General features: G+C 37.2%; 3 protein-coding genes across 3 annotated transcripts in view; 2 read left to right on the forward strand and 1 right to left on the reverse strand.

Annotated features, from left to right (window-relative positions):
* Positions 1 to 110,740: 110,740 nt before the first annotated feature.
* On the reverse strand, positions 110,741 to 237,438 carry tafa3a (TAFA chemokine like family member 3a). Its single transcript, XM_065279409.2, has 5 exons — positions 236,972 to 237,438; positions 158,319 to 158,431; positions 126,171 to 126,320; positions 122,654 to 122,778; positions 110,741 to 111,561 (listed from the first exon to the last, which is right to left on the reverse strand). The coding sequence occupies exons 2-5, from the start codon at positions 158,428 to 158,430 to the stop codon at positions 111,550 to 111,552; spliced, it is 399 nt and encodes a 132-aa protein (XP_065135481.1). The 5' UTR covers position 158,431; positions 236,972 to 237,438; the 3' UTR covers positions 110,741 to 111,549.
* Positions 237,439 to 246,267: 8,829 nt separating this feature from the next.
* ppm1j (protein phosphatase, Mg2+/Mn2+ dependent, 1J) lies at positions 246,268 to 270,330 on the forward strand. Its single transcript, XM_065279680.2, has 10 exons — positions 246,268 to 247,276; positions 256,424 to 256,541; positions 263,469 to 263,795; positions 263,996 to 264,108; positions 264,567 to 264,651; positions 264,783 to 264,901; positions 266,906 to 266,969; positions 267,173 to 267,280; positions 267,791 to 267,942; positions 268,757 to 270,330. The coding sequence occupies exons 1-10, from the start codon at positions 247,023 to 247,025 to the stop codon at positions 268,902 to 268,904; spliced, it is 1,488 nt and encodes a 495-aa protein (XP_065135752.2). The 5' UTR covers positions 246,268 to 247,022; the 3' UTR covers positions 268,905 to 270,330.
* Positions 270,331 to 279,932: 9,602 nt separating this feature from the next.
* Positions 279,933 to 288,358, forward strand: part of rhoca (ras homolog family member Ca) — a 21,761-nt gene continuing 13,335 nt past the window's right edge. Inside the window, exon 1 of the mRNA XM_065279682.2 lies at positions 279,933 to 280,116. The gene's annotated coding sequence lies outside the window, so the exon portion shown is untranslated. The remainder of the gene's footprint in view (positions 280,117 to 288,358) is intronic.

The raw sequence follows: 288,358 nt of genomic DNA on the forward strand, positions 1-288,358 counted from the left end.
TTTGATTAATGGCCACCACTTGACCCGTTATGGCAACACTCTGCCAAAAACCTAAGATTAAGTGCCAATGTCGGACCTGACGGCGCCCCTGCTGCTAATTTTACGTGATCTATGGATGCAATACTGCTGTAGCATCTAGACCAGAGAAATAAGAATCACGGCCAGCCTGTTTGACCGTCATGCTCAAACCGATAGTATTGAAAGTGTGTCTGTATTATACAAATGGATTTACTGTGTCGCTCTCACAATTGTAAAGTTTTGACTGGCAACAGAAAACACATATATGCATTTTTATGTTCCAGTCATTGATTTTAAATTAAAAACGATAATTTTTAAACACCCTTTTTCACATTAAAAGCCAGATTTACTTAACAGGACAATTTAGCGTGAGAGTGCAATTTTAAAAAAGCGCAGATGGGAGGGGAAATTTCATAGGCACATAGGCACAAAAATCTTATTTCCATACTGACCAACGCAATCTATCAAAAGTAGCGGAAAATAGCATCAATTAACCTACGCATTTTTAGCACACATTTTTCAGTGTTTCTTTAGTAAATCCTATAGTTGTTTTTTAACAGCAAAAGAGGTGTTGCAGTAAATCTGGTCTTGAAGACCTTTTTCCACAATGCCTCTATAGAGGGTATGCAACAACGTCACTTTTCCACGTGAGCATGGAGCTCGCCCTGTTGAGCGGCAAAACATTCAACAAAAAGGCTGATTTTCATAGCGGCTGCTGCGAAAAGTAAAACTGACTATTATCAGCTTAAATTGAATTTAGTTGGCCTTAACAGTGACCCTAACAACTTGCCAAACAACTAGTAGTCTGTAAACATTGGCATATGGCCAGACATTGCTTTTCCTGACATGTATGTTCGTCTTGCTTAACACTATTAAACCAGCCCACCTTTGTAGAACACAAGGCTCATCATAATGGATGTTTTTTATGAAGAGTCACTGACAAAACTTTGCAGTTACACAGAATAAGAGTATTCATTTGTGTATTTTTATAGCATTTTCTTATCCCAAAATTTTACATACCTGACATATGGCTATTTCTACTGATTTAAATCTCCTTAATTTTTTTTTTGAAGTCTGGAAAAAGACCGATCCAAATTTTTGTTGAATCTGTTAGCACAGTCAATCACACAACTACTTTTTAACATTTTAGATGCGTTTTTACGCTATGCTAATGCTGTCGCTTTTTGCCACTCAGTGGGCATAACCGCAGTCACTTTCGCTGAAGGTGACGTCACATGCATATAGGCATAGGCCGGTTACCGGTTTAAAGGTATACCAAGGTTTTAAACCAACCTGATCTCACAAAGTTCCGGATAGTCACGGAATTTTTCCGTGGCATTCTCACAGATTGTTTACTCAACTGCTTTTTCCTATTTTCAAACCATTTTCCCTTCGGTTTAGGGTTAGATTTGGTGTTTGCGTTAGTAAGTCACTTTAACTATTGGTTTATACTATTTTGCTGATTTATTCTTTTATATTTTCTAAACTTTAAACAATTGTCGCCTGGCGTTGGGGTTAGAGTTGGGTTTGGGAGGGATGTCAATTCATGTAAATCTTACCATAACGAGAAGCAAAAATGGTAAGAAAATAGGACAAAACGAGTAATGAGTAACCAATCCATGAGAAAGCCACGGAAAAATGCGGAGATCCGTGAGAATGCCACGGAAAAATTAGCAAAAAATTCCGTGACTATCCCATGGAAATTTGTGAGATCAACCTCAAGGCATATCGTGGTATAATCACAAAATATTTGATTTATTTATTCGTGTTCATGGATACGATTTTCCTCTTTTATCGAGTCATTGAGCACAAGTGAGTTTTTTGTGTCACAACATTTTATGTATTGGTTTTTTCAGTTTTTAATCCATTGTTGCTTGGGGTTAGATTTAGGGTTTGGGTTAGGATGTCATTTTATGTATTAATTTCCACCTTTTTTTTCTGTCCATTTTTAAACTATGTTGTCGTTTGGGGTTAGGGTTAGGGTCCAAGGGGTTTTGGTTAGGATGTCTGAAATGTAACAAAGTTGTTCTAACCCTAACCCCAAGCAACAATGCTAAAAAATGTATAAACCAATACATAAAATGAGATGAAAAAGTCGAGGACATGGAAAACAATTTATAGAAATTTGTGCAGAGTGACATAAAAAACACACAAATAAATAAATCAACTATTTCGTGACTTTACCACGAAATGCGTTGTTGAAACAGCCAATCAGAGCAAAGCTCAACATTATTATTCATGAGACTTACAAATAAGGTAATAATAGACCATTTCCATATCATTTTAAGGGCAAATCCTAGGGTTGCAAATTGACATTTAACAACATGAAATGTAGATATCAGAGAACAATTTATAAAAGTAATATAAGCATAAATCATTGCACTACATAAATGTTTTTGGAGACGATTTTCACAAATAAACAAATGGTACACAAATTACAATTTCTCTGTTTCTAACAAACAGTAATTTTCACCATGATGTTACCTTTGAATATAACCATCAAAGTAAATATTATATAACTTATTGAATTAACCAGAAGTAATAACATAACCCAGAAAGCAATTTTGTGTGTAAAAGACATCTAACAGCTGTCCAAACATCGCCCAGATGTCTACTGTAGGCTAAAACAAGTGAAAATTTAATAGATGTCTAACCATTGTTCAAAAATAAATAATTTATTTTCAAACATTATGTTACATTATGTTTAATATTACATAGCTTATTAAAATAACCAAAAGCATTAATATAACCTTTAAATATTACATAATGCATAAAAAAGTAATAATAATGTACATTTTACTTCTAAAGGAGTCATTCTGCTCATCAAATGGTTTGCAAATCAGTAAACAAAGGCCTTCGGGCCACCTTCGGTATTGATATGCCCAACAAAAGTTTGCCCTTGGAGGATAGCGGTATGCTTAAGCGCCGAGCTTTGAAGCAGCTAGCAGGATGTTCTCCGGCTTCTCCTCAGAGGCGCGTTATGCTATGGCGTGATTAGCGGGCGCGCTCATTACAAATGCATTCGTAGTCTTCTTTGAACTCTTGCGCTGAACATGATCGGAATACAACCACGGCGAGAGCTGTTTGAAAGAGAAAATGTGACCAATTTTGATGGAGAAGTGGAAAGGAGAAGAAACACAGTGCTTGGTAAAACATCACGGAAATGAGATTCAAGGTAAATTAAAAACCGTCGATGGCCTTGTTAATAGGCATGTAAATGAAAAGCTAATCTTTAAACGTGTTCAAATGTGTTAATCTTTCTTTCGCCGCTCTGTTAAGGTGACCTCCGCGATAGCATACAGGGATGGAAAACCGCAGAATGACACATTGTGAGGCGAATGATAAGACGAGGTTAAACGTACGTTTGTGTCCATTATGAACCTCGGTCACACAAAGCAGAATGTAATTGCTTGCAACTGAGGAGTCCACAGACTTTCAGTGATCCAATCATTTGCATGATAATGAATTTCAAACAACTGTGTATCCCAGCATGCAATGCACTGCATTATGGAGGAGGTAATCAGATATTAAATTAACAGCAATTACATGCAATAATATCACAATGTTAAATCGGACACATTTTGTTACACCTACACTAAGTGATAATAATCCAAACCTATGTAGGTACACTGCGCAAAAAGTTGCAAAAAGTCATGCATCACAAAAGCAAGAAAGAAAGGTGTAAAAATCACAGCACCCTTGACAACCTGCAATGTTACCTGGGTAATCTGATCTTTAATGAGCATGCTGATTAACTTCAGTTTTATTAAATGAGCACAATCTCAGGAGGGGAAGAGAAAACCCGAAAAAGTGTTCTCCATAGGTCGGATTTGATTTATGAACATATGCACTACGTGTCAGAGTAATATAATTCCCCTTGAGGGGTATCTACGGGGGTCTGAAGACCACAGAGATTGCACATTACGCCGTTCCTTCTGCACATTTCCATTAGCGCGCAGCTCATGAAGGATTAGTACAGATTACTGCACGCCTACCTCGACATAATAATGCAAGGAGCATATTAGTTTCCCCGTGATTTAACTATTCAAATAATTATGAAACTGGGAATATGCTGCTGGGAAATCGCTGGTTGGTGGTGTTATTGAGTGGATCGTTGCGTTGGTCATTATTTCACCCCAATAACCGAATCGAATGAAATAGGAAATTGTGTTTTGCTTACGGGATACTCCAACTAAATATCAAAATCACCCCATTATTTATTCACCCTTAAGCAATCTGAGATACATATGTCCATCATCTTTCAGATGAACACATTTTTGAAGTTATTTTAGTAAATGTCCTTGCTCTTCCAAGCTTTATAAAAGAAGAAAACGGGTATCAGGGAAAAACTTCATGACTTAAAACCACAAAAAAGTGTGTTTATTCTTAACAGAGGTAATCCATGCGGCTCCAAGGGGTTAATAAAGATATTCTGCGGGTAATCGATGCGATTTTGTTAGGAAAATGTATTTTTTAAATTATAGCTTTGGGTAACGACGCCATCTTGGACTCACCTGATTCAAGAGAGAGTTTTGACGTATGAAGACTCATTGCCATGGGTACTCGCATGAATTGTGTAAATTTACTTGTATCTATGCTGATTAACATAAAATATGGGTTACACTTTACAATAAAGTTGTATTTGTTTACAATTAGTTTATGCATTAGCTAACATAAACTAATAATCATCTCGTCAGTTAAAAGAAAACGCTTCCCTGATAATGACGCTTCCCTGACAAGTTTTTATAATGGTAATCTATAATTACGCTATTATCCTCTAGGTGGGGCCAATGGGCAGCCTTCCGATCTTTCTGATGAAGCCAATACGGAAGTGAGTTAAACTGCAATTCATCGACTGGCCGCTTGAGGCTGGTTCCAAAAGGGAGTCAATTCCCATAGACGTCAATGTTAAAATGCCCAACTTTAGAGCGGAAAATAACATGTTTACATGTTAAAAAAATGTTTTTGGTCTGTATAGCTACATTTGTCCTTCATCACAACTGTTGGGGGGGTGAATTTTTTTGTAATTCATCCGTTTAAAGCAACACTAAGGAGTTTTTGCTCTTTGCTCCCCCTACAGGTTGTAAGCAGAATTGTCCATTACCACTGCCGTAAATAATTTAGCCTACTGCAGCAAAGCTGGCTCTGATTGGATTGTAGGTCTGCTGTGTTTTTGTAGTTTTCACTCGAACTACAGGACCGCGACCCGGCGCTTGGAAACTTCTGCGGTTTTGGCCGATAGAGGGCTGCAAAGCGAATGTGAAACGTTCACCCGAGTGTACGTTTCGAGCGAATGAACGACTGAAACTTTTTTGGAAAAGTTATTTTAAGGTAAAAAAAACTCTTTGACGTTGCTTTAAATTATATTAAGCCTTAAATTTCTGCATAATTAAGGGTGTGGCCACTTGAGTGACGGTTGAACGGCCACTGCTGTCATTAGAGTTGAGCTAGGGGGGCGTGGTTTTAGCAACCAGCCACCTCATGTTCACCCATGTCCTGCATCTTTAACCATTTTCGGATATTCGCGAGTTATGGGGACGACAGGCACCGCCTACTTAACGTTTAAAAAACGATCTTCAGAAACCAATGGGTGACGTCACAAACAATACGTCCATATTGTTTACAGTCTATGGGTGGCGCTCTTACCCAATTCATAAAAACTGAAGCATCAAAGTCCTCCACAAAAATGCAATTATTTCAGCTTTGTGCTCAAAATGTTGTGTTTTTGAAGAAACCCATATTGGAGAGGTGATAAAAAGAGAACAAATGAAGGATGAAACTATGTTCTTTCATTTGATATATTGTATGTTTAAATATTTATAGAAGAACATTTTCTGGAAGGTTTTTTGTGAAAATCACAAAAAAATGCTAGCGGGCAACTTAAAAAAACAAAAATAAATGCTGACAGGGAAAGGGTTAATCTTTGTTCAGGTTAATTTTGGCATTTACAAACATTACTAAAATCAAGGCTTGTAACTGGAAACATTAAAGGTGTAGCAGAAGATTTTTCTTTTTCGTGTGGATCATCAAGACTATTGGTCATCCCAGCTGTCAATCATTCCGATGATATGTTGACGTAAGTCCGTCGTACATGCTCGTTCCTAGGTTCGCTTTCTGCACATGCGTACTTTCAGGTGTATATGTGTGGTGGGATACGGTTTCAGCCATTCATTGAAGCTCACGTTCTGACCGTATTTTCAAAATGTCTGAGGGTCGCAAGAGAATAAGTGTTTACGAATTGTATGACAAGAAGAGAAAGGACTATGAAGAAGGAAACAAGACCAGAGTGTTTTTGGGAGAATATTTCACACAGGTTGGGCTTCCCACTGATGACTCGGTCGCGAAGTTTCTACTCGACAGGTAAAGTTTTGCATGCTATTTGGAGAAATCCATTTAAAATCATTGCTAGCTAAAGTTGATGTAAGCTATGATTAGCGAAACATCTCAATGTATGAGCCATGCCGGCAGCAACTTGTAAACAAAGAGAAGATAATAACTAGGCTCGTTCATGCTCTCTCGTGCACACGTTATTAATAGGCGTTCCCTCTCGGGAGCAGGTTCTTTTCAAAAATTTGGGAAAATCTTCCGCTATACCTTTAAGTAATGCACCATGAACAAACATGAATAACTCTAAGAATAACTCATTATTTGTTCATAATGTGTATTAATACAAACTTATTTCAAAGTGTTACCAAAATATGAAATAAAGAAGAAAATCTAGTTATAATCCTCATTGGAAATGACAAGGAAAAAACTTTTGTTCCTTTTGAATTTATGTGAAATGTGACCTAGACAGGTTTTCTAGGGATTCAGCCTATTATGGGTGAGGGATTTTCGTAACACACTGGAGCCCATTTTGAGTGAAACTTCAATTCGGTTTTTAAGACCTGAAGAATGGCATGTGCCACAGAGATTTGTTCCTTATTTCAGAGAAGAAGTTGATAGCCTTTAGGTTCAAACTCAGAGTTTCAGCGTGCACTATAATCAGAATGAGTTTCAGCCCTGTTGGGGTTTATGGCGCTCAGCTCGCTTTGCATTGTTGTTGTATAGCATTATGTTTTCAATGTAAGTAATTACGTCTCATTCTCTTAGGTTTGCACACTCTCCCTCTGTGCACATTATAATGCCATTACTGTAAACATTTAGAAAAATGCTTTCAATATTTAAAAGGTACAGTCTGTTTATTAGAGGTGCTTGCCAGATCCAGCATTACACTCTTGGAAATAAAGGTTGTTGGCCTGTATTATAAACATTTAACATCTAAAGAACTTTTCTGTTGCATAAAAGGTTCATTGGTGTGAAGAAGGTTCGGAAAGATCAAAGACATTTTTTTAACAAGAACCATTGACTGAAAGGTTTTCGGGGATTTCTGGCCATCATCGCAAAGAACCTTTTCTAGAACCTCAAACGGCAAAAAAAAAAATTCTCCAGCCAAAAATATGTTTTAAAGAACACCTATCTTCCGATTCATGATTTTACATTTCCTTTGGTGTGTAAGTGTGTATTAGTACATGTTAACTTTATACAAAAGTTACATACCCAAAGTAAACCATGAGTTGTCATCTCCAACCTAAATCTCTTCTCTTGGACTACAACAAACACACGGATTATAGGCAACTGTTTACTTCCTGGGATTGGTGATGTAGATAAGACCGACATTACCATAATTTCTCCCGCTTTGGACTCACAGGCTGTAAGTTAACTCCTGTTAGCATTGCAATGTGATCGAATCTTTCAAACATGGTAAGGAGCGTCACATTTTCAGCTGACATCAGAAGTATTCAGGCCAACCACAACGCACAGATAACTGGCCAATCGGGGACACAGAGCTTTTCAAATCGAAAAGTTTTGTACAAAATCAGTGCGTTTGAGGAACACGGGAATATCAGGAGCTACACAAATGTACGGTATGTGGAAAATAATGTGTTTTTTAACCATAAACCAAACAAACACATTGTATTATACTAAATACACAAAATATCGTTGTTTTTCGCAAATAAATAAGTGCCCTTTAAATATATGCTTCATACAATTTGTAGAAAGTAAAGCTTAAAATTTAAATATATTTTTGAATTTGAAAATATATTTTGTTTTAAAGGACAAGTTCGGTATTTTACACTTAAAGCCCTGTTTTCAGATTGTTTATGGTGAAATAGAACGGTTTTGACAGATATTTCGACATATCCGGCTGCCCTGAGAATTTTTGGATGTTTGTGTTTCACCTCACACTGGAACAATCCTTCCTAAAATTCATTAAACTTTCGTTTACAAAGACGTGAAACTCACCGAGTGGTCAGGGGTGTTCACTGATATGCTCACACAAAAATCGCTGCAAAAGATGCTTTCCAATAGCTGTTTTAGCATTCGTTGTTAACTTGTGGACCTATTTTTCCAAACGCCTCACACACGTACATTCTTCCGCTTAGAGCTTGAATAATAGACACTCCAGCCCAGGTGGTGGCGCTAATCCGCCTTTGCCAATTGCAAGAATAGAAACAAAGTTCCCGGCGCGGAGTAATACCATACCTCACAGCACAACTAATACAAGTCAATGGAGTTGGCAAAAACTACGATAAAACAGCTGTTGGAATGCGTATTTTGCAGCGATTTTTGTGTGAGCATACCAGTGAACACCCCTGGCCACTCGGTGAGTTTCACGTCTTTGTAAACGAAAGTTTAATGCATTTTAGGAAGGATTGTTCAAGTGCACCATTAAACCCATTGTAAAGGTGGGAGGTGAAACACAACCCCCCCAAAATTCTCGGGGCAGCCGCATATGTCAAAATTTCAGTCAAAACCGTTCTATTTCACCATAAACAATCTGAAAACAGGGCTTTAAGTGTAAAATACCAAACTTGTCCTTTAACCTGCATTTATTTCAAAATGTATTTTAAGGGCAAGCAAATACATTTTTGATTGTAAAACCCATTTGGTAAGAAATTTATTTTTGCCCAAAATATATTTTAAATATTTGAATATATTTAAGTATATGTTTGAGGTTGAAAATATATTTAATTTTAAACTTTCAAACTCAAAGTTTTTCTTTCAGTGCGACGTGAATAAATTTCCAGGTTTGAAATATATGAAGGGCTAAATATATATTTTAAATGCTTTAAAATATATTTTTCTTTTTAAAATATATTTAAAAATATACCAAATATATATTGGTGAAAAATATATATTTTTAAAATATATTTCAGGAAATATATTTTTTTATATCTTTAAAAAATTTTTTTTTGCAGTATACCATTGGAATTTCTCAGGCTTATTTAAACCGAAATGAATCTTAAACTTAACTCCTTCCACACCTTTTCGGCCAAGGACATAAGTGATACCTCAAATCACGTGGATTGTAAAGGAGAGGTGTGATATTACTTTTCTGTGATTGGTTTACATCTGCTGTATGATGAAATAACCTTATAGACTTCAATTGAAGGGAGGCCTTGAGTCATATCTAGGGACTGGAAAGTGACTTTGGGGTGGGCTATTTTGGGAAGGGGTAATAAGTAATCACTCACCAAATACCCAGAATTCCCTAGCAACTAGAGAAGTGCACTAACAAGCACTCTTAAGCAATGCCCTGGCAACCACCTGCGGGTGAGGTTGTGGAGGACATCTACTGTATACAAAATCGCACTTCAAATGATACAAACATCTAAAAGCTGACATATCCACCTTCATTTCTGTGTCATCCGCAGCTGAATAGTATGTTAGTATGCACGTGGTAAATAAAGATCAGGTGCTTTTGTTGTTGGCCCCCAAAATGGCGTCTTTTGTCAAAACAGATATATATGGACATGAGGAAATGAGAAGCGCTTTATTAGGGGAATTATCCAGCTGACCTCAGTGCAATAAGAGGGATTACAAACAGCAGAGAGCATAATCAAGCTCTGCCCGATCACCAGGGAAATAATTCACTCGCTCTCTCTTTCCAAAGACGCCTAAAGCTCCTTATTTCCTGAGCGGAGAGCATCTCTTAATTACTCCTCGCCAACGTGGTGACCTAATGCGGGGAATTAAACTGCTAAACCGTAATACCAACACACCAATCAGCCAACAGGTGACTGCGGAGGACTCGTCCGCCTCAACAAGTAGAACTAAAATCTGACCCGAAAACAAACTACCCCGGCCCCAGGGGTGCTTCCAAACACAGGGCTTGGGAAAAGAACCAGACGTCTCTGTTTCAAGGTTGGAAAGCCAATGAAACTCTGGCTTCTTCAAACAAGGAGCTGGGAGGAGTCAAAGGTTAATAAAAGGGCACTCGGATGGGAAGATGAAGACGTGGCATCCAGAGAGATTAACCAGCTCACAAATCAAAGAGTTTCCTAAGCAAAGGGGCTCAACGCACGGATCAGCCAGGAAAATCTCTGCCTCTTTCACTGCAACTTGAGGAGAAAGGCCTTTCTCTCTCGGTCTCTCTCTCTGTCTCTTCTTTACTTTATATCTCTCTGACTGTTTAAGCATGGTGACTGAAGTTCATGCTTGAAAACGGTTTTATTTGTTCAACCTCATTTAGCTTTGAAGTGGAAAGAAGTTGTACGACTTGTCATAGGACGAGGTCGGGGGTTGTTCTAAAGTTCACAGCAAGTTAAAAGCCATACTTGTTCAAAAAACACAGTACACTCTCAGAACAAATGCATGCTCACATTATCTCAACCAAACCGTGGCCAATTTAGTTCGTTTGACTAGTGTGATCGCTCTGTAGCATGCACACCAGAGTGAGGTTTAAAATAAGATATGTCAATTGCGTGACCAATCACCTTCATTTGCCTTCTAAAAACCTTATGATGCGCAATGCAGGGTTACGTGAATGGCTGAGCTGCACTTAGGGGGCGTGCACACCACGGCATTTACATCAGCGGCCGGCGTATTTTTTTTTGTTTCCAATGGAAGCACAGCTCTTTTTTTCTGCGCTCACCGCTGCGTACTGATAGTTGAAAAAATTTCAACTTGGGTAAAATGCTCAGCTCACCAATGTCACTTCTCACTCCGCCGTCCAATCACAGTGAAGGTGGGGCGGGACAAATAACACAACCACCAACAGGCGCATCGTTTAACGACTGACAAACAAAGCAGAAGTATCATAGCAACCAAAGTGCTCAGCTGTAAAAAGCTGGCTAGCGATTACAGTCGGCGTCCGCCTGGCATTTCAGCCACGTTTAAACGCTTTGGCGTACCCGCCTCTTCATCACGCAACCAAACAACTCAGGATAAAAAAAACACAGACTTAACATGGGTACAATGGGTTCCGGTGTTAAAGCAACACTATGTAGTTTTTTTACCTTTAAATAATGTCTCTAAAATTATTTCAGTGGTAGATCAACTTTTAGCTGGACAAATTGTACTGTTGCTGCAACCTGAGCAGCCTCCTAGCTGCTACAAGCACACTCTGAAAGTGGCGGTGGAGGGTAGGAAACACAGCCCCGCCCCTCCCCCTGCCTGCAGAAGAGTGTCTGATACCAGGCACTGTTGCGCTTTTCAACCACATGGGGGAGCTGTAAGTCATTTTTGAATGGAAACTACATAGTGTTGCTTTAAAAGAGCGCTTTCCTTCCAGTTTTCTTAAAAACAATGGCATTGTAAAGATGAATGCGTGCTCAGATCGGTCAATGTACAGCGCGTGCTTCTGGGAGAGTGGGGGGACAATCGTGCTTGGCACGTTTTGGTTGGGTTAGCTATAACATGGGTCTTCAACAGGGGGTCGGGGGCTATTGGGGGTCTGTGGAGGTATTACTGGGGGTCCTCCAAATATGGTTTGAATGCAAATTATATTAGATTTGAAAAAAATTAATTAGGCATAAAAAAAAATGCATTTATAGGTCAAAAAAAATAAATCTATTTAGTTAATTTATAATGTTATGTAGTATGCAAATCATTATTATTTAAATATTTTTGTTACATAATCATCATGTTACGTAAATCCAGTCTTAATTTGTTACATGTACTGGGGGTCCCTGCTCCTCCTTTCTATTAATTTAAATGAACAGTATGTAAGAAATTTATATCAATTAATCATAAAATGGCCCTGATATGTTACTAGACATTAAGAAATTATTTTCATTTCAAATACTTATATCACTCACAACAGTGGTCTGGACAGGATATTGTCATTTAAAAAGTGGAGTTGCAGCCCTCAACTGATGTTTATGTTGTCATGTTGTGTATTGGCCACAAGGTGAGTTATTGCAGTACCAGTTTTAGCCACAAGTTGTGCTATTGCAATACCAGTTTTGGCCACAATCCTACATACTGTTCCTTTAAGGGGTCCTTGGCTCTGAGCTATAATATGAGTGCGCCTTAAAAGGTACAAAAGTTGTCACTGGGATGCTACCTTTTAAAAAGGTCCTAATATGTACTTTTAGGTACAGATATGTACCGGCAGGGCATGAAATTAACACCCGACCACGCGCCAAATGCGGGTGGATTTTGCAATTGGCGGGTAACACTGTCAATCTACCAGCCACATTGGCGGGTAGCCAATGCGAATCAGAGATGCGCGGGTCATTGTATAAACAACCCACTCCAGACCGACATTTTCAACTAACCCGCCCCGCCCGCAATTGTTCAAAATAGTTTTTAAACTTGACCGACTGACCGCGGCCTGAATATCAGTAAAATATTTTTGGATGACTCGTAACCGGCACCCGCTCATTTCTTATCAACCTGCGCATATCACCGATGCAAATTGAGTGATTCATTGAGAGGATGCGGCTGCTGTTTCGCAACGTTCATGCGATTGGAAAGAAGATGAGGCACTTCTCTGACTACGTTTGGATGTGCGAGTAAGTATTAAACTGGTGGTGAGATGGGAAGAGAATGCAATGCTGACATAGGCTACTGTACAATCGCAGTTGCACAGATGTGTAGTGCTGCTGTGACGGATCAGAACTCTTGATGTGTAAACTTTAGAGAGAGTTGCGCTACTATGCCTTATACTGTAGTACATTAACATACATTTTGCGAATATAGTAATGAAAAACAACGTATGTGCGGCGTTTATGTGCGCAGTTTGTGCCCCCTCTGTCTCTGTGTGCGTGCCAGGTTTAAGGGGACTCAATAGGGCACATCGGAGAGACGCGTTCCTAAAAGCATGCGTACATAAAATCTTTCTGCTCTTGACAGGGCACATAAACAAAATGATCTCAACAGTATTCATTTTCTAATAAAACATTTCTTTATGTCTTAAGTGTATGTATAGAGAGTCAAAAACCAGTCTGTGCTGGTCTTAAAGAGACAGTAACCTCAATTAACCTACTTAAGTCTGTGTCATTAATGTTAATCAAACAACCTAAGACAAAGAGAAATTCACTTTTGTAGCTCTGATTTTTTTTTATATTTAATTCATACAATAAAGACAGTGTTATAATTCACTATTCGGGAAAAAAAAACTGGCTGGTAAAAAGTCTCTGTGGCAGGTGGATTTCTAAATCCACCTGCCACAGTGGCTGGTGGTCAAAAAAGTTAATTTCAGGCCCTGTGTACCGGTACCAATATGCAAATGTATAAAAGTGTATTTTTTGAAAAGGTACTGCCTCAGTCACAACTTTTGTAACTGCGTGTACTCTTTTTCTGACAGTGTATGCATTCTCTATGTCGCAGAAGGGGCGGAGCTAAATGTGTTAAAGGTACAAACACATCGCATGCATTTGAATCGTCGCTTTCCTCAACTAGAAATTGCATTAGTGTTTTTTTGTTTTAGATTTATCCATTTAATCTCAATTTAATTTAACCTCCTAAGACCTGAGATTTGGTTTGTCTTTTTTTTCAGATTTCTACCAGCTATTTTGGGGATAGGAAGAACCAATAAATATAATAACCAAATATTTTTTTGTGGACATCCAGGTCTTAGGAGGTTCAATTGCATTTTTCAAAATAAAAGAGCAGAGACATACAAAAAAGCTTAAAACATACGATACGAAAATCAAGAAAAGCAAGAAAACTATTAAAAAATACAGTATCTGCGGTATTCTTTACGCTTTCTTCTATAACATCCTTGCAGTCGGCTTCAAATGATAAGTTGTAACTGCCACCGAGATCTTATTAGTACACAAACATTTTGTATAATTACAGTTTAAAACCGTAAATAGCACAGAAGCAAGCAGCAACCATGTGCACATTTTCAAAACATCTGTTTGCTTAACACCTGTATAAAACACGAAAGTTGCATTCACTTCCCTTCTCGCACAATCCAAGTACATGGGTAATTCAGTATGCAAATGTTCTGCATTTTATCATTTAATATGATTGTCTTGCCTCGAGTGCTCACTTTATCACTTCAAAAGTTAGCATAAACGTATTGTCATGTTGCTTGTTTCTTTTTAAACAAACTCCTAGCTCTTAAGTATTAAACTTTGGTGCGTAACTCGTCATTTTGGTGACTCTCAAATGCAGACGTGTCCTATTTTCTGCATACTGTAAGTGTATTTACTACAGTTCAGGATTATTTACAGTATAACAACATCATCCTAATCTATGAAGGTATATTTGGTGCAAAACAACTGCACACCTGTGACAGTGGAATTTGTATTTGTAAAGATTATCCACACATGTGTATCAGTAAACTTGAAGTCACAGAGGACGAGATGCAAACTTGTAGATTTTTTTTCTTTCCCTCAAATACAACACAACAGTTACACATTCACAAATCCTTCAGTGCAGCTGCACAAATCCCATTTTACAAATCACAGATTAAGAAACTCACAAGTTCACATTTTTTGCTACAATTGATGCAGTAAATATGGTGCATAACCTACTTGAATGCCTGCATCAAATAATGTGAAGTCACACACAAATTTTGTACATTTGCAAAATCAGTTTGTGCATCTGTGCGATGAGACTTGCATGTGTGTACAATTTATTTTTCACAAATATATATATATATATATATATATATATTTTTTTTAATATTTTCTTGCCCAAACACAAGTACATAAATACAACTGCTTGAATCTGCTGCTACGAGTTTCAAATACTCTTTTTCATGTGCTCTCTCTTCTGCACCAAATATCTCGAGATAAATGGTGCGAAAGTGATTTGTATACCTGTAGGCTTTGGCGAGCACTGTTCAGCACTGCCCACCAGGTGGCGCCCCTGACACTCACTGAAGCAGAGTTTATTAATTACCACCAATGTTTCAGCAAAGTAAATCGCCTTTATCAAGGTATTATTTTCACCAAGTGGAGAACAATATAAATGGGAGTGCTAATTATACACACATGAAGGTAATTACATACAATATTCCAATGATTCGTTAGTAAACAAAATATAAGTTCCATAAATTTCAAACCATCAATAGATTAAAAAATACAAGCAGCAAATACACACATTTTATCTTTAAATAAGATACCAAATGATGTAAGTCCCATTCATTTTTAAAATCATAATACCTATAAAAACAACCCAAATCAAAATCTACTTTTAAACCATGTGTGCCAATGTTCACATTTAATATACCTAAAAGGCCTTCTGTCTAAGTAAAAATTGGTCAAACTCACCTCACCTTCTAGATGGAAATTCCCTCTCAATTCATATATACAATAATGAAGTAATAGGATGATTAAGTTCAACAAAATGCAGTGCTAATGGCAGGTTCATATTTCTGCATATTATTGCACAGATGTTTTGTGATGTGTGTTTTATACTCTCTATTTGTTTTTCCTACATATGATTTACCACAGTGACATGTTATCAAATAAATAAGCTTGTATTTGTTTGGGGGTGAATCCCAAAGATATTTCCATATCATTAAGATTCTTAATAAAATCATTTGGTCCCTTATATATTATTTTTAGACTTTATATATTACATTTGACTGTAAGGAAGACTTTTCTTGTTAACGGATGATAACTGTCACAGGAAGGCAAGACATGGCAAGATGAGTGGATCCAAATGCAGTTTTTAAGTGTATTAAATCCAAAAAAGGTACAGGAGCACAGGCAAGAACACGAACAGTAACACATGACAGGAAACAACCAACATAAAACAACGGCTGACAAACAGGCAATCAACAGGCAGGGTAATTAAACGTGACAAGAACCAATGACAGAACAGAAACAATTAATTACTATGGAAACAGATGGGCAGTGGGTGGAGTATGAATTAATGTCCATGGCAACAAAAAAGGGGGCGGGGCAACAAAGGAACAAGAGGGAAATAGGACAGAAACAGACAGGACTCTTGACCTTGGCCGTACCCACCATTGAGGTCCGGACTGTTTTAGTGAGTATCATAGTAAACTACCCCACATGGAAAGAACCTATATGTGGATATATGTGCATATATGAAACCTATATGCAGCTTATATGCACATATATGCTGCATATATACAGCATATATGCGCATATATGAAACATATATGCAGCTAATATTCACATATATGCAGCACATATACAGCATATATGCACATATATAATAATATATATGCACATATATGAAACCTATATGCAGCTAATATGCACATATATGCTGCACATATACAGCATATATGCCCATATATGATAATATATATGCTGCATATATGCAAAATTGAGGTGCATATATGTGCATATACAGGTCATAAATTATGTGAATTATTAAATAAAGTTATGATGTCTGCACATTTAAAACATTTACAAGATCTGTCTAGGACATGTATAACAAAATGGTTAAATTTAAAAGCTACTGTTCATTGTTATTTAACAGCAACAGTAGCGCAGATGGTAGAGTGAGTTGTCTAATGATTGGAAGGTTGAGTGTTCGAATCCCAGCAGTGGCGCATGGGATTGCATTTTTTTTTGTGATCGGAAGGTTGGAGGTTTGAATCCTGGCTCCTGCAGGTGCAGACTGTCATTGGTTGGACCTTTATTTATGTTTAATTTATTAGCAGCTACAGATTTTAATAATTTTACCAATATATAGGTTAACATATATGTGCATATATGTACATATATGTACATATAATATAGGAAAACGGCCAATTTTATATATGTCACATATATGTAAAACCTATATCAAAACCTATATTGAAACATATATGTTTATATATGTTTTTTCCATGTGGGACTGATTATGTCTTAATATGTCTTCCGAATGTAAACATTTTATTACATTCTGTCTGAAAGTCTAAAAAACAGTACCTGTTGAAGTCATTAAAGTTACTTAAATAACAAAAGAAGAGAAAATCACTCACTGGTCCTGCCTGTAACTTCGTAAAAAAAGATTAATCCATATTTAATTTTAAATAAATATCTTTTTTTGCCAACAATCCTTAATGTTGAGCTCTGCTCTTTGAAGTAAGTTGGTTTATTATTGGTTTATTATGCAAGTTCAGCCTTGCATTATGTTTGTATCTTACAGTTAGTATAATGCATGTAATGAATTCAGGGCAAGAAGAATATTTATCTAATATGGGGTAATGTGAAGTATTATAATAATAACATATAGTTTTCTTTAATGGGATATGGACCCCCTAAAGTAGCCTTGGCCACCCCATTTATAAAATTCTAGTTCTGCCACTGCAATATTGATGTTGTATTTCAGCATATTAAGTGTATAATAAGTGTGTGCATATTGTGAATGAATTTAATAAACAAATTCTTGATAGCCTTTGGTTAATTCACTAAACTGATCCTATATTCAATTAGCCTATGTTTACTTAACTGACAGTGCCCAGGATGGTAACATAATTATTTCAATGTCTTACTAATAAACAACACAAGTCTTGCGCATACTGACATGGATTTAAATCTATAGTTATTCGATTCTTTGGTTTTCTGATGTGTTATAATTCATATATGTAGAGCAGAGAAATAAGAATTTTTTTCCTGGCGTGCATGCCCTAAAAAAACACATATGGACCTCGGTATTTATAAAATCCTGCGTACGGCCCTGCTCACGACAATAAGAATCCACTTTCAATAGTGTATTACGAGCTGTAGGTTTTTTAATCGGATCCCTATATAAACAATTACGAGCTATCCACAAGTCTAAAAAGCTGATTTGATTTGGGTTAGCATCCAAAGTAAATGTTAAGAAATCAGAACTGTTTAGATAATAATAAAAAGAATTTAGTTGTTCAGTAACCCGATTCAAAAAGACAGAAATAATCATCCAAATTAGTATATTAGAAGAAAAAGCATGATTTAAATACACATATTTTTCTTCAAAAAAAGGTTATTTTGCAAAAGAAATCACAAACGTTCTTTCCATGGCCCCACCTCCTGTTTGAATTAAAAATTAGTCTGAAAAATAAAATAATTTGTTTTATGATATTAAAAATGAATGGGACTTACATCATTTGGTATCTTATTTAAATGTAGGCCTAAGTGTGTATTTGCTGCTTGTATTTTTTAATCTACTTATATTGATGGTTTGAAATTTATGAAACTTATATTTTGTTTACTAATGAATCATTGGAGTATTGTTTGTAATTACCTTCATGTGTGTATAATTAGCACTCCCATTTATATTGTTCTCCACTTTGTGAAAATAATACCTTGATAAAGGCGATTTACTTTGCTGAAACATTGGTGGTAATTAATAAACTCTGCTTCAGTGAGTGTCGGGGGCGCCACCTGGTGGGCAGTGCTGAACAGTGCTCACCAAAGCCTACAGGTATACAAATCACTTTCGCACCATTTATCTCGAGATATTTGGTGCAGAAGAGAGAGCACATGAAAAAGAGTATTTGAAACTCGTAGCAGCAGATTCAAGCAGTTGTATTTATGTACTTGTGTTTGGGCAAGAAAATATTAAAAAAAAAAATATATATATATATATATTTGTGAAAAATAAATTGTACACACATGCAAGTCTCATCGCACAGATGCACAAACTGATTTTGCAAATGTACAAAATTTGTGTGTGACTTCACATTATTTGATGCAGGCATTCAAGTAGGTTATGCACCATATTTACTGCATCAATTGTAGCAAAAAATGTGAACTTGTGAGTTTTTTAATCTGTGATTTGTAAAATGGGATTTGTGCAGCTGCACTGAAGGATTTGTGAATGTGTAACTGTTGTGTTGTATTTGAGGGAAAGAAAAAAAAATCTACAAGTTTGCATCTCATCCTCTGCGACTTCAAGTTTACTGATACACATGTGTGGATAATCTCTACAAATACAAATTCCACTGTCACAGGTGTGGAGTTGTTTTGCACCAAATATACCTTCATACTAATCTGCTGTTTTCAATGCATTGGAAGCTGATAAGGTCAAGTGAGCAGGATTTCCACAAGCTGCAAGTAAATGGCCTACAGAAGCTTTATTATTGAATGTTGAATCTCTAATGAGCTGTTTTAACAGACCTATTCAATCCACCCTCACATATACACAAACACACACAAACTAATGCAATGTTTTTTTGCTTAAACGGCAGGGCCGCCAAAGCATTTATTACATACCCTGACTTCCATTAACATTATAGAGAAACATGCTTACATCTAATTGCATACTGCAGTTACTTGTGTCAGATGTAATTGCTGGTTACAGGAACTTGTTTTTGAAAAACTCAGGTTCACAGTAGAACGGATGTGTCATTACTGGTGCTTTTGAGGTATTACTATTATTATTGTTTGTACTTAGGGTCAAGGATTTGAACAAAACCCTAGATCCCAAGTGATAATACATTGTGTGGCTATATGGAGAGACGTACTGTTATTTTACCAAGACATAGGCTGTCTCCGAAACCGCCTACTTCCATACTATATAGTAGGCCAAACGCAGTAGGTTAGTATGTCTGAAATCATAGTATTCGAAAAACAGTAGGCGAAAAGTTATTGGATGACCTACTACTTCCGGCAAGATCCCAAAATGTTCATTCGATGGATCCCCCAGGAGAGGAGTTATCCAACGGAGAAGACTAAGGGGCGTGGTTTTATTAAAAAATGCCCGAAAGCGGTAACGCGGCTTTATTTAAATGCAAATACATACTTACTATTATAAAGTAAGCCAACCGCAGTAGGCTAGGCAAGTAGCATGTCCGTGTCAGTGCGCTCAGTGCGACCAGAGCCGCCGAGGCCAGCACGTCCAGCGAGGCCGGAGCTGCCCAAGCCAGCGTGTCCAGTGCAGCCGGAGCCGCCCAAGTCAGCACGTTTAGCGCAGCCGGAGCCGCCCAAGCCAGCGCGTCCAGCGCACCCGGAGCTGCCCTGCCAGCGCAGTTAAGCGCAGCCGGAGCCGGTCTGCCAGCGCAGTTCAGCGCAGCCGGACTCGCCCTGCCAGCGCAGTTCAGCGCAGCCAGAGACTGTCAAGCCAGCGCGTTCAGCGCGGCCGGAGCCGCCAAAGCCAGCGCGACCGGAGCCGCTGAGCTTGCGCGTTCAGCACGGCCGGAGCCGCCTAGCCGGCGCAGTTGTCTCGTCCCGCACAGCTCACACGGTTGACCCGTCCCGCGTAGTTGTGCCTACAGACTATTTCCATGGACTTTGTTTGTGTGTTCCCCATGGACTCATGTCTGTGTTGTTTAGTGTTTTGTTTTGGTCTTGCGTGTTCCCTGAGGAGCGTCTGGTAGTCGCTCCTTAGGGGGAGGGTACTGTCAGGACTCTGCCATAAGAGTCTTGTTTTATATTTATGTTTTATCGTGATGGCAGGGTTCTGACAGTCTCTTGTTTCATGTGGAGGCTCATGGCCTTGTATATTGGGTCATGTGCCTCTGGTGTCTCTTCTCTAGTCCCCGCCCCCTTGTTCTCCCTGTTAATTATTCATTATCAGTTCATCCCTCTCACCTGTGTTGCCCTCGTTATCTTGTTTAGTTTCCCCTATTTAATCTCCTCTTGTCTCTTGTCTTGTGCTGGTTCATTATCATCAAATGTGTCATGTTTTACCATCTGCAGTGTTACTCAGTTTAATGTTTTCATCTTAGTCTTGTTAATCATGTTGTGTCAGTGTATTGTATCAATCATGTTTTATGTAGTTTTGCCCCATCGTGGGATTTTGTTTTCCTGTTTCTGTGTAATAAATGTTCATTGTTCACTCCCCAATATCGTCTGCGCTTGGGTTCTCTTGTCCACCGTCCCAAACCCTGACAGTCCGAATTCATAGTAATCGAAAAACAAACAATAGGCGAAAAGTAATCAGATGAACTACTACTTCCGACAAGATCCTGAAATGTTCATTCGATGGATCCCCAGGAGAGGAGTTATCCAACGGAGAAGACTAAGGGGCGTGGTTTTATTAAAAAATGCCTGAAAGCGGTAACGCGGCTTTATTTAAATGCAAATACATATATTAATCAGCTGTCCCTTTTGTGTATAAATTGCGCTTGTTTAACATCATTCCAGTTAACGACTAACTTGGTGTTTTTACGACGTATGTCACACAATGTATCAACATGGCGGATGTATTATGTCTGAATGTATTCATACCAACGCTTTCTCACGAAAATGTGTACATATTTTACGAATTGGCTAATTCGTATCAATTCATAAGACCACATATGTAAGTTTTGGTATGATTTGCCTTGACCCCTGTGACGTTGGGAATGGGATTAGGGGTGGAGTTAGGGGTTTGGTTTCTTTGTTTTTTTTTATGAGATTCGTACGATTTTTCACAACTGAATTGATACGAATCTAGAGACCAGAACATCCCAGACACTTGGGAGTCGGGACAGTATGCAGTTACCTAGCAACCAATTAAAACACCCAAGATGAGCACCTTAGCAACCATTTGGCAACACAATGGCAACCACCCACAACATTCGAGCATCATCGCGATGAGACATTAAAAGGCAAATCTAGTTTATGCCCTGCATGCCTTTGCAGACTTAAAAAAAAAAAAATGGGGCTAGTGAACACACACAACGGTTGTTTTAATGAGACTACAATGAAAAACGTCCAGAGAATATTTGGTTATTTGCAAAACAATAGTGGGCACAGCCACGACCATCTCTAATTACCATCCATAGAGGCCGTACTAAATGATCCATGGTACATATTGATCACGGCGGCCAGCTATTACGTAGCTCTAATGGTCATTTTTCTTTATTATATTAGAAATACACAGTTGCTGTATGATACTGCAAGCACTGGGTCAATGCCAGTATTCAGTGCATTGTGTTGTCGCCACATCTGATAAATGAAATGTTATGAGCTCAATCTCACCCAAATCTAGACCGTCAGCACATATACACACACAGACACATGCACGCAAGGCAGCGTTATTGCATTTGCCTGACTGATATGTGGAGTGAAAGATGGAAAAACAATCATTCACCCACAGAAAGGGAAGAAAAGGAAATCCTTATTTCGTGTCAAGATTACACGCCCGTCTCAAATGCGCAGCTTGTAATAATATGTGAATATCCTCGCAACATTATGATGAAAATCTATTTCTCCTGTGGGTGCTATCAAACGCCTGTTTTGGTAAATGTGACACCGAGGACTTCCTGGTGTCACTGATCTGCAGAGGAACATAATGTTGGTGTTTGACTGGATGAGCAGGAATAGCTTGAAATGCTCCGACGGAGGGACCTGCAGGGCCGCGATTTGTTTCTCTTTTTGTCATCAGCGTGAATAATTGATGTCACATCGGAAAAACAATAACACGCAAACGTGTCAAGGTTATGAAATATTCGTGCATTCGTCTCAGATGGAGGGAGAGATGTTTGATGTGTGAGATGCACCTTGAAAGTGCTCTTTTCTTTTGTTACACCTCATTCCTACGGTACAGGAATAAAATACATATTCAAAAAAGTGTTCAGAGTTGCAGACGGAGTGAATATTTCAGTAACTTGAAGATCAATGTTTAATTAAAAAAAAACAGATTTAATAAAAGAGATACAAAATTCCAAGGGGCAGTTTCCCAGAAAAAAATTAAGAGCTGTCCAAACTAAAAACAACTTACACGGACATAATTATCTTAAAATACATCAGTACCGTTTGTTTTGCCTCAAAATGCACAAAAGTAATGTTTTTAGTAAGGCATGTTTGTTAAAACTAGTATATTTCCTAATTAGACTAAGGCCTAGTCCTGGTTTAAGCCAATCCCTGTCCAGGAACAGAGTACCAGACAATGCCATTTCACAGTGGAAGAAAACAGTGGATCCGAATTATTTCTCCTTAATGCCCAAGACCGCAATCTCTGAAGAGAGCTGTACCTTGCAATATAAATGTGATAATGGAAAACGGTTTTATGATAACCATCATTTTCCACCATCAAGTTCATAACATGGATCTACAGTAACTCCTACGCAACTATTATTAATCACCACGGTTATGCCAAGACGCATATAAAACAAGCCTGAGGTGGAGACTTTAAATGTGTTTTAATCATTCTGAGATATCTACTTGGCTCTCGCCTCGGGCGCAGGCAACCTCCCCAAACGCTCCTCTCCATTGTCTCTGCTTCACTGAGTCATGTGATGGGCGAGGTCCCTTCACGGTCCCACAAGTCTCTTCTGCTCCCCGGAAGATGACAGTCCAGAGAAGCACTTTTATGATGATTTATTTCAGCCAGTCACTGCTCAGTAATGGAAATTCATTTGGTGGAGTTCCCGATGCACCGCAGGGGCCGAAGCGCTAGCTGCAATGGCCGTCTCCAGGCTAGGGTAGACAGTGACCAGAGAGCTTTCGAAGAGTCTGTGGGACAGGATGCAGGCTTATTTAAACAAGAACGACTACGACCAAAATACTTACAATGCTAATGGATCATTCAAATTTGTTTTTATATTTTTTGGTATTGTAGCTCGATTCGTAGGGCATTGCACTTGCAATGCAAAGGTCGTGGGTTTGAGTCCCAGGAACTCCAAATGCGTAAAGGTAAATGACTGCTGAATAAATAGCTGTAAGCCAGATATTTTCATATCATTGACCATAAACCAAATAATATATCGACATCCAAAAATAATGGATGCAGTGCTCAGAAAGAGAAAAAACTGCTTTCTTTTGGCATTGTGCTGTCTTCTCTACTGCACTTCTGTGTTTCTGGTCATGTATACAAACAGTGCGTTTTTGTGTAAAAAAAAATCGCATTTAATTTTCATCATCCATAAAAAATTTATGTACAACATTCCACGGTCTTCTGAGATTCCCTGGATGATTCTAATGGCTCACGCAGACCATATTCTCCAAGAAGCTCAGCTTCAGTACAGCCTTCCATAAAAAGTAATTGTATTCCTCTCAGTTTTCCATTAGTCCAGCAGAGCAGCATGTCCAAAACCGGGCTTTCTTTCCCAGAGTCCCGTGCTGCTGGTAAACAGAAAACAAATGAATCTCCTTTCTTTAATACAGCACAATCCGAATCTTCACCTTTTACACAATGTATCTACAAGACGTATGCTCCGATGGGCTTTCCAGAGTATCTTTCTGGGGAGATAAACCTTTCCAATATCCTCTAGAGAGACTATTCCCAACCAAGCGAAATGCATCTGTCAAAGCCCTCACTCCTATCTTGTTGGACAGCCAGCTCACCCGATTACCTTAAAATGAAATACTGCACATATCTATTAATCAATATACTGAAAAAAAAATGATTTTAGTTTCAATATTTGGTCGAGATACAAAATATCTTCATGGAACATGATTTTTATTTAATATCCTAATAATTTGGTTCAAAAACGAGATAACTCAGTTTTTTTATTTTTCAAAAATCTTGTTTTTTGATTGTGCATTCCAATTAATATCATAAAATGTAAGAAAGGGACAGCACTCACAGTTCAAGCTTCAAAAATAACGTTTAATCGCCCACAACTAACGTTTCGGGCTGAACGCCCTTCTTCAGCGTACTGGCGATTTCACAAATTAATCACAGGTGTTTCCTTAAATAAGGTGTTCACCTCTTACCTGTTTACAATTCCTCTCCAAAATACACAGAAGCATTCCAATTAATATAAATCAAACTGTGGTTGGTTTGTTTTGATTTAAGCCTTCATAACTAAAAAAAAATAAAGCTAAGTAGCAGAATAAAACAATAAAACATGATAACATAATAATAAACATGTTTTGACAAAAATGTTAAAAACGTTTTGGAACCAAAATGCTTCATTTTTAGCATAACAAATCGATAATTTTGGCCCATACAATGTATTGCTGGCTAATGTTACAAATATGGTCCAGAGTCACGATTTAAGTTCATAAGTTTATTCATGACGTAGTCCCTAAAAAAACCCAAGTCTTTTATCTTCAACAATTTCCCTCTCAAGTAAATTGATCTTGTTTAAAAACACTTAGATATTTATGCTGGAAAACAAGACTTGCTATTTTTGCAGTATAGTGACTATTATTATTCCCATCAAGGGCACATGCAGTAAAAAATGTCTTTAAACCAGAGGTGACCCATAAATAAATTAGGAACATAACCACGTCACCATGCAGGCCCATAAATCCCTCGCCAATGTTAACATGAAAATTGCCACTGTAATTTACTGAGGGACATCTAACAGCTTATGATCACAAGCAATGATGCACTGCAAAGAATTTATGTTGCAGATATGTATACTGAAAAACAAGACAAAAATATTTTAAAAAATAAAAATGTAAATTGAGATGCATTTACTTGATAAGCAAAGTGGCTTAATGACTTGTTTACTGAAATTAATTATGAAATTTAAGAGGATTATGCTTTAAAACAAGTACAGTAAAAAATCTATCCAATGTGCTAAGGAAAATAAACTTAATTCCAGTTTCAATAAACTTAATTTAAGTTGGAAGATATGTTTATTTGTTTTAAGTATAAACATCTTGATTTTCATAATTTATTTCAGTAAACAAGACTTTAAGCCACTTTGCTTACCAAGTAAATTTATCTCAACTGAATAATTATTAGATATTTACAGTATACTGCAAAACAAGACAATAACACTAAATAAGACATTCATTCAGTGTGCCGCATGCTTTCTCAAGGAAAATATCTTTACCATTTCTAGTAAAAATATTTAATTGCCTTGTCTTTTAACAGCGGCAGATTTGATCTACTGTACTAAAAAAATTAAGAGAAATAGCTGACCCCAAAATTTTCAATTATTTGTGCGCCATAAAGTAACTTTGGAAGAAACACATCTGTGAGTACGATTTTAAAGGAAAAGTCAGTTTGGCGTCAATTGACTTCAACTCACTTACACAACCCCCCAAAAACTCTGCAACTTATAAAAAGTTAGGCTTGCATGTTTAAATGTTTTAATAGTAGCACAAATCTCTATAAACCTACAAATGGCATATTTATTGTTTCTGTTGTGGTTCTCAAATATAATTTGAGCATGCATAAATGTGAACTGGTCTGCAAGTCTAAATATACCAAAATCTGAGACTATAATATAATTTTCAGTAAATAATGACCTTTGGTTTAGTTTAGTGTATCACACCTCTTCAATGTGCAACTACAGGAACAGTTTATGTACATCTGGTTCTTATGTCCCATCCCTGATAGGTAGCAGGCAGCTAGCTGTCTGTCTAAGGAATATCTCCTCCCATCTGATTGGCTAAAGAGTACCAGGTACCAGATTTCAGGGATTTTCCTGGTTTGCAGGGTTCCTATGGGATATGCTGACGGGACTTCAGGGATTTATTCAGGATGCCAGATCCCAAAGGAGCCATGCAAGAAATTCCAGAGGAAACGACGGTCACCTTGATCATCTCTTGTAAAGAGAAACATGATTCTGTTCAGCATAAATAGTAAAGGTGCTAATGCATTTAAATTAGTTGAGTTGATTAAAAGCCATTGTATGGCTGCAAAATACTTTTTATACACTCTATAAAAAAATGCTGTTTTTTGTTTACATTATCTCAGAAAATGACTATATTTAACCCAACAATGAGTTAAAATGGGTTACCAATCAACGGGTTGGGTTCGTCCCTTTTTGACCCAATGTTGGATTGAAAAGAACCCATCATTTTTCAAGTATAGTGCATGATTTTTTGTTCATCCATCACTTCATTATAGTCATGACAACTCACGACAAAACATATTGAGTTGTGATTATGCTTTAATTAATTAAAAACTTTTCTTGAAAGTAAACTAGTGGGCGTGCTGTCATTTCAATGACACCCTGCGCATTGGGGTAGAAATTTAATGAGCATCTCTTCCTCATGTAACATTTCACTTAGTGCGATATCCGACAAAGACGCAGAAGAGCTCCATTGTCGATTTTAGCTTGTCACAATTCTACTTCTGCATCTTCCTCTATGTTGTTAGGCAGCGAGGCAGAGCAACCACAGAGAACAAAACTGACCCGAGGCAGATAGCTGTCAGTCATCTTGAGCGACAGCTTTCATTGGAGCGCCCTCTCTTAGGTTTTCGCTTGCCAATTTGTGGCAAGACTTACACATGTACCGTGCACATAAAACATTTTGACTACAGCCTACAAAAATTTGTGGGAAGCGTGCAAATTTTATCCTCGAATGGTGCCTGAAGGCTCCAAGCCGCATACTCGACAGCAGCGAATGGGCCGATCTTGGGGAATTTGCATCACGGGGCGCTTTGTCAACACGCTTCGTCTCAATTGATAAGGACATATTATTTATAGGCGTTACTGTGCATGTGATATTTCGCTCTGGATGTTGGGAGTTAATTCGGCACGGGTGATGCCTCTGGGTTTTTGCCCTAAACAAGCAGACGTGAAATGATAATAGTAAAGCCAAAGTCCATCTGGTGCCTGGTCTCCGTGACAAATAATCACCTTCACGGCCTACTGGAACGGTCTGAATCTGGTGCGTCAATGTCCGGTTAATCAGGTGACCACCCTTGGTCTCATCTCGTCTCTAATAATTGCCAGATTTGTTTAAAAATTGACAAGAAAAACAATCTAAAAGAAAACACAAGGAACAAGCTAAGCTTTCTGGTGAGATGCCAGATGGCAGCCCCACGGATGCACCTGCTGACCGCCTAATGCATATTTCTTACAAAACTAGAAAGCACTTTCTATCTCAGGCATGCTCCCTTCTGACTGGCTGTCTTTTCTCAAGTTTCATGAGTAATGACACACACGCATGAAAAGAATTGTTAACAAAACCAACCAGAAAATGTTGCTCTGTTGCTTGTTTAGTCAAAGGTCTGGTGATGTGAGACTGCTATCATACAAAAAAAGCTTTTCACCTGCCCATGACAAAACATCTCCATAGCCACTTTCGTTATAGAGACATTCAAAGGCCATTTGTACTTAACTACAGTCCCACCGCTCCATCATCTCTTTCAACAGCTGTATTCCTTTCTGCCATCCAGTTTCTTATTAACATCTTTTGCAACATTGCCAGATTGCCCAGAAAAGCCACTGGAGCGGCTCCTGGTCGAGTCTTCAGCTGTGGGAGCAAGATACAGTAGCTTGCTAATCCTGGCCGCTTCAGCTCAAGGTCTCAACCATTTGTCAAACAGGGGCTTGTGGGAGTTACACTTGGTCTTCTCTCTCTTTATTGAGTCACCGGGGTTTGGAGGAATCCGATTGGTCAAACCCTGACGGGAGCCACGGTGGTTTTCTCGGAACAATGGACAAATTGGATTGTCACTGCTTTTCAAACACGTCTTTGATGGCCAAGAGCTATTGAGAATTGAAAGCTTTAAATAAATGTTTGTAAAATGCATACAAACTAAAATAACACAGATGAGGAGTTTAGTACCTACACTCTTAAAAATGTTGGGGGGGTCAACCCAAATTGGGTCAAAAACCAACGTTTTTTCAATATTTTACTATGTTCTTACCTCAAATTAGACCAGTTAATACAAACCTATCTTTTTTCAATCCCTGCACTCCAAACTATGAATTTTGAAGCTACCAAACACTTCAATGTTTTCCCTATTTAAAGATTTAAAAACGTGGCAATTTTTTAAGCCGATAAAAAATGAGAACTATATTGTATAGCGGAAGAGCACTTAGTTTGCAGCACTTTGGAGATGTGTGTGTTTTTATGTGGTGTCTTTGAGATGTAGAATAAATCAAAACAAATCAGATAAAATTAAAATATTATTAACCCATTTAATTAAGTAAAATCAAACAAATGTTTAATTAAAAATCAAACCATCCTTTGGGTGATTCTCGCGAAATTAGACTTATGAGGTGTCATGAAACATTTTGATATAAAAAGTAAATGCAAAGTAAGTGTATCAATATAGGAAGCATACAGTTATAAACATCTCTTCATGTATTATTTTGCAGTTGATTTCAAATGACATCATACAAACCAATTTTGTTGTTTTTTCCACATTTAAGAGGAAACTTTTCATTACCGCAACGTGTCCATGACTGGATTTGGGTTCTTTAACATGACAAATTTATAATTAAAAAAATCTGAAAAATAAAATGCTTCAGTGCATGTTATACTATAAACATTTACAGTTAAGAAACATGTGGTATTTGGTGATCATTGGTAAATGTAGAGACAATAATAAGGAATATAAATGTGTCCAAGACCAATTTTCTCATCCTCCGCAACTATTTTTAATCATTGTTTAAGCCCTCAAGGAACTAACATTTTCAAAAAAAAAAATTGTTGGAAGGGACATAATTGACTGTGACACTCCAGGTAAGCAGTTTCAATTTTTTCTCTCCAGATAAAAGTTGAAATTTTGTTTGTCATAGTACCTAGACGACTTTTTAGTTCTCATTACCGAAACATGAGTTTGTAGATGCATATATTTAATGTAATATCATGTTGCGGTAATGATCATTTAAAATGTAAATAATTCTATAGGAAATATTTTTTAAATCCTCTAAAAATAATGGTTACAATAAGTTCAGACCTTAATCTTACATGTGCAAAAAAAAAAATTGGCTTCAAGGGCTTTTTTAAAATTCTGATGCTGGACACCTTCTAAGTCTGGATTTTGTGAGAATCACCCCTTTGGGTAAAAAAAAACCATTTGCTTGGTCAAGTTAGCCCAGCATGTGTTGTCCTATATTTACCCAGCCATTGGGCTAAAAACAACCCAATTTAGGTTATTTTTAATTAACCCAATGTTGTAGTTAGAACTCTACTATTTATTTTAGTCTGTCTCACCCAAGTCCTTGTTCCACTTAATTCTGCTAAACAGCTTACATTGCATTTGAAGATGAGAGTTCTTCACAGTGGGACACATGCTTTCTCTTTAGCTGTGCCAAAAAACAGTGTGTAATCCAAAGGGATTTATTTCGGAATAGTCATCAGCTTAACTGGGTCAAAAGTTCCTAATTACATTTATAGTGAATGGAGTTTTGGAAGCCGGACAACACAAGATGAAACTGAAGTATAAACAGTTTTGTACCTTTATTTCTGAGAGTGTATATTAAGACTGAAATGTGTTAGTTTTTAATTAATTATATGATTTAAGTGCCTTATGTTATATTCGTAAGACCATGTCTTAATTTTGTCTACACTCAAAATTAAAGATGTCTTATGATGCCATAAAAGAAGTGAAATTGACATAATGGCCAATGTATGGCAACCCATACTTGAAATGTGATCCAGTTAGCAGCTATCACTGCAGTGCCCGGGGAGCAATGGGGGACAGGTGCCTTGCTTAAGGGCACCTCAGTCACAACCTGCCAGCCATGAGACTACATTTAGGCAAAAAATATGCATTTTGGAAAACCCCTAGTCCTGCACATTTTGTAATGGTTCTTCTAAGAACATTTGATTTGTTCTTTGAGGAACCAAAAGTGGTTCTCCTACACTCTTAAAAATAAAGGTGCTTAAAAGGTTCCTCACAGTGATGGCATGGAAAGACCATTTGTGGTTCCTCAAAAAATCATTTAGTCAAAGGACCATTTCTTTATTACCTTTTTATAATCCAAAATGGAAAGGTTCTTTATTGAACCACTTAGCCAAAAATGGTTCTTCTATTGTATGGTTATATGGCATCGCTATGAAGAACCTTTTAAGCACCTTTGTATTACTTTTATTACTCACCCTTGTGTCAAGACCCATAAATGCTTATTTTTCTGTGGAAATCACAAATATATTTGTTGCGATTATAATGTTGGCTTTCATTTGACGGCATTTAAATACAGCCTCTCGATTGGCCTTGAAAAAATTCATCAAAAGTTTACAGCAATTAGTCATGTGCTTTCCAATATTTGTCACTGTCAAGCTCAAAGCTTCACCTTCATTGATGCAATTTACACAACTCAAAATCATTACGATGAGAAATAAATCGACAAAGAAACCACAGGAATGAAGTCACTAAATGAGCTCAAATTTGCTCTACAATATGCATGTTTCTCATTTCACTCTGATACTTTCCACCTCGCTCTAAATTTAGCACTCCTCTCTCACCTCTCACCTGAGACGCGATGTGAGATGATGTCAGTTGTGACAGTAAAATAGGGCAGTAAATATAGAATATGATGAAAGCGATTAATAGCAGCGCCTCATCTCACTCAGAGCAGACGATTAGCTTCAAATTTAACGTCTGCTCCCGCTGCATGCCGTTATTCGGGAGCTGATTGCGGTTTCTTTGTGAACATTACTTGTTAAACAGTACAATGAATGAGTAGATATGAGAGAATTTCCCCCAAACGTTTTGCATAGAAGGTTCCTGTCTCTCTTTGCAAAATGAGGTTGTCACGCCCCGAGGAAACCCAGAATTTTGCATTATCGCACATTAAACTAGAAATGCTTCCTGCATTCGATATGAGCCGGGCTGATACAAAAGTCTAAAAAAAAACGTCTGGTAATGCAGGTTCCCTCAAGTGTTTCACCTTTAAAGCCCTCAGCACCACGGACAGCAGCATATTCAGCACCACGGACAGCAGCATATTCAGCACCATGGACAGCAGCTTTTCAGCACAATGGACAGCGGCGGTCAGCCAGGGTTACTGGATAAAAGACACACTTTCACGCAGGGAAAGTCTTAAATTCCTGAAGTAAATTAGTATTATATCCATAGATATATCCATTAGTATTCTTTTTTACCTTCATGGCAGTTGTTTGGATGGTGAACGGCCCATCATTTTTTGTTTCTGCGAAGCCATGTTGATTTGTACATAATGATTTTCCTTTGCTTTAGTTCTTTGCTGTATTTTTTAGCTTCTGAGAGAAATTTCCAATCATTTTAATCTGACACATGCACTTCAATCTGAACATAAACCCAGACAGTATTTCTTACAATGTGCTTCTTCTGTGATCATGTGCTTTGCTGATAACCCATATGTTTGGGTCAAAGTCACATAGAGTTGTAAACAAAAATATTGGCACTAGGGATGCTCCGATCGATCGGCCGATGATGCTTGCTATGCTTCTCAATGAAATACGGTGAAACGCCGCTACATCCAAAAGCCAGAGGGCGCTCTCTTGCAGAAACTATGACATGCAGTTCCAGGAAATGTCTCCAGCTATTGAAAGTAACCAAGGGGACTGTTTTCAGGGGCTGCGTAATATCACTGCGCCTGCTGCAGCCATGTTACAACAGCAAAGTCCTTGATTATTACGCCAGGATGAGAGTATAGTTCCTAGCCTTATTGGCCTAGAAAATCGCAACTTTTAATTTTCAGTCGGTCTTAGTACGTAGTGTGACTACAGAAGAGTCAAGTTTTAAATAGGAAAAATATCTAAACTTTTGGTACTTTTGGAGCGCAATGCTAATAGTCTAATCAGATTTAATGGATTATGCTAAGCTACAGTATGCTTAAAGTGGTACCGCCAGACCCGGAGATCGGCTGAATGGATTCCAAAACGATAAAAATCAAATGTTTAACTCTAGGGGAGCTGGAAAATGAGCAAATTTTCATGAGCAAATTTTTAAAATCAAGGTTCTGCCATAGCCATCACAGTTCCCTGACCTGAACCATACAGAAAATGACTTAAGAGGAGAGAGCAGCAACCGATGAAGGGTCTGGAGAAATTCTGTATGGAGGAATAATATAAGATCACCTGCCATGAATTCTTCAACCTCATCGGACATTTTAATTAAAGACCCAAAGCTATTATCCTTGCAAATAGAGAGTACACGAAGGGGGTTCATTCATTTTGACCAACGTGTATTTGAGAAAAACACTTTTTTATGATGTGATTTCCCCTCTATTTTCAAATATTTTTTATGAATATACCATTGAATTTTTGTGATTTTTTTTAAGCTCAAATACAGAAAAGTAGATTTATTTCCACAACTCTATATAAAACAAAAGGTGAAACTAATAGAAAATCCTTTTTGGTATTTTACATTTACCGACACTGAATAAATATGGGTTCCTGAATAACAGTGTGTGGTCAGTAAATACTTTAAAAAATCATCTTTTGTGTTCTCTGGAAGACAAACAGTCGATGGTGGTTAGGTAAACGATGAGAAAATGTTCATTTTTTAGTTGCACTATTCCTTTAGGAAACCCCGTGAGGATTTATATCGTAATTGTGCAAATATAATATTGAATGAATGTTTGCGCATTTGGCACGCCAGTGACTGCGCATACATAACCGACCGAGACAAGGGGAAACAAGTGGGCGAGATTTCTTATGAGATGAGAAAGAAAGAAGGGAGGAACGGGCAGAAAATGACATCTTGAAAGCAAAGAGCTCATTGCATCAAATCAAGGCTCTCGTGGTGAGCCCGTCCACATCTCACAGGGATCCGAACATCAGAGACAAATTCAAAGAGCTTCATTTTCAGATGGAGAGGCTGGGGGTGGAAAGCGACAGATAGGGGAAGAAGGAAAGAGAACTCTGAAGAGACAATGTAATTTGGTTGTGCTCTTTTTTTGGCTGCATGCTCCATTTGTCCTTTGAAACAGAAAGAGAGGGAGAGAAAGAGTGAGTGGGAGGAAGATAGACAGACAGACAGAGAGAGAAAGAGTGAGAGATAAGCATTGGCAGAAACTGAATGAGTAGATTAAGACCCCCTCCACACAGTTTTGCTCGCTCTCTTCCCCCGTAGGCCGGATGGCAGCAGAGATGGAGAAGAGATTGCTGCGAGAGATGTTTTATCAGAGGAGCCTTTGTCAAAGGCAAGATTGATTGGATGATTAAGTGTAGAGATAGGAGAAAGAGAATTAGCGGCCACTACCAACACTCACTGTCACTCTCGCGGGGTTACGGGAGAGAGGTCCAAGCATTCGGGGCGAATGTGCGTCCCGTAGCCTCCTGACACTTCATTAAGGACCTCTTAATCACAGCTCTCTTCCTTTGTGAGCACTTCAGTGGTGTCAGATTTTAGCCTCGCCACTTTTAAATCCCACCAATACGACTGCTGTGCGGCTCCCGGCAGGGATTACAACATCAATACATTTTTATAGATTGCCGATCAATACGTCAATATGACATTTAAGGCTGGAGAGTTTCAGGCTATGTGATCTGTTGGAGCGGGTTTGACATCAGAGGTCTGTTCATCTGTTTGGTGTTAAAGCTTCTTTTTGAATTCATGTCGAATTAAACTTGGGTTCAAGCAATCAAAAGTGTGAAAGCAGTGTAGGGTTGTGTTAATGAGGCAATGTTTTGATAAGTGTAAGTGATTTCTCATCGGGAAGTAGCAAAGGGTCTGCAAGCTGTCACGGCTCTCGTAAAGTTTATATATCGTGTCTACATTTTTGACGGAGTCTGACATAAGAGTTTATATTTGGTTTAACTGCGGCATCAAAAACGTTTATAGCTTTAGGTTGCTCCTTTTAAGCTCAGAAGGGCTAAATGTCATTTTTAGTTAGGGTACACACAAAGGCATCAGCTACAAAAAACTCCAAATACACAAAAATACCAAAGTTACGTAGCTAATTTTTATTTTTTCTTGAGGACTTTTATCTTGCATTTGACTTTGTTGAGAAAAATACAAGAAATAAAATAAAATGCCCATTCATTTTTCCCATGGATCTTTGGATTGTCTAAAAAAAATAAGCTCTGGCGTAAAACTTGATAGACACCAAACGCCAATTCAATGTGTGCACAAGTAGATTACATATGAAGTCAATTAAAAGACAGGGATAGATGTGAATTCACGCAGGGCGATGTGAATGATGCAAATTAGGAGGGGTGATCCTTCACTAAGAAGCCTATTTATTTTTCCTAGACCTTTGAATTAAGGATGCACCGAATATTCGGCCACTGGAAAATTTTGTCCGAAAATGGCCCAAAAGACTTTTATCACCGAAACAATATGGCCGAAATGTTGTGATGACACAAACAGAAACCGTGACCTGCTTGTCTGATGTGGACGTATTTAATTTAAAAAAAAACTTTAGAGAGAGTAGCGCTGTTGTGTCTCATACTGTAGTCCATTAACATACATTTGGCAAATAAATGAATGAAAAACAGCGTAACGGTTTTATGTGGAGTGACTGTTTATACTGCATCGTTTGGAATTCGCCCTCCGTCTGTGTGTGCGCGCGCATTTAAGTGCACTCAGTAGTGCATACACGGAGAGACGCGTTTCAAAAAGCAAACAAACATAAAATCTTTCTGTTATTGATAGGGCACATACAAACAAAATGATCTCCACAGTATTCTTTTTTTTTTAATAAAAAGATGTGTTTATGTCTTAAGTGTATGTATAGATTAGAGTCAGAAACCAGTCTGTGCTTATTTGTTCTTAAAGAGACAGTAACCTCAATTAACCAACTGAAGTCTGTGTCATTAATGTAAATCAAACAACCAAAGACCAAAAATCACTTCTGTAGCTCTAAAAATAATTATAATTATATTTAATTTATACAATTAGGACTGTTATGATTCATTTAATTAGATTTTTGAACCTAATGCTATTTCAGACCTTAGGCTACTTAATGTGCAACTTTGTTCTTTTTTACAAATGTTTGCATTTTCTTTTTTTGTTATTAGATTTTCCAAACCTTTTTTGCTGATCCGAAAAATAATCCAATCCGTGCCTCAAAAACTGTAATGTGATCCGAACTGTGAGTTTTGTGATCCGTCACACCCCTAGTAAAGTTAGTACACAGTGATAGATATAAATGCAGTGGTACTAATAATTGGCATAATAATTTTTTTCTTTGTTTCGGTTTTCGGCCTTGGTTGCCTCTTTTTCAATGTTTCGGTTTCGGCCAAGAATTTTTATTCAGGTGCATCCCTACGTTGGATTAGCTAAGAAGAAGCTCTGGCATGACATTTATTGAGCGTACACACCAAACGTGAATTCAAAGGTTTGCGCAAGTAGTTAACATACAAAGTCAATGCAAAGACGCGAACAGATGCAAATTTGCGCGTGGCGATGCAAAAGATGCCGCGAATGCAAACACACGCTTCATCTTTGATGTGTACACCCTATTGCACAATTGGTCCACTTTAATGAATTTTGTCTATTTGCATCTAAATGCATTTTTTATGCATATTAAAAAGCAATACAAAAGACAAAACATAAGCTGACATTTATTTGGCACCGGCTCATGTTTTGTTTCCTTCTTATTTCTGGTTTGTTTTGCAATAGATACGAATAAGAAATAAAAACAGAGACAACATCTATATATATCTGTTTTTATTCTCAGACAGCAATATGATTAAACAAAGCGCAATTGAAACCTTTGCTTGAATTTTCTGCATCTCAGACAACCCGGATATCTTGAGTATGTCTTCACTAGCTTCAAAATAGATCTCAACAATGGCAGTAACCGAGTTCAGATTTGCCAAGCCTGCACTGTATGATCACTAAACCTGACCTTTCATCAAATTTCTCATCACATTTATCCAAAACTCAATTATTTTGGCTTGACAGTGTACATTTTTTTTAATACTCTATATTTCACGAGCTGTTCTGTTTCTATTTTTCTCCTAACCTATTTCAGGAGAAACTTTAGAAACAAAGATGATATCTAAATGAAACACTACTTACAAATCAAATCTCCCGAGCTATGAAAAACATCCTTTAGATAAAAAAATAAAAAACTTTCCTCTGGGTGGTGAACAGTCAACTTTTGAGACTATTTAATAACAAACAGGTTTTTATTGAACATCATATCACAAGCATACTTTCAATAACTTCCAAAATGTCAACTATGTTTTATAATATTTTTTATTTCTAATAAACATTTAGACTTCAACATTTTTTTTTTATAAAAGTTGTGTTTATCTGTCAAGATCATCTTGTTGAACAAACCAAGTGTTTGTGGGACAAAAAAAGTGTCAAAAACGTATCTTAAACACATATCTCATTTTTTTGTGATAATCCTAAATTTGCGATAACGGGGAAAACGCTCTGTAAGTGGCTTTGGATAAAAGCGTCTGCTAAAATACATAAATGTTATATGCCATTTCTATAAAGGTTCAACCAACGCTATTATGCACACACAAAAATATTGACTTAAAATAACACTTCATCAGAATCCTGTAACTTTTTGTTGGCATTCGGGCAAGTCTGGTACTTTTAGTCTAGCTATACAAATGTAATTCTTTTACACAAAACCCAGAATGCAATCTGTGAGAAAAAAAATGGTTTTCAAAAGATCTCAAAGGCCAACATATTCCAGTAAAATTACAACATACACAGATACCCGGCTTCATTCATACGAGTTAAATTAAGACGCATAACACAAAGGGTGTGTTGGACGAAAATAATAGCGGAGACGTTTGAAAAGCTCACAATGGATTTTCAATTTGGGTCCTATTCATTTGTGTTTGTGAAGCTAAGCAGGCCCACCCCGCCTCCCCTCTGAAACCAAATGGAAAGCATTGAATAGGAGCCATTACGAGCATTATTCCAATTTAATGTATTGATTTGTTTGGTACGGCTTTGAATAGTCCTCTGAAATGGTGAACGTGAAAATAAGAGGGATGAAGAGATAAATGCTGTCAATTTAGCATGAAACTATATAATGAGGGCTATTGAAGTTATAGCTCTTTTTTATGTGTTTATCTGACCTCTTAAAGTAACGGTAAACGTTTCATTTTAAATAAAATCCTACGGTTTTACTTTTGAGCACTAACATTTCCATTGCAAGTCATTTAAGATTCATATTTAGCATATGGGGCGGTTTGCAACGTTGCAAAGCAACTGCTTTGTCCCCGAGAGACCAGGTTATAGATGAATTTTGAGAATTGCTAAAATGTATTTGAAATTCAAAACGAGGGCTCGCTTCATATGTGGCGGTCTCAGAGGACTCGAGATACAAACGGCTGCTAAAGTGTTTGGTTTGCAAACACTTTCTGTGAGATGCAGAGGTTATTTCCCGAAACTTTGGGGCAAATAACCGCTTCGAGTTTATTTTTACTTTATATTCATGTCGGATTTGAATGCATATTAAAAAGCAATTCAAAAGACAAAACATAAGCTGACATTTATTTTGCACTGGCTCATTTTTTGTTTCCTTCTCATTTCTGGTTTGTTCTGCAATAGATACGAATAAGAAAGAAAAACACAGACAAAATATCTCTCTCTATATATATCCGTTTTTATTTTCAGACAGCAATATGATTAAACAGAGAGCAATGGAAACCTTTGCTTGAATTTTCTACATCTCAGCACGAATAAGAGCATTGCGCTGGCAACACAAAGGTCATGGGTTCGATTCCCTGCAAACACTCATAGCGATAAAAATAAAAAAATATATAATTTAAATGCACTGTAAGTTGCTTTGGACAAATGCACAATGTTAATAAACTGAAAGTGTCATCAGATGACCAGCTTCATGTGTCTTAAAGGTCAAAGTAAACTCCTACCACCATCTCAGTATCAAACACACACATACATGTCCTTTAACACGTATGTATCTGTAGGGAGCCCTTGACTCGGCTCACTCCCCGTATCGATCCAGCCCTGCAGGCAACCTTTAACCTTGACTATAATAAAGCCAACCTAACAGACAAATACCTTCTGCCATCTTCACCCGTGTGTGACACGTGATGTGATGCCCTGGACAAGGGTCATTTAAGCTCTGCCGTTTCTACTCCTCTTGGGGTTTTGATATTTTGACACTTACTTTAGTAACTTTACTTGTGTCTAAACAGGAATTCCATGGAGTCTGGCAGAACCAGACTGAACCAGCATAAAAATCTTCAACCTGAATGCACAGCCAGCAATTTTGTGTTAAAAAATAACATCTAATAGCAGTGCAAACACAGATGTCAAGGGTAAAACAATGCAATATTGGGCTGTCAAGTACAATTTAAAGGGATAGTTCACAAAAAATGCACATTTTGTCATCATTTACTCACTTTTATGTTTGTTACAAACATATAAGGGTCAGTAACAAAAACGGTTTGGCAAGATGAGACTTTTTTACTCGTTTTAAAAGCATGCATCAGGTGTATTTATGTTAATTTTATGCAGTAAATAATTACATTTGCAACATGGACCTGAAAATGTCAAATGGTGTAACCGCCAATTGTGCAAAAGAATGAGAAATATAAAATATTTTATCCACCTTGATGGCATGTAAGCATAATCATCAAAAAAAAAAAAAAAAGATATATAATTGTATATTTCTAGAAGTGATTTTGTAATATTTATCCTGACATATGCTGAACAGCTTTGTTTTTTTTATAATCTTTGACAAATTATGTACAAATGTATGTAAAAAAAAATCATATTACACTAAACTAGATGATTATATTTTATTCCACATTTTTTTTTTTGAATATATTTATATTTTCATTTTAAAAAATTCTAGTTACACCAATTGACAGAGACCGGTTACACCACATTGACATTTTTGCAATTATCCCCCTAATATTCTTTCAATATGAAATAAAACAGAAATGTTAGACTTGGTCCTAAAAAAAAAAAAATGTATGCAAGTAATCTGCAAATTTATTTAGAAATTTTAACCATTTTACATTTAATTTATCCATACGGACCCAAAATAATTAACGTCACATCATTGACACATACATTTCTTTGCTTGTAACTAAACCGATCAGAGGCCTCATTGACATCCATAGTAGGAAAAAAGAATAGGATACTATGGAAGTCATTTTTATGAATATATTTATATTTTCATTTAAAAAAATACTAGTTACACCAATTGACAGAGACCGGTTACACCACATTGACATTTTTGCATTTATCCCCCAAATATTCTTTCAAAATGAAATAAAACCAGAAATTTTAGACTTGGTCCTCAAAAAAAAAGAGAATGTATGCAAGTCTTCTGCAAATTTATTTAGAAATTTTATCCATTTTACATTTAATTTATCCATACGGACCCAAAATAATTAACGTCACATCATTGACACATACATTTCTTTGCTTGTAACTAAACCGATCAGAGGCCCCATTCACATCCATAGTAGGTAAAAAAGAATACTATGGAAGTCATTTTTTATGAATATATTTATATTTTCATTAAAAAAAATACTAGTTACACCAATTGACACATACTGGTTACACCACATTGACATTTTTGCAATTACCCACCAAATATTCTTTCAAAATGAAATAAACAGAAATGTTAGACTTGGTCCTAAAAAAAAAAATGTATGCAAGAAATCTGCAAATTTATTTAGAAATTTTAACCATTTTACATTTAATTTATCCATACGGAACCAAAATAATTAAATGTCACGTCATTGACCCATACATTTCTTTGTTTGTAACTAAACCGATCAGAGGCCCTATTGACGTCCATAGTATTAAAAAAAATACTATGAAAGTCATTTTATATGAATATATTTATATTTTCATTTAAAAAAATACTAGTTACACCAATTGACAGAGACCAGTTACAACACATTGACATTTTTGCAATTATCCCCCTAATATTCTTTCAATATGAAATAAAACCAGAAATTTTTGACTTGGTCCTCAAAAAAGAAAATGTATGCAAGTCTTCTGCAAATTTATTTAGAAATGTTATCAATTTTTACATTTAATTTATCCATACAGACCCAAAATAATTAACGTCACATCATTGACACATACATTTCTTTGCTTGTAACTAAACCGATCAAAGGCCCCATTGACATCCATAGTAGGAAAAAAGAATACTATGGAAGTCATTTTTTCTGAATATATTTATATTTTCATTAAAAAATATACTAGTTACACCAATTGACAGAGACCGGTTACACCACATTGACATTTTTGCAGTTATCCCCCAAATATTCTTTCAAAATGAAATAAAACCAGAAATTTTAGACTTGGTCCTCAAAAAAGAGAATTTATGCAAGTCTTCTGCAAATTTATTTTGAAATTTTATCCATTTTACATTTAATTTATCCATACGGACCCAAAATAATTAACATCACATCATTGACACATACATTTCTTTGCTTGTAACTAAACCGATCAGAGGCCCCATTGACATCCATAGTAGGAGAAAAGAATACTATGGAAGTCATTTTTTATGAATATATTTATATTTTCATTAAAAAAAATACTACTTACACCAATTGACACATACTGGTTACACCACATTGACATTTTTGCAATTACCCACCAAATATTCTTTCAAAATGAAATAAACAGAAATGTTAGACTTGGCCCTAAAAAAAAAAAAAATGTATGCAAGAAATCTGCAAATTTATTTAGAAATTTTAACCATTTTACATTTAATTTATCCATACGGAACCAAAATAATTAAATGTCACGTCATTGACCCATACATTTCTTTGTTTGTAACTAAACCGATCAGAGGCCCTATTGACGTCCATAGTATTAAAAAAAAATACTATGAAAGTCATTTTATATGAATATATTTATATTTTCATTTAAAAAAATACTAGTTACACCAATTGACAGAGACCGGTTACACCACATTGACATTTTTGCAATTATCCCCCTAATATTCTTTCAATATGAAATAAAACCAGAAATTTTTGACTTGGTCCTCAAAAAAGAAAATGTATGCAAGTCTTCTGCAAATTTATTTAGAAATGTTATCAATTTTTACATTTAATTTATCCATACAGACCCAAAATAATTAACGTCACATCATTGACACATACATTTCTTTGCTTGTAACTAAACCGATCAGAGGCCCCATTGACATCCATAGTAGGAAAAAAGAATACTATGGAAGTCATTTTTTCTGAATATATTTATATTTTCATTAAAAAATATACTAGTTACACCAATTGACAGAGACCGGTTACACCACATTGACATTTTTGCAGTTATCCCCCAAATATTCTTTCAAAATGAAATAAAACCAGAAATTTTAGACTTGGTCCTCAAAAAAGAGAATTTATGCAAGTCTTCTGCAAATTTATTTTGAAATTTTATCCATTTTACATTTAATTTATCCATACGGACCCAAAATAATTAACATCACATCATTGACACATACATTTCTTTGCTTGTAACTAAACCGATCAGAGGCCCCATTGACATCCATAGTAGGAGAAAAGAATACTATGGAAGTAATTTTTTATGAATATATTTATATTTTCATTAAAAAAATACTAGTTACACCAATTGACACAGACTGGTTACACCACATTGACATTTTTGCAGTTATCCCCCAAATAATCTTTCAAAATGAAATAAAACCAGAAATTTTAGACTTGGTCCTCAAAAAAAAGAGAATGTATGCAAGTCTTCTGCAAATTTATTTAGAAATTTTAACCATTTTACATTTAATTTATCCATACGGACCCAAAATAATTAACGTCACATCATTGACACATACATTTCTTTGCTTGTAACTAAACCGATCAGAGGCCCCATTGACATCCATAGTAGGAAAAAACAATACTATGGAAGTCATTTTTTCTGAATATATTTATATTTTCATTTAAAAAATACTAGTTACACTAATTGACAGAGACTTTTTATCAGTACTTGTGTTTCCTGGGATTCGAACCCACAACCTATGCACTAGTAACACAATGGTCTACCATTGCCCTCCTATATGATGAATCACAACAAGTTTCAGTCTGTCAAAGCAATCGTATGGCCTTCGAAGACTTGGATGTTAATGGTGCGTTCCTGTCATTTGTCATCAGAGCTTGGCGATATAAATCATCATCTACCTTATGTGTCAAGCTCAGATATTCTGCCTAAGATCTCATTTTGACTAAGAAATTGAGTGATAATATAAAGCATAGTGAACTATTCCTTTAAGATGTAACAGTATGTGTAAAAAATAGTGTTTCAATAAAGATGTGCAACTTGTGCATCCTCACCTCAATTCTCTGTTGATCTCAGTATAAAGGTAAGTCAGGCGAATAGGTGATGTCAGTCTCGCGCCTCATATTTACCACCCTTTCGCCTCTGTGTTATGTTCTTCCCTGTTTCTAACAACACCCACAACACGATTTCCCCACACAATGAGATTACTTGACATTAAAGATTGTTTGAGGACGGGGCATTTTCTCGACCGCCCTCCCTGCTACCCCTCACTGGGAAATCGCATCTCATTTCAACTGTCAGATAAACCCTGGCATCCCCCGAAGGTCGCTGACCTCCTTCCACCCACTCCATCTTCTCTCTTTTGAAGTGGTTACGCTGACCTGCAAAATCCGCATCCTATGATTGGCCGATGCGATTGGGGAATGAATACTCAAAAAGGTCAAAATGGCTGAGGCATGTACCGTGTCTGTAGGCATATGATATGATAAAGCCTATTTTAAGCTCTGCGCACCTGAGGTTTGGTGTTTTGTGAAAGTGGCGCGTGTCCTGACCTACTCCGTGTCGTACCCTTCAAATGGAAAAAGGTGACATTAGCATGCTGCTGAGATGTAATAATCTTGAAGCGAGCAGAGTTTAAATGTATAGCGGTTGCATGCACAGTGGCATAGGAGATTTTATGCTGCTGTTGTGTTTTAAGATTATCATAACAGAATATATAAATACATTTGCCAGTTTTTGAATTGTGCATTAACAGCACATGTGTTCGATTCAAACTTATGACCTAGAAATGTGTCTTTTAGGTTAGTGAAAATAATAGTATACACCCAAATGACAATTTGATTATTAAAGGGACACCCCACTTTTTTTGAAAATAGGCTCATTTTCCAGCTCCGCTAGAGTTAAACATTTGATTTTTACCGTTTTGGAATCCATTCAGCTGATCTCCGGGTCTGTCTGTACCACTTTTAGCATAGCTTAGCACAATTCATTGAATCTGATTAGACCATTAGCACAGGGGCGCTGCTAAGGATTTTGGGCCCCATAAAAATAATCTTTACAGGGCCCCCAACACAGCTGAGACTTTCATATTAATTAACATAAAATCATGCGCTTTTATGGTATTTTGACTACTAATGGGGTGAGAAAATTGTACTTGAATTAAGTGTTTAAGAAAAAAGAAATCTTATTTCACAATTTTTTTCTCACCCCATTGGCAGATAATTTAGCTTGTTTTAAGGACAATTTCACTTAAATTGTATATTAATTTGTCTTAAAACTAGACTCATTTACTTAGGTCATTTTGCTCATCAAGAAAAAGCATCTTAATTTAAGGATTTTTTGATACTTCTACTGAAAACAAGACAAAAATACTAAGTAAGAAAGTCATTTTTTGCAGTGTTGAATGTTTAACTAAAACTGTGTATTGTTATTTTTTACATTGTTTTCTTGACCTAACATGGGGAGAAAATTGAGTTCCCTTATCATGCACTTTTAACACCAGAACGGCCACCAGCAATCATTTTAACTATAACATTTAAACTTATGCATTGCAAAGAATGCTTTTCAAGAAAAAAAATCTTAGTATTTTTTTCTTGTTTTCAGTTCAAATATCTAAAAATTCTTAAATTAAGATGCTTTTTCTTGATGAGCAAAACGACCCAAGAAAATAAGTCTAGTTTTTAGACAAAAATATTACATTTAAGGGATTTTGTGCATAAAACAAGCAAAAGAAAATCTGCCAATGGGGTAAGCAAATTTTTCTTGAATTTTTCTTGAATTTAGTGTTTAAGAAAAATGTTCAAGATTTTTTTGCTTACCCCATTGGCAGATTTTTGCTTGTTTCATGCACAAAATCACTTACATTTAATATTTTTGGTCTAAAAACTAATTAATTTCTTGGGTCGTTTTAGTCATCATGAAAAAGCATCTTTATTTAAGAAATTTTAGATATTTTTACTGAAAACAAGACAAAAACACTAAGAATTTTTTTCTTTAAAATCATTTTTTGCAGTGAGGTAATTATCTTTTACACTAGAACGAACAAGGCGTCATTTTGACCGTTTTGAAATTTGCATAGTCAATAACTTTGTCTAAATAAATCATAAAGCCTTGCTGCTCCCTGACTTTTCCTAACACTACATGAAATTTTTAGCACCACAATTTTGGGGGCTTCTCTGGGCCCCTTCTTACTCGTGGGCCCCGAGAATCGTCATTGTTTACCCCCCCTTTACAGCACCCCTGCATTAGCATCATTTTCTGGAAGGCATTTTGTGAAACTCGAAAATCGCAAAAAATGCTAGCATGCAATTTTTCAAAAAAGGCTGGCGGGAATGAGTTAAACTATAGTAACTTGCTTCCGGTAACGACACCATCTTGAACCCACGTGATTCACGTTTGTCACTGCGTAATGCACCCATGGCACCGAACGCCCGCTACGCTAAAACTCTCGAGTGATCCAAGATGACGTCTTTACGGAAGCTAGTTATCATGGTTTACAAAGTTTGACATATGGATATTTTTCTTACACAATCGCATAAAATAAGGGTGTATATTCTCCTGTTTATCCTCCATAACCCCAGAGTTATCTTATTAAATAAAATCCTATAGTTTTCAAACCCACATTTCATTTTTGATTGATGTCATGCGATGTAAAGCACACTACCTAGCATTCAAAGTTTTCTTTTCAATCTAAATGTCACCCATACAAAGTCAGGCCCTAGTGGTACCAAACCCGGAGCTCCAAATGTCACTGAATACACTGTGTTGATTAGATGACAGGAGTCCCGGAGTCTGTATTATCCATCTGCTTATACAAGCACATCATAAAACAACCTCATATCTCGCATTATCTTGTTTCCCTTTGTATTTGGACTTTTGGGGTTTTTTAAGTCATGATTAATTAGGAAAGATAGCAGCGAGAAGCTTCCAGTTAGCTCTAGGGTTCAATTATATCCCGAATTCAATGCCTTTTCCTGCTGGGATGGAGCACGCTCATCTGCGCCCGGCTGTATAAGCCACCCCAAATGTGTCGCTCTTCTTGTAAATGGCCTAACACATCCGAGATTGTTACAGCATGACGCCGCATTCAGTGTCTCCCCTCTCAATTTCTTGCAAACAGCGTGGTGCCTCTTTATGAAATTCTCGCTGGCAATCTCTGGCTTATCTTCTCCCCTCTCTCTGCCGTGGCACTTGTACCCGAATAGTCTGAACTGCTTGTATTTTAGTTCATTTCAGAAGGACGCATGCTTGGAGAACTTGCAAAGGCTCAGCAGCGAGATTATTATTATCATTTCTAGTAAATAAAACTAGTCTAGCTAATAAAAATATTTCTGCTAACCTAAAATAGAAACAACAACAGAAGAGAGAATATATAAAAAAAACATAAAATTACAAATGTAAATGCAATTACAACTTAGTACATTAAATCTATTTATATGAATTTAATTAATTTACTAAATCTTTAAATTAAAGGTTGCTAATGGGCTCTTTTATGGTCTGTATAGTTTTATAAAGATACTAAAGATAAACATACAAATATATCAAATGAAAGAACAGACAATTTGCTTTCAAACAAACAAACAAAACGGGAAAAACGTGTTTCATCCTATCTATATTTTTCTCTGCTTATAAACTCTTAAATATGTTTTTTTTTTCTTAAAAAATACATTTTTAGCAAAAAGCTGAAATAATTGCATTTTTGTGAAGGAATTTAGTTAGAGATCAGATTCAGAACGATTATCAAAACATAGAGTTTAAAATTGGTAAATAACACTTTGGCATCAGATTTTTCATAAATTGGATAAGGGGATCTAGTGGATAATCACGGTATTGCAGATTAACATAAAAAGTCATCAGGAACACTTTAAGCAAATATTTTCTCTTAATTGACGAGATAACTAGTCAATGGCAGGGAAAGAGTTAAAACAAAACATTAAAATAAACCATAACACTTAAGCTCAGCAACAGCAGTTTTATATCCAGTAAAAGTCAGTGGATTATCTCACACCAGCAACCAACCAGCCACCTGACGGTCATACCAGCTTAAATTGTTCATGCTAGATTTTGGAACACAGTGTCTGGTCGACCAGATAATAACCAGCTTACACCAGATAATAACCAGCTTATACTGTCTTTCCCAGCAGCGCTCTGTGGTTCTTTACCACTCAAACAAACACGACTTCTTCCTATTTGGGAAATTCGTTCAGACTATTCTATACGTAACTTGTCTAAGAGCATTATGGCTTTTTTATCAGCGTATGTTGTTGTTATTACAGAAGGAAAGAGTCAACAGTTGACATTTGAGAGCTCGTCCCTTTACCGTAGCCCCGGGGAGCATCTTCACACCGCGCATTTCGGCTGGACTCTGCCCGGCCGTGTTCTGACACTTTGACATCCCTCAAACACAGCTAGAAGCATCTTATTCGTCTGCAATCTCACACTTTCCTGACCGCTGAGGTGGAAGGGCACATCTCATCCTTCACCTCACTCTTACTGATTCACTGTGATGGTTGAAAATACTGGCTGAATCACAGATGCGCATTTGTACAGGGACAAACACACGCAGACATTCACACCACTAGTGAGGCCAAAAATCTGGGTGTGACAGTACTTGTGTGAGGCGCCAATCTAGGAGAGATTTGAGAGCGATGTCGTAACTCACTCACCCAACTGTGCCACAGCTGTATGCATATATTGATCATGATTATAATTAAAAGTGCAAGTAAAGTAATAAGGTGATAAACATATCCTATCCGAAAACAGCATTGAGTGGATCGGCGGTGTAGCCGCGGCGGGAGTGCGCATAAGAAGTGGACTTATCTGTTTGCTTTTGATTCAAGCATGATACTAAGGTCATACATCGGTCTGCGCAACTTATGTTGATGTCAAACACGACATCAAACACACACCCAGACTAGCCGCGGTAGAGGCGTCAAGTGTGAGTGATTTCAATGTTAAGTCAATGTAAAGACGTGTTGAAGCGCGTCTGGAGGTATCGTGGCGTGAATGAGGCGTTAAGCGTGCGCGTTAGGTGCAATTCCGGCTCATTCGCACGTGTAGTTTGCGCAAATGGCGCGATTTGAGCATTGCCGCGGCAAACACGCGAGTTGAACTTTGTCAGAAAAACGCGCCGTGTTAACCAATAAGGAGCTTGCTCTAGTAGTGATATGAGTCGCAGAAGCCCCTCCCATGATGCGAATTTTCACGTAAATGTCTCGATGACTAGAATTTCACGTGCGAATGAAGCGAGTAAACTCAAAATGTTAATGCGGCAAACTAGACGCGGTAGACACGAATTTGACGCCTCAAACGCAGCTGGTGTGAATCCACTCTTACGAAGTAAAGTAATTTCATGAAATTTGTTGGTTTAAATATTTGTAAATAAATGTTTTGGCATCAATTATAGATGTTTTCTAATCTTTTGTTAGATTAAAGAAGTAATTATTTACCTTACTACAATTTTTTACCTCATTACATTTTTTTTATTAAGAAAATATTGCATAATTATTATGCAAAATAAAGGTTAATTTAGTTTTACTAATTGTTTGTATATTTCTCACTTACTATAATTACATATTTTAGATATCGGCCTTAATATCGGCATCGGCCATTAAAAACCCATGAAGGCCGACCACAATATAAAATAACAGCCTAATCTTTTCACAATTGATTAAACAATTGTGAAAAGCGCTATATAAATAAAATTGAATTAAATTGAATGAATCTCACAGAAATCGATAAGAATATTATGAGGTTGCTATTTCGTACCATGTGAACTGTACAGGGAACAAATATGCACCCCAGTGTCACAGGGTGAAAGTAGCTCGTACAACGCCTTGTAAATGGACCTTGTAAAATGCTTAATACGAAATAAAAAATGTAATCTCTATTCTGTGCCTACTCCCTTCATTTGGAAAATTATAAAAAGTGTGAATTTCCTATTCCTATACGATTCATTTACACAGCAGGACTCTGTATGAGAATATCATCTTTACTACATTATTTACACTGGTACGGCTGTGCACGTTGCCCCTTTAAATTGTGTTTCATGATGCACTATCAAAGAGCACTTAGATTTTTCTAATAATAAGATTAAAACCAAAGCTTTGAATCTAAATTATCAAAACGGCCTATATGTAGCTTCACCCCGTATGCATCCATGCTAAAGGAAGAGCGTGCAAGATACTGCCAGCAAAGAAGCGATATCTCAAAAGCATCATCTCTCAGATTCATCTCTCCCTCTCTGCCAGCGTCGAGTTAGCCTCTTCTTTTATGCGGAGGCCTTGGGAATATCATATTGCTCTACGTGACCTGATTAACCGACTGCTGGTTCACAGCTAAAGAGCCGGATCAAGCGAAGCCGCTGCCCCACTCAGTTTCTCTTTTCTCATTAACCTCACCGTCATCGTTCTCTTCCTCCCACTTTTCAGCGCACGTTGACTCTGCCCAAAACTTTTTTTAAACCTCGGCGCTCGGCTTTGATGAAGTCGATGAGTTTCTGCAGCATTATGGTGCCGAAATTGCATCATCAAGTACTTCTCTGTGCATTTCTTCATAATGTATGCGAACAAAAACACTGCATTCCGTCTTGCAAATTATGGACATTTTTCAACTTTTAATATGACAAGTTATATTCACACGGACACACACACAATTATTATGTGTATAATAATATGATTTAAAGGAGACATTTCGCAAGACTTCGTAAAATAAATCTTTGGTGTCCTCAGATGTACGTGAAGTTTTAGCTCAAAATACCCCATAGATAATTTATTATAAAAATTGCCACTTTGTAGGTGTGAGCAAAAATGTGCCATTTTTGGGTGTCCTTTTAAATGCAAATGAGTTGATCTCTGCACTAAATGGCAGTGCCATGGTTGGATAGTGCAGATTAAGGGGCGGTATTATCCCCTTCTGACATCACAAGAGGAGCCAAATTTCAATTAGCTTTTTTTCACACGCTTGGAATGAATGGTTTACCAAAACTAAGTTACTGGGTTGATCTATTTCACATTTTCTAGAATGATATAAGCACTGGGGACCAAATTATAGCACTTAAACATGGAAAAAGTCCGATTTTCATGATATGTACCCTTTAAAGAGCCCATATTTTCCTTTCTTTTGGTGTGTAAGTTTATGTTAGTACATATTAACAATATGCAAAGTTACAAATCCCAAAGTCTACGACAATATAAACTCCTGGTAGTGTTGCATTGGGAGCTAATCTTTCAAATATGGTAAGGAGCGTCACATTTCCATCAGACGCTTGAGGTATTTGGCCAATCACAACGCACTGGATACCTGGCCAATCGGAGCACACCGCGCCTTTCAAAACGATGAGCTCTGTACAAAATCAACGCGATTCAGAAAGGCGGGCATAGAGGAGCAACATTTATGTACGGTATGTGGAAAATAATGTGTTTTTTTTACATAAACCACGCAAATACATTGCATTACACCACATACACAAAATAATGTTCATTTTAGCAACATAACAGAGGCTTTAAAAAATAAACATTACTAACAGTCGCTACTACTGTAATAAGACAGTGTTGGTTCATCCTATAGGCGACACAGACCCCAGTCCTAACATCCTGGTGGTCTATATTTAATGAGCATACTGTATCATAACTTCAGACATACAGATTATATTCAATTACCTCACACTGGAAGCAGACAAGACCCCTCCACATGAAAAAATGAGATCAATAGTGTTTCATTGTCACCACAGCAGGTGGTGACTTAAAGAGGAAGAGCCACTTGAAAAAGCCAAATGATTGACCAATAACAATTAAGTTTTGTTTTCAGGTGTCAATTTAGAGGGTGGGGTTGCATTAAATATGGCACAAGTATTATAAAGTGATTAATGTACAGTACTTAAAACTGCGTACCGTCATAGGTGGGTGATTCTCACGAAAACTTGGTTTTAAAAATGTCAAGCATGAAAATGTAAAAATTGCTTAAATTTACTTTTTTTCCCACCAGACATTGAAAAACAAAGTCTGGAGTAAATGGGAACATTAATTTAAACACTTTTACTTATCATTTAACACTTTTTGTAACATAATTAAAAAAATAGTCCTAAAAAATCTCATTACCGCAACAGTCAGAAAACATCAACACTGACATATTTTCAAAATGACATGACAAACCTGAAAGAACATAATTTGGAGATTCTGCACATGCATTTCAAATCAAAGTATTATGCTTCTATTAATTAAATTAACATTTAATAAGCATCTGTTGCGGTAATGATAATCAAAATGTTGTGTAAGCATTCTGACAAGACAATATTTCAAATTAACTGTAAAAAAATTATCTTACCTGGTAGCCATCTTGAAGTAACTGATCCATGTGCTTGGTCACTCAAAATCAAACTTTATTAAAATTCTGTATGTGTGCTTAAACTGTTCTCAAAAAGTGTTGCGGAGGATGAGAACATCAGGCATGGACACATCGTTTTCCTAATGTTTCTTCATCATTATTATACATGAATATTCAGTAAATATTTTTTCTGTCATCTAAAGTAGTCTAGCAAAACATCCATTTATATATTTTTTTCTAAATATTTTTGTGTTAATTTGATTAAATTACAACATAACGCATGTTCAAACACAGCCGGACACATTGCGGTAATGAGAATTTCAGCAGAAAATGAGATAAAATTGACAAATTATAAATTCTTATGTTGAAATCACACATTGTGCAAGGTAGAACACAGGATTGTGTTAATTCTGATGCTTTTTAATATTACTATATTACACATTTTATAGCTAAAAACATTAGTGCCATGGTGTTTCAATGGTTTTGTGAGAATCACCCAGGTATGCATAAAGTCTAATTTGCATAAAATCAGATTTGTGCTGTAAATACAAAAACTTCCTCAGTTTTGTGTGTAATATGCGATTAGCTATCACAATGAGAGCGGTCTGCTGCATTATCTAAACAAAGGGGCTTAAACAGCTCTCCTTTTTGGTCTTCTGGACCAGGTGACCAATAATAAATTTACCTTTACATTTCTTAGTTGGCAGGCAATTGTACCCAAGGTTACTTGAAAATAGGCACAACATAACCAATTTTACTTTTAGGCATAAAAGGAATAGTTTTTCTTTTATGCTTTAAAGTGCACTAAAGCCATATATATAAATAGAAGTGCCAAAGAAGCACAAAAGCGAACTCTGTCTGTCACAAAAAGAAAAATTAATGCAGACATTTTGGATGTAGACGGCATAATAACTGTCTTTTAAACAAGAATTGCTATTGCAGAAACCTTGCTTAACTTAAAAGTTGACTACTGATTGACAGCAAGAAAACGTGACTAGCATGCACAGCACTGACAATGTAACCAGATAAAGAAACAAAACAAGTGTACTATAGACTGGGGCTGAAAAGGTGATGTAGACTCAAAATGCTGTATTTACCTAGGCATAGATGAATAATACGAGCTCTGTACATGGCAATGACATATCGTGAGCCTCAAATGCGTTTGTTTCCTTCTTATGTGAACCTTGCGCATGTAAAAGACCGCTGGAAAACAGGCCAATCTCAACATAACACCGACATGTATGCCCCAATATTAAATTACACATTGAATTAAGTGCAATGCTAAAAACAAAGTTGTGCTCGCTGAGTCAGCGATATATGCTAATCAATGCTATATGCTAACATTTAGGCTAAAATTCTACTATTGACGTTACAGTTACGTTTGCAGGTCCATACTGAAAAAATACAAACTTACCACTCAGAAATGTCCATTAACAATCTCCAAACAATTGATTATTATTCCTTAAATTCTGTATATTCGGCTAAACATTTAAAGTCACACACACAGAGCTACTGAAATGAGCTGCTTTGAGATACAGCCAATCAGAGCAGAGCTCAACATTATTATTCTAAAGGCAAATCCTAGGGTTATAAATGCACATGTAAAACCGTCTCTGGGTAATTTTTGTACTTAATAATGCCACATACCTTCTATGTAGATATCAGAGAACAATTTAAAGGAACAGTATGTAAGAAATTTATATCAATTAATCATAAAATGGCCCTGATATGTCACTAGACATGAAGAAATCATTTTCATTTCAAATACTTATATCACTGATAACAGTGGTCTGGCCAGGATATTGTCATTTAAAAAGTGCAGTTGCAGCCCTCAACTGATGTTGATGTTGTCATTTTGTGTATTGGCCACCAGCTGTGTGATTGCAGTACCAGTTTTAGCCACAAGTTTTGTGATTGCAATACCAGTTTTGGCCACAATCCTACATACTGTTCCTTTAACATTATTTTAATGCATTCTGTGGCACCTTTAAACAACTGCCTCATTGATCGTATTCAGGACAAACATTAGGTAATGCTTGCAATGTCATGTCTTTCAAGCTGAGCAAAGAGCGAACTTTAATTCTTTCTTCATTATTGGCCAATCACCTGTGTGTATTCAACGACAATATAACCCAACCTGTTGTGTTCATTTGCTCCTCATTACTTATCGTGTCCCAACACCTGAGAGTAAACATACACCGGCAGCGTCTACAGAGACAGTTTTGATGTTTCACACATAGTGCGATCCCAACATGAACTTAAACGCAGATGGCTATCATCATTAGGCATTAGTCTGCCCTGTCATTAAAGGTGTGCAATTAATTCCCCTCAGTAACAGCGGGTGATGCTAATGAAGGTTGACTCCATGCGGTGGCCTTCTCCATGGTATTTAAGGAGGACAGAAAAGGAAGCGTGTCCTTGTCAGATGTGTCTCTTTCTCAGAAAGGACCTTTGCTGTCTCTTCTCAACCTCTTAAAATTAGAAGGCGGGCCATCAAAGGACCTGTCAGTGTGAAATACAAACAAATTCCCACTGGGCAGACCGCATGTGTGCTGTTAAAGGATTGCTGGGTTATGTAGAACTTACACTCGAAAAAGTAAAAGAGGAAAAAACCCAACCGTTGGGTTAAATTAAGCCCAATTTTTTTATATTTGACCCAATAATGTGTTTAAAAGGGCATTTTGGGTCGAAACAACCAAACATAGGTTATATTACAAGTAAGCGGGTTTCACCCTTTTCACCCCACGCAGGGTTGAAAATGAACTGGGGCCCCATATGGCAAAAAAATTAATTTCTTTGGACAAAACTATATTTTAAATTTATGCTTAATACATTTTGTAGGAAGTAAAGCTTAATTAAATATGTGTTTTAATTTATAAATATATTTAGTTTTAACCTTAACATGTATTTCAAATGTATTTCAGGGGCAACAAATTTCTAATTTTACAACCCATAAAGCAGAATTATATTTTTTCTGGCCAAAATATAAAAGCTTTTATAAAATGTATAAAGTATTAAGAGAAAATGTTTAATTATCTATAAAATATAAAATTACAAGTATATTTTTGCCGTTGAAAATATATTTAATTTGAACCTTTTTAAACCTGTTATGTTAAGTTTTTCTTCCAATGTTTCGTGAATGTGAATGCTTTAAAATATATATGTATATTTCAAAATATACAAAAATGGCCAAAAGTAAATTGGTGAAAAATACATTTTTGTGAATTTTGGGTAAAATTATTTTAGTACATATATTTTTTGCCCATATATTTATATATATATATTTATATATATTTAGCCATATGGGGCTCCAAATGAAAAGCGCAAAAAATGCCATTTCAGGTTTGATTTTAGGTTAAATCAAAGTATTACTTTGACACATCTACAGTATTTCTACGTAGACCTGTCCTTCAACTGGACGGCATTTGTGAACTCTGTATCTCTGTAATTGCATGTGATAATTACTCTACGTATTTTTTATGCAATAGGGATGCATCCAGATTAACATCAATGAGACTTGTTTTTAAACAGAACTTGCTGACATTTCCTGCGACTTGTTTATTTGCGTCTGAGTTAGCCGAGGGCCCTTTGGGGGTCTCATTAGTTTATTACGGTCTCATTAGCTTTGAATGTCAAAACCTGTGCTGTAGTTTATACCGTGTGTTTGGACAGAGCAGATGTTGACTATTCAGCTGGTCTAGGAAGCGTGTGACCTTGGATTAACTAGCTGTCTAAAGGCACATCCACACAGTGTGTTTTTTACAGTCGTGTATGTTTGTCAGATTGTACTAGGTTTTGGATAAAAATCAAAGCAGAATGCATGATATCAAAGGTATGTTGTACGTCTTAGAAGTTTGGGAACAGTTGATATCACACAAACTTTTTTGAGTCAAAATATGTAACCCAGCTGTCACTGTCACCGTCACCATTAGGTAGGGGTACGCGGGGCAAAAACTAATGCGGGGTTAGTTGTAACACGGACTGTTTACATTGTTGCACAAGGTTGAGCTTTTTGGTTTTACGGTATTTTTTTCAGGCTGCCAAAAGACGATCTCATGCAAATTATTGGAAATGTATCATGTTTTTCCAGAGAGTTATTGAAGAACGAGTGTTTTGGTGGCATGTAAGTAAATTTTTTCATCATATGTTTTTTCTGTTTCTGTGTTGGGTGTGTAAGATACCAAATCCAAATGTTATGTCATATTAATCAGTGTCTTGTTGAATAAAACATAGCATTGTTTTGAAATATGCCTGCAGCTCTTAGCAACTTTTTTGGAGGGCTTGAAAATATTTTGACCCAGCGGGGTTAATTGTAACACTGTGTTACAACTAACCCCTCAGCACTTACGATATGAAAACCGCTAATGTTAGCGTAATTCTTGCCGTTGTTTTAAATAGGCTACACACGAATGATTGCTGGCTGCCAAACAAAATAAATGTGCCTGTCTTATCAAAAATCGTGTGTGAAATGTATTTTTTGTTCATATCTTTAATATTTATTGAATAAGGTCACGTCAAAGATTTTAATCATAATGAAATGAATGGCTAAAATCAGACTTTAATGCTCATCATCTCAGAATTTGATTTTGAAACTGTAGTATGGTTATTACAGACTGGGTCACATATAAAAAACATTGTCATAATTGTGCTGCTTTTTCCCACATATTTAGCCATTTGTATCCATTTATAATTGAACTATTGTTAGAAAAGGGCTGGATGAATCAATACAGTGTGGATACCTGTATATTATAGACAGATATATAAACAATATCCACTTCAAGTATATAGACAAAATAGTATTGAAATATTTGCCTGCAAACTTAATTTTTAGCAAGTGTTACAACTAACCCCATGCCTGTTACAATGAACCCTACCTATGGGGTAAGTTGTAACATTTGCACTTCTGTCACGTTTGGTATAATTGTCCAAGAATGGTAAGTACTAGAAACAAACTTCAAATGGTCATTTGTAGCAGAGATGTGTGTGTTCCTTGAGTAAAAATAAAATTAATCAAACTCAAACATTTTTTGAATGATTGAGCCAAAACCAAAAAGAAGAAAATCTTGAATATTGGAAAACTTGTAAACATAACAGGTTTAAAAAGATTAAGATTAAATATATTTTCAACTGCAAAAATATACTTATAATTTAATATTTTCTACATACTTCTAAATTTTATACTTATAATTTATACAAACTTTTATATTTGCAAGGAAATATATATGTTTTTTCTGAAATACATTTTGAAATATATATATATACTAAATATATTTTTAAATTCAATAATATATTTAATAAAGCTTTACTTTCTACAAAATGTATTGTGCATATATTTAAAGCAAATTTTTGGCCAAAGAAATCTTTTTTTTTTCATATGGGTTGGTACCAATATTGGTACATATTAGGTACATATTTTGACCATAGAGTAGTATTAGCATTCTAACATCTCTTAAACACAAACAAACAAATATGGCTAGTATTGCGACGCATAATATTGTTCAAGGCAATTAAACAGACTTCAGTGAACCAAATGACAACTGCCCCATGACAACATAATTCTTCTCAATCTCAAAAATTTGCAAAACAGCAACAAATTTGTTTACAGTAAACACAGAGTATTACCAATGCAAAAGCCGTTTTCAGACAATCCTCAATGGTCACTGTGTATCAACAACTCACAACATCTGCCTACAAATATAACACTAAATTCACAAGACACCCTTATAACACATCCTTACGCAAACGATCATAGCTTTAACATTTCACTGCCCCAGATTTGCCGCACTTTCAAAGACAAATGACAGAATTCACCAGCTTATTATGCTACTGTCAAAAAACAGCACATCACCGCAGACTTGTGCGTGAAGGCGCGATTCCAAATAATTTCTTATTCATAAACTCTTCACCTCCGTGACGACGAGGACAAATGGAGGCTTAAACGCCTGCCCGTTGTACAGTGAAGTATGGATTATGAATAAGGGACTGCAATTGATTCCCTGGCGTCCTAGAGGCCAGCGAGGCATGACAAGTCTTGTTGGGCACCGGGCCCAGGAGCTGACGGGTCGGGTTGTGAAATTTGTCAAAGTCATTGTGAGTTTCGGTTTGGGGGAACATGATTTGCTGTATATTAAAAAGACGAGGAGAGTAAAAGACTTGAAAATCATAACACGTTATGGGACAGTGTCAAAACAATGTTGTGATGTCACTGACTATAGTAAATGTGAAAGGTTTTATGTTTTACATTTTATTATATAGTATAAGGTTCATATTGGGAGAAATCAAAGTTTAGTTGACATTTTGAAATGATATATTAAATATATATATATATACTGTATTATGCTGTAAATTACTACAAATTATATTTAATATATTATATTTAATTATTTTGTAAACGCATTGTCTATGCCTAGTGGCTGGCTGCAGAACAAATCATAAACCCCGCCCTATTCATTTTCGATTTTTGTGTTATTTCACACACCGATAAAAGGATTTTATCAAGCCAGTCAAATGAGACGTTCTTTCTGCGCATGCCCTATCTCCAAACTGCGCCCATGGTCAGACATTTTGCTTTCAATTCATTACAATGGAAGGAAGCGGCGTCGCATCATCCATTTTTTTTTTGTCAAACCAGTCAAATGAGACATTCAAGGGGCGTGCTTGAATTGGGCGCGCAAGCTTTTGGGCGGAAGTTTGGGCCTCCTTCTCTCCGGACGATTCCTTCTGCGCATACCCTGGCTGAATCTGACGTTTTTGCGTAACATGGCAGCGCCCATGGTCGGACATTTAGCCTTCAATTCATAACAATGGAAGGAAGAAAATTGGGAATTTGTTTAAAATGTTTCATGAGTAACACTTGCACTATTTCTCCGCAACTTCCTTCACAAACAGGAAGTGTGCAGACAGGGCTGTGGTGTAAGAAGTATGTACAATTTATGCACTAAACCTACAGTAAATTGTAAAACACGGTGTTTAATTGACACGGTCAAACACATCCTCTCTCACATAGTAAATATTTGAATAATTCATCGCTAATGGAAAACTGCTCTGATTTGCATGCAAGCATAATTGATTTGGGAAAGAAAAGATGGAATAATGAATGTGTGCCTGCTCTTTATTTTTCCCTTCACAGCATCTCTCTAAATTAACCCCTCTACCATCGCCCCCTCCTATGTGTGTTTCTCTCTTTTTTTTGTCTATCTTTCATTACCTGTAGATTCCCGAGATGACATAGTGGTAATAGCCTGGCCCAGTACTGGTAAACAGTTTTGACAAATTAAAATCACCTGAAGCTTAGGTGAACGGCCTTTAAATGTGTGTGTGTGAAGATGTGAGAACGAGGCAGGAAAAAATAGATTTATTCTCTTGTTCTTTACTAGGGATGTATTATAAAAATGAATGACAAAGTCGACCAATCAGGGTGGGTTTTTTGGGGTTCATCTTAACCCCTTTATTAGACTTGTTAATTCATGATGCGTTTCTGTGGTCAAACACTACTTTTAAACTGAACTGTTTTGACAGCCATCTTTAACCAGCAAAGCTTCGATTAAACCTATTTTTCTCCTAGTTGACCCCTTCCTCAGATTTATGTACTGTATAGTCGAAGTTTAAAATATACCCAATTGAGATCAAAAGCTTGTCTGACAAATAACACTCATGTGTCAATCATTACTGCAATGCACATTTCTGTCCTCATCATGTCACCGTTTCAGAAAATGTGTTGCGCAATGCGGTTTCAGGTTTTTCAACATTGAAGGAGGAGACGTGGTCTTTGCTTGAAAAAACACTTTTAGACAGGTGACATGATTTATCAGCCCCTCGAGTCCTGTAACAACAGATAGCAAGAGTCTCTTTCCATCAGACCACATAAAAAAAATCAACAACAGTGCTCAGCTTAAAGTGACATTAGCTCACAAAACCAGGCTAAAACCAAAAATGGGGTCAAAAATATTTTGCATAAAGAAAATATTGACAATTTAGGCTAATTCACTAGTCTCATTCAAAAACAAACACCACTGCGGATGTTATTGCTATGCTAAAGGTTTATGGTCGATTCAGTCAAATAAGTCTTGCATTGCATTAGTTGTTTTATCACCCTCAAGCAGGGTTGCCAGGTTTTCATAGCAAAACCCACCCAATTACTACTCAAAACTAGCACAAAACTAGTCCAATAGGATTTCAAGGGGATGTCCTGGCACATTATTGGGGTCACTTGCATTGCATTTAGTTGTATCACCGTCAAGCAGTGTTGCCAGGTTTTCGCAGCAAAACCCACCCAATTACTACTCAAAACTAGCACAAAACTAGCCCAATAGCATTTCAAGCGGAGGTTCCGGCACATTATTGGGGTCACTTTAAATAAATCTTGCATTGCATTACTAGATTTATCACCATCAAAGCAGGGTTGCCAGGTTTTAACATCAAAACCCTCCCAATTGCTACTCAAAACTGGCCCAATAGCATTTCGAGGGGAGCTCCTGTCACATTATTGGGGTTGCTATGAATAAACCTTGCTTTGCATTAGTAGTTTGATCACCGGCAAGGAGGGTTGCCAGGTTTTCACAGCAAAGCCCACCCAATTACTGCTCAAAGCTAGCTTAAAACTAGCCCGATCGCATTTCGAGGGGAGGTCCCATCACATTATTTGGGTCGCTTTAAGTAAATCTTGCATTGCATTAGTAGTTTTATCACCATTAAGCAGGGTTGCCAGGTTTTCACATCAAAACCCACCCAATTGCTACTCATAACTATCCCAATAGCATTTTGCGGGGAGGTCCCGTCAGATTATTTGGGTCGCTTAAAATAAATCTTGCATTGCATTAGTAGTTTTATGACCATAGAGCAGGGTTGCCAGGTTTTCACCGCAAAACCCACCCAATTGCTACTCAAAACTAGCCCAATAGTATTTCGAAAGGGAGGTCCTGTCACATTATTTGGGTCGCTTTAAATAAATCTTGCATTGCATTAATAGTTTTATCACCATCGAGCAGGGTTGCCAGGTTATCACAGCAAAACCCACCCAATTGCTACTCAAAACTAACACAAAACTACCCCAATAGCATTTTGAGGGGAGGTCCTATTACATTATTGAAGTCGCTTTAAATAAATCTTGCATTGCATTAGTAGTTTTATCACCATTAAGCAGGGTTGCCAGGTTTTCAACTCTAAACAATCCCAATGGCTACTCAAAACTAGCCCAATAGCATTTTGAGGGGAGGTCCTGTCACATTTTTGGGGTTGCTTTGAAAAAATCTTGCATTGCATTAGTAGTTTTATCACCATCAAGCAGGATTACCAGGTTTTTACAGCAAAACCCACCCAATTGCTGCTCAAAACTAGCTTAAAACTAGCCCAATAGCATTTTGAGGGGAGGTTCTGTTACATTATTGAGGTCGCTTTAAAAAAATCTTGCATTACATTAGTGGTTTTATCACCATCGAGCAGGGTTGCCAGGTTTTCACAGCAAAACCCACCCAATTGCTACTCAAAACTAGCCCAATAGCATTTCAAAGGGGAGGTCCTGTTACATTCTTGGGGTCACTTTAAATAAATCTTGCATTGCATTAGTAGTTTTATCACCATCAAGCAGGGTTGCCTGGTTTTCATAGCAAAACCCACCCAATTACTACTCAAAACTAGCACAAAACTAGCCCAATAGCATTTCAAAGGGGAGGTCCTGTTACATTACTGGGGTCGCTTTTAATAAATATTGCATTGCATAAGAAGTTTAATCACCATCAAGCAGGGTTGCCTGGTTTTCATAGCAAAACCCACCCAATTACTACTCAAAACTAGCACAAAACTAGCCCGATAGCATTTCAAGAGGAGGTCCTGACCCATTATTGGGGTTGTTTTAAATATATCTTGCCTTGCATTAGTAGTTTTAATCACCATCAAGCGGGGTTGGCAGGTTTTCACATCAAAACTAGCCAAATTGCATTTCGAAGGGGGTCCCATCACATTATTGGGGTCGCTTTAACCCACGGATATGAAAAACAGCCAGTGGCAATGATGTTAAAGTATCCCAATTTTGTGGGAAAACCCCGGACTTGGCAACTCCATAGATGGGTACTCTTATGAATGGTGGTATATTTACAATAGTAAGTGCATCCTTGTTGCTTTTCGTAGGGCTTGCACTAAAGAAATGAGACCAGGGGCAGTTAGGGATCAGTTAAACTGCTTAGTCATATCATATAAAAACATCCTTAGCATCCACATACATGTAGGAATGGCCTGCATGGCAGGGCAGCACGCTAGTAGAGTTTTATAGTTAAGCACTATTTTCTTAAAGAAAATATGTAATATGCAATATTAACTATATGCCAATTTATATAATTGCAAGTCTAACTTTAGGCCATTTGCCACTGCCAGTAACAACTTGGCATATTGATACAGAATATACTGTATATGATAACAGGTGTGCACAGTTGAACGAGGCTCATCCAATCAGATTTATAATTAAGAATCTAGAGTATTAACTTAAATGGTAAGCAGCCAATTCAAGGACCCACTTCAGATTCGAGTATGACTGGAGGTTATATATACAGTCTGTCTGGCTACAGCGGAGTAATTTTAATTAAGTTGCACGACACCCCTCCCCAACCCTCTGGCCGGAGCAAAACACTTTCATCCAAATGAATTCATTAGACGAAATTTACAGAATCTCTCAGAGATTAATGCATTCGTTTAACCTGCGTAACAGGTCTACTTAAAAAATATACCCCGTGCAGCTTTTGCAGAGTCTATCATATATTTTCCCCAGTAAATCTCCTAAAAAATCTCTAAAATGAATATTCTCACAAAGGTACCCGTGTTTGATAGCTCGCTTATAAATCGGAGTAAAAGAGCTGTGTACATTCATCGGCACTGCAGGCGGTAATCAGACTCGCCTATTACCGCGCCAGTGTCTCTTAACTTCCAGCTCAACAAAATCACTTTCCATCCATCTTTCTATCCATCTTCATTTTTTAAAGGTGACATCCTGACAGGGGCTTCCATCATATGTCATTACTGGTGCATGAAGCTCCACGGCACAACCGTCCAGAATTCGAGGAAGGACATCAATCTGATAACATCCCCTTCCTCAAAGACAGCCCTCAGCACATGTCAGGGGTACATTAGGATGCGTAGATCGAATCGTGTATTGTTACGGAGGAAGTTGAGTAAACGGCAAATGGACTCACTGCTGTGATGCTTTTGTGTGTTCTGCATTTCAGAGCAAAAACCTGCTTTCCAGGTTCGATAAACATGAGAGATGCATCTTTGTATGTTGTGCATCTGTATATTTTCCGGATATAACACCTCCACTCCATGTGAGAATGCTTACATCACAAATTTCCTTTCCTAAAGTGCATCATAGTGCATCATTTTATACACTTACTGTGCATTAAGCTTTCCTAAGTATCCCGAAATTATTGTATACCACCCGGCACCTGCTTTTATCACAAGGCTTTGCCAGGTAACTATCAGCAGTCTGGAAGGTGACCCGTAGTGCCGAGACTCAAGTGTTGTCGTTGACATTGAGCGGCATCCCCTGGCTATTGCTTATTTAACGTTAAAGTGGGGGTAAATCGTTGATCAAAACGGGAAAGGACGGCAGAAAGACAATAGAGAGCGGCACGGGTCATCTGCCAGATCTAAGATGGTGTGACTCGCTTTGACTTCAATTAACTCCTGAGGGAGGTTTCCCGCTCGATGTGTGATCTTTATCACCGCGCTGCCTCTTAGATCAGTATCGCAGGCCGAACCACAGGGAAATGGAGATGGTTGGCTTGACAAAGTACAGAAATCACTTCTATTTTGGGCTGGTCCCTCCATCCCTTAACAATGGCAACTTGCAATTGACAGGCGTGACCTTGATGTAGAAGGAAAAAGTTTGTGAAGGCTCAAGGATTGTGCTGACGCAAGAAAAAGGGGAAGTGTGAGTACAGTGGCCTACCGTGAACATATGGTAGCTACGGTTGTATGAAAATTCATTCATCCTATTAAAAGATTGAGCGGTGTGGTCATTATGAACCTTATGTGGTCACAATGAACACAATGGACTATGCCACTGTATGGAAAATAGCTATGTTAAAACGACATAGAGGTAATAGTAAAGTAGTAAATACGGACAGAATCGCAAATTCATTCAAAATTATAAACACCGAATTGCTATTGTTGCACAAATAAGGACATTTTAGATTGTGTTTGAAAAACAGATGACTGTCGACCTGGCAATAATCTTAAGTACTTTCACTTCATCGTACATAAACATGCCACAATGCATTTATCAGAAAGCTCTTTTTAATACTCTGTTTCATTTAACTTGAATAACAGGAACATCAGGACAAACTAACAGCAGATTATCTTGTTGAACAGTCGGATATATACTACATAAGACTCGAACAAAAAAACTGAAAAAGGAAGTGAGCAAAACTGTAAATATAAAAGCATAAAGATTCTTGTAACTATTGTATATACAAAGCTAAAATGCATTATTTTAAAATACAGGGGTGACCTACATGTACCAATATGTGCAACCTAGCCCACTGTATTTCACAATGCAATGCATTCGGCTTGATCTTGCATTCCAAAGTAATGAATAAATTATTTTAAGCATCTCTTCCTTAACTCATTATTTGATCAGACTGGCAGACGTTTGAGGCATTTTTACAATAAACATGCAAATAACCATTTATATTTGAGAGATAAAGTTGATAACTTGACCTTACTCAACACACATTGTAATAAGGTGACCATTTCTCAGGGTTTCCCACAGAAAATTCGTTAGTTAAGGTGGTAGGGTTTGGCGCGTGGGCGGTGCTGAGGGCGTGGCAATCAAAAGGGCGTGGTGTATGCGTCATGATGAAAATTTAAATATTTTAATAAAATAAATAAACTAAATATATAATATTATTTTTAAAACACTCAAATAAAAATTTATTTTGAAGAAACTATGACAAAAAATGAACACATACTAGATTATTAATGAATTAAATGTTTTTACCTCTAATGGGAATAGCTGTGTGATTAAGTTAAAACTTAAGGGTTAATAAACACAAAACTGATTACTTCCCACTATTAATTACATTATCTTAAAGGAGTTTAACTACTGTAGCATGTAAATAATGCACATAAATAAAGTGAGCAAGAGCATTCATTATATCTAATCAACAGGTATGTGAAACCCTAGCAGGTTGCTCAAACAGCAAAATCCCCAGCTAACTTACTTTAAATTTGCAAGAACTATATAATAACTAGTATAGACTAAACCCAAAACATAAGTCCACTTACAGTTCTCACGGACACGCGTTTTATCAACTGGCCTGACTTCCAGACATGACGGACCACGTCTTTATCTCATTTCGGCAATGTGGCGCGCGCACGCTCGCGGTGTTAACCGCGTCTGCTCTATACTCCGAGATGTTTTATCAACTGGCTAGTTACCAACAGACAGTGATGGTCCGGACCACGCCTTTCTCATTTCGGCCGTGCGGCGCGCGTCCCCGCTTGCGGTGTGATACACATACGCGCTATTCGGCCGTGCGGCGCGCGTCCCCGCTTGCGGTGCTATGCACGTACGCGCTATTCTCCAAGACGCACTTGACGGCCTTTCTGGAAACATTTATGCTGATGATGCTCAGTTGTACCTTCCTTATATTACGGCTTAAAAAAAATTCCCAACACTAAACGGAAAAAAACCCAGAGGTGATACTGTTTGGACCTAGTGATGCCTTTCATGCAAGCAGTTGTGACTTTGGTTACTTAAAGGGGACATATCATGAAAATCTGACTTTTTCCATGTTTAAGTGCTATAATTGGGTCCTCAGTGCTTCTATCAACCAAAAAAATTTGAAAAAGATCAACCAGGTAGCTTGATAAACCCTTCTCTGCAAGCATGTGAAAAAATAGGTCATTGAAATTTGGCTCCCCTTGTGATGTCAGAAAGGGATAATACCGCCCCTTAATCTGCACTATCCAACCACGGCACTGCCATTTAGTGCAGAGATCAACTAATTTTTGCTCACAAGTGGCAATTTTTACATTTTATAATAAATTATATGATATTTTGAGCTAAAACTTCACATACATACTCTGGGGACACCAAAGATTTATTTTACATCTTAAAAATGTCATTTTTAAAGGTGCAGTGTGTACATTTTAGGAGGATCTCTTGACAGTCATGTTTCAGTGGTGTATAAAGACCTTACATAATGAACTGTATTGTTTTATTACCTTTGAATAAACCTTTTTATCATACACCGTGGGTCCCTCTACACAGAAGTCGCCATTTTGCACCGCCATGTTTCTACAGTAGCCCTTAACATTCATCACTATAAAAACCTCATGGCTTGACTAAGAGGCTGTTTACACCTGGTATAAAGATACGTTTCCGTCGATCTGATCACAAGTGGACGAGAGAGACACACATTCATGTTTACACCTGGTATTTGAATCTGTCTCTTTTGTTCACTTTCGACCGCTTCTGTCCTGATTACTTTGAGAGGAAGGTCTGTGGAGACTGTGGGCGACTCCCTTATTGAAACACGAGCGTGAGTAATGACGGGTTTAAAATGATACAAACTAATATTAGGGTATTACAAGAGTTCTCTGTTTTTTTGTTAGTAAACATGCTGCACAGTGTTTTGTACATGTATATGTAAGAGCTTTCTCTGATATTTCAGAGCAATTGATGAAATAAGCTTGCGCAACTTTCACACGCTCGCAAAATGAAACTAATGAAAGACACGGAGAGCAGATGCTTTAGTTTGATAAATGAAAACCTAAAGATAGCGCTGTACACTGTATGTTTGCGCTTAAAGTCAGAAACGATGTCAAACATTGTGCTTGGTACATCACATTAGATAAATAGGCGAACAGTAGGCGGTCTTTTGTGGCTGCTTGAACACATTCAACCACATGCAAGTGTTTTCGACTACCTCTGAATGAGGTCGAAAGTGGACGAGCTCATAACGTTTTCAACACGGTTTACACCCATCTTCTGCGCCGTCCACTTGTGATCCGATCAGCGAAAACGTATCTTAAAGGGACAGTATGCAGGATCTACCCCCATCTAGTTGTGAAATTGTATTTTGCATTTAAACGAATAGTGCTCTCTAGCGCCTCGCTTTTTCAAATGCGTGTTGCAACTACGGTAGCCGTTATGTACTCACTGATCTTCGTTTGTGAAAACGCATTGGTAGGCTAGTGCCTTTTGTCTCTCTCTGCTATTATAGTTTATCAATACGATGGAACGACATGGAAGCCTCCTTGACTTACCCATTCAATGTAAGTAAAGAGAATAAATTATAAGCTTACAAAGAAAAGTCAGAGGTCATTTGACACCATTGAGGACATATTAATAATGCCTTTATATGAATAAAGTCACTAGTGGGTCACTACATGTCCAAAAAAACTAGGAATTTAGTTGGATTCCAGTTAATGTTTGATAAGCGAAATAATAAGTCTTCAAGGCCTGGCTAAAGTTAAGAAGTTTCTTCAAATTTCGCTTAACTATGGGATCAATCAGTCGACTATGTAGCAACTGCATATGGTTCAAAATGCAGCAGCCAGGCTTTTAACTGGCAAATGTAAAACTCAGCACACATCACTCCCATCTTAATATCCTTGCAGTGGCTGTTGGTTAAACTTATAGTGTATTTCAAAATGTTACATTTGGATAAAGCATTACACATGGACCGTCTTGGACCGGACTCTTTCACAGAGTCGTTGCACCCACACAAATCAGCGAGACAGCTTAGATCGGGATATTTAAGTATGTTATCCATCCCTAGGTCCAGATTGAAACACCACGATGACCAAGATTTTGCAACTGCCGGTCCAAATATGGAACAATTTCCCTGTAGCTATCAAAAAACATCTCCTTTTAGATTACATTACAAGCTTAAATGTTATTTTAAATAGTTTGGTCTTTTGTATGTGGTTATTTTATGTACACTGGCCCACCATTGGTTGTTTTGCTTCGGAAATAAAGTAATTGCATGCAGTATACTGTATAGGGGCCAAGGCAGTGAACAACAAATAAGCTTTTGAACATGTCCACCATTATTTATCAATGACTGAATACGGTTACATACTGTCCTTTTGTGACAACATGCCCAACCACAATAAAAGGTGAGTCAACATGAAAATTGTGTAATTGTTTTACAACAGTAACTTCCATTAAATAACTTACAATAGGCTTTTCAGCAAACAGCAAAAAAAAGAAATTGCACTTTCAGCCGACATCACAGTTTAGCTTTTCTTAAACACTCAACGTGTGCTACTGACTTGTAAATTAAAATCTGAAGAGAGTTTAAGATTTCAAGAGTTTGAGGTATTTTTAATAGGGTTTAAACCAGCACACCAAACCACTGCTAGAAAAACCTAACACTTCGTAGACAAAACATGAATCCCTGTGTGACAACTAGCCCCGGTATTCAGTGAATAGCAAGACAGCCTCAATCTGAAAAGCCAAGGAGAGCAATCGGAACTGAAGAACCTGCTTCCTAGGAAACCACAGATAGGATTTTTTTCTCTCTCTTTCTCTCTCTTCCGCTCTCGTTTCTCCTCCCCTCCTGCCACGACTCCTCTGCCGTGTAATTCCAGGCTTTGATCAGTGTTTGTACTGTGTGTATGATATTTAATGTAATTATAGTGAGGATTTACGGGCCACGTCCTCCCCTGCAGGTTTGTAATATTGATGATCCGTGGCGGGTGGCCCTTTGCGGGTGGGAAGGTAATCGCGGAACGCGTTGCCATGAAAACCTTCTCGACCCCTTGCGTCGCGTCTCTGATTTTGTTGATATCAGGGCACCGAGTTAAGGCCTGATGCTTGCGAAAATCTCCCTTTTATTTGCACAACCAGAGATGGTCTTGGCTAACTGATGGGGGTTAAGGTTTGTTATGAGTCAGAAGGCTTTAACTGGTTGTGAAAGTGAATACTAACAGACTTGGCTGTGTCACAGAAAGGAGCTTGACTGTAGTTTAATTCATTTACACGTTTTATTAAAGAGGACATAACATGAAAATCTGACTTTTTCAATATTTAAGTGCTATGATTGGGTCCCTAGTGCTTTTATCAACCTTGAAAATTAGGTCATTGAAATTTGGCTTTCCTTGTGATGTCAGAAGGGGATAATAACACCCCTTAATCTGCACTATTCAACCACGGCACTGCCATTTAGTTCGGATGATCAGCTCATTTGCATTTAAAGGACACACCCAAAAACAGCAAATTTTTGCTCACACCTACAAAGTGTCAATTTTAAAGGATAACACCACAGTTTTTCAATATTTTACTATGTTTTAACTCAACTTAGACAAATTAATACATACCTATCTTTATTCAATGCGTGCACTTAATCTTTGTACAGCGCGTCATCACTGTGTTAGCATTTAGCCTAGCCCCATTCATTCCTTAGGATCCAAACAGGGATTAATTTAGAAACCACCTACAGTATTTAAAGACTGTTACATGAGTAGTTACATGAGCAAGTATGGTGGCACCAAATAAAATGTGGTGATTTTTTTAAGCGTATAAAAAATGAGAACTATATTGTATGGCGGAAGAGCACTTAGTTTGCAGCACTTCGAACTTGGGCGCACTTGGGCACAGTAATATTGACGGAAGTTTGAGCGAGAGGGTAAAGTAGTCAGGAGTGATGATGTTCGGCTGAAAGACAAGCGTCATTTAAGCTTAAAAATAACAAAAATTATGACTTAATTCAGCATTGTCTTCTCTTCCTGTTGTGAAGCGCATGCACGAGACTAAAGTCACGTGACTGCAGTGACGCGGATGATGTACGACGCGGCTGACGTGTTATCTGGTGCACCCCAGCTTTTTTTTTGTGCGTCTGGGCTTTGTTTATAGTCTGAGAGAGACGCACGCTGTAAGTTTAAAAAAAAACTTCGCTAACATGTTTCAGGAAAACATGTCATTCGCGTCACTGCAGTCACGTGACTTTAGTCTCGCGCATGCGCTTCACAACAGAAAGAGAAGACAATGCTAAATAAAGTCTAATTTTTTTTTTTTTTGGACCAAAATGTATTTTTGATGCTTCAACACATTCTAACTGACTCACTGATGTCACATAGACACATTTGATGATGTTTTTATTACTTTTCTGGACATGGACAGTACACCTTTACTGGATATTCAATGCAGGGTCAGAAAGCTCTCGGACTAAATCTAAAACATCTTAAACTGTGTTCTGAAGATGAATGGAGGTCTTACGAGTTTGGAACGACTTGAGGGCACTCATTAATGACATTGTTTTCATTTTTGGGTGAACTATCCCTTTAAGGGTGAGTAAAACGAGTAAAACATGGGTTAATTTTCTTCATTACCTGTAGGGTGAACTATCCCTTTAAAGTCTTAGCTACATTAAAACTATACACTTTCATTCTCACAATGAATAATACAGATAATTTAACCAAAATGTTACCAATAATGAAGCATGTTTTTGCAATACTGTATATAGGTTAAGTTTTAACAATGCAATATATTATACTGTAATATCCTGTAAATGAATACTTTGACAATGATTCCCTAACCCCCTCGTAACAACTATCTTCAATACATTTTGTTTTTCTCTGTGACTGTTACAGATTGCTACTGCAATTGAAGTACGCCAAGCATCTGATATTCCTATTCTAATAAATAGAGCATATACATATCATTAAGGAACTGAATGTATTCGTGAACGCATCATAAATCACTATGAATGCTTTTATGGTTTGCCTAATCATGGCCGCAATTATGATAATGTCCCTATATGCAAGTTACATTATTTCAATTTAGTGATTCACTAATGCTTGCATTTATCAGCGTGTCGTACTTTGTACTTGAGAATTTGGCAGAGACATGTGGCAATATCTAATTATTCAGTCTCGCAGTGTGCGAGAAACCCTGGAATGCCAAATCCGTCATGCTGGTGTCACTCCAGGGACATCTGCACTACTTTGTCTTTATTTTACTCCATTGAACATGGTAGATGATGGATTTATGAGCTGTTTGCTGTCTCTCTCTCTTTCTCTCTTCATCTCAACCGAGCAGATTGCCTGCGAGACTTCAGGGTCTTTGTGAAACCATGTTTCCCTATTTCTCAACTCCTCCTTATGCCACCTTGATCAAGATTCTTGTTTATTCTGTGCATTACTTAAAGGGATAATTCACCCACAAATGAAAATAATGTCATTAATGACTCACTCTAATGTTGTTCCAAACTTAAGACCTTCATTCATCTTCAAAACACAGTTTAAGATGTTTTATATTTAGTCTTTTAGGTTTGTTGACCCTTCATTGAAAGTCTACATACGGTATACTGTCCATGTCCAGAAAGGTTTAAGTAAAACATCATCAAAGTAGTCCATGTGACATCAGGATTGTCTTCTCTTCCGCGTTTGTTGTGAAGCGCATGCGCGAGACTAAAGTCACATGACTGCAGTGAAGCGGATGACATATGACGTGGTTGACGTGTTATCTGGTGCGCCCCAGCTGTTTTTTTTTGTGCGCCGGGCTTCGTTTACAGTCTGATGCTGAGTTTACACCAAAGCGCGTTTAACGCGTCAAAATCGCGTCTACCACGCGTGGTTTGCCGCTTGAACAATTTGGATGCATTCGCGCGTGTAGAGCGGAGTAGACGCGCGGACAAAGCAAGCATTTGACGCACATCAGAGGCAAACTCCGCTTCTTGTGGGAGGGGCAAGTGCTATGCGGTCGTCTGTTTGCAAGATGACTGTTGTTGATTGTGCATTTATCGAGAGAGTTACCAGTTTGTATTTGGTAACCTTACTATAGGGGGGAAATAAACAACGCGGGTCGATAAACGTCACGTGATTCAAAAGTGAAGTTTGTATTACAACTTACCAGGTTGCCCAATGTCCCAATGACACTGACCTCTTCCAAGCGAGGTCCTTGTTATTCCTGTCTCCTCTATAGAAATAAGAACTTGTGTCATATAGCTCCGGGTGACTGCTTACGGACAATATCAAGCGTTGGTTGAATGAGTGACTCCGGCCGGGCTGCCACCACAGCAGCAAGCAGGCTCCGTGGTTAACGCGGTGCGAAATTCTGCCAAAGTTCCATTCGCGCTTACCACACACAACGTTTAATTCGCGCCTTTCGCGCGAGCTTCACACGCGAAAGAGGCGGAAACATGTCTTCTTTGATGATGTCAGCTAGATGGCTTGGGCGTTGGCATCCATTAACCCCCCCAAATGTCAAGTCTGCTGCCAGTTACATTTTTTAAAGGAAACGCCTACTTTTTATATCCAATCAAAGCACGGTTCGAAAACACAAACCAAGGCAACTATTTTCCTCGTGTGATATTCAGTTTTACTCGAAAAACATCACAACATGGATATAAAGTCGACCGTGACTTCACGAGTTCACGAGAACTTTAATTTGAATTAAACTCCAGCGAGTGACTAGCCTTGTTTGTGACACAAACATAACTAATATCTCAAAACACGGAAACGTGCGCTTTTCCAAGCATTCAGATGGTAAATGTAAAAAATAAAAACAGGTGGAAGATTAAGTAGATTAACATACTGTATATCCAGCAAAATATGTTTTGGGGTGGGCTCAGTGAACAACCATCCAACCTACCTTAGATACCTCTTAGCAACCAACTCATTCCTAGCAACCACAAAGCAATGCCCCGATAAAGAGCCGAAAACCTATAATCATAGAAAAGCACTGTTCACATAATCTTTAGAAAACATTAACATCTTGTTCTATGACGGTTATTGTGAAGATGTCTTTCTGACACTCGTATGAATTTTTATTTAAAAACCGTGTCACCCCCACTGTGGTGATGGCGGGTGAATCCAAACACTTCTCTAATGTATTGGCTCACAGCATGAACTACAGTATATGTTGTTCCTTTGCATTCGGTTGAATGCGATCAACACAAGGAAGCATCATTGAAATGTCTTTACGTGTAATATTTCTGTCTGTGTCTATGATAAATGATGACAATTACCAAGTCTCGTTCCAGAGATAAACGCGGCCTGAATTACGCACAGAGGGCCGGCCATTTCGCTATACATCAAGAAAACATATAAATGACTTCCGCCAGCAGTCTATTTACCACTGCTTACATAGAGTTATCTGTAATCAATCTCTAAGACAGCATATGTGTATATAGACTAAACTTTCACTTGGCAAACAGACAAGCCAAGAGTTATTAGGCCGCAAGAGAGCAGATTTAAGTTGAGCATTATTATTAAGTTTGTACAATATACTTAAAACTCTAGAACAATAAAGAAGCATTTTGAAAGGATATTTACTCCTTAGTGTTGTTAAAACCCATAAGCTGAAATAAACATCATAAAATAACAGCATTAAAAAGTGTTAAGTTAAAACACTTAAAGGAATAGTTTACTCGACAACAAAAAAAATCAGTCCTCATTTAATCATGCATACATTTTTTTTGTACTAATCGGTTTGGTTACAAACATTCCTGAAATATCTTCCGTGTTTATATCTTATGTGTTTTTAACGCATTCGTAGTGTCTTGCTTTTCTGAAATGAGACTTTTGACGTATGCAGCCTTAAATGCGACCTCTGGAGGAAGCAGCCACATCTACAGATACAGCACTATCAGTTAGCATTAGCAGAATCTTATCTCTCTCGTAATATCTCTAAGGCATAAAACAAGAGTCAAGGGCCATCTATTGTCAGATTATTCAAACGAGCAATGCATAACGCACAATAATCGAATAACGCAGTTATTGTTCTGGCATCACATACAACCACAAACTCAATAAAAGTAAAACTAGAGACTAGCTTTAATATTCCAGATTTTGCCAAAGGCTGAAGACCGTCATGCAACCAGTTCACAGACCTAAATTTAGCAACACCAACAGAAGGAATTATGCATGCGAGGGTGTGTTTCCTTAGCTTTGCACTTCAGTTAAAGATCATGTAGGGATGCTGATATGATTGCTGAATAGGAATTTAATATCAGGGTAATCAGGTTTACAAACTGCCGTGCTCCGTTCCTCCACATGAAGGAAATCTGGCTCTAAGTGTTATACTGATTAATCAATGTTCATTTACATAAAGCATACAGTAACAAAACTTATTACATGGCTTTCTGGATTTTGATTGGTCAGTTGGAGTATCTGGTAGTTTGCTGATTAAAGCATTGTTGTATAACTGACCCCTCATCCCGGAAACCTATCCATTAGCTGCGCTTGTCTTTGGGATTGTCTTTAAAAACTAATAAAAATTTCTTAACTCAAATCAGGACAGTATTTTATGTCTGTTTATTTATTTATTTGGTACACAGATATGTAATATGTAAAAAAAAGGTACATTCTGCTAGCCATACACTTTATGTACAGAACAACAATGTTTACTTTGTATACTATATTGCATCTAGTGTAGTGTTCTACAATGTACCATAATTCTTGCATACTAATGCTGCGTTTACACCAGCCTCGGAAGAGACGGCAAGCGTGGGTGATAAACATGGTAAGTTAATCCAAAGATGTGATTAGGCATCCTGCGGCGCGGTACATGCTGTAGGTGGGGCGCAAATGGCGCGGAACGTGCAAATTGAGCGTTGTCGTGAGAAACGCGCGAGTTGAAAAATCTCAACTTCGCCGGATTTTTGCGCCGCGTTAACCAATTAGGAACTTGCTGTAGTAGTAATGTGATTACAGGAAGCAAGCAGGGTGGCGGAGTGTCAGCGGAGTCACAGAAGCCCCTCCCATGACGCGAATTTATGAGTGAATGTCTTGAATGACTAGAATTTCAGGCACAAATGAAGTGAGTGAACTCAAATGTTCAAGCGTCCAACTACGTGCGAATAGCGCGTTTTTACCGCCTCTACCGCGGCTGGTGTAAACGCAGCATAAGACATTCTTGCATGTAAGGATTTACACTGCAGATCTTGATGCCCAATTCCAATTTGTTGCCTTTATCTGATTTTTTTGATGCCCTGCTTACATCATCTTTCAAAACCGACTCGTATCCGATATCAGCATTTCCACTTAACACTTTGCAAAACAATTCAAGGTGGACATACTGACTCGGAACAGCTTAAACAGAGGAAGAAAAATGATTATATTAGATTACAGAGCTTCCTCCATTGCGCTGCTAAGAAAAGTCATGTGATCGCAAGTGGTGTCCACCTTAGCTGACATTATTTCCAACCATCGCAGTTTCTATGACGCACATCACGTCTTAACATGGGAATATCCGATTTGTCCGCTTACATTGCAAATACAAATACATGTATCCGATTCATATCAGATTTATTTCCACATATGAATGTGGCCTAAAACCGATCTGAGAATATCGGAATCTATACCCTTTTTCTACTGCTTATACGTCCTTGGGTCATATCCGATCTGTGCCACTTAAGGGGAGAAAAATCTGAATTAACCCTTCGCTAAGCCCCCACCCTCCTTTGTTGCTGTTGCTACGCCTGTCAAGCTTTCGCAAGTCTATTACCGTATGTACAGTATGCACCGGTGTCAGACATTCTTCTTGTGTGTTGTTCGTCAGACATTCATCTTATTTTACGTTCAAATATATGCATTATGAACAAAAAACTGTCATTATTTCCTAGCAATGATGTGCTGAGTTAGCTAGCTAGCATAGGCGTAACATAGGTCGTTTTTGTTAATCCTGTAAACGTTTAGTTGTAAATGAAGCCTTCCACACTGCTTGATCCACGTCTGGCATTTCTCCCCTTGGATTTTAGGTTTCAGGAAGGGAAAAAATTTCACCACCCTGTCAAAACTTTTATGCAGGGTTCACACCAGACGCGGTAGAGGCGGCAAGCATGAGTGATTTACATTTTAAGTCAATGCAAAGATGCGATTAGGCATCTTGTGGCGTGATTGGCGCGGAACGCGCAAAGCGATTGGAGAGTTCCAAGCGAATTGAGCGTTACCGCAGGAAAAGCGCAAGTTGAAAAATCTATACCCAATCTATTCGCACAACGCTTCGGAATGTTTCCCTCACTCGAAAGCTTGACAGACTTCCCTCGCCTAGTTAGGGTTGCTAAACTTGTGATGGTTTTAGGTGTGGCTTAGCAAAGGGTCAATTAAGTCACTACTGTACAAAAAGGCAGTGTAAATGCGGCCAAAATTCCAATTGGTATTCCTTTTTAAAAGGAATTTACCGGAAAATGATCCTTTAATTTCCGCATAATCTTGAATGCCAACCCAAGTGTATATGACTTTCTATATTTAATATAACTCAAACTGTTTTCAGCTGAAGAAAGAAAGTCAAAATACACCTGGGATGGCATTAGGGAGAGTAGATTACAGGATCATTTGAATTTTTTGATGAATTATTCCTTTACCTTCATTTGCATAAATTTTGCCATTTATAGTCGCCTTTACACTGCACATGTTCATTATTAAATGCAGCCAGCCAAAAATAAAACCCAAGCAGTATTTCCCACTGCTGAAAACTTATTAATATTACATGTTACTTCATTGAACAAGCATACATATTATTCATATTTCGATTGTGGACCACACAGAGCTTCATGCCAAGCTGAAACAAATTCGTTGGAAAAGAGAAACCTTCAAAACGAAAACCCCAGAGGCTTTTTCTTTATCTCATTCAAATGTACGGCACAAACTTGTCTCCAGGGACTCTGGCCGTCCTAAGGCTTAGAAGACAACAGCGGTGTTATCACAACATCTTTAGAGCGGGGCAGAGAGGCGAGGCAGGAGGCTTGCTATAACGTGAAAGGGCACAGCCATCTCTTCGGGCTTGCTTAGCATTTGGTGCCTCGCTTTTCCTGTAAATTTGTAGGTGATACACATGACTTCTTATTTGACTATATTGGTTTGTAGATACTGTATTTCTATAGGAGTGATCTTCTCTTGCTAGGCTTTTGCTATCTTAAACAGATTACAGTATAACAGTGCTGAATATAATTTATTGCACTCAGGGTTCAGTAAGTTTGACAATTGGTGTGCCAGTTTCGCCAAGATTTGAAAGGTTTATTGATCTTAAACAAAGACCTTACTGGGTTTTTAAACACCATTATGGGAATTGTACAAGTGTGCTGAAAGGTTTGTGGAAAGCTAAAGCTTCTGTTTAAGAAAGCATGGCATCAGTTTGAAACCATTAGTGTAGTTTAGGATGAAAGCCCGGGGATAAACGGCATCTACGGTCAAGTCAAAAGAAAAACAGAGCCAAACGCTTTACGGTGTTAAAATCCTGTAAACCTAAAAGGTGCATTTGTCTTACCCTTGACATTGCTTGTCGTAACCAAATATTCAATTGTACACGTGTATTTTCTTTTCCCTTGTTACTTGCATTACGTGGAATTTGCTTTGAATAGGCTTTTCTCTGCTGTGGTCTGGCATACTCTTCATTGTGCTCGGTTGTGATGTATTTTAATGTGCTTTTTGTCCAGGGAATACACATGTAAATTGGCTATCTGCATAACTCTGGTGCAGCTACTCAATTGGTCACGGTTCCTATTAAATAAACCAAAGAAAAAAACAAAGCAAACCATGTTTCTGACACAGTTAATGTGCATTTGTGGGGTTTAAAAGGCTTCAAAGCTGTAAAAGATAGAAAGTTCATTAAAAATGTTTTTTTTATGTGGCAAGTAATATGAAATGGTTCCAGGATGGTTGATTTTTTTTTTTCTTTTAAATAGGACATTACAAAAATTTCTATTAAAGTCGCCATGAAATAGAAGTAGCGATTGTCTTATGTGTTGAGTGAAACGGCTTCTGAAATGAAATAAGGCAGGGCTGGACTTGAATATGTCCATCGAGATTTGATTGGATCGTTTGAAGTTGAGTTGTGTTGCTAATTGCTAATCGCCAATCGTCGCAATCTTTTCCCAGACCCCGCCCACCTGCCATACCATATGACCGGAAGTAAAGAAAGATCAGGTGTGTTCCAGTTAACGCAGCACTGCGCAGATCGATCGGTGAGGTTTGGCGCTTACAGTCAAGCAAGGAGTTGGAGATGGAACCGTCAAGTTGGACACCTGTTGCTTTTTATCGCGAATGAAGTGAATTAGATGTTGAATTTGCAAAAAAAAAAAATAATCTTTTAATAAAAGTTGCAAACCAGAAACCCTTTATATTGAATATTCTAGTTGCTGTTTTGTTTGCTCAAAAATAACGGATACATGAGTCTAGATTATTAAAACACCAATAGAGTTTCGTCTTTCACTTCTTTTCATTTTTATTTTTTTACATGGCACAATATAACATATTCAGGCATATAAAGGAGTGGCGGCCGGTGACTTATTTTTTCCAGGGCGCACGATGCGAAGTTCGTCACAACATGTATGTAGCCCGTCGTGTGTTTTGTTCGCAATTTTAAAATATGTATTTGGCGCATTGAGTGAACTTGTGCATCACTTGTTTGTCAAATTAAAAAAATAATCTTCTTCAGATCACTCAAAACAAAGTTTAAAGTCCAGGTAAAAGGTGTTCTCAATTTGTCACACCACATGGTAGGGGCTTCTGCGACTCCGCTGAGACCCCTCTTGCTTCCTGTAATCAAGCCACTACTATAGCAAGGTCCTGATTGGTTAACACAGCGCGGAAATCCGCCAAAGTTCAGATTGTTCAGAGTTTCCTGCTGCAATGCTCAATTCGCGCGGAATGCGCCAACCGCACAGCGTCTTCTGCGCGAAACGCGCCGCAGGATGCGTATTCCCGTCTTTGCATTAACTTGTCATGTAAAACACTTGCACTTGCCGCCTCTACCGCGTCTGGTGTGAACGCCCAGTAACTCCACAATTCAGTACTACATAGTTCAGTCTTTTCAGAGAAATGTATTGCTGAAACACGTTGCAATGACTTTATACATTTATATACACATAGACACACACACATACAAACAAATATATAGTGTATTTTTATGTGCAGTATCTCACATAATACATACAAGAGTTGCACAATACCTGTACTAGGATCTGTATTTGACTTATGTAATGTTAAACATATCACTCATAGGAGACAGCAATTTATGGGATACATTATCGAAATGACACCTGTCATGTATGGAGACACTCTACTCTCTCTCTCTATCTCTCTTACACAAACGCACTGATACTCACTCTCTCCTCAGATGAATTATAGATAGGTGGTGGGACACGGCAATGATGCTTTTGTCACATCTATATAACATCTACCACTCTAACGATTTATCTGCTGTTATATACAGCCCCAACTCAAAGGTTGGCACTTGACATTTATGTTGAGTGTTATGACTGCTCGGTGCAGAGGGATGTCTCAATACTGTGACGCCGACTGGAGAGCCAGAAAGCCGAGGGCCCGAGGCACAAGCATTTGCATGAGACCTTTAACCGTGTCAAAGACAGAGATCAGACTGTGCCAACAACCTCTGTGTGTATCTGTGTGCATAAGGGGTCTGGGATGTTTAAAAGAATAACCGAAAATCACCTCATAATTTACTCGCCTTAATGCCATCCAAGGTGGCTTCCTATCTTCGGCAAAAGACATTTAGAGTTATGTTAAATATCCTCGCTCTTCAAAGCCTTGTAATGGGTACATTTTTTGAAGCCCATCCATCATTAGATCATCACAACGCTGGTGGGTTAACATACACTATAGTGTGACCATACATGCCATTCTTCCCGGAAACATCCCGTCCAGGATTTTGTGTTCGTCTTCTGGAAGTCGTATTTGTCGACCGCATACGTCATAGATGATTATTATTATTATTACAGAAAAGCAACCGTTACATTTTAAGGTAAGAATAAAACTACGATTGTATATCTTATGTTTTTAACTGAATAGCGTATGCGGTCAACAAATACGACTTCCGGAAGACGCACCGAAATCCTGGACGGGATGCGTCCGGGAAGAATGGCACGTATGGTCACCCTAATACACTATGTCTTCTGAAGCGAAATTATACGTGTGTGAGAGAAAACGATTTGAATGTAAACACATCTCAAAAATTGTGGCTTACGTCTGCAAGATGATTTTTGTCTTGTGCTCATATGCATCTAGGATGGCACTTAGGTGAGTATTTTTTAAAGGGACACTCTAATTCTTTTAAAAATATTCTCATTTTCCAGCTTTGCCTAGAGTTAAACATTTGATTTTTACCGTTTTGGAATCCATTCAGCTGATTCCCGGGTGCGGCGCTACCACTTTAAGCATAGCTTAGCATAATCCATTGAATCTGATTAGACCATTAGCATCGTGCTCAAAAATAACCAAAGAGTGTCATATTTTTCCAATTTAAAACTTGACTCTTGTGTAGTTACATTATGTACTAAGACCGACGGAAAATTTAAGGTTGCGATTTTCTAGGCAGATATGGCTAGCAACTATACTCTCATTCTGGCGTAATAATCAAGGACTTTGCTGCCGTAACATGGCTGCAGGAGGCGCAATGATATTACACAGTGCCTGAAAATAGTCCCCTTGGTAACTTTCAATATCTAGGGACTATTTTCGGGCAGTGCATAATATCATTATTATGCCAGAATGAGAGTATACTGTAGTTCCTAGCCATATCGGTCTAGAAAATCGCAACTTTTAACTTTCCGTCTGTCTTAGTACACGATGTAACTACAGAAGAGTCAAGTTTTTAATAGGAAAAATATCGAAACTCTTTGGTTATTTTTTAGCCCGATGCTAATGGTCTAATCAGATTTAATGGATTATGCTAAGCTATGCTAAAATTGGAAACGCCAGACCTGGAGATCGGCTGAATCAATTCCAAAACGGTAAAAATCAAATGTTTAACTCTAGGTAGCTGGAAAATTTGCATATTTTCAAAAAAACGAGTGTCCCTTTAAAACCCAACCAATCTCAAGATTATATTTTGTGAATGTATACAATCATAGCTGTTCCTACGAGAGTATCCAGAGCTGTGGTTATTCGCATTAACTATAGGCGTAATATATCAAACAATATATTTGTACTTCATTTTGACCTATGATTACCCAAAACATTAATGATATTTATCCGCTGCCTTGCCTGCGGGAAATGCAAATGTAGTTTAAAATTTACAACCTTTGAAATGTTGTCTTTTAAAAAGTGTGCCTTGCGCTATATTTCTTTAAAATAAATGCACTGGGTGCAGTTCATACTTTGTTATGTAATGCAATAACATTCATACATTTTTTAAGATTGGCATTAGTGTCCTGATGTTTCAGGGGCCACTGGGCATCAAGATTCCTCCTAATGTTACTTTGTACTTAAGTGATCATGTCCAGTGCTAGGTGATTAAAAACTAAGGGCACTTACCAAATTACACATTTTTGGCCTAGTTTTGAGAAGGTTGGCATTCTACCAGCAAAATGCGTAATTCATAACATGCACCTGCTTTTATAACTTTCTGACAGCCTCAGCTTCTCTTTCTCTGTCGGGATATTTGCTTGTACATTTCCAAGAAAATTTATTACAACCATGCACCTACACTGACAACATTTTGAGGCTGTTCTGCGTTTCGGCCATGTGGACCCACTTGCTACTAGCTGACTGCATCAACACACTCGCATACACACTAAGTTAAGCTGAGCCAAAGATATTTAAAGTCTCACTGTAATACCTGCTTTAAAACTGCTTGAATGTAATTCCCTCATTTATTATGCAGATCTATGAATATGCAAATTAGCCTATGCCTCTACTCAACCACACAGCTCTGACCATAGATATGAATATGCTAATTAGCCGTGTTTTACTGCGCAATTGTTCTTGTTGATGAATTAATGTGGCTTGAAATTGTATAATCGCTATATAAAACACTCATATCAATAAATCGAAATTCAGCTGGGGTGCGTCCTGAAACCGGACCACCTGCGATAAGACTCCAGACACGGTTTTGTACACAGGCCCTGAATTCAGGACTGTCTGATCTGTATTCACCTCAGAAGAGTTGTTAGTCTTCCTCCGGCTCTAGGCTGCTGATCTGGGGTCACTAAAAAGCGTTCAAGCTCTTCCACCACTACATAACGAAGCTCTGTCTGCAGGATCTTTATTTTGACAGAGATCTCCATTCGTAAAGCCCTTGGCCTGTCTTAATTCGAACCGTATTGCGAGACGGCGTTGTAAGAAGCCAAGCGCAATCGCTGTAAACACCCAATTGAATCCTATTCACAAGTTCAGCTGTCATTTCAGAGTCATTAGATGTTTTTACACAATTCATTTTGATTGCCATTGCAGGACTCTCTCAGTTTAATAAGCATGCCCCGAGCTCAGACAGACAAGAGTTGTTTGTCAGAAGAGCTTTAATGAAGCATGAGGTTCAATCTCTGTCTGGATGGAAGTCATTTTGGGTGCAGTGGTCTAATGTAACTTTTCTTTGTGTCTCTGTGTGTATGGGTGGTTGACAAATAACATGGTCATAATGGCTTGACCTGCTCACTCAGGGCTTTGTAAGGCGCTATTCTTTATGAGGGAGAAAATGTGTTGTGAAAAGCGCTACAGAAAAAAGCGATTATAAAATATCAAAATAAGAAGCATACAGTTAGAAACATTTCTTCATGTACTATTTTGCACATTATTTCCAAGGACTTCATACAAACCAATTTTGTTTTTGTTTTTTCACATTTAAGGGGAACATTTTCATTACCGCAATGTGTCCATGACTGGATTTGGGTTCTTTGATATGGAAATATTTATAATTAAAAAATGAAAAAAATAAAAATCTTCAGTGCATGTTATACTATAAACATTTACAGTAAAGAAACATGTGGTATTTGGTGATCATTGGTAAATGTAGAGACAAAAATAAGGAATATAAATGTGTCCAAGACCCTCAAGGAACTAACATTTTCAAAAAATTTGTTGGAAGGGACATAATTGACTGTGACACTCAAGATGGCTGCCATGTAAGAAGTTCTCTCCAGATCAAAGTTGAAATTTTGTTTGTCGTAGTACCTAGAAAACTTTTTAGTTCTCGTTACCGAAACATGAGTTTGTAAATGCATATATTTAATGTAATATCATGTTGCGGTAATGATAATTTTTGATAATGATAAACTTAAAAATGTTAATAATTCTATAGGAAATACGTTTTAAATCCTTTAAAAATAATGGTTATAGTAAGTTCTGACCTTAATCTTATATGTGCAAAAAAAATTGTCTTCAAGGGCTTTTTAAAAATTCTGATGCTGGAAACCTTCTAAATCTGGATTTCGTGAGAATCACCCATATGCGTTTTTGATTCAGTACAGCATTTCACTTTGTCACTTTAGAGGACACAGACGCCGTGACAAAACACTTGTATGTGTGTGCAGGCTTTGAGAGATAAAAACTGAAAAACACCCAGCGAGGACAGGATTATTAATGAAACCGATTTCATCGCTGCGGGGGTGAGCATATGTTATGATAAATAAATGAAATGAGCTAAATAAATAATGTTGATTGTAGAGATGTCCGGAGAGAGATATGAGGAAGTAGATGCAGAAGACGAGGTTGCAAGATGATGAAAGCTTTCTTGAGAAATCTCGTCCCTAAGGCCTGCAGTATTAGCCCCCTGTGTACTGTCATTAGACGTGATTAGACCACTGTACAGCCCTCGATCAAACAAAGCGAGAAATTGCTTTATAATATGCAGCTAATTGTAAAAAACACTTCAAAAGGGCTTAACGTGTTCCTTTACAGAACATAAAAGGCCTACACTGTACTGTATGCTTTGTTCCAAATCCTTGTGAACTAATTTGACGACTATAAAAAGACACCTACCTTCGAAGACAGCATCCTTACTAATATTACCTCATTAACGACTCTTCATGGGCAACATCACAGAATCAGGACTCAAATTTGGTGTTTGTGTGTACAGCAAAGCCTGGTTTATAATTGACACGGCCGCATGAGCGTGTCAGTGTGTGCGGCAAAAATGAAATCATTGCGGAGTGTGTGTACGGCAAAAAATATTCTTATTTAGTATTTTTGTCTCGTTTTCAGTACAAATATGTAAAAATTCTTAAATTAAGATGCATTTTCTTGATAAAAAAATTATCTAAGAAAATAAGTCTAGGTTTTAGACGAAAAAAAAATGAAATTTACGCTTAAATTTGTGCTTAAAGAGCACCTATTGTCAGATTCACGTTTTTACATCTCCTTTAGTGTGTACCGTAAAACTTCAAATAATAGACGCCTGTCTCTTTTAGACGCCTGGTGTGACGACAGGTTTGGGTAAATAAATGCCTGTCTCAAATAAAGGCCTGGTCTGTTTTTTAGTTTCGGGTTGTATTTAATCTTCTAAAACCCGTCAGATAGTCTGTTTAAGACAGTTCTATGGTGCAGATTGAACACGCTAAAGTTTTTTTTGCTTACCGGTAGATGTCACATGACAGACGCAGTCGTTCCGTTACTCATCACTATGACAACACAACAAGCTTTGTCGCCAGGATTGAGGTGATGATGACAGTAGCGAAGTGGCAATCGGGAGAGTCGGGACTTTTCCTGGTGGGCCGGTAGTGTTTTGAGGCCACTGATAATAGCTGGGCTTTCAGTCTTTTGTCATGCATGCACTCCCGCCACACATTGTATTTTTCGCTCTGAAACACTATTTATCATATTTAATATGCTGCAGCGCCCAAAATGTATCTGGCCGCACTGCTCTCTCTCTCTATCAAGCCCGTCTTCCCTAGAGTTCTAGTCGAGCCGCGAGCGAGCCAATACAAAAAAAAGAGAAAGAGGCTACACAATAGCCAATCAGAAAATAGCACTGTTGTATCTGGGTAAGATTTCACGCAACAACCAATATAAAAACATATCCTTGTTTGCTTTATTTATACTGCCAATAATTTAAGACTGTTGTTATTACACGAACTAATTTGTTAAACACATTCAAATTAAAAATAAAACGTAATATGTGGTAACCTCCTGCTGTCATGCTGGAACAATTAAATTAAACGCCTGTCTCTTATAGACGCCTGTCTCTTTTAGACGCCTGGTGTGATGATAGGTTTGGGAAAATAAAAGCCCGGGTTATTATTTGAAGTTTTACGGTAAGTATGTATTAGTACATGTTAACGATATGCAAAGGGTACATACGCCAAGTAAAAGATTAATATGTTTAATGTAAATCTCTTTTCTTGGACTACAACAAAGACACGGATTGTAGGCAACATTTTACTTCCTGGGATTGGTGATGAAGTAAAGACCGACATTATTATAATTCCTCTCGCTTCAGACTCACATCCTGTAAGTTTACTCCTGTTAGCAACCGAATATTTTAAACAAAAATAATGTGTTTTTTAATCAGAAACCACGCGGAAACATTTTATTATATCAAATACAAAAAAATAAAGTTTTTTAGCAATGAAATAGGTGCTCTTTAAAACAAGCAAAAAATCTGCCAGTGGGATAAGAAAAAAAATCTTTAACTTTTTCCTTAAACACTTAATTAATAAAACATGTTGTTACCGCAATGACTGTTTTTTTTTTTTTTTTTGCTTGTTTTGAGCACAAATTCACTTAAATTTCATGTTTTTTGTTTAAAGACATATTTTCTTAGGTTTCATTCATTCTGCTCATCAAAAAAGTAAAGAGCTTTTTAGTCAAAACATATTATTATGTTATCATGTTTTTATTGTATTTTAATGTGCTACTTAGTTGTATTTTATTAAGAGAGTTACCTCGTTTTGTAACCAAACTCTTCAAATACTTTTAAAAAATCTTGACATTTTTCAGATAGTGTATTCGTACTGAAAACAAGACAAAAATACTAAGTAAGAAAGTCATTTTTTGTGTTGTGGTCGTGAGCGTTTACGTACTGTAAAATTGTGTTTTTGTGGTGCTACACATGGCATTTTTGTAAACTTTGCATTTTTGCACGCATACTACTTCTATTCACTACTTTGTGTTGGATGTTCACCCGATTTCTCTGTGTCTCCCCCTATTATTCAAAGAATAGTACTACAGCAAGTGTATAAACGTCTCGTCTTCAAGCTGGTCAGGCTTGCGTTGCAAGTACAAAGTATAAACAAGTAAGGGATAATGTAGAGGCAGCCGGTAGTTATCGGGAAATAAGCCCCGACAGTGTGATCAGGACCCGACGCGAAGCGGATTCTGATGAACACAAAAGATATTTTGATAAATTAAGGTAACCACACAGTTGACAGTACCCACTGACTTCCATAGTAGGAAAACAAATAAAAACTCTGTGCTCACCATCATTTATCACAATATCTTCTTTTGTGTTCAACTGTCATACAGGTTTGTAACAACAAAAGGATGAGTAAATGATGACAGAATTAGCATTTTTGGGTGAACTATCCCTTTAACCCATTGGAGACATTTGGATTACTTTGATGGATGTTTGTGCTTTTTAGTGAGCTTTGTAGTGTTGAGCATCATGTAAGAAGATAACATGATGGCATTTTACATTCTGTATGATTATTTATTTGTATTAACCTAAAGAAAAAGTCATATATACATCTAAGATGGCATGAGGGTAAGTAAATTAAGATTTTTTTGTATTTGGGTAAGCTACAGTATTTCTTAAAATGCCATCTGGCAGGCAACAGAGCTATAAATGCACAAAATTGTTCTGCACTGCTTTACCGAAATGCAATCGAAGGTGCAAAGCACATTTCATCAATGTTACCGTATTTTGTCTTCATTGAATAATTGATATCCCATGCACTTTTGCTGAGAAAGAAATAAGATGTTGCAGCATTCAAATAACTTTTGAGATAAAAGAAAAATTGATTAAAAAAAGATAAGTAAAATAAAAAAAGAGAAGACGTAGGCCCTAGGGAAACACACTTAGCATATAAATGAATGAGAAAAGAGAAGATGTGCATCCTGCCGCCTAACTGGATTTCCCTTGACCTAAATGACTTGCCATTGCTCAGTGTTCATTTATCAGCAGCACCAATATTCAGATCAAAGTCTAATCGTTACTCTTATCTGTAATATATTCTCAGTTTCATATTCCTTCTGTTCTGGTGTTTAACTACGCCTCAAAAAAGTTACAATTGGAAAAACACACCAAGATAGAGTATGGGTGCGCTACTCTTTTAACTTTCCTCAGAGAGGGAAGAAATGAATGCTTAACACGTTCCCTTAACCGTGAACAGACGCCTCAGAAGCAATACACAAATCACTTTCTGCGCAGCACTTGTTTTTGAATTCCTCATTAACTGTAAGTAACGTTAACCTTGCGCGAAGTGGCTGTGCTAGTTCATTGTTTAGCGCCGAATTGGCACGTCAACCGATCCCCAACATACGATTCCCTGCCAAAGACTTCAGCCAAGACTCTCATCAGCTCGGTTTCCAATTGCCAAGATTGCAGCACGCTGGAGCTCAGAAAAACACTGAAGAATGATCCTGTTGAAGCCCACACAACAGGAGCTACAAGATCAACCAAACACTTTGCTTGTAGAAAGAGGACTATGCGATGTAAAGGTGGGACAGTGGGATCTACACTAATCCTAAGAAAATGGATTTTCAGGGCTAACATACAATGTTAGTTCTTGATTAATGGTGTTTTTCTTTGCTGAAAAATCCAACTTTGAAGTATTCGCAACTAGAGTAACGGATTACAACCCTAGTTGTTAGTAATCCATGGGTTAGTTTATAATTCTTCTAATAAGGGTAAATTAATATTTTTGTTTTTTGATTCAAAATCAATTGTCTTGGCGGGACGCGACAGGATGCACCGTAGACCAGGAGTCTCCAACCCTGCTCTTGGTAATGCCGAGTTCAGACTGCATGATTTTCAAACTAGTCGGGTCACCTGTGATTTCACACTGCGTGATTATCTGGGGAAGCGTTCAGTCGCTGCTGTTTCAGACTGCATGATGGATTGGCGACAGGGGTTTTCATACTGCATGACTTTACCGTAAGAAGAATCGCTGATAACTTTGTCCCGGTCCGCAAACTACGTCTCACAACCAAACGCATGCGAGAAGTGACGCGAAGGAAACAATGCGAGGTCACTCATGCAAGACCGGAGTTTTCACGTGAGACTGGGATTATTATTAAAAATGGTACCTCGCAAGAAGCTTACCATACAAATTGCATGTGCGCTCATTTGCAGCAGAAAGATTATGAAGGAGGAAATGTTTTGAGAGACTCCTCCCCGAACTTCCAGCTGCCCTGTATGTTGCTCTCTCATTGGCTTTAGGTCATCGCCGAAGTTATTGTCAGTCAAAACACATTTCACATGGCATGATTTTGAGTCACATGCCAAATATCTCGTGACTCGTTGGCGATTCTCTCATAACGCATCTTTTATAATACACACTGTATGATTGTCACTCGCGTGCATGAGCATCGATTTGCCTGTGATTTTGGGCATTTGTCGCCGATTTCTCAAAACCTGTCGGTGAGTCAAAAGTCTGAACTCGGCATAAGCTAACATCCTGCAGATTTTAGCTGGGTTGGATGGAGCTCACCAGGAGTAGGGTTGGAGACACCTGCCCTAGACAATGGGGTGGGGGGCGCACAACAAAAAAAAGTTTTTTCTAGGGAATTGTGTGCTTCAATTTTGTAGGAACAGTTTGGGCAGAGCTCTCTAATGCTTCAAGCATGACAATACCTCTGTGAGGTCCACAAAGAAATGATTTACAGAGTCTGGTGTGGAAGAACTTGACTGATCGGCACAAAGCCCAGACCTATACCCCACTGAATGCCTTTGGGATGAATTGAAATGCAGAGACTGAACCAGGCCCCATGGCTCCCAAGATAAGCGCAAACAATACCAAGGTCACGGGTTTGATTCACAATGACTGCACATACCGACACAACGTATATATACACAGTATCTTGAATGCCCTTTAAGATGCTCTGCGTGCATAAATGTAAATCCTTTAAAATACAGCCTTTGAAGGGAACGCTCAGAAGTTGGAGTTCTTGGCTCCATGCAGTATATAGGGTCTCCGTCCCTGAACCTGACGCTTTCTAAAACTCAAGAGACGAGTTGTTGAAGAATGCAAGAAACAAACAACAACAACCAGAGGCTGATGAATGGCTCTTGGCACAGGAGCCGGGATCGAAGCGATTGATCCGTACCCGGCTATCTCAGCGGCGCTTTTACCCTCTGTCAAACCCCTGCTAGAGGGAGATGGATTTTGTCAGCCAGAGCAGTGGATTAATGGTGGAAAGGTGACAGCTGGGTCCAGCGCGGCGGCCATCCCCTTGGGCACGGTGAGAGCGTGCACGTATGGGCATGTGCACGTGATGTATCGACAAATCTTCAGGAGGTAGATGCCTTTGTGTTCTCCCTGCTTTGGTGTTGTCCCTCTGGCAGGTAATGCGGGTGCAGGGGTACTGTTCTTCTCCGGGCAGGTCAAGCTAATGAAGTTTTACAGCGCACCAAATTATGACAGCAATTTTGTACCATTTGAAAACATATATTATAAAATCCAAACAACACTTTATAGATGTCTTTTCAACAGTACAACAAGGTCACACAACCTAAGAAACATTAAATTGTAAACTTCAGAATTTTTGTCTTCCCTAATTTTTATTCAGAGTCCGCAATACTTTATTCTCATATATAGGAATTCAAAAGGCCGTCTCGTGTGAACGGAACATAACGGAATACTGAAGGTCACAAGCTTAAGAGCTCTGAGGCGAACCATTCATTTCAATTCCTTTGCTGATGTTCCAAAGTGCCGCATACTCTTCTTTTTTGTTTTGAAACATTCGGAGGAGGGTGAGGTGTCTTTAGTATTCTGGGAACATGCCGCTTCTCTCTCTCTCTCGTTCTGTCGGCCCACCAGCACGGCATCTGCAATTTCTGCAGTGGCACACAAACCATCACGTTCTCACCCGAAATATTCCGTCAGCTTGTGAAGACAACAGGGCGAGCGCTCATGTATTCTTACACAGAGTAATGAGGATAAAAATGTAACTAGACAGCTTTGGAATTAACAAAATTCCCTTTTTTCCTCTCTCTGTGCTTTTTTAACGCCAGCACCCTTCTTCTTTCACCCTCTACCGTTTAGCATTTTGCACCTTCTTGATGTCTAATTAAAATAAAAACATCGTATGGTGAGACTTCTCTCTTTTCCTGTGTGCCCACATGTAGCTGAGGATGAAAACAGAGCATGTCCTCATACTCTAAGACTGTGAAAAGTCATAGAAACAATTGTCATATTTATGCAGTTTGGTTGTCCCTTTAATATAATTTATTAAAGGGGACATGTCACAACAATTTTTTAAGATGTCAAATAAATCTTTGGTGTCCACAGAGCACACATATGAAGTTTCAGCTCAAAATACCATATAGATAATTTATTATAACATGTTAAAACCCACTTTGTAGGTGTGTGCAAAAATGTGCCGTTTTAACAGTGTGTCCTTTAAAATGCAAATGAGCGGGTGAAGTGCAAACACTGATCACAATGATGGTGGTTTGTTACAATTCAAACTCAATTGTGCTGTCAATTTTTTCTTTTTCTCTCTTAACTAAATGGCAGTGCCGTGGTTGGATAGTGCAGATTAAGGGGCGGTACTATTATAAAAAGATCCCCTTTTGACATCACAAGGGGAGCCAAATTTCAATGATAATTTTTTTTACATGCTTGCAGAGAATAGTTACTGGGTTGTTGTTTTTTTTACAGTTTCTAGGTTGATAGAAACACCGGGGAACCGGGGTACACTTAAACGTGGAAAAGTCAGATTTTAATGATATGTCCCCTTTAAAGTGTATTAAAGCTACACATCTTATCAGTATTGGATGTGGTATTGCTAGTGCCAGGTTCATAAAAGACTATGCAAGCTTTTTTCTAATGCAAGCCAAAGAATTGAATTTTACAGTAATTGTTAAATAATAAAGTAAAATGCCAAAACTATGGGACAAAAAGAATAGTAATAGATATTTTATGAAGTAAAAACGTCATAACCAAACACTGAGTCTCCAAAGTATTAAACAATTAACCACATACAATAATTTTCCTATGGGTGCAAGTAAAAATATGCTAATTCTGAGCAGCCATGCACATAAAAGTAATTTACTGTAATATAAACCACATAGAAAAATATGAAGTTCCAAAAGTTGCAAGGTGGAAAGTGAGAAGAAAACAAATGGAGAACTGAAATGTTTGCTTGAACAAAGCTGGCAATGGGACTGAACACAGAGACGAATTGTTTGCTGTTCTCTGGAACTAAGGGAGACCTTTTTTCTGCCGCCCTAAACCACCCTATTTATCTGTGTCACAGCCCGACGCAGATGTGAGGGAGGAAAGAGTTCATTTTAGAGCGATTCGTAGCAAGGAAACTCCGTATCTCAGCACTCATCAATCTAATCTATTATCCAGCTTACTCTGCCGGGTTATCGGAGAAATACAATATCTCCTGATAAAAAAATAAAAAACGGGTTTTTCGCCTACTCAACCTTTCCGTGGTCAAGTAAGTGGGCTGCATTACTGTATTATAATCTTTAATCTGGGTTTTCGTTGTTGTTATACGCATTTAATGGAAGATTGTAAGACAAATGTCTACTAGTGTGTCTACTTTCTTTGCTGCTTGTTCAGAAAGTGCATTTAAAAAAGATGCAACTTTTTAATTTTCCTGCGGTCTTAGTATCCTGCGGTCTTACACACTGACCCAAACAAACCGTACTCGGACCGACACGTCATTTGGGCCGACCTAAACAGTGTATGTGTGAAAACACCCTTAGTCACATGGATGTTTTATTGCCTTTTATGTGCCTTGAACATTTAAAGTTGCGTTGCTGTCTATGGGGGCTCAGAAAGCTCTCAGATTTTTTTCAAAATGTCTTAATTTGTTTTCCGAAGAAAACAAAACTAACCCTTTACCAACAGCAGATCACACACATATACATATACATATATTTATACAACAGTTCTTTCTGGTTCTCGAAGATGAAGATGGCTGCAATACTGACCCATCGGAGAAGATACATAGCACCATCGTGTCTATCAGACGCAGACCTCAACCAACCATTATGGTGCCCTTAAATTTGGAGTGACTACATACAAGATTTATTAAATCTAAACTCGTAGAAGAGAGAAAAAAGATTTTTCCCAGAACAATATGGAGGTCATTGCACCATTAGCTTGGCATTCAAGACTAGCCACTCGTTTATTTGGTCCTTCACCTTTCATCCGGCCCTGCCAGCCGTAAATAAAAAAAAGAGGATGCGTTCTTAATTGCTGATATGCGATACCACACTGTCTGTTCGCCGAGAGATGCGAATAGTCTTGTGTTTAATGGCTGTGCTTGGAAGAGGCACTTTTGCAAGTCAATCAGAAGAAGTAATTGCGTCTAATAGGTGCGCCTCAACGCTCAGCCCGGGAGATTTCTCTGTTCTGTGATCGCTGCCAAACCTCTGACGACCTGTCGTCTCTCATGAGTCCTCTGTCACCAAAAATAAATTGCCTGCTCACTGAACGGGTCACAACAACAAGCGATGTCATTACTTTCACGGCAATTGATCACACCTTCGGAGAGAAAAGTCAATAGTCAACATAATTGTTAGTGGTGTTGAGCCATGCGATGAAGAGGTCTGGTTTGTAATGCATGGAGCTTATCTTGTGCTCCTCTATTCATGAAGTTGTAATATCGTTGAATCAGGGTGTAGAAACAGCATGTGCACCTGTACGGGTCCATTAACAATCGGCATGTGCTAAATTAGTGGGTAACTTAGTCAATGAAAGAATGCACTAATATAGTGTTTCTGTATCTAAACTGGAAAAGCATTGCGTTAGCAAAACAAAAAGTCATGGGTTTGAGTCAGAGGGAAAACGCATACTACTAAAATATACACTCACCTAAAGGATTATTAGGAACACCATACTAATACTGTGTTTGACCCCCTTTCAGAACTGCCTTAATTCTACATGGCACTGATTCAAGAAGGTGCTGAAAGCATTCTTTAGAAATGTTGGTCCATATTGATAGGATAGCATCTTGCAGTTGATGGAGATTTGTGGGATGCACATCCAGGGCACCAAGCTCCCGTTACACCACATCCCAAAGATACTCTATTGGGTTGAGATCTGGTGACTGTGGGGGCCATTTTAGTACAGTGAAATCATTATCATGTTCAAGAAACCAATTTGAAATGATTCAATCTTTGTGACATGGTGCATTATCCTGCTGGAAGTAGCCATCAGAGGATGGGTACATGGTGGTCATAAAGGGATGGACATGGTTAGAAACAATGCTCAGGTAGGCTGTGGCATTTAAACAATGCCCAATTAGCACTAAGGGGCCTAAAGTGTGCCAAGAAAACATCCCCCACATCATTACACCAGCAGCCTGCACAGTGGTAACAAGGCATGAAGGATCAATGTTCTCATTCTGTTTAAGCCAAATTCTGACTCTACCATCTCAATGTCTCAACAGAAATTGAGACTCATCAGACCAGGCAACATTTTTCCAGTCTTCAACTGTCCAATTTTGGTGAGCTCGTGCAAATTGTAGCATCTTTTTCCTATTTGTAGTGGAGACGAGAGGTATCCGGTGGGGTCTTCTGCTGTTGTAGCCCATCCGCCTCAAGATTGTGCGTGTTGTGGCTTCACAAATGCTTTGCTGCATACCTCGGTTGTAACAAGTGGTTATTTTAGTCAAAGTTGCTCTTCTATCAGCTTGAATCAGTCGACCCATTCTCCTCTGACCTCTAGCAACAAGGCGTTTTCGCCACATACTGGATGTTTTTTCCTTTTCACACCATTCTTTGTAAACCCTAGAAATGGTTGTGCGTGAAAATTCCAGTAACTGAGCAGACTGTGAAATACTCAGACTGGCCCGTCTGGCACCAACAACCATGCCACGCTCAAAATTGCTTAAATTCTTCCCATTCTGACATTCTGTTTGGAGTTTAGGAGATTGTCTTGACCAGGACCACCCCCCTTAATGCATTGAAGCAACTGCCATGTGATTGGCTGATTAGATAATTGCATTAATGAGAAATTGAACAGGTGTTCCTAATAATCCTTTAGGTAAATGTATAGCTTTAATGCACTGCTTCAAACTATTTCTCAAATAAATAAAATGTAAATACAGTTTTTCAATAGCTTAACTGGTGGAGCATTGTGCCTGTGGCGCAAAGGTCATGGATTTGATTTCAAAAGGAAACACGTATACATTGCATTTAAGTTATACATTTTACAAGTCGCTTGGGAAAAATGCATAAATGAAGTTTGACCCTTACATTTTTTTATCTGATGCAACAGTATGTAAACCACTTAAATTAAATATTACAGATGGGCCAGGTCCCTCAGCAATGGCTTCAATTTCACCACAAACAACCCGTTTGCCACAAAAAAAACTTTTTCAAAAGTTGTACTTGGTTACCAAGGAAACTGAAGTGGTAGTGAAGAGCATGCTCAAGATGAAACGTGTGGAAAACAAAAAATGGTTTATAATATAAATAAAATACAGTTTCTTATCAAATTAACCTGTAATGTAAATGCACCTTTTATTGGACAATACTGTTCTCATTGATTTCTTTCCTATACAAAATTTCACACTACATAGAAGTATGTTATGATGCACAATATAAATAAGAGGATGGGAAGTGTTTCTCTGCATCCTGATCACCATGGGCACATACATTCCCCCACACACTTCCCCTGACAAAATTTCTTTTTTCCTCTCTACCATCTGTTCTTCTGTGAATATACATATATTTCTGTAAAGCCACCATTTGGCCTTTCCTCACAGTCACAAATGCATCAAAGCTAATTAATGAGTTACGTACAGAGCACAAATCGATCTCAGCAAAGGGTCTGATGGGAAATTAAAAATGGTTACCGATACTGAATCGTGCCAAGCAAGAGTGAGGCGTCTGCCACAGCCACTTCAATAAAAAAAACATTTCAAAGACACACACACACGCGCGCACACAGAAAGATACCTCTATCTCTTTCACACACAAATACACACACATCCACACTTTCCTTCTGTCTATGTTGTCCCACAGGATACGATTAGATACAGCAGCAGCCATTCGGCAGCGTGGGATCCCAGTCTGGTCACATAGATTTGAGACTTTGAAAGCACATACATCATTTTATTTTCTCCAGGTCTCTACAGCCCTGGCCTCCGCTCATTATAGACCTTGTGTCATGTGTTTCAGCCTGATAAACTGAATGTCACATGCATGCCATGATGCAAGAAGACATTTAAGAAATATTCTACTAATCATCATTTGGATCACGTTGATATTTGACATTATGATAAAATATCCGATTTAATGAGTGATTGGATCATTATAACGGTGAAAGAAAGATGATGTCACCGAAGGCTGCAACTAGTGCACCGGACGGACATGAAAAAGCAGTGGTGAACATCTGAAAATGCCAAGCGCCCTGTTAGCATAATAGGTATTCTACAAAATGGCAGACAGCCTTGTCAAACTAGTATGTGTTTACTAGAAATTTTGCATTATGTGCCTTGCAAGACATTCTGTTTGTATTAGGATTTCTCACTAACAACTGACAGTACAAGGCGTACTGTCATATTACATGTGCTCCAGCTTGAACTGATTGAGGCAAATTGTGTGCAAATTGGGCAAAACTTAAGGATGCTCCAAAATGGAAATATGCATATGGTATGGGCAAGTTAACTATTATCTGACATGAAATAAACAGCATGAAAAATAGCTATATACGTAGCTAGGCATCCTGGAACCAATGTCAAATCTCTCACATCCCACCAGTTTTTCCTTAAAATAACAAATGTTACAATTGTATAAAAGTAATACTATATTTTTAACTATTAACATATTTTAAATTATCATTTTTAATGCTAGAAAATAACAAAAATGACAAAATCACGATTTAAAACCATATTCAAACATTTAAACCAGTAAATAAAAGCTGGAGTACCAAAACTTTCTGAGGTATAAGGACCTTCTTTGTTAACACAAATCCTAAATTATTTGCCACCCTATACCATAGACAGCGTGAACAAACACACAAACTTGAAAACCTCTTTTACAGGCACTAATAGTGAGCGCAAAAAAATCACATACGCACATCAACAAGATATCTCTTTCAAAACCTGACTAAAGACAAGAGATATTATGTTCAACTTCAGCGTTGATTCATGCCGTGTTGCGCAGACTGTCAATATATGACATCAAAGTGTCGCGAGAGAGCGCTCTTCAAATCGCTCTCATGGTACTGTGATGTCATACACCGCACGGTCTGCGCAGCGCCGCATGAAGTCCCTTAAACATCTACTTACATCCGCATGATTCCCTTCCACTGATTCTTTAGTTAATAATTCTAATCAACACTGCATCTGACATCTTGAAATCCTCGCCTTTAAAGATGTACATTATCTTTGGGCGAGTACACACACACTCACAATCCACAACCCCCGCCCATCGCTTGATCCTCTTCAAGTTCAAAACATAAGCCCACTCTCTCCACCAAGCTGCTGAGGAAGTAAATGCCATTTTTCCGTAAATTATTCACAACTTTAAACAAGTTAACAGCGTTGGCAAAGTGTTAAGGGCAGAGAAAGCAGGTGTTATATTTAAATTCAGATTTCTATTTTTGCTACATCAACAGGGAACGCGTTGTGAATTCCGTTTATTTCATTTAACAAGCACATATGCTGACAGAGCCGTCGTAGACTTACTTGTGCTTTATCTTTGGATTGGATAATCCGTTCTCCTTACACGTGTGCTCTGTCAAAACATGACACGTACAGCACATAAACCCACACATGCACGCGTAGGTTACAGTATGAATAGGCATAACTGTTGCTTCAATATTTTGCAATAAAAGTAGCATTTTGGTGATTTTTATATACCAATATGTGTCAGGAGAAGTTTAAACAAAAACAAGCCAGATCAAAATGAACGACATACCTGTATTTTGAAATAATGACAAGACGAAAGCGTATCCAAAGATATTTCAATTTCATCGGATTGTTCTTGGTCGACTTTAACCAGCATTACGTGCAAAACCGTGCGCACGCATTAAAACAAATCATAGGTGTCATTTACACTGGGGACGCTGGGGACATGTCCCCACCACTTTTTGAAATGGCTGATTTCTTCCCTACCACTTTTTGAAAGCATTTGGTAAAAATGTTCTGAAAAATCAAACAATACCTGTGCGACTTACACTGCAAAAATGACTTTCTTACTTAGTATTTTTGTCTTGTTTTTAGTAGAAATATCTAATAATTCTTAAATCAAGATGCTTTTTCTTGATGAGCAAAATTACCTAAGAAAATAAGTCTAGTTTTAAGACAAAAAATATACAATTTAAGTGAATTTGTGATATAAACCAGCAAAAATATCTGACAATGGTGTGAGAAAAAAATCTAAAAATACGTTTTCTTTTTTTCTTAAACACTTAATTTAAGCAAAATTTTCTCACCCCATTGGCAGATATTTTTGCAAAAATACATCTTGATTTAAGAATTTTTAGATATTTCTACTAAAAACAAGACAAAAATACTAAGAAAGAAAGTCAGATTTACACTGCAAAAAAATATTTTCAAAAGAAAAATGTAATTAAGAAAAACAATTCTTAGTATTTTTGTCTTGTTTTCATTAAAAATATCTGAAAATTCTTAAATTAAGATGCTTTTTCTTGATGAGCAAAATCTAGTTTTTAGACCAAAAATATAAAATTTAAGTGATTTTGTGCATAAAACAAGCAAAAATATCTGCCAATGGGGTAAGCAATTGTTTCTTGAATTTTTCTTGAATTTAGTGTTTGAGAAAAATGTTCAAGATTTTTTTATGCTTACCCCATTGGCAGATTTTAAAAAAAAAATCCCCTACATTTGGTATTTTTGGTCAAAAAACTAGACTTATTTTTTGGGTCACTTTGCTCATCAAGAAAAAACATCTTAATTTAAGAATTTTTAAGAATTTAAAAATTTTCCTTGAATTTTTCCTTTTCTTTTACATATATAATTAATTTTATATGTAATCATTGACTTAACGTGCTGCTGTTTTCTACAGTATGGTGCTTTGGCACTGTTCGGTTGAGCTGGTGTTGCAGGGACTGTTACATGTGCAGTCGACATTGTTGAGGGTTTTATGCTGATTTGCCAATTTATGATAAGCACTAAAAGTATGTACCCTTCTGTTATAGAAAAGTATTAATTTTAGTGCTAGGAAAAGTATGCAAGTAGGCTACTGGCACATGCATAACGCATAACAGAAGTTGCATAGACGCACGTTCGCATCACACATTTAAACAAAACACACAAAAAAAACAAATTTTTGTTTTTATTAACTATAAGGATATAGGCTATGGTTTTGCCAATAGTAATCAATACACCAAAAAACATGGCTACTACACTTTCCTCACAAAAAATATGGTTAATTTTCGTAAGGGATACAATTTATATAAATACAATTATTTTGCATTAAGTTATTCAATCTGGTAAACATGTAAATATATAATTATGGTTCAAAAGTCACTATTAAGCAGGTGGTGATGAGAAAGTGATTAAGATTGCATGCTGAAGTATTGTAAAATAAAATGTGTTACAAGAAACCCAAGCCCAATTTTAAACAATTTAGCTGCTCAAAATAATGTAAATGCATAAGATTTACATTTTAAATATTACTATGGATGCAGCATCATTTAAAAGGTCTGACAAAATGATTTATTTTGGTAACGAATTGCGTTAGCAATGCAAATGTCTTGAGTTTGATCCCTGGGAACACACATACTGATAAATGTATAAATTGAAGGTAAGTTGCATTGGATAAAAGTGTCTGCCAAATGTGTAATTGTAACGTGCATTATTTTGTCTCAGTATTTTCATTGGCTTAAGCAGACCAGAAAAGGATTTGTGAAATAATTGATTACTTATTGATTAACTGTTCTTAAAATACCCAATCAATAGCAAATCAATATGAATGTAAGCCTTGGTTACAACAATGTTAACATGCAAAAAAATATGAAAATGAATTAGTTATTGACACTTTAGTCCAATGTCACAACAGGCAAAACATGTTAATGAGAAGCATGTGCAGGCAGTGATTTTGCTACTTCAGGCATGGGAATCTCATCCGTTAATTACCCATGAATGTTAACAGCCATTCCCTTTCCTATACCAAATGCCCTGGGCTTATAGGAGAATCCCGGGCTGCACTGGTTCGGCTAGGCTCAATACCTCCACTGACACTCGTCTGGTCTCACACAGATGGAGGCAAGTGCCCCACAGTAAGTGGAGACGGCATATGAGACATGGATGACCAGGTCTCTCGCAAGGAGACAGCAGTGGGCATTAGGGTACTCCGCTACAACATATAATTAGTGAGGAGCATCTGTTCTAGAAGGTTCCTCCGAACGCAGAGGGCTTTGAGAGCTTGAATAAGCCTCTGGGTTTCAGTGGATTCCGTAGCCTTTATTGCTTAGGATGATGAATTGCGCTGCATTGCCTGTTGGGGAACTGGATGGTGATTATGGTAACGAATACGGATCAAGCTCAGTCTTGTAGTACAGTTACACACCTTCCTTATGAAGAGAGTATGTGGGGCAGTGTGTCTTAGAAAGGTTTTTTTACTTTATGATGGCTGGGACCCCTAATTATGATGAACTGTTTCTGAGGGCCCCCTTTCCTAAAATATATATCCATTTATATTTAACATTGAAACTGTGTTAGAGAAACAGTAATTGTTATATCGTAAAGACAGCACACTGTTTCCATACTTAAATAATTGGCTATGACTCCTAGGAACCTTCTAGGGGAAAGGGTACCCCTGATGGTCCCCAAACTCCTATAGAAGACACATCTGTAGCACTTCTTGAAAAGGTTATTTTAGGGCATTGTACAGTATATACTTATTTATAACACACGCCTGTTGAATGCTTTATTCTGATTGGTTGAGAAATAGGTGTTGATAGTTTTTCTGTAAAATGTATTAAAATAACCACCAGACTGAGCAATGTTTGTGGTAACCATAGTAAAAGGGGAATAATTGACTCCGGTCCTTTCAATTATTTAAAAATAATACACACCCAGTGTAACGCTTCACTTCGTGCCGCATAGCCAACTTGTAAAATATGTACAAATTCTCGTGAGATAGCGTTGGTGGTTATGGTTTAGAAATGGTTCTTTGGAAAACCAAAATTCTCCTCAGGCATGCATTGCCGTAAAGAACCCTTTGTAGCACCTTTATTTTTAACCGTGTCAAATACAGTAATAATACAACTTGTGAGTGAACTATCCCTTTTAACTGATGTAATGCACTGAATATGGAAACATGGTTTATTATTATAAACATAATAAGATGCAGAGACCCTTGTCATTAAGACAAACTTAAACCAAACATGCTTGACAGGCATCAAAAAGGTATAGTCTCATCCCAATGTACCGATGCACAATGCATCGACATCTTCTCTAGAGGGAGCCTTATAATGAGAGGGTTGTCGAATGAGAGCGCTCACCTTTCCTGCCAACTCATCAGCCTTGCTATCAATGTTCTGACCCACCTTATGGAAACTTGCCCATTAGGCAAAATTGGCTCTCTCCCCAAGAAGCTATTTACCACAGCAGAAAAAAATAAATAAATGCGCACACATCAGGAAATGGGGCCAAGGAGAAAGAAGCTGTTAGGAAGCCATCAAATAGTCATTCTGTTTGTCTCTCTCTCTCTCTTTTTCTCAAAGAGCAGATAGGTATCAACTCATTCCAGAACTAGCTCCCATTAACCTGTTCACAGGTTGCACGGAAAGGAAGCATTTCTGTCTCTCTCTTTTTCTGCCAGACACCCTATCGCTCCTCCTTATTCTCGGTCTCGCTCTCCATCTCTTTTAGTAAGAATCACAAAAGATAATTTCCTTTTCAAATGACTGCGGCCTCCTCAGCTGACCCCTGGGCATTGAGGCAATGGAGAGAGGAAGCGGAGAATGAGGTTCTGAGGATAACGTCCTTAGGCAGCCTGGACAAACCTCACAAAACATTGCATTCATTACAGATGGAAATAAAGATGAGAGAGGGGAGTCGAAGAGAAAGTAAGAGTATTTCAGGGTACATAAAACCTTAAGCAGGCCCTATAGTTCATTTTTGTAGACTGCTTGGTCTCGTACATTAACCAACACACAATACAGTTTTCAGACATTTGATACAATTTCCCCTTTAAAGGGACCCTCCACTTTTTTTGAAAATATGCTCATTTTCAAGCCCCCCTAGAGTTAGGGGTTGTGTACACCAAAACTTTTAAACGCGGCTGAAAACGCCTGGACAACGCCGAATGCCAGCTGTTTTTGAGCTGAGTGCCAGCTTTCTTCAGCTAAGTGCTTTGGTAGCTCTGATACGTCAGCTGTGAGACGGTTGGTTGCTGTGCTACTTGTCCCGCCCCTCCTCCACTGTGATTGGACAGCCGCGTGAGAACTGACATTGACGAGCGGAGCTTTTGATTCAAAGTTGAACATTTTTCAACTCTCGGTGCTCAGCGCTGATCGCGGAAAAACCGCCGTGCGCCGGTTTTCAGCGCGGAAGAAAACCGCTAGCTGCTGGCTTATTTGAAAAACGCCGAGCTTCCATTGGAAACAATTGAAAACATGCGCCGGCCGCGGGCGTAAAAGTTTTGGTGTACACAACCCCTTAAACATTTGATTTTTACCGTTTTGGAATCCATTCAGCTGATCTCCGGGTCTGACTGTACCACTTTTAGCATAGCTTAGCATAATCCATTGAATCTGATTAGACCATTAGCATCGCGCTCAAAAAACAAAAGAAATTCGATAGTTTTCCTATTTAAAACTTGACGCTTCTGTAGTCACATAGTGTACTAAGGCCAGTGAACTGCCTGAAAATAGTCCCCTTGGTAACTTTCAATAGCTAGGGACTATTTTTGGGCAGTGCGTAATATCATTGCACCTGCTGCAGCCATGTTACGGCGGCAAAGTCCTTGATTATTACGCCAGAATGAGAGTATAGTTCCTAGACATATCTTCCTAGAAAATCACAACTTAATATTTTCCATCTGTCTTAATAGATGATGTAACTACAGAAGAGTAAAGTTTTAAATAGGATAAATATCCAACCTCTTTTGTTATTTTTTAGCGTGATGCTAATGGTCCAATCAGATTCAATGGATTATGCTAAGCTATGCTAAAAGTGATAACGCCAAACCCGGAGATCAGCTGAATGGATTCCAAAACGGTAAAAATCAAATGTTTAACTCTAGGTTAGCTGGAAAATTACCATATTTTCAAAAAAAAGTGGAGTGTCTTTTTAAGTCAGTGGCTTTTTGGTTGGGAATTTAGATCCTGTCACACATCTGCACCAAATCTTATCACAAAGAGAGAGGTATGACAAATATCTTTCACTTTTTCCGGCAAAGGCAACAAGGTATTTTTTCGAGACACTCAGAACAGTGTCAACAATAACACCTTTCTCTCTATATACGTGGGGGAATATTATATTATTATAGTCTAAAAGAGCAATCTGTGAGTCACTGGGAAAAATGATGCAAAGGTGAGGTTTCAAATGGTTTTGATCGAGATGTCTCTTTCAAGAGCTTATTTTGTTGTACGTCACAGTATATGTAATAGAGCTCTCTTCCTGCACATAGGCAAAGACATACAACCAAAACAACACTCAAAAATGACTTGCCCGAAAACAAATTAATACACAATTTGAAGATAAACGCTATCTGGATATTGAAAAGTGAGCGAGCCGGGCAATTAGATCAACACGATGCCAAAGTTCTTGTGCCGACTTTTACCCAGTTCTCCGGATCCAATGCTTTTTTATTAGGCTCTGTCAGGTTTCATTACAAACTGGAAAATCTAATTTTGTTCTGTGTATCTGACAGTATTTTAAACTAATTCATCTTGTCAAGGTGCAGGCTCGACAAGCCCACCAGATGGTGTTTGTGTAAGATGAAACCCAACTACATGCTCACCAGTTTCTTAAAGGGCGCTATTACCTTAAAAAATCCGTCTTTGAGATTTCTGTGTTCCTTTTTACAGTAATCTCTCAGAGCAAATCTTCAAACAAATATTGTTGGATTGTTCTAGAGGCCTGAATCGACAAACTACATAACTTTTGAAACTACAGATTTTGTAAAAGCCTTTTCAGTATTATAAAAAATGCTGGGTTATTTTCAACCCAGTGTTGGGTCAAAAAGGGACACACCCAATCTGTTGGGTTATAAGTTCAACCCAAATTGCTGGGTTATTTTAAGCCAATGTTAGGTCAAATCTAAAAAAAATTTAGATTAATTTAAAACCAACAGTTGAGTTTATCACTTTTTGACCCAATGCTCGGTTGAAAATAATCCACATTTTTGGTCCCTAGCTGTCACCTGTCAAGTATGTCTTTGCACCTAAAGAGTTCATATTAGTACCTCAAAAATACATACTGCAGTTTGGTCTTAAAGGGGTTGTTATGTTGTGTCCAAACACCTTGTAAAAGTGGATTTTGCATAATATGTGCCCTTTAATTTTCTTTCAACTTCTTTGACAAGATCTAAAGAAAGTGTTATGAAGTAAAAGTTTAGTACATTTAGGCATGTATAGGGCTTCCACACCTTAGTTAACTTTAAATTCAAGGACCTTTCAAGGACTTTCCAGGTCCAATACCCTCAAATTCAAGGACTAAATGTGGGGACACATTTCAAGTGAGAGCAAGGTTACATCGTGTTACCTTTTAAGATACATTGTTACAGTTCCCTTTCAAGGGAACTTGCGCTGCGTCACTGTAGTGACACTTTGGGGACGCCTCCAGGGGTAAGTGCATCTGAATGTGTTTATCAAATTCAACCAATGGTGAGGCTTAACGACAAAGACAGGGTGACGCGGGAGCCAGGAAGTATATCGCTATCTGATATACTGCCAAAGACGGCGTTACAGGGACGCAGGAAGTATGGCAAGGGAGACGCAGCGTTTCGTTCCCTTCTAATGGAACAACAGTTACATACGTAACCAGAGATATTATTATTAGGGCTGTCAAAAGATTAATCGTGATTAATCACATCTAAAATAAAAGTTTGTGTTTACATAACATATGTGTGTGTAGTGTGTATAATTAATATTTATATATAAAAACACACACAGTCATGTATATATTTAAGAAAAATTGGTTATATTTATATATAAAATATTTATAATTCTATATAATATAAATTATATAAATGTTTATACAGTATATAAATGCAAATATTTCTTAAATATACAAATGAATGTGTGTGTATTTATATATACATAATAATTATACACATTACACACACATATGTTATGTAAACACAAACTTTTATTTTAGATGTGATTAATCACGATTAATCTTTTGACAGCCCTAATTATTATGTGTTAAAGCATTTTGGTATGAATCAACATTCGCGTACAGAAGATATAAGCATTTAAAGCAAACAGTCTAGAATTTTAATTATATTATCCTACACTACACATGGAATAATATGGATTTTTTTCCCAGAAAACTTCTTGCATAAAATAGATTCAAGCACTTTCAATGACCTGCATCTATGTATATTTTCAAAAACTTTCCATGGCCTTGAATTTTTTCCCCCAGATTCACATACTGCACTTTTCAAGGACCCATGGGAAAACTGCATGTAGCCGACGCTTTAATCCGAAGGTACAGGAAAACGACAAGGTGTATGATCCTGTTTAATAGTAATATAATGTTATAGATATAAAAGTAAAGCACCAATTGTATGTCCAACTAAACTAATGGGGTCATAAAGTGGAAAGGGTTAATTCTGCAATCCAAGGCTAGATTCACATCATTGTTTGTAGATTTAAGAAGGCTTTCTTGGGAATGTTCTTCCCATGTTTGCCCTTTCCACCAAGAGGTAGCATAATGTATTGCTGTCTGATTAATCTTAATGAATTATGCAAATGTCCTTTATCTCAAGCGATTTCAGAATGTTTCTGTATTGTTTTATTAATGCGCCTTTGAATTACTTCACACAATTGCAAACCCTCTCTCTCTTTCCTCGCACGCCGCATCGCAACGTTTCGCATTCAGCCTCGTTCCTTTATTAAAAACCCACAGTGGTCTCTGGTGAGTTGAACGAATAAGAAATTAGTCATTACTGTAATTTAATGACTTTAAACCAAACAAGACTGCAGTGTAGATTACCGAGCATAACCCAAAGCCTCCTCCCCTGCATCCCGAGGGGCTGATCTTTGGGAGTATGTCTCCTTAATTTCTACTTAATTAATTATGTTCGTTATCACGACTACCCTGTGGTGAAAGCACAGTTTCAATTACGACGGCAAAATTGACATAACAATGCCGAAAAGGTCTTGAGGAACGCTCGTATTGACACCTACAGTGGTCATGTTTATGAATTACAAACTTTATTTAACATTTATATATTTATGCAACTGGCAGATGCTTTAATCCAAAGTGACAAAGGCTATACATTTTTATAAGTATGTGTGTTGCTTGGTATTCAAACCCATTAGCTTTTGCACTGCTAATGCAATGGTACAGTAATAGTGTAGGCCTATAGCTCTTTTTTTTTGCTATTCTATTTGTGAAGACATGTATAATAAGTATAGCCAATATTGTTACAGCCATTTACTGGTTTGTGAGCTCTTCTGTATAATAAAAAGAAAGATTGTTCCTACAAAACAGAATTTTTAAGTACTGAAATGAGAGCTTTGATTTACTGAGCCACTGAGTCATTTCATTGATAAGAGAAACATTATCCAATTCTTTACTACATGTTTCACTTCAAAGGGCTCGTGAAAAGAAGGCAGCTTCCATGAAACATTGCTTATCTTTGAAAATGTGATATGATATAAAAATGTAAGGATTATATGGGGATTTTGAAAACAATTAAGCATGAGGTTCGAAACACTATGAGGGTGGCTTAATTTGGACTATAAGGCGACACAGATACTGTCTGACAGCTCCAATAGATTATATTAGTTGCCATGTACCCTTCAAATGACAGCATTCGCATTTCAATCAGGATGTCAGAGGATTATGAAACATCCACTGTGTAGCCTTCATTCTAATGCGTGAATTCATATTCAAAGCATAATGCTGATATGATTATCAATGCCTTGTCATGTTCAGAGGGAAATGTCAACAGATAGCATTTATATAAGAGCCAAATTGCAGCACGCGTCTCTACTCTGTCTGTTTGAACAAACAGAATGTTGTGATGAAGTTATACAGACAGAACTTCACACAAAAAATAAATTTTGTCATTTTTTGTTCACCAATATGTAGCTTACAGTAAAACACAAAAATGTGGGAAATCTTCACTTTATTCCTTAGTTTTTTCCCTACAGTGATAGTGACCAATTTTTTTATTTGGAGCTTTACAGGTGTTTCTACCGAGCCCCGAAGGTGAAATTGGAGTAAAAAAATCTAACGTTTAGTTTCATGTGCTCACGCGAAACCTTCATTTGCAGAATTTTTTTACAAAAACATGGGGACATGGATCAAAAATTAAATAATGTTTAGTTTCGCGTGGGCATGTGAAACTATCGCGTGTGCACATCGCGTTTAAGCCCGATTTATAGTAGTGCGTAGGTTCTACGCCGTAGATATTAACAGCGCGTCAGATCTACGCGGACCACAAGCGCTGTGATTGGTCCCCCAGAACCCCTCCCGTCAGGTAAAAAAACTGCATCATAGGTATTTCCGTTTGTGACGGTGAAAATAAAGATGAGCCAAGTTGAGGATTGATTTAACTTCCATCATTGCTGGTCTTCTCAAATTATACAAACAAGTTGCTGTTTCTTCGTCGTTTGTGGGTTAACTTGCTAAGCTTCTTCTTCTTTGACGTTTGCACTGCTACTGTGGTTCCACGCGTGGTTACTGCCTACCAGCGGTCTGCGCGTGTGTTTGCACGTCGACGTGGACGACGACGCAAAAGTATAAATGAAAACCGACGCGGATCCTCCGCCGTCGCGGCTACGTCGTAGGACCTACGCACAACTATAACGAATCCCTTTAGTTTCGCGGCACGCAAAACTACTACACTTTATTTTATTTTTGCTCCATGTCCCCTTAGGGGCTCTGTATGTTTCATTATTAACCGTTGTTATTGAGAAGTGTGAAGGTTTTGCCTCTTTGAGGGACACTGTAAAAAAAGTCAATTCAACCTACTATTTAAAAATGTAAGTTAACATAACTTATAAAAACAAGTTGAAATAGTTTAACTTAATATGTTAAGTTAACGTAACATAAAAATATGTTGATTTGAAAAAAAAATGCTGAATTTTTACAGTGCATAAAAGTTTTGAATGATGCAAGGTGAGTGAATAATAAAATAATAATTAAAATAAAATAAGTAAGTAATAAAAAACAACAACATAGGGATTTGGAATGAAACAAAGGTTAGACAATGACTAAAACTAAGTATGAATATTAAACTAAATATGATATTAAAAAAACTCTTATTTGATTAAATAATATTATAACTATAAACAATTATCACATATTTATTTACAGGAAAATGTATTATAATTATTATTTAAAGGAAAAGTTTTCTAACTTATTCATTTTTCATTTAGCTGACACTTTTTTCTATATATGCTATCTGGTTAAAGTAAATAGATATAGCAATAAAACATTAACTATCAAGTGAGTAAATAATATCAATTTACTAATATAAAACATTACTATAATAATAATAACTCTCAATTATTTACTATTAAGAAAAGCTATCTATCTGGTTCAAGCAAATAATAATGTAAAAATAACAATTAAAAAAACTAAGGTGAGTAAACAATATAAACTGAATAATAACTGAAACTGAAAAGAAAATAATTCTCAATTATTTTTTAAAAAGAGAAGCTTATTTGGATCAAGTAGATAATAACAATTAGTTGTAAATAAAAGTGAGTAAATAGTATAAATATAATAATGAAAAAACATATAATAACTCTCAATAATATATCTTTTTTATCAACTATTATATCTGGTTATCAAGTTTAATTAAGAGGCATGGATACACATCGCACACCATTTAAACACACAACACACATCAACGCAATCTTTTCCCGGGATCTTGGAATTGATGGGAAGCTCTAGATGCTACTTTATAAACATGGAATATGGTAATAATCATTTACATAAATTTCTACCCTTCCGTCTTAAGATTCTTCCCTCTCGTCTCATATGGTGCCACTGAGAGGTCGCGGAGAAAATGCAGCAAGTGTCCACGTCTTGATCTACATCACAACCCTTTCCACAACATCCATTGACCTCATTGAGGTTTATGATCATTATTATGCAAATCCATGTCTCAATTACTTCAAATTCTCAGAACCTAATGGGCCAGCAGACACTGAAAATTAATTCAAATGCAATATTGCCATTTTCTCTCCATCTCCTGACTTGTTGCACACACATTTAAACATAATTTATGCATTTAGCAGATGCTTTTATCCAAAGCGACTTTACAGTGCATTCACTGTAGGTTTGATTCATTTGTTTTTCATGAGACAGCAGACGACTCCAAGATCCGCACCGAAGTCAGCGGCTCCGGCCCAGAGTCGTCTGCTATGGTGTTGCAATTGAACTCTGGGAAAACATGCTATGGGGTTCCTCCAAAGTTTACTATATTCTTTATAAACCTCATTATCATTCAGATATGGGTAGAAAAGATGAAACAGTGATAGGTATGAGGTGACCTTGGCTTGAGGAAATAAACAGATTCTCACCTGTGTCTTTAAGCAGATACACCTGCACGCTAAATCCCCCCTCGCAGAGTCCTCTATAGTGGCCTGAGCAAGCATCGCATGAAGATAAGGATCCCGGGTGTGATGATTCATAGGGGCTCATTCTGGATCTTCTGGAAGGCCCTGTGAATTTTGGGGGCTGATGTGTCTGCCCTTGGCCCGGATGGATTAATGGTGGAGAGTCCCAGCATGGCAATGCCGGCTTAATCCTGGTTCCTCTGCGAGGTATCATCTCTGTCCTGCATCTGCTATTGTTCCCAGCTTGAGACAGCTCATCACGCTTCACAGTTGGGTTTAATATAATCTTTTAATTATGCTTGCAAAATTCTTTCATATTAAAAACTTATTTCTTTCATATTAAAAATTTTCCTGCAAAGGTAGATTGTTTCTTCTTTGGCATTGTTGTTAAGAACCTCTATTTAGTACCTTTACTTTTAAGAATGTACATTATATGTATGCTGTATGCATACTGTACAAAAATGTACAGTATGTGGAAAATAATGTGTTTTTTAACCATAAACCATGCAAACACGTTGTATTATACCAAATACACACGTTAATTTTTTATCAATGAAATAGGTGTTCTTTAAAATGAGTATTTAATAATAAATCATCATGCGGACCTGATTGGATACCTTTGTGGGCCGCGTTCGGCGGGCGGGACAGATGTTTGACACCCCTGCTCTACAGTATGAAATCTTAACCGTATCTATAACTTTTTGATTTACACACACACACAATCCTCAATGCTTTTATCTCCCACCCGACATTTTAGATGAATGCATGCTCATTCTCTTTGATTCAGTAAACGCATTAATGCATTAGCTCGTAGTTATTAATGCTCCATTATTTTATTGACATGTTCATAGCTGGTCTTTGTGCGACTTGACAACTTCAAAGTAAATGACATCTTGACTAACCTCAGTCTCCGCTTGTTCTGCTGTTGATGTTGTTAATACTAGATTAGCCAGGCAAATACTATCATGTTAATAACATTAGCCTTGCCCTGTCCGAGTCAGTCTGAAGCATTCAGTGACAGCTGCATAAGCACAATCTGTCTCACAGACTGCATGCTAATAATGCGGCGTCTGTGCAGAAACGTGTATAAAAATAAGGCTTTATTTCAAAATCAATGGAAAATATTTTGATAGATGTGATGATTTGAATCTTTTGCAGTAGACGTACAGTACGGTGACTGTTTGTTTGTATTGTTTGAACATACACTCACCTAAAGGATTATTAGGAACACCTGTTCAATTTCTCATTAATGCAATTATCTAATCAACCAATCACATGGCAGTTGCTTTAATGCATTTAGGGGTGTGGTCCTTGTCAAGACAATCTCCTGAACTCCAATCTGAATGTTAAAATTGGGAAATAAAGGGAATTTAAGTAATTTTGAGCGTGGCATGGTTGTCTGAGTATTTCACAATCTGCTCAGTTACTGGGATTTTCACGCACAACCATTTCTAGGGTTTACAAAGAATGATGTGAAAAGGGAAAAAAAATTCAGTATGCGGCAGTCCTGTTGGCAAAAATTAATTGTTGATGTTAGAGGTCAGAGGAGATTCGGCCGACTGATTCAAGCTGATAGAAGAGCAACTTTGACTGAAATAACCACTTGTTACAACCGGTATGCAGCAAAGCATATGTGAAGCCACAACACGCAAAACCTTGAGGCGGATGGACTACAACAGCAGAAGACCCCAACGGGTACCACTCATCTCCACTACAAATAGGAAAAAGAGTCTAGAATTTGCACAAGCTCACCAAAATTGGACAGTTGAAGACTAGAAAAATGTTGCCTGGTCTGATGAGTCTCAATTTCTGTTGAGACATTCAGATGGTAGAGTCAGAATTTGGCGTAAACAGAATGAGCACATGGATTCATCATGACTTGTTACCACTGTGAAGGCTGGTGGTGGTGGTGTAATGGTGTGGGGGATGTTTTCTTGGCACACTTTAGGCCCCTTAGTGCCAATTGGGGATTGTTTTAATGCCACGGTTTACCTGAGCATTGTTTCTGACCATATTCATCCCTTTATGACCACCATGTACCCATCCTCTGATGGCTACTTCCAGCAGGATAATGCACCATGTCACAAAGCTTAAATCATTTCAAATTGGTTTCTTGAACATGACAATGAGTTCACTGTACTAAAATGGCCCCCACAGTCACCAGATCTCAACCCAACAGAGCATCTTTGTGATGTGTTGGAATGGGAGCTTCGTGTCCTGGATGTGCATCCCACAAATCTCCATCAACTGCAAGATGCTATTCTATTAATATGAGCCAACATTTCTAAAGAATGCTTTCAGCACTTTGTTGAATCAATGCCATGTAGAATTAAGGCAGTTCTGAAGGCGAAAGGGTGTCAAACACAGTATTAGTATGGTGTTCCTAATAATCCTTTAGGTGAGTGTACAGTGTAGGTGCAAGAACTTAAACTGTATTATTTCAGATGTTTGGATAAATCTCTAAAGGTGTAAAATTTAGGATGATCTTTTTACAGAAATGCAATATAATATGCATAACTATATTATCAGTGGTGTATAAAGACCTTACATAATGAACGGTATTGTTTTTATTACCTTAAAATGAGTCGTTTTTATCAACATACACCGCTCATCACCTTACATGGAAGTAGCGTTATGTTTCTACAGTAGCCCTAAACGGACAAATTGCTCTATAAGTTGTCTCAGATGATGATGTGTTTGTCCTGTGACGGCTACCATAGCTTTACTATGCGTTTAGAAAAGGACGGGTGACCTTTGGACTGAGCCGTTGGATGCAATTCACAGTCTCACTGCTAGATGCCACTAAAAATGAATGAATCATTCTTGCACACTCCTATTTTTGCCCATTAACTTCCATAGTATTTTTTTCCAACTATGGAAGTCAATGGGTCAGCTGTGTGCTTACCATCATTTATCAAAACATCTTTGTGTTCAACAGAAGAAAGAAACTCATACAGGTTTAGACCAACATGATGGGGAATAAATGATGACAGAATCTTTTTCATTTTGGGGTGAACTATCCCTTTAATAAAAACCTGTAGCTTATTTAGACTATTATCGTTATTATAACTTTTTTACAGTTAAGATGGAGATATGAATGGTGTGTTGCCCCTTTACCTGCCATAAAAAGCATTTTCTTTTGTATGATAGAGAGGTACCCATTCTCCAAAGTTACGACTGGACGAGATTTCCCATAGAGATACTTTTATTGGAGATAATACTGACACTGTTACTCAATAGCGGCCACCAAAGCTTTTAAAAACAAACAATAAATCTTTTTGCTATCTTCATTTTCACCGGTCCACTAGACCACTTCGGCTTTTCATCCATTATTAATAACTGTAATTCTTATTTTTATACTCGCCTCTCGCCTGCACAAGTCCATTTCGAAATAGGGCCGAGTGTCCCAAAAGCATATCCAAAAATCAAACACCCACGCTGATCAAAAGATCTGCCCATAGAAGAAAATACTGGTAAAAGACAGGGAACTGAATAGCGGTGCTCCTGAAACACACATGATTCAAGTAGTAAGTGAACCTTTTAAGTCCACATTTGCGTCGGAGAAATGTAATCCATTGCTGTGAAGTTGTAGAACGGTGTCTTGATGATCTTATGAAATATTTACTTTACATAATGTATGATAATCTTGTCCAACAATGTCATATAAAACAAAAACGGGAGTTCGGCAGACCAAAAATAGAAGGGAAAGAGAAAAGTTTTTCCGTGTTTTCAAATGGTCCATTCCGAGGAATATTAGTATTCATCAGCCAACGTCCAAGTTCAAATAGTTGTGAAGTACACTGAAGTCAATGTGTCTTCATATCCATTTCTTTGATCCAAAAATCACTGCTAATCCCAAATGCATATTGATCCCAAACTATCGTGTGACCTGAAAAAGAAAATTAATTATTTACTATATTATTATTCTCCATATCTATTAAAGGGATAGTTCACCCAAAAATAAAAATTATGTCATCATTTACTCACTCTCATGTTGTTACAAACCTGTATAAATTTCTTTGTTCTGATAAACACGAAGGAAGATATTTTGAGGAATGTTTGTGAGCCCCATTCACCTCCATATTATTATAAGTACTATGGAAGTGAATGGGGATCATCATGATCGGTTTGGTTACAAACATTCTTTACAATATCTTCCTTCATGTTCATCAGAACAAATACATTTATACAGGTCTGTAACAACGTAAAGGTGAGAAAATGATGAGAAAATTTTGATTTTTAAGTGGACTATCCCTTTGAAGTGATCAACATTATGTCATTATTTACTCACATTCAAGTTGTTAAAGACCTGTATAAGATTCTGCTAAACACAAATGAAAGGAAATTTGTAATCAAGCAAAAAATAAACAGTAGGAAAAACAAATACTATGGAAGTCAATGGTACCCAAAAATATTTTTTACAAACTTTGCTCTGTCAGCAGAACAAAGAAATGTATACAGGTCTGTAATGACTTGAAGGTGAGTAAATGATGACAGAATTTTACTTATTGGGTGAACTATCCCTTTAAAATATCGGTAGGCAAAAATGCTCTTTTGCACTGACACTGAATTCAACTGATACACGTCCTGAATAAAATCCACTTTAAATGAGACTAGAATTAGAAATATCCGTTATATAATATTAACTTTTATTGTTTTGAGTCTTTTAACACAAGTGTTACATAATGTGATGTTTTGCACTAATGCCAGATTTATGATTCATAAATCTGTTATGAATCTCCTGTTATTTGGTTTGTGCATTAATGGAAAGAGATATAAATAAGATAAATTTGCCTGCATTTGCAAAGTATTAAAATCTATGAATAGGCCTAATACAAAACTAGGCAGTATGGTCATATAATATTAATATACATCATTTTATCCATTGAATTCCCAGTATAAATAACTCTAATAAGATACGGTACATATTGTACACAGTTAGAAATAAAGATAAATAAAGGCTGTCAGTACCCTTTAAAATGATCCTTATATGTACCATTTATATTCAGATATGTACCTTTGTGGTACCAATGCAGTATGTCTCTTATGTACCAGTGTGCAATCTTTAGGTATACAAAGGTGTAATTTTTGAAAGGGTACACATTTTTGAGAGTGTACTGTAGCATTAACATGGCATAATATTTAGACTCATACCACCCACGACCCACCCAGCTTTCAGGATGTTAGAAATGTTTAAAGTGCTGTGTCGACCGCAATACCACAATGTAAGTCAGCAAAACGCAATGGCAACCACCACAGAGTGCTAACTAATTATCTCGTATACTTTTCAAGCTCCAGCAATATAAAAATAGAAAAATTTGAAGTTTCCTCTAAGGCAAAAGGTGTTGGTGCGGGGATTGACACATGCATGATGTACTGTCACCTACAAGTGTCATTAACCACACCAACAGTATGAACTCAGCGGTCACGAGCCGGAAATAGACCGGCAGCACGCTGGGGGAACAAAACTGTTAGTTCCTCTGGATCCGAAGGGTTTAGCATGCAAGTCTGGTCCTGCTCCAGCTCTCTAACACAAAAAGCATGGCTCCGGGATCAGAGGCCGGGATAGGGCAGGTCTCCGTGGCCGCGAATGAGACCAAACTGGCAGGCAGCTAAGGGGAGCGCAGTCTAATCTACACCTCCAGGTCATTGCCGGCAGGCAGCCAGAGGACACACAGAGGATTTTGAATCTGTTCTGGACACCTTTCCTCTATTTGGTTCAGAAATGTAGTGCGTGGCCATGACTAGACTTGGCAATTTGATAGAAATTTTAGGACGGGCAAGTTTAGACCTGAGCAAATGTGAAACATAATATAGAGAGGTGTACACCATGTATGATGGAGTGCAAAGTCTGGGATTTTTTGTATTTTGGAAAGACGGTTTCATCACATGCACACGCGTTGTCTCCGTTAAGCGTTTGGATGAAACTTAACTTCAGGTCTCTGTTTGTTTAATTTTCTGGTTAGTTGCTAAACTAAAACTATGAAACAAATACCGCGTTGAAAATAACTTTGATTTCCTAAAGATGAGAGGAGATGGTGATCATGTTAAGGGAGCTATGTGAAGGGAGATTTGGCAACCAATCCATAGTTAACATTGCATACAATTTTACACAGTAACATTAGCTCAATGTAGTTTTTGATATGCTATAGCTATGATTTAAACTAAGTTAATCTACTTGTTATTTATTTGACTTGTTATCAAAAATAAACTACTTTTAAAGGACTCTGATGTTATTAATTCTTTATGGAATTTTACAGAAAGTTAAGTTTGTCCAACAAAGCCTGTTTGTTTATGTTGTTACTGCTGAAACCGTCCATACATAGTTTTTTTTTGCATTTGCAGACTGATCTCACGGAAAGTATAGTCACGCAAAATTGTCTCACTTTATTCGTTTCCATGGCATGAAATTCACCTTTTTTACATACCTTGAGCACGAATGTCTTTTTCGTTTCATTTTATGTATCGTTTTTTTCATATTTTTTTCATATTTTGTCACCATTGTGGTTGGGGTTAGAATCACTTTCTGTTACATTTTAAGACACCCTAACCCCAACTCCAGGCGAGAATAGTTTTGAAAGCGGCAGAAAAACATGTAGAAACCAATACATAAAAGTACATCCTAACCCAAACCCCAAATCTAACCCCAAGCAACAATGATTTAAAAATAGAGGGGAAATAAAGAAAACAATACACAAAATGACACGAAAAAGAAAGTGGTGCCACGGACACGAAAACTATTTATAGAAAAAGACTTACGTGCTCAAGGCATGTAAAAAAAGCAGAATTTTGTGCCATGAACATAAATAAATTGATACAATTTTGCGTGAATATAACACGACTTTCCATGAGATCATGTTGTTTTTTGCTTTAGCTTACATTAACTAATGTGGCATACACACCAGAAGCGGATTTAACAATTTGCGCAGGCACATTACATACAAAGTAAATTCAAAGATGCGAATAGACGCGAATAGGCATGGGGCGATGCGAATGGCGCAAATTGGTTGGCGCGATTGCCGCGAACACGCAATACTCGCCTCAAATGCGTCTTCCGTGCAAATTGAAAATATGCAAACCAAATGCGAAAAATTTGCATGGCACAAAGTTAAATCTCGTGAGTGATCTAGAGCGAGGAACACAACGCTTCGCATTTGGTGTGTATGCAGAATAACAATAAACAATACTGGTAACACTTTGCAATAAGGTTGTATTTGTTAACAAAAAGTTAATGCATTAGCTAACATGAACTAAAAATAAGCAATAATTCTAAAGCATTTATTGATGTAAGCTCATATTAGTTTCGGCATTTACTAATACATTTATAAAATCAAGCATAACTGTTAACATTTATTAATGCACCATGAACAAGAGGTCTTCTCCGGTCCAAAGAAATGTAACCACTTTTTACCCGAACTTGACGTGCATAAATAATTTTTTTTCAAGAAAAAACGACCCGAGACAAACCTGAGAAATTTAGACCCAAATCCGACCCGACCTATTGCCAATTTTTTTTTTTACCCCACTGGACACGAATGTAAACGGCACCGACATGTGAGCAGTCTGCAGCTCCACATGCACCAGTCAAACACAAAGATCCCCTGTGGCATCGCAACCAATTTGGCCCGTTGCTAAATTTTACTTTGTTATCTGATGATGACACCAAGGTAACCGCTAAAATGTCCATTAAAAATTGATTGACAGGTGTGTTTTAACGAAAATTACTCTACCGCTAGCCACATGATGGAGGGGAAAATTAGGAGGGGTTGGAAAAGGACTCGACACACACACGCAAGATAGTTTGGGTCATCTCGGGTCCGTTCGGCAAAGCCGCATTCATTTATTCAGAAAGAGACAAGCGACACACAGCGGTAAAATCGCTTTCATTGTGCACGCAGCATCAAGCTGGTTGTGGTGCTCCACATCACCACAGTGTTACACCTTTAGGGAAATCCACTTAGGAATGACCTAAAAATTTCTGTTTCTGTAGTAACCAGACATGCTCACTAGACATTTCTGTCTGTGCATATTAAACCAGAATATCTTTCATTTGTTACTCCTTACAAAAGGTCAGACTTCCTTGCCTGCACTAATAAACAAACATGCACTTTAATATATATATATATATATATATATATATATATATATATATATATATATATATATATATATATATATATATATATATATATATATAATTTTTGTTATATATTCTTCAATCATGCTGGGTATGGAAGGTATTTTTGGACTTTTTTAAATTAATTAATTAAATTATAAAATAATAAATTAAATTATAAAATAATTAATTAAATTATAAAATAAAAAATAAAATCGCAAAATATGTCCCAAATTTGAAAATGAAATGCTAAAATAAAAATTTAAACATTATATTAAATTATTTAATTTTCATTTTTAACGTGATGAAGCATCATTCCGGCCAAATTGAAAAATTAAATTAAATTGATGATTTCACATTTCATTTTCAATATAATCTTGAGTCAAGACTGACAATATTAAAATAAAAAGGCAAGCTTGAAAAGGAATCTGTAAATATATTTTTTTAAGGGCTTTTTATTCATGCCCAAGCAATAATAGGGACAAAATTAAAATAAAGTTCAGTTTTAATTTTATGTTCTCTTTTATTTATTGGTTTTCTTTTTCATTTTCGTTTTCATTTTCGTTTTCAACTTGTATGCAAATTCAATGTTAATCAGTGGGTGGGGTTTACTTGCTCATAAAAAGGGGATTGGCTGAAGCAGCATAGATATGTGAAGCAGTGTTGCCAAGTCAGCGACTGTTTTGCCAACTTAGCGACTTTATTGCTACATCTAGCGACTTTTAGACCCATTTAGACAAACTTAGCGACTGTTTGGATTAATCCTAGCTTCACATCTGTACAGAGAAGCTACTGTGTCGCATGTACCGGCCCACGAGTGCTGGGTGGCGCTGTCTCGGTGAAATGTGCGTCTGGCGTCTCTATACATGGAGCTGAGCAGCAACATATTAGACTGTACGAGCTGACGCGTGGATGAGATTCGTGAACATTGTTTACATGTCAAAGGAGGAACAAACAATAAAAAGGGGCTGGTCCACTGTTATATATGTGCGTATTTTCACACATTTGATCCGGTGAGGCGTCAGTCATTCTCATCAAATGCATACACATAGCACAGTGTGATTATCGTGCAATACATATGCCAAATTCCGGAAAGTATTGGCGTATCATATGCTCGCAAAATTGGAATTTGGCTTATGTATAGCACGATAATCACACTGCGTGTTATTTGTATGCATTTCATGAGAATGGACATACACAGACACGTCACTTACTTTTGCAGCGGGCACACTGGTACAGAACAGACCTTCAGCCTTTGTGACGGGGCTCAGCTTCGGCCCAATTTAAACCCTTCATCCTCATGTGTTACGCTGATTTGTGAGTAGGGCTGTGACCGTACAGGATTTTGTTTTACCGCGGTGAAGAAGCAACAAAATCACGCGGTTACAGCACAACAACCCACCCCAGGAAAGCAGTAATCTTATATATTATTAAAACGACAAATTATATTAGCAATAACAGCATGAAATAATATGTATTTCTTTATGTTAACTTTTGTTTTTTATATCTTTTGAATATACTATTGATTATAGAACTTTTATGTCACCGTTTATAGCCCATTTTATACAATACATTTCATAGAATAACAACCTGAAAAGCTGTAGAAAGAATATGCAGTTTAAGATTGTTTCTGGTGAGTTGTGCAAAACCTGATTCCTATTTCTTTAGACATTGTTTTTCGGTTAACTGTCCGTGGATAGAAACGCACTTCTCCAAACTTGTTGAAACGCTGAATAATTTATTGTACAAAAAATGGGTTAAAAACAATGACAAAAACGGTTCCATAATTGATATTAAACTCAAAAGATATCGAAAATAAATAGTTTTTAATGTTATTATGATTAGTATGTTTAATTCGATTTTTTCAAAGTGGATACAAAACGAAATAGCCTATTGCATTATTCCGTAAATAACTGCGCAAAACTTATGGATACTCCAATCAATGGTTTCAATTTCAGCTGTCCATTTACATCATCAAGAAGATAAGACTTTTTTTATCCCGAGCTGGAGAAATTCACTTACAGCAGCTCCATATAAACACAGCATTCAACCAAATAACGAGTCGCGCTGTCGGTAAGCGCTCACCTGCCTTCATAACGATAGTTGTCATGTTTGCCCATTATAGTTTCAAATTATTATTATGCTATTATTATCATCACCAACACACAGTGCCTGCTTCTCCTTGAACGAGAAATAATGCGCGTGGCTCGGACTCCTTGCACATGAACTTGCATTGCACTGACATTTCCTTGCAGAGATGATGTTATTCGCGCAGGGGTTTAAAACCAGGGAGTGAGTCGGTACCGTTCAAGAAATCAGAGCACCTGTGCATGACACGCTATATGTTTAAGAAGGTTGCGGCCGTGACATCACCGCAGCTGGCATCTCACGTATGGCCGTTTCAAGGTCGTTTCACACGGTACGCGGCAACCGCGAGTGTTTAGTTTTTTTTCAATGGGAGACGTGCGGAAAGCGGCAAAACGTGGGCGGTTACAGAGGTGAAGCGGAGTTGGTCCACACGCCTTGCCCGTGCACCCAAAATTCTGTTCCTTCTCCGGACATGGTACTTCATGACAGGCGCCTTTGAAGATAAACATATTTGCACTAAATGCTGCACAAAAAGCGGTAAAATCGCCGAGCGGCTTCAGCTTTTCTCTTGTATTGGAAGCGTTTTGTGCAGCATTTAGTGCAAATATGTTTATCTTCAACGGCGCCTGTCATGAAGTACCATGTCCGGAGAAGGAATAGGATTTTGGGTGCACGAGCAAGGCGTGTGGACCAACTCCGCTTCCCCTCTGTAACCGCCCCCGTTTTGCCGCTTTCCGCACGTCTCCTATTGAAAAAGAACTAAACACTCGCGGTTGCCGCGTACCATGTGAAACGGCTACTGCGGTGATGCGGTAACGCGTTATCGTCACAGCCCTTATGTGCTTGCTTCAGCTATGGTCAGAACTGTGTGTTGTGTCCAGTGCAGTGTACAGGGTAGACCCTGAAAGACTTGCATTTCACAGAGGACGCAAGTCCTGATACGATACTTGTAAAGACAACACATAGGCTGAATAAACAGATAATGTTCATATAAAAGTAAGTGACTGGTCGGTGTATGTCTTCAGCTCGTTAAACTGACGCCTCACTGGATCAGATGTGTGAAAATACACACATACATAACAGCGGACCAGACACTCTTAGTGTTTGAAATGTAAACAATGCATGCGAATCTCATCCACGCGTCAGTTCGTACCGTCTAAATTGTTCACTGCTCAGAAAATGCACAGAGGGTAGACGCCAGACGCACATTTCACCGTGACAGCGCCACCAAGCACTCGTGGGCCGGTACAAGCGACACAGTAGCCTATATGTACAGATGTGAAGCTAAGATTCATCCAAACAGTCGCTAAGTTTGTCTAAATGGGTCTAAAAGTCGCTAGATGTAGCAATAAGGTCGCTAAGTTGGGAAGCAACACAGTCGCTGAGTTGGCAACACTTCAGCCAATCCCATTTTTTTTTAGCAAGTAAACCCCACCCACTGATTAAAATTGAATTTGCATACAAGTTGAAAATAAAAGTGAACACGAAAATGAAAATGAAAATGAAAAAGAAAAACAGAACATAGAATAAAAAATGAACTTTACATTTTAATTTTGTCCCTATTATTGCTTGGGCATGAATAAAAAGCCTTTAAAAAAAATTATTTACAGATTCCTTTTCAAGCTTGCCTTTTTATTTTAATATTGTCTGTCTTGACTCAAGATTATATTGAAAATGAAATGTCAAATCATCAATTTAATTTAATTTTTCAATTTGGCCGGAATGATGCGTCATCACGTTAAAAATGAAAATGAAATAATTTAATATAATGTTTTAGTTTTTATTTTAGCATTTCATTTTCAAATTTGGGACATATTTTGCGATTTTATTTTTTATTTTATAATTTAATTAATTATTTTATAATTTAATTTATTATTTTATAATTTAATTAATTAATTTAAAAAAGACCAAAAAAACCTTCCATAGCTGGGATCACCAAAACATGAAGTTAATGTCAGCTGCCATTAGAGCCAATCATATACAGTATAATATGTATCCTAAAACTTCTTTTCGTCAAATTATGATGATTATTTATATAGAAATGCATAAAATTCAATAGAAAAATGCAAAACAGAAAAAGTATTAGTATTGGACTTACATAAATTGAAATTAAAACTTAACTTAAAAATGTAAAAGTTTGCATACATTTTTATTTATTAGTAGCCTATATCACTTCTGTAAAAGATGAATTCTAGTAAAGATTTTGTGCATACATTTTACATCAAGAACCCCTGTAAAAATTACCCATGAATCAGTTTTTTAAAGACATCGATGTCATCATCGATTAGCACTGTACATCAATCCTATCGTGCCTCAGCACTTTTTGGGATCACCAGCTTGCAGATGTTTGCACGCCTGTGTGTACGTCCGATGACCCGGAGGGCTCCAAAATCAAGCCGGGGGTTTAAAAGAAGCTCTCGACACCTCCGAGGTCTGCCTGCTGTTGACGTGAGTGCCGCTCCATGAATTATTAACAAGGCTAAAGTAAAAAAGGTCTGCCTCACACAGGCCCTCGCGCCCCATGAATAATGGAGAAACCCGACTGAAGCGCAAGCATTTGGTGAGTCAAACTCAGTCTGATGGATGGCTACAAGCCCAGTGTGTCAAGGAAACATACAGAGGCGTTCGCGAACACGTGGCGGCAAACATCAAAACAATAACTCGAATTAACCTGCGAAGCGCATCGGTGCCCTGCGTTGACTTTCGTAAATGTGATGTCGGGTTGTGTTGCTTTTGCCTGGCCTTTTTTTCTTGCAACAAAAGTTGTACGGGGGTCCCAGGTTGTGTTTTATTTAAAGGTGATGTCAGATGCAAGACTGTACACCTAATAAGCTGAAAACCTGACAGTTTATGAAGGCTGTAAACTAGGGCACAAGAACGGAAGCAGTCAGGAACTAAAAAAAATCTTGTGCCATACACATTATGAATCAGATGATGTGTGCTCATTTTTTACTGTTGACCATTTTTTTATCCACGCCTTCCTAAACCACCTCATTCAAACACGCCCCCACATATCTATGTCACTGTGTGGCATTGTCACTATTTGCATAACACCGCCCAAATGTATACACAAAGACAGAAGGCATATATTTTATGATTCCCTTAGCCATGTCGTGGAGATGCTGTGCATTGGGAGCTGATGTTCCAAATATGGTAAGGGGCGTATCATTTCCGTCACACGCTCGAGGTATTCGGCCAGTCACAATGCCCTGGATAGCTGGCCAATCAGAGCTTTGTAAAAATTGAATCGTTTCAGAAAGGCGGGGCATAGAGGTGCAACAATAATGTACGGTAGACTGAAAAAAATAATACTCTGGATTAATAAAAAAAATATATATATAGTGCATAATTTTTTTTGCTTTTTACATGAAATTTTAAGCAATTTAAGCAATTGCTTAAAATTCTGTGTAAAATTTACTCAAAAAAGTGAATGCAAAAATGATGCATTATATTTTTACAGGGTTCCCATACCTTAGTTAATTTTAAATTACGCCTCCAAGGGTAAGTGCGTCTGAATGTTTATATCAAATTCAACCAATGGTGAGGCTTAACGACAAAGACAGGGTGACGTGGGATAGCAGGAAGTATGGCAAGGGAGACGCAGCGTCTCGTTCCCTTCTCAGGGAACAACAGTTGCATATGTAACCCGAGACGTTTTCATGTGTCAAAATCAACTATGCAAAAAAGCATTTTGATATGAATCAACATTCGCACACAAAAGATATAAGCATTTAAAGCGAATACTTTGGCACGTGTGCTTAAAAAGTCTAGAATTTTTATAATATTATCCTACACTACACAGGGAATAATATGGATTTTTCCAGAAAACTTCTTGCATAAAATAGATTCAAGCACCTTCAATGACCTGTATCTATGTATGTATATTTTCAAAAACTTCCCAGGGCCTTGAATTTTTCCCCCAGATTCACAAACTTTCAAGGATTTCAAGGAGCCTTGGAAACTCTGTTTTAAGTAAATCCAGCATATTATTTTTTTTGTCCACTGCCTACTTAGTTATATTAACTAAAATAATTTAGTAGTTTCAACCCAAAATTATTAATTTAATTTCCTTGTTACAAATTTTACATGATACAGTTGATTTTACAGATGTTATTTCTATAAAAACAATATATATATATATATATATATATATATATATATATATATATATATATATATATATATTTTTTTTTTTTTTTTTTATAGAATTTACTCATTTTATTTAGTTAAATTTACTATGCCACAAATTATTTTTACAGTGTATGTGAAAAATAAGCTGCATTACACCAAATACAGAATTTTTTTTAGCAACGTCACATGACCCATTTAAACACTGCTTGGCATAAAACTGATCTGAAACCTCAAGTCTTTTGAATGTTTTAAGGCAGTATTTTTAGCCCTCAGATGTAGCCCCAGTCTATAATTTATGTTGTCATAAGGGAATTATGGCACCTATTCATATTAGGTTAGGCCCTTTAAATCCTTATATCTGAGTTGTATAGCCTGACTGCTATAAATATTTCTATTTCTATGACTTATTAGGAACTATCCAATCTTTAAATACATTTTGTGGAGGTTTATCTGAACAATATAATGCTGGGTTATTTTCAACCTAGCGTTGGTTCAAAGAGGAATTAACCCAGCACGCTGGGTTGTTATTGAACCTATGTTGAGTTGTTTAAAAAAAAAAATACCCTCGCGGTTTTTATAGTGTGTACTGTGAAAGCGCCCTATAATTGAGTTAATGAAATGAAATTGAATTCATGTCTTCTCTCACCTTGGTTGTCTTGACTTTGTTTCCCGTGCTGCAGCTCCAGCCCTTCAGATCGGGCAGAACTTTACACTCCTCGCCCTCCATACAAGGCTGCATCTGACACCACCATTTCTGTGCTACTATAGAAGCTGTATTGAGAGAAAGAAAGCAAGAGAGAGAGAGGAGATAGAGAAAGAGAGAGATCTTAATACACCACTGACTCTGAGGAATCCTGAATCGCCACCCATCCGATATGTTGAAGGATGAGGAAGTAAAGATTGAGAGCAGAAGAAACCTTAGAAGGTCTAAATCTCATCCACTGTCAAAAGAAATAAACCTACAGTATGTCTTTCCATCTCTCTTTCCCAAAATCTCTGATGCGGCAGAAGGATGTTTGATTCCATGCCGACAGTTTGAATCAATCAATCCATTGTGAGCTCGCTGTACCGTACAGTATATCTTTAGGGAGAACGGTCTACCTTTATGTCAAGATGATAGAGGTTGGGCAGAAGTTAGATGTAGTCAAGCTTTAGGCCTCGATTTTTTATTCAGGCCAAGGAGAAAGACGGATGGAGTTATAAACCTTTAAAGATGCCATCAAATCAAACTAGACATTTTGCTGTTTTTAGTCCACGCCTATTGACCTACAAGTGCTTATTACTCAAATACGGACAAAAAAGGTTATCTACATAAGGTCATACATAATATAAAAAAACATTTGGTAAAAATATAACCTTAATATCTTTAATATTGTCTGAGTTAGGTCATGACAAAGATTGAAATCAATGTGAAATTAAACTTCAATTATCTAAATCTCATTTTAGATTGAATTTTACAGACCCATACGACAATAAATAAATAAATTAATTTCTCTGGCCAAAAATATATTTTAAATATATGCTAAATATTTTTTTACGAATGGATTGCTCACTTGAATATATTTTTGAATTTGGAAATATATTTAGTTTTAACATTCATATATCAAAATGTATTTAAAGGGCAAGCAAATTTTTTTTGACTAAATATGTGCTTAATACAAGTTAATTTTATAAAGTATATTTTTAAGTAAAAAATATTTAATTTGAACCTTTTTAAAACTGTTATGTTACGTCTTTCTTCCAATGCGCCGTGTATAAATTCCTTGGATTTAAATAAAATATTGAAATATTTCAAAGCTTTAAAATGTATTTACTTTTCAAAATATATTTCAAGAAATACAAAAAATGGCCAAAATTATATATAAATATATACATATAAATAATATATAACATAAAATATATAAATAAATATATATTTTTGTAAACATATTCAAAATTATATTTTAGCAAAATATTTTCGGCCATTTTTTGTATTTTTAGAAATATATTTAAAAATGTATTTTAAAATATATTTTTTTGCCGTATGGGTACTGGGTCACATATGCATAAAAATGCCATCCATGATGTCCAGCCAATCTTGTAAACTGTATAGACAAAAGGCTTACGTCATTCATTTCAATGCAGTTTCTTTTAGTGGGGTCGGAGATTCCTCTGAAAAAAAATATGTGTTTGGGGTGTCATATGTGTGGCTCATCATGTCAAAATGTGTTCGGTGCGTCATGGGAACCTATGTGCATCGCGTGTTTCATATCATAATACGTGCCTGCTGCATATGCGTCGAAAGGGTTTATGATTGAAGAGATGCTCACGTCTTCCTTAACACTAAACTGTGATTACACATAAGATTTAGCGATTATCTAGCTATATATATATTTTATCACAAACCCTTGAAGCGTCTGTAGCAGGCACATATTTTGACATGATGCACAATGCACTAGGTTCACATGACGCATGGACTGCATATTTTGACATGACGATCCACACCCACACATGATGGTGTTTTGACGAGTTTCCCTATTAGTGCCTCCTCTGAAAAAAAGTCACAAGCCGCCACTGGTGTCTTTTGACTTTTTATACATTTTTACACACAGACACAAGCATAAACGCAGAAAAATGTGAGTTAAAATTACATTCAGCTTCAGATCTGGTGGGGTTTTGCTGTTTTCTTGACTCTCAGTAAGGGGTTATGAGGGCCTGTCAGATGCATTAGAGGGCAGAAAAGAAGATCAGGATCGATTGACCCGTCTAGTGAGGAAAGCTGTTGACATGTTATTAGACAAGCGGCCCACGCTGCACTTCAGCGAACAGCAGGATGACGATGTCACATTCAAACAGACCCCTGACTCTGAATTGACAGACCAGACGCATGGAAATATGGGAAGATAGCTTTTGATTCAGCATTCATTCTTTTAAAGGGGACATTTCACAAGACTTTATTAAGATGTCAAATAAATCTTTGGTGTCCCCAGAGTGCCTACGTGAAGTTTAAGCTCAAAATACCATATAGATAATTTATTATAACATGTCTAAATTGCCACTTTGTAGGTGTGTGCAAAATTGTGCTGTTTTGGGTGTGTCTTTTAAAATGCAAATGAGCTGATCTCTGCACTAAATGGCAGTGCTGTGGTTGGATAGTGCAGATTTAGGGGTGGTATTATCCCCTTCTGACATCACAAGAGGAGCCAAATTTAAATGACCTATTTTATAACATGCTTGCAAAGTTGACCAAAAACTAAGTTACTGGGTTGATCTTTTTCACATTTTCTAAGTTTATAGAAACACTGGGGACCCAATTATAGCACTTAAACATGGAAAAAGTAAGATTTTCATGATATGTCCACTTTAAAAAAGACAAAATATAATACAAAAAACAGAGTTGGCATTGTTTGTGTTATTTACAAAAAAATGGGGGATGATATTAAAAAAAAGGCTTTTCCGATGTTTTTAATGGCCTATCATAGTTTATGTGCTTAAACAAAACATGGTATGAGTCCAAAGGTCTTATTTGACAAATATGGTAATATTATTGTTTAAGTTTTTAAAAAAAACATTTATAAGCTATTATTATTTAAAATGTATTGCACATATTATTACAGTTTAAGATGAAACATCTTATATCTTTCCTTACTATTTTAAGGGCATTTTTACACTGGGCTCATTTGCTGTGGTCCGAGCCCAAGTGCGAATGTTCCCGGCACCCCCGCAGCGTTGGTCTGGTTTCACATTCACTCAATTCTATCAAGCTCTAGTTCACCAAGTCCGTGTAAAGTCCGATATTTAATGTGTTCTCAGTTTGTCGTGCCAGAGAAAAATGTGTTATTGACCACCAAGACAAATTTAAATGATTTAAGAAAATCCCAACAAAAACTAGGACAAATGCTGGGGGCGTGTCCGCTGTCTGTGCTGAGACCATGCCCACTTGCAGGAAAGCTGCCTTCACTTTTAACTTTCAAATACCGCTGCAACCTGAATGAATGTTCGCGATTGTTTTAGGGGCAGTGCCATGCACCGAAAGCCCCTGTGTGAACTGCCAGTGTGAAAGCCCCAGGATAAAACCTGTTGCTAAATGCTTAAATGTAAATGTAACACAAACAAACATATTTATATATACACAAAAACATAAACCATTCACCAAATGCAGTACAAAAAACACACAGTCTTACCATCCACACAGGAGGGAGCTGCTCTTGTCGTCCCAGCGACCTGCCCGGGGAAGCAAGAACACTTGACAGTTTGGGAACGTTCCTCAATTTTATTCTTGTTGCAGCAGCGGTGGGCCGCGATGACCTCACAGGTTCCTGCTTTGACGTGCACTGAGGAAAAACAACAAGGACACAGAGTCTATTAAAATCAACCAGCTGTTTCAACCTTCCCTCGCCAGCGCTGGATACATCAAAGCTTGAATGCATACTCTGCTGCAGTGAATGCAATTTTATTTGTGCAAATGCATGCAGTTTGAATTATCACAGGTCATAGCATCATACAGTACTATAGATATTCTGTAGATTGTTTCACTTTTGTATAAAGTTTATAACATGGGTCTCCAACCCTGTTCCTGGAAGGCACCCGTCTTGCAGATTTCAATCAAACACATCTGAACCTGCTAATCAAGTTGTTCAGGGCTACCTAAAAATTAGAAGCTGGTTTGTTGGAGTAGGGTTGAAACTAAAATATGGAGGACAGGTGCCCTCCAAGAAGAACGTTGAAGACCCATGTGCTATGTCTGAAACCGTTCACTCCTTCAATATTCCCTATGTAAAGAATGACATTTGAGTCCACTATATGGTGAAGAAGTGATCGAAAATGAGTGAGCTTTCGCAGAAATTCGTCTTAAACCCTTACACCTATAGATTGTCACCTTTGTCATGTTTATTATATTAGTTGATAATAAAGAGAACAAAGCAACTGCTTTTCATATTTATTTACTGTTATGTTTATTTATTATATTTTATAAAAATATGTATTGTATTTTAAATTAAAGGTATCACATTTATTTTTAATTCGTTTATTTTTGTAAAGTAGAAAACAACAAGAACTAACTAAAGTGTATAAATGTAAATTTGTGGTGTTTACTGTCAGTATCCTTTAGCTGATTCCAGTTACCTGTATCCCCTTGAATCATGGGAAAAAGTAAGTAAGTGAGTGTACATCGGACCTTCAAAGTCAGAGTGCATTGTGGGTAAAAAGTAGTGAACAAATGTAGGAAATTAAATTGTTCACTTAGGTTTCGGGCACCACTACAAAATGGCGGACACCATAGTGCACTTTATAGAAGATAGGGAACGGTTTTGGACATAGCCATAGTGTATAAAGTATTAATGTTTAATTGCAGATCTTAACTCATTCCATTTTTTGAAAAGTTGCCCGCCAGCTTTTTTTGTAAAAGTTTTTCACAAAATGCCTTCCAGGAAAATGTTCTTCTAAAAATATATAAACATACAAATATGCAAGAACAGACCCTTTGCTTACAAACAAACAATAAATAAACAAAACGGGGGGAAAAACATTTCATCCTATCTATAGTTTTTCTCTGCTTATAAACTCTTAAATATAGGTATTTTTCTTTAAAAAATTTTTTTTTTGCAAAAATCTGAAATAATTGCATTTTTTTAAAGGAATTTAGAGATCAGATTATAACGATTTTCAAAACATGCACAGAGTTTAAAATTAGTAAATAACGTTTTGGCTACAGTTTTTGCCATAAATTAAGTAAGTGTGCCATCTAGTGGATAATGGCATAATTGCTAAATAACATAAAAATTAATCAGGAACATGTTTTTTAGGCAAATATTTTCTCTTTCCCTCGATGCCAGGGAAAGAGTTAAAGGGCACCTATTACGCAAAATCCACTTTTACCAGGTGTTTGGACATAATGTGTGTTGGCAATGTGTGAACACAACCACCCTACGATGAAAAAAATCCACCCACTCCTTGTTTTTGAATCCCCATTAAACCAAGGCAGTCTCATTTGACATGCCGTTTTGATTTTCTTATCAATGTGAGGTCACATTGATAAAGCCTCGCCCACAAAAAGTCCTGCATGACCATAGTTTCCACCCTCAGCGAGTTGCACCCTCTCTACTAAATACTATTTTCTCAGATGATATTAATCATATGTATTGGAACTGAAGGTGCTCACTGTCTGTCTGTAAGGAAGTGAGGAGCTGTAGCTCATTTGCATTTAAAGGTACAGATATTAAAACAAATAGGGGCATTTTGGACATGCTATAATTAATTATCTGTGGGGTAATTTGAGCTGAAACTTCAGAGACACATTCTGGGCACACCTGAGACTTATATTACATCTCGTAAATATAAGTCTCCTTTAAAGTGACCTTTAAACAGGGAGGAACATTTCCTAAAAATGGTTTCTACGCATTATTTAAAGCACTATACTGAGAACCTGATAAAAGTATGAAAACATTTTGAAAGTTTTAGTGTACCTTTCAAAACAGCCTTAATTGCATTGCTAAAGATTTTCAATTTAAGACTCGAGTTAAAAATTGATTGAAAAAGAGGCCTCCATTTTCCCATTAGCCGGCCAATCTGAAAATCTCATCAACAACATTAAAAACATTTTGCCTCCGATCAATAAAGAGCCTTTAACATGCACACAAAAGGGTCTGTCGAGCGGCAGGCCGATTGAGGGCTCGGAAAAGAAAACAGAGATTTACCGATGCAAGGGCTGCCGGGTGAAGGGCTGAACGCCTTTTGTGTGATTATCTCACAGCCCGTGCGCGCTGCGGGCCAAAGTTAATTTCGAAAGTTTGAGCGAATGCAAATTGAATATTCAATGGTGGAGTTTGTTCCAACAGCTTATAGAAAATGATTGCTTTGACAAATTCGATGTGCTTGTGTATCTTTGAACCGCGGCGCTTGTAAAAATCTATAACAAACTCGGGTGGGCAATTCAACGAGATGGGATAGTCTGCTTGAAAACTGGGTTTTATAGTATACACTAACATTTGATGAGTTTGTAGCTGTAGCTACAGAGACAGTGCTTCGGGCCTAACAAAGAGAATTAAACTGATACTTCATGGATCTGTGTACGATCCAAGACCTTTTTCTTTCTCTGGACATCTGTGCAAAATTTTAGCAGGCTTGCAATAGCTGTGATCAATACGCTTCACTTAAGGTGCATGGGCAGGTCGTCCGGTGGAGTCTGGGAATGTCTGCCGTAACAGCAGGAATGGCCTGATCTGGGCTCTAACAGTGATGGGAGCTGGCACTGCTCTTAGGCACTGCTTTCAACAACAGCATAACAACGAGCATTGATTTCAGATTGACACATACCATCATGCGAATAAATGCATGAAGAGGGCGAGTTGCAATGGACAAAGCATGGGGGCTTCAATTTAATTTAAGGTTTTCACATAAGATATAAAACAACATACACTGCACTTGAAAACTCTGAAACCGAACAAAGCTCTCATACCTCATATTTTGGATTCTAAAAATGGCCACCTTTTGCCCACTTTTGATTTCGGCACCCCATGCAGCGCAGGTTTTTTTTGCAGGTTTGCGTTCTCCACACTGTACACTTACAGTACTGGAGGTCTGCATGGTACACATTGCACATTTACTGCAGTTTACCCTGCACACTGATGCAGGTCTACACAATACACACTTACTGCAGAATCGCATACTACACACTGTGCACTTACTGCAATTCTGCACGCTTCACAGAGCACACTTACTGCAAGTCTGCATGCCCCACAGTGCATACTACTGCTGGTTTCCACACTGCATACCCACCTGCAGGTCTGCATACTCTACACAGTGCATACTACTGCAGATCTGCACACCCCACATTCACACTTTTCCATACTTAATAATGCACTCTTACTGTAAGTCTGCATACTTCACACTGTGCACTTACTGCAGGTCTGCACACTCCAGGCTGGACACTTACTGCAAAGCTGCACGCTTCACACAGCACACTTACTGCAGGTCTGCACGCTCCACAGTGCACACTACTGCAGATCTGCACACCCCACATTCACACTACTGCGGGTTTGCGCACTTCACATTGCACTCCCATCTGCAGGTCTGCATACTTCACACTGTGCACTTACTGCAGGTCTGCATACTTCACAATGTGCAGTTCTGCATACTTTATAATGCACTTTTACTGTAAGTCTGCATACTTCACACTGTGCACTTACTGCAGGTATGCATACTTCACACTGTGCACTTACCTGCATACTTCACACTGTGCACTTACTGCAGGTCTGCAAACTTCACACTGTGCACTTACTGCAGGTCTGCATACTTCACAATGTGCACTTACTGCAGGTCTGCATACTTGACACTGTGCGCTTACTGCAGGTTTGCATACTTCACACTGTGCATTTTTTTGCAGGTCTGCATACTTCACACTGTGCACTTACTGCAGGTCTACATACTCTACACTGTGCACTTACTGCAGGTCTGCACACTCCAGGCTGCACACTTACTGCAAAGCTGCACGCTTCACACAGCACACTTACTGCAGGTCTGCACGCTCCACAGTGCATACTACTGCAGATCTGCACACCCCACATTCACACTACTGCGGGTTTGCGCACTTCACATTGCACTCCCATCTGCAGGTCTGCATACTTCACACTGTGCACTTACTGCAGGTCTGCATACTTCACAATGTGCACTTACTGCAGTTCTGCATACTTTATAATGCACTTTTACTGTAAGTCTGCATACTTCACACTGTGCACTTACTGCAGGTATGCATACTTCACACTGTGCACTTACCTGCATACTTCACACTGTGCACTTACTGCAGGTCTGCAAACTTCACACTGTGCACTTACTGCAGGTCTGCATGCTTCACACTGTGCACTTACTGCAGGTCAGCATATTTAACACTGTGCACTTACTGCAGTTTTGCATACTTTATAATGCACTCTTACTGTAAGTCTGCATACTTCACACTGTGCACTTATTGCAGATCTGCATAATTCACACTGTGCACTTACTGCAGGTCTGCATACTTCGCACTGTGCACTTACTGCAGGCCTGCATACTTCGCACTGTGCACTTACTGCAGGTCTGCATACTTCACACTGTGCACTTACTGCAGGTCAGCATACTTCACACTGTGCACTTACTGCAGGTCTACATACTCTACACTGTGCAATTACTGCAGGTCTGCACACTCCAGGCTGCACACTTACTGCAAAGCTGCACGCTTCACACAGCACACTTACTGCAGGTCTGCACGCTCCACAGTGCATACTACTGCAGATCTGCATACCCCACATTCACACTACTGCGGGTTTGCGCACTTCACATTGCACACCCATCTGCAGGTCTGCATACTTCACACTGTGCACTTACTGCAGGTCTGCATACTTCACAATGTGCACTTACTGCAGTTCTGCATACTTTATAATGCACTTTTACTGTAAGTCTGCATACTTCACAATGTGCACTTACTGCAGGTATGCATACTTCACACTGTGCACTTACCTGCATACTTCACACTGTGCACTTACTGCAGGTCTGCAAACTTCACACTGTGCACTTACTGCAGGTCTGCATGCTTCACACTGTGCACTTACTGCAGGTCAGCATATTTAACACTGTGCACTTACTGCAGTTTTGCATACTTTATAATGCACTCTTACTGTAAGTCTGCATACTTCACACTGTGCACTTATTGCAGATCTGCATAATTCACAATGTGCACTTACTGCAGGTCTGCATGCTTCACAATGTGCACTTACTGCAGTTTTGCATACTTTATAATGCACTCTTACTGTAAGTCTGCATACTTCACACTGTGCACTTACTGCAGATCTGCATACTTCACACTGTGCACTTACTGCAGGTCTGCATACTTCGCACTGTGCACTTACTGCAGGTCTGCATACTTCACACTGTGCACTTACTGCAGGTCTGCATACGTCACACTGTGCACTTACTGCAGGTCAGCATACGTCACACTGTGCACTTACTGCAGGTCTGCATACTTCAGACTGTGCAATTACAGCAGGTTTGCATACTTCACACTGTGCACTTACTGCATGTCTGCATACTTCACAATGTGCACTTACTGCAGTTCTGCATACTTTATAATGCACTTTTACTGTAAGTCTGCATACTTCACAATGTGCACTTACTGCAGTTCTGCATACTTTATAATGCACATTTACTGTAAGTCTGCATACTTCCCACTGTGCACTTACTGCAGGTATGCATACTTCACACTGTGCACTTACCTGCATACTTCACACTGTGCACTTACTGCAGGTCTGCAAACTTCACACTGTGCACTTACTGCAGGTCTGCATGCTTCACAATGTGCACTTACTGCAGTTTTGCATACTTTATAATGCACTCTTACTGTAAGTCTGCATACTTCACACTGTGCACTTACTGCAGATCTGCATACTTCACACTGTGCACTTACTGCAGGTCAGCATACTTCGCACTGTGCACTTACTGCAGGTTTGCATACTTCACAATGTGCACTTACTGCAGTTCTGCATACGTTATAATGCACTTTTACTGTAAGTTTGTATACTTCACACTGTGCACTTACTGCAGTTCTCCATATTTAATAATGCACTCTTACTGTAAGTCTGCATACTTCACACTGTGCACTTACTGCAATTCTGCATACTTTATAATGCACTTTTACTGTAAGTCTGCATACTTCACATTGTGCACTTACTGCAATTCTGCAAACTTCACACTGTGCACTTACTGCAGGTCTGCATACTTCACAATGTGCACTTACTGCAGGTATGCATACTTCACACTGTGCACTTACTGCAGTTTTGCATACTTTATAATGCACTCTTACTGTAAGTCTGCATACTTCACACTGTGCACTTACTGCAGGTCTGCATACTTCACACTGTGCACTTACTGCAGGTCTGCATACTTCAGACTGTGCACTTACTGCAGGTCTGCATACTTCACACTGTGCACTTACTGCAGGTCTGCATACTTCACACTGTGCACTTACTGCAGGTCTGCATACTTCAGACTGTGCACTTACTGCAGGTCTGCATACTTCACACTGTGCATTTACTGCATTTCTGCATACTTCACACTGTGCACTTACTGCAGGTCAGCATACTTCACAATGTGCACTTACTGCAGGTCTGCATCTTTCACAACGTGCACTTACTGTAAGTCTGCATACTTTTAGTATCGTTCATATAATTTCATATTTAAGTCTTTGATTTAAGGCCATAGCTGTATGACCCATCAAGTCATGAACTCTGTTCATGGTGAGATAGTATGACCGCAAAACTGCCCACCCTTCCAAACTAAATAAAGGAAAAAATAAACATAAGTATAAAATAAACATATGTTTTTCCAGCCGGCCAAAAATTCTGTCAGGCAATGACAAGCATATGGATATTTCACAGGGTTCGCAAATGTTTCTGGCGCTTGTCAGAAGTATTTAGGATCTAAGTCTCCATGCAGTTTCTTATTAATGCGAGTTGAAGGGTAAAATCATCTAACATTGGGATGTGTGATGTTCTCCGCAAGGGTGAAGGCCATTTAAAAATAAAACCGAACAGATTGCTTCCTCAGATGCAAGTATGAGCATTAAACAAGCATATTTTTGTGCTTTTTCAGCTTGCCATTGATAGGCTTTTAAGAGCTAAGAGGTCTTTTTACAAGTTTTTTTTCAAGTAGCGCGCGCTATTGACGACTAAAAAAATATTTAAAATGTTCCTTCGAAGTTTCTGTGGTATTAGCATAACACAGCTGCCCTCTGCTTAGCGGCGAGAGAGGGAGATGACAGACTTTGTGCACACAAAATTGTTATTCAAAGGTTGTTTTTCCACCTAGTAGTAACACCCTGATAAAGAGGCCGAATGAGAATATAAGTGCAAGGTACTTAACCGTCAAAGTAAAGGATGTCTAAATATCACTATGTAGTTTAGACAAAATGCGGTAAACAAATTAGTAAACCATCATTAGCGAGGGCACATCAACATGGGTATCATGTTGCCATGCACACAGAAACATAAAGGGCTATCATTAAAGGTTCAATGTGAATTCATTGCCTGTTTCGAGCCTCTTCATCCCTCTTAACTCTGCTTGAGTGTTTTGAACACAAAGCTTTGTTTGTAGACTTAAAGCTCAAACCTACAATGAGAGTTTTTCTATTTAATTGGCATAACTAAATATCGCAGACCAAATTAAAACCTGTAAGTCCCAGAAGTTGTCACTGGGGTGGTATCCTTTCAAAAAGTACACGTTTTTACCTAAAAAATGCATATTAGTACCTCAAAGGTACATATTGCTACCAAATGTATATCTGTAATGTACCTAAATGGCACATATAAGGACCTTTTTAAAGGGTACCGTCCCAGTAGCTGTTGTACCATTTTTTGCACCAGTAAGTTTAGTAGTACACTTATTGTATTGTAACTATATATGGCAATAAAATGTTTTAAATATATGCTTAATACATTTGGTGTCAGAGCCGATGGTGTAGTGGGCAGCGCTTCGACATGTGGTGCGACCCGAGTTCGATTCCCGGCCGATCCCATATCCCTCTGTCCTCCCTGTACATTCCTGTCCTCAACTTACTGTTAATTAAAGGTAAAAATGGCCAAAAAATATAACTTTAAATACATTTTGTAAAAAGTAAAGCTTAATAATGATTTTTTTTAATTTGGAAATATATTTAGTTTTAATCTTCATATATGAACATATATTTCAAAATGTATTTCAGTGGCAACAAATACATTTCTACTTTTACAACCCATACGGCAAAATATGTTTCCTGGACAAAATATTCAAGTTTGTATTAAATCTATATATAAGTATAAAATGTTTAAGTATGTATAAAATGTTAGGTATATTTTTGCAGTTGAAAATATATAAAATTTTTATATTTACAGGTAACATACAAAGTTTTTTGCCCCATGCGACATGAAAATAAATGCTTTTATTTATTTTTAAATATATTTTAAAATATACAAAAAATATATTGAAAAATAAATTTTTGTAAACATTTAATAATATATTTTATTACATATACTTTTGGCCATTTTTGTATATTTTGAAATATATTTAAAATTATATTTGAAAATATATGTTATGAGAAACCACACTTGAAAAGGAATGAAATTTCAATTCATTACATTTTGACATCATGCCAATGTATAAGGCTATGTTAACACGGAAACGATCTGAAGAGAAAACGCAAAAGTGGCGTTGCATTATCACTTTTTATTCCGCGTTTTTGGGGGGGGAAATCTGCGTGCATATGGTGACGCAAAAGTGTGTGATATTCAATGTAGTATGCACTCCATGCAGCTAGGTGGCAATGTGGCAGGAGCTGCTATGTCATCCGACATGTTTGTTGTTATTTTCCTGAACTGGCGCATGTCTGTGACGTAAATGCATACGCAACGAGAGCCATCGTGAGCAGACTTTTGCGTTTTTACCCTTTAGATGGGAAGGCGACGCTAGAGCATTTTTAAGATTTCCACTCTGGAGGGTGGTTTCACTTTTTTGCATTTTTAAGCCTCAAAAACGCAGTCCCCATGTAGACAATGGCACATCCAATAAAATGTTTACGTTTTCACCCTTAAGCGTTCTCATGTAAACAGGGCCTAAATGGTTCAAGTCTTGCCTATAACGCGTCTTAATCCAATTTTATCATATTTCAACAAACATATAAGATCACAAACAGACCTCAATGCAGATCCAAATTTTAAGCAGTAAAGTTCAGTTTGCAACTAAACATAACATCACTGCCACAGATCCTCAGCATTCAAACTCTTAAACTCAAGGGGTTGACAGACAATATCATCCTCAGCAGTTCAATGGAGCAGGAACCGTGTGTGTGTGAGATAGAGAGTCTGTGTGTGTGATACGTTTAAGCTAGACGGACTCCTCACAGCAGAATCATCTGTTCTCCCATCTATGTTCAATGAGGAGGAAGGGTAATATTGATTTAGTCAACCGAGAGTTAAATAACATCATGAAGTATTCATTAAAGGTGCACTGACCAGATCACACTAGCACATCCACAAAACACCTTTGATTATTTTTGGGGTCATTTTGCCTTTATTTGATAGACAGTGTAAGGAGAGGACAGGAAAGTACAGTGTGGAATACGGGATCGACCACTTGCCGGTAATCGAACTCGGGTCTGCACAATATGTCGAAACTCTGGCCAATAAAACATCGGCTTAAATAAAATCTAAAAAGACAACAGAAGTCACACTTAAACTGTGTTTTAAGCATAGTTGAAAATCCAGTCATGTACCGCAGTAATGAAATGCAAGTGCTGCTTCCACAATGCAATCTAAATGCTTATTGAAAAGCAATAAAAAAATCTTGAAATGTGTTAGATAAACAATATTTCCAGTGTACATACAGAATATATACACTCACCTAGAGGATTATTAGGAACACCTGTTCAATTTCTCATTAATACAATTATCTAATCAACCAATCACATGGCAGTTGCTTCAATGCATTTAGGGGTGTGGTCCTGGTCAAGACAATCTCCTGAACTCCAAACTGAATGTCAGAATGGGAAAGAAAGGTGATTTAAGGAAATTTGAGCGTGGCATGGTTGTTGGTGCCAGATGGGCCGGTCTAAGTATTTCACAATCTGCTCAGTTACTGGGATTTTCACGCACAACCATTTCTAGGGTTTACAAAGAATGTTGTGAAAAGGGAAAAATGTCCAGTATGCGGCAGTCCTATGGGCAAAAATGCCTTGTTGATGCCAGAGGTCAGAGGAGATTCGGCCGACTGATTCAAGCTGATAGAAGAGCAACTTTGACTAAAATAACCTCTGTTACAACCGAGGTATGCAGCAAAGCATTTGTGAAGCCACAACACGCACAACCTTGAGGCGGATGAGCTACAGCAGCAGAAGACCCCACCGGGTACCACTCATCGCCACTATAAATAGGAAAAGAGGCTACAATTTGCACAAGCTCACCAAAATTGGACAGTTGAAGACTGGAAAAATGTTGCCTGATCTGATGAGTTTTCTGAGTGCACAGAATAAGAACATGGATCCATCATGCCTTGTTACCACTGTGCAGGCTGCTGGTGGTGGTGTAATGGTGTGGGGGATGTTTTCTTGGCACAATTTAGGCCCTTTAGTGCCAATTGGGCATCGTTTAAATGCCACGGCCTACCTGAGCATTTTTTCTGACCATGTCCATCCCTTTATGACCACCATGTACCCATCCTCTGATGGCAACTTCCAGCAGGATAATGCACCATGTCACAAAGCTCGAATCATTTCAAATTGGTTTCTTGAACATGACAATGAGTTCACTGTTCAATGTGGTGGAACAGGAGCTTCGTGCCCTGGATGTGCATCCTACAAATCTCCATCAACTGCAAGATGCCATCCTATCAATATGGGCCAATATTTCTAAAGAATGCTTTCAGGACCTTGTTGAATCAGTGCCATGTAAAATAAAGACAGTTCTGAAGGCGAAAGAGGGTCAAACACAGTATTAGTATGGTGTTCCTAATAATCCTTTAGGTGAGTGTACGTGCCAATAAAAAATATAAATATATTCACACACAAAAAAAGTGCTGGGTAATTTTCAACCCAGGGTTGGGTCAAAACTTTGGGTAAATTATAACAAAAATTGTTTATATTTGACGCAAAAGTTAAATGACATCCCAATGGGTTGCATTTGTCCCTTTTGACCCAGTGCTGGGTTGAAAATAAACCAGCTTTTTAGATTATAATCTATTTACATGCAAAAGCTATTGATTGTAAATAACATTATGTAAATATACACTTTAATACCACATGCCCACTTTCGGTTAAAAATCTATTAAATTTTTTTTAAAAATTAAGATTTATACTAAATAAATAAGCTTTCCATTTATATATGGATCTGGAATCTGAAGGTGCAAAAAATCTAAATATTGAGAAAATTAAATCAAGTCCTTAGCAAAGCATCTTAATAATAATAAATACATTTTTGATATATTTACTGTAGATAATGCACAAAATATCTTCATGGAACATGATCTTTACTTAATATCCTAATGATTTTTGGCATAAAAAATATAATTTTGACCCATACAATGTATTGTTTGCTACTGGTTTTGTGGTCCAGGATCACATGTTCGTGCTAGTAAAGGAAACGTTCATAAGCTCAATTCAACAGAACTATATTGAGTAGCACATTAGTAGCACCTTCTCAAGTCTCATCTTTTATCTGCGACTCTCTGATCAAACTTTTACCTCTCCTGTCCTAACACTTATTACCCAGTGTGACTGTAGTGAACAAAAAGAGAAATACTTCTCTCTTTGACCAGACCCAGAAAGTGAAGCGGAGTGGCGAGCCAATTACCATAGCATCGCTATGCCAATTTACAGCGAGTCACTTATGAAATTGTTATGAAGGCGATAGGAGAGCTAGCCATCTGCGGTCCGCGGAAATGGAAGATCAAACATTTCGACTCTGCACGCTCTTTCAGCGGCACACCACTTACCTGATTAGAGATTTTGGGGTGTTTGTGTGGCAGGGTGAGATGGTCTAATAAAAGTCTAAATGAAAAGATGTCACATTTAATACCCTTTACCAGGTCAGCTCTACAAATACGTTGAGTTTTTACCCGACTCAAGCCGTGAAAGCACGGCTTGGGCTCTCTTGCCACATTTTCGCCTCCAGGATACGGCCGCTGAGGTCCTGCTAAAAAGCGCACACGCAAGTCTAAAGTACCTTTGTGGTTAGCAAAGGGTAATATGGAGTCAACGATCCCAAAACAAAAGCGAGTCTGGGCAGAGGTCCAAAATCTTGTGTTGGTGTAAACATAAATTGAAAAGTACACAACAGTAGCACACACGGGTAAATGATAAATGCTTGCTTTTGATGCTTATGACCTATGCAGTTGTACTGTATGCCGACTGCTGACAAGTCTAAGAATCTTTAGCTTATATTTTTCCTTTTGACATGATGTTTTTTTTAATGATAATGTGATCTGCAAAAATCACATCATGTTCAATTCTGATCTTGGCTACCCGTACAAAATAAGAAGTTTATTCAAGTGTGCTATTAGTATACTTCTTTTAAGATAAACGTTTTTATCTCTTCTACTTTTATGGACTTCACAGAAGTACTTAAAATGTAATTAAAAAGTTTGCCTATTTATCTTTTATCCTTGATATACTTGAAATTCAAAAATGATATATAAATAGTAAACTATAAGTATCAACTTAACTATATATTGAAGTATATATTTAATTTTAATGACTGATGATGCTGCTTTCTGGCCAAAACGCATTATCATATTTTTTGAAGGTGGCATTTAGCTGCTTTTGCATCTGAACTTATATATAGAAAAAGTAGGGCTGTCAAAAGATTAATCACGAATAATCACATACAAAATAAAAGTTTGTTCTTGCAAAATATATGTGTGTGCTCTGTGTGTAATTTTTCAGTATTTAAGAAACAATTACATGTTTGTATAATAAAATTTGTTTAGATTTTGATATATTTTATATTATATTATAAAATTATATATATATACAAATTTTCTTACATTTGTACATGTATGTATGTATTTGTATATGCATAATAATTACACACAATACACACACAAATATTTTTTGCAAACACAAACTTTTATTTTGTATGCAACTAATCGCAATTAATCTTTATCTGGAGTGACTGTTTATGCAGCGTCCCCTTACCGAAATGGCCTTTAAGGGTGTAAAAATTAAACGCATTATCATTATTGTATTTTTGATGGAGGTGGTGTTTAGCTGCTTTTGCGTTTGAACTCTTCATATATAGCAAAAGTTGGGCTTTCAAAAGATTAATCACGATTAATCGCATACAAAATAAAAGTTTGTTTTTGCATAAAATGTGTGCAATGTGTGTAATTATTTTGTATATAAATATACACACATGTATGTACGTTTTTAAGAAACACTGTATCTATATATACACGTTTAGATTTTCATATATTTTATATTATGTATAAACATTAAAAAATATATACAGTAGTATGCAAAAGTCTTAGGCCACCATCACCAGCTTTGTTGTTTTAGCAAAGTTTTAATGTCCATCCATATTTATTTTTCACTCTTTTAGTTTTTATTAAGATACAAACAGAAATGACAGGAAATATGTACACAAAATATATGTAAAATATTTCACACTTCAGCTTATCCTTTTATACTGTTTTTAATACTACATACGTATAAGTTTCCTGTATTTTCTGGTTGTGTTCAAATAAAGAGACTGATAAATAATTACATATGATCACTATACAGTTGCAAAAACAACACATCTAATGGTAGCATGATGGCCTGAAAATTTGCACAGTACTGTATATTGAAGTATATATTTAAATTTAATGAGGCAGAAACCAATTATCATTATTATATATTCATTATTATATATTCATTACACACAAAACACACACAAATATATTATGCAAACACTCAACTCACTCAAACAACTTTTATTTTGTATGCGATTAATCGCGATTATTCTTTTGACAGCCCTACAAAAAGTAGTATGAGCTTGTATGTATACGTAGCTCTTTATAATCCCACTAGGATACACATTTTCAACATGGTCAATAACACAGATTCCTTGTTTTTATTACATGAAAATCCAAGGTCATTGCTATTTTAAAAAGAACGTCTTACTGCAAAGAAAAATCTGATAAAACCTCATGAACTCACGGCAACAAAAAAACTAGTGACATCATTTAAATTTAACACTAAAGAGTCATTTTCTGCTGCTATTGTTTCTAATCGCTTGTTTTTCATAAAAAAACTGCAATATCTCCCTAATATGCAAGATCATCATTATGCAATAATCGACAAATCTGCATTCGCACGAACACTTAAACAGATTCAGAAAAATTATATTTGCAATTTGGGTCAGCACATTACCATAATGCTTAATGAGGCAAGGCTAGTGATTCCAAAATAGACCACAGACCATTGCTTACCATTCCCCTACTGTAAATATCATTTATCATAGCGCTATCCATTTGAAGGATCTCTCCGGCTTGCTTCCCTCTCCATCGCTGTATCCTATTCCAGACACCAGGGTGAACATTTTGGTCAAGCCACAGATTTGCTGACAGATTGCTGTAGCCGACAGATTCAGAACACATGGGCCAAAGGCTCAAATGAACCTTAGTCCAACACCATCCATCTCCACATAGCACCATTAATGGCTGCCTCTGATCAATGTCTCTCCCCTGAGGAATCGCACACACATCTCAGTCAATGGTCTCTGAATGTTATTACATTTCGGTTGTCGTGAAAAAAGAGCAACACCCCGAAACTAATAGAGTCGGTGTCACCGTTTGACGCCCGCTTGGCAAATGGCAGATGAAGGGAAAGTTGAAGAACATTGCTATTATCATTGCAACAATAGCATTAGGTTCAAAGAGATGCAAAGAGAGCTGTAATTACAGACTATAAAAAATCATGCTCTGTAAAGACTTTAAGTAATTGTGAAATACTGCTGTATATGTATTTAAGTAATGCTAATCCTAAACCATAAAAGGGCACCCATTTTTTTGATGTAATACAAGTCTTAGGTGTGCCCAGAATGTGTCTGTAAAGTTTAAGCACACAATATTCTACAGATAATATATTAATATATAGCATGTCCAAAATGCCCCTATTTGGGCAGGAGCAAAAACTTGCTCTTTTCGTGTGTGTACCTTTAAATGCAAATGAGCCGGCTCTGATTCTAGACTAAAGATATGTGATGATTTCTGGAGCTTAACATTGGTTGTTAAATATACATGAGAAGCCTCTTTAAGTTGTACCCCGCTTCCGTTTAGGTTATTTGAGGACTGAGGGGCACTTTTCTCACTTTTTTTAACACCTGCCGATCAGAGTGTTTTTGTGAGTCCTCTGAAGAGCTTTTAAGATGATAGCTTCAATATTTAGTGACTTTTCACACCCATTAGAAGCTCACGGTCATCTTGCATACCATCAACATCCAAGCACCAAGTAAGTTTGGGTAACAAAAACGAAAATGTGATACTTAGAAAACATCTTAAAAAAGACCAAATGTTTAATATTATGCCCTTTTCAGTGCATTCCGTGTTGAAGTTTGTTCATCCACAAATCCAAAAGCTGTTAAATTATGATCATTAATATCTTGTCTACCATGGGTGTAATAATCATTATAACTGCCATTACTTTCAAAGATCGATGCTTTAATGTCTCTTCCAGTTAAAATCATTCCTATAAACTTGTTTACTATACCAGAGAAATAAAAGCAATCAATTATTTCTCCTAGACAGAAATGCAATCAAAAGGCGATGTCTCATCTGAGAAAACTACACCAGGAATTTTATGTCCTCTCTGAGTTTTATATAATATCTCAACGATGCTTTAAATTGCAAAAAAAGATGCAGTCCAATGCTATACATATTTATTTTATATCACTATACTCTTACAGTACTGTATGTCACCAATTGATTACTTTTTATTGATAGTCTCTTAGAAATGTTAAAAGAAACCTCTTAAACAGAATTGATACTTTCAATAAATCTCCATTTAGACCTTCATTAAGTCACAAGCAGTGGTGTAGTGGTGTCTGGAGAAGTGGGTATACTCTTAGTTTGTGCCCCCAGTAGAAGTGGGTATACTCTTAATGTATGCCCCCAGTAGAACTGGGTATACCCCATGCCATCAAATAAAGAGGTGGGTATACTCCGTATACCTGCGTATACCCTTCACTACACCACTGGTCACAAGAGCAATAAATAATAAGCATCCTCTTTTTTAAACATCACAAAAAATTGTGAAAACAACCAGATGCCCATGTTCCAGGCATTCGCGAACTAAGCGGCTGCTTGGGGCATTAAATAACTTAAACAAGTAATATAAATGAGTGAATGAATGAATACGAATGAATTAAATGAATAATTCAAGACAAGAAAATTCTGATTTGCAGACATCTGCTGTGTGTCTGCAGTGCTAGCGTTTGAGTCATGCGCAATATAGACACCTTGCGTGCATTGACAATTCACGCCGGCGCGCAAGTGCGCGTCACTCTGGTGCCGAAAAGAGAAAGACGAAAGGACAGAGGAGGAGAAAAAAGCAAGATAAAGGTATGTTTGCATGATTATTTACAATATGTTTAATTTTTGCAGCAGCAACTAGTGGTGTGACAGATCGCAGTTGATCCGTGATCGACCCACGGTTCGCCTCGCATGCGATTCGCGGATTAATACACAAATATAAATAGGGAAAGTTTATAATTTGCACGTGTTTCAAAGGCTGGCAATCAGATGTGATGCCCTTCAGAGATCAGAACACTTGGGGCCCTATTTTAACGATCTGAAACGCAAGTGCGAAGCGCAATGCGCAAGTGAGTTTGTGGGCGGATCTTGGGCGCTGTTGCTATTTTCCCGGCGGGAGAAATAACTCTTGCGCCGGGCGCAAATCAATAAGAGGTTGGTCTGAAGTAGGTTCATTATTCATAGGTGTGGTTTGGGTGTAACGTCAAATAAACCAATCAGAACGCTATCCAACATTCCCTTTAAACGCAAGGGCGCAAGTTCCATGGCGGGTTGCTATTATCATGACGGATTTACCAGGCGCACGCCAGGAGCGGTTCACAGCCGAGGAGACCGACGTTCTTGTACGAGCAGTCAAAGACAGAGAAGTTGTTTTGTATGGGGATAGGAGAAACCCCCCCAAATCAGCGTAGGTTAAACAGGGGTGAGAGGAAACAGCCACAATTGTCTCATCAGCTGGCATCCCCATCGTTGCGCCAAGCGCTACAATGATGTCAGGAGACGGGGGAATCCCAAGCTTGCCAGCATAAATCGGGCACGCCGTGTAACGGGAGGTGGATCTGCCTCTAGACAGACGCAGGCAGAGGACATCGCTGTGTCCACCCTCACCGCTGAAAGGGTTTGGGGGCTTTGAAATCGGACCCAAGAAACGCAAGCAAGGTCCAACCCCAAAGTACTCTTACAAATCAAGTTCATATACATTAAGGTTTCTTATGAAAATATTTTAATCGTTATTTGAATGAGAATTTTTTAATGCAGCCACACAATAAATAAAAACTATCACCACAATGCTCACCACAATGATTTCCCTTATCTCATGTGTTAATATTTTTTATTGTAACAATTACTGATTTGCAAAAATAACTGTTGCATCTGTGTAGATTAGATAAGCAAAGTGTGTGCGCGTTGTGCACGCTATACATTATGGTCAAGCATGCGCCCTTAAAATAGCATAATGAACCACGCGCAACGCGCCACTGACTTTAGACTAGTTTTTTTTTGGTCAGTGGCGCAATTGTTTTTTGAAACTGCAAAATAGCATCAGGGATGGTTTGCGCCGGAACACGCCTCCTTTTTTTGCGCTGAACCGCCCAGGGAGCGCAAGTTCATTCCCTAGTTTGCCGACGTGCGTCTATGGAGGGAAAAACCCGCTGTGCGCCGGTGCAAAATACGAATGATACATGCGTCACTGACAAAGTCAATTGTGCTGGGTGCAAGATAGGGCCCTTGATGTTTAAACTTTAGAGAGAGTTACGCTATTGTGTGTCATACTTTAGTACATTAACATACATTTGAGGAATAGAGCAATGAAAAACAATGTAAAGTTTTATGCTGCACCGTTTGTAATCCATCCTCTGTTTGTGTGTGGGCGCGTGCGTTTAAGTGCACTCAGTAGTGCACACATGGAGAGACGCGTTTCAGAAAAGTTAGCGAAAATAAAATCTTTCTGTTCTTGACAGGGCACATACACACAAAATTATCTCCACTGTACTCTTTTTCGAATAAAACATTTGTTTATGTCTTTATGTTTATATATAGATTAGGCAGAAACCAGGACGATGCTTCTCTTAAAGAGACAGTAACCTCAATTAACCTACTTAAGCCTGTGTCATTAATCTTCTTTGTAAAATCACTTTGTAGCTCTAAAAAATAATATTATATTTAATTCATACAAAAAAGACAGTGTTATGATTCATTTGATTAATATGCTTAATGTGCAACTGTTCTTTTTATAAATGTTTGTAACTTTTTTATTTTTTTATAAAAAAATTGGTGGGAGGGGGGCCCCCAAGAGGCTCGGGCCGGCACTGCCATGTTCATCTTCTGCATATTCATTTATTTCATATGCATTCTGACTGAAGTCATGTTTGCTCTAAATACCATGCTGTCCCCACCCTAAACGTGCCAAGAATGTTTTATGTCACACAAATGCATGCACGCATGCACACGCGCACGCACGCACTGTTCTTAGCCTACAAACCATGACTGACACCAAAAATGTCATCACACTTGCTGCCGTGGTAACAAACAACACCAATCAACTTCTTGCTCTGTCATGTTCATAGCGAGATTGAAAGCAACCAGCCCGTGAACAAAACTTTCTTACAAACTACAACTGTATGACATATAACCATGATCTATATAAGACAATAGCTACATGAAGTGCCTGTTTTATTATAAAAAGATAGATAGACAGAGAGACAGACAAAAAGATTTGTTGTTTCAACTTAAAAAATTATGTTTTCTTGCTGCCTTAAAATTTTTAGTTAATTCAACTTAAAAAGATTTGTTAACTTGAAAAAAGGAATATTGAGAAAGAAATTTTGAGTCAACTAATATTTTTAAGTTGAATTAACTAAACATTTTAAGGTAGAACGACTGTCTGTCTGTCTATTAATAATATATAATAGTAAATATTTATTTTATTAATGAAACAAAAATTAAGGCAGCACAAACACTTTTTTTAAGTTGAAACAACTAATATTTTTTACAGTCTACTTTGTCATGCATTTCAAAAACATTTTACTAAACAAAATAGAATTACTAATATAATTTCAAACATTCAAGCATATCCCTTCAGATCAAAATAATTTTAAGGTCAAGAAATGTAAAGGCTGAGTTTGAGTAAACAAAAACTGAATTTTTATTCTTGGCTGAACTAATCCTTTAAAAATGGGAGTCCAGATTACTATAGGTAAGCAACTAAATTTAACACAGGGATGCATGTGAAACCCTCTGATTTCATCATTCAACTACATCATTTTGGGTCAAGGTGAAATATCGCACGTATTAATTGTTAATTGGCCAAATTACAGTAAGCGTTAAGCAAATTTGCCGCCGGACGAAGGTGAAATATTACAATTATAAATTCTTAACAGTCTAAATGACTTTACCAGAGGTCTGTTCAAGAGTTATTAACCTGCTGTATGTTAGCTGCTGGTCATAATTAATTCATATTTCAGCAGAACAGCACATTGCTCTCTAACACGTTGTTAGTCATAATTTAACCAGTGTTAGTTTTCTCAGAGTATCGATGGTCATTCTGGGTCACAAGGCACTGATTTAAGCGTGTAAAATATGAACACTAAATTAGTCACTAAACATGTGACGACTTCTCACTTCTAGGAATGTGATATTCCTATTGAAACCATCATAAGAGCTCTTTATTGTCGCAGTTGCTTTGGACTATACCGTATGTAAACACGCAGTCAGCTAAATAAAATGCACTTAAAACATACTAAATAAAATAATATGCATATTTTAATTCTTTTTTTTTAAGTTGCCAGCCAGTGCCAGCATTTTTCATGATTTTCACATAAGTTTAATGCCTTGCAAAAAAATGTTCTTCTTTAACTATATAACCATACAATTTATCAAATGAAAGAACAGACCCTCTGATTTAATAACAAAAAATGTTTCATCCTACCTTCATTAGTTCTCTTTTACCACCTCTCAAATATGGGTTGGTTTCTTTAAAAACACCACATTTTGATCAAAAAGCTGAGATAATTCCTTTTTTGCGAAGCAGTGGCGGATCTAGACCAATCTGGGGCCAGTTAACAGGCCAAATACCATGTTTATGCTACTGTCTAATTACGGATGTAAAAAACAACGATCGCAAATTTTTTTTAAAAATAATTTCACACCCCACATTTAGGGGGGCCAAAAGTGGGTCAAAGCTTGTTGTCACAGGGGCACTGGCCCCCGCTGGCCCCTCCCTAGAACCGCCACTGTTGCGTAGCACTTTTGATAGAGATCAGATTCAGAGTGATCTTTAAAACTACACAGAATTCTTTCTCTTTCACGTGAGGCGTTACTTCCGGGTTGTAAAAGTTGCGGAAGTTCGCCACCTGGTGGATAATAACGGTATTGCGGAAAGCCGGAAATTCTCGTAATTGGCAGGGAAGCGTTTTCTCTTAATTGACGATAATTCGTCAATAGCGGGAAAGAGTTAATCAGTTTTGTAACCACAACCCAGTAGATATGATTCAGACAAGTGACTGACTATAGTTCAAAACACAACTATAACAATAAAGATACAAGGAACGGTATAATTTGGATCTCTTTCATTGTGACTTTTTTTGAATTATGAACAATAAATCATTGACAACCAATAAAGTCTGTTTGAAATTTAACTAGTCAATTAACTCGTTCACCGGCAGCGTTTTTAAAAAAAGTTGCCAGCCAGCGCCAGCGTTTTTCATGATTTTCACCAAAGTTTAATGCCTTCCAGAAAATGTTCTTCTTTAAATATATAAACATACAATATAACAAAAGAAAGAACAGACCCTCTGATTTCAAACAAAAAAAAAACGTTTCATCCTACCTTTAGTGGTTCTTTTGCAATCAGCTTTTGAATATGAGTAGGTTTTTGCAAAAACACCATATTTTGAGCAAAAAGCAGAGATAATTCAATTTTTGTGACGGACTTTTCATAGAGATCCCATTTAGAGCGATCTTTAAAACAAACACGGACATGCAGCAGCTTGCCATAGGGCAATACTTCCGGGTTTAAAAAGTTGCGGAAGGTGGATAATAGCGGTATTGCGGAAAGACGGAAAATCTCGTCATTGGCGGGGAAGCGTTTTCTCTTAATTGACGAGATATCAATGGCGGGGAAAGAGTTAAGAGAAAACGCTTCCCTGCCAATGACGAGTTTTCTGGCAATCCGTATTTGCGCTATTATCCACCAGGTGGTGCTCTTCCCCAACTTATAAAACCTAGAAGTATGCCCATAGAGCAGACAGTTCAAACTCTGTGTATGTTTTGATAATCGCTCTGAATCTGATCTCTATTAAAAGTGCTTCACAAAAAATGCAATTATCTTAGCTTTTAACTCCAAATTTGGTAATTTTGAAGAAACCTTCCCATATTTGATACGATGAAATATTATTATTATTTTTGAAAGCAGAGGGTCTGTGCTTACATTTGGTATATTGTATGTTTATATATTTAAGGAAGAACATTTGAACGATAAGGCTACTGCAGTGAACGAGCAAAATAACATCAACAAAGTTATCTTCTGCTGGTATGGTCGCTAATATAGTTATCGTTATAGTTAATGTTATGGTTTTCATAAAAGTCTAAAAGACTATTAATACATAATAAATAATTGATGTCTGTAACCGTCTGTTGAATGTCTTTTATTTTAAAGTTTGGTGTTCCATAGTCATGTCTTTTATTTTGAAGTGTTCACTGTCATGGTCATAGATATGTATATAAAGGCTAGATGGCTCGTCCGCGCTGATGGCCAATTGAGTTGAACGTCCGCATTTTGGCGGCCATCTTAGGACAGGGCGCTCGCTCACTCGTAGCATTGAGTTTTAATGATGCAGGTACTTTTAAATGACCATAACTTGCTTAAATTTTTACCGATTTTCAAACGGATTGGTTTGTTATAAACGTCAAAGATGTACCTATGACACTGAATACGTATACTAAAAATAAATAAAAAATTCATGAAACATGTTAAAGCATCCATAATTATAGCCACGTTAATAACGTTTGTAAAAAACCAAACCGTTTGTAAATCCGTCAAGAATTCAGCAAGTTACGAGCATTTTAGTTGGCATATGTCACTCACCTTCCGTCCACAGCAGCAGGGAGCAGCACTATGGCAGCACTGACCTAAGATGGCCGCCAAGTGACGACACAGCTGACTCCGCCTTGAGCCATCTAGCCTTTATATATATATCTATGGTCATGGTTGTCTCTTGTTTACCTTTCCCTGCTGTGTCATGTTCTGATTGGTTCCCTGTCTGTATAAAAGCCCTCTTGTTTAGCAATGTCCTCGTCAAGCTTTGTTTACATGTATCTGCTGAAGGTTTTTGTCATCCCACACCATATTTTGTGTTTTGTCCTGTTTTGGTTAATAAACTGCACTTGGGACTAAACCTCGTCTCATCTCAGTCGATCCTACGTGACAACAACAGGCCGTTGAATTATTTGAAAATAATGCACATCCAAGGTGGTAACGTGGCACGATGAAAAGCGGATATGCATTATTTTCAAATAATTTAAAGGACCGGAGTCAATTATTCTGCTTATAATACACTTACCACAGATATGGCTTAAACATTGCTCTGGTGGTTATTTTAAGACATTTGACATGTCTCGACCAATCAGAATAAAGCATTTAGCAGGCCCTTGGTATAATCTTTAGTAATTGTGTGTTATGTATTGCCTACACACTGTAAGAACAAATGGTCAAAAAATTTACCTAAGGTGTTCAAAGTAGTACCTCATGGGTACATATTGGTACCAAAGAGAGCTTATTAGTACCACAAAGATACTGATTGGTACCAGATGTATACATACTGTATCTGTACCTAATGGTGCATATTAGGACCCCTTTAAAGGCTATTGCCCCAGTGCTAGGTGGGGTACATATTTTGACCATTTTTTCTGTACCATCTGTTCCAATCTCATTTAAAACAAACCATTTCACCAGACCTGAACTGCCTGTACAGTGAACAACAACCAGTGAAAAAGCCACAAACTCTCCTCTCGCTGTATTCCTCTGCCCCTTCTGCCAAAGATGCGTGCTCGTAAATGTCTTTCAGGATTGATATCCTATTATTACTTGCACTTATTGAGTGGGTAGTTTCAAAGGGACAGTTATTAAAGCAAATATCTTTAATTTACGATCTGGGGCCATCCATCTGTTCCAGTAATAACAGCGAGGAATTACTTATTAGAGTTGAGAAAGAGATATTGAGTTTCCTGACAAATCCTCAGCCCACTGAAAATATAACTGCGCTCCAACCATGAAATGCGACTCTACCGGAGGTGCGTAAAACCAACCGCGAGAAAAAATAGGCTTCATTATCATAGTGCCATGGAGAAATCTAAAACTATGATTGAATTTACCTACGCAGGTCCACCATTTTGTGACAATATACAGGGCATATACAGTACAATATACAGTATGTGTATTGAATATTTACTGTAAAAAGTAATTTTCCTTAACCTTATTGTGCAATAGCATCAGAAAAAATGGTCTCTTAGTTGAATGATGGCTTTAAATTGAACAAGCACATCAAAAGCGCAAGCTTTTAGCACACAGACAAACTTACACTTCAACCTTCACTACTATTCATTTTATTTTGAGTGTTCAAGTAATACAAAATCTGTCACGGTGTTTCAAAACTGATGCCATAATTGCTGGGTCCTACAGCTTTACAAATATAAGCCTTTGAAAAAATGCATTAAGTCATTTTGAAAGCTTCACGATGGAGATATTAACACTGCGTTCTCTGCGCTGACCGCTGGACCGGTGTCAGCGTTTCTCTGCTAATTGCCCCCATCAGTTAAAATCGTTATGATCCTCTTTTATTTCACCCAAAATAGAAAAGCCCATGTCGCAGGCTGGCCGCCAGGACGTCTCAGTGGCTACTAATGAGATGCTGGTGATGAGTAATGGTGGGCTGTTTGAGCTGTGATTTATATGTAAAAGTCAGATGGGTTTAATCAGGAAACAAGAGCTACTGGCTCGCTCACACATTATTTGTGATTTAAAACTAGGCTCTCGGAATAAAATGGTACAAAAGCTGGCATACACTCGTGCCATTTAAAAAGGACCTAATTCGTACAATTTTGGCACAGGTACAGTATCTGCACTAATTTTAAAGTGTAGTGACAGCTTTATTTGTGAATGTAAGCAAACTGTGAAAAGTTGGATCAACTTAAAAATTACTTTTATTGGTAATTAGATTTTTCTCCTTAAATTAAACTAAAGTGAACTTTTAGGTTGAAAAAACATATATTTTTTAAGTGTTACCAATGGAAGTACATTTTTAAAGTTGATCAAACTTTTCACGTTTTACAGTGTATATATACAGTATCAATAAAATTATATTTTGTATAAAACCGGCTGCCAAATTCATAATTGTAATTTTATATGAATGATATTATTTTGTAATTACAAAGAAGTTAATGTTAATCCAAAATGTTTTATTGATTTGATACTTTATATATACAGTGTAAAAATGTTGATCAACTTGTCACTTTTTACTGCATGTATAAAAATTTTATTGCAAACATATTGTTTCTGACTGTAAAAAGTTAAAAGGTGGATCAACTTAAAAAAAATACTTAAATTGGTAACATTTAAAAATATTTTTTTCAACTTAAAATGTTCACCTAAATTAAAACTAAAGTGAAATTTTAAGTTGAAATAAATTGAATTTTGTAAGTGTTACCAATTAAAGTCATTTTTTAAAGTTGATTCAACTTTTCACTTTTTACAGTGTATATATACAGTATCAATAAAATTATATTTTGTATCAAACCGGCTGCCAAATTCATAATTGTAATTTTATATGAATGATTTTATTTTGTAATTACAACGAAGTTAATGTTAATCCAAAATGTCTTATTGATTTGATACTTTATATATACAGTGTAAAAAGTGTAAAGTTTGATCAACTTGTCACTTTTTACTGCATGTATAAAAATTTATTGCAAATATATTGTTTCTGACTGTAAAAAGTTAAAAGTATGAGCAACTTAAAAAAAATACTTCAATTGGTAACATTTAAAAAATATTGTTTTTCAACTTAAAATGTTCACCTAAATTAAAACTAAAGTGAAATTTTAAGTTGAAATAAATTGAATTTTGTAAGTGTTACCAATTAAAGTCATTTTTTAAAGTTAATTCAACTTTTCACTTTTTACAGTGTATATATACAGTATCAATAAAATATTTTCGATTAACATTAAACCCTGTAATTACAAAATTGAAAATAATTACAAAATGCAGCCATTTTATACAAAATAGTATCCAGTATTGGTTTGTTGTGGAACCCATGACCTTTTGCGCTCCTAATTCTCTACCAATTAAGCTACATGAATATCATGAGAGTATGAAAACCTACAAATTTTTCTGCTTTCCCAAATTACATTTACTCAGATTAGCTTTGCATTCACTTCAGGAGGGGTCACCTAGGGTCCTAATTATGATTAATATTACATTAGTACTAATGTTTTCTCAAATATATGGCACTATCCTGATGAATGCACAATCATACGTTTTAGGTCAAACTTCACCGTAGGCAAATGCCATCTATAGTATGACAAATGAAACAATTATTAGTCGTATTAAATGTCAAATGAAGCAATTTAATAAAAAAGTATATAAAACTGATTATGCAAACACATGGCTGAATTGTTTTAGCCTGTCGGTCCATTTATTAAGCCATCCATCCACCGATCTACAGTATCTATATATCATTCATTATTTCTGTTTAGGACTGCATCAGCATACAGTATAGTTTGTGTTTGACTACCTCTTTAAATGTTACACGTAATACTTTACAAAAAGGTTATTTGTTAACATTAGTAAATGCATAACTAACGGTGAACAATAATTTTACAGCATTTCCCAGCAAACACACAACACTCCTCTAAAGTTAGTCTTTTGGTATCTTTTGTATATTTTTTGGGAACCAAATAATAATGTTCTGAGAATGTTTTTTTAGGTTTTTTTTTTGCAACCATAAAATAACATTCCTATAACGTTGCAGGGTGGTTATTTTTAAAGATCCTAAAAATAACTTATACAGACCATTCTCTAATGGTTATTTTTAAATAACGTTCTCATAACGTTAGGAGAACGTTAAACTAACCTTAAAATAACGGTTTATTTTCGTAAACATTAGCGGAACGTTTTGGGGTCCAAAAATTGTTTGCTGGGTTATTAATCTTCATTCATGTTAATTTCAGCATTTATGAATTCATTTTTGAAATCAAAAGTTAGTAAATGCACAATGAACTAACATGAAGAATTGTATTAGAATTAACTAATATTCATTGCATTCAACGCCGACTCATTGCTGGGTTGTGCTAGCTAATCCATTTACTAATGTTAACAAATACAACCTTATTGTAAAATGTTACCTGTTACACTTTGTCTTCACAGTAATACTCAGTGGCGGCTCATGACTGCTCAACCAAGGGGCGCTTGTGTTTTCAAAATGTGTGTTTGTTGCATCATGTGAACCATGTGCATCACGTGTTTTGTCAAAATAAGTGCCTTTTGCACACGCATCAAAACCATTTATGATAAAAAAGACATTCACAAAATACACGCAAGACACTTCCTTAACAGTAAACTCTTGATTACGCATGAGATTATGCGAGTATCTGGCAAACGCAAGCGTCTCTTTTATCATAAACCCCTTTTGACACGTCTGCAGCCGGCACCTTATTTTGAGAAAACACATGATGCACACAGGTTAACTCGACGTGCCGAACACATATTTTGAAATTACGAACCACACACATGATGGGCTACATACATGTTGTGACGAACTTCGCATCGAGCGCTTTTAAAAAAAGAACTCACCGGCCGCCACTGGTAATACTGTATGCTGAGAATATGTGTCACATATGTCCCATAGGAAAAAAATGACCTGTCCTGCAGACACCATAATGTCACAGTTACATTATTACAATGTGCTGTTCTATATGCAGTGCACTGAAGAATACGTTGTGTCCCTAGTAGACATAAAAACTCACTCCAGGCTGAAATTCAGAAGTCAATTCAGCACACAAGTAATGAATATGGAAATAACCTTACAGCTGAAATTAACTGAGAATCAGCAGCAAAAAACCTGACATAATTCACAAGCCCACAATGGACCAAAAAAGATCTGAACATTGCAGGCACAATTCAATAAATGTAGAGGCATTTTCTTGCTTTACTTGCTGTTTCTAGAATTTTGGAATAACCAGCTGATCCCATGGTCCGACTTTTCCATGAACGTTCACAAAGTTTAGTTCATCAGGTGCAGTTCAACATTATTTGGCAGTCGTAGCTTAGTTTTTAGAGAGTTTGGCCAGTTCAAGTTGCCTGTTCGAGTTTCATGGCCCGCAGGTTGCGACTGAGGTGCCCTTAAAGCAAGGGACCGTAACCCCAATTGCTCTCCGGGTGCGGTAGGTATAGCTGCACACTGCTTTTTTTCTCTGTGTGTGTGTGTGCACGACTTGCAGTACGTGTGTTCACTCACTGGTAGGGCCGGGATGATTAATCGCGATTCATACTAATAATGCCTGTCTGATATAAATTCTGAATCGCGATATTATGCACAGAAAGTGTGTGCAAACTGATTTTAACCTCATATTTGTTTTAAGATTGTTTAGGTCTGTAATAATTTGTTATCAACAAGCAGAAGATCCTTCAGTACCTACTTTGACCTGCATCACTTAAAGACGAGAGAGCAGCTGTCAGATAAGATCTGATAATCAGCTCATGCGATGTGGTTTTCACAGCTCCTTTATTCCACCATGAATTGCTGAATCGCTCCCTGCAGCTACACACTAACAAATCTGAAAATGCTTGATTGCTGTTTATTAATACACAGACGCATCTATTTATAGAGGAGAGAAATACTTCATCCAATTAACAAGAGATAAAATCATCGGCCTGCAAGAACATATTACGAGATTTAACATTACAGTATATGAAGTTTAGTCAACTACATTCGAAAGGAGTATGGTCATGTAATCCAACCAATCAACGTGAAGAGGTGTCTATATACAGCCGTCCGCCAGCTCTGTCCCGTGACAGTTTTTGTAGCATCCCGACTCCATCCTGTCACATTACTCTCAGCCAGTACTGTACATCTATCCCAGTTAAAGGGGGGGGGGGATAGTCTGGGTTTAGGCTAAAATTTTGAGTTCAGAGCCCTCCCCTTGGACAGCATGCCAAATATACATGGTAATATAATGATATTTAATGATGTTAATGCAAACTCGTGAAATCATACTATTCGCATTTCCATTAGGGGTGTAACAATAAATCGATATGGATTGATGCAGCGATTTAATTAATCGATATGATGCAAAAATTCGGTTTGAGGTACCTTTATTTTGATACTCTCCGTGTCCTCATTCCTTAACGAAAAGGCCATCTACGCATTTCCACCAAAGCGCGCATTTGCATTTATTTTTATAAAATAATTTTTTATAAAATTGCAAGTCTGAGCAAGTAAATGTAATGCTGCAACAAAGTGGTTGTAGCAGCAAAATTGTGAGTTTGGAAATATTGTTCTTTTGGAAAATGGATTGGACAAACAGATTGGCAGAAAACCTTTGCCAGCACCAGCTGAAACGCTAAAGACTAAAGCTTGATTTTATGCCACATTTTATTTTAAAAAGTGCATTTTTTCTTAGTTTGTTGTTGTTAATGTCCCAAATGGGACAGAGATTGTGCCTTTTTTAAAGAGTTTAATAAAACGTTCATGCAGTGGCGGCTCGTGACTGTTCAAAATATGTGTTTGGAGTGTCATGTGTGTTGCTTGCGTTTTCAAAATACGTGTTTGTTGCATCATGTAAACCATGTGCATAACGTGTTTTGTCAAAATAAGTGCCTGCTTATAGAAGAGACGCTCACGTTAACAAAATACACGCAAGACACTCCCTTAACAGTAAACTCTGATTACGCATGAGATTATGCGAGTATAAACGTGAGCGTCTCTTTTATCATAAACCCTTTAAACGCATCTGCAGCAGGCACTTATTTTGACAAGACAAGTGATGCACATAGGATCTCTCGATGTGCAGAACACATATTTTGAAATTACGAACCACAAACATGATGGGCTACATACATGTTGTGACGAACTTCGCATCGAGCACCCTCGAAAAAAGAAGTCACCGGCCTCCACTGCGTTCATGGTATATATTTTGGTTGCATTCATGACTTATTAAAAATGTAACTTGTGTAAATAGGCTTGTAATATTAAAGTATCAATAAATTAATTGAATAAATTAATTGCATCGAAGAAATTAACTGTCCAATTTACACCCCTAGTTTCCATAACCTTTCATATTGCGCATATTGCGAAAAAGCGAATAAAAAATGCGCCTAATGGAAACAAATTTCGCAAAAACTCCCATATATTCAAAAAAAAGGAATATATCGCAAAATTGCAATGTTTTTTCAATATTTACAGGTCAATGACAATCGTTAAAGTCAAATGATCATTCTTTAAATATGATAAAGTATGTTTGGTTGGAGGACAAAGTAGAAGACGTGTGTTCAACTTTATGTGGCGTCGCAAGAACCAACAAGCACATGATCAAAATCAGTGATAGCGATTCGAGAGCCGATAGCTCTATATACTTTCAAATCACTCTTGCTTTATTTTGATGTCATTCTCATGTCGGTCTATGCGGCGTCGTATGAAGTCGAACACCTGTCGGCATCGTTTTTGGAACTTGTTTTCTTAACAGAACAAAATTACACTTTAGTCGCATAACATTGGTAAATGGAAACGCTGTTATATCGCAATAGTTTTTAGAAAATCAGGCTAGTGATTTTGGCTTTCTAAGGATCAAAACGTTGGAATCGAAAAAGCACAATAGAGACCCTGTCTGTAAAATCCAGGTTAACGTGAGATAGGATTATCAAAATTTGATTTGAATCTTTGGACTGACTTCACTCAATATTATAGACCCCAAAACAAGACTGGAGTTTGAACAACAATCTAACATTATTTGTGCTCTGCTACCATTTATCCACTTCTTTCCCTCTTTCTTCCAACCATTCCCAACCATGTCTCTTTCCCTTTCTCGTAATTAACTAATGAGTCCTGGCAGTTCTGTTCCCCTCCCGGCGTTATTGGGTTGATCCGCCTCTGCCCTCTTAAGGGGTTTGCTGGGTATCCAACGCAGCAGGAGGCCTCCACTCCTCTTTAACATTGGGGCTAAAGAGGTTTGTTTACTGGGTAACACCTTGGTCTGACCTCTTGGAGCCATCGGGAGTAACTGTGATTAGCTTTGTGCTCGCCTGAAGCTGTGCAACCTGCATCGCTTAGAAATCCGTTCTCTCTCCTCGCACCATGGGACGAGTTATCGGGGGGCTTTCCTGTAATCAATCACCCTTTCTACCGGCGACATGCCACACGTACACACCCGCAGGGAAAAAGGATGGGGGTCTCCAAACTTGTCGCTATCTTTGTCTCGGTGCCCGAAAAGCAGCATGATTTTATTTAGCGCGGGCCTTTGGCTCGATAACAGGAGATTAATTGTCGCTGCTACTTTCCTTCGCCCCCACTGGGTCCTTGTGGCTTTCTGAACACAGAAGGGGTAGACGCAACCTCACCAGGATACTGGCAAACGGTTGTGTGTGTGTGTTTGCCTCGGGTTGGGTTGCTCAAACATTATTTTCCCTCTTCGGCTCACGAACCGCCACTGTTTGCCACTCGGCCCCTGTGGATGATTCTCATTATTGCAATGTGTATTCATATCTTCCACCTTTCGCTTTAGGTTTTATTTCACTTCATTCTTTTTTATTTTTTGATGCGATTTCTATGATAAGTTTGACACCTTGACCTTTGGCATCCCTGCGGGCCTGAAGCTTGGGTCCAGCGACGCAGCGCTGCCCTCCTCCATCAAGACTTCAGACTAAAACCTCAGACTCTATTCATGTTATTCAGCTTTTAACTTAATGGATGCATATAAGTTTCTCCATTTTTCATGAATGCCGTTTCATTATCCAACACAGCCCAGTATTTGGCTAGGATTTATCACACATAGGGGAAAATACAAATCAGATTGCTTTAATCTCGATTGTTTTTCCTCGACAGCAGTGAGATTACATACAGATCAGATAGGGAGTTTGGTGTCTCAGAAAGCCCACGTCTGTCTCGTTTCAAGTTTGAAACTTTAAAGAAACATAACTAAGACCTTCAATGTGTCTTTGGAGATTGAAAGGAGAACCTTTGATGAAATAATGTTTCAATTTGAGTATTAATATTAGAATCCTGCATTAAAGTAGGCATGAACATATCGTTTTTATATCTTTTAAAAAAGTTTTAACTCAGTTCAGTAAAAATGCTCTTTCTTTCCTGGGTCAGATAGATCATTTTAAAACTGAACGATGCAAGGTTACTCTACTTCTGAAACAAGACGACTGTAGTCCCTAGATTCCCTTGCAAAACAAACTCGGAGGTCAGGCTAACTCAAAGCTAAATACAGCAGTGAAGTGAACAATCTCTGAGTCCTCTAACACCTGCCACATAACACTTTGTATATGTTTACTGGTGACTTACCAATATGACTGCGGTGTGTTGATGCCAGACTCAGCTGACCCCAAAGAGACAGCAGACAGATGCCCAACAGCAACAATCTCCTGCCCACACACTGCAGCTCCCTCTCTTTCATCCTACAAACACACAGAAAAACACAGTTAAACTTAGTTATTATGACATTGAACGCTCTATGACAAAAACACACAGTGAACAGCTCATTTATCATTAATATTCCTGCATACACTTACTGTATGGGCAAAGATATTGTTGACTCCCAGATTGTATATCTCTTCATATATACCATAGTATTGTTTGAATACAAAAATAAAGCTGAACATTGCTTGACGGTATTTCCAAAAATATTATTTTACTGTATTTCAAGTTATATGGTAATACTGTATTTCAGATGTACTGTATTTTAAATAATATGATATTGTGTTTTAAGCAATGTTTTCAAACAGGCTCAACAGGAGTTTTTCACAATCTGCTCAGTTACTGGGATTTTCACGCACAACCATTTCTAGGGTTTACAAAGAATGGTGTGAAAAGAGAAAAACATCCAGTATGCGGCAGTCCTGTGGGCGAAAATGCCTTGTTGATGCTAGAGATCAGAGGAAAATGGGCCGACTTAAACAAGCTGATAGAAGAGCAACTTTGACTGAAATAACCACTCGTTACAACCGAGGTATGCAGCAAAGCATTTGTGAAGCCACAACACGCACAACCTTGAGGCGGATGGGCTACAACAGCAGATGACCCCACCGGATCCCACTCATCTCCACTACAAATAGAAAAAAGAGGCTATAATTTGCACAAGCTCACCAAAATTGGACAGTTGAAGACTGGAGAAATGTTGCCTGGTCTGATGAGTCTCGATTTCTGACATTCAGATGGTAAAGACAGAATTTGGTGTAAACAGAATGAGAACATGGATCCATCATGCCTTGTTACCACTGTGCAGGTTGGTGGTGGTGGTTGTGTAATGGTGTGGGGGATGTTTTCTTGGCACTAGGGCTGGGATAAACGATTATTTTTTTAACGATTAATCTAGCAATTATTTTTTCGATGCATCGATTAATCTAACGATTCATTTTGTCAGTCCGATTCGACTTCGATTCGATTCTCGATTATCTCCCCATTAATTAACTAATAGCAAGTTATACATGTTGATTTACATATCTGAATGTAAACATTTCAATATATCTTTATTGCTCTTAAAATTTTAAAATAAAAAAAGACTATACAAGTGCAAAATAATGCATTCTTAGACAGAGGTAGCATTCAAAAAAGCATTTGTACTGTACATACTGTGCAGTTAAGTAACCGTATAAAAATCTCAAGTTCAAATTACTTTATTTTACATGCATTTATGAGCAAAACCTCTTCAATGTGCCTTTTGATGCTCTGTGTAATTTTTATAACTAGATTTGTTTAATCCACATTGTTTTTCTGTCCATTTAATGACAGCTATAAACACAATTATTTTAAGAAGCACATATATTATTAAATCTCTTTCTCTTAAGTTTATTAAGATAGATGAGGACTCATTTACTGCTGGACAGAGAGTGAATGAAAGCGCAGTCTTCTGGCAACAGTGACATATTTCATTGCTTTCTGTTAAATTGCTCAAATGACTGTTTAAAACACACTTGCCATCACATTCATGATTTTATGGTAAAATGACACTTTTTCGCGTAAATCCACGAGCATTTAAACCATAAACAAAGCACTTTCACTTTAATTGAGCGTGAGCAGCGCAGCAGAACCACGCAGAAACGATTGCAGCACTGTTGCTACAGAGCCGCCCAAGTATTTGCAGCTGGCTCCGACCTCCGTTTATATCCGTTTCGAGCCGCGAGCTCGCGCTGCTCATGCGGCGGGGTGCATGGGCGCTGAAAAAAACCTCGCGCCGCGCGGCCGCAGGCACTGCTCACCCTTGCTGTGTGAAACCGGCGTGGACTGAAGCCAATTGCGTTGCTACTACTGCGCCGCCTTTTTGAGTCTGACGAATCGACGCGCATATTTTGCGTCGACGTATTTTTTGCGTCGACGTCGTCGATTACGTCGACGCGTTGTCCCAGCCCTACTTGGCACACTTTAGGCCCCTCAGTGCCAATTGGGCATTGTTTAAATGCCACAGCCTACCTGAGCATTGTTTCTGACCCTGTCCATCCCTTTATGACCACCATGTACCCATCCTCTGATGGCAACTTCCAGCAGGATAATGCACCAAAGCTCGAATCATTTCAAATTGGTTTCTTGAACATGACAATGAGTTCACTTTACTAAAATGGCCCCCACAGTCACCAGATCTCAACCCAATAGAGCACCTTTAGGATGTGGTGAAACAGGAGCTTCGTGCCCTGGATGTGCATCCCACAAATCTCCATCAACTGCAAGATGCTATCCTATCAATATGGGCAAACATTTTTAAAGAATTCTTTCAGCACCTTGTTGAATCAATGTCACATAGAATTAAGGCAGTTCTGAAGGCGAGAGGGGGTCAAACACAGTATTAGTATGGTGTTCCCAATAATCCTTTAGGTGAGTGTGTGTATATAGATGTATATATTGAATTTGCGCCCCTCGGATGAGCAGTCACAAGCCGCCACTGACCAAAAGATAATTGGGCTGATTTTGGGCCGATTTCCCCCCTTCCAACAATCCTAGCTATGTCCCTATTTATCTTGATGGTTCTACAGATTATTTTATCGGATTTTCTCTTGGTGTGAGGTGTGTAAGGAGTGTCTGAACATGATCGAAGAACGTCGGAGCTGCCCCGATTGCAAATCGTAGATATTAAACATGTTTAATATTTACGATCAGAAATCCTGATGTGTGGGGGGAACCCCGAGGACAAACGCGCGCATGCTCTTGAGATTATCACGTGAAACTAAAAAATTTTCAATCAGAAAGTGAGATGATAAAAGACGGAAGCAGTCATGGCGCAGCACAAAGTAAAGTCGATGCAAAGTGAACTTGTACAGACCATGTTCCTGCTGTCTCCATGACTTCACCCAAACCTTTTTCTTTTTATTCCTTGAATTTTCTATGAAAATCATTCCAAACACTATCATTGAAATTTCTTCCTGTATATCCATGCTTATTTTGAAGTCTCCCGAGATTTTGCGAGATTTCCTGTGGTCACAGGCGAGACTCTGGTTGAAAATCTGTTTCTGTGTGGTGTGCAATCTTTGACACATCATGGCACACCACACACTATAGGTGCAAAGCGGTTAAATCTAGGATTTTTTATCCTCATGTTTGTGGTCTATCACATTTTGAAAATCTTGTAGATGTAGAGCTCTATGACAGAGAGATCTATGAAAGAGTAACTCTGAACAATAAAATCTTCCTGTGGGAACAAACGCCCGCAAATGATAGCATGACCTGGAAAACACACGATCGCAAGCTACAGGACAGAGATCCGAACAGCCATTAATTGTCTCAAATATCATCCATCCTTCAAACGGTTGACACAATCTCATTCTTTCACGGTGGTTTGTTCGTGTCTTGAAAACACAGTAATCTTGATATACTATCAAAAGGCTGCCGGCCGGCGTTTCCCCCTCAGTCTTTGAGTGAGCTCTGACGAAAACATAACACACAAAAGCAATATGATCAGCAGTAACTTAGACTCTGGAGACTTCTTCGTCCTTCATTACACAACACTACAAAAATATTCGTTCAAGGCAACAACATGGAAATAATTATTTTGATATGGTACTGAATCAGTAGTATTGATTAAAGAAAAGGGACTTCAAACACACAATTCTATAGTAGGGCTGCATATTGAAAAAAACCAATATAACCTGCTAAAATATATATATATTCGATATGCAATATGATAATACTTTAAAGGGGACAGAGAATGAAAACACATTTTTACCTTGTCTTTGTTGAATAATAGTAGTCTACCTGCATTCACCAACATACAAAAAGTGCTAGACATGCTAAACATCTCAGTCTCATAGAAATTCCTCTTTTAGAAATATCAGCCAGAAAACGGCCCAATCTGAAAAACTGATGCTTATGACATCACAGGCATCTCACTCCCCCTCCACTTTAAAATGATTGGCTACATTTTTGAGTGGCAGCAAAGTCAGCCAATCAGTAATGAGATTGCAAGTTAAGCCAGTAGGGGGAGCCAAATAGGTGCAAAACCACTTGTTTAAAATCCCCCACCCTAATAGATCTATCTGAGAGAGGTTTTTAGGAAGCTACTAAGGCATTACAGACCCAAACTAAATTTTTTTTGTCTACATGTCACATCACAGAACAAGGATAAATACCCCGTTCAATCATTCTACGTCACCTTTAATTTGTAAAATACATTTTTTTTACCTAAAATGATATAACCAACATACATCAAAAATCCTAAGTTGACAGAACCACAGCTTTTTAATCGTGCTCTCTCTTGCGCTCTTTCACCCATAAGCACAATTAGCCTCTCTGCCCGCAATAACCGCGCAAAGCCGATGGGGTTCGTGAGCTTATGAGGTCCTTGACAAGTTACTGTAGTTGAGGTATTGAAAACAAACACAATAAATAGCTGATGTCGTCCTTCATGCACCCAAAGGGCTTGCACGTATCGATTAAAAACAGACATGGGTAAATAGAAGCCAAAGAGGTCAGAATGTTTTTTTTCTATAGAGCTTGTCCGAGTGGGCATGTTTTGGTTTGGGGGCAAAACAAACCTTCAATAGTGTAGCTTTTGACAATTCAGGAAACAAACAATGACAAGCCCTCGCTGCTGCCCAATCAAATTCTCAGCTGCAACATACATGACCTGATTGAGAGTTTAAGATATGGCCAGCGAGTTCACTAGTAATTGAACTGTCAGTATGGTCATTCATTACATTCGAAATGGAAGGTCAAGCTGGGCACATTGCATTGTAGTGGAAGGTCAAGCTGGGCACATTGCATTGTGGGATACATTAGTCCCCAAAAATATAATAGAATAAAGACTAAAATAGGAATAGAATAGAATAGAATAGAATAGAATAGAATAGAATAGAATAGAATAGAATAGAACAGAATAGAATAGAACGGAATAGAGAATACAATAAAGACTAAAATAGAATAAAGACTAAAATAAAGACTAGAATAGAATAGAATAGAATAGAATAGAATAGAATAGAATAGAATAGAATAGAATAGAATAGAATAGAATAAAGAATAGAGTAGAGTAGAGTAGAGTAGAGTAGAGTAGAGTAGAGTAGAGTAGAGTAGAGTAGAGTACAGTAGAGTAGAGTAGAGTAGAATAAAAAATGGAATAGTGGAATGGAATAAAGAAAAGAATAAAGAACAGAGTAGAGTAGAATAGAGTAGAATAGAGTAGAGTAGAGTAGAGTAGAGTAGAATAAAGAATAGACTAAAGAAAAGAGTACAGTACAGTACAGTAAAGAATAGAATAGATTGGAATAGCATGGAGTGGAATGAAATGGAGTGGAATGGAATACAATAGAATAAAGAATGGAATGGAATACAGAATAGAATAGAATAGAATAAAGAAAAGAGTAGAGTAGGAGTATGAGTATGAGTATGAGTATGAGTATGAGTATGAGTAGGAGTAGGAGTAGGAGTAGGAGTAGGAGTAGGAGTAGGAGTATGAGTATGAGTATGAGTATGAGTAGGAGTAGGAGTAGAGTAGGAGTAGAGTAGGAGTAGAGTAAAGAATAGAATAAAGAGTAGAGTAGAGTAGAGTAGAGTAGAGTAGAGTAGAGTAGAGTAGAGTAGAGTAGAGTAGAGTAGAGTAGAGTAGAGAATAGAATTGAGTAGAATAAAATAGAATAGAATAGAATAGAATAGAATAGAATAGAATAGAATAGAATAGAATAGAATAGAATAGAATAAGAAAAGAGTAGAGTGGAGTAGAATTTCATAGAAATGAAATTAATTGAATTGAATTGAATTGAGTGGAATGGAATAGATTGGAATGGAATACAATAGAATAAAAATAGAATAGAATAAAATAGAATAAAATAAAATAGAATAGAATAGAATAGAATGAAATAAAGAATAGAGCTGAGTAAAGTAGAGTAGAGAAGAATGGAACGCAATTGAATGGAATAGAATAGAATAGAATAGAATAGAAAAGAATGAAATAAAGAATAGAGCTGAGTAAAGTAGAGTAGAGAAGAATGGAACGCAATTGAATGGAATAGAATAGAATAGAATAGAATAGAATAGAATAGAATAGAATAGAATAGAATAGAATACAATAGAATACAATAGAATAGAATAAAGAAAAGAGTAGAGTGGAGTGGAGTAGAATAGAATAGAATAGAATAGAATAGAATAGAATAGAATAGAATAGAACAGAATAGAAGAGAAACAGAATAGATAGGATATGATATACAGTAGAATAGAATAGAATAGAATAGAATAGAATAGAATAGAATAGAATAGAATGAAATAAAGAATAGACCTGAGTAAAGTAGAGTAGAGAAGAATGGAACGCAATTGAATGCAATTGAATAGAATAGAATAGAATAGAATAGAATAGAATAGAATAGAATAGAATAGAATAGAAAAGAATAGAATAGAATAGAATAGAATGAAATAAAGAATAGAGCTGAGTAAAGTAGAGTAGAGAAGAATGGAACGCAATTGAATGGAATAGAATAGAATAGAATAGAATAGAATAGAATAGAATAGAATAGAATAGAATAGAATAGAATAGAATAGAATGAAATAAAGAATAGAGCTGAGTAAAGTAGAGTAGAGAAGAATGGAACGCAATTGAATGGAATAGAATAGAATAGAATAGAATAGAATAGAATAGAATACAATAGAATACAATAGAATAGAATAAAGAAAAGAGTAGAGTGGAGTGGAGTAGAATAGAATATAATAGAATAGAATAGAATAGAATAGAATGAAATAAAGAATAGAGCTGAGTAAAGTAGAGTAGAGAAGAATGGAACGCAATTGAATGGAATAGAATAGAATAGAATAGAATAGAATAGAATAGAATAGAATAGAATAGAATAGAATAAAGAATAGAGCTGAGTAAAGTAGAGTAGAGAAGAATGGAACGCAATTGAATGGAATAGAATAGAATAGAATAGAATAGAATAGAATAGAATAGAATAGAATAGAATAGAATAGAATAGAATACAATACAATAGAATACAATAGAATAGAATAAAGAAAAGAGTAGAGTGGAGTGGAGTAGAATAGAATAGAATAGAATAGAATAGAATAGAATAGAATAGAATAGAATAGAATAGAATAGAATAGAATAGAATAGAACAGAATAGAAGAGAAACAGAATAGATAGGATATGATATACAGTAGAATAGAATAGAATAGAATAGAATAGAATAGAATAGAATAGAATAGAATAGAATAGAATAGAATAGAATAGAATAAAGAAAAGAGTAGAGTGGAGTAGAATAGAATAGAATAGAATAGAATAGAATAGAATAGAATAGAATAGAATAGAATAGAATAGAATAGAAATGAATTGAATTGAATTGAAACGAGTGGAATGGAATAGATTGGAATGGAATACAATAGAATAAAAAAAATGAATGGAATAGAGAATAGAATAGAAAAGAATAGAATAGAATGAAATAAAGAATAGAGTTGAGTAAAGTAGAGTAGAGAAGAATGGAATGGAATGGAATAGAATATAATAGAATAGAATAAAGAAACGAGTAGAGTGGAGTAGAATAAAGAATGGAATGGAATAGAGAATAGAATAGAATAGAATAGAATAGAATAGAATAGAATAGAATGAAATAAAGAATAGAGTTGAGTAAAGTAGAGTAGAGAAGAATAGAATAGAATAGAATAGAATAAAGAAAAGAGTAGAGTAGAGTAGAATAAAGAATGGAATGGAATAGAGAATAGAATAGAATAGAATAGAATAGAATAGAATAGAATAGAATAGAATAGAATAGAATAGAATAGAATAGAAGAGAAACAGAATAGATAGGATATGATATACAGTAGAATAGAATAGAGTAGAATAAGAATAGAATAGAATAGAATAGAATAGAATAGAATAGAATAGAATAGAATAGAATAGAATAGAATAGGGCTACATAATGTAACAATGTTGTGCTATAATGCACTGTACATTGTGATAAATGACTCTCTGCATCATCTGTAAAACTCTACACGCCACAGCATCAAGTGACTAATGATGTTAAAGATAGAAATAAAGGCCTTTAAGATATATTCAGAGATAAGCAGACTCTAAGAGAAAAGGAGCAATTGGCAAACCACTCAAATGCAATAAAGTGCGACAGAGAAGTAACTCTCCTCCACCTGTTTTCACGTAAAAGAAAGAAATGCTTTCAAAACGAGCAATCCAGCCCACTGCGTCTGGCTAATTAATCCCATTGGAACGCCCCTCATGCAGATGGCAAGATGTCTGACATATTTATTTTGGTCCTTCTCTCCTTTCTCCACTTCTCACGCTCACCCACCTTGTACAAATGGAGACGGATAAAGCATCTCATCTCGCAGATGTAGACAAGCTCTCCGGGCTTGCTTGACCTTGCTACGTGGATGTAAGTGCGCTAATATGCACAAACAAGAGACTGGGGTGCACAGGTATGCACGCGCCTCCCCACGGGAATCGAGGAACCGGGCGCTCGAGGCTCGCATCTGCCAACTCAAGATTCGGAACATCTGTTGGGTGAAATGGGGAATCAAAGATGGAGGAGGTTTGAGATGAAGGGAAGAGAAGGAGAAGGAAGGGATACGCGTGCCTCAGGTGCAGTTACGGGTCCACAGCATCACTGATGGGCCTTGATGAGAGAGAACCAGGAGGGAAAACAGAAGCTTGCGCACAAACTTTTTTACTACTAATCATCTTCAAACGCTCTTTGGTTTCAAGATGCACTAAACAAAAATATTGTAAACAAACAACACACGTGAGGGCTCTTACAATTGACTTAACAATAGGACTGATCAAAAACATCAACACATATGGTTGTATTGAAATTAATACGTCTACATATGGAGGGCAAGCTGTCAGAACACTTTGTATGGCACTGTCAAATGCATCAAAAGAGTCTTTTGGTTCAAACTCTGATGATGACTTCTGATGCTAACCAATATGGTACCTTCAAAACAATGAATCATTTCCAAATTTAATAAAATAGATTTCAGAGCTGGTAGAATCAATGTCAACTGAAGCAGGGAGCAAATAGACAAAGCTGAAGTCTGAAACTAAATAAGGAAGTGTGATGAATACCTAAATATATTGGTTCATACACTACAAAGATAGGATATTTCTAATGCAGCGTTGGGTCCAAAACAAATGAATGCATGGTTGTTTTAACCCATTGTTGGGTCAAATATAAACATTTAAGCCGACAGCTGGGTTTGTCCCTTCTTGGACCAATGGTGGATTGAAACCCAACAGGTATATACATTCTTTAAAAAACGGTTCCGAAAACGTTAATTCTTGAGCTGTATGGTATCCATAATGAATCTTTAAAGGCATAGTTCACCCTAAAATAAAAATGCTTTCATCGTTTTCTCATCCTCATGTTGTTCTAAACTTGAATTCCTTTTTTCTGATAAACACCAAAGAAAATATTTTGATAAATGATGGTAAGCACACAGCTGATTGTAACCATTGACATCCATAGTGGGAAAAACAAATATTATGAAAGATTTGTGATAAATGATGAAAAAGAAGAAGACACAGTTAACGGTACCCAGTGAAATCCATCGTATTTGTTTTTCCTACTATGAAAGTCAATGGTTACAATTAGCTGTGTGCTTAGTATAATTTATCAAAATATTTTATTTTGTGTTCATCAGAAAAAAATTATTTCATACAGGTTTAGAAAATAATCTTAGAATTTTAATTTTTGGGTGAACTTTCCGTTTAACACACTTATACTTTCTGTTTTAAAAAAAGTTTTTTGTAGTGGAAAAAGTTTTTCAGACTACAATGACTTAGCTCTTTCAAGAACTTTGACCGAAATTTTCTTTGGGGAACAAAAAATGGTTCCCCTATGGCATCGCTGCAAATAACGTACATAGAACCTTATTTAAACTCTTTCCCCGCCATTGACAAGTTATCCCGCCAATAAAGAGAAAACATTTGCATAACAAAACATGTTCCTGATGAGGTTTTATGTTAATATGTAATACCGCGATTATCCACTAGATGGCCAATTATAAAAAATTACCCAATTTTTAAAAAACTGAAGCAAAAAATGATTTACAAATTTTAAACTCTGTGTATGTTTTGATAATCGTTCTGAAAAAATTCCTTCACAAAAATGCAGTTTGATAAAAATGAGTTTATAAGCAGAGAAAAAATATAGATAAGATGAAACACTTTTTTTCCCATTTTGTTTGTTTGTTTGTTCTTTCATTTGATATATTTGTATGTTTATATTTTTTCAGAAGAAAATTTTTCTCGAAGGCAATTTGTGAAACTTCTGGCGAGCAACTTTTCAAAAAATGGCTGGCGGGGAATGGGTTAAAGGGATAGTTCACCCAAAAATGAAAATTCTGACATTATTTACCCAGCCACCCACTTGTATGAGGTTCTTTATTCTGTTGAACACACATAAAAAGAAGATACAGTATTTTGATAAATGACTCAAGTAGGAAAAACAAATACTATGGAAGTCAACTGTGTGCTTACCATCATTAAGATATTTATCAAAATATATTTTTTGTGTTTAAAAAAATAAAGTAATTCATACAGGTTTAAAACAACATGAGGGTGAGTAAATAATGACAGAATTTTCATTTTTGGGTGAACTATCCCTTTACTTTTCAAAGTTTTAGCTTTTCTTTCACATTAAATGCATAACATGTACTGTTGCTATGGTTACATCATCAGACAATGTTGTTTCCGGGCATATATTTAGCTCCACATGAAAATACATTAACTTGTCATCTGACTTTCATGGTCACTCAAACATTCGCGAAAACTGTCTTTCTGTGTTTAAGAAATAACGTATGTTCAGCTGATTATAATGCAAACCCAAAACCAATTGACTGTGCATTATCTCAGATAACTAGATGAATAAATAAGTAGACATGAAATATTGATTTAAAGGATTGGAAAGTTCAGAGTGAAAAGCGGCTTTACTGGCAGTACGAATTGACAGAACAGAACAATTTGTTCTAAGCTAACCGAATGCTTTGTAGTCACAAAAGAGATTTCGTTATATGAATTCGAGTCTCTTCCAGCAACATGAAGCAGAGGTTACAATACCGGGGAGGCTAGCCAAATATATTCCATACATTTCAAGTCAAGAACACACAGTGGTTTCCTCGTACATTTCCAGGTGGTCTTTTCACTTTACGGCACAGCGGAAACCCTTCGCAAATATTCTTGTACTGTTCCAGGTGAATGACTCTGCAACAACACTCTGTATGCAACTGCAAACCTTTTCTTACAGTAGTCTCCCTGCAAACGTGTGGAAGGAATGAAAGCGTATGCAAGGGTGATTTTGCTGCTGCTGCTGCTGTACAGATGCGAAATGAGACATGTTAGTATTTATCGAGTCTCACCTCATCTCCATGATCCAGTCTAAGACCGTTTCATCTGTTTAGAGCGTATTAAACACAAGTACACACACATACACACACACTTGTCATGCTTTGCTTCACTCGTCTCGGGTGGATCTGTGAGTGTGTCTGACTCATGCCGGTTTCTCATGATTTCCACTGAGAGACGAAAGTCAAAGGTTAAGAAATGCACCGGCACACTACTACCAAGAGGATGTGAGAAAAATATGTCAAATTTGATGTTAGGTCAGACTACTTTATGCTTTGGGTAAAAATATATTTTGAACAAATCAACAGCATTATTTTGATCAATTTGTTTCTATGATTATTTTGATAAGATTTAAAATTGGAGATATTGTATAAATGATGACAAAATTTAAAGGGATATTTCACCCAAAAATGAAAATGATGTCATTATTTTCTTATCATCATGTTAACCTTAATCTATATGAGTTTCTTTATTCAGCTGCACACAAAAGAAAATATTTTGATAATGATGCGGCTAGCACACAATTGATGGTACCCACTGACTTCCAAAGTATTTTTTTCTACTATGGAAGTCAATGGTTATCGTCAACTGTGTGCCTCCATTATTAAAATATCTTCATTTGTGTTAAACAAAATAAAGAAAATCATATAGGTTAAAAACAACACTGGAGTGAGTAAATGATGACAGATTTTCATTTTGGGTGAACAGTCCCTTTAAATCAGTGGTTCTCTTACTGGGGGGCCCCAAGATTGTGCCATTTTATAAAATACATTAATTTATCATACATTTTGTAATAATTTTATAAGTTTTGTTTGATTCAAAATTTTTATTGTTTTATGAATGTTTTATGTCATACATTTTCTTGGGGTAACGAAGGGCACAAGGGGGGGGGGGTGATAACAAAGTGTGAGAACCACTGTTTTAAATGACAAAAAAAAAACATTTTTGGTAGAAATGTGCCTCCTACATATGAATCTTACCATATGATTATGTTCAATCTTAATTTTGTTTAATTTTCTATCATTTTGTTTAACTAACCAATACATTAAATTAGCACGTGTAATTATCCTTAAACCTTATTAAATTAAATTGTACTATAAATTATCCAGTTTTGCAAATTAGTACTATTATTATTTCAACCACATGCATAAAAATTTAGATTTTGCATTTACCATCAACTACCGAAAAAAAGTGCCACAATCTTTTCAAAAAAATATGTTGTGGAAATCTGATACCCAACGTCCTTTACCGCATGTTAGGAATATACAGCAAATCAGATCATTTAATTAGCAAAAAACATCACAGATGGTAAGGAGGAACTTTGTTTCACAGTGCAAGCAGAGGCGGACATTACTTGAGTATTTTAAGTAAATTTTCCAAACGTTTTGTGTTTGTCTTGGTAAAAAAATGTACTTTACTAAAAAGTGTTCACTACATTCTAACGCATAGGAACATACTGTATATTCCTTTTATATTGCATATTAAAATTGATTTAATACCTTATTACATAAAAATTGTGTACTTTTACTTTTCTTGAGAACTTTTTGTACTTGAATATTAAATATAAACCAAAAAACTTGAAATTATGAAATATAGTGGAGTAAAAATTATGATAATATGCATGCTTTGGAATGTATGTTTTCCAAAAAGTACTTTTATGTAGAAATACTTAAGTAGTGTCCGCCTCTGAGTGCAAGCATGCGATTTCTTATGTCTGATAATCCCAAACCTGCCTTTTCAGTCCTTAAATAGGAAAAAATTTGGTCCTAAAAATACTGTCCTTAAATACTTTTCAGCAACACAGAATTTAATTTAGACTAATCTGAGTGCACTAGATCTTTTTTAATGTCTAAATGAACCAGAACAGTACATCAATTATTTGGCAAGATTAGAATACAAATTCACTGCATGCCTACTGCCACCTGCTCTACCTAGCAAACCCAAAATCTGACAGTCAAATAAGTAAGTCAGCAGAGACAACATCTTTACCTCGCTTAAACCTTAATACGGTGTATGTGAAGTATGACCCATTTGGCTTCATATAAATGCACAGCGTCTTGTTATTTTATCTGCTTCTCACTTGCCATGAGCTCTGCTGCGCCAGTTACGCTGCGCCGTTCCTCGTTTGATGTGTTTGGATTCCCGTAGTTAACAGACGCTCGGTGAAAACATTCAGCATTCATCTGAACATCAGCAGATATGCTTAAAGACATAAGATGTGCTGTACTCAGATGCCTCACTCGCAATACTCGTTCAAACCGAAAAGTGCTTACCAGACATCATCAGTTTAACTAAAAAAGAAACACAATCTATGCAAGATGCTTTCAAGTGCATGTTGCATCGTGCATTGGATCACGTTTGCATTCGTGCACTTGGATAAAATCTGTATCTTGCCTAAGAATAATGTGCCCATGGTGTAATTGTCATTATTGTGATGATGTGAAGGCCAAGCACCAACAACCTTAAATACGAGACTGAAGACTGAAGTAAGCTATAAGATAGCTTGAGATATGTTTAAGATATCTAAAAAAAAAATGCATATTTGCATCGTCTCTGGGAGCCATTTCAATCATACAAGACCAAGTCCTATTATCCAACATTTTATTACGGAAATTCATGTTACAGTCACAAAAAATGTTATTAATTTATTCATGTCCATTCAGCTTTTTTCGTGCCTTGAGCATGAATGTCTTTTTTATGTCATTCAGCACGAATTTATAAAAATATTTTTTCGTGTCCGTAGCTTGACTTTCATTTTTTTTTTGTCATTTTATGTATTGTTTTCTAGTTTTTTTCCCTATTTTTGAATCATTGTCGCTTGGGGTTGGGGTTAGATTTGGGGTTTGGGTTAGGGTGTACTTTTATGTATTGGTTTCTACATGTTTTTCTTCCGCTTTTAAAACTATTCTCGCCTGGAGTTAGGGTTAAAGTTGGGGTTTGGGTTAGGATGTCTAAAAATTAGGGCCGTAATGAGTAATCGCGTGTCCCATTAAAAATGCCTGTCTGAAATCGATTCAGAATCAATTCTGTGTTTCATCCACAGCTTGTGTGTGTACTACAGTGTTTTGGTCAGTACGAAGTCCTTATCAATCTAAAATCACTATGAGTCGGAGTCGTTTGCATTTAAAAAAGCAACACTCATTAAACAAAAACATTTATTATCATGAAAATACCTGAAACAATTTGAAGAACAGCGATTTAAATATCCTTATAGACATTTCCTGGAATAGCGTTTGTAATGCTACTTCTTCTGTGGCACAAAGGGAGTTTCTGCACGAGAGCGCCCCCTGGCTTTGGGATGTGCCGGGATTTCACAGTAATATAGTTAAAATTCATTCATTGAGAAAATGCGCATTTGCACAAAAACAGGAAAAAACATTGAGAAAACAGTAGCCTACGTAGAATGACACAAAAAAGTTGTGCCACGGACATGAAAAACTATTTATAGAAATTTGTGCGACTCACACGAAAAAAAGGTGAATTTCGTGCCACGAATAAATGAATCAAATTTTTGTGACTATAACACCACTTACCGTGACATCATTCTGTATTTATCTGAATAAGTTTAAAAATCTTAAGCGATAAGATAGCTAGAGATATGTTTAAGATATCTTAAAACAAGTTGCATATTTCCAATGTCTATAGGAGCTATTAGTGATGGAGACGAGACCGCCTATGCCGAGTCCGAAGGGTCGAGACCGAGTCGAGACCGAGTCCGTTGGTTTTCAAATAGAGTCGAGTCCGAGTCAAGACAAAGTCTTTGAGGAAGCAAGTCCGAGTCAAGACTGAGTCCTTTAGGAGTCGAGACCGAGTCGAGACCAAGACCATAAAAACATGTCATGTATTCATATTCATGATTTAATATCACCACAGTTAATAATCAACAGTTAGGCCTGCAGACTAAGCTAGATTGGGAATTGTTTAGAGCAGTGGTTCTCAAACTTTTTCAGTGTGCGGCCCCCTTTGTGTACCATTCCTTTGCGGCCCCCCCAAAGAAAATTTATGACAAAAAACTGTTCTAAAACTTCACATTTTAATTCAACAAAACATTAAATTATACAAAGAAGTGCTGCCTTATTTTTTTTTAGGATTAATTTCACATAATTCATGATAAATTACTGTATTTTATAAAATGTCATAAAACTGGGGCCCCCCTGGCACCATCTTGCGGCCCCCCTGGGGGCCCCCGACCCCAGTTTGAGAACCACTGGTTTAGAGGAGCAGTCTTAACGTCTTAATATGGACTATGCTTTCACTATCATTAAAAAATCCCAACCACATGCATCATCTTCTGACTATTTTTCTAGAGATAAATAAACGCCTTTGATGGCAGTATCTTGCAATGCACCATGGGATGTCATGTTCAAATAATGCCCGTCAACATTGCATTTTATTTTATTGTTATGTGTTGTGTGGTTTTTTATATGAACATAAAAAATGGGCTGGTCTCGAGGACTCGGCCTGAAATTACGAGTCCTTCTCCTCTCACTGTGGTCCAAGACCGAGTCTTTGAAGGAACAAGTCAGAGACGAGTCAGAGAAAGCAGAAATCGGTCTTGAGACATGTTGCTGTTCACAACACTCTGTACACCCCTAGAGAATCACCAGTCTTCAACAATTCATGACTGGATCTTTTTTGGAAGTGAAAGGCGGGACGTCAGTCACTAGACAGCAGCCGTATTTAGCATTGTACTTGTCCACTTACTAGCACTGCGACATTTAGTTAACCCCGGAGGTCCGACCATTTTGGGACACTTGCAGTGGTTTTGACATGCTCTTAAATTTAGTCTTTTTTTCAGTTGCTTTAAACATATTAATGACTACTTTCACGTAACACTTTATTCAGCACAAACTGAACAGCAACTTTGACAGCAGACTGAGAAATATTGCTAGGCTAAAAACACATAGCCTATCGCCTTTACCTTGGAGCATCATCTAGTTCATCTTCAGGGCAAAAGTCTCCAGGACACAAGCGAAGTGGATTTTAAATAAGCAAAGCAATCGGCATGCCAGCTTGACTGTTTTTAAATGTGTCTTTGATGTGAAAATTTGGCTTCTCGGCTTCCCTGTTTGCAAACTACCAGCATTTTTTCATCAAAGCCCAACCACTGTCCTCCACCGAGCGAGATTTCACTCAAGCAGATGATTGCTAAATGCTAATGCTAAAGCACGAGGGGGAAATCTGACACAAATTGAAAGCATTGAAGGCCAGAGGAGCTTTAATGCGATCAAAGGCATACTGAGCAGATCTGCAGGCTTTCCCTTCACTGACACTGTGTCTTAGCCGAGTACAAAATATGCTTCTGTTTTTGTCAGTCATAAGACAAATATTCCTCCTCCTGAATACAGACCCTGGAGTCTTATAGCTCTGATACTGATGATAGACCGCACAAATTGGCATGAGCTAGAGCCAGGAATTGAAATAAATACCTGCTTAGAGCCAATAAACTCCAGATGATGATGTGTATACGATTGTAAATTGTAATACACCCAACAGTGTTTACATTGTAGTAGAGTTTTGGTAAATAGTAGACAGATATACTAGACAAATGTAGCTTAATTGGTAGAGTATTGTGTTGACAACATGGGTTCATGGGTTCAATCCCACATACTGATAAAACAAAACAAGTATAGACTGAATGCATTCTATTTGTTTTAGGATAAATGTGAACCTGGACCACAAAACAAGTTAGGCTATAATAAATTGTTTAAAATTGAGATTTAGGCAGCATATTAAAGTTGAATAACCATTGATGTATGATTTGTTAGTATAGGACGATATTTAAATAGTTTGGTTCCAAAATGCAATACATCCATTTTGACCAATTTCGGTAAAAACGTGTTTTCTATACTAAAAAGTATGGAGCCCCTAAGGGGACATGGAGCAAAAATTAAATAAAGTTTCATTTTTCGTGTGGACGTGAAACTATCGCGTTTAGTTTCACGTGCGCACGTGAAACAATCGCATGCTCGCGTGAAACAAAATTTTGAAACTAAACATGAAGGTTTCGCTTGAGCGCATAAAAGTTTCACACGAGCACGCGAAAGTTTCACATGAGCACGCAAAAGTTTCAGGTGAGCACACGGAACTAAACTTAAAAAAAACTTCTGAACATGAAGGTTTCGCATGAGAACATGAAAATTTCACATGAACACGCAAAAGTTTCACATGAGCACGCAAAAGTTTCACATGAGCACGCAAAACTAAACTTTAAAAAAAAATTCTGCACATGAGATTTCGCGTGAGCACATGAAAATCTCACATGAGCACGCAAAACTTTCACGTGAGCACATGAAACTAAACTTTAGATTTTTTATTCAAATGTCACCTTAGGGACTCGGTAAAAAAGTGACAAGATGAAAACCACTATTTTCTGTTACAAACTTTCACATATCATCTTTAGGTTATAAAAACATAAAAAATGGAAATTCATAATTTGATTTTCAAAGTTTTATTATAAAAACTGATTAATTTCCAAAAAATGCAATAAATCCATTACAAGTTTTCAAAATGCTATGAATATTGAATCAATATATAAATAGTGAATCAAAATATAAATAGTTTTAAACGCGATAGTTTCACATGCGCACGCGAAACTAAACTTTATTTAACTTTTTGCTCCATGTCCCCTGGGGCTCCGTACTTTTTAGTATAGAAAACACATTTTTACCGAAATTAGTCAAAATGGATGTATTGCATTTTGGAACCAAACTCTTCAAATTCATCTTTGCCATATTATATTAATTTAGTTGACTAGTGGTATACACTGATTAAAAACATTATAAACATTAATGGCATTGATCAAAACACTTAAATTGTCATATTAAGAACACCGTCATTCCTGCTGTCATCCTAGGGACGTCGTCACTGAACCTTTTTGACAGCTATCAGCTGTAAAATGTTTTGATCCTGTTCGATTTTTGTTGACTTCAAGTAAAATAATGGAAAGTTTTTCATAAGATCCCCTGTGGTCAAAGTGTTAGCATGACAGAAGCTTGATGCTGTCGTTTGAGAACAAACCGCCATTTTTTCATCTCCCGAGTGCCTCTCGCGTAAATTATTAGATTTTGATGACTTACATTTCTTCCTTGCCACAAAAAAAACACCACAGGTTTATCAATGCCATCAAGTATTATTTTGTTTTTGTTGATCACGAAGTACAAAGTAGATGAGGAAAACTAGGATTCAGTGTGTATTCAAAGCCCCGCCATTGTTGTTTACAATGCATGGAATGGTGCGCTGTGATTGGTTGAGCGGATTTATTGCATTCTGCAGAGAAGAAAGACTGGCGAACAGAATAACACGGCAGATATTGGATTTTGCGTCAAATGAAGAATTTACTATTTAATACTGACCTGATACAATTGTGATTTTGGCGGTTACTCGTTTTTTTTTTTTTTTATGGCGTTTATCGCATTTTGGAACCAAACTCTTCAAATGGTTTGTTAGGATAGGACAATATTTGGCTTAGAAACACCTATTTGAAAATCTGGAATCTGAGGGTACAAAAAATTGAAATATTAAGAAAATTGCATTTAAAGTTGTCCAAATTAAGTCCTTAGCAGCACATATTACTAATGATAAATACATTTTTGATATATTTACAGTAGAAAATTACAAAATATCTTTATAAAACATGATCTATACTATACTAATGATTAGCATAAAAAATAGATCATTTTGACCCATACAATGTATCGTTGGCTATTGTCACAATATGCCTGTGCTACTTATGACCTGCTACTTAGGTTTTGTGGTCCAGGTTCACAAATATGTCAGCAAAATTCACAACTGTAAAATGAGGTGCTGAAGTGCATTCTGGGAAGTTGAAATAAACAAGTTAAACATCTTAACACTCAAATCTATACTGTAAATGCAAACTTAAATGCTGTTTATGTATTAGCATTATCCTTAAATGGATACCTATTTAAGAGTTACTCATGCTTTCAGACTGGGTCTGTGAAAAAGCAGATTGTCTGGATAGCGCTGTGCTCAATTTTAAACATCACGCTTGTGTGCAAACATCTGATGAACCTTTATAAAAGCCGCAAAAAACATACATTTAATATTATAAACAAAAACACCTGCTGAATAGCATTCAAATATTTGACAGGGAACTTTTTAGCACTACATTAAATAAACATAGAGAAAATAAACACGGTGTGCTATCAGGAAACATAAATGAGATCTCTTTCGGTTTCATTTTCAGAAACATTTCAGCTCAAATCAGTACAATAAAAATTTTCTAAGAGCAAAATATCTGAGCTATGCAACTATTTCATAGCTCTCTTACTGTAACTCAACTAATGTCTCATCTGTGTCTATTTCTATCCTTTAAAACCACTTTCAAAAGAAAACCTTTGCATCTCAAGTGGTAGGGCATTGTGCTAACAACACAAATGTCATGGGTTTGATACCAGGAACATACATAATGATCACCAAAATGATAGTAAGTCTGAGAGAAATGTAATATTCATTAGAAAATTGCATTACATCTGAGACATGAAAGTCCAACATCTACGCAATACAATGCTTGTCGAATCTTTCATATATGGTCAGGTCAGCTATAAGCTATCCTACTCATTGGCCGCAGGAAATAAGGTACTCAATCATATAAACAATGTCCATTTGTTATTTTAAGAGACATACAGTGCAATTCTGTACTTGGAAATGTCAAGCACCTCCTGCCTTCCTCTCACAGACATAAACAAGTATTTTTCACTGTTTATTACCATCGGATCAGTGCATAATACATCCTTCTTATTGAAGGGCTTCACAACCAGACCACCATGAAACTCATATGGACACTGCAGAGTTTGTTTGTATCAGAGAAGTACTTGAACAGCTTGATGCCTTGTGATCTTCAGTCTACGACAGAGCGTTTGATCGATAATTGTGTTTCTCTGTCTGGCATGCCGCACATGTCATCTGTACAGAAAATAACAGCAACACTTCTTTCTATATACCACAGAATGATGCAATAAATGACATGTATGAATCATCCTCAGATTCCCACAGCCAATTTACAGCATATTTCGGTGTCTACCTATTTACAGTATGTATTTTATATTGGTGCATTACAATGTCAAAACACAACAGCATGCATTAGTCAAAGTATTAGTAGGGCTGTGCAATTAATCATTTTTCAATTTCAATTACTGATTCAAACAATTATTGCAACACTTAAAGGGGACTTTTTTAAGATGTCAAATAAATCTTTGGTGCCCCTAGAGTACGTATGTGAAGTTTTAGCTCACAATATCATATAGATAATTTATTATAGCATGTTAAAATTGCCACTTGGGAGTGGGTGTGAGCAAAAACGTGCCATTGTGGGTGTGTCCTTTAAAATGCAAATGAGCTGATGGTGGATTAAAGGGCGGTATTATCCCCTTCTGACATCACAAGGGGAGCCACATTTCAATGACCTATTTTTCACATGTTTTGAGAGAATGGTTTATTAAAACTAAGTTACTGGGTTACTTGGTTGAGCACTGGGGAACCAATTATAGCACTTAAACATGGAAAAAGCTAGATTTTCATGATAAACATACATAATAATTACAGACAGCACACACACATAAATTCTGCCAACACAAACTGTGATTAATCATTTGACAGCCCTAATCATTATTAAAAGCGTTCTTTTGTCAATCTTGGAGAAAGTTTTTTATGTACTTGCATGATTTTTTACAAATTTAAACAAATAAAAAAAATTATTCCGGCTTTAACCATGACACACACCGTCTAAGAAAGTAATTAGAGAAACACAATAAAACCATTTAAAGATGCTATTGTCTATTGTTAAAAGCTACAATGACAGAATTAAAGATTTAGCCATATGTGTGTTCATGTTGCTCTCTAGAGATCAGTCGAACGCTGCTATTAACTACTTTTATTACGCACTAACCTTTTAGTAAGTAAACAAATGATTTAAATTAATGGGTTGAAAGGAGTGGAAGAGAAACTCGTGAAGAACAAAAGAGGGAAACACAAACGAAAGCAAAGGTGCACACAGAGACCACAGCGACTGCTTTGACTCTGCTAATAGTCCTCTTTACAGCACCCGCTGTGAAGCTCTGGAGAGGAAGAATGCTGATCTAGGATCAGAAGCGTTTCTTTCGGCATTATTCTTAGTCAGCGAGCGGAGAAAAGACGGCGCGTCCCTGAAACAGCGGTGCCCGGTGAACCACCTCCTTGCATTATTCACAGAAGCGGCAGACAGGTTTGGCTGCTCCATTTACTGGCCTGCTGTCAGGAAGCAGTACGCATGAAGTCTTACATCACTGACCAATGCTGCTTGCAAAGGAAACCCAGACAAGATAAGAAAGAGAGACCAGGAGAGTTTACAAAGGGGTAAAGCTGGATAATCTGAGTTTAAAGAAGCAATAAATGTGTCACGTGATGAGTAAGCACATGGAACAAAGAAACATTCAAACTAAAAAATAACACATTGTGATTATTCTGTTGTTAGAATAAACAGTTTAACTGTTACCCTAATTTTATTGGCTTACATACTCACAAACCAGAAAAGGATCAAAAAACAGTTTAGTGACCTACATTTTTTTACATTTACAATTTAAAGATAATGCAAGTAGTGTTTTTAAGCAAAGATATTGGATTGCCAAGATTGAGAACTCCTATTTCTATGAATAGGGGACAGTGCAACTGTTTAATATGGCCGCTCTGGTGCTGGAAGTCACGCCTTCCACTTAAAAGAACCAATCAAAAACTGATGAATCTCTGGGGGAGGGGCTCTGTGCACATGCGCAATAGCCGAAATGAGGTGTTTTAAGCACAATTTGATCTTAAGAAACAAAAGTTATTGTACAGTTTATGCCAGAATTTATTGTTGTTTAGAAATATGTTATTTAATTGTGATTTAAGCACACATTTTTAACAATATCTGTCTTTCCCTTATTTAAATAAACTTTAGTCTTGCATGACTGAAAAAAATCACAAAAAAGCCCGCCGAGTGGTGCAACTTCCTTAACTCATTCCGCCAGATTTTTTACAAAACGCCTTCAAGGAAAATTTTCTTCAAAAAATATATAAACATACAAATATATCAAATGAAATAACAGACCCTTTGCTTTCAGACAAACAAACAAACAAACAAAATGGGGGGGGGGGGGGATTTCATCCTATCTACACTGCAAAAAATGATTTTCAAGAAAAAAAAATCTTAGTATTTTTGTCTTGTTTTCAGTAAAAATATCTAAAAATTCTTAAATTAAGATGTATGTTCTTGATGAGCAAAACGACCCAATAAAATAAGTCTAGTTTTTAGACCAAAAATATCAAATTGAAGTGATTTTGTGCATAAAACAAGCAAAAAAAAAAATCTGCCAATGGGGTAAGCAAAAAAATCTTTACAATTTTTCTTAAACACTAAATTCAAGAAAAATTCTTCTTGCTTGTTTTATGCAATTTTTTTTCTTGAAAATCATTTTTTGCAGTGTATACTTTTCCTCCGCTTATAAACTCTTAAATATGGGTATTATTCTTAAAAAAATACAAATTTCTTAGCAAAAAGCTGAATTTCTCGTTCAGAACGATTTTCAAAACATAGAGTAAGTTTTGATTTCATTATGACTCTGTGAATCCGTCAACGTCACGTCACTGCCTCTGCTCTCGGCAGAAGTTGAACATTTCTCAACTTTTCAAGCGCCAACCTGTGTGTCAGCCAATCAGATTGGCAATTACGTTTATGCAAGACCGGAGCATGTGTTGCGACCACTGTGATTGGCTTTTTGCCACGCTTCAGACACGCCTTCCGTCAAGCGTTAACAGTGTTGAGAAAAGTTAGTTTTAAAAGTAATGCATTACAATATTAAGTTACTCCCTAAAAAAGTTAACTAATTGCATTACTTATTTACTTTTCATGGAAAGTAATGCTTACGTTACTTTTGCGTTACTTTTTCTCACTTTTTCAAACTGTTCCCGCGCAGGTGCACAAAGTGCGTAATTTTACGTTAATATGTTCAGTTTAATTAAGTACATAATTTTATTTTTAAATTGAATTAATTAAACTGAAAAGTAACTCGCATATTTTTTTTAAAAAAGTAACTCAAATATTAATGTGTACATTTATAAAGTAATGCGTTACTTCAGAAAAGTAATATTATTACGTAATTCGCAGTACTTGTTAGGCGTTACCCCCAACACTGAGAGTTTCCGCCCCGTGTGAATGTACCGTAAGAGTGCTATGAAATTAAAGCAAATCCAGATTATTGGTGTCCTTTTTCTCTAAAAAGATGGCTGCCATGGCACTGCTACGTGATTGCTAAGGTATCATGACAGTTTTTGGTATGGTGCTGTGGAGATGCTAGGGTGTTTTCGTGGATGCTACAGTAAGTGATGGGGCCAAATCTGACTCTATAACATTCAGGACCCTAGAGATACGCTACAGTATGGCCCCTTCAATGCAATTTTTTATTGACTTACTGTATGTCTAAAAAACTTCAAAGTAATATCTCATCACGAAACATATTCGATTAATAATTCACGTCCACAGCATACAAACTGTTCAGGATGAGTTTTGTAAAGCCTCACAACAACCACCACCAATTTTCGTTACTTCATAGATTAAGGGAATGCAATTCAACACAACAGACAATCGCATCTGTGAAGCCTTCTGGATGACATTAGTTTGTACCGAACTGGCACGACGTATTTGCCTGTTTGCAAAATGTGAAATTTCGTTTGAGGGCAGCTAATAAAATTGCCACGGCTCTTACCCTTGTGAGACGCCGCTGACATTAATTATACAAGTAATTGAGTTCTCTGGCATGTTTGGACAAGCTAATTCTCAGAGCAGTTTCCAGCCTTTATTCCTTTATTTCGGTTATTAGCATACCGCAATCCTGAATTCTTTAAAATCATTACACAGGAGGAGTTTTCAAGGGGCACTCCTGGTGAATACAGATCAGCTTACAAAATCCAACGCTTCAGCCGGACCACCGCATAAATGAATCCCCATATAAACAAAAATGAAATAGAATCACTGCGACCCACGGCACGTAAACCTGTTACGATCGGTGCATTTGTAACTCCAAATTTTCTTAAATGATAAGAAAGAAAAGGTATGTTTGAAATCCCAACATTTTCCCTTCCTAAGGTTGCTTTAAAATATTTGTGGCCCTTGTTTGGCCCCACACTGTGTCTATTGTTGAGTTGTTATATAGCACTCATTCCTCCTCTGTTTCATTTTCACAATGCACAAATATGAAATATGTATAGCGTTTGCATTCATATACTTTGACTATAGCTTTGTTGCAGCAAATGCGAACTCCCCCGCAGTATTATGGAAATCGCGACTGGATATCACCATAAAGCATATTACAAAATCAACACGTTACGTAAAGCTGTGTACTGTTTTATGAAACGCAAAATGTTTGGCTGTTATCACTGCCTATATACATAACTCCACAAATAAAACACATTACTAGAGTAATATACATTGCTTTCATATATTATTCATAATTCAATTAGGGCAACTGCAGATGCAAAGAAGCTGCGTCGATAGAGAAATTATAGAGGGGGGTTAGTTGTCACGCTACAGTATAGCAGATAAACAATTTATACAAAAAGCAACACAAAGGATCTTTAAAATTTCGTCTGTCCAACAACATGCACATCAATCGTATCTTAAAAGGATTCATCACTGTGTAATTCTTTTTAACTGTAAAAACAACCATTTCTTTTTTTGGACAAATTATTCTTTTCAAAGAACTACTGAGGGATTCTGCTGTCGGCAAGCCATCTGCACGAGTATGTGCTTGCTTATGTGTGAAATGAACAGAGAAAAGGGCTGGAGGTGAGGAGGGGGAACAATCGTTCTCATTGCCTGTGAGTAGATGCTTTTGACATCGCATTAAACAGACATAATTGCCATTTAACCCCTTTCGGGTAGCCCGGGGCAGGGCGCTGCCTCCGCAATTGCAGTTTCAGAGCAGGGAATTCGGGGGCGCGGCCCAGAGGTGGCCCAGGTGAGGGCGAGATTATTTCTGCTTATACCGACTCTTGTACTCTCATTATTTCTCTGTATGTCACTGTGTACACATTCTTTGGCTAAATACCAAGCCTTGTCTAGTTCTCTGTATTTTACCTTTTTAACTTAACAACATATGAAGTATATTTAACTAAGTTTGAGAGGAGCATGTTCATGTGATCCAACCAATCAGCGCGAAGAGGTGCCATTAAATAGGGCTGTCACAATGATTAAATAATCGTCTTATCGCGATTGTTTGACCTCATCGCAATGATTTCAGATCACCGCAATGATTGCACATCTCTCTAAAAACACAAGGGGGAGCTGCAGTTTTTGAAAGAAATATTCATTAAATAATTACTTTTAAATATGTGTTATGTGTATTAATATTTACTGCCAGGTAAACCTCACAAAATATTTATTTAAATAAATCACAACAATAGGTGAAAAAAAATTATGAGAATTAAATGATAAATCAATAAAACAGACAATTAATTGTCATAATCATCAAAGCCCTAAACAGGCAATTTATCGCCATAATCATCACAATTTATTAGACAATTAAATGTCAGCCAAATTTCATAACCATGACAGTATACCTTTAAAGGGATAGTTCGGCCAAAAATTATATTAAACCCATGATTTACTCACCCCAAAGCTGTCCGAGTTGCATATGTCCATAGTTTTTCAGACAAACACATTTTCAGATATTTTAGAAAATGTTTTAGATCTTTCAGTTGATTAAATGTAATGTTACGGGGTCCACCCATAGTCCACGACCTTCAAGTCCAAAAAAAGTGCGTCCATCCTTCACAAAATAAATCCAAACGGCTCCAGGATGATAAACAAAGGTCTTCTGAGGGTAATCCGTGCGATGTTGTTGTAGAAATATCCATATTTAAACTTTATTAACGTAAATAACTACCTTCCGGTAGCGCCGCCATCTTAGTCGCGTCCGCATTCAGGATGAGAGCTTACGCAGCCTACGGAGGCTACTCTGCTGCTGTTCTGTGCCCCCGCCCTCCGAATTTGTCATACGTCACTAAGAAAAGTGCGTACACTACGCTAATACTCTCTCCTGAATACAGAGGAGTCTAAGATGGCGGCGCTACCGGAAGGTATTTATTTTCGTTAATAAAGTTTTAAATATGGATATTTCTACAATAACACCGCGCGGATTACCCTCAGAAGACCTTTGTTTATCATCCTGGAGCCGTTTGGATTTAATTTGTGAAGGATGGACGCACTTTATTTGGACTTGAAGGTCATGGACACCGTAACATTACATTTAATCAACTGAAAGATCTAAAACATTTTCTAAAATATCAGAAAATGTGTTTGTCTGAAAAATGATGGACATATGCAACTCGGACAGCTTGGGGGTGAGTAAATCATGGGTTTAATATCATTTTTGGCCGAACTATCCCTTTAAATAGCCGTCCCTCACCTATGTCCCGTTTTTTGCCACATTCCTCGTCCACCAGCTTCTCTGCCTGCATTGTGATCTGTATGCACCTTTTAGGTACAAAAGTTTACTTTTAGAAAAGGTACCTCTCCAGTGACAACTTTTGTAAGTTCTTGTACCTTTATCTGGGAGAGTGGTCCAACGTGATTTTGACCCCCTAATGCGCAAAAACAAAACAGTTGTGCACTTAAAATGAAGGTCTTTAGTATACACATTGCAATATTGAGATAAATATCAAAATATATTATGTCAAAAGCAGACTTATTATTTGTCATAAGTCAGAGCATTATATATCTTGTGTCTATGAAACTACTGTAATAACTCGAATACTTTCACAAAATAATTGTAGGTTACCAGAAACAGATTAACATGGAGCAAGAAGGAATTCTAGAAGGAAAAAACAAGACATTTTCAGCTTGAAAGAAATCAACAACTCTCAAGAATGCCTTTCTCTATTCACCTTATTTTTCACGACAACAAGGGCGGCGCCATTTCGCTCATTTTGTCAACGTTCTTCCGGCCGCATAGACGATGAGCAGCTGAGGCAGTGACTGAAGGCGACGTGTTAAGCTTAAAAAGCTCACTCGCGCGCCTTTATGTTTCTTTCTTACCAATTTTAAGCCAACTGAGGAACACCCTTATCCCAAGTAATGGTTCGACTACGATGTTCCGGTAACTTTAAACCACGCCTGGTGTTGAAAAGGTGGCCAGTTTCAGGTAAGCTATCTTAGCTAACTTTGTGCTCGTTCGCCTAAAGTTAGATTTGTGATGTCCGTTCTACAAATACACTTAAGATCAGTAATGTTAGTTTATAAAATGCAACTATTTGAATGGTTTTAATTGTCCACCTATATTTTTATATTTACGATAGTACAACGAGATATTATAGTACATTGCATTCTTACAGTAGCCCACGTGATTCCTACAAGTTACGGAGATTTCAGATGCTAGAATGTCAGTTCATTTCTCATTCAGATATTGATAATGACATATTAAACAACGTATTATTTAACACTGAAGTTAAAGGTTGTGTGTATAATGTTTCTGTCTCTTTTTAATGCATCTCTCTTACACACTGTTCTGTTTAAGTATGGGTGCCATTTATATATTAATTCTCATGATGCAAGTTTCTTTTAAATACTAACATAAAAATGTTTATGGTTATATTGTTTTCACAGATGCATTGATATTTAGTGATGCAGTGGACAACTGTGAGGATGATACAATCAACATGTTCCTTAACTGTGATGCAGAAACACAATGGGAGCATCTATCCGTCTCTGACCACAACTACACTTTAAAATCACAACTCAACCTGAAGCAACATACATCTGATATGGGAAAACAATGGTGCGGTTTCCCGGACAGGGCTTATCCTGGTCCCAGGCTAAAATGCATATTTGAGCTACAATAATTTAAAAACACCTTTTACTGACATACCTCAACATATATTAGTGCCATTGTTTTGTCACAAGATGCGCACCAGTCTTGTTTTTTTGTAGGATTTGTTTGTAAAAACTAAAATGTCCTAATATAATTAAGGCCTAGTCCTGTAAACCCTGTCCGAGAAACTGCTTCAATGCTTCTGCTTCATGTGTTGAGCTGGCACAAATGTACATATCTCTGCTGAGAAACAACCATCTTTGGTTCAGCTTTACACAGGGTTGATATTGCATCTATTACACAGTCGCCAAGCACTTTACCAGTACATACACCAACAGCTTCCAGATATACGCTTGGGATCAGCTCCTGATGACTCCGATAAAGCTGTGTCTTAATTTATTGCAGGGTGGTCTTGCTTTACCAGTTGTAAAGTTACATTAAACCTTCATATGTGATCAGATGTCATGCAGTGATATTAATCATTTACAGTGTGATCAGATGTTGTGCATTTATATTAAACATTTACAATGTGATCATGTTGTGCATTTATATTAAATCTTTACAATGTGATCAGCTGTTACCTGTCATGCAGTTATATTAAACATTTACAATGTGATCAGATGTTGTGCATTTATATTAAACCTTTACAATGTGATCAGATGTTGTGCATTTATATTAAATCTTTACAATGTGATCATGTTGTGCATTTATATTAAATCTTTACAATGTGATCATGTTGTGCATTTATATTAAACCTTTACAATGTGATCAGATGTCATGCAGTTATATTAAACATTTACTATGTGATCAGATGTAACCTGCCATGCAGTTATATAAACCTTTACAGTGTGATCAGTTATTATCTGTAAGGAATTTCTTAAACCATATGTGAGCTTTAGAGATTCCACTTAAAAGGATTTTAGTCTCATGATTTGAAGGAATAAGTGTTGGCAAGTTTGCAAATGAATTCTATCATGGTACCACATAAAAACGAAATAGTTATTGGACTGGCTAAGGTGCACATTTGCTATAAAAAAGACGAAATCACTGTGTAAATATTGGTAGACAAACTTTTAATAATTTTCAATGCTGCTCCATCAACTCCTGACAGGATGAGGTAATTAAATATGCCAGGTTACTTGTCGCGGCCGCTTCATATCATCTAACCACGAGACGATTGATGGGACAATATAAGACTATCCAATCGTCGTATGAAGTTTTAACCGTGCTCCTAATTTAAAACATTTACAGCAGTAGCGATATTTGTCATTTCACTAAAGTTATAGTGAACTACAAACAATCTTCTAACCACCAAACTAACCACCGAATGCACTGTGCCATATTAGCAGCGGAAGTCGGTTGACAAAATGCGGAAGAGCGAAGAATTAAAAAGGGGCGTGGCGGAATAAGGTGAATAGACTCTCATTGTAAGTGCATTACTGCATGCATAACTTACAGTCATTTTTACAAACTGAAGGACAAGTCAAATTTTGCCTGCGGTAGTCCCTGAATATTCCTGTTAACATAATAATGAACAATTTACATATTTTTTCACTGCATATATTAACTCTTTGAGGAAAGATTGTGATGATTTTTTAAATTACTTCATGTTTTATATCACATAGGATTATATTTTGTTTAAACTAAGGATTAGTCACAGATCAATAGTTAATCTAATCTTCAAAAAACTGACTTGTTGATGAAAGAGGTTGAAAATACTTTATGGAGATATCTTTGCATTTCTTATTTGATGATCATTTTTATTCAGATTCGTTCGCCAAGTCGTTCATTGACTAAATCCGTTGATTTAGAAAGTATCTGGTCCCTGGTGTAAACATCTACTGTATCTAAAAGCAAGCCTGTGCTGTTTACATCCGCATGTTAAAGGCACACAAGGCAAGTCTGAGTATTATTTCTCTACTAGCTCCCCCTAGTGTCTGGGAGTAAATGCGTTCTATATCTAAGACTATACGAGACTGAAGGACACCGGGTCGGATACAGCGAACTTGCAAGTGGGGTATTCTTCCTACAGACGGTAGGGGCGGGCGAGAGAGTCTTCATTCGTCATGTAATGAGTCATTTAACCATATACCGACTTACGAAGATGATTTATTAACATAAAAATGCTGCCTTGTGTCCCTTTAATATGTAACACACATGATGTGGACTGAAGTAATGTATGGCATATTTGCGTCTTAGTTACTGAGATCTCTGTGTAAGCTCCACTGGCATGCATCATCAACGGAGCCTTATTACAACATTAAAAGTAAGTACCACCGCTAGACTCATGATTAAAAATTATACACCATTTGTTCCTAATTCAATAATTCTGGAGAATTACCACAGTACTTTGATACAGCTTTAACACAGCTTTTAAATGCAGTGCCTACAGTATTGGGATTGAGTGCTGCTGTGCTACTGTGCTAACTAAGGTCAGGTCATGAGTTTGAGTCAGAAGGGAAGCATATTATATATATATATGAGTTACTAGGATTTTCATGCAGAACCATTTCTAGGGTTTACAAAGAATGGTGTGAAAAGGGAAAGACATCCAGTATGCAGCAGTCCTGTGGGTGAAAATGCCTTGTTGATGCTAGAGGTCAGAGGAGAATGGGCCGACTGATTCAAGCTCAACTTTGACTGAAATAACCACTCGTTACAACCGAGGTATGCAGCAAAGCATTTGTGAAGCCACAACACGCACAACCTTGAGGCGGATGGGCTACAACAGCAGAAGACCCCACCGGATCCCACTCATCTCCACTACAAATAGGAAAAATATGCTAGAATTTGCACAAGCTCACCAAAATTGGACAGTTGAAGACTAGAAAAATGTTGCCTGGTCTGATGAGTCTCGATTTCTGTTGAGACATTCAGATGGTAGAGTCAGAATTTGGCGTAAACAGAATGAGAACATGGATCCATCATGCCTTGTTACCACTGTGCAGGCTGGTGGTGGTGGTGTAATGGTGTGGGGGATGTTTTCTTGGCACACTTTAGGCCCCTTAGTTCCAATTGGGCATCACTTAAATGCCACGTCCTACCTGAGCATTGTTTCTCACCATGTACCCATCCTCTAATGGCTACTTCCAGCAAGATAATGCACCATGTCACAAAGCTCGAATCATTTCAAATTGGTTTCTTGATCATGACAATGAGTTCACTGTACTAAAATGGCCCCCACAGTCACCAGATCTCAACCCAAAAGAGCATCTTTGGGATGTAGTGGAACGGGAGCTTCGTGCCCTGGATGTGCATCCCACAAATCTCCATTAACTGCAAGATGCTATCCTATCAATATGGGCCAACATTTCTAAAGAATGCTTTCAGCACCTTGTTGAATCAATGCCACAAAGAATTAAGGCAGTTCTGAAGGCGAAAGGGGGCTCTTTATGGGTGGTCCTATGTCTTACACAGATCGGAGTACACCACCCCCTTCAATACGATCCAAATTTGCCCCCGATCGTCCTCAATCGTTTTGATTAAGGTGTTTAGCATGTACGTCTGATTAAAATGTAAAGCTTGAATTCATTAAAAATCTTAAAAATTCATTAAAAATCTAAAAGCGTCCTTTCATTTGCTGTGTGTTGTCTGTAGTCCTGAGCTTGATTTCAAAACACTTTCTCTATGTCCCTTTTACTTTTCACTCCCAGATGAATTTGACATTTTTAATATCATACAACTCAAACTCAAACACAGCAGTATTGAAATTTCATCTGTGCGCCTATCTGCTTGTTACAGTAAGTGATGAGGTAAAAATACCATTTATTGGTCCAAGCCTCCACTTGCTTCATATGAGACTACAATCTCAACAGCCGTTTATGAGCAATATTATTCATATCACACATAATAAGCTATATTTTTATAAACTTGCGGTGTACACGCCATTCTCCAAGCTCAGAACGTTCCAGACAACAATACTTTAATCATTCATAAAAGATTCATTACTTTCTGGCCATCTGGGATTTCAGTATGAAGATAAAGGCTAGGATCAAGATTACACTGCACTGTAAGTGTTTATTAGTACAGTTTGTTATTTGCTTAAGGTATCTGATGGAGCATTCTGACCCAGAATTTGTCAGACTTAAAAAAAATTGTGGGTTTAAGCAATGTCCGGCTAATGGACCTTAGCATTAAAGCTTAAATGCATTAAGAGCTATATTTAAAGATGGATGTGTTAATGTTCTGTGGTAAACCTCTGTTCTCAAGGGGGCGATAGAGATACCCTTTAAAGGGGACATTTCAAAATACTTTTAAGATGTCAAATAAATCTTTGGTGTCCCAAGAGTACGCATGTGAAGTTCTAGCTCAAAATACCATATAGATAATTTATTCATATGTTAAAATTGCCACTTTATAGGTACGAGTAAAAAATTTTAGTTTATGGGCGTGTCCTTTTAAATGCAAATGAGCTGATCTCTAAAATTGTAGTGCTGGGGGTAGATCAAGGGGCGGTATAATCCCTTTCTGACATCACAAGGGGACCTATTTTTTCACATGCTTGCAGAGAATGGTTTACCAAAACGAAGTTACTGGGTTGTTCTTTTTTTACATTTTCTAGGTTCATAGAAGCACTAGGGACCCAATTATAGCACTTATACATAAAAAGGCAGATTTTCATGATATGTCGTCTTTAACATCTCTGCAATTAAACCGAACACAGCAAGCTGGCTATTATGAAACAGTACAGGCAAATATTTACTAGAATAAATGCTTAAATTCCTCTTGGTACTGGCAGAAGGTATAAATTGTTCAGAAAATCCATAAGTATAATTTGCTCTCCGCAGATTTATTTCCACAGGGCTTATCAGATTTTACATTTAATGTGAAAATGATAAGCCCTACCATCCGTGAGATAAAGTAAATGAATTTCATTGAATCCCCAAATCAAATGCTCAAAATAGCACAATATTGACAAAGTTAAACCTAGTTAAGATCCATACAGTAATTCCTTATACATGTACTGCAGGTAGCTTGCACAGAACAGATGGATGAAACAAAAAGTAAGTAAATAATGCATACTACTCTATTTAATTTTTATTACTGTAGGAATGAAACTAAACCTAAAACAATTTAGTCTCCATTTGTATGAACGCAATGATTTCTCTTTCTCTACTGCGTGTCATGCAGAGACATCGATGTCTGCCGTGTCTGTAATGCAATAACAGCAGGCAAATGTTATTTGTGTAACATGGCTCAATTTTATTCATGGCTCAATTTTTAAATGTCATTCGTTGAGATCAGGTCATACAAGAGCAAACTTCAAAGTAAAAAGAAATACTGTACTTGCTAGCCCTGCACCTATTTTAACCAATTTTGGGCATGATCATATAATAGATGGTATACATTTATATAATGCAGAGCTTGTAAAACTGTCTAATCCATCAACACTGTCAGAAAAAAGGTAAAACTGTACCTTTTCTGTCGCTGGGGTGATACCCTAAGCTTTCATTTTGTACCTTTACAAGTATACTAAACATCACTGTACCTTAAAGGAAAACACCACAGTTTTTCAATATTTGACTATGTTCTTACCTCAACTTAGACATAATAATACATACCTATTTTTTTCAATGCGTGCACTTAATCTTTGTACAGAGCGTAGTGAATGTGTTAGCATTTAGCCTAGCCCCATTCAGTCCTTAGGATCCAAACAGGGATACATTTAGAAGCCACCAAACACTTCCATGTTTTTCCTATTTAAAGACTGTTACATGAGTAGTTACACGAGTGAGTATGGTTGCACAAAATAAAACGTGCTGATTTTTTAAGCGGATAAAAATGAGAAATATATTGTATGGCGGAAGACCACTTACTTTGCAGCACTTCGACCTCGCCACGTTTCATTATAGTGTGACAACATGCCCCACTATAAGGATACATTGCCACAAAGGGTCAACGTGTGTTTAATGAACTTTTTTTAAGCAAAAATAATGGACATTTTTATTGACATTTTTAAAGGACACGCCCAGAACGCCACACCTACAAAGTGTCCATTTTAGCATGCTATAATTAATTGTCTATTGAGCCAAAACTTCACATGTGAACTCTGGGACACAAAAGATTTATTTTACATTTTAAAAAAGTCTTGTGACATGGCCCCTTTAATGCACTGTAAGTCATTTTGGATCAAATGTGTCAATTTAAATTGAGTTATTTTCAATATTTTCTGCGCTAAGAGTTTATGTATCTAGCAGAGACTTATAAACATTCCCATATGGATACACTACAGAGAAAAGTGTGGTAACTAGACCCAGTCTTTTCTTAATAAAAATACTAATATACTAAAAAGAATAATAACACATTTAATAGCCTGAGGGAAAAGCTTTGTGTTTTTCCATCAAGAACGTACGTGCACACAGAAAACAATGGAGAAAACTGCTAGCAGTGCGAGTGTGTTAGCGAAATGACAGAGATTTATAGTTGCGTGGCAGCTTTTCTTGATTTATGGTGGCATTATTTAATTCCGCTGCATGACAGCATGAACCTATTGGACATCTTTATCCATTAGCCCTTCACATTGTATTCACATCTACCTTATCACCCTAAAAAAGCAGAGCTTTGAAAGGAACAGCCTGCGGTTTTCATTCCTGTATTGTGGCCGGGTTTGGAGATAAGGTGAGAGAAACAGTTCAGCATCTGACCGACTGTTTTTCATTTCCTGACAGCAACAAACGTAAAGCATATTAGCATGCTAACATTAGAATGTATCGGGCGTAGCATCTTCAGCTTTGGAATTGGAGGCAAAAACATAACGTAGCCGTGTACGGCAGCGAAATTCCCAGCTTATTTCCAAAGCTTTTTCTTTACGAATGCATCTGCAAACAACAGAGGAAACTGACGGATCAAACAAACAAAAGAAATGCGGCAAATTTAGTACGCTCCCACCGTGAACGCTTTGTGTGCCATGGGTTCGTTTTTAGCATAATTACCTTCTTTCCTCTGCTTTGCAGAGATAAAAATCTGAGTTCAAGCCACCAAATCATCAGCAGCTGTCAAATAATAAAAAGAAAGCTTGACTAGAACATCAAGCGCACTATGTAACGTACATTTCAATCTAGATCTGAGGTATTGAGGCATGACCTAAGGCTGAACATGTATTATTACTCAAACCCAGAGGAAAACTGCATTGCTTAGATGTTGCTGTTTTATAGCTCAGGAGATTTGGGTTTTAGTTAAGTATCAACTTACTCTCAGATGTTTGGACTAAAACTGCTAAGGAGAAATAAAATAAAAACAAAAAAATATGGATTTGGGTGAATTTGATGAGAAATGTTTGAGTTTGTATCAAAATCTTCAATAATATTGACTTGTGATTGCAGACTTGGCAAATCTGGTAAGTAGCGTTGAAACAGAACCAAACTTTTGGATTACTTTGGATACGATAGATAGATGTTGCATCTCTCGCTAACAATGTGGATAAAACTACAATTCAGTGTGTTGTTTGCAATGTAGACAGCTCATTTATAATAAAAAACACTTAACCGCAATCGGTAAATATAACCGTGTCGGCATTATCTACAGTATTGTAACAATGCAAATGCTCTTGGATGTGCAGCCTATGGCATACAAAATTCTAATTCAAAATATAAACCTGGTTTTACACACGAGGCTTATATTAAATTAGGACATTACTGGTGTGTATGTTTTAAAATAATGACACAAACATGTCCAAGCACCTCAAACGTGCAATTTAGTCTGGGACTAAAGGGATAATTCACAGAAAAATAATTTTACCCTAATTTTACCATTATTTACCCTCAAATTATTTACCTTCTGTTGAACACAAACAAAGATATTTTGAAGAATGTTTTTAACCAAGAAGATCTGGGGCACTATTGACTTCCAAGGTAGAGACCAGTGGTGGCCGGCGCACGATGCAAACTTAATCACAAGATGTATGTTGCCCGTCGTGTGTGTGGTTCGTAATTTCAAAATATGTGTTCAGTGTGTCAAGTGAACCTATGTGCATCACGTGTCTTGTCAAAATAAGTGCCTGCTGCAGATGCGTCTAAAGGGTTTATGATAAAAGAGATGCTCGCGTTTGCTAGATACTCATATAATCTTATGCGTAATCAGAGTTTACTGTTAAGGGAGTGTCTTGCGTGTATTTTGTGAATGTGAGCATCTCTTTTAACATAAACGGTTTTGACGCGGGTGCAGCAGGCACTTATTTTGACAAAACACGTGATGCAAATGGATCACATGATGCAACAAATACATATTTTGAAAACACGAGGAACACACATGACACTCCGAACACATTTTTTGAATTTGCGCCCCTTGGCAGAGCAGTCAAGTGTCGCCACTGGTAGGGACTAATAATACTATGTAAGTGAATAGTACCCCAGATCTGTTTGGTCAAAATATCTTTATTTGTGTTCAGCAGAACAAAGAAATGTATACAGGGGTAGAACCAGTCGATGGTGAGTCAAGTATTAGAGAGTTTTTATTTTTCTGTTAACTAGTCCTTTAAGCCTTGTCTGCGAAACCGGGCCAATAGACCATTTTGGAGTAGACGTCACAGTTATGTTAGGGAATGAATTAGACACGAGTGAAACGAGCAAGATAACTTACTAGAAAATGTCCTATTGTGCTGTTAAGTGTCAGAATAGGAATGCCAAAACAGATGGCTTTCATTTTTATAAAATACCATCGTCGAAGACACCATTTGAAGATAATCTAGGTGTTTATGTTTGCAATAAGCCCTTAAACGGACAGACTGGAGCGATGAAATCATCTGGAAATCTATTAATAATTAGAATAGAAATTAAGTAGAGAAGATGTCCCATGTTCTGTCGAAGTCTGTTCCCTCCATGTGTTTCTTATAGCGTTTTATCACGTAACATTTATAATTTATTTTATATATATATAATATATATATATTTAAATATTTCATAATTTTTTTCCATATTCTATTATTTATTTTTATTTCCTTATATCTTAGCTTATGACTTCTTCCTTTTTGTTCTAAAATTATTATGTTTACATACTTAATAAATATATAAATATAGCACACACACACACACACACACATAATTTAAAGTGTTATTAATATTTTATAATAGTTTTAGAACAAACAAGTAAGCTATAGATATAAGGAGGAAATAATAAAAAACAGGAAAATTATGAAATAATTAATAAACGTTATTATATATAATACATGATAGTATTGCTTTATATGTACTTTAGCGAGTCATACTGTAAAAATAATTGATTTAGCAAAAAAGAACAATACATTTACATTACATACATGCATATCAGTAGCCAAGCCATTTAAACTTTTTATTTAACTAAAAAGTAAACATAACATGATTAAAAACGCTATAAGAAACATTGCACTAAAGGGAAACATAGGGGAATCAGACTTCGACAGAACACCGGATCCATAAAAATCACGGTTTAATGCTAAAACACTTCTCATCGCTACTGCCGAGATATCACTTTCTGCAACCAGTTTGGCTCCGCCCACAAAAAACGTAATCTCTGTTTGTAAACACGAAAGCGGTCTATACTTTCAATTACTTCTAAAATGATGTTAAAAGGATGTAAATTCTCTCATCATTTACTTACCCTCATGTTGTTACAAACCTGTATAAATTTCAAGATATTTTGACTAAACAGATCTGGGGCACCAATCACTTCCATATTATTCTTTTTCCCTACTATGGGAGTCAATGGTGCCCCAGATCGTCTTGGTTACAAACATGCTTCAAAAAAATTATACAGGTTTGTTACAACATACGAGTGAGAAAATTATGACAGATTTTTCAGTTTTGGGTGAACTATCCCTTTAATGTAAATTAACAATTGCAATTAATCTCAAGCAGGGATGCAGACCTAAGAGAGGTAAAAATGAGACTAAAGGTTCCTGAATAAATGAAACTGGAAGTCTTGGATAAATTGATTTTGATTCTGTATTAAAGCATTTTTAAAATGTAAAAATAGGCTATTTCATTCAAGTACTCTTTGAATATTTTTACTTTTACAATCTGGGCGATTTAGCTGACAGGAGAGCTTGCATGCCTTATCTACCACTGCTATTATAAGCTTTGTCACAATTGTGCAGTCCAAGCACAAGTTGTGCACCGCATGACATTTATCTTTTCAGGAATCCAACACCATGATCCTGTGATTCCGCGATTCTCTTAGCAGGGAAGACAAAGAACAGAGTTTTCCCGAACCCTCCTTATTTATCACAACTCTGAAGTTCCTGTGGCACCGTAATCGGTTCATCAATGCTTTCACTGCAGGCACCTTCAGGAAAGCCCTTAGACCAGAGATATTTTTGAATGAGCATGTTGAGATGTTTCTTCAGGGCAAGAATGCCCTGAGCCCCTCTCATTAGTTTGAAAAGAGAAACTCGTTCCTTGCAGGGAAACAAATCTTTAACTCACAGTTAGTCTATGATCTGTCGGCTTTTGGGTTTGAACTGGCAGTGAGCTGAATGTTAACCAGATGAAAAGGAAGACGAGATGGTTTTGATGAGGTTTGGAGGTGAGCTCCGAGCACAAACCTGCTTTTCTTTTTTCGGGTTAGTGACGGATCGATAAAGTTTAACGAACCGGCTTGCGTTGCTCTACACTTTCTTCGTACCGTGTAGGGGCTTGATAGGACAACTCACAAGAAGACAGGCGAGAGCTCTGAATGTTCCTGTCAAGTGCTGTGTGATGTCATACATCCGCTTTTGTTTCACATCGGAAGGCGTGAAAACAACGAATCTGCCAAACGAAGCTGTTAATCGTCTGGCAGCGTTCCTCACGGCCTTCCACCAAATACAGCAAGATGCAACCCGGCAAGCATCTGTTCTCTTATACAGAAGACCCCTTGCTTTTCTGCGTGGGTACGCTTTATTTATTAGCTGTCAGCGAGTGGAACGTGGCATTCCTAATTACGAAAAAGGCAATTTATTAGCAAAAAAGCACAACAGATGCCTGGGCAGAAGGTCAGACAATGGATGGCATCACAGCAGCACGATCTGTATTCATACGCAACAATAGAAAGGTTTAGTCCTTTGACAAGGCAGGTACGAACAACACTGTGGCACTGTCGAGTCATAGCGTTGTGAAAGAGACCAAACCTGCTATAGAGACAGAGGTGAGATAGCTTGATCCGAAAGCGTCTCGCTTTGGGGACGCCGAGCAGTTTCAATTCAACCGCGGACGACGGGAGCAAGACAGGTTCTCGAATGGATCAAACCTATAGGGAGGCAACCACCATCTCAACAAAAGCAGAATGTCATCCTACAGCTCCATCTTTACATTGGAATGCTTTAGCCGGTCTAGCGTGAACATTTTAGATAGAAGTGACTTGAAAGGCCTTTGAGTCAAAACCTACTTTATCAAAGTGAAACCATACAATTCTCGACTTATAAATCATAATTTGAAACATCACAACCAAAGACTGTAAAATATATGGACGTAGTGTCCGTGATGTCACCCATAGGTGTGTGAAGAGCATTTTTGAAGACAATAATTGGTGGAGCCTGACCTGCCATCGCCATCTTGGCATTGCGTCACCGCGCATCACTTAACGCTTTCCCCGCCATTGATGAGTTATCTTGTCAATTAAGAGAAAACATTTGCATTAAAAAACATGTTCCTGATGAATTTTTACTATCAATACGGCGATCATTTTTACTATCAATACCACGATTATCCACTAGATGCCGCACTTACCCAATTTATAAAAAACTGAAGCCAAAACTTTATTTATTAATTTTAAACTCTGTGTATGTTTTAATAATCATTCTGAATCTTATCTCCAACAACATTCCTTCACAAAAATTAAATTGTTTCAGCTTTTTGCTAAAAATATTCACGAGTTTATAAGCAGAGAAAAAATATAAGATGAAAAAAATTCCCATTTTGTTTGTTTGTTTATTGTTTGTTTGAAAGCAGAGGGTCTGTTCTTTCATTTGATATATTTGTATGTTTATATATTTTTAGAAGAAAATTTTCCTGAAAGGGATTTCGTGAAACTTTTGTGAAAATCACAAAAAATGCTGACAGGCAACTTTTCAAAAAATGGCTGGTGGGGAATGAATTAAAGATTTTTGAAAAACACTTTGTAAAAGGGAGTCAGGCTGACTACCAAAAAACACTTGTAACTAATCAGAAGTAAGGGGCGTGTCTACTCACCGACATCTTTGCTTTGATTACGTATGTGTGGGAGGGTCAAATGAAGATCCAAATTATATTGGGGTAGGGGCGTGTTTGTTTAGGTGATTTCAAATGTCAACATTGGCTTTCAGAGATCATGCACCCCGTCTTTAAGGATAACCGAAAATGGGTAAAGAGGCGGGACTTGGGTAAAGCTGAAGTGGCTGGTTGCTGAAACCACACCCACCTAGTTTGGCTTTAGTGACAGTTCACCAGTCACTCAAGTGGCCCCACCCTTGATTATGCAGAACTTTAAGGCTTAATATAATTTATACGGATGAGTTACAAAAAAATGTACCCAACTAACAGTTGTCATGAAGGGCAAAATTAGCTATATATTATATATATAGCATATTATTTTCTGCTGTTAATTTCGGCATTTGAACATGGTTGTCCCTTAGTCACATAGGTGTCATTTACACTGGGGACATGTCCCCACCACTTTTTGAAAGCATTTGGTTAAAATGTTCTGAAAAATCAAGCAATACATGTGTGACTTACACTGCAAAAATAACTTTCTTACTTAGTATTTTTGTCTTGTTTTCAGTAGAAATATCAAAAAAATTCTTAAATCAAGATGAGCAAAATTTTCCTGATGAGAAAAGAAAATAGTTTTTAGACAAAAAATATACAATTTAAGTGAATTTGTGATTAAAACAAGCTAAAATATCTGCCAATGGGGTGAGAAAAAAAATCTAAAAATAAGATGTCTTTTTTCTTAAACACTTAGTGGCAGTTTCCCGGACAGGGATTAGCTTAATCCAGGACTAGGTCTTAGTTTAATTAGGAAATATAACTAGTTTTAACAAACATGCCTTACTAAAAACATTACCTGTGTGCATTTTGAAGCAAAACAAAGGGCACTGATGTATTTTAAGATATGTCAGTTCAAGTTGTTTTCAGTTTGGACAGCTCTTAAAAATGTTTTAGTCTAGGACTAGTCTAATCCCTGTCCGAGAAACCGCCCCATAATTTAATTTTCTCACCCCACTGGCAGATATTTTTGCTTGTTTTAAGCACAAATTCCCTTAAATTGTATAGTTTTTGTCTAAAAACTAGACTTATTTTCTTACGTCATTTTGCTCATCATGAAAATACATCTTGATTTAAGAATTTTTTGATATTTCTACTGAAAACAAGAAAAAAATACTAAGTAAGAAAGTATTTTTAGTATTTTTGTCTTGTTTTCAGTAAAATATCTAAAAATTCTTAAATTAAGATGCTTTTTCTTGATGAGCAAAACAACCCAAGAAAATAAATCTAGTTTTTAGACCAAAAATATCAAATTCAAGTGATCTTTGCATAAAACAAGCAAGAAAATCTGCCAATGTGGTAATTTAGTGCTATATAAAAATGTTCAAGATTTTTTTTGCTTACCCCATTGGCAGATTTTCTTGCTTTTTTATGCACAAGATCACTTAACATTTGATCTTTTTGGTCTAAAATTTAAATAATAATATAAATTTGATATTTTTTGCTTGTTTTATGCACAAAATCAGTTACATTCGGTATTTTTGGTCTAAAACTAGAGTTATTTTTGTAGGTCATTTTGCTCATCAAGAAAAAGCATCTTAATTGAAGAATTTTTACTGAAAACAAGACAAAAATGTTCTTGAAAATCATTTTTTGCAATGTATGACTGGTTTTGTGGTCCATGGTCACATATGTTGCGTTGTATGCTTATGGTGTTTTTTTTTTTGCATATGTAATGAATTTCATTGTAATCATGACTTAATGCGCTGCTGTTTTCTATGGTATGGTGCTTTGGCACTGTTCGGTTGAGCTGGTGTTGTAGGGACTGTAATATGCGCAGTTGACATTGTTAAGGGTTTTATGCCGAGTATTTTTGTGTTCTTGACCGGCCTACGCTATGCCCATTTTTGATGCGCCGTTATTCAATATTTTTCCCGTCCTGCTGTAATGTTTTTTCATCGGATCTTTTGTCCCCACCACTTTTCAACACAAACTGACGCCCCTGCTTAGTCACAACACACAATCCACTCTAACATGGGATGTTAATGAATATTCATAATATATGCTGAATGATTTTGAAGGCAATATGAAAGTTAGGAATATTACAATGAGTTGACTCTTTGACATAAATTAACTCTCTTAAACTATTTCAGGGATATAAATTAAATGAAGATTTATACTAGAAACTATTCAAAAGGCTGCACAAAAATTTGGTATTTGGGATATTTGGTCTCTACAAGGGCTTTGTTTAACTACTTAAATGATGTTAATAAAGTCATTATGAGACTGTGATGTCTCAAGAGAGACAGAGAGAAAGAAGAGAGAGAGAGAGAGAGAAAGAGAGAGAGAGAATCCTATAGCCATGTATTGATGGCCTTTAAAGTCAGTGCTTAGTTTAGTAAACAAAAGAGAAAACAGGATTGATGGAAAAACTGGTCCTGTGTACATATAAGGAGCATTTTCAGTTCCCACCAGAAACAGAAGGCTGAATCAAACCTGAAAAGTCATTATTTAGTTTTTAGCCTTGATTAGCCTTGGTGCCTTAAAATTCATCCGCTTTTTTTAGAAAGTACAGGAAGAAAACAAAACACAGGAATGAACACAGCCTTATGCAATCTAATGGTACATCATTAAAGCCCCCATGAAATCAAACCTTTTTCCTTTTAGTATAAATATGTTAGGCTTAAAGGGCACATTTCACAAGACTTTTCTAAGATGTAAAATAAATCTTTAGTGTTTAGATTATTATAGCATGATAAAATTGCCACCCTTAACTCTTTCACCGCCAGCGTTTTTAAAAAAAAGTTGCCAGCCAGCGCCAGCGTTTTTCATGATTTTCACCAAAGTTTAATGCCTTCCAGAAAATGTTCTTCTTTAAATTTATAAACATACAATATACCAAATGAAAGAACAGACCCTCAGCTTTCAAACAAAAAAAAAACGTTTCATCCTACCTTTAGTGGTTCTTTTGCAATCAGCTTTTGAATATGGGTAGGTTTTTGCAAAAACACCATATTTTGAGCAAAAAGCAGACATAATTCCATTTTTGTGACGGATTTTTCATAGAGATCCCATTCAGAGCGATCTTTAAAACAGACACGGACATGCAGCAGCTTGCCATAGGGCAATACTTCCGGGTTTAAAAAGTTGCTGAAGGGCGCCACCTGGTGGATAATAGCGGTATTGCGGAAAGACTGAAAATCTCGTCATTGGCGGGGAAGCGTTTTCCCTTAATTGACGAGATATATCGTCAATGGCAGGGAAAGAGTTAAGTGTGTCCTTTAAAATGCAAATGAGCTGATCTCAGCACTAAATGGCAGTGCTGTGGTTGGATAGTGCAGATTAAGGGGCGGTATTATCCCCTTCTGACCTCACGGGGGGGGGGGGGGGGGGGTCGAATTTCAATGACCTATTTTTTCACATTTGCAGAGCATGTTTTCCCAAAACTAAGTTACTGCGTTGATATTTTTCACATTTTCTAGGTTAATAGAAGCGCTGGAGACCCAATCACAGCATGTGGAAAAAGTCAGATTTTCATGATATGTCCCCTTTCAGGATGTATATAAACTAAAATAAAAATACAAATGCATCACAATGCCATTTGTAGTGAAAAAGGTGCTTTAGATTACAAAAATAAAGAAAAAAAGAATATTTGAAGAATGGTTCGGTCATACTTTATATTTGGTGGCCTTAACTGCTACTTACTAAAATTAAATACCTGAAAGATGATTGTATCTTAAGAGGGTTTACATAGATTCGAGTATCTCAGCTTTCCAAAGATATGTGACGTATTTAGCTTTTTGCTTATGAGTTGTTGTATGTCATGAAGTTTGTTTCAGGTTCTGGTACTGCCTTCTGAGTACATACAAAAAACACAGCTTCTCCTCCGCCGTATGATAGCCGAACTAGTGTTAATTGAACAGAAGTAAAATCTTGCACTGTTAATTTAATTTTGTAAATGCTAACATATGTTAATTGAAGTTGAATGTCTAAAACTTGCACTATGGTGTCACAACATGTTTTTTCATGTGCAATATACACTGTACTGTAGTTCTATCATTAAGAAGATGTTTGTATATACAATTGTATTTTTGTTTGCTCTTTTAATTTATAAGTTACTAGGAATAAGATTTATATTTTTATTTCCTCTACTTTAGTAGTGTGGACAAAAACTGTGTGGAAAACATCCATTCATTATTTTTAAGTAGATTTTATGATTCTACTTGCTAACAACCCAGCAAGCAATAGCCGTCATTTCACCGTCTAGGTTAAGATCCAATTAAGTTTGGCTACGAGTTACCCTCTTCTTGCCAAACAAAGCTTGAATTTGGTTGCACGTCATTGCATGCCAAAATAACTAGTAAGATGTATGATATTCCAGTATGTAAGCAAAGTCAACAGTAATAACAAGGTGTTTGGGTATTTATTTATTTATTTATTTAGTGCTATAGCTAAGTTTTAAACTATTAAACAATTTTGCTTTGTTTTAGCCTAGATGTCGGGGCTTTCCTTATACGGCTATTAGATGTCTTTTAACTCATTCACCGCAGCCTTTTTGAGAAAAGTTGCCCACCTGCATTTTTGTGATTTTAACAAAAGTTTCACAAAATTCCTTGCAGGAAAAATGATCTTCTATAAATATATAAACATACAAATTATATCCAAATAAAGAACACACCTTCTGCTTTCAAACAAACAATAAACAAACAAACAAACAAACAAAATGGGGAAAAAACTTTCATTATATATTTACTTTTTCCACTTAATTTAACCACTGAAATATGGATATTTCTCTTCAAAAATACAACATTTTGAGCAAAAAGCTTAAAAAAATTGCGTTTTTGTAAAGGAATTTATGTTAGAGATCAGACTCAGAATGACTATCAAACATAAAGGCAGTTAAAATAAATCATTAAATCTTTTTAACTTCCGTTTTTGATAAATTCATCTAGTGGATAAAAGCGGTATTACACTTTCACTTTGAAATTCGTCCAGAAAGGCATATTTATTAGTTAAATATTAACTCATAATTGGCGAGATAACTCGTCAATGGCGGTGAATGAGTTAAATGCAAAATCACTGAGAAGTTGCTGTTTGGATGGTGGTTCCTTTAATCAAAGAAAACGACACTTAGTTTGAAGAAATACAAAAATATAAAAAGCTATTTTAAATGGCTTAAAAACATGTGCCTGAAGGCCTACTCTACGTTCTGATGCATGCAGCATATACCACCAATATGCAACAGCAATAAATAAATAAATAAGTAAATAAATAAATGAAAGTCACTCAATGGCACAAAATTGACCGACTTTTCCTCCCTTTCTGTCGACTTCGTTATTATCTCGCCGTCAGCTGTCGTAAGAACCCGCACGCCGCTATTACACCTCTCAGGGCTGTCAAATCAAGCAATATGAATATTTCAAAGCTCACTGACATACTGGCTATTAAATCAAATAACAACCTTCACGAAAACACACACCGTATCATTTTAGTGTAAAGAGACCTCACTCAAAATCAAATAACACAAAATAGGATCAGTCCTGCGGATGTGAAGAAAGCGGACGTGTCAACGTGCCTGAGTGAGGGGGCTGCTACAGTTATTTATTGCACACTTTATCAGAGTTAAATGATCAAAGTTTGGCTGGTTAGTCAAGGTCAGTTAGCTGCCGGTAAATGTCGTAACTACAGCAACTGGTTAAAAAAAGCATGGATTAGATGGTCTTGCAAGTCTAAAGGACTACCAAAATATGACATACAGTACCTAAAACAGCTCTTAAAATATGAAAACTTTATCATTATCGTTTATCAAACTTTATCATCATCATTTGATTAATAACTGGTACTATGATAAATGGAAAATATATAAAGTACTGTATATGCTTCATTTACTGCATATGGTTGGTAAGACTGTGTAAAGAGGAGTAACTGCTTAGTGAATTTGATATTTTGTCTCTGATTTTCTGAATGGCTTGTCAGTCAAGTACAACCTCTATGTCACGGCAAGTGCAAAAAACCCACATCTGCCAAAACCGAGGCTTCATTCCTCGACGGTCGTACACGGCTAAAAAAAGCAGAAGAGACAGTCGAGCCGTAGGGAATTGCCGTCGTGATTTCCCGGTCTAATCAGACGTCCTGTAAAAGATCTTCCCACATGGTGTCTTCATGTCCTCACGATCTCACACTCCTCCTATGACAAATTCATCACAAGATCCTCTCTTATTTCCATCCTCACAGCTCTGTCACCCAGTTACATCAGCCTGGAGAAATCGACAGAAAGGGTGTAAAGGGGAGGGGCTTACGTGTTAGCCACACCCCCATGCTTCACCTTTATCCATATATGTAATGTTTAATTTCCTAGCCTTAATGTACAGTAGTGTGCAAAAGTCTTGTGCCACCATCACCAGCGTTGTTGTTTTAGCAAAGTTTAATGTCCATCCATAATTATTTATCACTCTTTTTTAACCGAAAATAATAGGAAATATGTACACAAAATTAAAAACAAAACAATGTTCAGAACTATGTTCTATGTTCCAAACAATGCTCTTCTTCAGGCATCAGTCAGTATTTCGTGTGACCTCTCTTGGCACGAAACACATCTTGAGCTTATTTGAGGAGACTGAGGTCCTTGGGTGGTGTTTTGCCTGTTGCGACGTTGGTCTGTTATAGGACATGTGTGTTTTAAACAGTAATGACTTTGAGCAATTTAACAGAAAGCAATGGAAAATTCTGTGAGACATAGACTGTTAACAATTGTTTTTAATTAGTATTTAAACATACTTTATGATAAAGTTTTTAAAAAATATTTTAATTACACGGTTTTGGTGGTTATAGAGTTCAACTATAACCGTCGGTCTCATGGTTAACCGTCATACCCTTAAATGAACACGCCCACATTTTGGGAATTTAGCTTATTCACCTTATCCCCAGAGTTAGATATAACAAGTCCATATATACCTTTCTCGCCTCCGTGCGTGCTGTAAATCTGTCTGACGCAGCCCCGCTAGCTTAGCTTAGCACAAAGACTGGAAGTGAATGGTTCCAGCTAGCAAACTGTTCCCAATAATTGACAAAATAATGCGAACATTTTCCTATTTATGTGTTGTGATTTGTATAGTCACACCGTGTACAAATAACAAGGTCATATGAGACACAGCGATCTTTTAACAGTATACATATTGGGAACTATATTCTCAGAAGGCGAAGCACTGCTACTTGGGCGGAGTGATTTGCACAACTCTGGGCGAACTCTCTGGTCATCACCAGGGTCTTCTCGGGTGCTGCGAGCAAATCACTCCGTCCAAGTAGCAGTGCTTCGCCTTCTGAGAATATAGTTCCCTGTATGTACAGCGAGTCGCGTCTAGGACAACTCGGAGGTATCGTACACCGGAAGTGCACATTAAATAGCGCAAGCGTAGTCAGATAGCATCTACTTCAAAATGCTAAATATACGGTAGCAGCCAATCGCTAACTATTTGGGACGAATATGATGTTATTTAATGTTAAACTATGTGAGTGGTGCTCTGTGGCGCTACAGGGATTTGAGCAACTTCCTGAGTTGTAGCTGGGCGCAGCGGACAGGCGCCACCTGTCGGAGCCGGTGTGAGTATACAAGTCGACACCATGCTGTGACTAACAGACAGTTCAACTTCCCAGATCAACTTATTAAATGTTATCTGCCCCCGAAAGCCCACCAACATTCAATCTTTCCTCCAGACAGCAACATCTGCCAAACATCTCTTACCCCAACAAATACAATCCAGAAAGTATCCAAGTCAGGCATCAAAGACACAAAGAAATGAACTGTGAGAAGTGTACATCACTAGTACATGATCTACTCTATAAAGCAACAGAAACTTAATAATGTTTTTCATTTTGAGACCATCAAGCATTTTACTATTCCACCAAAAGGGGGCGCTACAACTAAACCACTTTATCCGCAACCTTTTCACCGTGTCCCACAATGTAACGTTTTACTTTCAAAAGTAACAATCTTCGACGTGTAAAACTGTTTGGGTTGGAGGGATTGCGGGTGGCTGCGGGAATCATAATCTGTCTCATGTTAGTTGAGTCTCCTCACTGCTCGCTCTCATTCTCTCTTTTTCATTATTTATTTCTCCTCCCAGCTTTGCTTGGCACTTATTTTGTCAGGCTGTGTGGGAGACAAAATAATTGCCTCTATATTTTCCGAATTGATTTTCTCGTGCAAGTTTAATACAGTTCTCGCTGCAGACTTTGCTGACAGCCATTGTGCGGCAGTCCTCGGATTTATTCCATTTACATACTTACAGGAGTTTACAAAAGGCTTATGTAAGCCCGAGCCTCATTACGGGGGCCAGACCGGAGGAAAATTTTATTAGTCAGACGACAATAGTCGTCATTTCGCTCTTTTGTTTATTTTATTGTCATTTAACAAATAATTGGGGCTGCAGGCGTACACAATTCGATCATGGTGGTGTTAATAAAAAAGTTTCTTAATAAAAAATCATTGCTGGCATTGCAGCAGTCATGGATTCGATTTCCAGGGAATAAACATATAGATAAAATTTTAATTTGAATGCACTGTAAGTCGCTTTGGATAAATGTGCTTGCCAAATGCATAAATGTAAATCCACATTTCACTGCATGAAATATTGTTGCACACGACAGAGGAATAGCAGCCAGTATGATTATCAATTTTTAACAACTGTTATGAATAAGCATAGATATCTAAACATCCTAACACCAAAACTCATCTGTTTAAGAGCTATGGATGCGATATAACATTTCACCGATAGTTATCAATAGTTTTCGAAATATTCATTATCTCATGAAATCCTACAAATGCACAGCAACTTGTACAAATTGGATTTGTTTCTGATGAAGATTATCAGTAGTTTATGTACAATTACTCATTTGCTTTTGTTAAAATTAAAAAAGTGATCTCTCTTAATGAACATAACTCTAAAATCTCATCTATTAAACAATCCGATGGTTGACCACAAAAGAATAAAAAAAATCAGATAGCAAAGCTTTGAATTTCACTTTATGCTTTTGCAGTCTACTGAATGTTGATTAAGCCGAAAATTCGGAGCCTCGGGCCCACATCGAGCGGGCCGTATATAGGCCCCGACTCTGGAGAACCAGAAACCAGGCCAGCCAGAGAAAATCTGGCAGGAATACGGATGGAAAATGAGGGGAAAAGACAGGAATGAAAAAGAATAGGGGTCTTTTTATCCACTCTCCCGCTCCGCCCGCTTCATCCCTCTGTCTCGCGGAGGCGGCGCTCCCTGGGACCCGAGAGAGAGAAGGGGAAAAGAGGTTGAAGAAAAGAAACCAGCTAAATTGTCTGTCGAGCATCACACCCGCGTTGAGTGGCAGCTCTGTGCTGTCAGAGGAAGGCAGAGGTCGAGTTTGGACGAGAAAAGAACAAGGTATGAAAGTGCATTAGGAAGCTTGGGATCCCTCACAGCCATTAATGATCATCCGCACATACACACCTGCATTCAAAAACGCACACACAAACACTTTTCTGTTGCCTGCACTGTAAACCTGATGTGCAGCGGTATAAATAATGGACAATAGTGCTTTTAAGGTTAAATAAATTCTAAGATGTATGTTTTGTGTGTCTCTCCTTGTGTGTGTGTAGCTGCACATGCAAAAACTAGTGGTGAGCATTTCATTCATCAGAGACTCACTAAAAAGACTCAATTCAGGTTCACTACATTACATTTACAGATGTTTTTATCTAAAGAAAAACTGAGGGAAACAGTGATTTATCTTAGACCAGTGGTCTCCAACATGGTGCCCGCGGGCACCAGGTTGCCTGCGCAGAGTCTGTGAGTTGTCCACCAAAGCCCATTCTATAAAGTCTCAATTGTTATATTTATATATATTTTTCATCTTAGCTTAGCTTCTTTTATGTTATTTTAACAATGATAAAATCTATCAACATGTAAAATAAAATAAAATAAAACAAAATAATAAAATAAAATAAAATAAAATAAAATAAAATAAGCAAGTTAAAACAAAAAGTTAATAATAACTCATTGGAGAACAAAAGGGTCCTCGCACCTCGCTTACAAAAAAGTGAGTGGAGACCCCTGTCCTAGACGGTAAGGATTCATGATAAAATGCAATATATGACAATGCTAAAGTTTGTAAAAATCCATTTGACTTTAAAAATATCTTGTTACTAGATCCCTATTCCAGGAGTGATCCAAGGATCAATTCCAGGACGTGTTTGCATCCACGCAGAAAGCACTTGATGGCAATTTTATGGCAATTATCTGGGATAAACATCCTGTGTGAAAGGTATTTAAAGCGATACTCCAGTCAAATATCAAAATCACTCCATTATGTACTCACACATTTAGAGTTATTTTAGTAATTCTCCTTGCTTTTAAAAGCTTATAATGTGAGAAAACGGGGAACAACTTCTGACTTTAAAGCCCAAAAAAGTGCATCCATCCTTCACAGAAGTAATCCGCACAATAGAAAACAGGGATCAGGGAACAACTTCTGACTTTAAACCCCAAAAAGTGCATTTATCCTTCACATCCAAATGGTTAATAAAGGTCTTTTGTGGGTAATCGATGAGTCCAAGATGGCATTATTACTGGAAGATAGTTGTTATACACTAGTCAACATTTGAAGTGGATCAAAACCTTTCCTAAAAGTTGCCTTAAAACCAATACCCAATATCCGTTCTTGTCTTAGGACAACTTGGATGAAAGTTTTTGATCCACTTCAAATGTTGACTAGTATAGTTTAAAGTTTGACATCTGGATATTTTTCTCACAAACTCGCATCGATTACCCACAGAAGACCTTTATTAACCCATTGGATCTGAAGGAAAAATGCACTTTTTGGGGTTTAAAGTCAGAAGTTGTTCCCTGATCCCTGTTTTCTACCTATATAAAGCTTGGAAGAGCTAGGAAATTTACTTAAATAACTCCAAATGTGTTTGTTTGAAAGATGATGGAGATATGTATCTCGGATTGCTTGAGGGTGAGTAAATCATGAGGTAATTTTGATATTTGGTTGGAGTATCCCTTTAAGTTACATTGCTACACCCATAGTGTATTAACTCTTTCCCCGCCAGCAGCAGCATTTTTTATGATTTTACAAAAGTGTAATGCCTTCCAGAAAATGTTTTTCTTTAAATATATAAAAATTCAATATATCAAATGAAAGAACAAAAAGTTATCTGTTTCACACATACAAAAATATTTATTCTACCTTCATTTTTTTTTTTATTACCTCTCAAATATGTGTAGGTTTCTTCAAAAAATACCAAAATTGTGTAAAAAGCTGAGATAATTGCGTTTTTTTTTGTGAAGGACTTTTGATAGAGATCAGATTCAGAGCGATCAACAAAACATACACATAGTTTGAACTGTTTGCCCTAAAGGAATACTTCTGGGTTTTATAAGTTGGGTAAGAGCGCCACCTGGTGGATAATAGCGGAAATACGGATTTTCCGTAAAAACTAGTCATTGGCAGGGAAGTGTTTTCTTTTAGACTACGTTTACACATGAGCGCCTATTTTCATAAACAGACATTTCATTTTTTTCGGTTTCTAAAATATCTTTGTGCACACATAGTTTTCAGTTTTCAGAAAAGTGTTCATTGACACGTACCATCCATATATGGTGTAACGAAAAGCTAAACCCACATAAGCCAATCAAATCCCGAAAACAGAAACAAATCACTTCCTGTTCCTCTTTTGAACAAAGTCGCACTTTTGACGTAGTGATGTTGGCTGCCTAAACATCCGTTTGTTTCAGTTTACATGCAACCGTGTAACCGAAGATTTTCCAAATTTCCACTCTGGCCGGAGTTTTTAGAAAGAATCAGATTCAGAGGCGAATTCTCTGTTGCGTGTAAGCGAAGGGTGCAAACAAAGGGAAATGTACCAGCTCATTTAGATTTTAAACACCCAATACTGTTTGTAAGCAGACGAAAACCACCACTACGAGTCATATACATATACATTACAATAAACGTAAGCTGCGTCCGAAAGCTATTAAATGCTGCCTTTGCGAAGTAGCAGGCATATGTCCGAATCCAATGTTAGGTTTACTTCCTATCTCCTGAGATACCTTTATTGTCCTGTCCCACAATTCTATGCGTGGGTGTGCACAGAGAATGTGATTGGTCGAGCCTGGTCGAGTTTGAAAAAATAAAATGGTAGCCAAGAAAGCGGCTGGAGCACAAATTTAGTGTAAATAAGGTAAAATGTTTACTTTTTACACCTTTCGCATTTAGTAAATAGTATTGTCGTTTTCAAATATGGGATTAGTTTTCACAAAAGTGCTCTCTGTTTATATTTAAAACCCATTTTGCTGCTTATGAAGGCTGTACGAATTTGTTTCTAGGAGCTGCCTTTATGCGCCAAAGTCATTGCCTCATGTGGTAGCGAGGCAACAAGTCAGCTGCCTAAGCTTTGGGCCACAGCCGTATAAAAGATCCATCCTTCAGCAGAAGCTGTTCGGAAACACACAGAGAAATGGACCACCAATTCCCAACCAGTGCTTTGATGTCACTGGATTATGGCGGTGGAGATGTAGGTGTTCAAAAGCTAATTTAGGGTTTTGCTCACAAAAAACCCGTAAGTGGCAATTTAATCAGATTGTACAACTTTACTGCCAAATTGATGTCAGAAACCTTCATCACAGTAGTCATTAAACACAAGGTGTCCTTTATGTTTATCTCTGCGTGTTTGCTCTGAGTGTTTTCAATTAAATCAGACAAAACTTTTTATGTGTAATAAAAGTAATTAGCTTTCCTCATGATGGATGGGTACGAGTGTCTGATGTTAAATTCTGGCCCTTCCGGAGAGATATTGTCGAGAACGTTTTGTTTAATGGGTTTTATGTACGTTCAAGAGAGCACCAAGATAAGATGAGAGCACAAGTCAACATCAACAACGTCTGACTGTTGACAAACTTCAGAGGAAATGTTTTGAAGATCTCGGCGAGATTTGGCATTATCGGCGTACCACCATATTTAAATACTGTATACCTCGCTGATCTGTGAGTTACCATGAATTGGTAATGTATCAATCACTAAATACCCTTGAAATATTAATTGATTTCCCTTAAAATATATTGTTTTCAATCGGAAATCATAAATTAACCCATTAATGGATTCTTTTTAATGATGGATGGATGTGCTTTATAGAGCTTCGCATTGGCCTGGCCCTGTTGACCACCATATTAGAAGATAACACAACCTTATTTTAATATGAAATTGAAAGAATGTAATGAAGGAAGGAAGTCATGCAGTAATGTTTTTATTTTGGTGAACTATTCATTCAAAATACATATTCACAAAATGTGTATTAAATTAGTATATTACAAAAAAATTGATACTAATAATATTTGCATTTACCAAGACCAATAGGTTGTCACTAAGGTTGAGAGGAAGTTTCTGCAAAACCAGAATTTTACAGGAAACAGCGAGACGTGCACATGTGTACATGCTGTTTTTGATTGACAGGTCTTTTCCGCTTGGCTGACATGCACTGAGAAAGTGGAAATATGGCAGAGAGAGAGAGAGAGAGAGAGAGAGAGAGAGAGCATTACGGTGGGCTTCTTAACACACACACACAGAGAAAAAGATTGAAGGAGAGGAAGAGGGGGCGTTAGTGGCCATCTATGATTTCTCCAAAGCTTCTGTACGGAAGTAACATGGATCAGCCTGTCAAACAGACAGGAGGCCACGGATATGCGGAGGGTGGAAAAAGAAAGCGAGTCAAATCACAGTGATGTGGGAAGCTCTTCCTTCCTGTGAAAAGAAGAGCAGAGCTCAACCAATCAGTTTCTCTCTTTCTCAGTATCAGTTTTTCTTCTCAACTCACTAGGTGATGTTTTCATGGCTTGGAGAAATTAGTCACCTCCACGCATACACAAAGGATAAGACACTGGCTTTTCTCTCCTTACATAATCATTCTTGACAGGGTCTGAAAATGTGCTCAAAATCCAACCCACCACAATTTTCCAAATTGCCAAAAAAACCCTGTGGGATTGTGCAGGAGTTCTTCTAGAAGCTACTGTAAATTGGGAATGGCACAGTGTGACATTTAAATTTGATATTGTTTGGTTTTTGGTTGTCTGTAAGAGTGAGAACTTCAAGATGATTGCTAAAGGGGATCTTGATGTTATAGGGATACGTTGGATGGTTGCTAGGGTTTTCTTGAAGTTTCATGGATATTCTAGACGGTTGCTAGGGTGTTATTGAGGTTTCAGAGATTTTTAGAATGGTTGTTAAGGTTTTCTTGAAGTTATAGTTATGTTCTGGATGGGTGCTGTGGTGTTTTCTGAGGTTGTATGGATATTTTGGATGGTTTCTATGGTGTTGTTTGATGTTGTAGTGTTGTTCTGAATGATTGCTATGGTGTTCTTGAGGCTGTAGTGATATTCTTGATGGTTGTTAGGGTGTTCTGTGAGGCCGGAAAATATTCTAAATGGTAGCTAGGGTGTTCTGTGAGGTTGTAGTGGTGTTCTGGATGGTTGCTGTGGTGTTTTCTGAGGTTGTATGAATATTCTGGATGGTTTCTATGGTGTTCTGTCAGGTTGTATGGATATTTAAAATAGTTCTTAGGATGTTCTGTGAGGTTGTAGTGGTGTTCTGAATGGTTGCTATGGTGTTCTTGAGGCTGTGGTGATATTCTTGATGGTTGTTAGGGTGTTCTGTGAGGCCGGAAAATATTCTAAATGGTAGCTAGGGTGTTCTGTGAGGTTGTAGTGGTGTTCTGGATGGTTGCTGTGGTGTTTTCTGAGGTTGTATGAATATTCTGGATGGTTTCTATGGTGTTCTGTCAGGTTGTATGGATATTTAAAATAGTTCTTAGGATGTTCTGTGAGGTTGTAGTGGTGTTCTGAATGGTTGCTATGGTGTTCTTGAGGCTGAAGTGATCTTTTGGATGGTTGCTATGGTGTTCTTGAGGCTGTAGTGATATTCTTGATGGTTGTTCTGTGAGGCTGGATAATATTCTAAATGGTAGCTAGGGTGTTCTGTGAGGTTGTAGTGGTTTTCTGGATGGTTGCTATGGTGTTTTCTGAGGTTGTATGGATATTCTGGATGATTTCTATGGTGTTCTGTGAGGTTGTATGAATATTTAAAATAGTTCTTAGGATGTTCTGTAAGGTTGTAGTGGTGTTCTGACTGGTTGCTATGGTGTTCTTGAGGCTGTGGTGATATTCTTGATGGTTGTTAGGGTGTTCTGTGAGGCCGAAAAATATTCTAAATGGTAGCTAGGGTGTTCTGTGAGGTTGTAGTGGTGTTCTGGATGGTTGCTGTGGTGTTTTCTGAGGTTGTATGGATATTCTGGATGGTTTCTATGGTGTTCTGTGAGCTTGTGTGGATATTTAAAATAGTTCTTTGGATGTTCTGTGAGGTTGTAGTGGTGTTCTGAATGGTTGTTATGGTGTTCTTGAGACTGAAGTGATCTTTTGGATGGTTGCTATGGTGTTTTTGAGGCTGTAGTGATATTCTTGATGGTTGTTAGGGTGTTCTGTGAGGCCGGATAATATTTTAAATGGTACCTATGGTGTTCTGTGAGGTTGTAGTGATGTTCTGGATGGTTGCTATGGTATTCTTGAGGCTGTAGTGATATTCTTGATGGTTGTTCTGTGAGGCCGGATAATATTCTAAATGGTAGCTAGGGTGTTCTGTGAGGTTGTAGTGGTGTTCTGGATGGTTGCTGTGGTGTTTTCTGATGTTGTATGGATATTCTGGATGGTTTCTATGGTGTTCTGTGAGGTTGTATGGATATTTAAAAAAGTTCTTAGGATGTTCTGTGAGGTTGTAGTGGTGTTCTGAATGGTTGTTATGGTGTTCTTGAGACTGAAGTGATCTTTTGGATGGTTGCTATGGTGTTTTTGAGGCTGTAGTGATATTCTTGATGGTTGTTAGGGTGTTCTGTGAGGCCGGATAATATTTTAAATGGTACCTATGGTGTTCTGTGAGGTTGTAGTGGTGTTCTGGATGGTTGCTATGGTGTTCTTGAGGCTGTAGTGATATTCTTGATGGTTGTTCTGTGAGGCCGGATAATATTCTAAATGGTAGCTAGGGTGTTCTGTGAGGTTGTAGTGGTGTTCTGGATGGTTGCTATGGTGTTTTCTGAGTATGTATGGATATTCTGGATGGTTTCTATGGTGTTCTGTGAGGTTGTATGAATATTTAAAATAGTTCTTAGGATGTTCTGTAAGGTTGTAGTGGTGTTCTGGATGGTTGCTGTGGTGTTTTCTGAGTATGTATGGATATTCTGGATGGTTTCTATGGTGTTCTGTGAGGTTGTATGAATATTTAAAATAGTTCTTAGGATGTTCTGTAAGGTTGTAGTGGTGTTCTGAATGGTTGCTATGGTGTTCTTGAGGCTGTAGTGATATTCTTGATGGTTGTTAGGGTGTTCTGTGAGGCCGAAAAATATTCTAAATGGTAGCTAGGGTGTTCTGTGAGGTTGTAGTGGTGTTCTGGATGGTTGCTGTGGTGTTTTCTGAGGTTGTACGGATATTCTGGATGGTTTCTATGGTGTTCTGTGGGGTTGTATGGATATATAAAATAGTTCTTAGGATGTTCTGTGAGGTTTTAGTGGTGTTCTGAATGGTTGCTATGGTGTTCTTGAGGCTGTAGTGATCTTTTGGATAGTTGCTATGGTGTTCTTGAGGCTGAAGTGATATTCTTGATGGTTGTTCTGTGAGGCCGGATAATATTCTAAATGGTAGCTAGGGTGTTCTGTGAGGTTGTAGTGGTGTTCTGGATGGTTGCTATGGTGTTTTCTGAGGTTGTATGGATATTCTGGATGGTTTCTATGGTGTTCTGTGAGGTTGTATGAATATTTAAAATAGTTCTTAGGATGTTCTGTAAGGTTGTAGTGGTGTTCTGAATGTTTGCTATGGTGTTCTTGAGGCTGTAGTGATATTCTTGATGGTTGTTAGGGTGTTCTGTGAGGCCGAAAAATATTCTAAATGGTAGCTAGGGTGTTCTGTGAGGTTGTAGTGGTGTTCTGGATGGTTGCTGTGGTGTTTTCTGAGGTTGTACGGATATTCTGGATGGTTTCTATGGTGTTCTGTGAGGTTGTATGGATATTTAAAATAGTTCTTAGGATGTTCTGTGAGGTTGTAGTGGTTTTCCGAATGGTTGCTATGGTGTTCTTGAGGCTGAAGTAATCTTTTGGATGGTTGCTATGGTGTTCTTGAGGCTGTAGTGATATTCTTGATGCCTGTTAGGGTGTTCTGTGAGGCCGGATAATATTCTAAATGGTAGCTATGGTGTTCTGTGAGGTTTCTAGTGGTGTTCTGGATGGTTGCTATGGTGTTTTCTGAGGTTGTATGGATATTCTGGATGGTTTCTATGGTGTTCTGTGAGGTTGTATGAATATTCTAAATGGTAGCTAGGGTATTCTTGAGGCTGTAGTGATATTCTTGATGGTTGTTCTGTGAGGCTGGATAATATTCTAAATGGTAGCTAGGGTGTTCTGTGAGGTTGTAGTGGTTTTCTGGATGGTTGCTATGGTGTTTTCTGAGGTTGTATGGATATTCTGGATGGTTTCTATGGTGTTCTGTGAGGTTGTATGAATATTTAAAATAGTTCTTAGGATGTTCTGTAAGGTTGTAGTGGTGTTCTGACTGGTTGCTATGGTGTTCTTGAGGCTGTGGTGATATTCTTGATGGTTATTAGGGTGTTCTGTGAGGCCGAAAAATATTCTAAATTGTAGCTAGGGTGTTCTGTGAGGTTGAAGTGGTGTTCTGGATGGTTGCTGTGGTGTTTTCTAAGGTTGTATGGATATTCTGGATGGTTTCTATGGTGTTCTGTGAGGTTGTATGGATATTTAAAAAAGTTCTTAGGATGTTCTGTGAGGTTGTAGTGGTGTTCTGAATGGTTGCTATGGTGTTCTTGAGACTGAAGTGATCTTTTGGATGGTTGCTATGGTGTTTTTGAGGCTGTAGTGATATTCTTGATGGTTGTTAGGGTGTTCTGTGAGGCCAGATAATATTTAAAATGGTACCTATGGTGTTCTGTGAGGTTGTAGTGGTGTTCTGGATGGTTGCTGAGGTGTTTTCTGAGGTTGTATGGATATTCTGGATGGTGTTCTGTGAGGTTGTATGGATATTTAAAATAGTTCTTAGGATGTTCTGTGAGTTTGTAGTGGTGTTCTGAATGGTTGCTATGGTGTTCTTGAGGCTGTAGTGATATTCTTGATGGTTGTTAGGGTGTTCTGTGAGGCCGGATAATATTCTAAATGGTAGCTTGGGTGTTCTGTGAAGTTGTAGTGGTGTTCTGGATGGTTGCTATGGTGTTCTTAAGGGTGTAGTGATATTTTAGATGGTTGTTAGGGTGTTCTGTGAGGCCAGATGATATTCTGAATGTAAGCTAGGGTGTTCTGTGAGGGTGTATGGATATTCAAAATAGTTGGTAGGGTGTTCTCTGAGGCTGTATGGATATTCTGGATGGTTGCTTGGGTGTTTCTGAGGCTGTAGTGATATTGTGGATGGTTGCTATGGTGTACTTGAGGCTGTAGTGATATTATGGATGGTTGTTAGGGTGTTCTTTGAGGCCAGATGATATTCTGAATGGTAGCTAGGGTGTTCTGTGAGGTTGTATGGATATTCAAAATATTTTTTACAGTATTCTGTGAGGTTGTAATGATACTTTGGATGGCTGCTAGGGTTGAAAATGGTTGTTAAGGTGTTCTTGTGGTTGTAGTGATGTTCTGGATGGTTGAAAGAGTGTTTTCTGAGGTTGTATGGATATTTTGGATGGTTTCTATGGTGTTCTCTGAAGTGGTAGGGATATTCTGGATGGCTGCTAGGGTGTTATGTAAGTTTGTATGGATATTCTGGTGGTTGCTATGGAGTTCTGTGAGGTCGAGGGATATTCTGGGTGGTTGCTGGGGAGTCCTGTGCAGTTGTAAAGATATTCTGAATGGTTGCTAGGGTATTCTGTGAGGTTGCAGGGATATTCTGGATGATTGCATATGGTGGTCTGAAAGGTTTTATGGATATTCTGAATGGTTGCTAGGGTGTTTTTGAGGTTTTAGGAAAATTCTGGAAAGGTTAAAAGGGTCAACCTACAATTGCTTCCCTGAGACTTAAATCTCTTTAAAGTTTAAATCTTAAATGTAAGCCCATTTAAGGCACTATGTTATGCTTCAACATAAAAAGCATTATGCAGTACTCTAAATATTAGCATGCATTATAGAAAATCTAACACGGAAAACAGGAATGAGTGATTTAATATAGCAAGTTATTAAAAATGTGTAAAGTACCTGTGAGTCGATTGTCAGAAAATGTTAAAGTTAGCAGCTGCAGACATTTTAATACGATAAGCAAAACGTCTTTCCGATTTGAAGCCCCAAATGGGGAAACTGTTCAATAGGGTGCATTTTGTCACCATGTTGTCTCAGACGATGGTTTCAAAAGAGAGGGGTGAGCTGTGGACTGAGCCATTGGTTGCAATTGACAGAAATCAAAGTATTGTGCAAATAAAAGGATACTTAATTTAATTTGAATATTTTGTCCCGCAACTTTTAATCTTTTCTGAAACTTCTAATCGTTTCTAATCTTGCATCTGCCTGCTTAAATCGACTGATTCAGCCGTAACGCATTTGACTTCCCACCCCCACAATATGTGCCAGCGATATGGAACAGCTCCATTTCAATAGGCGAATCACTTCGATCACATCAAGTCTTATCTTTGCATGTAGCAAGCATATTATTCAAATATACAGTACATATAACAGCTTGATCAAAAGAGCGTGTGCCCAAAGCTGCCCTTCAGCCAACTCCAACATGTGGGTGGGGATAACAAAAACGAATATTCCGATATCTGTTTCATATTCTTTGTCATAGATCAAGGCCAAGACAAGGCTCTGTGCAATGAATTTGTGATGAGAAGCCTCCTTTGATGTTCTCGCTGTTCTTTCAAAGAATTATTTAAGAATGAGTAACTTGAAGACTTTCTATGTTAGGTCAGATAAAAAATGCCCTATAGCAGGCGGTGAAAAATGGAGAGAAAGAGAAAGAGAGAGGTTCTTCCTTTGTTGAGCTTTCGATCTTTCCTCTGCCAGCTTATTTATTAGACATGAGAGGGTCAAAAACCGCCGGAGGCTCCTATTTTAATCTGTCAACTGCTTACTGTTCCAGGTTCTGTCCGGGGAATCCCGCCCACAGACCTCTGTGAAAAGCGCCAAACGTGAAACATTTACCGTAATTGTGCGCTTTATTGTCTCGAATTCCTCTAATTACAATCAGAGAGCGGCCCTTTCAGCTCCGACAAAGAAATAACAAGCATCACAGAAAAATAACAACCGATTGCCGTAGCCTATAATTGCGATTTTCAGCCTCAAATTGCGGCCTAATGATTACAGGCGTGGGGCGGACCTGGAAGAGGGCGCTGGGAGCAAAAACGACGCTTGAGAGGGAGAAAGATTGAGACCCTGAGCGTGTGCAGAGCAGAGCAACGGGAGGTAAAAAGCAAAGGGGTGTTTCAATTTTGATATGAAAACCGAGGGGCAACCTTCCGATCTCTCAGATGAAGCCAACAAGGAAGTGACTTAAACTTCAATTCATCGAATGGCCGCTTGAGGCTGGCTTCAAAAGGGAGTCAATTCCAATAGACCTCCATGTTAAAATGGCCAGCTTTACAGTAGAAAATAATATGTTTACAGCCTGGTACAAAAAGTGTTTTTGGTCTGTATAGCTAATTTTGTCCTTCATGACAACTGTGAGGGGGGTAAATTTTTTTGTAACTCATCCATTTAAATTATATTAAGTCTTAAAGGTCTGCATAATTAAGGGCGTGGCCACTTGAGTGACGGTTGAAAAGCCACTGCTGTCATTAAAATCGAGCTAGGCGGGCGTGGTTTCAGCAACCATGATGAAAACTGATGGATTTCAATGTTTTAAAACATTTAGCTTTTAAAAATGTTATGTGCCTTTATGTGTACATTACGGCTGGTAAATGAATAATAAAAGAATGCCAGGATATAACACCTGAATTATCAATCTTAAAATAATAAACATGATACATTTTTTAAACTGATAACCTGAAAAAGCTAGACTGAAAAAAATCTATATTTATGCAAAAATGTTTTTAATGTGACATTTACACAAATTACAAATTTGCTTTATGATGTTTTCCCAGCGCTAATAGTTTATATTATTATACACAGTTAGTAAATTTAGTGGCCAAAATTGATGCCCAACTTTAACAATTCACATCAAATATTTTAATAAAGATGCATAAAAAAAGAGTATTAAGACAAAATTAAGGGTGCTTGGCAAAAAACTGACAAACAACAAATAAGACACAGCCCAGTACATTGACTACATACAAAATATTACCACAAAACATAATCAACAAATATAAATAACAGATAAAATTGCAGTCAATGTATGCTTTATTACTTGTAAACTTTTGTTTTTCTATGTATTTTTTGTAGATTCAAATAAAATCCAGACTCTCAACACTGTAAAAAGTAAAAGTTGGATCAACTTTAAAAAAATATTCAATTGGTAACACCTAAAAGTTTTTTTCAACTTAAATGTTCTTATTTTAAGTAGAAAATGTTTAAATATTTTAGGTATTACCTTTTTTTAGGTATTTCACCTTAAAGGGATAGTTTACCCAGAAATACACACCTGTATACAGGTACACACCTGTATAAATTTCTGATGAACACAAATAAAGATATTTTGAGGAATGTTTGGAACCAAACCAATCAGAGGCCCCATTGACTTACATTATATAAATAAAGAATATTATTGAAGTCAATGGGGCCTCTGATTTGTTTGGTTCCAAACATTCCTCAAAATATCTTCAATCTTGTTTATCAGAACAAAGAAATGTATAACATATAACATTTACAACATGAGAGTAAATGATGAATTTTTTTGGTGAACTATCCCTTTAAATTTTTAAGTGAGAAAATTTAAGTTTATAAAACTTAACTTTTTTAGGCGTTACTAATTAAAGAACGTTTTTAAAGGCGGGGTGCATGATTTCTAAAAGCCAATGTTGACATCTGAAATCACCTAAACAAACACACCCCTACCTCAATAGAATCTGGACCATTTTTGATAAACCCGCCCCACACATACGCAACCCAGGCAATGATGTCGGTTAGTAAACACGCCCCTTAATGCTGATTGGCTACAAGTGTGTTTTGGTAGTTGGCCCAACTCCCTTTTACAAAGCATTTTTCAAAAATCATGCACCCCGCCTTTAAGTAGAGCAGCTTTCACTTTTTACAGTGTAATATGCTGCTTTTTGCCAAATAATTTTGTCTAATAATTATTTCATTTAAGTTAAACGTTTTGTCTATTTTGTACCATATACCTCATATTTTAATGGTGTAATCAAACCAGAGGAGGCATTACTGTTAAAGCAAATATTGCAGAAATTTTCACTTTTGGGCAATACTGTATAAACATTTTTACATAAAAGTTACAGTAAATATATAAAGCTTAATAAAGTTAAAAGTTAACAAGCAATCAAAAGTTTGTCATCCAGGAGTAAAATTTGAGGAAAAATTTTTTTCCATAATATCCAGCTTTTGTGAAATGATGAAAAAAAATTAGGATACAAATAATTTAAGCTATCTATGAGTCTTAACAAGACAAAGGTGTCATTTTGTTGCATAAAAGTTATTTCAACCTTATTAATTTTAATATTGAGTGGAGTTGACATTAGTCCGTGATGTTCAAAAGAAAAGACAAAAAAGTGATGCATAAATATACACTCTGAGGAAATAGTAGACAAAGTGTGCTTCTGTCCTGAAGGTCCACAGGGCCAAAACTGCCCTAAAGTTGAAAAAACATTCAATTACAACTTTCTCAGCTTTGTCGCTTTGCGCAACTCTTACTTTATCTAAAAAACGCAAAGCAAAGCGGAGCTCTCGGAGCCGCGGCGAGGGGTGACGGTAAAGGCCCCAGGACGTTCTGCGGCATTGGAGATAATGGAGATTCAGGAAAACAAAAAGCAGAAGTATAAAGCTGCCAAACGGCGACACGCTACAACAAGCGTAGCATGGCTGTGTGGCACAAGAGAAGGGAGGGCAGAGTTTACTGCTGCTGTCAAGGATCATGGGCCATACATCTGGAACTTACTGATGAAGAAAACCTTTAAAGCTTAAGATTCAATTCAAATTTATTTGTAAAGCACTCTTCACAATGCATATTGTGTAATTGTACAGCAAAGCCAACAATCTTTATTGCGATGGTTTATCTTGTTTTACAGTAAGAATGAAATCTGTGTAGCCTAATTTAACAAATGAACAAATCTATTTGGCATCATGGGTTTGGGGGCAGTAAGTCACTCAGCCGTTCGATCCACCAATTGAAACAACCCCGACTCTACCAGAAACGTATTTGATAACTTAATGTCGATGGCATCTCAATTTGTCCATCCGTGCCTTTTGAATATGCGAGCAAACCATAAACTAATGAAGCTTCGATCGGAAATCAGGTGGGTGCACGGAAAATTGAAAAAGTCCCGCTAAGCTCATCATCAAAATTTCAGTCTGGGACGATATTTTTCTGCAAACCCCTGCTATATTGAGAGAGCTTATGGTAATGTGGTTTGCTTTGAGAGTGGCATATTGAAAATAAGTCTGGCGGGATCGAAAAGGGAGTGCGGGGAGAGGAATCCGGCCCTGAGCAATTTCACTCTGTTTACACAGCACCTCACAACGACGCTGCCACATAAACTCGGTGTGATGAAGCCCAGGGCAAATGATGGCCAGCTACTGTACAGAACTAAAGGAATAACATTCATGACAATGTAACATACAGCGGCTATTACAGTAAACAAGTACGCATGAAATCACATTTTGTGTATATGTTAGAGGTCTCCACCCGTCCACTTAGATCTAAAAAACCTGATGACCCGAGTGGGTTCGGGTCTAAAAGTTTCACGTGTGCCAGGGACACAAGTCGGGTATAATCTATATAATCTATCTTGCGTGTGTGAGTCCTTTTCCAACCCCTCCTTGACATCGTGTGTCTGGCAGTAGTTTAACTCTTTCCCCGCCATTGACAAGATATCTTGTCATTTAACAGAAAACATTTGCATAAAAAAGGTGTTACTGATGCAGTTTTAGGGTTATCTGTAATACCGTGATTATCCACTAGATTCCCTAATTTATAAAAAAAATAAAGCAATTTTTTTACACTGCGTTTATGTTTTGATAATTGTTCTAAATCTGATCCCTAACAAAATTCCTTCACAAAAATGCAATTATTTCAGCAAGAAAAATACCCATATTTAAGAGTTTATAAACAGAGAAAAAAATATAGATAAGATGAAACGGGTTTTCCCGTTTTGTTTGTTTGTTTGTTTATTGTTTGTTTGAAAGCAGAGGCTCTGTTCTTTCATTTGATATAATTTTATGTTTATATATTTTTAGAAGAAAATTTTAAATTTAGGTTAACTCATTGACAAGATATCTCGTCATTTGAGAGAAAAAAATTGCTTAAAAAAAGGTGTTACTGACAAGGTTTTAAGGTTATCTGTAATACCACATTATCCACTCGATAGGAAACCCCATATTTAAGAGTTTATAAACAGAGAATAAAATATAGATAGAAAGAAAGTTTTTTCCCATTTTGTTTGTTTGTTAATTGTTTGTTTGAAAGCAGAGGCTCGGTTCTTTTTTATTTGATTTATTTGTATGTTTATATATTTTTAGAATAAAAATTTCCTGGAAGGTTTTTTTTGGAAACTTTTGTAAAAATCACAAAAAAATGCTGGATGGCAACTTTTAAAAAAAAGGCTATCGGCGAATTAGTTAATTTTTTTGAGACAGACTTGTCAATCCATGGCCGCGGGAAGTGGGGGTTGTGCGGTTAAAAATATTACAATTATTTATTGCAAAAAATATTTTGATACATTTATATATTACTTATGAATATTTTATGAAATTATTTTTGATTTTGATTTGGTTATTATGTGTATTTTGGATTTTACTTTCAGTACAGTCTGTGCCTAGACTGTAAAAAAATTCCGTAGAAATTACAATGTTATTGCAGCTGGGTTGCCGGTAATTTACCATAGATTTAAATTTATGTTATTTACTGGCAAGAGTTTATTCAAAGTTAAATATTTTTTAAATATTAACAAGTCTTTATCTTTACAGAATAAAACTATACAATAACAGCCTCATGCAAAGCATTCTGGGAACCAGAAATCATCATCAACCTTTTTCTGTTTTTTGCTTCAGATTTTGTTTCCCAGAATGTTTTGCTTGATGCTGTTTTTTTAGTTTTACTCTGTAAAGACAAAGACTTGTAAATGTTAAATGTTCCTTTAACTTTGAACAAAATGTTGCCAGTAAATAACATAAATTTTAATCTACGGTAAATTACCGGCAACCCAGCTGCAATTTCTACGGATTTTTTTTACAGTGTACCCATCTCCGTGGCCTCATCTGAGCGCACTTTCTCCGCCTTGCGTCTTTTGAAGACATGGGTATGCAGCACCATGACCCAGAAAAGACTCACACACCTTTTAAATTTTGTACATTGTACATTTTAACCTTGGTGTCGTCATCAGATAACAAAGTAAAATAAATGGAGCAGCAGGCCAAATGGGTTGCGAGCCCACCGGGGTTTCTTTCTGTATGACTGTTGCGTGCGGTCTGCAAACTGCACACACGTCGGTGCCATTTAAATTCGGGTCCAGTTGGGTAAGAGAAAATGCCAAAGTCGGAATCATGTCTAATTTTCTCGTGTTTGTCTCGGTTTGTTTCTTTCTTTGAAAAAAGGTATGCATGTTCGGGTATAAATTGATTCGAGTCATTTCGGGTAATTATTAGCCTATTGATGGCCACTATACCATTGGAAAACCAACGTGGCATGGTGGCCACTTTTGAACAACGTAGCCTACTATACGTATACTAGAGGTATTCTCGGGTACGTATACTAGAGGCATACCTATTTAAGTATAGTAGGCTACGTTGTCCAAAAGTGCCACCATGCCACCGTTGGTTTTCCAATGGTATAGGAAAACCAAAATCCAAAATAATCGGGTGCCTGCGGACACCCGTGGTTAAAGGCGCTCTAAGCGAATTGAAGCATTTTAGACCTACCCGTTCTCACCAAGATGCGTACAAATGACACGCAGAGTGATTATCGTGCAATAGATACGCCAAATTCCGATTTTGCGTGCATATGATACGCCAGTCCTTCCCATTCACTTATATGGCGAATTGTTTCGTGACGTTTTATTTATTGTTTTCTCATTTGTTTTCTGTTTTTTAAACCATTTTCGCTTGGGTTTAGGGTTAGATTTCACATTTGTTTAAGCAGGTTATTTAATATACAGGTTTCTCTAAGTTTTTAACTATATTTAAGCCATGGTCGCTTGGAGTTGGGGTTAGAGTTGGGGTTTGGGTTAGGATGTCATTTTTATATAACAAAAAGTTGTTCTAACCCTAAACCCAAGCGAAAATGGTAAAAAAAACAGAAAACAAATGAGAAAACAATAAATAAAACGTCACGAAACGATTCGCCATATAAGTGAATGGGAAGGACTGGCGTATCATATGCACGCAAAATCGGAATTTGGCATATCTATTGCACGATAATCACACTGTGTGTCATTTGTACGCTTTTTGGTGAGAATGGGTTGTTTAGACCATAAAACATTTTTTGTTACATACCGGAAACATCTCCTCACTATCTGCTTGCTGCCTGTCCGCTGATCAAACTGTAAAAAAACGCGATCTCTGTAGACAGCCCAGGCTTCACAAACGGCAATATCAACAAGTGGCCAAACCTAGCATCACAAAACAAAACAAAGTATTCCAGCCAATAAACGAAAAAAAGGATTTGGGGGAGGGGGTTGGGCGCGTTCATGAAAGCACGGAAGGGAGGGGGAGGGGGAGGAGTTAGCTACGCTCCGTCTGTTTGAAAACAGTTTCAAACGTCAACAATAACTAACGTCTCGCAGATTCGCTTAGAGAGCCTTTAAGAGTCATCCAAAAATATTTTTAACGATATTCGGTTCGCGTCGGTCGGGTCGTTTGAAAAATAGATGCCAATTAACTATTTTAAACAATTACTACTTAAAAAAAATGTGGCCCAGGAATTTTTTTTGTGGTCCGAGTTGCGGGCAGGTCAGCTGAAAACATCGGTCGGGTGCCGGTTGTTTATTCATTGACCCGCGCATCACTGGTGGCCGTTTATAATTTTTAGGTGAACATCAATTCGATAAAGTTTTAGCAGAAACACCTAAGACAAAACTTAACAACTACCTGAGAATATCAAGAGTGATGAAAGAGCAAAAACATTTTCCAGTGGTGACAAACAAATAGAGAGAAAGAATCAACCTAAAATGAATTTTCACGTTTCATCTCAAAAGAGCATGCCGTGCGGTATTCTGGGATCTTCTCGCTCCTGTGGAAGCAAGGCCGGGAACACTGATGACTCCCAGGCAACCAATTTGTTTGTTTATTGACTTGGTGTTTTGTCTTGGTTACAGTTCATTGCAGCCTGCCTCCACTCCAGCACGCTCTTTTAAATGGCATCTATAAAACATGCCACCCCACTCCTCCATCTTCCCCATCGCTCTCACGCACATATCTGTATCTTCTTCACTCCGTGTCCCTTTATTTCTTTCCCTCTCTCTTTTCGTCTTTCTTTGTCTCTCACCCGTAACATCCGTCAAGCATTATGCGGCGGCACAGATGCTTCCAGGATGCCCACTCGCAATCTCAGCTCTCACAAAGCCTCCCCGCTCTCTGCTAAATCCAATCACACACGGAGCCGCGTTCAACAAAGAGCAAGTCGGCACGGAGAATAATCGCTTGCAAAATATCTGCAAGGTTACGGCGTTGCGTAATATGTGCTATGGGAGTTTAGCGTAACGATTGCCAGCTAGCTTTTTATGGGGTTTTGTGATGCAATGAAATAAAGTGTGATCATTAATTGTAACAAAAAACTCATAAAGGGTTTGTGTAGGCTGAGGCTTTCCCCTGTTAAACAAGCTCATTCCTCTATATAGACTCGTAAAGCGTGTCTGAAAATCAGATTAAATATTTGCAGCTACATAAATTATGTAAATAATGACACGGCAGTGTGCAAGCTACAGTATGTGACCGGAATTGCAAAGATGTTGCTGTTTAAAATAATTATTTCATTAGTATTATTGTTATTGCTAAAACTAATCGTGATTACAATTACAGTGAAACTATTACATAATCGCCAAAAGCCTCAATTTGTGCTCATTTCTGTACGTTTCCCAGTATGTTTGAGTACCAAACACAGTGGAGAATCAGATATTTTAAAAGTGATAAGTTGACGTATCCTTAAGCCATTTATTTAGGATTTTTACTAACAACATCCCATAATTATTTGTTATTTACATTATATTATTTAGTTTTGGATGTTTAAAATTTACCATGCAGCAGCTTCACAGAAAGTTATAAAACATTTTAAAACTTGAATATAAAATATATAATATGCAATAATAATCGCATTTACAATATCAAGGTGAATAATTGTCAATTATGATTTGTTATTATCGTGCATCACTTATTGCTATTAATATACACCTATTTTGCTGTATTTAGATTAGACCCATACAACAAAAAAATAAAAAAATTATCTGGCTAAAATATATTTTAAATATATGCAAAATATATTTTGTAGAAAGCAAAACTTAATTAAATATATTTTTTAATTTGAAAATATATTTAGTTTTAACCTTCATATATCAACATATATTTCAAAATGTATTTCAAAGGCAAGCAAATACATTTCTAACTGTACAACCCATATGGCAAAAAATATACTCTTTGCTAAACTATAATTTAAATATATGATAAATACAAGTTATTTGTGTCGTTGAAAACATATTTAATTTTAAACCTCTCTTATGCTTACAGGTTTTTAACATAAACAAAGTTTTTCTTCTAATGTGATGTGAAAATATTTCCTTGGACTGAAATATATTTTTAAATGCTTTAAAATGTATTGTTTTTTATTATAGATTTTTTTTTAAATATACATGGGGTCTCCAACCTTTTGTGAGCAAGTGTCTACCACAATGGAGGGCTTCTTTTTTGATATAGTCCACTCAAAACTGCTTTATTTTACTTGGTTTAAATATTAACATACATAAAAGAAGCCAAGCTAATATAAAAAATATGTAATAAATTTATAAACAAAGGCTTTTAATAGAATGTGCTTTGGTGGGCAACTCACAGACTCCATGCGGGCACCATGTTGGAGACCAATGGCCTAAACTATATTGGTGAAAAATATATTTTTCCAAAATATATTAAAGTGCACCTATTTCAAGTTATTTTGTGTATTTGGTATAATACAAAGTCTTTGCGTGGTTTATGGTTAAAAAAACATTATTTTTCACATACCGTTCATTTTTGTAGCTCCAGATTTCACTCTCTTCCTGAAACACACGGATTGAAAAGCTCTGTGTCCCTGATTGGCCATCTAATCTGTATGTTGTGATTGGCCTGAATACCTCTGACATCAGCCGGAAATGTGACGCTTCGTACTATGTTTGAAAGATTCGGTTGCTAACAGGTGTTAACTTATAGTCTGTGAGTCCGAAGCGGGAGGAATTATGATTATGTCGGTCTTGTCTACATCACCAATCCCAGGAAGTAAACTGTTGCCTACAATCTGTGTGTTTTTGTAGTCCAAGAAAAGAGATTTATGTTGGAAATGATAACTCACATCATCGTTTACTTTGGGGTTTGTACCTTTTGCATATCATTAAAATGTACTAACACGCACTTACACACCAAAGGAAATTTAAAAACGTGACTCGGACAACAGGTGCTCTTTCAAAAATATATATTTTTTGACATATGGGTCAGAGCCTGCCAGAGATTTGTGAGCGATGAACATCAGACTGTCCAATGAAAAGTAAAACCTCTACCAACGATGAGCTCATTTTCGAGGGCACATGATGCAAAGCTTTACCCATCATAAGTGTGGATCATTATGTTAAAATATGTGTTCGATGCGTCATGTGAACCATGTGCATCAAGCGACTTATCAAAATACGTGCCTGCTGCACACGCATCAAAAGGATTTAATAAAAGAGACGTTCACATTCACGAAATACTCGCAAGACACTAAGGGGCTGTCCACACGGAGACGCGTATCACTGTATACGTATGAATTTGTTATCGTATTGGCGTTTCATCCACACGGATCCGGCGTTTTGGGAGACTGAATCCGCTATTTTTTGAAACCGGGTCTTAAAGTGGATAAATATGAAACCGACACCCTTGCGGTTTCGTCTGTACAGCCAATCCATATATTTTGTGAAGCGAAAACGTCATCCCATCACGTGTCGGAAGCGTCACACGTAACAGCAACAACAATAACGGCGGACTACGTGATTGTGTTCGTGCTACAGAAGCTACTAAAGCCTACTAGCTTTATTACAGCAAAATCTATTGCTTCTATGCAATTGTGGTGACCAAAAAGCGATAATGGACAACACCATACGTTGGTTATGCGCATGCTCAAAGTCTTCTTCTCCGTGTATAGTGTATATCTGTGGCAGAATTACAGCGCCCCATACTGGTCCGGCATATATACTACACCGCTTTCAGTCGGTTTCAGTGGTTTCGTGTTTACGGATTATTTTTTTAGAGCAAGGAAAAAAAATGATCGGATAGGGAATGCACCGGCTTCATGTGGACATAGCCTAACTTAACACTAAACTCTACTGAAAAATCTAGCTGAGACCAGCACAAGCTGGTAGCTGGTTTTAGGTGGTTTGGCAGTAGCTGGTTTACTGTAAGATGGTCCTCCAAGCCTAGCAAAGCTGGACCAGCATAAAAAGTGACCAAAACACAGCTAGACCAGCTTGCTACATTAGCAAAACCAGCTAAAACCAAGATGGGAGACCAGCTAAAACCAGCTTACCAGCTTATGATGGATTTTCAGATTAAACATGAGCATCTCTTTTATCATAAACCCCTTCGAAGCGTCTGCAGCAGGCTCGTATTTTGAAATAATGCGTGATGCACACAAGTTTACATGACATGCCGACGCATATTTTGACATGACAAGCCACACACATGACAGGCTAAATATATGTTGTGACGAGCTTCGCATCGTGCACCTTCGAAAAGAAGTCATCAACCTGGCCACCACTGGATTAAGTAGTGATTAATTATCATAATCTATTTACAGTCCAAGTCAAGAGTCTTTTCAAAATGGTCTTAAAAAGATGCTCACAGAGAAAAAGAGATCTCATCTATGATTTTTCTTATGGGTTCTGTTACAGTTCGCCGGCATGTACTTCTCTTTACACACTCATAGTCTGTGCTGTGTCGCCTGGATGTTTATTGCTATTTTGTTGATGCTTTGTCATCGTTCTCCCGCACACAGATGCAGAGATAAGCCGCGACTCAGATGAGCCGTCACAGCTTCCTCAATTGGCTATGCAACCGAGCTTTGGAAGCGTTACAAATAGTGTGACATCCATCTTAATGTTTGGCGTAGCTGCTATATTTGCTCTAAATAGGTAATTCAAGCATGCTGTTCTGAGACCGCTTTAGTATCTTTAATTACAAACCAAACCATTAGGATTCAATGGAGGAAACATTACCAGCATCGCTTCACTTCCTATGCTGGCACTGCATGAGAACATAAAAATCATCCAGACTTGAAGAAATGAACAAAACACTGTATATCTAAGGAGGTTCGGCCACGCTCTTCACCCATTCGGAGACCTGCTTAGCTTACACCGACCAGAGCGGTTGCATGATTTCAATTTGACACAGCAATGGTGCGATTGCAATGAGCGGAGACTCATCTCCGAGGCACGGTGACAATAGCAAATCCATCCCGCATTGGTTGCACTTTCCTCTCGCAAGGATGCAAAGCAATATCTACAAATTACAGCCTCTACAATACTACAGGCCAAAGGCTGAGGACACGATTACAACAGCCTGCTCCTCAGGAAAAACAAAACAAGTGGAAGGGGCTCTTGTATTTCTGCCTCGCCTCAGCAATAAATCACCAGACATCTCATGCATGTGAAGTAATCTTAAACACCCTGACTCTGAGAGAAAGTTGCCCCCGAGAGATGAGCTACCATCAGGCACCGTGCCTGGAAGAGTAAGTTGGAGCATAATGGAAGACAAAGATTGGTGGATCTCCACTGGTTTCGCTGAAGGAGTCAGACAGTGGACATCAAGCGTATAAGCAAATCAAAAGTGTACTTTTAAGTATACAATCGAAAAATATGGACCCAATAATATTTAACTTTTTCAGACAACATACGCTCTAGAAGATGCTGGGTTATTTTTAACTCAACGTTGGGTCAAAAAAGGACAAACCCAACTTTTGGGGTAAATTAACCCAGAAATGTTTATATCTGACCCAACAATAGGTTAAAACAATCCATAATTTTGGGATGTACCAACCCAGCTACATCTTACAACCCAGGCTACCTACTTTATACTGTTGGCACTGACTGTTTTGGGTGTCCAGGTGTCAAAACAACCCCTATAATGATATTTAGCCCCGGAAATAAAAATTTTGCAGATGAACCCTGCCAAAAACACAGATTTTACATTGAGAACACGATTGGGTTTGTTGTGGGCTAGTTTAAAGTAGCAATTAAAGGGATAGTTCGGCCAAAAACGATATTAAACCCATGATTTACTCACCCCCAAGCTGTCCGAGTTGCATATGTCCATCGTTTTTCAGACAAACACATTTTCGGATATTTTAGAAAATATTTTAGATCTTTCTGTTCATTAAATGTAATGTCACGGGGTCCAGCAATAGTCCACGACCTTCAAGTCCAAAAAAGTGCGTCCATCCTTCACAAATTAAATCCAAACGGCTCCAGGATGATAAACAAAGGTCTTCTGTGGGTAATCCGTGCGGTGTTGTTGTAGAAATATCCATATTTAAAATGTTATTAACGTTATAAACTACCTTCCGGTAGCGCCGCCATCTTAGACTCAGGAGAGAGTATTAGCGTAGTGTACGCACTTTTCTTAGTGACGTATGACAAATTCGGAGGGCGGGGGCACAGAGCAGCAGCAGAGAAACTCTGTACGCTGCGTAAGCTCTCATCCTGAATGCGGATCACTCCAAGATGGCGGCGCTACCGGAAGGTAGTTTATAACGTTAATAACATTTTAAATATGGATATTTCTACAACAACACCGCACGGATTACCCACAGAAGACCTTTGTTTATCATCCTGGAGCCGTTTGGATTTAATTTGTGAAGGATGGACGCACTTTTTTGGACTTGAAGGTCGTGGACTATTGCTGGACCCCGTGACATTACATTTAATGAACAGAAAGATCTAAAATATTTTCTAAAATATCCGAAAATGTGTTTGTCTGAAAAACGATGGACATATGCAACTCGGACAGCTTGGGGGTGAGTAAATCATGGGTTTAATATCGTTTTTGGCCGAACTATCCCTTTAAGCAGGTTTTTCTGTGAAAACCTGGCAACCCTGGGTTCATCCCTTTTTGCGTTGAAAACAACCCAGCATTTTTAGACATGTAAGAAGGTTGCTAATTGCCTTTTGGTCAACAAATATTTTATTGTCAACTACTATTACAAGGGAAAGTGAATATACGATGGTCAACTGGAAGAGCTTTGCATTAGCGACGCAAAAGTCATGGCTTTGATACTGATACAGATCAAGTGTATAGCTGCTATTGGATTAAAGAGTCTAAATTGGATTAAAAGAGTCTTTTTTTTTTAAATACAAATAGTTCATGTAGTGTCTTATAATGATTTTAATAAAATTTTGTATGAATTATTATACACAAGCAAAATTCTTGGAGTACAGAACGTGACATAGCCTGATCTCACCAGAATTCGTACATATTTTACAAGTTGACTTTGTATGAATTCGTACGAAGTTAATCTTGCAAAAAGTACGATTATCATAAGAAAACAATAGCGAAACCCCACCCCTAACCCCAACGTCACAGAGGTAAAAAAATTTACGAACGTGGTCGTTCGAATTAATACGAATTAGCCACCTTGTAAAATATGCATGGATTGCCATGAGATACAGTAGCGTTGGCTGCACAGTTTCAGTACCAACAATGCAATATGCACATCTACAACAGTCACATCTCAGAACGCTTTCAAACAGCAGAGAGAAACCACAGAAGTTACACATCCCGAAAAACATGGTGCTTAATTATTTTGCTTGAATAGAAGATTTTAACTCTTTCCCCGCCATTGACAAGATATCTCGTCATTTAAGAGAAAGCATTTGCTTAAAAAACAACTAATCGCTACTAATTGTTTGCAGAATAAAAGGTTTTGTTTATATCGTATATGTGTGTGTTTTGTATATAATAATTATGTGTAAATAAATACACACACATGCATGTCAAATTTGAAGAAAAAAATATTTGTATTCTTATTTATGTATGATATAATTTATATATATAAATGTATATACACATGTAAATATTTCTTAAATATATACATGCATGTGAGTGAATTTATTTATACATAATTATTATACACAAAACACACACACACATATATATACCGAGCCCCTAAGGTGAAACTTTAAAGTTTAGTTTCGTGTGCGCACCTGAAATTTTCTCGTGTGCACGTGAAACTTTTGCGTGCGCACGCAAAACTACATTTTATTAAGTTTTTTCTCTATGTCCCCTTAGGGGCTCCGTACATACACGATGTAAACAAAAACTTTTATAATGCAAACAATTAGTTGCGATTAGTTGTTATGCAGCCCTAGTTATTGGAAAATAGTGCGATTATCCACTAGATGGCTTTTTTTTACACTATGTTTATTTTTTGATAATCGTTCTGAATCGGTTCTCTAATAAAATTCCTTTACAAAAATGCAATTATTTCAGCGTTTTTGCTTAAAAATTTTGTATTTTTGAAGAAAATACACATATTTAAGAGTTTATAAGCAGAGAAAAAATATAGATAGGATGAAATGTTTTTTTCCGTTTTGTTTGTTGTTTGATTGAAAGCAGCAGGTCTGTTCTTTCATTTGATATATTTGTATGTTTATATACCTTTAGAAGAAAATTTTCTTGGAAGTTTTTTTTTTGGAAACTTTTGTGAAAATCACAAACAAATGCTGGCGGGGAATGAGATAATAACACAATCTGGTAGCTTCACACATGGTATCCCACAGCTATACTGTACATGAAATGCAAGGCAAAAGTTAATTCCTCTCAAACAGAACTTTTTGAGTCATCTAATGAGATCATCCCAAATTTCTCGTGTCGCAGTATAAATCGCAGAAAGCAAAATATCCAATGGTTCCTCCAATCTGGTGCAGGCCTAAAAATCTCTCCAATTTTATGCTTTATGCTCTCAACAGCAAACACTTGGCATGAACCTTGTTTATCTTCTGCATGTAAAGCAACAATGAATGCATTCTAGGTGGTGTTATACATTATATTGTGTTAAACATATCTGTCTGTAATGGCATCTGCTTAGCTCCTAACAAATAATGTATGTTTGCACCAAAAAAGAGAGAACAACAGTAGATATATGATATCATTATTTTCTCCTTTTAAAAGTTAATTAGCCCATATATTTTGCAAGCCTAACCTAACTATACACAACTCTATGGGTTAGTTGCATTTCAGTATACTTGCAGTTCGCATTTTTCTCTCCATAACCCAGAACCATAATCAAGCAGTGCCGGTTAAAAAGGCAGTTTGGTGCTAAAGTCGGCACCACCTGCTTTCCAGAAGCCTCTATTCATGCAATGGCGAGCTGATGATTCATGCACCTGCTTTCCACACATACGTATAGTTGAGCCGAGAGACTAAATGTGATAAAGACATGCATCATCCGTGCTTCGCTTGTGCATTAATCTCGTACTAATGCTCCTGACCTTAAAAGCAAATGTTAAGTCCTGTTTAATTGCAGCACAAACGTCTGCAAAAAACTATCTTGTCATCCTATTACGGCTAACGATTGGTGCATTGACCTGCCTTTAAGAGACAGCATAAACTCCTCCTACGAGTTTCGGTGCTATCTTTCTATATATCACCGAACGTAAGGTCACACTCTCTCTAATAATGGATTGTACCTGAGCTTGACCAGGATCACAAATGAGAAACATCTGTTTAAGTCATTTTGGTAGGACGAAGAGGGGAGATACGTATTATAGCAGTATTATTAGTTTGACTTTAATGCACTTTAAATGTGGTCACCTTAGGGCACTGCATTGCGCAGATATCAAATGCTTGGATGTCAAAATAAATGAAAAATGCTGCAACCTGTTAAAGGAATAGTTCATCCAAAAATCATAAATCATAAAAATGTTAATTTATGGTTGAGCTAGTCCTTTATTGACAGAAGTAACAAATGATCTTAATGGAGCTGAAGAAAATGAATTAAAATGTCAATACGCGAATAAAACCGATCGTCCTAATGCACCTTAATCTGTCATCAACTCACATCAACTGATGCTCCGAGATGTGAGACAGATTGCGGAGCGGTGACCTTTGCGGGTCTGACCCGCAGATCATAACCAATTTAAGTTGCCCGCCAGACACGTTCGGTAAACTAACACAGCAGCGCTGCGACCCCCCCAAAAAAATAAAAATCCGTAGCTGCCCTTTGGTCCGTCTGTCAGCAATTGCCACAAATAACATGGCACAATAAAATCATCGTCCAACAGGCCCACAGGCGTTTTCAAAGGCTGCTGATGGCGATCTATAAAGAACAGTAATGGGTCACTTGTCACGGGGCGTGAAAGGGAAGATGTACGGCGGCTCTCCGGTTGCTCTCCCGGGAGCGCAATTAATCAAGAGCCAATAGTATCAGCATGCAACAAAAGCCGTAAGGTTATTACCGCCACTCTTCCGCTGGATGAAATGCGATGATGGCGCTAATTGCAAAAAAACAGCTGACCGCACACAAGACGTGAAAGAGGAAGACGAAGGGCAGAGGAAAAGGATGAAGAGAGAAGTTGTGTGAAGTCACTCTCGGCCCTGCTGACATTATATTTGGATATATATGTATTATGATATGTTTTGTATAAAGTATGTGGCCTTCGAGTAATGATTGTATTTACAAGATGGATGCGCATAACGGGCTCCACGATGACGTAATCAGCAGTGGGAAACTCGACAGATAGGATTTTCTTTGAGTTGGAGGCGTGTCAAAAACAAAATCGGACACGAAACAAATCGGATTGGCCGACATCCAACCAGAATGTGGGCTGGGACTTTATTTTATCCAATGGGAACTGATTAAGTCATGGAAAGAAGTGAGGGGTGATGTCAGCCAAAAAGGAAAGTTGTTCAGAGTTATTACATTCTTATGAAATATTACAAAGACAAACAGTTCTTTCTTGGGAATAAACCAATCAATAATGTACAATAAAACCAAGGTGTATTAAGTAAGCAAGACGTAAGCAAGATTTAGACCTGCCTGAATAGTAGCATCGGATACTGGCTGATTTTTGGGGGGATTTTGATAAGACCCCTTTGCTATTTGGCCTGAAATAAAGCTGTGGTGTTCAGTAATGCTGTAACATTGACTTTCAACCAAAATCAGCAATATTTCGGATCGTGCTGATGTACCAATCTGCATTGATGGAGATCCCCAAAGACCACCTTAGACCAAATGCAATGCTGGTTTTTATCTTGTCTCAGTCTGAATGCCAGACAAAACCAGACCAGTGGAAACCAGCTTGATGACCCCCATAACCATTGTTTCACCAACTTTAAATGGCATTATTACTTAACAACCACATCCTGATCGTCACAGTCAGATTCTCCTGACATCCTTAAAAGCTCTTTAAGCAAAAATTACATTATGACGGCTTTGATATGCCACCAGCATCATCACCATCCTCTATATCATCTCCAAAACTGCAAACCAGTTAGGAAATACTGCACAATAGATCTGATAAATCATGAAAATCAGACCTACACTGATGATCCACCGCAACATCATCAATACACATCTGATGGGGATTCACACCTGATGTGGATTCATACTGAAACTTAATTATGCTTTAAGCTACATATGTTTTGACTGTTGTGCATTTCTGAACTGTTTATAAATAGTATTTCCCCATAATCTATTTCCAAACAATATCATAACAAATGCGCATCTTAATATAAAACATCCGATCGCTTAAACAGTTTGTCTTTTCAAACTCAAAAATGTTTTAGGGTTTGCGCTGTGTTTATATATCTCACCAAGCATACTTTCTCATGTAAAATAATCCAGGACTTACCTGTCGTTGTGCTGTCAATAAAAGTGATGGGATAACGTTCTCATTTGCTTCTCATTGTGAGAAATAACACCCGGGCGCGGATAATTTCCCTTTGCGCCAAAACGAGCCCGAGAAAAGCATCACCTACTGTGAGAACACAGTGGAAATCAGCTGGAAAAGGGATTCCTGGAGATGAAATTGTGCCAGGTTACAAAGTCTAAAATTAGTCCGGATTCCCACGCTCCAAAGTTCCTTCAGATGCGCGTGAACTTTGCGCGCTGGAGAACACTTGGATACTGGCGGTGAGATCTCGTGTTGCAATTATTGTCGCAAAGGGTTCAGATGTGCAAAATCCTTTGATCCATCACAGCCGTGTCATATGGGTAAAGAGAAAGGGTTTCGGCTGCTGCAGTCATGAGTTAAGGATGTGGATGCCCGCTGTGTTGGGTTGAGAGCGCAAGACTCCGCGCATCTCCAGTGTTCAGCGCTTCAAGCATCAGTGCGGAACCCAAGGGAGATCCTGCGCTCTGCTCTACGGAAGAACGGCGCCCCCTGGTGGATTTAAAAAGATCCATAACATGGATATATCTTATAAACTAAGCAGCATTTATTTGAAAGAAAAGCTAAAACAGATTTTTCACAATAAATAAATTTTTGGGTGATTAGATTTTGCTTTTTTCTATATCCCTGGCACTTTTGATATTAAAGTGCCTGACTATTTGGGAAAACCACCAAATAACCAAATAAACAAAAATGTATTTGGTGATGTATTATAACGTACAAAAGCCAGTTTCTTTCACTTAAAAAAACCTGTTTCAACTGTAAAATATGGACAAACCCAAACTCTGGTTTAATTAACCTAGAAAATATCCATATTTGACCCAAACATGGGTTGAATCAGCCCAGCTTAGGTTGATTTAAACCCAACGGTTGGGTTTGTCCATATTTTAACCAAACATGAGTTGAATCAATCCAGCATTTGTGTAGAAAGTCAGCAGCTCCGATGTGAATCCGGTGCAGATTTGGCCCAGAGTCGTCTGCCGTTTGGGTCAGTAGATATAAGCAATAGATTCAATGAATTCTTAGTTGACATGTCCATCTTGGTGTATGATCTCTCCATATACACTCCTTTACAGAATGTACTCACAATTGCTCAGAATGTACTCACTTGCTCTTCTATTAAACTTAAATCTACTGTTAAAGCTCCTAAATAACGGAGTGCCAATCCCATTAAAATGAGAAATGCTCCAAGTCTAGAGTGTTTTAAGAAATTTGTTAAGCCTTAAATATTTAAAAAGGTCTTTAATTGGCTTGTTTTATACCTTATTTAATTCATTGTTGTTGAGATTCTTTCTTTATATTTTATATTGTGCTATTGTACTGTTACAGAAGAATCATTGTTATTATTATTCATATTATTCATATTATTATTATTATTATTATTATTAACTATTATAATTAATTATAATTAATAATTGTACTATTATAATTAATAATGATAGTAATAATAATAATAATAATTATTATTATTATTATTATTATCATAGTAATTATTATTATCATTATCATTATTTTATTATTATCATCATTATCATCATCACCACCATCATCATCATCATCATGATTATTATTATTATTTTAAAACAATTCAAAGTCCATCTGAGCCATAGCTCTTTTGCTCTTCATTTTCTTTCTTTTACTGTAGTTTTCATCTTGTTATCCATCCTGTTAACTGAATTATTAACATATGAAGTTTAATTTCTGAGCTTGACCAGAACATATTTTAGAATGGCTGAAAAGTTCATGCATAACAGGTATGAACTTACAATAAACTGATTTCATACTAAAGAAGATTTGGGGAGCAGTCCGCTATAAATTATTGCATTTCTGAAGTTAAAGGCGGGGTGCATGATTTTTTAAAATCACTTTGGAAAAGGGAATCGAGCCGAGTACCAAAACACACTTGTAGCCAATCAGCAGTAAGGGTTGCATATATGTGGGGTGGGTCTATCAAAAGAAGGTCCAGATTCTTTTAGGGTAGGGGCGTGTTTATTTAGGTGATTTCAAATCAACAATGGCTTTCAGAGATCATGCACCCCGCCTTTAATTTGGAGAAAACGTGGATAATTATTTGTTTGTAGATGCTAAAACCCAAAGGTTTTGATGAAACGTAGATTGGATGTGATATTGCACGAATATATATTTTCTGGCATTGGCTCGCAGTGTCATTTTTCGGTTCAGTAATGGCGAGAATTTGCCTCCGCTGTTTTCAGTCTCCATTAGGTTTGACTCATAAAAGGGTTCCATATGGTTATTGCAGTGTTGTTATGACTTCATCAGACCTGCGCTGGCTTCCCACTTCCATAAGAAGCAGATGGGAGGAATAATCAATGAGGTCAGTGATTGCTTTGGCTCAAGGATGATACACAGTACATTAGTGTTCACCTCTAATGACCACAGACATTCTACCAGCATCATAAACAAGACCCACCCCGATAGCTCTTGCCCTGCATGAAACAATCAATCCTCTTTTGCTCTTGTCCACTGTTGGTCCATAAAAAAAAAGTCTGTGCTGGGTTTTAAAGTGCATTCCAGTAGCTCAAATGGTGGAGACACGTCTAAAACCAAGGTCATGGGTTGGATTCCTGTGAAATTTGCATTATCATAATGTATAGCATTTGTTTGGAATTCCCGTCTTTACAACTAATTTTCATTATTAGAATACAATCAATAATTTGGGATCCAAACATCATTTACAATTGAAATAATTATGGTTTTCACAAAATAGCGATGAGTAAGATTTTTTTTCCCATTACAGTCACAATAATTATTATAATGCAAATAAAACTTGAATTAAGTCTAGTTTTCTGTTATACAACTTCTTATTTCAGTTTTTTATGGGTAAAATGTGCTCTGAACATTCAAAAATCAAATTAATAAGTTGATTCTTTGGAAAAAAAAATTAAATAAAAAAGCAAAACTGACCCAAGACCAATAAGCTGAAGCACAATATTTTAAGCAATATAACCTTTCTTAGCTATGCATGTATCAGGGAAGATGAATTGTCCGTATTATCAGTGATGGATGGATGTCTGTAAAAACCGCGTTATGCAACCTTTACACTGAAGGTGCTTCATTGGCCACGTAACATTGTAAATAAAATGACAGCAGAGCATCACGACAAAATTGAGAAACAACACAATTATAGAGGTTACGGCAATGCATGGCGTGATGGTGAGATGTGAGACATCGGTATGATGGGGATGGGTGATGTAATGGCTTTGAAAAGTACACTGCATCGTATGTTTATTTTACCATACCTCATTGGCAATTCTTTCAGCAAAACATAGTCTAATTTATGAATGACCATGCTTAAAACAGAACCAAATTTGCATATATAATTTTATTTCTGCCTTTTGATGAACTCAAAGATCGAATACTTTTTCGATGTAAACAAGGCCTATTTTTCTTAGGCCTAGTCCACACGGACACAGGTATTTTTATAACCACAATTTTTCCTCCTGCATTTAAAAAAAACACGCTATCACGCCCTGTCAAGAGCATGCCACACCAGCAAGCGATGATATAACCCTAATCATAAAGCCACGGTGGCCAATCAGAAGCCTTTATCAAACGCAAAAACCCCGGTCCACACGGACACGGGAATTTTTATAACCAGAGTTTTTACTTCCAAAAAATCCCGTCCACACATGCTCGGTTTAAAAGAAATCTCAGTCCACATGAAAAAGCAAAAACACACTATCAATTTCTGTCAAGAGCATGCCACACCAGCAGGCAGCGATACCCAAATCGTACCCAAATCGTAAACCCACCTTGGCCAATCAGAAGCCAAACAAAAGTTACGTTGCAAGGCAAAAACCCCAGTTTTACTGTCTACACGACAACACTGCAACCTGAGTTTCTTAAAATCCTCACCCTGGAAAGGGTTTTCAAGGGTTTCATTGCCCTTACTGCGTTTCTATGTGGACGAATGGCCGAACCGCGCAAAAAAAGTCACTGTTACAAAAAATACTCGTGTCCGTGTGGACAAAGCCTCAAATATTGTTCACAAAACTGTCTAAATCTGTATAAGTGAGCACTTCTCCTTTGTCGGGATAATCCATCCACCTCACAGATGTGGCATATCAGACAGCATGATTATTGCACAGGTGAGCCTTAGGCTGGCTGCAATAAAAGGCCACTATAAAATGTGCAGTTTTAATGTATTGGGGGGTCCGAAAACCAGTCAGTATCTGGTAAGTACCTCACATCTCCTTCGAATAGTTACATTTATTTTGTTTTGAGTTTTGAAGTAAGACCCCCAAAAGCCACATTCATTAAACTGATGAGTTTAGTGTACAGCTATATTCCAGTCTAAAATAAGATGACTTAAAAACAACCACAGTGTCCTTCATTTGAACTTACGCATTTATCTTTCATGAATGTGATGAGTACTGCCTGTCATGTGCTTAAGAGAAAGGAAATGTAATGTGGTAGGAGAGATAGAGAGAGAAAGTAATGGTTCTTGCAAAAACAGCAATGCATTAATAATTCACTAAGGGTTCCTGTTATTGCGAATATAATGCAACAGGTTTACACACACCAACAGAAAGACATATATACACATTAGTGTGTGCTTGTTTACAGTATAATCAATATATTTCAACCACCCAGTTTGAGAATTGATCCAATGTCGGCATGTTTACAGCCTTTAAATGTTCAACTTGCATCACTGCACAGACATACACACTTCATAACATGGATTTAACAGAAGTCAAAGTAAGATCATGTATGATTTGATTTTAATATGAGATAAAATTATATAAACATGCCACTGTTCACATACTGTCGGCTACCAACACTGAAGTGGTGCTTTGTTGGTCAATCACTTGCAATTTCACAAAAGAGCCAAAAGATGTCAGTGTTTATTTCTGGATGAGAAATACTTCAGTCATCCATTACAACATCCACATACAAAGTGAAGACTTTTATCTTCTGTCTCAATAAATGTCATAAGGGCAGTTTATTGGAAAGGGCTTATCCTAGTCCCAGACTAAAATGTGGGTTTGAGGTGCACACCAGTATTGTTTTTTTTTGTAAGGTATGTTTGTAAAAACTACTTAAACATCCTAATATAACTAAGGACTAGACCTGGATTAATTTAAACCCGATCTGGGAAACATTTACAAAAGATGAAGGCAAAGAAAAACTTCACAACCTGCATATACATGCAGTAGTTATAATAATATGGCAATGCACAAAAAATAATATATAATATATTAATAAAATATAATAAAAAGTTATAATTTTTGACAAAATTTTGTTAAAGGGGACAGAGAATGAAAAACCATTTTTACCTTGTCTTTGTTGAATAATGGTAGTCTACCCGCATTCACGAACATACAAAAAGTGCTAGACATGCTAAACATCTCAGTTTCATAGAAACGTCAGCCAGAAAACGGCCCAATCTGAAAAACTGATGCTTATGACATCACAGGCATCTCCCTGCCCCTCCACTTTAAAATAATTGGCTACATTTTTTGAGTGGCAGCAAAGTCAGCCAATCAGTAATGAGATTGCAAGTTAAGCCAGTAGGGGGAGCCAAATAGGTGCAAACCCACTTGTTTAAAATCCCCCAGCCTAATAGAGCTATCTGAGAGAGGTTTTTAGGAAGCTTCTAAGGCATTACAGACCCAAACTAAAAAAAATGTGTCTACAAGTTACATCACAGAACAAGGATAAATATCCCGATCAATCATTCTATGTCACCTTTAATACTTGGGGTTTATTTTAAAGTTTGGTGGCTTTACTATTATTCAAAATACATTATTGGATTACAATAACAAGAAAGAATAAGTGTGTACATGATCTGTAAAAAAAAAAAAGAGATTTGTTGGTTCAACTTATAAAAGTAAGTTAGCTGGTTGCCTTAAAAATTTGACTTAATTAAACTCAAAAATATTAAGTAGCTAATATTAAATAACTAATATTTTTAAGTTGAATGAACTTTTGATTTTTTTTTTTTTTACAGTAGTTCAAGTAAGTCTTAACTTAACTTCTGTTTTATTCAGCTGTGAAATTGTTTCTCCTGCTGTTCATATGACACAAGTGTTTCTTCACGCAAACAAAGCACCAGTTTAGCTTTGAAGTATTATAATGTCATATTCAATAGATCATCTAGTTAATGTGTGCTTAGTTAGGTTGCTGCTTTACAATGGTGGGTTTTAATCAACCAGGTGTGTGATCTTCATCAATATCGTGAGAATTGAGTCATCTGGGCTGAATTTACTGCGCTTCCTTAACTTACAAAATGAATTAGCATAGAGGTAACTGTGTGTCTTATGACTGTCGAGAGGTGCTTCAGCTTTATAAATGAGAAAGCTTGCTAGGCAACTGAATGTAAAACACGCTTAAGGGCATCATCAGTGATGAAAACACTTCAACATTATTGTTTTCAAGAAGCTACTTTATTGTTTTCCATCCTAAGAGAAAGAATAAGACAGAATGGATGAGGAAACACAACACGTTATTAAACAAATACCACAAGCATTGCGTATGTGCACATTATGTGTTCCTGTGTATGAGAGAAAAAAGGTTCATTTTTTAAATAAAAAAGCAGTCAACATTTACATATTGTCAGGTATTGATGGAAAATATATGTTATTAATCCTTTCTTCTTTTAAATCTGATCGAGAGGGTTTTTGATTTACTGTAAACCTAAAGCTGCCTGCTGTAGGAGGTACTGGTGATTGAGATAAACAGTTTAGTTTTCTGGAAGCTTCATGCAGACAGGAAGTCTGTGGTTCATGCCACAAGTCACTTTAGCCACCATCGTGTTTAGAGCATGAAATGAAAGAGAACCAGTGTGGCTAAACCCTGACAAACATTGATGGTAAAGTGTTAGACGTGTCATTATATAAAATAATATGTGTTTAAGGCTCCTATTAAAATAAAGATTTGAGTGTGTGAAATGTTATGTTCAAGACATCATTGATTTTGTATTTTCCTTTCTTGATTTTATATATAAATGTAAAAATGTGCTTTCAAAAGCAATTATTGGCACATCATCTTTTTTTAAGAGACAACTGATGGGGATTAATACATATTAAGACAACACCCACTCAGAGAGTTTGTGCCAACACACACCTTTAATTTTTTATGTTAATAGGTGTGTCGCATTTAAAGGAAAACACCACTGTTTTTCAATATTTTACTCTGTTCTTACCTCAGCTTAGATAAATTAATACATACCTATCTTTTTAAAATGCGTGCACTTAATCTTTGTACAGCGCGTCGTGAATGTGTTAACATTTAGCCTAGCCCCATTCATTCCTTGGGATCCAAACAGGGATGAATTTAGAAGCCACCAAAACACTTCCATGTTTTCCCTATTTAAAGACTGTTACAAGTATGGTGGCACAAAATAAAACATGGTGATTTTTTATGTTTGAGCGAGAGGGGGAGTAGTCAGGGAGTGATGATGTTAATGCACGCTAAGGTCAAAGTTCTGCAAACTAAGTGCTCTTCCGCCATACAATATAGTTCTCATTTTTTATCCACTTAAAAAAATCGCCACATTTTATTTTGTGCCACCATACTTACTCGTGTAACTACTCATGTAACAGTTTTTAAATAGGGAAAACATGGAACTGTTTGGTGGCTTCTTAATTCATCCCTGTTTGGATCCTAAGGAATGAATGGGGCTAGGCTAAATGCTAACACATTCACGACATGCTGTACAAAGATTAAGTGCATGCACTGAAAAAGATGGGTATGTATTAATTTGTCTAAGCTGAGGTAAAAACATAGTAAAATATTGAAAAATGGTGGTGCATTCCTTTAATATCCACATTGATTTTTTTTTCCGAGTAAGTCTAATAACTCATGTCATTCAAAAACTGTGTAAAAGTCATTGATCGAGTACAAGGCACATAAAACCCCAGGTGCAGGTGTAAATGAGATTTAAGATATAGAAAGGTTTTAGAAAATAATCCTTTAAATTTCAGACTGTTTCTAATGTAGCTATAGGCAATTTGTGAATTTATAAGGCTGAAATATAGTGCACAATGATTATGGACTATCATTTTTTCCATTTAGAGTCTGACAGCTCCATTCCTCATCCACTATATTGTAAGGCATTATACAGCAGGTTGTACCTTTTAAATATCATTTGCGTTTTAAATTCTTATTTAATATTTTATGGGATTACTTATACATTTTTAGGGATACTTTTTTGCATTTAGATAATCACAAGCATCTCTCGACCTAGAAAAAAATGTAATTAAATGTAATTTTTAATGGTTTCTATAATTTCTTTTTTCATTATTTTAACACAGATCCATCATGTCTAATGTTTGTATTTTTTGTAATGCAGTTTTTGTTATGAGCAGACACATTTGTTCACCGAACTGTCAGAAGCTTTCAACTTTTAGCTTTCCTTTGTAGTGGAAAAGGGACTATAAGTTAAGAAAGAAATTATTATTTTAAAGGTGCATGGTGTAACTTTTAAAAGGATATATACAATATATACATAACTATATTATCAGTGGTGTATAAAGTGGTGTATTGTTTTTATTACCTTAGAATGAACTGTTTTTATACATACACCGCGAATCGCCTAACATGCAAGTCAACATTTTGCGCCGCCATGTTTCTACAATATCCCTAAACGGACAAACTGCGCTTCGTCACTATGTTTTCTCAGACGATGACGTGTTTGTCCTGTGGCGGGTACCATAGCTTCTCTATGGTTACGTCCGAAACCACATACTGTACAGTACTGAATGAGATACCTGACTGTTAAAACAGTAGGTACTGTATAGTATGAATGCTGGTAGTATGAATGCGATTCGGACGTACTACATCCGCCATGTTAATACATCAAGTGACATACATCATCATCACGTCATGTCATACCAGCACGAATACAGCCGCATCACCGCTTTCCGCCATTTCCTTATATGATGACGCCTCTTCTTCTTCGTTGGATAACTCCGCTCCTGGGGCATCATGGGATAGCGAAGTGTCCGTCGTATGCACACTTCAAAATCTAACCAGAAGTATAGGTCATTTGTGTACTTTTCGCATACTGTTTTTGAAATACTATGTATTCTGACATACTACTCGCCTCGCCTGCTTTTCGCATACTATAAAGTATGAAAGTAGGCATTTCGGACGCAGCATATGTGTTTCGAAAGGGAGGTGGGATCTCTGGACTGAGCCGTTGGTTGCAGTTCACAGTCTCACCACTAGAGGCCACTAAAAATCTACACAGTGGACCTTTATAATAAATGGTTCTTCGGAGAGCCAAAAGTGGATTTTTTCTATATTTTTGCTATGGCTTTGAAGAACCTTTTGTAGCACTTTTATTTTTAAGATCGTGATTGCTATTTGCATAAAAAAATAAACATTACTAAAAAGTTCTAGGTTGGTTCTGTAAAGAAAATCCACAAAATCTTTCTGTTGCACAAAAGGTTCTTCAGAGAGGATTTTTTTTACGATTAATAAAAAAATTACTAAAAGGTTTATTGGTTACTCTAAAATGGTTCTTTGATGGCATTGTTCTGAAGAACCCTTTATAGCACATTTATATTCAAAAGTGTACATTATTAAATGAGAAACATTATCACACATTGTGTTGCATAAAAGAAAAATATGCTAAATGCAAAAAAAAATTATTCTATTTAGCCTATAACTGAATTGGTCCTTATTGGAACAGATGCAGATGCAGTAGCATCACAGTCACTGTGTGTGGCACCGGCGTTGCAGCATCAGCCTCCGTTCACAATCCACCCTCCCTCGATAGTGCGCTGTACGTAGACTAGCTGGTCGACTGACAGTGTCATACAGCACGCAGCCCATCTATAGGCGGATGAGCGGCTCAACCTCCGTATTAAAGCCTGTCTGTCGGGTGATGATACACAGTCTGCGTTGAAAGGATTTTGTCGATGAGGAAAACACCGTCACATGGGGTCAACGCGATCGCTTCCTGCATCGCGCCACCGCTCCGCTTTTGCGCGTTCGTGTCGTTAACATTTCCGCCGCTATAGATGTCGCATAGTATTTCATTGCAATGATAAGCAAAGTTAAGAACGCCATGTCCTCGCTGGTGGGCGGCATCATCCCGCACGGCCACCATCATCACCAGCAGCACGGAGCCGCGCAGAACGACGGCACGGACGCGTTACCGCCGCGCTTCCCGTACGGCAGACCCGACTTTCTGGACCTGACGCAGGAGCTGCTGCAGTACTCCACCGAGCACGCGTCCAGACCGGTGATCATGCTCAAACGAGACAGCAGACTGCCGTGGAGGACGGGATACGCCGAGTGAGTTGTGTTTGTCTTTAACGTGCGCGTGATTGTTGATTGAAAACGATGCGGTTGCAGTGACGTCATTGGCGAAGAATGTTGCATGTCACTCCTAGTCAAGGGCAAACGGCTCATCATCATCCTGTGGATCTTAACCTTTTTGACTTTAGTGCCCCCCATTGTCCACAAAAATATTTGAAACCCCTCAAACCCCAATATTTCATAACTAGAATATTGCTTTTTGGCTTTTTAAATGCGTTTTTTCTTATCTTAAATTATTTTAAGGTCTCATTGGACCCTGGAGGATCCCTGGTTGAGACAGAGTGCTCTTGAGTCAGCTGGAATGCCTTATTAAAGCAACGATGACGTAGTAAACCCTTTACAGGATATGATGTAAACATAGACATGCGGCATAGGGCAGGTTACGCACCTAGATTTGGTATAAAAGTCACCATAGTGCAGGACAGCGCTAGAACAAGACATTAACATTTTACATTTACGCATTTGGCAGACACAAGCATTCAAAGCCTAGCGAAGCGCTCTGTTTTTCTTTTTTGTAAGTCGCTTTGAATAAAAGAATCTGCTAAATGCCCAAATGTGGATGTAAAGCAACTTACAGTGCATTCAACGTGTACATTTTTGTCAGTATATGTGTATGATAAGCGTTACCATTTGTGCCACAGACTCATGCATGCCCACTTTTTGCCCAACCAGAACTTTCAGACAGGTTTTCCATGGGATCTTCAGTGGGTGCAATGGTTAGCTGGCACCCAATGCAGACTAAATATAAATTGCATTATGAAACCAGAATACGAAAAGAGCAAAATGAAACATTTTAGGCCATATTACACAGATTTATGCTTTGATGTGGAATAAACTTCAAAATTTCCCTTTTTAAGATGCAGACTCCAGCGTTATGCTTCATTTGTTGCATTGAGCTGTTTTAAATGCAAGAACACATCTTGTGCAAGGCTTTTCCACTTGTGGTTAGAAACTAAAAAGGGAATTTTCTAGCTTTCATCAGACATGGTCTGCCGCAGGAAGAACAAGGCCTGAGTCTGAGTTGCACGCAGTGCCCAAAATCTAAACAACAAATATGATTTGAAATCACACCCACAAATGAATGAATTTATGACCCTGGAGGTTTTGGAAAGCTCTATTTATAAGTTCGCCCTGAAACCTTGGGCCCAGCAGCTGTCACTGTGTGTGTTTTGTTTGTATGTGCTTGATAAAAGATAGGAAGGGTTTGAGGAAGGGAGACAGAAGTGGCCCTGGGCAAAAGTGAAATTAGCCCAGTTAGCCCTTTGGTTATTTCATGTATTATTAACTACAGCACAGGAAGAAAAACTTTGTGGGGGTGTAATGGCAGAGTGCATTCTGAGCATTATTTTGTGCAAACAGAGCTTGTGGCTGACTGCTTTAGCAAACGGATACATATGATGATGCACATTTTGCTCATATGGATAGTCCTTATTTATGGGCATCAAAATGGATCCTGTTTACTTTCGTCCTGATTGGATTTGTGCATTATTTTAGCTTTTTTTGTTTATTTCACCTAGACTGTGCTATAAACCTAAAATATTGTTAACCAATGGACAAATAATTATTTAGGCATAATTTTAGACTAATGTTGTAAGTGATACAGCCTTTAACAGTTTTCCAAATATTTAACCACTTACAGTATTAAAGGGAGATTCCACTTTTTTTTGAAAATATAAAAATTTTCCAGCTCCCCTAGAGTTAAACATTTCATTCTTACCGTATTGGAATCCATTCAGCTGATCTCCGGGTCTGGCGCTAGCACTTTTAGCATAGCTTAGCACAATCCATTAGAATCTGATTAGACCATTAGCATTGCGCTAAAAAATAAGCAAAGAGTTTCGATACTTTTCCTATTTTAAACTTGACTCTTCTGTAGTTACATTGTGTACTAAGACCGACGAAAAAAAAAGTTGCAATTTTATTAGCCATATCTGCCTAGAAAATCACAACTTTTAATTTTAGTACACGATGTAACTACAGAAGAATCAAGTTTTAAATAGGAAAAATATCCAAACTCTTTGGTTATTTTATAGCGCAATGCTAACGGTAGGGTGACCATATGTGCCATTCTTCCCAGACGCATCCCGTCCAGGATTTCGGTGCGTCTTCCGGAAGTCGTATTTGTTGACCTCATACGCCATTCAGTTAAAAACATAAGTTATACAATCGTAGTTTCATTCTTACCTTAAAATGTAACGGCTGCTTTTCTGTAATAATAATAATAATAATCCTCTATGACGTATGCGGTCGACAAATACGACTTCCGGAAGACGAACACAAAATTCTGGACGGGATGCGTCCGGGAAGAATGGCACGCATGGTCACCCTAGCTAACGGTCTAATCAGACTCAATGGATTATGCAAAGCTATGCTAAAAGTGGTAGTGCCAGACCCGGAGATCAGCTGAATGGATTCCAAAAATGATAAAAATCAAATGTTTAACTCTAGGGGAGCTGGAAAATTAGCATATTTTCAAAAAAAAGTGGAGTGTCCCTTTAAAGGCACAATATGTAAGATTTTTTAATTAAAACGACTATCAAAGTGTTTTCACATGCGTACCTACATTATCCCAAATGTTTGGGGAGTTGCACCCCTGTTCTTATGACCACTTGTCAAGCTGGGTTTCCATCACAGATTTTATGCGCATTTTGAAGTATTGCATAAGAAATGAGTGATGGAAATGCCAAATTTTGAATAAAAAAACCTTAATTTGCAAAAATGATGCTCACTTGAGGTGCTTTTTTACTTATGTGAAAAAGAGTAAATGCGAGTAATGGGTGATGGAATAAATTCTGATGTAGCAAACATTAAACCCATGTGATGCGTTTCCATGGCAACAGGGGACATAGCTGCTCCTGTGTGAAGTAAATGCAACATTTTTCAACTTTCTATTAAGATATATGTGACTTTTTGGTGCAAAAATGTGGGGATTATGAAATCATGCATGCCCCGCATATTTTGCACACGGAAATCTGCCATTTATGCGGAGAAAGTGTGGCGTATTTGAAAAAATGTGGCCCCCGCATAAATATACAGACTTTGACTGAACAATTTGATGGAAACGCACTTAATTCCCATTTGTTTGTTTTTCTTTTTTGCAAATATTGAAAATATTCGCCTTTTGTTTCGATGGTGACATTGTCTTTATGTCCCGGTTATTCTCAGTTTCTGCTTCCGCTGCCATCAAAACCGTAGGTGGATTTTTACTTCGTATTGCATTGGGCAGACCAATCGGCATGTGAAATGAAAGTATCACGAGTGTAATTCGAAAGCAGTACTCTCGCAATAGTTTCAAGTCATGTCATTTGGATCAATCTGTGCAGTGCTGCATGTGAAAGTATGCAGAAGTAGTAACGTCTAGCACGCCGCTTTGTGCTGGCTTCTATCAAGCCACACTGTGGGGCTTACATTATAATGTATGGGTTAAAAATTATTCATGAACATGATTTGTGAGTCCTGTCGGATCAATCCTATCGACAGTAAAGGTGAAGACTACAACTCCCATCATTCCACGCTCTTTAAAGGGATAGTTCGGCCAAAAATTATATTAAACCCATGGTTTACTCACCCCCAAGCTATTTTAAATTTTATTAACGTAAATAACTACCTTCTGGTAGCGCCGCCATCTTAGTCGCGTCCGCATTCAGGATGAGAGCTTATGCAGCCTACGGAGGCTACTCTGCGGCTGCTCTGTGCCCTCGCCCTCCGAAATTGTCATACGTCACTAAGAAAAGTGCGTACACTACGCTAATACTCTCTCCTGAATACAGAGGAGTCTAAGATGGCGGCGCTACCGGAAGCTATTTATTTTCGTTAATAAAGTTTTAAATATGGCTATTTCTACAACAACACCGCGCGGATTACCCTCAGAAGACCTTTGTTTATCATTCTGGAGCCGTTTGGATTTAATTTGTGAAGGATGGACGCACTTTTTTTGGACTTGAAGGTCGTGGACTATGTGTGGACCCCGTAACATTACATTTAATCAACTGAAAGATCTAAAACATTTTCTAAAATATCCGAAAATGTGTTTGTCTGAAAAACGATGGACATATGCAACTCGGACAGCTTGGGGGTGAGTAAATCATGGGTTTAATATCATTTTTGGCCGAACTATCCCTTTAACAGTGACAGCAAGCTGCAGCCGCCGTTGTTGTTTAGCGACCTCTAGCTGTGAAAATTACATATTGTGGCTTTAATGCAAGTTTGAAGTTATAATAGTAAAATAGCTTTAATAGCAAAAATAAAAAGCATTACACACTGTAAAAAGTGAAAGCTGCTCTACTTAAATATCTACTTTAATTAGTAAAATTTCATTTTATAAACTTTTTAAAAAATGTAAGTTAAAAATGTTTAAATATTTTAGGTTACTTTAGGCAATTAGGTTACATGGAGATACTTTTGTGATATGGTTGCGTAACAAAACAAGTTTAACCAATCAAAATTAGCCCAATGAACCCAGCCCAAACATCAAAATGTGCCTCTCCCATACATAAAATACATTTTACATGCACTTTTATGCATAACACAATTACTGTATACACTGTTTTTATGAATAAAATCATCATGCTGATGAACAAAATCCTTTTACCTTCAAACCACGATAATGAAAAGTAGCTGCATTTTTAAGAGTAACTCAATTCTACAAGAAAACTGCAGATTTGGCAACCCTGTTTTTGAGGGGGAACTTTTCCTTAAATCTGAGTGCTAAAGCATACTATATAAAGAGTATTTTACATAATACCATGGTACATGGTAGTACAATAGTACTGTTTAATAGGTTTATATTAGTGTACTGCAAAACAATACAGTTATGTCACACAGTATTGTTTTCACAACCATTTTATCCTGCGCACTTAACTATGACAGAGTATAAAATTGTGTAATTGAACTGATACTGGGCTGTATATTTGTAGATGACAATACTGTACATTTATCCTTTAAACTCCATTAAACACACACGCTCTCTATAATGCAATGCTGACTCATCCACTGTGAATCGGTCAGATTGGCTTTTTATGAACATGGTGCTGCCAAGCTGGCAAAGTCAAACAGCAAGTACCACGACACAACAGCTGAATCTCTGTCAGATAATGCAATTGCAAGTGAATTATATCCCTTGGCATTTTGCACGCAGACAATGCATCAGACGGGATAATATTTGGAGAGGATTTTGGACGATCACTACTGTTTCTATCATCTTACCATATATGCACAATTTTTACCACTTTCTTATCATACAAGACGACCGACTAAATCACTGTCATGCAACGCAACACATTTACTTTCTATTCTTAAGCGCAGTGGGTGGAGGTGCAGAATTGCTCATCAGGTTTTTCAGGTTACCGTGTGTTGCAGCAATCCTGGCCCACGATGCTGAGATAAAACGACAAACATTTATACAATGCATGGCTCCAGATCACTTGCGAAATGTAATTGTCGTTGTACATTGATGTTTGAGGAAGGATATTTGATTTTGGAAGTCATTTCCTGTTAGGGCGTCAGAACCAGATTATGAAAATAGATTATGTTTCGGTCTGTGATCTGTTTTGGTGTTGAAAGGTCTTGGCCGTCATTGTAACAGAAAAAGCAACACATGTTTGGCATTTCATGATTATTTTTACATTATATTGCTATGCTATTAAACTTTTCGAACAATTTTATTATTTTCTTTCAACACGCAATCATACGTAATTTACTAGGTGGCTATAATTCGTACGATCAAATTCATACGTATTCGTACAATTGGCTTTCTCACCTATGATGCTGGGTTTAGGGGTGACGTTAGGGGCTTTTATTCTAATAATCGTACATTTTTGTATGATTCACTTCGTACAGTTCATACGAATTAGCCAACTTGTAAAATACGAAAATTTCTGGTGAGATCAGGTTGTCTCTTCTATTAAAGGGCCACTAACGTAGGTGTTTTCAGCAATATAAAAGTAGTTTCAGCTCAAACAGATCTTTCATTATATGTTGTTGAACATGTCCATTTGTGGCTGCAATGAAAAACGGTCTGTTTTTGTGTGTGGTTCTTTAAAAGGGTGGGGCGTAATCAATGTGACATCACATTGATAGGGGATCCCCACAGCCTGTTTTGTGGGAGTGTTGCGGTTTAAAAGAGATTACACAAAGAAGAAAAGATGGATTTGTATAATTACAGGATATTTTTGGGCACACACACTGGCGACTAATTTTTTCCTTGAGACCAATTTGAAAGTGCATTTTCTAGAATGAAGGGCATCATCTGAAATGAAAAGCAATTCATTTTATACATTGAAACAGGCAATTTTAACATAAAACATTGTTTATTTCCTATTTGTCTGGAAAACCTTGCATGTCCCGTAATGAGACAATAACTGTGTTTCCTAGAGTGTCAGATCAATGACTTGAAACCTGATGCTGTTCTCATTTCTAATGTACTGTCTAGTGCACACCCATCCTGCTTCAGCATCCTATTCGATGTTTATAGGTTGCTAGTTGTGTTGTTATTCTTGTTTTTGTGGCACGTTGCTGTTTTTGGTATTGGCTATAAACAATGTTACACTAGTTTAGTCGCATGATCTATGGTTGTCCTATTTATTAATACTCTGGGTAGACAAATTAATGTGCTTCGTTTCTGAAGTTCATTTCATTCTTTCATTTAAGAAAGTCTTATGTGTTTTAAAACCTAATGAGGAAGAAACAGTCTTAGTTGTAAAGAAATCATATTTGTGACTTCAGATAAAGGAACTTGCTACAAGGCGACGCTTCCTCTTTTGAAAAGCTTACAGTTGGCCTTTGTCAGCTGATTCGCAAAGTAAAACCACAGCATATTATATATAACTAATCAACTTATATCTAAAAATAAAGTTTTGCATGTGTTATGTATAATTATGCATAAATAATAACCATGTGGTAAACTCATAAGGCTGGTTTCCCGTACAGGGATTAGCTTAAACCAAGGCCTTAGTATAATTAAGAAATATAACTAGTTTTAACAAACATGCCTTACTACGAACATTACTTGTGTGCATTTTGAGGCAAAAAAGGGCACTGATGTATTTTAAGATATGTCAGTGTAAGTTGTTTTGAGTTTGGACATCTTTTACATTAATTTTAGTCTAGGACTAGTCTAGGAAAACCGCCCCTAGTCTCATAAATGTTTGAATGACTCATTCAAGTACGCATTTTAATAAAATGAGAAGAAATGCTCACAAAGAAACGCCTACCGATTCATAAACATCTCATCGGATCTGATGGGTCATCATCACTGAGGCCTTCAAGCATCTTTCTGCTCACTGGAGATTAGGAAGAGAAGGGCTATAATTCAGATTTGGGAAATAATGGCTTCATGTTAGACTGCCATCAAACTACAAATGATATTCAGCTAAGAATTAAGAATGGCTGTGTTCTTAAAGGAATAGTTCACCGAAAAATAAAAATGACTCCAATTAATTCAACTTAATTCCATCCTAGTGTATATGTCTTCCTTTAGATAAATTACCCTTGTCTATATCATAACTAAACCGTATCAACTTTTACACTGAGCTAACATTACTGTGTAAAATTAGTGTATACAATGTTATCTACAGGTCCTTGAATTCTTGCCTGGCTGCCAAACCTCTCCGCACAGTTATATAACTCAATGTACAAACCAGAAATTAAGCTCTGTTTTTTGCACAGGCCTACTAGGATTAATTGTGCCAGATGGGGATCTACTGTAAAAATGACAAAATTGACCTCTTTGCAAAAGAAAAAAAACTACCAAAAATCAAGAATGCATGATAATAAGGTGTCATGGCTTTGCAATCAAAAAAACGTTGTTATAAAGGAAGTCAATGGGGCAAAAATGGCCACAAACGAGAAAGGGAGAAAAAAATAAAATCTGATGCTGCACAAAAACTAAAAATGCATCAAAGCAAATGTTTTTACTAATCTTTGGCATGCCCAAGACTGTGAAAAAGGTGAAAAAAATCCAGTCCACAATCACTTTTTATATTGGAAATCAGTCATTTTGTGTTTTTTCCCCCGCAAATCAGTTACATCACTTATGAACTTGGCAATTAATTGAGTTAAAATCATGAAATTTTGTAAACATTTGGTAGTTTTGATCAGTACTGAGGTTGATTAATAGATGTATGCAAAAATATTTTAAAAAAGTATCCATCTGATACATTCATCTGATACATTTTTGGCCACTAACAACTCGAAAGGGTAGTGAATTGGAACAATGCACAAGGGTTAATTTATGTCTTTTTCATTGAAACGATACTTTATGAGAGGAAAAACATTTGTATTTTGAGATTATTTACCAAACGATAAGCCTTGTTTGAATCAAAAAACACATCTAGATCAAAAACGGAAACATGGGGGCTCCATGTCGGTATGTAAGTAACCACAAAAGAACGAAAAGCAAAAAATATGAGCTACTTTTTATTTTCCTGTGAATTATTTCTTTAACCTGATGGACAATTGTGAATTTTAAATATGGATTTCTGATGCTTCTTCAGTAGTAGGCCTTTTTTCTTATTATAAATTTGTGTACGGTGCATCTAGAGTAAATACAATAAAATATATTGCAGAATATAAAGCACAATTTGAGACCGTGTATAGTGAAAGTGCATAGAAGTGAATAGTGCCCCTCCTCTGACATCATACACTGGAGAATTAAATCCATTAATCTCTCACTGCATGCTTTCATACATGGATCAGGTTTATAAGGCAAGATCACATCTATTTGGATGGGTCAGATTATTGCGCCATGCAGGAAAATTCTACTTATCTCTTCCATTTTTCTTTAATATTTAAAGCTTTCATAATGTTAATGAGACTTTTTTTAAGATAAAATGCAAATTCAATCTATACAATCATTTTATACAAAGAAGCTCCCAAATGAAAACCAAACACTGCTGTGGTTACTGTGTGCAGTTTCATAATTATATGACTGAGTTTGCTGATAAATCATAAAATCTCAAAGGACATAAAACTCTGTATCTCTCTCTCTCTCTCTCTCTCTCTCTCTCTCTCTCTCTCTCTCTCTCTCTCTCTCTCTCTCTCACTGTCTCTCTGTCTCTCTCTCTCTCTCTCTCTCTCTCTCTCTCTCTCTCTCTCTCTCTCTCTCTCTCTCTCTCTCTCTCTCAGGGTGATAAACGCTGGTAAGAGCATGCTGAATGAGGACCAGGCTGCCTGTGAGCTGCTCTATGTGAAAAAGTTGAGCAGTAAACAGCAGCGTTGTTCAATGTTACTGGAGGACAGTGGGGTAAGTAAACACATGAGGCAGTTAATGGGTTAATGGAATATAAAATTACTGTCACTTACTTGCAATCATGCCGTTTCAAAATACAAGACTTTGTTTCTACATTGGAACGCAAAAACATTGTTATAAAATTGTGCTCGTCTCTCTTACTGTTCATGCACACGTCAGCGTTTTTTTCAATGTGGTCATTAGGAGGCATATTTCTAATTCTGGTTCTCCTTATATGACGGTTTCAGCAGTAACAACATAAACAAACGGCTTTCGCGGAACTTCCGGTAAACTCCATAAAGTTTCAATAAGATCGGAGTCATTTAACTCTTTCGCGCCATTGACGAGATATCTCGTCAATCAAGAGAAAATGCTTCCCTGCCAATGACGAGTTTTTCTGTCTTTCCGCAATACCGCTATTATCCACCAGGTGGCGGCCTTTCGCAACTTTTTAAACCCGGAAGTATTGCCCTATGGCAAGTTGCTGCATGTCCGTGTCTGTTTTAAAGATCGCTCTGAATGGGATCTCTATGAAAAGTCCGTCACAAAAATGGAATTATCTCTGCTTTTTGCTCAAAATGTGGTGAATTTGCAGAAACCTACCCATATTCAAAAGCTGATTTCAAAAGAACCACTGAAGTTAGGATGAAACAGTTTTGTTTTGTTTGAAAGCAGAGGGTCTGTTCTTTCATTTGGTATATTTTATGTTTATATATTTAAAGAAGAACATTTTCTGGAAGGCATTAAACTTTGGTGAAAATCATGAAAAACGCTGGCGCTGGCTGGCAACTTTTTTAAAAAACGCTGGCGGTGAAAGAGTTAAGAGTAGTTTATTTCTGATAACGAGTAAAAAATAAACAACAAGTAGATTACCTTAGTTCAAATCATAGCTAAAGTGTATCAATAACTACACTGAGCTAACGTTACTGTGTAAAATGTGTACTTTATAAATGTATACAATCTTAAGTACAGATCGGCTGCAAACCCTTCCTCTACATAGTGGTGATCCATGCTCGCCATCTCCCCTCGTCTTCAGGAAACCAAAACATTTGTTATATTCGACGAGGTATTTGTTCCAGAGTTCAGTTTAGCCACTAGCCACACCATTAAACAAACAGAGACCAGAAGTAAAGTTCCACCCAGACGCTTAACCGCGACAACGCATGTTTATCCGATGAAACAAACGATTAACCGCACTTTCAGTAAATGATAAATGATGGATTATTTGTACTCTACTGCTTCACTCTCATTGGTTGTAACACCCGAAAGTTGAACTGTTTTCAACTTTCATTCTTGCATAGTTGGACGCGTCCACTTCCGTGTCACCAACGATCGCTGTCGCTCGTGTCGCCGGAAATCGCCAAGATTACTTAGAAATGAATGAGTTTGTGTTGCTCCGCCGTTGCTAGTCACTGGCATTTATAAACATTTATAATTAAAATTATGCAAACACACCAGTAAATTGTCATAAAAATGACAATTTTAGACCTAGAAGCTATATTGTGTGTTAGATTTTTACATTTTGTAAAACATTTGAGTGGTTTTAAACTCGTCACCATAATAGTAGTTTTTAAGCATGTAGCAGACCAAAAAATGCAATCTTGTGTAACATTTTTTTGCAATTCAGCGTGTTCCAAATTTTAGTGATGTTTGGTTAATTTATGACCTGCGAATTTGTATCACTTACTGTAAAGACGTGTGACCGGATACGTCAGTCACATCATGATATTTTCAGGAAGAAAAACTGAAAAAACAGGATTGCGTAATTACTACAATGTGTAATGTTGTACAATGTGCAAGTACGTCTGAATCCATGTGAACAAAAAACATGTTATCTGGTTGCTGCCTATATACACAGGGGTCTGTGCAGATATTTTGCATGTTAAAAGTCTAGTGTGACCACAGCAAATGAAGTACTTTTTAGTTACTATGCAGTAGGTAAGGTACCATTCAAGATATCACAGATGGTGGTGGATGAGTTTTGCACCAACATTTATTAAAGCGGACATTTCACAAGACTGTATTATTAAGATGTCAAATAAATCTTTGGTGTCCCCAGAGTACATGTGAAATTTTATTTATGTTAAAATTGACACTTTGTAGGTGTGAGCAAAAATGTGTCGATTTGGGTGTGTCCTTTTAAATGCAAATGAGCTAATCTCTGCACTAAATGGCAGTGCAGTGGTTGGATAGTGCAGATTAAGGGGCGGTATTATCCCCTTCTGACATCACAAGGGGAGCCAAATTTCAATGACCAATGCATGCTTGCAGAGAATGGTTTACCAAAACTAAGTTACTGGGTTGCTTTTTTTCACATTTTCTTGGTTGAAAGAAGCACCAGGGACCCAATTGTAGCACTTAAACATGGTAAAAGTCAGAATTTCATGATATGTCTTCTTTAAAGCCCTATTTGGACGGGATTCGTTTTACAGGAGGACATATTATTGTCCACTCTGAAATGGTAATGTTAATTAATAAAAAAAAAATTATTTCTATGGGTTTATTTTAAGCAGCCAGATATATAAAACACATAGGCTACTTTGGTAGGAACACGTTGAAACTCAAATGTCGTTTGGAAAACTAATCTCTTCCGAATAGTGCTCATTGTAAATATTTTGGATCAGGGCACAGTATTGCTTGTAACAGCCATTGTATTGTCATAACTTTATCTTAAATCTCCTTTAGCAGAATGCTTCTTTCTTCATCATTACTCACAGTACTAACATAGCCATGTGGTCGTATAATCTGCCGTTTAATAGAATTGTTGTGGACCAATTGAAGTGAGTAAAACTGGTCTCGAATAAGATTATAAAAGATTTAGTTTGTTGAGGGAAGGCTGACCTCCCTGACCCCTGAGATCCAATTGTGCTCGACTCAGACATCTATCCTGGGAGCACATTCATTTTAAATCTAGTAAATCCAGATATAATTAGAATTTAAAGCGATACTCCGGTGAATAATGAAAATTACCCCATGATTTACTCGCCTTCTCAAGCCATCCGAGAGACAAATGTCCATCATCTTTCAGATGAACACAATTTGAGTTATTTTAGTAAATGTTCTGGCTCTTTCAAGCTTTTTAATGGTAGAAAACAGGGGCAAGCCAAAAAAAGTTCACCCATCCTTTACAGAAGTAATCCACACGGCTCCAGGTTGTTAATAAATGTAAAACTTATAATATAAAACTAGTATACCTAGCTTCTGGTAACAGCCAATGCGCATTACCAGAAAATATTTGCGTAGGATATAGCATGCAATGCGTAGTGACTAGAGAGGAGACAACAAAACAAAGACCAGTGATGTATAAAAAGTCTAAATCAAGGATTTTTAAGAATATGGTGGAGGATTTCGATATAAAAGAAGATTAGCCTATAGGGAAATATCCCTAAATCTGTAACTAAAACAACTCACAGTTCTCGTGAGAATCTATTCTTACCAGTTCTTACACATCGTACCCTACGCTATTCTCTGGTAAATGCACATTGGGTGCTACTGGAAGCAAGTTATTGTAGTTTATAAAGTTTTAAATACATATATTTTCATTTTTTCTTTAAATAAACACTCCACTTTTTTGGAAAATATGCTCAGTTTCCAGCTCCCCTAGAGTTAAACATTTGATTTTTACAGTTTTGGAATCCATTCAGCCGATCTCCGGGTCTGGCGCTACCACTTTTAGCATAGCTTAGCACAATCACTTTAATCCGATTATACCATTAGCATCGCGTTTAAAAATGACCAAAGAGTATCAAAATTTTTCCTATTTAAAACTTGACTCTTCTGTAGTTACATTGTGTACTAAGACCGACGGAAAATTAAAAGTTGCGATTTTCTAGGCCGGTATGGCTAGGAACTATACTCTCGTTTTGGCGTAATAATCAAGGACTTTGCTGACGTAACATGGCTGCAGCAGGCGCAATGATATTACGCAGTGCCCGAAAATAGTCCCCTGCTATTGAAAGTTACCAAGGAGACTATTTTCGTTTTAAAATGAAAAAAATATCGCAACTCTTTGTTCATTTTTAAGCGCAATGCTAATAGTCTAATCAGATTCAATGGATTATGCTAAGCTATGCTAAAAGTGGTACCGCCAGACCCGGAGATCAGCTGAATGGATTCCAAAACTGTACAAATCAAATGTTTAACTCTAGGGGAGCTGGAAAATGAGTTTCAAAAAAAAGTGAAGTTTCCCTATTTGCACTTAATTTTAGAACAAAAAAAAAAAAAAACGTTTTTTTTTTTTTTAAGCTTATTATGAAAGTTACAATAAGCACAGTCAGCATACCGAGCACTTCTCACTGTAATACACTAATAGAGAACAAATTGTAGACAGAAATGTCAACAGCAGTGATCTAAATCCATCTGGCGTGTTTTGTGGCTTTGAACGTCCAAAGGTTATAGAGATCGATTGGTATAAATAAAGTTTGACCCGTACAAACTAACTTTTTTAAAGGTCTGTGTGTTAGTAAACATGTTGAAGTGAAACTTTTTGAACGTTGCTTTTTGTTTCCGTTGTGAACGTGTGTAAAATGTCAAATCAAAGCGTGACCTTCGAAATGAGAGTTTGTATTTGCTTCACAGAATGAGTGCTCGATGACCCTTTCTCATCTCATAGCCTGGCCCTTACACCAAAACTAAACTCATATTCCAAAGCTGTTCAAGTTTGATTGATTAAAATGTCTCAGAGAGCATTACATGTTGGAAAACACTGCCTGTGCAAGCAGTACACGGCATTAATCTTGTTTACTGAGATCTGATTGGTTTTTGAGGGTAGCAAAGATGCATCCGTCAGTGTCTAATATGATATCCAACAATCCTGTGGGTGAGGTTCAACGGCTGGTGGAAAGAATTTTAAAACAGTTTAAGTAATGGTTGAAAGACATAAATGCTGCATCTTTCACATGCAATGAAACCAAAGAGTGACCTGAGGATGCCAAGTTTCAAGAGCAGCATAAAATAATCTACTAACTATTAAATGAATGTAGTTGATTTTTTGGTTTTAATGTTGTAAGATATTATTGAAATCTCTTTTAAAACTCTAGTAGGTGTCTTTTTTAAATCTTAATATATTTTAAGATTAATAACTAAGCATCTAGGCTGCTCATTTTAATCTCAACACATACACAGTTACTCTATGCAAGTCTGTAATAGAAGTCACAATAGCGTGGTCCTTGTACGGCTTCTCTACAATCTCAGTGTTTTATTTTGGAGTAGCTCAGAAAGTTATAGTAGATCTTCAGCAGTATTTACTCAATAGAGGCTTTTAACCAGGATGATAACCTTTCCTCCTGCTTACATCACATGTCCTTCCCCCATGTAAAACCTTTCCCAGCTTATCTAAATCAATTACATCACGTGATCATCTGCCGTGTTGTCATTGCCCTTTACGAGAGACTGGGCTAACAGGAGAGATGTACTGTATACAAACCGAATGGCAATCCTGAAGAGATCAAGGATTTAACCACAAATGGGTTTTTTTGCCACAAGGTTTCCATTGAGACTCACGGTTGTGAGCGTGTAAACCTTCTTAGATAATCTTGTCAACAGGAAATTGAGATTTAATAGTATCTATTTGCCCCACCTTTAAAGGAACGTAGACAGAGTCCAGATGCCACCCGGTGGTTTTGAAAAGGCTTGACATGTTTATTGTGACTTATAACAGGGTTTTTTTTCACACAATATTTCCAAAATATATATATTTATATTAATATATATAAAGAAACATTTAGACGGTGTTAGATAAATACTAATTGTGATATTATAATAAATACAGTAAATTGTTTACAAACATAAAAAATTGGCTAGGCAAAGACAATTAAGACCCCCGGACCCCAGTTTGAAAACCCCTGGCTTATAACATGTGTTAGTGCATCCTATATAGGATCAAGTGTCTGCCAGATACATGAATGTAAACATCACATAGGTTTCTGAAATACCTTTTTTTGCCAGCATGTTAAAGGATTAGTCCATTTTCTTAAAAAAAAAAAAAAATCCAGATAATTTACTCACCATAATGTCATCCAAAATGTTGATGTCTTTCTTTGTTCAGTCGAGAAGAAATTATGTTTTTTGAGGAAAACATTCCAGGATTTTTCTCATTTTAATTGACTTTAATGGACCCCAACACTTAATAGTTTTAATGCCGTTTAAAATTGCAGTTTCAAAGGACTCTAAATGATCTCAAACGAGGCTTAAGGGTCTTATCTAGCGAAACGATTGTCTTTTTTGGCAAGAAAAATTAAAAATATGAACTTTTAAGACACAGCTTATCTTCTTCCTCCCGCTGTGTGACGAGTCAGCGCGACCTCACGTAATTCGTTATGACGTCGAAAGGTTACGTTTTACATATGTGAAACGCACATTTGCGGACCATTTTGAACAATAAACTGACACAAAGACATGAATTAGTATCTTTCGACATACAACAACGTTGGAGCGCTCCTCTTTCTCCACACTTGTAAACCCTGGGCGTAGTTTCGCATACGTCATCCGTGACCTCTTGACGTGATGACATATTATGTGAGGTTGTGCTGGTGCATCACAGGACCGGAGATGGACGAGAAGTTGTGGTTTAAAAGTGCATTTTTTTTTCTTTCCAAAAATGACATTCGTTTCGCTAGATAAGACCCTAATGCCTCGTTTGAGATCATTTAGAGTCCTTTTAGTAGAGTTTTAAACTGCATTAAAACTAATAAGTGTTGGGGTCCATTAAAGTCCATTAAAATTAAAAAAATTCTGGAATGTTTTCCTCAAAAAACATAATTTCTTCTCGACTGAACAAAGAAAGACATCAACATTTTGGATGACATGGTGGTGGGTAAATTGACTAATCCTTTAACATCTACATCAGTGACAGGAAAATTTGTTCATCCAGTTTTGAAAATCCTGTTTTTGCAATTTCATTACATAAGACAAAATTTAAAATGTTTTACTCTTCGCTTGCAGGACACCACAGGCATTCCCATGCACTTCTGGGGTGTTTTCGATGGACACGCCGGCTCCGGTGCGGCTCTCACGGCCTCCAAACTTCTCCAGCGTATCATCCGCGATCGACTTTGCGATGTCGCCCATCTTCTTGAAAACCAGAACAGCCTGCCCCCGATCTGCCTGGCCAAGAATGGCAGCCCCTTCCAGGCGGAGGCAAAGAAAGGCGCCTGTCTGGACGGAGAGGAGCAAGATGGACTACCGGATGAACCCCGGTTTCACATGGAGAAGGATATCAGTGTGGAGAGTCTGGTGATGGGGATCATAGAGACTGCTTTCAAACAAATGGTAAGAGCCATGGGATTAGCCTCCACAAAGTATTAAACCAGGACATACTGGTTTTGGTGGTGCGACATTGTGTTTTTTTTTGTAAAGCTGGTTCCTTGCTCAAGGGCAAAATTCACACACAGGTCACATTATGAAGTAAAATTAATTGTGAATAGTATATATTGTGTATGTAAATATAAACATGTCATTTAATTTTGCAGGATGACCTGATAGAAAAGGAGAAAGAGTCTTACAACATTTCTGGGGGCTGTTGTGCTTTGGTTGCAATTCACCTTTTGGGAAAACTATATGTAGCAAATGCAGGTGACAGCAGGTAGGAAATAGCAAATACATTCAAATGCTTTACATGTTATATTAACAATGTAATATAATAAAATTACAAATTGGATAATTTATGATAACCCAGCTAAAGTCATTTTTTGTGATTTACCCTTTTCTACCTAAACAAAACACCCAAAGAACATTGTGTGAAATATAACCTTGATATTTTTATAAGTTTATTGACTGAGTAAGTTCATGTCAAAGATTAAAATCATCGACTAAAATCTTAATAGATAAATATTATAGCAGTAAGTTCTGCAATAATGTTGAGCAAATTACATAACCATTACAGACAAAAGTAACAGATGATTTTACAAATAAATGAGAAAATAATTACACTTGCACCAACCACAAGCAATTCAAAGCAGGCATTTACATTAGTTATTAATTTGTACAACACCTGTTTAAGTTCTTGTAAATCAACTTAATTACATTATTGTTTTCCCACAGAGCCATAATTGTCCGTAATAATGAGGTAATCCCCATGTCCAATGAATTCACACCTGAAAGTGAAAGACAACGGCTGCAGTACCTGGTGAGTTACTGCAACTTTACAGACGGAGTCTGTTTACAGTTTCAAAATACTTCCTGGTCATCCTTTAGGCTGCTCTGTAATTATTATACATCTTTAGTTGTTATACTTCTAATGCTTTTGTGCCGGTCTAGGGATTCCTTAAGCCTGAGCTGCTTGGGAATGAGTTTACACATATCGAGTTCCCAAGACGCATTCAACACAAGGAGCTCGGCAAGAAGATGCTGTTTAGAGACCACACGATGACTGGCTGGTAAATATTGCACAGAAATATCTATAAAATTATTCTATTAAAGCATGCATTATCACTTTTAAAGGGTACCCAGACTATAAACACATGTGTGGCTTAATAAATTAACACTTGGATTGGCTAAATAAATGTAAAAATTAAAAACGGTACAAATAGTTTTAATAAACTAAAATAAAAATCTTTCCACTTTCCACTCGGAGGGTGCCATGTTGTTCACATTGCAATACATCAAAACGTTGCAATCATAACCAGTTCTATAGTATTAACGGTACAGCGAGTTAAACATGGTAAACAAGTCTTCAGTCAGTAGATTATAAAATAATGTGAAACAAAAGATGAGTTATAAATGCACACCGAGATTAGGTGCCGGTATCTTGTCTTGACATTTGCATGCCATTAACTCTTCCCACGCCATTGACAAATTACCTTTGCATGAAAAAAAACTTGTTTGTGATGCGTTTTTATGGTAATCTGTAATACCGCGATTATCCACTAGATGGCAAACTTATTTATGAAATTTATGAAAAAACTGAAGCAAATTTTTTTTACTAATTTTAAACTCTGTGTATGTTTTGATCATCGTTCTGAATCTGATCTCTAACAAAAATCCTTCACAAAAATGCAATTATTTCAGCTTTTTGCTAATATAAAAAAAAACCATATTTAAGAGTTTATAAGCGGAGAAAAAAATATAGATAGGATGAAACGTTTTTTTCCCGTTTTGTTTGTTTATTGTTTGTTTGAAAGCAGCGGGTCTGTTCTTTCATTTGATATATTTGTATGTCTATATATTTTTAGAAGAAAATTATTGTGAAACTTTTGTGTAAATCACAAAAAAGCTGGCGGGCAACTTTTCAAAAAAAGGCTGGCGGGGAATGAGTTAAAAATACAAGAACATCAACATCTATTTAGCCCTTTCAATATGAACCTGAGAGTAACATAAAGTATACATATATTAAACTGTACTAATATTTCACAGCAAACATTACACGTTATTGACCCAGAATGCCCTATGCGTGAAACGTAATGGCGGCCTCCATAGGTTACAATGAGTATTACATGTTGGGATTTTTAAAGGGATAGTTCATCCAAAAAATAAAAAATTCTGTCATCATTTCCTCACTCTCATGTTGTTACAAACCTGTATAAATTTCTTTGTTCTGATTAAGGAAGATATTTTGGTGTTTGTAACCAAACCGATCATGAGCACCATTCACTTTCATAGTATTCTTTATTACCACTATGGAAGTGAATGGGGCTCATGAATGGTTTGGTCAGTGGTGGCTGGTGACTTATTTTTTGAGGGCGCACGTACGATGCGAAGGCTGTCACAACATGTATGTAGCCCGTCGTGTGTGCTTTGTCATTTCAAAAATGTGTTCGGCGTGTCAAGTGAATCTATGTGCATCATGTTTCATGTCAAAATACGAGCCTGCTGCACACTCGTCTAAAGGGTTTATGATAAAAAAGACGCTCGCGTTTGCCAGATACTCACATAATCTCATGCGTAATCAGAGTTTACTGTTAAGTTAGTGTCTTGCAAGTATTTTGTGTACGTGAGCGTCTCTTTTATCATAAATCGTTTCGACGCTTGTGCAGCAGGCACTTATTTTGACAAGACACGTGATGCACATGGTTCACATGATGCAACAAACCCATATTTTGAAAACACGAGCTACATGCATGGCACTCCGAACACTTATTTTGAATTCATGCCCCTTGGAAGAGCAGTCACCAGCAGCCACTAGGTTTGGTTACAGACATTTCTCAAAATATTTTCCTTTGTGTTCATCAGACCAAAGAAATTTATACAGGTTTGTAACAACATGAAAGTGAAGAAATGTTGACAGAAATGTCATTTTTGGGTGAACTATCCCTTTAAATTAATAAAAAATTGTGTTTCTATTAATGGATTGTATAAGTAAAGTATTTACGTTTTAACCCTTTAAGAAACCTCACAGTTACTTTTATTTCATGGTCTTAAACAATCGTCTTTTCTCTTTTAAGGGCATATAAGACAATTGTGGAAGATGATTTGAAGTTTCCTCTGATATATGGAGAAGGGAAAAAGGTAATTGAACGTTGTGTCTTATTTTTTATAGTGTCAAAGCTGCCAATTTCACACAGTTTTTATCACTATTTATAGTGAAGTGTACCAAGCAGGAATGTTAAAGACATGGGCAGAATGTCGGCGTTAATAAAGATTGCATGAATGTAAGATAACATATTTGCTCTAAAGGCACGCCTGTCACAATGTGTTTGTGTGTTTTTCAGGCTAGAGTCATGGCCACTATCGGTGTAACTCGTGGTTTAGGGGATCATGACCTGAAAGTTTATAACTCGAACATTCATATTAAACCCTTCCTGTCCTGCTGCCCAGAGGTGAGTTCATACAGTATTTGTAAAATAAAAATATGTGACCCTGCCTGTGAAAGCCCAGCTAAAGTCTTTTTTTTTTTTGTGATTTACTGTTTTCTACATAAAATCATCCTACATAATCCAAAGAAGATTCTGTGAAAATATAAACCTTGTTAAAATTTTCATCAAACTTTGATGCTCCTCATCTCACAATTAGATTATGAGACTTTAGCTGGATTTTACAGACAAATTTACAAATTCATTTTTCTTTAATTCACTGAACTGGTCCATAAATACTTAAGCTATTTTGTCACTTGTATTTGTTATTATTTTATTAATTATTTATATTTATTATTTTGGTAGAGATAACTCAGAACACTAAACATATGTTGCATCAATATAATAAATAAAAATGCATATAATAAACTTTTTTTCTATACAAAAAGTTTTGCCTTTGCACAGCAGTATAGTGGAGTCCACCTGTTTTCTTCAAAACTGGAAATAAATGTGGCTTTTTTCCGATGTCTGGTTTAGGTGAAGGTGTACAATATCTCCGAGCACAAACACGGGCCTGATGATGTCTTGGTCATGGGCAGTGATGGACTGTGGGACGTCACGACTGATAGAGATGTTGCAGATGCTATAACAACTTTTCTGTCAGGTCGTGAGCCCAACGACCCGTTGAGGTACACATACAATTGTTTAGATACATAAATGATATATGACTGTAACCACACCACATTTTTAAAGAATTTTAGAGAAACTTTTTTTAATGTTGGATGAAAAACAACTGATTTAATTCACCATCTTGAAGACCTGAATTGAGTCTGTAAAAGCTTTGTTTACCAAAAATGAAAATTCTGTCATAATTTACTCACTATCATGTTGTTACAAACCTGTATAAATGTTTTAATTTCTTCTGATAAACACAGAAAGATAATTTAAGGGAATGTATGCAACCAAACTGATCAAAGGCCTCCCATAGTATTCTTTTATTTCTACTATGTCAATGGGGCCTCTGATCAGTTTGGTTGCATACATTATTCAAAATATCTTCCTTTGTGTTCATCAGAACAAAGAAATATACAAAGGTTTGTAAGAAAAGAAAAAAATTTAAAAGGAGTAAATGACAGAATTTTCATTTTTGGGTGAACTATCCCTTTAAAAGGGATTTGGCTAGATGGGATACAGCTACGACCTAATATTGGGTTTTGGGTAGGATTAATAGTTGGCTAAATGGGATACAGCTACAGCCTAAATCCCATGAAATGTTGGGTTTAGGATTAGGTTCGGGGATAGGATTAGAATAAAGACAGTGCTCATTTTGGCTGTTGCTGTATCCCTTCTAGCCACAACCGCATTAAAGTGCTACACTGCTAGACCCGGGGAAAACCCTGATTTAGAGAATTGGCTGACTTGGTGTGTTTCTGTAGTTTAACCAGTAGATGTCAGTATAAAGTTTGCCATCACCACAACCCTTCTTTGTTTATATTTATAAAGGTATACACTAGCAGCACAAGATCTTCTGATGCGGTCGCGTGGAGTTCTCAAAGAGCGAGGTTGGCGACTACCCAATGAAAGACTTGGCTCAGGCGATGACATCACAGTGTTTGTCATTCCATTGGCCGGGTCAGAGTTAGAAACATGACGGGCTGGGCCTACCTTCACCGGACAAGCACACCAGGACACGTCCCTGGCTCCATCCCAGAGAAAGGGCTAGGAAACCGAAAAGTTCATTTTCATCATTCCGGGCTCGGATTTGTCGCAGCTTCTCCCTTTTCCCTCCGAGTCACTCTTCATCATTAATATTGTCAAGCCCATGTCAGGTGTGGGATGACATCATCAAGTGCCATTCCTCTGTCTTTCCATCTCGTACGCTCAGAAAGTCTGTACTGGAGGGCTTGTAACGGTTAAGTAATGGGCTGTTTGTCCAATACTGCTAAAAAAAATCAAAAGGGAAAATCAAAACATAAGCACTTTATATGTAGCGAAAACCATCTGAGCTGTAATTTAAACTGCTGATCATATTTTGTCAATGTCCTTTCCAAAGAATGTTTCTGTTGACTGAATCTAAAGTTTTCTTTAGCAATCAACAAAAAAAGATGGGCATTTATTTTTGAATGCAATTTATTTCCGGTTTACGTTTCAAACAGGCCTCATTTACGTAGGCAATGCAAATGTCTATATTCTAGAAAAAAAGCATTAGCATTGAAGTCAACATGAAATCACAATTCACACTTTCTGAATACTTGCTCAAGGACTCAATTCATCTATGCACGCTATTATAAAGAAAAAGGCTTTGTTATCAGTCAATAAAAGTAACTTTCTGAAATAAAATTTCAGTTTATTGGGTATTCAAGCAATCGAAATACAGCCTTTATCAGTAGTTAATGCAGTCATTTAATATATTATAGATTACACCAATATCACCAAACAACTTAGGAATAAAGATCATCCACAATTCAAATTCAATTTGATAAATAAAATCAAGCCGTGCTTTTCATATTTGTATGAAATCCTGTATAACTTACAATACTGTATAACAATCTGTCCAACCGCATTTCATGTTGACTTTAAGCCAGAAACATACACACTGGTATCGACCTTGCTTCTTTACAACTAGTTTAAGAAGATAATTTTCTCAGAACCACCACCCTAAGTCATGTAAAGATAGTTATCTGGGTTTTACTGGTAAATAGACATTGATTGATATCAAACCCAACTGAACTGATTGCTTGCTCTGCTTTAGTTTTAATCATAGTTGCTAAATGCCCAATTTCTTTGCTGTAAATAAAACATTTTGTCGGTAAAAAAACATCATTCCAACAACCATTTAGATCCCGACCTGAAACTGAGAAACCTGAACGTAGTTTCATTGGTCATTTTGGTCTTTTTTACACCTTGAATGTATCATATTTCCTTTACTTGATGTTAGTATTGTGTCTGTGTCGTGTGTGTATATATGCAGTATATATATTGATTGATTTCTGCCTTTGAATGATGGTTCATTGTCAAAAGATTACTCTTTGCAAATTATTATGTGACAATTCTAAATAAATCTATCCTTTTTACAACAGCTATCCTGTCATTACTCATATGCCACTTTCATTTGTTGTATTCAACATGAAACAAAAAGACAACTGTAATATCTTAGATGTTGTTGTTTTTGTTGTGTATCACTGCTGTAAGGGAAAAATCCATCCGTTGGCCCAATGGCGGAAACCATTCTGTCGCGTTCTGGCCAATGTTCCCTTTAAGCTGCGCCCGTGCGCGGCCGCGCAGGCCAGTCAAAGTGGCCGCGCAATAGATTTGTCAGACCGCGCACATTTTTCAGACCGCACATAAACATTGATGCATTTGCTGTTGTAAAAGAATTAAGAGAGAGAGAAGGCGAGTGTTCTAGAAGGAGAAGAAACTTTCAACCAATCGCTGATCTTGCTACGTTGACAGACACTTTTATGAGCCAATGGTAGCAGCGCATTCAGTTCACACAGGTGCCGCTTCCAGCACGAGCACAAAGTCCTGAGAGCGAGTCAGATGAGCGAGTCAGATGAGCAGCTGCACGGGGCGATCTCAAGAAACTAAAATATTTATTAAGAGGAAAAAGTGATTCAAAACAGTGATTTAAAACAAATTATTGGATTCCTGAAGTGATGCGATAACTTGGAAAAGCTGTCGCTAGAGTGAGGAGAGAGCAAAATAGAGAATTAGAACGGAGGCAGATTCAGAATCACAGAGCATCAAAACACTGCGAATTAACTTCTTCTTTTAAATAAGAAGTTAAAAAGTATGCTTTGGTGAGTTATATTCTAAATATTAACTTGACATTATGGCATAAGTGTTGCAAATTTGGCAGCAAACTATGAGTTTTATTTGTTTGTTTACATTGGCCGTTGGTATATAACGAACGAGCTGAAGCTACTTACATTTGAAAGTTAACAGTCAAGTAACGTAAATGTGATTAAAAAATAACATATGTTCAATAAGTGTTGAAACCCTGAGTTAGGTTGTTATTTGAAATGTTTACATGATGCTTATTGATAAATCTGTTGAATTGAATATTAATTACTGTTCTGCCTTGTGTTTTTACAAGGCTGGGTTTTTTTGTGAGAATTGCGAACATCTGTAAAGTTCTCCTGCTCCATCTTGGACACGCGAGACAATTAAGTATATACTGAAGGTGTATACAAAAAGGCGAGACAACCAGAACTGTGCTTTGAATTCATCAGAACTGGTAGGAGGATATTTTTCCTTTTTGTTTCGGACAACTACTAGGACGTGAATTCGCTGAAACTTCATTTTCCGTATTTTCTTGGATTTTCTTCAAAGGACACTTACTTTGAACTGAACTATTTAAACTATTTAAAGGAACGGTCCTTTGAACCGAGTCAATTGATTCATGAATTCAACCCAACTGAGTCATTTAAGTGAATCATTAATTTGGATTACAAACAAAATGAAACAGTGTTACACTTTTACAAGTATTTTATTTATTTATTTATATATTTGCTCTGTAGTATATGAGAACTGATTTTCAGCTTGAGTTGAACGGTTCAATCTGCTAAACCCAGGTACTTGGTAAATTTCAAAGAGAGGAGTATTGGGATTTATTGCATATTGTTTCTTGTATTTGAGATTTATATTCCTTAAGCAAGATACAGAAAAGAGAAACACTTTCTTAAATTAATATTTTCAATATAAATCTACAAATAATCAGAAACCAAGACTCTGTGTTGATCTTTTACTTACCTGTCATACTGCTCTCCTCTCTCCAGTAGCCGTGCCTTTCTCTTCTGATACACAGGCCCACATTGAACATTATACGTGTGTATACACTAAACCCCGTTACACGCTACACTGTCATCTCTTTGAATCTCCTATGGTTAACGCAAGCTCGTGGTCATTTTTGGCAGGTCGTGTGGTTGCGAATTGCTCACAGTACTAAAAATGTGCGCTCAGAAAAAAAAGAATTTGCTCAGTGCTGAAAAAAATTAGAGGGAACATTGGTTCTGGCTTTTCCGGCGCTTACCGATGATGTTTTAACATTATGTTATTCAGATATCTGATCCCAAAAGATAAAATCTCGTTATTTGTAATAAATTCAATCCGATGAATAAAATCAAGCCATGCACTTCAGTATGAAATCCTGTATAATTTACAATACTGTATAACAATCTGTCCAATGGCATTTCATGTTGACTAAGCCAGAAAAATACATCAACCATGCTTCTGTAGGACTAGTTAAATAAGATCATTTTCCCAGAACCAACACCAAGTCATGTAGATATAACTAAGAGATAGTTATCTGGGTTTTACTGGTGAATAGACATTGACTGTTGTCATACCCAACTAAACTGATTGCTTGCTCCGCTTTAGATTTAATCATAGTCGCTAAATGCCCATTTTCTTGGCTGTAAATAAAATCTTTGGTCTAAACCTTTTGTCAGTAAAAAAAACTCCATTCCAACCACAGTTATGTTGCTAGGTCCATGTGTCTTTGGGTTTTGTTTTCCCTTGATAGTAAAAACCTTTATTTAAAAACTGCATGTTGTGTTCACTTGTGTTATCTTTGATTTATATTTCAATTTGTTTCATGACCTGAAAGATTAAAGTGTGACAAACGTGCATAAAAAAATAATAATCAGGAAGGGGCCTGATTATATATTTTGGGCTTTTTAAAACAGAAGATTGTTTTGGAGGAGCAAAGTCAACAAGCTTCCTGATTTTTTTTGTTTTCAGTCAAAGCATCCATGACACTTCTAACAAACACACACGACTAAAACATAATTTCTTCAAAGACATATTATTTGTTCAGTTCCTGTCAAGCTTACATAAGAAAAGAAGCTGTGTTAGGTGATTGCTTGGTTAAAGAGATGAGTCTTTGATCGAGTGTGTCTGAATCCTGAACAATGCTCGGAAGATCATTCCACAGGGGATAGGAAGGAAAATGATCTACCACATGCAGATGATTTTGATATTCAAGGGATAATTAATAGACCAGAATTTTGCAAGCACAATGTTAACAATGAATTGAACACTGATAGTAACTCACAAAGAAGGTGCAAGATCATTCAAGGCTTTATGGGCAATTAGCAATATTTTAAATCGGATGCGATACTTGACAGGTAGCCAGTGCTTTGTTGCAAGAAGGACTTATATGATTATACTCATAAACACTCTTGCAGCTGGGTTTGCAGCTGAAGCTTATTTACTTGGTTTGCATGTCATCCCCCCAACAATGAGATGCAATAGTCAAATCTTGAGGTCATAAATGTGTGAATAAGCTTCTCGGCATCTGAAGCAGACCGCATGTTTGATTGCATTTTTGATAAATTTATATGATGGAAGAATGCTGTGGGACAAACATTGGAAATCGAATCACACCAAGGTTCTTGAAGACTGTACAACGGCGCAACCATCTATAGAGAAGTTGCATACTGCCATAGTTAGTTTGGAGCTATTTGGTTAAAAAAAAATCAGTACCTCTGTCTTATTGTAGTTAAGGAGAAGGAAATTGTTTGGACATTCATCAGCCGACAATAAGACAAATTGTCTATAAATGGAGACAGTTTAATACTGTAGCTACCCTTGCTAGAAGTGAGCGCATAGACAAGATGACTCCTAGGCACAACGCAGAATACTGAAGTATAGAAGAACCCACGAGTATCAGCTAAAGGCTTGAAGACATCTCTGTTCATGAGTCTACCGTAAGTCTTTGAACAGGCATGGTGTCTATGGAAGAACACTATACGGAGGAAGCTGCTGCTCTCCCGAAAAACGTTGCTGTGAGCCTGAAGTTTGCAAAGGAGCACCTTAGCAAACCCCATTGCTAATGAGAAAATATCTTATGGACTGATGAAGCAAAAGTTTAATTGTTCGGGAAAAATACTATGGTGCAAAAAGGGCATAGCTTACCAACATGAAAACATCATCCGAACAGTGAAGTATGGTGGAGGGAACATCATGATTTGGGCATGCTTTGCTGCCTCATGGCCTGGACCACTTGCCATCATCAAGGGGAAAATTAATTCCCAAGTTCAACCAAATATACTACAGGATAATGTCAGGGTTGCTGTCTTCCAGTTATAGCTAAGTAGAAGTTGGTTGATGAGGCAGGACAATGACCTTAACCATTGAAGTAAATCCACCACAAACTGGCTTAAGAAAAACTAAATGTTCATTTCTAGGGGTTCACATACTTTTTCTTGCCACTGCATGTATAACAAGAAGAAGATATGGCCTAGAACTGATGTATGCAACTATCCATTATGCAAATAATGCATAATATATATTTGGGCTTTCATAACAGAAAACTGTTTTGGAGGATCAATGTCAGCAAGCTTAGTTCTGAATTTTCTTTCGTTTTTAGTCTAAGCATCCATGACACAAACACACACAACTAGACATAAAAATCTATAAGCATCATTTCTTCTCAGAAATATAATTTTTTTCCGTATTTCTAATCTTTACATACCTATGAGAAGTATTTTGCTAGTTTATTACCATATACGGAATGAGCATGTGCTATTAGGCGTGTCATATGTATTGCATACTATGAGTGACCATATATATACCCGTGCTTGTTACACTAAAGACTGAATTTCAGCAAGACAACTCAAATTTCCTTTAATTTTGGAATTTCCTAAGGTGACCTATTTGTCCAGGTAAGTGTAATCTTTTTGTACTGCCTGTAGATATTTGTATAACCATGTCTGTTTAATGGGGTTATGTTTTAAAACAGGGACACCTTAAAATAAAGTGTAATCCGGGTGTGCGTTATTTTCAAATAATTCAAAGAGTCAATTATTCTGCTTATACCACGGTTACCACAGACATTGCCAGGACATTGCTCTGGTGGCTATTTTAAGACATTTCTTCAGGTTTGCGTTTATGGAAAAATAATGCAGACCACCGGGTCTTGTGGTACCACAATGATATTATGCAGCCCACGAAAATAATCCCCTTGGTAACTTTCAGGACTATTTTTGGCTGCCGCGTAATATCATTGCGCCTCCTGCAGCCATCTTACAGCAGCAAAGTCCTTGATTATTACGCCAGAATGAGAGTATAGTCCTAGCCACATCTGCCTAGAAAAGGCTCAATTTTCTGTGGTTTTTGCATGCATAGCAAACATTTTGAGAGGTGTTCTTAAATTCAATGTATCAGTACAAGCGAACGCCAAAATCCAGAATGGCATTAGATAAATGTATTAACTCGCAACACAAAGCACTTTATGACTAGCAAAGTGTGGAATACAAAGACAGAATCTAAAGACAGCTTGTTCCTTGTAACAGTCTAGATACCAGTGAGTGTAATAACTTGACACGTTCTGTTGATATATCAGTCAAAGCAACAAGACGGCTGAATCAAATTAAAGCTCAAATATTCTTACAGTGTGTATTGGCACTACTTGTATGTCCAGTCAAACAAATAGAGTGATAACATCAAGCTTGTGTTAATGTTTCTGTGTCTTCTTCAAGGAGAACAACGCCCTTGGAAAGTCAAAATGATAAGTACAAAACAACTCATAAAGATCATTGATGGAGATGAAAGAGAACCAGAGGACCGTAAAGAAGAAACATTTTTTGGATGTAAAACATATGCAGAAGGAGGAAATAGAGTCCCAAAAGCTGGTGCAAGTTGTGAAGCAGGAGTCGGTCGAGTTCGTTATGTAAACCATTTTTCAGAGTCAGAAGCCAAAGGTCCAAACACCTCAGCTGGTGCTGAAGCAAATGCGTTCGGAGTTGAAGCGAATGCTCAAGCTGGACTTGGCAGTGCATCAACTGCAATTGGTCCATACGATTTATTAACAGGAGAAGCCAAAGGTCCAAATGTCTCGGTTGGGGCTGAAGCTAATTTATTTAAAGTTGGAGCAATGGCTGAAGCTGAAGTTGCCAGTGTATCAGCTAATGTTGGTCGAATAGGTTTAAAGGCAGGGCTTGGAGTCGATACGGGTGCATCTGTTGGTGCACATGGTGTGGAAGTTAAATTCCTGGGAACTGGAGGCAAAATTGGTCCACAAACCAGTGTTTCTGTTCTTGGTTCAGAAGCGTCATGTTCAGTTATGTAGTCATATAGATTTTAAACTACACTGAATATTCACATGACACATTTTAGCAAATGACTAGCAAATGATGTTCATTAAAAAAAACATGTTTATTAAAAAGTCAATATGTACAATTGTATTGTAGTAAAGTGTTGGTGTAAAACTGTAAAATTCCTTTAACAGTTAGAAAACCATGTATGATGTCACATTAAAAAAGTAAAGGAATATATTTGGACATAGCCTATAAATCAATGATATATTACATGACATATTGTACCAGCCATTAATCTGTTGGTCTACTATTTTCATTTTTTGCCATACATGAGATCTTCATCCTCTTATGCAAATGAATAATTATACTTAGTGTACTGAAAAACATTACACAAATTCTTCAATATTATGACAAATGAATTGAAATGAATCTATCCGCACAAATACAAATATTAAACTGGGTCACCAAGGGCTGTTAAAAGGTTAAAAGATGTAAAAGACACAGTAAAATAAAGAAGCAGAATAAGAAGTACAATACAAGTAATATGCTCTATAATCAAAAAAATATATATATTCTACATTACATTTATTATAAACCCTTTATTGTTTGTGCACTCATTTACACATCGAATATAAATTCACAGAAGATAAAAAGAGATTATACATTGTAGGATCATCAATCATTACGGCTTTGCAGTACAGATCTGAAGCAAATGTGTAGTGGTGCTTGCTGTGGCAAAACTCGGGATGTCAAAAGAGTGCACACACACACACCTCTACAATGTTCTTATTCAGAAATAGGGTATTCTGTTTGGTTGCTATGCGGTTGCTAGGGTGCATGGGGGAGTTGCTAGGGAGTGAATTGGCATCCACCAATACAGTCCAAGCCACGAAGGAAACGAGACCACCCACATGTTTCTACAATGTCTTGATGCAGAGATATAGGCTCGCTAAACAGCTAGAGTACTCTGTTTGGTTGCTAGGGGAAGAATTGGAATCCACCAATGATTATGCTTAGTGAAAAAAGATCACCCTATGTCTTTAACCTACATATTTCTACTAAATTCTTGCTCAGAGATATGACCCATCAAATATTCTCGCAATGTTGAGTCGATGGGATTTTCTCCCCTTTATTGGTCTATGGGAAATTTCGTGCACCTCTAACACCACAGGGATACAACTTACACCCCAATGTGAGGTATGTTCTTACAAAGCCTGCCAAATGTAGTAACCCACATTTTTCTACAAAATACTCACTCTGAGCTATGACCGGACAAAGTTTGTTCCAATGGGATTCTATACTGATTTTTCACCGCCGAAACATTTCATTACATTACAAACATTTCTCAAAATATCTTCCTTTTTGTTCATCAGAACAAAGAAATGTATACCGGTTTCTAACAACATGAGAGTGAGTTAATGATAACAGATTTTTCATTTTTTGGTGAACTATCCTTTTAAAGGGATTTGGCTAGATGTGGTACAGCTATGGCCTAAATCTCTTGAGATATTGGGTTTAGGAGTAGGATTAGGATGAAAACAGTGGTTCTGCCTAAATGGGATACAGCTACAGCCGAAATGTCCCATCCCATGAAATGTTGGATTAAGGGTTGATTTGGGAATAAGATTAGAATAAAACAGCTCTCATCTAATGAAAAATCACAATATTTTGCCGTTGCTGTATCCCTTCTAGCCACAACCGTGTCAAAGGGCAACTTTAAAAATAGTCTGTAGTACTGGGAGTACTGCAAGATCCGGTGAAAAACCCTGATTTAGAGGATTGGCTAATTTGGTGTTTCTGTAGTTTTACCAGTAGATGTCAGTATAAAGTTTGTCATCACCATAACCTTTTGTGTTTATAATAATTTGTGTTTTGTAAAGGTACACGCTAGCAGCACAAGATCTTCTGATGCGGTCGCATGGAAGATCTTGTTTGTCATTTCATTGGCCGGGTCAGAGTTAGAAACATGACGGGCTGGGCCTACCTTCACCGGACAAACTTGGATTTGTCAACCGGGCTTGGATTTCTTTTGCAACTTCCCCTTTTCCCCTCTTCCAAGTCACTCATCCTTAATATCGTCAAGCCCATGTCAGGCAGGGGATGACATCATCAAGTGCCATTTCTCTATCTTTCCATCTCGTACGCTCAGAAAGTCTGTACTGATCAAAGGGAAAATCAAAACATAAGCACTTTATATGTAGCGGAAACCATCTGTGCTGTAATTTAAACTGCTGATCATATTTTGTCAATGTCCTCTCCAAAGAATGTTTCTGTTGAATGAATCTAAAGTTTTCTTGAGCAATTAACAAATATTGGTCATTTATTTGTGAATGCTATTTTTTCCGGTTTATGTTTTAAACAGGCCTCATTTACGTGAATGCAAATGCAAATGTCTATATTCTAGAAAAAAAAAACATTAGCATTAAAGTCAACATGAAAACACAATTCACACTTTCTGAATACTTGCTACTGGTCTGTTTGGACACAATTCATCTATGCATGCTATTATAAAGAAAAAGGCTTTGTTATCAGTCAGTAAAAGCAACTTTCTGAAATAACATTTCACTTAAGGTTATTCAAGGAAAGGTTGTGGGAAATACAGCCTTTATCAGTAGTAAATGCAGTAATTTAATATACTAGATTACACCAATAACACAAAACAACGTTTAGATACTTTTTCCAGAACCACCACCAACTCATGTACAAATAACTAAGAAATAGTTATCTGGGTTTTACTGGTGAAAAGATTACTCCTTACTAATTATTATGTTACTAATTCTAAATAAATCTATCCCTTTTTACGACGGCTATACTGTCATTACTCATATGCCGCTTTCATTTCATTCAACATGAAACAAAAAGAGAACTGTAATATGTTAGATGTTGTTGTGTATCACTGCTACAGATGCTTAAAGACTGTCATTGCATGCTTTTTTTTAAAGATTCATCATACAAATTACTGTCCATCCATACTATACATACATAGGCCCGCCTACATGCAGATGCTTCTGTATAGCTCAGGTAGAGCATTGCATTAGCAGCGCAAATAATCATGGGATCGAACCCAATAAACACATATACTGATAAAATTGCATACCACATAGTGCACTTAAGTTGCTTTGGATAAAAGCATCTGCCATAAATGTAAATACAGGTTGTAACCAGGCCTGCTATCAAAGCAATAAAATGAACCTTGAAACATAAATATTTGCCATTCTGCATTACAGTTACACCCACTGTGTGTAGCATTTCATATTTATTATGTAGTCTATATTTAGCGCTTAGTACTTGCTTAAAATGTATAAGCTTGTCATTTTAAAAGGCTACATATCAACATAATTATGTTAATTGTGATGTTGATGCTATTATCTATTGAGCAATGCTGATTTTTCAATTATATTACATTTATAAATATGATTATATACACATGATGTAATGCAATTTAACGATTTGGAAAATTAAAATGTTCTTATTAATGATATGACTGTACATTTTGTTTATTAGTAAAGCAATACAAGTCAACAGGGTAAACCTCAAACCAAGCACGCGTCTCTGCACGGTTAACAAACAGAGTGATGTCATTATTATCGGTGGTGGAGGGAGGGACCGCAGTGATCCTCCTCGCCTGCCGAACCGCCTCCTCCACCAGTCAACATTGAGCAGCCCCACGGTCCCATGTAATTCCCATTACTGCGGGCGGCTCCTCTGTTAGTCGAGCCTCGTTTCTTAGCAATAATCCTGTGAAATTTCCTTACCTCGCGTTTTAAACTTCGACACGAGATCGGCAGGACGACGGGGACGCCTCGAGGAAAAACAAATAAGGTATTTGGGCACATCCGATTTTATTTGAAACGTCGGACTTTGGGAGTGTTGGTTAAAAACAAGTTTGGGGAAAAGTAGGTGGTGGCTAGTGAACTCGTGGCCGAGTGATAGTTTTATCTACTTGGTGTTTTTATTTAGTTGGGTTTAAAGGGGTCAGATTTGCAGTTAAAAAAAAAAATAAAAACAAAACAATTGCACTTAAGTAGATTGATACAATGTAACAACATAGAATTAACACAAAACAATCGAGCTCGAGTTTCGAATGATACATTGTAACAGTTTAAACTGATTTGGATTTTGAGTCGCGCGTCGCACACGAGCTGTTGCTTTTCTATCACATAAGGGCGTTGCAGTGGCTCAGTACTTGTGTTGTTCAAAACTTTTCCTCTTAACCAAGTCTAGCAGTCTTTTAACCTGTTGTTCCGCCGAAGTGACTGTCAATGTGTCATGATGTCACGCTTTCGAAACGGCCACCTTAAAATGTGCCTTATAGGCCAAAGGCGCATTTTTAGGGAAGGTAAACGCTTGTAATGGCCCGTGAGAATGTAAAGACAGGCCTTCTGTTTAATCCTGAAGCTCTGCGGCTCTTTACACACCATACGACACACCATATGACAATACTGGCTGCTCAAATAAAACAGAAAGAACATGGTTACTAGTTAAAAGAATATTCTACTTTCATAAAAAATCCCAATAATTTATTCACCCCTATGTAATCCAAGATGTTTATGTCTTTTTTTGTTCAGTCGAGAAGAAATTAATTTTTTTGAGGAAAACCTTCCAGGATTTTTTTTTAAGGGACACTACACTTTTTTTGAAAATATGCTCCAGCTCCCCTAAAGTTAAACATTTCATTTTTACCATTTTGGAATCCATTTAGCCAATCTCCGGGTCTGGCGGTACCACTTTTAGCATAGTTTAGCATAATCCATTGAATCTGATTAGACCATTAGCATCGCGTTAAAAAAAAATAACCAAAGTGTTCCAATATTTTTCCAATTTAATAAGCATATTTTCAAGAAACGTGTAGTGTCCCTTTAATAGACTTTATTGGTCCTCGACAGTTCACAGTTGCAATGCATTTTAAAATTGAAGTTTCAACGCAGATTCAGAGGGCTCTAAGGGCGCACTCACATTATCCAAACCAAACCATGCCATAGCGCGATTGTCACCCCTCCCTACTCCCCCAGGTGCACGCACTCACACTGTACTTTGTATCGATCCGAGTCCGGGCGCGCTTTCGTCATTAAGATGCGATTGTTTTGAAAAAGCAGGAAGTAAAGCTCTCTCTTAACACTGGAACCCACAGTAATGTTAAGTCTGTGTTTTTTTATTCTGAGTCGTTTGGTGCGCGATTGCAGACAGCCCTCTCACATGTCATCATATTGCTTAGTTGATCTGTCACGTGTGCAGCTCGGACATTCCCGTAACCCCGCTGCGCGAATCAAAAGGTTTTTACGGAGGCAGATGAAGGTGAGTGGGCGCGCAACTGGCGTCTTCACCTTTTGAATCACGCTCAGGCACGATTGCGCTCACACCACAGCCTTCCGCGCCTGAGCCCAAGTGAACCGCGCTCCGGCCCACCTCTGCAACCCGGCCGCGGCGCGATTAATCAATCCGCGCCCGGGCACGGATCAGAGCGATCACACTAGTCAATCAAACCAGGCTTTGGGGGTCAAACGCGCCCGAGCGCGGTTTGGTTTGGATAGTGTGAGTGCGCCCTAAATGATCCCAACCGAGGCACGAGGGTCTTGTCTAGCGAAACTAATGCCATCTTCGACAAGAAAAATAAAAAATATGTACTTTAGTTTTAAACCACAACTTCTCGTCTTGCACTAGCCATGTGATGCGCCAGTGTGACCTTACATTTTAAGAAATGTTTATAACCAAACCATTTGTGGAACCCAATCACTTCCAAAGTATTTTTTATCCTACTATGGAAGTGAATGGGGTCCACAGACGGTTTGGTTACAAACATTTCTCAAAATATCTTCCTGTTTTTTTTTTTTGATGACATCTGCACATTTATATCGCACTAGGTACATTTATATGCTACCAAATAATACGTTTGTACTTTGTAATCGTATTGATGGCTCAAAAGCCTTCATGTAAACACATTAATCAATACGAATGAGGTCAATCGGATGCAAATTTGGATCGTATTGAAGCAGGGATGGTGTACTCCGATCTGTGATCCGATCAGCAGGAGAAAAGTACGCATGTAAACGCGTAAATCTAAGTATTTCCTCAATCGGATGCACAAATACATTGGGCACATGCGCATAACATTTGTGCTCAAGTTCACATCTTATATTTACCTTTTTTGATGACATCGTTTTATTTCATTATGTAAGGTTTCATGTAATGTTCAAAACGCAATTTTTAAGGGCGATTTATAGTCGTGCGTAGGTCCTACGGCGTAGTGAAAACCGGCGTAGGTTCCGCGTCGGTTTTCATTTATACTTTTGCGTCGTTGTCCGCGTCGATGTGCAAACACACGGCCAGACCGCTGGTAGGCAGTAAGCACGCATGTAACCACAGTAGCAGCACAAACGTGAAAGAAGAAGAAGCTAAGCAAGTTAATCCACAAACGAAGAAGAAACCGCAACTTGTTGTGTATAATTTGAGAAGACCAGCAATGATGGAAGTAAATAAACAGCGACTTTTGATGCAGTTTGAGTTAAATCACTCCTCAATTTAGCTCATCTTTGTTTTCACCGTCACAAACGAAAATACCTATGACGCTGTTTTTTTTACCTGATGGGAGGGGTTCTGGTGGACCAATCACAGCGCTTGCGGTCCGCGTAGATCTGACGCGCTGTTAAATTTTTTGTGAGGTGCACGTCAGGCTACGCAGAGCTACGCACAATAGCTACGGCGTAGGACCTACGCACGACTATAAATCGCCCTTTAGTCATAGATGTTACAGTACTAGTCCAATACGGTGTGTTAACACACCACAGAATTAAGTGTTAAGATCAACAAACTTATCATAAACAAGCGAGTGGCCCGACAGACGCAATTACTTCCGCATTTGTACACGACACTGTTGTCATGTGGTTTCTACGTCAGTAAAGGTGGTAACAAAGGGTAATGTGGATATTAACATCATTGACAGGCAACTGAACTGCCCCTGTGTCACTGTTCAGAATGGCATTTTCTCAAAATTTACAAGTAGTTGAAAACATTATAGATTTTGTTAGTAATCAGCAGGACAAAATATATAACACTGTGGTTTTTGGATATTTTACTGCAAATATCTTACAAATTGCAACTTTAAAGCAATAGAATAGCATTGTGCCTTTTGAACTCCGCTTTGACTTCAATCCAGAGATAAAGCGTGAACTCGATGATCAATGCTGTCTGCAACGTGGGGTTGCCAAGTCCTCCGCTTTTTTTCGAGTTTAGATTTGGCTGCTGTTTAAATCGTCTCCACTCGTTGTTGTTTTTTTCTGCGGGTTAAAGATGAAAGGATTTTGTTTATTAGTTGGTTTTGGGGGTTTTGAATGTCCATTTGCGATGGTTCTGATACGTGAATCTGGCAACCTTGGCCGTGCGCTTGCGCAGACGTTTAGTTCAGATTCTATACAACATACATGTACACAAAAATTTTAATCAAATTGCAGTGTTTGGGTGCATATAACCTGCATTGTCATAACCTTCAAATTCAGTCATAAACATAGCCAATGGGCAGTAACATTGTTTAGAATCTGATTCCAGACAAAGATAAATCACTTACTGTAGATTGTACAGTAAGTTGGCTGGAATTGCTTCATTCGCTGATCTCAGATCAGCAGTGTGTAAACTGCTCCCAGAATCCCATGTATGCTTCCTGTTGTAGTAAGCCCTTGACAGGCTTTATCAGCCTGCCATATGGTGAACTTTGACACACTTTTTTGTTTGCTCAGACTAAGCAAAAAAAGGCATTTTCTACAACCCTTAAGGCACATACACCATTCTGTGGATTTTGATCTGTGACCATGTGATGTCTTTGATTTACAGCACAGTAAAACACAAACTAAGGCTTTACCGGCTCTAGTTTAGTACAGAGTAATGCGAATTAGACACATTTGTCTCATAATCTCTATTGTAGTTAATTAGGGTTAAAGTTACCACAGTTTTTATTTCAGATCTGACTCAGCTAAAACTGTGTTTACAAATGATCCTATTGAAATACTCCCCAATGAAACTTTGTAAGAACGAAACAGGTGTGTTTCTGTTGTTTGAGATGTAATAAATTATTCAGTTGTCAACTACAAACTTCTCTGTGCTCCGTGCATATATAATCACACAACATCCTAATTTAAAATATCCTGACAAAACTTTTCATTGCAGCAATTTGACTAATATAAAGTCTATAAAGTCCAACAACCTTTGTCATATACAGGCTATGCAAGTGCATAAAGTGCTTCCTTATTGTTTCTATAACCTGGACGACCTGTTTTTCTCTATTCATGTGCTTTTCTTTTGTTGTTTAATTGAAAAGACGTTGTTTAAATGACTCATCCGAACATTCGTGTTTCCACCTATACGATTCATAACAGGAAGATGCAGAAACAACAGGGAATTCCAGTCCTGATAGCTTTCTGTTTTGCTCATGTCAAACCCTGCTGTATTATTCTTAGACGGAAGTTTATAAGGCATTACAATCATTTATCATAATGGCTTTCAAATAAAAGTGCTACTGTTACATTATATTCTGTCCTTCTTTATCTATTGATCTGTTGAAGTATTTAAACTGACCTCTGGTACTACGATTCATCTATTAAGTATATTCAGATATAGATAAGGATGTATTTATTACTTCTGTGTAGATGCTAGTGAGAACAACAGACATTGAAATCAACCTTTACTATGCCAAGTGCCAAATATGAGTATAACTATCCAAAACTATATATGGAATTGTCTTTACATTAAAGGTCCTGTATGTAGATATTAGAGGCATCTAGTGGTGAGATTGTAAATTGCAACCAACGCCTCAGTACACAGAGTACCCCTCCCTTTCGAAACGCAATTGTGTGTGACGCAATTTTCGTCATCAGAAAAGTGTGAGGGTATTGTACACACACCGCCGGATTTTTTAAACTTCGTAGGTTGCGCATGCGTTTGCAGGAGAATGTAGTATGTAGCCCAGAAGATGCATTGCAATTTGTCGCACTTCTGTGTACACGTACAAGCCAAATAAACAATACTTTGCAAGGCTGTGCGTTGCACCGTATGAAAAAACGTAAAAAAATAAACTATACTCCAGGCTTAAGATAATGTAGTGACAAAACACTCTCTGTAGGGCAACTATAGAAACATGGCAGTGCAAAATGGCGACTTCCATTTAAAGAGACCTGCGGTGTATGTAGATAAAAACAGCTCATACTAAGGTAATAAAAACATAATTCATTATGTAAGGTTTTTATACTCCAATGATCATATCATAGTTATGTTTATTATATTGCATTTGTGTCAAGAGATCCTCCTAAAAGTTACACAGTGCACCTTTAAAACACACAGCAAATATATAACAGGCTTGTTTGCCATAAGAAAAATCCCTCTCTGGGTCTCTCGCTCTCTTTCTCTCAAAATGTATGAAACGAAAACTCAAGAGTTGTGGGTGGATGGAAAGCTTTGTGTGAGATAGAAACCCAGGAACGAGACGAGGAAAGGGCCGTACTAAAAATAAAGTTCTTTCTTTTCTAGCACAATCTGATGGAGGTCTGTTGATAAGTGGTAATGTTGGCATGAGGCCGGGCTGTGGAGAAGAGTGTGTGTGTGTGTGTGTTACTAAGGAAGAATAGATGAGGACGGAGCGATTTGGAAGCACTTGCCATGCACAGCTGTGCTTTCGTACTGACACACATTCATCATAGTGCATTAGAAATTTCCCTCACCACCACCCACATGCATGCAGAGCTTTGACTTCTGTACTCGGAGCAATTGCCCTGCTAGTGGCTCCTGTATGCGGATATGATGTAGCAATGGATGTAGGGCGAGGACATGCATGAAGGATGGGGGTGATTATTAAACATGGAACTTACAAATCCTGCTCGGTTGACTGCTTGCCCAACATTCAGTATACCTACGTGTTAAAAAGTTAGAAATTTAGGGCTGTCAGTAGTTTAAAAATAATAATATTCATGTTTTTGCTGTTCGTGTGACTTGAATTTTAAATTCAGTTTTGCTTAAATTAGCTTCTCGATCATTTTGCTTTCTGAATGTTGTTCATTTACACATTTGGGACTTATTGCACAACCTTACATGCCGTGCAGGTATTTGATCAATTTCTGTCCTACCTGGGAATCAAACCCAAATCTTGGTGTAGCTAAATGGCATGCTTTAGTAGTCATGTGAACGTTTAGTGAATAATAAATAAATAAATAAATGCTGATCCTGTAGCAGAGTAAAAATGTGATTAAAATATGAGGCCTGTCAAAAGATTAATCGCGATTAATCACATACAAAATAAAAGTTTGTGTTTGCATAATATATTTGCTTGTGTATTGTGTGTAATTATTATTTATATATAAACAAACACATACATTTACAATGTAATTTATGTATATATTTTACAATTATATATATATAGGGATGCTTAACGATTAATCGCGATTAATCTATAGCAGAATAAAAGTTTTTGTTAACATCATATATGTGTGTAAACTGTGTATAATTGTGCACACATGCATGTATAATTTTAAGAAAAAATATATATTTATATATGAAGTATTTATATTTATATATAATAAATTATACATAAATATACAAATTTATATACACATGTAAACATTTCTTACAAATATACATGCATGTGTGTGCATTTATTTATACAAAGTTATTATACACAGTTTACACACATATATGATGTTAACAAAAACTTTTATTCTGCTACAGATTAATCGCGATTAATCCCTAATATATATGTAAAACTAAACTCTTCATTATATATTGTGAGTTTAGTTCCAAAATGCAATAAATCCAAACGTGTTTTCTATACCAAGAAAGTAACAAGATGAAAACCACTATTTTTTGTTACAAACTTTAACATAGCATCTTTAGGTTATAAAAACATAAAAACTTCAAATCCATAATTTGATTTTCAAAGATTTATTGTAAAAACTGATTATTTTTTCCACAAAATGCTATAAATCAATTGAATCAATATATAAATGTGCATTCATCTTTGCCATGTCATATTCATTTAGTTGACTAGTGGTATATACTGATTAAAAAAATAAACATTAATGGCGTTAATCAAAACACTTTATTTGTCATATTAAGTACACAGTCATTGCTGCACTGTCAGAAATAGGGGTACAGTAGGGGTCCATTTCTGTCCCCCAAGGTACAATCTACATAAAAGTACCCCAAAGGGCCCATTATTGGACCTCAAAGTACATGTATGTACCTTTTTGAGGGTCAAAAAGGTACATATTTGTTCCCAAGCATTAAAAGGTACATTTTTGTACCATTTCTTTTAAAGGATAAGGTACAATGCTAAAAGATACAGCCTCTTGCCATTTTTTTATTTGTTGTTCAAGACAACTGCTGTAAATCTGGTCAATAAAGTAAGTAACCATTGTGTCAATTTTGTTTCCTTTAGTTGGGCACATGGGTCTTGAAGTAGTGTTAGTTTTCTTCTGTTCATTGACAATGTGTTTAATTTAAAATTTTATTTGAAATTTTAATGAAAAAAAGTTAATTTCAATTCATAAAAACTGTGCTGTGAACTCAAAAACTGCAATTGATTAACCATTACTTACAAACTAAATAAATACTGAATAACTAAATCCCTCACACACAATGAAAAAAAACGCGCTTTTATTTTGACACGCGCCCATCCCCCCACATCTCACGGTCTGACTGGAGTCGAGTTTCACAGAGCAACGCAACAGGAGGATGACACAACAGTTACAAGAGCATTAACAGGTAAACACTGGAAAATCCTTCCTTCATCACCTTTAAAGCATTTTTAAACTTTAAAAATGTGTTGTTTGTCGTGACTCTTCATTTTAATACTGATTCGGTTACGGTAATTTGTGTAAAGTTGTATACGACGTGACGACGCGACATTGACACAGCACTATTGCCTCATTTTAATAGACTCATTTTAATGAGCTGGTTAATGTTCATTAAGTACACCACAGTTCTGTAAGTGGAGAAATAATTCATATTTGTGTGTTTTTCTCTCAGTAAGGACTAACATTAACTGACTGTCTGTCCTCAACCAAAGTCATTCAAGACCTGTAAAAGG

The sequence above is a fragment of the Paramisgurnus dabryanus genome, chromosome 7, assembly GCF_030506205.2.
Source record: "Paramisgurnus dabryanus chromosome 7, PD_genome_1.1, whole genome shotgun sequence".
Classification (NCBI taxonomy): domain Eukaryota; kingdom Metazoa; phylum Chordata; class Actinopteri; order Cypriniformes; family Cobitidae; genus Paramisgurnus; species Paramisgurnus dabryanus.

Coding starts and splice junctions, on each gene's coding strand:
- tafa3a (XM_065279409.2), bottom strand. CDS start 158,430: ATGAAAGAGAGGGAGCTGCAGTGTGTGGGCAGGAGATTGTTGCTGTTG. Junction 126,321..158,318: donor AACACACCGCAGTCATATTG/GTAAGTCACCAG, acceptor GTTTTTCCTCAG/TGCACGTCAAAGCAGGAACC. Junction 122,779..126,170: donor AGCTCCCTCCTGTGTGGATG/GTAAGACTGTGT, acceptor CTCTCAATACAG/CTTCTATAGTAGCACAGAAA.
- ppm1j (XM_065279680.2), top strand. CDS start 247,023: ATGATAAGCAAAGTTAAGAACGCCATGTCCTCGCTGGTGGGCGGCATC. Junction 264,902..266,905: donor GACCACACGATGACTGGCTG/GTAAATATTGCA, acceptor TTCTCTTTTAAG/GGCATATAAGACAATTGTGG. Junction 266,970..267,172: donor TATATGGAGAAGGGAAAAAG/GTAATTGAACGT, acceptor TGTGTTTTTCAG/GCTAGAGTCATGGCCACTAT.